Raw genomic sequence first — 288,358 nt, 5'->3', positions numbered from 1 at the left:
AACAACCCTCCTGTTCCCATCCCTTGGTTTAAGAAAGAAACGCTTATTGATGTTTTTGAAGCCCCTCAGTGTGCTCCTTTCCAACATCTTTAGTGGCTAAGAGGAATTCTTTCATGTATTTGGATAATAATGGTTTGCTATTTATATGGACATATTCTCTATGGATTTATGGCTTGTTATTTTCAACTTTTACAAGCTCTTTTCACAAGAGAAGCTTTTGATTTTAACATAGTCACAAATTTCAATTTTATTAATTTACTTCTTTACTGTGGTTAGTGCCTTCTGTCTTGTTACAGAATCGCTCCCTTTACTAAGATTATAAAGACCTTCTCTACTCTCCTTTAAACTTTTGAAGTTCTACTTTTTAAGTGAAATTTTATTGGGGTATAGTTGCTTTACAATGTTGTATTAGTTTCTGCTGTACAGCAAAGTGAATCAGTTATACATATATCCCTTCTTTTTGAGATTTCTTTCCCATTTACGTCACCAGAGAGCATTGAGCAGAGTTCCCTGTGTTATACAGTAAGTTCTCGTTAGCTATCTGTTTTAGTGTATCTAATCCCAATCCCAATCTCCCAATCCATCCCCCACCCCCCAATTTCCCCTTGGTATTCATTAAGTTTGTTCTCTACATATGTTTAAAGTTCTACTTTTTATATTGAGGTCCTTAATCCACTGGAATCAATTATCATATATGATGTGAGGTAGTATGAAGTTTTATATTTTTCCCCATAGTTTGTACCCAGTTATTTGTACCCGATATTCCTAGCACCGTTTATTAAATGGCTGGTCTTTCCCATATACTAGCAAAGCTGCTTCTGCCATGAAGCAAGTTTCTACATATTCAGGAAGGTATCTTAGCTTTTAATATTTGAAGCTCAATTTATGAGTGACAATACCTGTAATTTTTATTTTTTATTCTTTGTCTAGATTTGGCATCAAGATTATACTAACCTCATAAAACTAGTTGGGGAATATTTCTGTTCTTTAAAAGACTTTGTAGGATATTGGAATTATCTGTTCCTTGAGAGCTTGGTAGAATTTACTTGTAAAACCATCCATCTGAGCCTGAAAATTTCTTTGTGGGAAGATTTAAAACCAGTCTTCAATTTTGTTAATAGTTATATTAGTATTTAGGCTTTTAATTTCATTTTACATCAGACAAAGTGGATGATTCCCTTAGAAATATGACATAATAAAATTAAGAGGTCATGATGTTGCATTGTATAACTCAATGAAGGAGAGGAAATAGATGAGTATTATCAAATGGCAAATGAAATCCTGCTATTCTAAAATACTTCTAAAAATGATACTGTCAGTCATAGAAGTACAAATGAGGTCAAGATGTGGAGAACATGATAGAATAAGTTGTGAGTCACTCTTGTGCCACGTATAACTTCTAACGTCCAAAGATGAAGCAGAAGTGTTTTTGGATGCTGAATATAGATAAGACACAGGGAAACTGTAAATAAAATACTCTATAAAGGTGGGGATACATATACGCTATTATGGGTAGATAGTTTTTATGCATCTTTATTTAGTAACACATCTTTCCTTTTTATCCCCTGTTAAGAAAGTATAATGAATGGCATGCCTGAAAACCAGTGAACTCTGAGAATCAAGGGACTATGGTCCCTACTATTTGTGAAAAAGCCTGCATTTTTCTCACATATATGCTTTTGAGTAGGCAGTTTCTTCTCTTTCTTCATTGCCTGGTGAGCTTTTTAAGACAGTTAAACCAGCGTCTTCTGTGACAATTTTCTGAATGTTCTCTGTGTCCCTATCAAAATTAGGAGAAAAGAACAAATTTCTGTTATGAGTTATTGAGTCATTCTTCCTCATTAGATCGTGAGCTCCTTGGGAAGGGGCCATGTCCTAATCACTTCCGTGTACCCTGCAGACAGTGCAACATCTTACACACAGCAGACAATTACTTTTCAGGAATGTTTATTAGAAAAGTAAGCTGGGCTTATGGTTATCTCTCACTTCCTTGATTCTTTCATACCTTATCTGTATGTAATCAGAGATCCACGTCAGAAATGAAACTGAGTGTAAAATCTTAGCAAATCATTTATCTTCCTCCTTTTAAATCCCTCATTAAAATCTGACTATTCAATTTAGTAGCTGGAGGGTGAGGAGGGGGTAGTGGCGGACTTTTCTATCTCTCCTGTTTTCATTCCAGCGAGGTCTCACTTATTCTTGTCTGATGCTGTTGGAATTGATCCCGATGGGCCTCCAGTAACCAGACCTGTGGTGTAATCGCACACCTAATGAGACAACCGTGCAGCAAGCCCTGGTCTCTGTCATTTGAGGGGGGATTTATTTTTCTTTGCTCTGCTCAGGAAAGGGGAGACTGCAGAGTCATTTGAGAGGTCAACTCTTCATGTCCTCCCACTCCCCTTCTCCATCGGCACTTCTCTCTGGGGACCCTGCAGTAGGTGCGGGTGGGTGTAAGGGTGGTCTCCCAGTGTGGCATTCAGCAAGGCCTGTACCCCATCCTCTGTCGAGCCCCCTCAACACAGACCTAATGGCATCACTCTCCTACTTAAAATGCACAATGAACTCCACAAAACTCTCAGCTAGTCACCCCTCAGCATCCAGATTCTGCTTTGCTCCCTGACCTCACCTCTCAGATGATAGATTCATGGGGAAATTGCCAGGCAACTAGAAAATTGTGTAGTTCTTCGAACACAGCTCTCCATTTCGCATCCTCAACCTTCAGCAGAGTGCTTTTCTGTCTGGAATGCCATCTCCCTGCATTCTTTCTCCATCCATTCTTCTTCAGGTAGTCAGTTCAGCGTGACTTCTCAAAATTCTATCTTTGTCTCCTCCTCCTGTAGCCTTCCAAGACCCCTCATCCCCAACCCCAGGAACCTGGGATAAATTCCAATCTTTCTTATTCTCAGTGAATCCTCTTGCCCCATTATTCAAGCATTAGTATCATATTTTATTGAAATTGTTGACTCATTGGTCTTATTGTCCCATGAAAGTATAAACTTTTGGAAACTAAAGCAAAAATGCTGTCAATGTACATAACAGAGTGTTTGGCAAAGAGTAGGCCCTATATTTTTATTAAATAAATTAATTAGTCAAGAGGAGTAAGTGGAAAGGAACCCAGATGTTGTATAAGATGCAGGAACAGGCCTGGGGAGAGGCCAAGCTAGTCATGAAGCATTGGATGAATGGGAAGTCACACCACCCAGGGTCCCAAGCAGTGATGCTTACAAGAGCTCCTAGTGTACCTTTTAGAAGAAACAGTGTCTGGAGCCACTGGATCTAATGGCTGATCCCAGGGCCAGGATTCCTTTTAGTGAGAAATAATGGAATAATAACAACCTCACATCCTGCACGTAGGTGTAAATACTGGATGGAAAAGGAACTCATTTCAAGAGGAACAAGTTGGTACAAGTTGGCCCTCAACACAGGTTGGTGGTCAGTGAGGAGTGATGGACTGAGCAAAATTCAGGGCAGGATCTTTCAAATTGTCTTCTAGTATGAACCCAGGGAGTTTATTTGCATTCCAAGGGGGATAGGGACTGTGGGAGGCTGAAAACTGAAATTGGGTTGACTGAAGCCATTGGATATGCTATTGGGTACTAGAAAAATTGGAAGTGTAACACATAGTGGGGGAGAAGGCAATGTCACCCCACTCCAGTACTCTTGCCTGGAAAATCCCATGGGCGGAGGAGCCTGGTAGGCTGCAGTCCATGGGGTCGCTAAGAGTTGGACACCACTGAGTGACTTCACTTTCACTTTTCACTTTCATGCATTGGAGAAGGAAATGGCCACCTACTTCAGTGTTCTTGCCTGGAGAATTCCAGGGACAGGGGAGCCTGGTGGGCTGCCATCTATGGGGTTGCACAGAGTTGGACATGACTGAAGTGACTTAGCAGCAGCAGCAGCAGCAGCAACACACAGGGGAGGGGTACTTCCTCATACTAGGATGAGCGTAGGAGCCTTGTAGGTAGGAACTGTTGGGGTGAATGGATAACCTGCTCCTAACAGCCAACTTCTCAGCAGGAAAGAATCCTCCTGCAATGCAGAAAATGTGGGTTTGATCCCTGGGTTGGGAAGATTCCCTGGAGAAGGAAATGGCAAACCAGTATTCTTGGCTGGAAAATCCCATGGACAGAGGAGCCTGGCAGGCTACAATCCATGTGGCTACAAGAGTAGAACGTAATTTAGTAACTACAGCACCACCACCAAGAGCCACCTTAAAATGGCCAACTCAACCTGGGAAGATGATCCAAACTCCAGCTAAGGGTCGGCATAGGTACCATTCCTTTTCTTGGTTCTGAACCAGTTCTTTGACCTACATTCCTATGTAGTTCTGGGTTGCTTCTGACCCTCCCTATCTCTGACCTTGATGGGGATCTTCTACTAGTTAGACCTGCCTCACTTCCCTAATTTGATCATTGCCCCTGAATACTTGGTATTGATCTCAGGGTCTCCAGGCAATAATTCTGGTTATCCAGCTGTTTACCCTGCCTCTTGTTGTCTTGGGCAAACATCTCTGCCTGTGCACCCCAGTTCCAGCCCACTCTTTCCTCGTGCTTTCTCCTTCCTCTCTTCCCAACAGACTAGTGCAGTCCTGTAGTTGAAAACCAGAGACAGAAGTGGCTTCACATCAACAGAGATGACATTTCAACATTCCATAACCTGTTCTCTGAGCATGGAACCTCTTCTGAGGCTTCTGCTGAAGGAAGGACAGGGCTAGCCATGTTGATGCCACACACCCCACCTCCCTGGCCACCACCAGTTGGGGTACAAGGAGGCATCTGATTCAGGGGCACTTGTGTATAGGAAAAGAGCTGGGACATTAAAATTGTCCCTTGAGAAAGCCCCAAAGTATATAGTCAAACAGTGGTGATTGGTTGAATTTGAGGTCAGTTGCATATGGTGGCCACACAGAGAAATTTGGAGGGCAGAGAAGGTTCAGAGATACTGAATGGTTCACATAGAAGCTGAGACCCCATGGCGGTATTGATGCCTTTTGATGTTCTGAGAGATCCAACTGTGTTTTGTTTCCATGCAATATCTATGTATTTCCTTTACTGCTGCTCTGGTTTTTGTTTTATTTTGTTTTAGCTTGTTCAATATGACCCATTCTTTTTGCAACCAAAGAGCTCTGCCTGGGAGTGAGGATGTGAGGTGGGGTAGAAGGCTATTTTTCAGGTGGGGCTGGAGCCTCAGAACTGAAGTTTGGTAGAAATTTGAGACGAACAGGGTGGATTAGGGGAGGAATGGTTTGGCAGAGGGCAGATGCCAGAGTAAGTGGAAAGGAAGACAGTTGCTCTCTTTCAGGACCACAAGAGCCACAATCACAAGCACCCCAATTAGAGGGGAAGGACTAGAACAGGACTTCCATGCTGGAGCTTGAATCATCTCTGGGACCCCTCTTCTTGACTATCCCCTGAGGCTGGCATGGGGAAGGTAAGCTCTGTGCAGATGTTGGTTTTAATGTGTCAGGGACTGGAACAAGGCATGTAGTAATTTGTTAATTCTCACAATATTGTGAAGTATGTCTTATTATAGTTTCCATTTTACAGATGATGAAACTGAAATTTAGGAAGGCTAAGCTACCTGCTCCAAATCACACAGTGAGAGTGGAACTAGGATCTGAAAGCAGGTCTAGATATGTCAAAGCCCATGCTTTCTAGCCTCTTTCTGTCTCCTTCACCCGTGGGTCACAGCATACTTTGGTGTAAGCCTTTCTGATGACTCTCTTGCTTTCAAATGGCTGCTCTAAAAGGCACATAGTTTCCCATGCCCTGCTCCCCTTTCTGTAGCCAGGTCATGCTGGATCCAGGAGGTGTTTTGCGGGCTGCTCTTGACAAATGCTGCCAAGAAGCATTACCCAAATGTGAAATGGTTCTTTTGGAGGAAAAATACATGAGTAATAAGAACTGGATTCCAAAAGCAACAAGCATTGAACTATTTTTTGTTCTTGAAGAAATGTTAAACTTGAAAGGGCATGGTCTTAAATGTCTTTTGAAGTTCAGGCGATTTTTTAGTCTTTCATACTTTAAAGGATGAGACTAGCCTTTAAATATGTGGGATGTGTAGAGTCCTGTCACCCTGGGAGGAGAGAATGATACACAGTGTAGCACCAGGGAAGCCGCGATGCATTTTCTTGGCTATTCCAATTGCCAGGGTAGCTTCAAGCTTCTCAAGGGAGGCAGTGAATTTTACTACAAACTTAGTTTATTTCACTGTTATTTCAAAAGCTGCAGTTATTCCCTGGGTCCACTGGAGCTACTTGCTTGCAGAGGGAATTTAGCTAAGCTCTTTATTTTTGTTGGGCCTCAGTTTCTCCTGCCAAATGAAGATGCCTGTACCCATTCCACAGGGCCACTGAGGAAGGGAAATAATATAAGGGATGTAAAGGCTCTTGAGTATGTAAAGGGCCCTTTAAATGTGGGGATGATTATCACATGTTCTTCTTGGCCACATTTTCTATTAAGGATGTGGTTTTGGCATGCAGAAATGATAACGAAGAAAGCTCATTCATTCGAGAAATATCCGTCGTTATCTCTACTACATATTGCTCATCATCATATCTGAAACGTTTAACATAGTGACTAAGACCAATACAGAGTCTTTCCTTCCTGGGCTGGAGTCTGGCTTGATATACAATTCATTTGGTGAAGAAGCAGGCAATAATGAAGGATCCTGACATAACTGGAGATGTAGAATGGTGCTTGGAAGTGTCTTCTCATCCAGATTTGGTGGGGAGAAAATGGTTCACATTCTGGTGCTGTTAGAAGCTGAATTTGTGTCCCCCTGAGATTCATACATTGAGTCCTTACCCCCAGTACCTCAGAATGTGACTGTACTTGGAGATAATTTTTTTAAGGTGTCAAAGGTAAAATTAGGTCAGATGGGTGGGCATTAGGCCAATATGACTGGTGTTCCGGTAAGAGGAGGAGATTAGGACGTAGACAGGCACAAGCACAGAGGAAAGACTGTGTGAGTCAGAGAGAGGGAGAGAGAGAGAGATGAATGCCTGCAAGCCAAGGAGAGAGGACTAAGGAAAAACAGCCCTGCCAGCACCTTGATCTTGAACCTCTAGCTTGTGGATCTGTGAGAAGATAAATTTCTATCTGTTAAGTCCCTCAGTCAGTGGTACTGTGCTGTGGCATCTTGAGCAGACTAATATAGGCATTAAGACACATTAAGCATACTGAGAAATATCAATAACCTCAGATAAGCAGATGACACCACCCTTATGGCAGAAAGCGAAGAGCTAAAGAGCTTCTTGATTAAAGTGGAAGAGGAGACTGAAAAAGTTGGCTTAAACTCAACATTCAGAAAACTAAGATCAAGGCATCTGATCTCATCACTTCATGGCAAATAGAAGGGGAAACAGTGAAAACAGTGACAGACTTTATTTTGGGGGGCTCCAAAATCACTGCAGATGGTGACTGCAGCCATGAAATTAAAATATGCTTGCTCATTAGAAGAAAAGCTATGACCAATCTAGACAGCATATTAAAAAGCAGAGACATTACTTTGCTGACAAAGGTCCATCTAGTCAAAGCTATAGTTTTTCCAGTAGTCATGTATGAATGTGAGAGTTGGACCAAGAAGAAAGCTGAGCACTGAAGAATTGATGCTTTTGAACTGTGGTGTTGGAGAAGACTCTTGAGAGTCCTTGGACTACAAGGAGATCAAACCAGTCAATCCTAAAGGAAATCAGTCCTGAATGTTCATTGGAAGGACTGACACTGAAGTTGGACCTCCAATACATTGGCCACCTGATGTGAAGAACTGACTCCATTGGAAAAGACCCTGATGCTGGGAAAGATTGAAGGCAGGAGGAGAAGGGGATGGCAGAGGATGAGATGGTTGGATGGCATCACCGACTCAATGGTCATGAGTTTGAACAAGCTCCGGGAATTGGTGATGGACAGGGAGGCCTGGCATGCAGCAGTCCATGGGGTCGCAAAGAGTCAGACACAACTGAGCAACTGAACTGAACTTAAATGAAGCATACAGGCAATAGATATTTATTGAATGAATGAAAATGAGACTTAGCTGAGCCTGATCCTTGGGTAGCAGTTATACAGGATAAGAGTGTGTGAGAAAGGAAAAGGCATAGTCAGACTATTCCAGGCAAAGGGGGAAGGGTCTAGAGAGAGTGGAGAACAAAATGTCTTCAGCACAGCTACAGCATGGAGAACATGCTGAGTGATGGAGATGAAGGTGGAGGGGTAGTCAGGGACCCGTCAAGTTGGGCCTGTAAGCCAGGCTAAGGAGTGATTAGAATCCCTCTGGGGTCCCTCCTGCCCCCAGATAAGACGTAGTTACACACTATATGCATGTGTTTTTATGTAACATTCAATTCAGGGAGGACTATGACCCTAACTGGGCTTCCCAGCTGGCTAGGTGGGTAAAGAATCTGCCTGCAATGCAGGAGACACAGAAGATGTGACTTCGATCCCTGAGTCAGGAAGATCTCCTGGAAGAGGGCATGACAACCCACTCCAGTACTCTTGCCTGGAGAATCCTACTGACAGAGGAGCCTGGTGGGCTACAGTGCACAGGGTCACAAAGAGTCAGACTCGACTGAAGTGACTGAGGGCACGTGCATGACCCTAACGACCACAGGATAGATATATGAATTATTTCATTCAAGCTTCACAACAAACTTGTGGGGTTCCATTATCCCATTTTATAGATGAGGGAACAGAGACTCATAGAGATTAATTTCCCTAAGGGCAGATGATTAGAAGGTGTAACAGGACAGGATTCATACTCGCTTAGTTTAGTGAATGGGTCTCAGCACTGCAGTTGCACTTCTCCAGGATCTATACGGCTTTGGCCAGGGTGCTGTGGGAGGTCTGGGTCCTCAAGAGTTTAGGTTAGAAGGTTGTCAAGAGTGAAGGCCTATTTGCTGCACGGTATATATCTATGTGTCTGTGTTTGTGCATGTGTACCCCTGTGGCTGGATTACATGAGAAGAGACGTCCACGGACAGCAAGATTGGAAGTGAATATTCCTGCCAGTGTGCCATGGGTGCTGTCAGGGAGCAAGGCCAGCAGCAGTTTCACTGGAATCTGTGGCAGGAGAATGTTGCCAGGATGTCAGCAGGAAACTTTTTCCTTGCCCCTTGCCTTTCCACGTGGAGGCCTGTGCCACATGGCCTCCCGCCTCACCCCTTACTTCTCCTCATGGGTAGAGGGGCACACTTCTGATGGTGGGTGTGGGAGCCTTGACTGTCTGCCTCCAGCGAATGTTTGTCCTGGTCTGTTCTCAGCCACACCTAGGTATCCTGTCCTGCAGGGAGCTAGCAGTTTCCAGCACCCCCTGTGCCAGGTGGGTAAGTTTAATCTCAGGCTGAAGTGTTGTTGACTAGCCCTTTGATCCTATCTCAAACCACATGCTCCATTTATCAGCATTAAAGTTAACCTTTTCCTGTATATCTGCCTGTCTCCCATGTTTATCTTAGTTGGTTTGAATTAAGAGAAAAAAGTACATTGTTTGCTGATATCCTAAAGTCCTAATGCATTGGATTAATAATAAAGAGGTGCTTAATGTGGGTGCAGGGCACTCAAATAATGGAGGGCAGAGATGCCCCAGCTTATTCCCCACCTGTACATTTCTGACCACCTGTGTACCTTTTCTGGTTTTTCCTCCACCCACTGAGAGTGGGGGTTTTAAAAGACATTCAGCTTGCAAGCCACCTGATGATAGAATTTTCAGGTAACTTTCCTGTTAAATATTTTTGATATTTTTATATTAAGACTGCTGATGAGAGAGTTGGATGACACCCTGACTGTTTTATAAAACAGATTTGTACACAAGTGCTGTGAAAAGCAGGGGGCAGAAGGGTGAATGTATCTACCTCCATAATAAGGGTGTCAAACAAACAACTTCCCTTGTGACTCAGCTGGTAAAGAATCTGCCTGCAATGCAGGAGACCTGGGCTCAGTCCCTGGGTTGGGAAGATACGCTGGAGAAGGGAAAGACTACCCACTCCAGCATTCTGGCCTGGAGAACTCCATGGACAAGAGTCGGACATGAATGAATGATTAAGCACACAACAAACAGCTACAGAACTTCGATGCCTATGACAACAAATAAGCCTTTCTCTGTTGGGAGCTTGCTGGGGATCAGCAAGACAGCTCTGCTGGTCCTGTCTGGGCTTGCTCACCTGGTCAGGGATCGGCTGGCTGATGGCCGACCCAGCGTGGCCTCCACTGGGGTTGCTAGGGTGACTCTGCCCTGCTCTGTGTGTCCCTCATTCTCCAGCAGATTAGCCCAGGTATGGCCTTCTGATAATGGCAGGGGTGAAAATGAGAAAAGGACACATGTGGGACCTCTGTGGCCTAGGCTCAGAGCTGGCACACTGTCACGTCCCCCTGGTGGTAGTGGTTGAAGTTAGTCACAAGGGCTTCAGGGGGTATACGCAGCCATTAACAGAGAAACTCCAAAGTCAGAAATGATAGGGAGGAGTAAAACAGGGGGGCCTCAGTGCAATCAATCTAGAATGGCAGGGGCTAGAAGAAATCCTGGATAAAGCAAGATACTTCATATTGGCCCCCTCACCAGGAGAGTGAACTAGATGGAAGAGCATTTATTGTTCTTCCAGGGCTGCCATCTGCCCAGATGAGTGATCTGCCTTTGTGTTTGGCTAGTATTTATTCTGATTGGGCAGTGCCTGTGCTGTTTTGGTTGTTGAAGCTTGTGACTATCACCTTCCCTTTATTCACCACTAACCACATTTTAGAAGTTTTTAATTGTCCAAAATTTCTATTATCTATGTCCTCTTGGGTTTGGGTCTATCTCTTTTCTAGCATGGTTTCCTCACAGTGTGAGCACAGTTATCTTACTAAAACACTCCTTCCCCTGCTTAAAATTCTCCATAGATTTCTGTATTCTGTATCTGATCTGTCTGTCCATAGTCTCATCCTAAGTGACTGAGACCATTACAGCTGTTTGTTTCAAACCACGTGTCTTTAGTTGACTGGACCTTCTTCTTAGAAGCCCTGCTCAGTCTCCTTTTTCCATCTCACTCCTCTCATCCATCCTTCAGGGTGTGCCTTGGGCATCCTGTCCTCCAGGAAGTACACCTGCCCTTATCCCCAGCCAGGAGGATGAGGCTTGCTCCCATGTGTTACTGCAGCCACTCATGCTTCTCTTTAGCACAGCACTGACCATGTCGTACTATAATCCTCTCTTCAGCTGCCTCCTGCTCCAATTAGAGCTTGGGGTGGTGGGGAGGCAGACACTCTGTCTTATTTGGGTTGGTACCCACAGCACCTCTGACAGAGCCTGGCACACTACAGGTGCTCACTAATGTTTTAGTGAAAATAGATATTTGCATAATTTATAATTTGTTTTTCTGTCACTCACTCATGTCCAACTTTTTGTGACCCCATGGACTGCAGCACACAAGGCTTCCCTGTCCTTCATCATTTCCTAGAGTTAGCTCAAACTCATATCCATTGAGTTGGTGATGCCATCCAACCATCTTGTCCTCTGTCATCTCCTTCTCTTGTCTTTAATCTTTCCCAGCATCAGGGTCTTTTCCAATGAGTTGGGTCTTCGCATCAGGAGGCCAAAGTATTGGAGCTTCAGCTTCAACATTTATCCTTCCAATGAATATTCAGGATTGATTTCCTTTAGGATTGACTGGTTTGATCATGCAGTCCAAGGACTGTCAAGAGTCTTCTCTAACATCACAGTTCAAAAGCATCTGTTCTTCAGCACTCAGCTTTCTTTATAGTCCAACTCTCACATCCATACATGACTACTGGAAAAACCATAGCTTTGACTAGATGGATCTTTGTTGGCAAAGTAATGTCTCTTATTTTAATATGCGTATTTTATTTTATTTTTTATTTATTTTTTAATATGCTTATTTTAATATGCTTTTCTTCCAAGGAGCAAGCGTCTTTTAATTTCATGACTGTAGTCACCATCTGCAGTAATTTTGGAGCCCAAGAAAATAAAGCCTGTCACCATTTCCATTGTTTCCCCATCTATTTGCCATGAAGTGATGGGATTGGATGCCATGATCTTCATTTTTTGAATGTTGAGTTTTAAGCCAGCTTTTTCACTCTCCTCTTTCATCTTCATTAAGAGGCTCTGTAGTTCCTCTTTGCTTTTTGCCATAAGAATGATATCATCTGCATATCTGAGGTTATTATTTCTCACAGCAATCTTGATTCCAGCTTGTGCTTCATTCAGCCCAGCATTTTACATGTTGTACTCTGCATATAAGTTAAATAAACAGGGTGACGATATGCAGCCTTGACATACTCCTTTCCCAATTTGGAACCAGTCCATTGTTCCATGTCTGTTTCTAACTGTTGTTTCTTGAACTGCATACAGGCTTCACAGGCAGCACATAAGGTGGTCTGGTATTTCCATCTCTTGAAGAATTTTCCACAGTTTGTTGTGATCCACACAGTTCAAGGCTTTAGTGTAATCAATGAAGCAGATGTAGATGTATTTCTGGAATTTTCTTGCTTTTTCTATGATCCAATGGATGTTGGCAATTTGATGTTTGGTTCCTCTGCCTTTTCTAAACCCAGCTTGTACATCTGAAAGTTCTCTGTTCACATACTGTTGAAGCCTAGCTTGGATGATTTTGAGCATGACCTTGCTAGAATGTGAAATCAATGCAATTGTGTGGTAGTTTGAACATTTGCCCTTCTTTAGGCAAAACTGAAATTTTCCAGTCCTGTGGCCACTGCTGAGTTTCCCAAATTTGCTGGCATGTTGAGTGCAGCACTTTAACATCTTTAGCATCGTCTTTTAGGACTTGAAATAGCTCAGCTGGAATTCCATCACCTCCACTGGCTTTGCACGAGTAATGGTTCCTAAAGTCCACTTGACTTTGCATTCTAGGATGTCTGGCTTTAGGTGAGGGTTCACACCGTCATAGGTATGTGGGTCATTAAGATAAGTTTTGTATAGTTCTTCTGTGTATTTTTACCACCTCTTCTTAATACTTTCTGCTTCTGTTAGGTCCTTATTGTTTCTGTCCTTTGTGTCCATCTTTGCATGAAATGTTCCCTTGGTATCTCTAATTTTCTTGAAGAGAAAATTCTGTTCCCCATTCTGTTGTTTTCCTCTGTTTGCATTGTTCACTTAGGAAGGCTTTATTATCTTTCCTTGCTATTCTTTGGAACTCAGATGGGTATATCTTTCCTTTTCTCCTTTGTCTCTCACTTCTCTTCTATTCTCAGTTATCTGTAAGGCCTCCTCAGACAACCATTTTGCTATCTACATTTCTTTTCTTGGGGTTGGTTTTGATCACCACCACTGTACAGTGTTATGAAATTCTGTCCATAGTTCTTCAGGCACTCTCTCAGATCTAACCCCTTGATTCTGCCACTTCCACTGTGTAATTGCAAGGGATTTGACTGAGGTCATACCTGAAAGTTCTAGTAATTTTCCCTACTTCAATTTAAGTCTGAATTTTGCAATAAGGAGTTCATGATCTGAGCCACAGTCAGCTCCCAGTCTTGTTTTTGCTGACTGTGTAGAGCTTCTCCATCTTTGGCTGCAAAGAATATAATCAATCTGATTTTGGTATTGACCATCTGGTGATGTCCATGTGTAGAGTCGTCTCTCATGTTGTTGGAAGAGGGTGTTCGCTATGACCAGTCAGTTTTCTTGGCAAAACTCTGTTAGCTTTCGCCCTGCTTCATTTTGTAATCTAAGGCCAAACTTGCCTGTTACTCCAGGTATCTCTTGACTTCCTACTTTTGCTTTCCACACACCTAGGAGGAAAATGACATCTTTTTTTGATGTTAGTTCCAGAAGTTCTTGTAGATCTTCATAAATCTGTTCAACTTCAGCTATTTTGGCATCAGTGGTTGGACCATAAGTTCAGTTCAGTTCAGTTGCTCAGTCATTGCCGACTCATTGTCATCCCATGAATCGCAGCACGCCAGGCCTCCCTGTCCATCACCAACGCCTGGAGTTCACTCAGACTCACGTCCATTGATTCAGTGATGCCATCCAGCCATCTCATCCTCTGTCGACCCCTTCTCCTCCTGCCCCCAATCCCTCCCAGCATCAGAGTCTTTTCCAGTGATTCAGCTCTTCACATGAGGTGGCCAAAGTACTGGAGTTTCAGCTTTAGCATCATTCCTTCCAAAGAAATCCCAGGGCTGATCTTCAGAATGGACTGGTTGGATCTCCTTGCAGTCCAAGGGACTCTCAAGAGTCTTCTCCAACACCACAGTTCAAAAGCATCAGTTCTTCAGTGCTCAGCCTTCTTCACAGTCCAACTCTCACATCCATACATGACCACAGGAAAAACCATAGCCTTGACTAGAGGGATCTTTGTTGGCAAAGTAATGTCTCTGCTTTTGAATATGCTATCTAGATTGGTCATAACTTTACTTCCAAGGAGTAAGCGTCTTTTAATTTCATGGCTGCAGTCACCATCTGCAGTGATTTTGGAGCCCCCCAAAATAGTCTGACACTGTTTCCACTCTTTCCCCATCTATTTCCCATGAAGTGATGGGACCAGATGCCATGATCTTCGTTTTCTGAATGGTGAGCTTTAAGCTAACTTTTTCACTCTCCTCTTTCACTTTCATCAAGAGGTTTTATAGTTCCTCTTCATTTTCTGCCATAAGGGTGGTGTCATCTGCATATCTGAGGTTATTGATATTTCTCCCGGCAATCTTGATTCCAGCTTGTGCTTCTTCCAGCCCAGCGTTTCTCATGATGTACTCTGCATAGAAGTTTAATAAGCAGGGTGACAATATACAGCCTTGACGTACTCCTTTTCCTATTTGGAACCAGTCTGTTGTTCCATGTCCAGTTTTAACTGTTGCTTCCTGACCTGCATATAGGTTTCTCAAGAGGCAGGTCAGGTGGTCTGGTATGCCCATCTTTTTCAGAATTTCCCACAGTTTATTGTGATCCATACAGTCAAAGGCTTTGGCATAGTCAATAAAGCAGAATTAGATGTTTTTCTGGAACTCTCTTGCTTTTTCCATGATCCAGCGGATGTTGGCAATTTGATTTCTGGTTCCTCTGCCTTTTCTAAAACCAGCTTGAACATTTGCAAGTTCACGGTTCACGTATTGCTGAAGACTGGCTTGGAGAATTTTGAGCATTACTTTACTAGCGTGTGAGATGAGTGCAATTGTGCAGTAGTTTGAGCATTCTTTGGCATTGCCTTTCTTTGGGATTGGAATGAAAACTGACCTTTTCCAGTCCTGTGGCCACTGCTGAGTTTTCCCTATTTGCTGGCATATTGAGTGCAGCACTTTCACAGCACCGTCTTTCAGGATTTGAAAGAGCTCAACTAGAATTCCATCACCTCCACTAGCTTTGTTTGTAGTGATGCTTTCTAAGGCCCACGTGATTTCACATTCCAGGATGTCTGGCTCTAGGTGAGTGATCACACCATCATGATTATCTTGGTCTTGAAGATCTTTTTTGTACGATTCTTCTGTGTATTCTTGCCACTTCTTCTTAATATCTTCTGTTTCTGTTAGGTCCATACATTTTCTGTCCTTTATTGAGCCCATCTTTGCATGAAATGTTCCCTTAGTATCTCTAATTTTCTTGAAGAGATCTCTGGTCTTTCCCATTCTGTTCTTTTCCTCTATTTCTTTGCATTGATCGCTGAGGAAGGCTTTCTTATCTCTTCTTGCTATTCTTTGGAACTCTGTATTCAGATGTTTATATCTTTCCTTTTCTCCTTTGCTTTTCGCCTCTCTTCTTTTCACAGCTATTTGTAAGGCCTCCCCAGACAGCCATTTTGCTTTTTGCATTTCCTTTCCATGGGGATGGTCTTGGTCCCTGTCTCCTGTACAATGTCACGAACCTCCGTCCATAGTTCATCAGGAACTCTATCCATCAGATCTAGTCCCTTAAATCTATTTCTCACTTCCACTGTATAATCATAAGGGATTTGATTTAGGTCATACCTGAATGGTCTAGTGGTTTTCCCTACTTTCTTCAATTTAAGTCTGAATTTGGCAATAAGGAGTTCATGATCTGAGCCACAGTCAGCTCCTGGTCTTGTTTTTGTTGACTGTATAGAGCTTCTCCATCTTTGGTGGCAAAGAATATAATCAATCTGATTTTGGTGTTGACCATCTCGTGATGTCCATGTGTAGAGTCTTCTCTTGTGTTGTTGGAAGAGGGTGTTTGCTATGACCAGTGCACTTGCTCGGCAAAACTTTATTAGTTTTGCCCTGCTTCATTCTGTAATCCAAGGCCAAATTCGCCTGTTACTCCAGGTATCTCTTGACTTCCTACTTTTGCATACTAGTCCCCTATAATGAAAAGGACATCTTTTTGGGGTGTTAGTTCTAAAAGGTCTTGTAGGTCTTCATAGAACCGTTCAACTTCAGCTTCTTCAGCATTACTGGTTGGGGCATAGACTTGAATTACTGTGATATTGAATTGTTTGCCTTGGAAATGAACAGAGATCATTCTGTCTTTTTGGAGATTGCATCCAAGTACTGCATTTTGGACTCTTTTGTTGACCATGATGGCTACTCCATTTCTTCTGAGGGATTCCTGCCCGCAGTAGTGGATATAATGGTCATCTGAGTTAAATTCACCCATTCCAGTCCATTTTAGTTCGCTGATGCCTAGAATGTTGATGTTCACTCTTGCCATCTCTTGTTTGACCACTTCCAGTTTGCCTTGATTCATGGACCTGACATTCCAGGTTCCTATGCAATATTGCTCTTTACAGCATTGGATCTCGCATCTATCACCAGTCACATCCACAACTGGGTATTGTTTTTGCTTTGGCTCCATCCCTTCATCCTTTCTGGAGTTATTTCTCCACTGATCTCCAGTAGCATATTGGGCACCTACTGATCTGGGAAGTTCCTCTTTCAGTATCCTATCATTTTGCCTTTTCATACTGTTCATGGGGTTCTCAAGGCAAAAATACTGAAGTGGTTTGCCATCCCCTTCTCTAATGGACCACATTCTGTCAGACCTCTCCACCATGACTCGCCCATCTTGGGTGGCCTGACGGGCATGGCTTAGTTTCATTGAGTTAGACAAGGCTATGGTCTTAGTGTGATTAGATTGACTAGTTTTCTGTGATTATGGTTTCAGTGTGTCTGCCCTCTGATGCCCTCTTGCAACACCTACTGTCTTACTTGGGTTTCTCTTACCTTGGACATGGGGTATCTCTTCATGGCTACTCCAGCAAAGTGCAGCCACTCCTCCTGACATTGGATGAGGGGTATCTCCTCACAGCTGCCCCTCCTGACCTTGAACGTGGAATAGCTCCTCTAGGCCCTCTTGCGCCTGCACAGCCACTGCTCCTTGGACATGGGGTTGCTCCTCCTGGCTGCCACCCCTTGGTTGGGGCATAGACATGGATTATTGTGATATTGAATGGTTTTCTTGGAAATTAACAGAAATCATTCTATTATTTTTGAGATTTCACCCAAGTACTGCATTTTGGACTCTCCCGTGGACTGTGAAGGCTACTCCATTTCTTCTAAGGGATTCTTGCCCACAATAATAGATATTATGGTCATCTGAATTAAATTCACCCATTTTGGTCCATTTTAGTGCAATGATTCTTAAAATGTTGATGTTCACTCTTGACATCTCCTGTTTGACCATGTCCAGTTTACCTTGATTCATGGACCTAATATTCCTGGTTCCTATGCAATATTTATCTTTACAGCATTGGACTTTACTTTCACCACCAGACACATGAACAACTGGGCATTGTTTCTGCTTTGGTTTAGCCTGTTCATTCTTCCTGGAGCTATTTCTCCACTCTTCTCCGGTAGCATATTGGGCACTTACAGACCTGGGGAGTTCATCTTTCAGTGTCATATCTTTTTGCCTTTTTATACTGTTCATTGATTGCTCAAGCCAAGAATGGTGATGTAGTTTGCCATTCCCTTCTCCAGTGGACCACATTTTGTCAGAACTCTCCACTGTGACCCATTCATCTTGGGTGGCCCTACATGGCATGGCTCATAGTTTCATTTAGTTAGACAAAGCTGCAATCCACGTGATCAGTTTAGTCAGTTTCTATGATTGTGGCTCTATTTCTGTCTTCCCTCTGATGGATGAGGATAAGAGGCTTGTGGAAGCTTCCTGATGGGATGGACTGGCTATGGGGAAAACTGGGTCTTGTTCTGATGGGCCATGCTCAGTAAATCTTTAATCCAATTTTCTGGCTAATGGGTAGGGCTCTGCTCCCTCCCTGTAGTTTGGCCTGAGACCAATGGTGATCTCCTTCAAAAGACTTAAGGTTGGCATGCAGTGCCTCCCAAGACTGTTGTAGTCAGTGCCCCTGACCCCGTGACAGGCCACTGTTGATCCGTACCTCCACTGGAGACTCCTGGACACTCACAGGCAAGTATGACTCAGTCTCTTTCGGGGTCACTCTTCCTTTCTCCTGGGTCCTGGTGCACACAAGGTTTTGTTTGTGCCCTTCAAGAGATTCTTTTCTCCCCAGTCCTGTAGAAGTTCTGTAATCAAGTCCCACAGGCCTTCAAAGTCAAATTCCCATAATACACATCCAGTTAAGCACAAACTGGGATTCCCAGGTGGCTCAGTGGTAAAGAATCTGCTTGCAATGTAGAAGATGCCAGAGATACGGGTTCGATCCCTGGGTTGGGAAGAGCCCCTGGAGGAGGGCATGGCAACCCACACCAATATTCTTGCCTGGAAAATTCCATGGACAGAGAAGCTTGGTGAGCTATAGTCCATAGCGATGCAGAGAGTCAGATATGACTTAAGCAACTGAGCATGCATGCAAAACACAAACTATTCCTTATTCTCCAGCACACCTAGGAAAATGTACACGTGTGCGTGCATACACACACACACACCATCCTTCGCCTTCTCCCCAACCCCCTGTTTTCCTCCTCCTCTCTCTGATGCATGGCAAAACACATACCCATAGGGTTCATGCAGGGTGCTAAGTAAAGTAATTGAAAGCTTCTGCTTTGATGTCTTTTATTTCAGGAAGCTACTTGAACGGAGGGTAATTATTGCTGTTAATAGCAATAATTTCCCCTTAATCTGGTTACATGTCCTATTTCATTTTAACGATCAGAGCAGCTGTCTTTAAACAAGTCTGGATGAGCCTCTGGGGACAGGGCTTCCCGAGACATAGTCTCCCTGGTCTAATTACTCCACTGCTAAAACCTGTCTGAGGAGGAAGCAGAGGTTGGGGGGCAGGGTGGAGTGAAATCCAGAGTCTTCTACAACACAAAACTTCCTGGCGGTTTTTCACAGCAACTCCACCTTACTACAAGGAGGAGAGGCAGGTAGCGCTCCGCTCTCATCATCTCCCTTGCTCTGAGGAGCAGTGAGATGCTTTCTGGAGGCAAGACCACAGCTCCAAGTGTGCATGCTTCCTTTTCCTGTGCAGCAGATAACATGGAAAGCCACCAACCATATCGATGCCTTGCAGCTTCTCAGATATTTCTTTCTCCTTAAAACTTGCTTCGCAGGAGAAAATGAGGCTGCTTCAGATGGTTTCACTTTAAAACAAAACATAGGATTCTATGCCCTGTGCGTTTGCTAAACATTTAAGGAGCCCATCGCTGTGCAACATCTGCGCATGCTCCCTTTGGTTTCCTGGTCTGGGAGGCATGCTGTTTCACTTAATAACACCAACCCTGGAGCCAGCCTCATTTAGATTCCGGCTCCTTCTCAGCCACCCACTAGGATCTGTGACCTGAAAGGCCCTGCATCATTTGGCATTGCAGAATGTTAATTCCTTATTTGTAAAATGTGGATAAAAAATACCTGTCTTGTGTGGTTGACCTGAGGATTAGACAAGGCAACCTCATATATATAGGTAGTAAATGTTGCTTCTGGTTCTTATTTGACTGGTGGTCTTGGTGAGAGAGACTTAATGAGCTGATTAAACACACCTGGGCAGAACATGCAAATTTCAGAAATCCAGTGAGACAGGAAGCATGGCCCTTTAGGAAACAATGGATTTCAGCTAAAGTGCATGTTTCTCAAATCACAAAGGGACAGAGATGACCCACCCCTCAATGGGTAGACTCATGTGGGAGAGAAAAGAATACCTGTGGCATTTTCCCTTTAGTTCATTGCACCTACCTAACAGCTGTTTTCAATATGTTAACAATTTAGAAAAACAGTCAAAATGATACCTTGGATATTTTAGTGCCATAGTTAGAAAAAGACTTGCAGGAAGAGAAGGGTTGTCTTTAATCAGGTCATTTCATTTGATCCATAGTGGGTTTTATTCTATTTTATTTTTAAATGAAATAAACCTTAAGAAAAATTATTGTTCTACACATACAGTTGTTGCTTTTTTTTTAATGCATGCTTCCTGGCTTTAAAAGGGCTGGTTCCATAATTGAAGCAAATATAAAATATATAAAATGACAAATGGAAACATATGCTGGCACTACCCAGGGTGAGTTCTTTTTTGACAGAAAGTATTTCCAGGAACTATTACAAAATTTTCAAGCCACATGAGGCAGTTTGGATAGGATCCGGAGACTATCTGCTTCCTCTTACACAATATTATTAATGTTCTGGTCTACAAATTGAAAAACATGCTTATTTATATATTCATTCTTTTCTCCCAAAGTCTTTTGCCCTGATGTTATGAGACTATGTGGAATAATAGAAGGAAATGAGATTTTGGATTTGGAGCTTAAAAGCAGTGCCTCATGGATTAGAGGTTTGAGTGATAGTAACTCCCTCTTTCTGAGTTCTGATCCAATTGAGAAATAAACACAAAAGGTAGAAAGATAAAGGTAAAAGTTCTGGCTTCCTTGTTGGTAGTGGTGCACTGAATGGCAGGGCTTGGATTTGAGGCCAAATAGACTTCTTATCCTTTTCCCCAAGAACAGGATTTTGGATGACACATATAAGAAAATGTGAATCTATAGAATGGACAGATGCTTCTGCAGCCTGGTGCGAGAAGAACTGCTGTCCCTCAGCCAGCTAGTTCCAGTAGAAATAAAGGATATCCAGAGATAAAGGAATAAAGGTTCTTAACCCTGCCTGCTTTAGAAACACGAGCCAACGAGAGTCAGGCTCTCACTGTTCAGCTATGAAAGTGATCATTTATTCTCTGATTATGTACCATGTGGGGAAGATAGGCTAAAAGTTGACTCTGAGGCAGGCAGTCTTCATAGGAAATATATGGAGAGAAAAAAAAAAAAAACAACAAACAAACGTGACTTGGGTTGCATTTTCTTTTTTTTCTCCCTTTGAGCCTTATTTTTCCTATTTAACAGATGAGCTACCTGGATCTTTCCAACACCAGTTCTCTAACACTAATCTTATGTCCTACGCCTCAGTCCTATTCTGACACTAACTATCCAGAGTTAGTGTCAGACTCCACAGATTTTTAGACTTCAGTCCCATAAGTCTTCCCTTATTTTAGAAGCCAGTAGCAAGTCCCAGATCCCCAGACTGTTACTGAAAGAGGGTGTGGGGTCCGGCAGCTCACTGTTCAAAAGCCAATAAACAGGTCAGGTTGGTGTAAAGGAAAGTTTGCTTTATTTCAGATGCCTGCAATTTAGGAAGGAGGGTAGTGGACATCTGTCCAAAGGCTGACTAACATCCCCCCTACTCCCTGGCAAGTACTGGCAACCAGCGGGTCAAGAACTTTTACAGACAGAAGCAGGGGGCTACAGGTGGAAACAGCACAGTCAGCTCTGACAGTCATCTTCAGATTGATCGTTGGTGGTCTGACCAGAGTCATCTTAGTTGTTTTAGGTAGTTAATCTTCAGTTCCAGTGTCCATTTGTTCCCATTTCTTTGAGGTTAATTCTCAGAATTATGGCAGCTTATGTTGTGGATACTGTCTGGTAATCTGGTCATCATATAGTTAACTTCTTCACCCTGGTGTTTTAGTATTTAAAAGACAACTCACAGGATGTGGCTTAGAATATTATCTAGAGCCTTTGAGAAAGAACTAAAGGAACTTGACTGTGCTTAATGATCACATTATTTGGTCTCCTTTGACTGTTTTCCTTTGTTTCTGCATTTCTCTGATTAAACTTATTCTTTGACTAAAGTTTTTCACAGACAAAAGGCAGGCAGGGGACGTGGTTGGAGGAGGGGACAAGAAACATAGGGTCCTGCTCTGTTTCAAGGCTACTGGTACTTTTGTCCAAATGTGAGTCACTCAGTTGTGTCTGACTCTTTGTGACCCCATTGACTGTAGGCCACCAGCCTCCTCTGTCCATGGAATTCGCCAGACAAGAATACTGGAGTGGGTTGCCATTTCCTTCTCCAGGGGACCTTCCCAAGCCAGGGATAAAACATTGCTTTCCCACAGTGCAGGCAGACTCTTTACCCACTGAGCTACCAGGGAAGCCTTTTGTCCAACTTGGCTATAAATTCATGGTTTCTCATATACCCTCCTCCCCACCGCATCCTATAATTCACTAGAACACAGAACTCAGGGAAGTGCCATGCTTATAATTACTGTTTTATTATAAATAATATAACTCTGCCGCTGCTACTGCTAAGTCGCTTCAGTCGTGTCCGACTCTGTGCGACCCCATAGATGACAGCCCACCAGGCTCCCTCATTCCTGGGATTCTCCAGGCAAGAACACTGGAGTGGGTTGCCATTTCCTTCTTCAACGCATGAAAGTGAAAAGTGAAAGTGAAGTCGCTCAGTCGTGTCCGACTCTTAGCTACCCCATGGACTGCAGCCTACTGGGCTCCTCCATCCATGGGATTTTCCAGGCAAAAGTACTGGAGTGGGGTGCCATTGCCTTCTCCAAAGAATATAACTCAGGAACAGCCAAATGGAAGAGATGCCTAGGACAAGGGAATTCCGGGGGGTGGTGGGGGTGGTGGGGATGGGGGTGGTGTAGAGCTTCCATGCCCTCTCAGGCTATTCCACCATCCCAGCACACTGAAGTACTCATCAACCCAGAAGCTCTCCAGACTTCATTGTTCAAGAGTTTTTATTCAGGTTTTACTATGTAGGTATGGTTGATCAAATCATTGGTGATTGAACTCACTCTCTAGCTCCTCTCTTCTCCCTGGATTTTGTGAGGTTGGACTGAACTTTCTGATCAAGTCTGTGGCTATTGAAACCATTTCCTATTCCTTGAAACCAGCTAAGGGCCCAACCTGAATCACCCGATTTGCATAAATTCAGGTGTGATATAAAGGGACTTCTAAGTTTTTTTAAGTTTGGTTGGAAATCTATGCAGCTTCACTCTGGGAAATGAATTGTTTGTTTGTTTTTAATTTTATTGAAGTATAGTTGATTTACAATGTTGTGTTAATTTCTGCTGTACAGCAAAGTGATTCTGTTTTATATATAGTATATAATATATATAATATATTTTATATATATGTATGTATGTATTCTTTTTCATTTTCTTTTCCATTGTGGTTTATCACAGGATATTGAAAATAATTCCCTGTGCAAGTTAGGAGCTTGTTGTTTATCCATCCTATATAAAACAGTTTGCATCTGCTAATCCCAAACTTCCAATCTATTCTCCCCTGATTCCACTTGGCAACCACAAGTTGGTTTTCTATGTCTGTGTGTCTATATCTGTTTTTGTAAACAGGTTCATTTGTGTCATATTTTAGACTCCACATATAAGTGAAATCATATGGTATTTGTCTTTCTGACTTATTTCACTTACTGTGATAATCTCTAGGTACATCCACATTGCTGGAAATGGCATTATTTCATTTTTATGGCCTAGTAATATTCTATTATTCCATATATATATATACATATATGTATGTTCATCATTTGTCAATAGATATTTAAGTTGTTCCATGTCTTGACTGTTAGAGTAAATAGTGCTTCTATGAACATAAAGGTATAGAAGTGCATTTATCTTTTCAAATTATAGTTTTGTCTGGGTATATGCCCAGGAGTGGGATTGCTGGATCATATGGCAACTCTAGTTTTAGTTTCTTGAGGGACCTCCTTACTATTCTCCATAGTGGCTGCACCAATTTACATTCCTACCAACAGTGCTCCCTTGGAAATGAATATTTTGGTATTATGTATCAAAATTTGCTCTGAGAGAGAAATAAGGTAATATTAGAAGACTCTAGGTGATGGAAGTAAGGGTAATCTGTAAACACAAAGAGTATAAATAAAATAGAAAAGAATGAATGCATGTCCATTTGGAAAACTTGTAAATCAGAAAAATAACTTTTAAATATGCAAAAATAAATGAACTAAGATGACTAATATCTTGGTAGAACTTTAGATATCTGATTAAGACCAGGTCATCCTTAAGTTTTTTTTTAAACATATTATTACTTATTATTATTATAACATATTATTTACTTATTTATTTAACATACTTTTATTAGAAATCTTCTCTGAGACAGAGATTGTTCCAGGCAGTGGAGTTAGGGAAGCAAAAAGACACTTGAGGTTCCTGCCCTCACAGGGCTTCATGTCAGATCATATTAATTATCATATTAATAATTACAACCATGCAGTGAATGTTAGCTGTATTAAGGCTGCGTAAATGTTTTACATGAATAATTTTAGTTATTCGAAGCACCTAATGAAATTGGTACTGTTATTAGCAAAATCTGAGACCCAGAGAGCTTCAGTTAATTGACTGATGTCACATAGCTATTAAGTGGTAGATATAGGGTTAGTCCTCAGAACTGGCTGATCCATGCTTTTAACCCCTACTTCTTCTAAAATAAGATTTTCTGCTTGAACTTCTTCTATTCTCTCTTTTTATGGAGAAGCGCTTTGAAGTTTAGGAGTGTATATGAGTAAAATCAATTTTAAAATTCATGAATAAAGTAATGATTGCTCAATTTGGACAGCTGGTTGGAAAATCCAAACAGAATGTTTCTGGCACTCTATTGGCAAGGCCTCAAAGTTTGATATTAATTGGAGTTTATCTCTCAGATTCTAGGTGAGCCATTTAAGGGGGAGTAGCAGGAAACTTCAGGTGCAAAATTGTTGGCAGGGATGGTAAGGGAGGAAGTTGGAATATCTAGGTTTAGGCAAAGGAAACCCTGAAATACTTGTTTGAAGGGAGAAAAACTCCTATGTTTGGAGTTGGATCAGGGTTTGTGCCTTCTGCCTTAGAATTCCATGGACAGAGGAGCCTGGCAGCTACAGTTCATAGGGTTGCAAAGAACTGGACACGACTGAGTGACTTTCACTTCACTTCACTTTAGAGCGGAAAAAAAAAGAAGGGGCCAAAGAGCTCTTGGCAGTTGTCAGGCAGGGGACAAAATATAACCCACCTGTCTGGTTTTACAAAACAGACCTGCAAGGCCAAATGACTTCCAGCACTTGGAGTGTTCCTGAAAGATGGCGTCTGAGTCTGAGGCAGCCATTGCCCTTGGCTGGGCTTAACTTAACACCCACGAAGATTTCTTCTTTCATGTAGACTCATATTTGGTTTGAGCCATAAGACAAGATGAGAAATGATTGGGTAGGGCGGGGGAGGGAATCCGGAAGGTGGGTGGCTGTACTTTCATTCCGCCCTTCTCTTTGAACTGCATGCCACACGCTTCATGAATTCCTTCCCTCAGGGCAATGGAAACAAAATTACCTGCCTGAGGAATTACAGAGTGAAAAATGAACTCACAGCCACAGTTTAGGGTTGCTTCTGACACAAACATTTAATGGGGGAAAGAGGCAACACAGGGCAGGGACCATTAATGGAGCAGGGGAAAGGGAACACGCATTTGAGAGACAAGAGACCTGGGTCCACCATCCTGAGTATGTCATTCCCTGATCCTGGGGCCTCCATTTCTCCATAGTTAAAACAAGAGTATTAAATCAGGATCTGAAAATTTCCCGGTTTCTCCAGGAGGAAATTGGATGATTCCAAATCCTGGCAGGAGTCAGAAGGGCTTTCTGGTTCTAGGTGGAGGAAACATGAGCTTGAGGGATAGCCTTTGGCAAGGGGACAAAGGGAGCACCTATTTCATGTTGCCTGGGTGGAGGGCCGGGCTAAGGCATACAGCAGAGCACAGGACATGAGGTCACAGGCAGCTGCAGACCCTTCTGGCACTAGGAGAAGTTGTATCATGCCCCTTGATTATGAGTGTTCTCCAAAAAGGGATCTGAGTCTTCCTTTTCTTTATTTAAAGTTAGAAATAATTGGCTTCATCTGTATTTTCCAGTCTCCTTCATCAAATCATGAACATAATAAAAAGAGAGTCAAGTGTATAATCTTGATCTTATTTCCTCTCCCCTCCTCTCCCTTCAGCACCACACCTCCCCCATACCACCAAATGGTGATTTGATTTTTAAATATGAGGACTCCTCTGATGATCTGACCATTTACAGCAAGTTGTAACTCATCCAAGGGAGGCTTGATGTCCTGCTAAGTTCCCTTGGCTGGGTGTCAGGGGAGGGGAGCTATCAATGGCTGAGCTGACAGAAACCAGCATCCAGGTCTTCAAATTTCAAATCCATGGCATTTCCTGGAGAGCAGCATTTCTGAGCATCTCAAAACTAGGTTTTAAAATTTCAGTCTGCTGTGGACCAATACTTAAAAAAAAAATGCAATAAAATAAACACATGGAGAAATATAGTGGGAAAAACCAGACACACCAATGACAAATCTGAGTTTTCATTATTAAATCCAACAGACATATGTAAAGTATTGTGTTAAATTGCTCTAAATCTTCTAAATGCTTGTTCTCAAATCAGGGGCTGGACCCCTGCCCCTGGACCATACTTTGAGTGACAGGGGTCTATGGTTGTTACTCTGCCCCTTTTCACTCCACAACCAAACACCCTTGAGAGGCAGCCTGACTCAGAGAAGAGAGCTTAGGCTTTAGGGGTACACAGGCCTGGGGTCAACCCTGATGCAGTTTGGTCTTAGATGCATCAGGTTCATCAGTCTGCAGTGGGGAGATAATGCCAACTGCTCAGTATTGCTTTGAGGATCAGTTCAGTTGCTCAGTTGTGTCTGACTCTCTTTGACTGCAGCATGCCAGGCTTCCCTGTCCGTCACCAACTCCCGGAGCTTGCTCAACTCATGTCCAAAGAGTCAGTGATGCCATCCAACCATCTCATCCTCTGTCGTCCCCTTCTCCTCCCACTTTCAATCTTTCCCAGCATCAGGGTCTTTTCAAATGAGTCAGCTCTTCGCATCAGGTGGCCAAAGTATTGGAATTTCTGCTTCAACATAAGTCCTTCCAATGAATATTCAGGACTGATTTCCTTTAGGGTGGACTGGTTGGATCTTCTTGCAGTCCAAGGGACTCTCAAGAGTCTTCTCCAACACCACAGTTCAAAAGCATCAATTCTTCAGTGCTCAGCTTTCTTTATAGTCCAACTCTCACATCTATATGTGACTATTGGAAAAACCATAGCTTTGACGGACCTTTGTTGGCAAAGTAATCTCTCTGCTATTTAATATGCTGCTAAGTTGCTCATAGCTTTTCTTTCAAGAAGCGAGCGTCTTTTAATTTCATGGCTGCAGTCTCCATCTGCAGTGATTTTGGATTGCTTTGAGGATTAAACAAGGTAAAATGTAGAAGTCTCTTAGCACACAGTAGTTGCTCCAAATGCTCTTTTTCTGCTCCACAGACAGATGAAGCCTAAATTTTTGCTCCTACTTTGAGGGCACCACACTTTCCCCTCAGCCTGGAGAGGTTTTTGCTCCTGATTTTTGTCCCTCATCCCTTTGACTAGTAACAATTCATTATCAACCTTACTTGCTCTGTGCCCACACTTTAGACACTGTGGCTTGCTTTCCCCCCAATAACTAGAAGCTCCAGGAGGGCAGAAACTAGATCTGTAAATCCACTTCTATTTCTCCCAACTCCCTTTTTTATTAAACAATTTTATTAAAATTTAAAAAAGTTATTATAGTTAATTGCAATGTTGTGTTAGTTTCTTCTGTACAGCAAAGTGAATTAATTATGCATATATAGCAAAGTGAATTAATTACACATATATTCCTTCTTTTTTTTTATATTTCCTTCCTATTTATGTCATCACAGAGCACTGAGTGGAGTTACCTGTACTATATAGTAGATTCTCATTATGTTATCTATTCTACACATAGTAGTGTATATATATCAATCCCAGACAAAACTTCCCAGCACACATTGGGCTTCCCAGGTGGCACAGTGGTAAAGAATACAGCTGCCAATGCAGGAGATGAAGGTTTGATCCCTGGGTCGAGAAGATCCCCTGGAGAAGGAAACGGCAACCCACTCCAGTATTCTTGCCTGGAAAATTGCATGGACAGAGGAGCCTGGCGGGCTACTGTTCATGGGGACACAAAGAGCTGGACATGACTGAACACAGCACAGAAATAGAACAGAAATTAATGATTTGCTCAATAAAAATATAATGTCTTTATTGAAAATCTGGGTTTGAACTGAGGGTGATGAAGCCTCTACCCGAGGCCCGACCAGGTACAGAGCTCAGAAAGCTATAACTATTACCTTCTGTTCCCGAGGCCCACTTGGCAGAGAGAAGCCCTGAGCCTGTGTCTGTTCCCAAGGGGTGTAAATTAGCTGCCTCCTGCCAGAGCCTTGGGCTTATGCAGAACTGGCTGCAACAGAATCAGCTGTCTTTTCTTCTCCAGCCACAGAGAAAATCTTCACAACCACGTACGAAGTGTTGGATGGGGTGGGGGTGTGCAAGTGATGTGGGGAGCAGAAGACAGAATGACACAGGGGATGGGAAAGCAGCAATTTGCAGATGACTCAGAATCATAGACCCAAAGAAGGCACAAACCAGGAGAGTCCTTAGAGATCATCCAGCTCAGTTTTTTAGGGATATTCTAATGTCAAGCTTAGATGTGTGGTCTCTGGAGCCAGTTGACTTGGATTCAAGTGTACTCATGTGACTTTGGGGCATATTTCTTAACCTCGCTGTACCCGTTACCTGTGAATAGGCTTGATGACAATATATAATATTTACCTTGTAGTTGTAAGAACTTAAATGCAGAAATACATGTAAAGGGCTTAGATTAGTGCTTCATACACAATAACTATAAGAGTTATCTATGATGATTTGTTTTTTTTTAACCTTCTGGGAAAATTGAGGCCTAGACCTTAAACCTTATTTAAGGTTGTGGAACTACATGGTGACAGTCTGGACTAGAATCCCATTTTCTCCGAATTCAGTTTCTGTCCCTCCACCCCTCTGAACATAGATATACAGTTTTAAAGAGAAAACTAGCTTGGGTGTGATCTATTGTCTTGCACTCCTTTAACACATAAGGAAACCATCATCCAGCGAGCTGGAGCAAGAGGCTCAAAGTGAGATAGCGTGAGGGCCCAGATAGAACAGTCTCCTCCCCTTCTGGGCCACGCAGACAGGCTGTTTATGATGAAAAATGGGGTGGGTTAAGAATAAACACTCCTGCGCACATTCAGTCTTTCCCTGGAAGTCTGTGTGATCAGAGAGCTATTCAGGTTTCAACTTTTTCCTAGCAAATAGAAACTAAATTCAAAGGGCATTTTGGTTTTGGAAAATTACAATCGTTAAGCTTTTGGAAATTATTAGAAATTGATGGCAGTCCTTTTCACCAAGGAGTCTGCCCTGAGGGGACAGGAGTCCAGGAGTGAACCAGGTGGTAAAGGCCTGGATTTAGTCAAAAACCTTTGTACCTGAGCTCTCTGAGGCCTGCAAATTTCTTTTTCCCCATCACCTTTCTATTCATATATGCATTATATAAGCTATGCAAGCACAATAAAAGCATTTTGAAAAATGGAGATGTATAACAACCCCTACTCTGTCAGTATAGCTGGGAGGGTTAAATGAGTTATTTAATGTAAAATGCTTAGAACAGTGCTTTGCAATTGGTAAATGCTCAATGCACCTCTATAGACTCCATAACCTTTGTTTTTTTCTTCTTTTTTCATTGGAGCATGGTTGATTTACAATGTTGTGTTAGTTTTAGGTATATAGCAAAGTGAATCAGTTATACATATGCATACTCCTTTTTAGATTCTTTCCCTATACAAGCCATTACAGAACATTGAGTAGAGTTCACTGTGTTATACAACAGATTCTTATTAGTTACCTGTTTTATATATGCTGTCTATGGGGTTGCACAGAGTCGGACACGACTGAAGCAATTCAGCAGCAGCAGCAGCAACAGCAGCAGTATGTATATGTCAATCCCAATCTTCCAATTTATATCCCCTCCCCCCCCCCCCCCCCCGCCCCTTACCCCTGGTAATCGTAAGTTTGTTTTCTACATCTGCAACTCTAAGTCTGTTTTGTAAACAAGTTCATCTGTATCCCTTTTCAGGTTTCACATATAAGTGATGCCATATATTTGTCTTTCTCTGAGTTAGTATTGTAGGCTCTGGGTCCACCCATGTTGCAGCAGATGGCATTAGTTCATTCTTTTTTAAGGCTGAGTACTATTCCATTGGATATATGTACCACAGCTTCTTTATCCATTCTTCTGTTGGACATTTAGGGTGCTTTCTTGTCCTGGCTATTGTAAATAGTGCTACAGTGAACACTGGGACCTGCGTCTCTTTTCAAATTGTGGTTCTCTCCAGATATATGCTGAGGGTTGGGATTGTTGGATCATATGGTAACTCTATTTTTAGTTTTTAAAGACACCTCCATACTGTTCTCTGTAGTGGCTGTGCCTTTGTTTTAATGACTCTCCAATATGCCATAAGATGAATGTCTCATAGCTATTAGAATATTTATCTACTGTGTTGATATGATTATTGAATGCTGATTATTTCCCTAGATTTGGTTCTGATATTTCACCATTTTAGACAACTTTTTCCAAAGCAGGGGACTGCAAACTATGCTGCTTGAGTCATATCCAGCCCTCTCTTTGTTTTTATAAAGACAGTTTTACTGAAACTTAGACACTCCATTGAAATATTGCCTATGGCTGCTTTTACCTATAATGGCAGAGTTGTAACAGAGCCTGGTATTTCTACTCTCTCTCCTTTCCCAAAATAGATTTACCAGTAACGATCTTAGATAAGTAACAATGTTTTGTTTCATTTTGCATAGATTATTAATATATATCTATGTACATACATGCATATATCTATTCTCCCTTATCTAACTCTCTTGATACATTCTTAGTGCTTCTTTTGAAGGGCAGAGTAGGAGAGGGAATAAGGAAAGATAGCCGAGCGCACATCCAGCTCTAGCAGGTTTGTTGGATGCTGTGGAAGCCATTTGACATAGTAGTTGTTTTCCATGCCTATTTATCAATCTGTTTCTTTAGAATTTTTGTCTTTATGGTTCAAGACTTCGTTCAATGAAAATTTTTGTGTATCACATGAGGAACTTTTTTTTTTTACATAGCAGGAATAAGAAATAAGAGGAAGAGCACTGGGTTGGGAGTCTAAGACATGAGTTCCAAGTCTGTTTTTTCTCTAATTTGCCACATGACCTTGGGCAAATGACCTATCTTAGAAATATTTCCAGATCACTCCCAGGTCATCTGTGTGGTCCAGACCCTAGTCATCTATCTTCCTCTGGAAAGCTGGGATAGTTTCTTTTTTCCTGGCCTCTCTGCTTCCACTTTACCCCTCCAGTCTCCTGCCTCATCTAAAGATTGTCTTCACTTGTGTCCCTTCCTTCCTCAAAAGTTATCCTTAGGTCTTCATTTTGCACATTTTAATGTCTCTGACACTTAGTTTCTCATAGAAAGAAGATTCAGAACAACACTGCAATTGGATTATTGTGACAGTCTTTTGAGATTTCTGATATATTGTTCTAAAGATGAGAGGTCTGGTCCCATCACTTCATGGCAAATAGATGGGGAAACAATGGAAACAGTGACAGATTTTATTTTCTTGGGCTCCAAAATCACTGCAGATGGTGACTGCAGCCATGAAATTAAAAGATACTTGCTTCTTGGAAGAAAAGCTATGACCAACATAGACAGCATATTCAAAAGCAGAGACATTACTTTGCCAACAAAGGTCCTTCTAGTCAAAGCCATGGTTTTTCCAGTAGTCATGTATGGATGTGGGAATTGGGCCATAAAGAAAGCTGAGCACTGAAGAATAGATGCTTTTGAACTGTGGTGTTGGAGAAGACTCTTGAGAGTCCCTTGGACTGCAAGGAGATCCAACCAGTTCATCCTAAAGGAAATCAGTCCTGAATATTCATTGGAAGGACTTATGCTGAAGCTGAAACTCCAATACTTTGGCCACTGGATGCGAAGAACTGACTCACTAGAAAAGACCCTGATGCTGGGAAAGACTGAAGGCAGGAGGAGAAGGGGACGACAGAGGATGAGATGGTTGGATGGTATCACTGACTCTACGGACATGAGTTAGAACAAGCTCTGGGAGTTGGTGATGGATAGGGAAGCCTGGTGTGCTGCAATCCATGGGGTGGCAAAGAGTCGGACACAAATGAACGTCTAAACTGAGCTGAAAGACAAGATATTATTGTCATATGCCTGGGTCAGGAAGATCCCCTGGTGAAGGGCATGGCAACCCACTCCAGTACTGTTGCCTGGAGAATCTTATGGACAGAGGAGCCTGGCAGGCTACAGTCCATAGCATCACACAGAGTCAGGTATGGCTGAAGCGAGTTAGTGTGCACTCACATTCTAAAGACAAGAGATCACTGTTGTTATGACCACCACTGCAGAGAAGACCCCTAGAATTCTGCCTGCCCCCTGCCCCCTGAAACTTGGGCCAGAAATCTCACTCTATAGGAAATGCAAATGCTGGAAGCACTTTAAAAAATCTTTCCTCCATCCAAACTTCTGCCTCCTGGCCTGGCATGGTGCAGAAGCTTTCACAGGCAGCTAGGATTTTAATCTGTGCCAAGAGTCTGCTTGTCCAAGGTTATTTGGCAATACTTGGAATCTCCCACCTCCCACACATCTCTTCTTTAAATGTTCCGTTTCTCAAAGGACATTTCCAAATAGACTCCTTTATCTTCTAATAAACCTTAGAAATAGGCATGGCATATATTACTCCTCTATGATGGATACAGAATGGAGGCCCAGAGAGGTGAAGTGAACTTTCCAAGGTCACACCGCCACTTGGCAGCCCCACTGAGAGTAAAACTTGGACTTTTATACTCTTGATCCTGTGTTCTTTCTTTCTCTACACAAATATTTTAAAATGGCTATTGGTCTTAAAAGTTCCCACACCTGGCCTTAAGTAATACTTTTGTGTGTAAAGTCAGTCATCTGAAGCTGGGAAAGAAATTGGTGGGAAAGAAATCTCATGCTAATGGGTCTTTGAAGCTAGATAGGAAGCTTTAAACTGAGGGAGAAAACAAGTTACAGATGGTATCCATGCAGAGGAAAATAATGTTTTACTTATTCAAAACAAAGGAAACTGGACCATGCTACCAAAGTATTCAATTCTAATATATTAATTTCAAGAAAAAAAAGACTGTTGACATGAGAACTTCTGCATGGATATGAGAGAAAAATACACTTTATTAAGATTCACAAGCCTTGAGATAATTTTTTTCCTATACATTTTCCAATTTCTTTTCCTAGGTCCATATTTATTCTTCCATAAAATGAGAGGGTGGGGATATCACTTAGTCTAGCCTAAGTTTGGCTGCAGTAGCAAAGAACCCTCCAATGTTAACAGCTCATGACAATAAAGATTTATTTCTTGCTTTCTTGGACCAGCTGTGAATCTGCTGCAGGTCTTTTTTCCTGGATCAAATTGGAGGGAGCAGCCCTTCTCTGGCATATGCCAGTCTCGTGAAAGGGGGAAAAAGAACAAGGCAGAACCATTGTTTGTCTCTTAAAATTTTTGCTTGGAAATAATGCTTATCATTTCTTTTACATTTGGTTGGCCAAAGCAAGTCACATGGACAAGTCCAATGTCAATGGGATGGAAACTATGATTCTCCTCAAGGACAGGCCCAGTAGAGAAGAGTCCAAAAGGAACATGCTTTGACAATTTTGCAGTCTACCAAGATGGGGTTAAGCTTAGTGTTTCCAACTATCTCTTGAACATCTCTGTTTAGATGTCTCATCTCAAATTCAACACGTCCAAAACTGAACTTATCACTTTTCCTTCCCAAATGGACCCCTCTTTCTATGTCTTCAATATAGACATGACAACACCATCCATCTACCCCATCATACAAACCAGAACTGAGAGGTTATCCTAGAGTATTTTTCCTTGATCTTACCTCCTACATCCAATTGTCAACGGGGTCCTACAGACTCTGCTTCTAAATTACCTCTCACATTCATCTCTTTTTCCATATTTCTTTAATCACTGTCACAGTTCAAGCCAGGATGGATGAAAGTCTGATCTACTACAATTCTTCATGACTATCCCCACCTTTAGTCTCTGGCACCCAGTGTGAGATATGGATTTGAGTGCAGAAGACCAGAAATTATCATAAGACTAGCAACTCTTTCCTGAATAAATGGTTGGTAAATTTGTCACTGAAAGTGTTTTTCTCTTTTGCTTTTTTTCAAGGAGGAAGGAATAGGAATCAAGTACACTTAAAAAGAGTAGAGATCAATCCATTAAATATCAGTAAATTCTTTAGTCCTGCATTTTAAAGACATAAACAAAAATGAGGGAAACTGCAAGTCTTTCGAAACAGCAGGATTTCCTATTGTGTGAGGCCATGCCTTTGATTGGTCTGTGCACATGGAAATCTTCCCACTTGATGTGAATATTTGGGGTCATTCTTATTCACTGTTTCTTCTTTCCACACTCATTTCTGGCCTCCCAGATTCAAGGAAATCCAAAGGGAAAGATAGACAAGGAAAGATGGCAGAAGATGGAGCCTCAGGAATGGTAGATCTGGGAACAATTAATTCCTGCCATTTCCCTGGATGCTAGTGACATGAAATAAGAGACACACAGAGCAGGAAGGAAACTCAATTACCAGGGAGTCCAGCTTCCACATTTAAAGGTGAAAACTTGAAGGTTCAGAGCAGGGAAGTGACATGCCTAATGTCACCCAGGAAGTGAGAAGCAAGGCTGGAGCCAGAACCCAGGATACCTGCATAATAGAGCAGTCTCTGAACTTAACAGTCTGTAGTAGGCACTCAAGTGTGCTTAAGGAGAGTCACAGGTCTTGTGTGTGACTCTGTTTTTGCATTTTCTTTTTCATCCATTTCATCTTCTGCTGTCATTGACCTTAACATTTGGACTATTTCTAGACACAATAGATGTTTCTAGAACTCTTCATTGGCATATTCACATTTGCCTTTAAAGGCAGGTGGGCCATGTTATTGGACATTGGCTGGCCTCTGTCCAAACCCTGGCTCCACTCCTCACTCCCTGTGTGACCTCAGGCTGCCACCTTGTCTCTTGGAGTCTTGGTTTCCTCACTTAGGAAATGGATACGACAATAATGAATGCTTGTCAAGCTACTTCTTGTAAAAAAAAAAAAAAAGAAATTAAATAATTATGTGGAATTTCCTAGCACTGAACTTGATAATTCAGTTGTCACACTTTTAGTGAAGTGCTTGCTCTATGCAAGACACCAGGGCAGCAAAGATTGCTCCATGTCAGCCAGCAAGTACCTCCCAGAGGGAGCTTCCCAATAACACACCTATCTTCTCTGCTCACTAATCAATAAATGCAAAGTGACAGTACAGAGGACAGAGAAGTAAGACAGGGAGGAATCAATTTTTTCTAGGTCCTTCAGAGGAGGTTATACAGGAGAATAAGTTTTGAAAGATGAAACATAACTCTCTAGGTGAGGAATTGGAGTAATTTTAAGGAAATGGAATACCATAAACAAATGCATGAAGGTGTGAATGTGTACACTTTGTGGGAAACTGGAGTTAAAATATAGCTAGAACACAGAAAAGGCAGAGGTGGGGAATGGTCAGGGTGAGAAATGAGGCAGTTTGGTTTGGGCCCCTTCATGAGGCAACTGCAGTGAGAGGCTGTAGGAATAATAATTCAGCGTGAGCCAGAATGCACAGGTGGCCTATGGTTTAGCCCAAAGATGTGTTTCACTGGACTGATGTGGGGCCTTAATTTAGGTGAGGCGCACACTCTTCATTTCTATTTTTGTCATCTTCCTAGACCTGACCTTAGTCTGCTCCTTCACTTATTTTTAATCATTGTCTGAAATCAGATCTGAGTTTGGGATTGGTACGGATGGCTGAATCCCATGGGGACATTATGGGGTAACTCTGGTGGCTAAGAGTCCCTTTAAAAGACAGTGGCAATAATTCAGTTGAGAGATGATGAGACCCTGATCTGAGGAAGAGGGTACAGAGAAAGGAGGATGAATCTGAAAATTATTTGGGAGGCAGGATCCATGGGACTTGGTAATAAATTGAGATGAGGATACACCAGAAGGGAACTCCACTGAAGGGTTTTTGAGGGCAGACTGTCTCATGACTAGTATCCCTGGGGCTCCCCCCAGAGCTGATGCACACTGGAGCCTGAATAAATATATCTTGAATATAAGAATACATGGGTAAGAGAGTTCAGGTGGTTCTCAGGTTTCTAATTGAAAAGGAGACCCACAGTAGGCATTCAATACCCCTCAGTTGAATGTGAGCAGCACATTTCTAATTATGGAAGTTTGGGCCCCTATTTTAAACTGAATTCCAGTTCCTCAAGGTCCAGAGCCTATGGTAGGCCAGTGAAGGAACCTGTGTGACTTCTGAAGAAACATAAATTAGAGGCACTTGTTGAGGGGGCTGTTGTCTGACATTTCCCCTATGAGACCTGGGCCAAGAGTTCAAACACTGAGTGCCTTTGCTTTCGGAGCTGAAAACCAGAGGACATCTAGGTCTGGGGCTGCCAGGAGGATAGGACTTTCTCCTTGTTAAGTCCTTTCACCACTGAAGCAATAAAAAAGATATAACCAACCAAATAAATAAGTGCTATGTGGATTGAAGAGATATACTTCCATGGGCCAAACATTAAAATATCAAAGGTCCAAGAAAAGATACAGTTATGGGCCTTTGATGTGCCATAAAGGCCCATTTCATGCACCAGTCAGGAGTATTTCAGGGCAAAATTGGAATGATATTTTATGTCACCTCTGAGGCATAAAGGGCACTTTATGAGTCACAGGAAACCGAGTTCTCAAATGGCCGAAGACTGGCAGGTTACCTGTTTGAAATTTAAACACCGACTCAGATTCCAAAACAAAATTACTCCCAGCACCCCTTTCCCAGGAAAAGTTTGCTGAGGTTGTCAGAGGCAGTGGAGTGGGAAGTGTGCCCTGGGGCCAGGCAGATGGAATCCCAATTGCTTCAGTCACTGAGGGGACCAGGGCCCAGAGTGCCAATGTTAGCCAACAGGCTTATGCCTAGCGAGTCACAGTGGGCCAGAGGCAGACCCCAGCCCTATAAGACTGGGGAAAAAAATGCAGTACTAGGCTTTCAGGAAATGCTTTCTGGGTGAGGACTGAGTGAAAGGTTTGCCTCATTCGCATCTATGCTCAAATATTTCTTCCTCAATAACCCATTACATTCTGTCGCCTTGCCCTCTTTTATTTTCCTTCTTTGACATAAAATATAATATCAAGAATTGGTGCATACCTTTTGTTTCTTTCTTGTCTCTTTCACTTTTACATGATAAGCTCCATATGGACATGGGTTGTTCATTTTTCTCTGCAATTGAATATTGCCTGGCACAAAGAATGGATTTAGAAATGACTGTCCAATGAATGAGTGAATGAATGCCCCTTATTTGTGCTAATTAAAGCCTGTGCCAGATGATTCAGAGCTGGCCCCTCTCTTTTTAGTGCTCACAGTCCAGCGGGAGAGACAGCTATCCTGCTGTATTGAAATGGTTAGCATCAATGTACAGCAGTGTGCAGGATGCTATGGGCTCCCAAGAAAACACCTAAGCGAGCTTGTTGGAGAAGGACAGGGAAAGCTACGAGGAAAGTGATGTAGCCACCGAGGTCTGAAGGATATGTAGGTGCTAGCCTGAAAGAGACTTTGAGAGAGGGTTCACAGCAGTAGAAATGACTTGTGCTAAGTCACGGCATACCCTGTGATGTGGTTGAGGGAAGATGTATCAAAGGAAGAAATACATGGATGAATAATTTAGCTTTTACGACAACTGATTTTTCTTATCATTCAAATAATCAGTCAAAACAGTGTTTTCCTACTAAAGTTTCATTTGACTGAATTGTGCATTGGCCTGTTTTCTTTTCCCCTGAGAAAATAAAAACATTGCCAGGAACATGAGCAGGATGACATAAGAACTTTGGAAATAAAAACAAGACAAAAAAAAAAAAAAAAAAGACAGTATATAATTGGTTCTCCTACAAACACACAGCCTTTTAGATAAGAAGAGGACTTCAAGTATCACCTAGTGAGGTATGCTGAAAAGGACTCATAATTCAAGTTTGGGAGGATGGGTTTCAAGGATCACATCAAAATTTACCAGGCAAGACGCTCCAGTTTTGTCAGTTGTGGTTCCTGAGATATGAGAATTGAATGAAAGTGCTCTGTGGATCAAAACATGATGGACATGTGAGAGAAACTTATTACGATTCTTCCTACTCAATTTATTATTTTATTTTTTAAGACAGGAAAATGACCTCTTTTTTGGTGTACAGTTTTAGGAATTTTAACACACTTTCAGGTTGAAAAAAAAGTGAAAGTGTTAGTTAGTCATGTCCAGTTCTTTGCAACCCCATAGACTGGGTCAGGGAAGATCCCCTGGAGTAGGAAATGGCAATCCACTCTAGTATTTCTGCCTGGAGAACTCCCTGGATAGAGGAGCCTGGCAGGCTATAGTCCCTGTGGTCACAAAAGAGATGGACCTGACTGAGCACACACACACAACCACAATACAACAATAGATTTATGTAACTACCCCCATGATCAGGATATCAAATAGTTCTATAAGCCCCCCTAGAATGCCCTCATAGTCTCATTATCCCCACCACTCCTCATCCCTGGCAACAATGGGTCTGTTCTCTGCCAGCGTAATTTTGTCTTTTTGTAAATGGTGAATGATAGATAAATGGACTCATACAGTATACAACCTCCTGAGATTGACTCTTTTCACTCAGGATTATGCCTTTGATATTTGTGATATTTGTTGGATGAGCCCTTACTGCTGAGCAAGATTTCAAAGCTATGAACATATCATAGCTTGTTTATGTAGTCAGTCACTGGAGGACATGTGAGTTGTTTCCACTTGTTGTTGATTATGAAGAGATCAACTCTATTTATTTGTGTACAGATGTTTGTGTGAACTTATTTTTTTTTTCTCCCTAGAGAAAATACTCAGTAGTGGGATTGGTGAGTTGCAGGTTAACTATGTGATTAATTGGATCAAAACTGCCAAATGGTTTTCCAGAGTGGCCATACCATTTTGCATTCCTGGGTGTGTCTTAGTTTTGAATGGAGGGTATGTGAGGTCCAGAGAGGGGAAGTAACTTTCTTTCAATCATAAAACCAATAAGGAAATGTGAGAAAGACTCTTATAACTCCCAGTCCTGCTACTCTTTTATTAAATGGAGATTTAACACTATTCATTTCATATAATCCTAGAGAGAAACTCTTCAAGGGAAGTTCTGTTTATTGATTTGTTTGCTTATTTATTTCCCTTATTTTATAGAGGAAAAGACGAGAGGATAGGGGCAAGAAGGTAAGTGACCTGCCCAAGGTTGCAGCTGGGGAACAGTTAGACTCCAAGTTTATGCTCTTCCCACTAAGCACATTTCCTTTCAATTGCTGGAGGTTAGGGCCAGAGTTTCATTTCAAATGAATCAACATTTCCAACCTCATGGTTTTGCTACATTACCGAGGAAAAATTTCCATGCTTTCATAGTGTGAACTGTGTTTATTAATAACTGTTCCTCAATTGCTTCAATTTTCACATTATTAAAAAGCTAAAGCTTGGCTGATTTGTCATCTTATTCTCTCTGCTTGGAATCGATATATATTTTTCAACTAGGGCAGGGACTGAGACATGAAAAGAAGGCTTTAGCTCTGGTGCCCAGTGTGCCCGCCAGGCGATTCCATGCCCCTCGGCCTCCTTCCCATTGGCATTTCAAATGTAGTGGTCCTCATTGTTAGCTGGGTTGCAAACACTTTGACAGGACAGGAGACCCATTCTGGTTCCAGCATCCCAGATCCAGTTTCGTGGCTAAAAAGTATTGAGATGGTTTTTAGGTCAAGGCTGTTTGTATCACAGGAAAAAACTGACAGATCACTCGCAGAATTCAGCTTTTATGAGACTGCTTAAATCTCTCCCAGACTTAAGTCCCCTGCTTGAGCACTGGAGACAAGAAAGAAGGAAGGAGGGAAAAGAGAAAGAAAATGAGAGAAGAAGGAGAAAGAGAGGGATTAAAAGAAGAAATGATGAACAGCAGAGGGGAACTATAGAGAGAGAGAAGGAAAGATGAGACATGCTAAAAAGAAAAGGGGAAAAGACTTGAAACTAGGTAGTTTATTTTTCTGCCCTGGTGTTTGTTATAGATTATCCTAAACTAACTGAAAGGGAAGAGAGTAATTGGACCAAGCTAATTAGATCTCCATTTGATTTTGTGTTTGTTTGTTTGACTACTTAGTTTATAACTTGGCAGAGAGTTTTATCATACATATTCTGCTAACTGGTTTATCTAAACTGAGATTGAGCATGAACAAAATTGACATTGGATTTGCTCCTTCAGACCACACAGAAGAGGGGCGAAGACCTTTTAAGTAAACACTGATGTCTAGAAGCAGTAGCAGATCTGACAGGGAGACTCATGGGCCTCTTGAAATCCCTGAAAAGCAGAGTTGATAAGGATGACTAGGTTGAGCAAATGTTGACTGAGCCTGCAGGAGTGGTATGGCACCCTCCTAAGATTTGGAAATTTGCAGTCAGACAGATTTATTTTATTCCTGGCATGGTTTACTACATTTTTTGTCCTCTCTGAGCCTCAGTATTCCTGTTTATGAAATGGGATAATAATGCTTTCCCGATGGGGCACAGGGAAAGGTGAAATGAGATAGCAGAGAAGATGCTTAACAGCAAGTATAGCTTTTAGGAAGCGCTTAGTTCTTCTGTTCCTCCTGGCCTGGGGAGTATCTAGAGAAGTCAGCCAGAACACTTAGGATGCGAGGTAGGCTGACACTGAGGCCACAGGCTATTATGCCCCTAGCATCTATTCACCTTAATTCCCAGGAGAATCAAGTTCTGGGACTTTAGCAAGGCATCTTTTCTTCCTGGATTTCAGGTTTTCCTATTGGTCAGTTATATTCTGAGCCATGACTTACAATGCTGACCTTTTCAGGTTTTGCAGTTTGCGCTCTCTCATTCTGCGGCTCCCTGTTGGCATGTCTCTGTTCTGTTTGCCTTTCTGACCACCCTCCCTGTGTCTCTAGTTTCAGGTGAGCTATCACTTCTCTGAAGCAGAGAAGAGGTGTTTCTTCTCTGGACTCAGGACTTTGTGCCCCTCCTTGGGGCTCATTTTGTGTCTCTACAATTACGCTTGGAGATTGTCATGCTGCACTGTCTCTGTTGATGTATTTACTTGTCAGAATGCGAGCTTCTTGAGTTTAGGAACTTGCTTCCATCTGTGAGCCTCCTTTTCTGATGCAATACCTACTTGTGTGACTCTGAGCAAGTTACTTAACCTCTTGTAGCTTCAATTTCCTCATCTGTTTCTGGTACATAGTAAGTGCTCAATGTATATAAATGAAATTTCTATTATTAAAATGTCATTTTTGAGTGATTGAGTGGATAAATAAATATGAATAAGACATATTCCCTGATATTATGGAATTTGGTCTAGTAAGGCTTGTTTGCATGCATGCTCAGTCATGTCCGATTCTTTGCAACCCCATGGGCCGTAGCCCGCCAGGCTCCTCTGTCTGTGGAATTCTCCAGACAAGAATACTGGAGTGGGTTGCATTTCCTTCTCCAGGGGATCATCCAGACCCAGAGACAGCCTGCATCTCTTGCATCTCCTGAGGAGGATTCTTTACCACTGCGCCACTTGGTCTAACAGAGAGATGTGTATAGATAGTTCACAATGAAACAATGTGATATTAAAGGAGAAATATATTTTAAAATGTCATAGCAACAGGATATAAAAATTAATTTAAAATTTGACCGTTAAAGTAAGGGTGAAAAGTCAAGACATATGAAACTGATGTGTGTGCAGAAAAGGATATGGGGAAAATAGGTAGAAAGTATCCTAATAGCAAAGACTTGGGCTACAAGGAACTGTGAACGAGAGTTCTCCAATTTGCTCTGAGTTTCGAAGCTACCAAAACAGAAAATTAGGCCGATTTTACGTTACAAATCTTTGATCCTGGCAGTAAGATTATCAAGGGATTGCTAACAAAAGCGCCATCAGCATTATGGGAAGGAGGGTTCTTTATCGGGTGAGACTGTCCCCATAGTGCAGGACATGGACCTTCTTTGGCCTCTGCCTGATGAACGTCAGTTGTGTCCTTTAGTCACTGTGATGATAAAAAAAAAATGTTTTCACACTTTTGCAAATGCCCCTTAAAGGGCAGAGCTAACTCCAGAAAGAACCACTGAACCAAACCCATTTTGCTTTAATGAGAGAGGATGTAGAGATTCAGAGAGAACCTGGCTGTTTCAGGGTCTCACAGATTGGAAGCATCAAAGTCAGACACTGAACCCACATTTCTTCACTCTGCTTTGGTTTCTATTAATGCTGTGTTTTCCAGCGGGGTTTTTAAAAAAATTCTGTTGATTTTTAAATTTTAACCATATATTGAAGCCAATGCACCCTTTGCATTTGAAGACTGAACTTTTAATTTCCAATCTGTAAACCATTATCTTATATAGGGAAGACATTGGGTAAAAGTGACCAACTATCTCATGTGCTCTTGGAAGCATAGAGAGTTCTGAGTGAGAAGTCAGAATGCCTGACTTCCTCCACTGAGACTATGCCAACATGGTTTCCTGAGATTTCCTAGGCCAGACAGTTTGACTCAATGATTCCAAGAATTCAGACAGAAAAACCCCAGACTCGTCCTTCTTTAGTTAGTTAGTTAGTTAGTTAAGTCGCTCAGTCGTGTCCGACTCTTTGCGACCCCATGGACTGTAGCCCACCAGGCTCCTCTGTCCATGGGATTCTCCAGGCAAGAATACTGGAGTGGGTTGCATATATCTGGAGATTCTGATGGAAGCAAACTGGGGAGTGGAGGAGGGTCTCAATGTATGTGATGATTATATTGTAGCACATACAGTGTTGAGGAACTCCTTGCAGATTGCTTCATTAGGTAAGGAGGGGCAAGATCTGACCTGGATCACTTTGTTAGCCTGGGATGGACCAGTACCCGCACACAGCTTGGAGGGGAGATTTCTGGATATAGGCAGATGTTTCTGCCTCTGTGGCTTTAGTCTGTGTGATCTTAATCAAATGAAATTCCCCTCTCCTCTCGTGGTCTCATCCTGAGTGCACTGAACTCACATGGTTATGGGAGCGAAACTCATCAGAGGGTAACGGAAGCATTTTTTGCCTTTTTGATGCAGCCGTGGTGACAGAGAACACTAGTGTTCAGCAAGAATGCAATTTCCATTCTTCTTCCTGGATACACAGCCGCGCCTCATCCCAGCCCTCTTGTACTTATGGTGGAGCTGATGGAAGGTGGATAGAAGTGCTGTATTCCTTGCAGAGTACTCTACCTCTCTTCCCTATTCTGTGCAGTCTTGGTGGTCACATGTTGGAGATGGCAGTACCCCAAAATGTGAGGAGTCTGGACCCTGAATTTGCAGAAAGAAGGCTGACGCTGAACACTTGATTACACTGTGAGTGGGCAAGAAGTAACTTTTACATCTCAGTGGTTTAACAGTAAAACTAGGCCTGTTCTAGAAACAGTCGATAGCCTACCCTAATACAATTGTTAAAATGACCCAGCAGTCTATGGGAAAAATATATGAATGAATACTGCTTTTATCCTCTCCCAGCCTCCAATCCCTACCCAAATGTTCTCAGAAGAGCTTCTGAAAAGAATACTCAGAGCTTATTGAGAATTATCATCTTTGTGCTTCTTTATCTAATATAATTTGATTTCAAAATCCATCCCCCGCCCCCTCCAAATTGTAGCATCATTGCTATTTGAGCAGCAAGCAAACCTGTGGATGGATCCTGTTTCTGGAACTTCTTCTGTGTGACCTTGGGAAGGTCATCTGACAGCTGAGGGAGCTGAATCTCAGAGAAGGAAAGGGGGACTAGTAGAACCTGTGTTATTAAATTGCCATGAAGATTAAATGAGGTCATGGATGTGAAGCACAGTGCTTGGCACATAGAAAGTGCCCCATAAATATCAGTCCCAACATTCCTCATCCTCCCTGAAGAGTGAGGAGCCTTTTTTCCTATCAAAGGAATCACTGGGCCCAGGGAATAGCAGTTAATGAATTGAGAGAGAGGTATGTAGGCATTTCCTGATCCCCTCACCCCAATTGCAGCTCTGTATAAAAACTCATTTTTTCAAGGCGCTCTGGTCAGAAAGAAGGTTTTTTTGGACAGATAATGCTCTACTTCTGGGGGCTTCAGTTTCTCTTTAGGATGGCAGTGTTGGGCCGAACGACCTCCAGGAGGCCTTCAGCACTGCCAGTATGGAATTCCAGGTTAATGTGGGAAGATCGAAAGACTGTAGAGAGAAAAGCATCCAGGTTAGGGAATGAGCTGGAATGGAGGCTCAGCTGTATCATATAACATGTCCCAGAGGACACAAGCCATGCTCTAAGGCCATACAGAAAAATTTACAGCCGTGGAGTCCATAAATAACCCCCGGATAGTGGAGTCTTTTAAATCTGCAATGACACTGGATGCCAAAATAGGGGAGAAAACTCATTCTTTTTAGAAACTCTAATGTTGACTATAAACTTTTGCAGGTTTGAATTCAAGCTTGTTTTCTTTTCTTTTCCTGTTTTTTTTTTTTTTTTTCTCTCTTTCTCTTCTTCTCCTCCTTGACCTCCTATTTCTCTCCAGGCTCCTCTCCCCACCCTTCTCCAACCCCAGTCCTGGTTTGCTACTGACAACTAGTTCCTTACTTTTCAAGAACTTTTCTTCTTTTGCTTCTCTTCCTGATGCATGTATTTTATTATCTAGCTTCCAAACCAACTTATTTAACTTATGTGTATATTTTTTAATCTATTATTTAGCTACCTCTTCAGATACTACAGGGAAAGGGTCAGGTCATTTTTTGAATAAATAGTCTTGGTGATGTAATCATAACACTGATAACAGACAGTGGTTTATAAATTCAGGAAAGTGTGTCAGGCACCATGATTTTAACAGACAGTTGAGATTTTGCAGAAAGAGGTTATGGGTAGGGGGCAATTCTGGGATAAAGAAGTTGAGAACAAATAGGCTTTTTCCAGCACTATCTATAGTTTTTAGGATAATTACGAATTCCAGGTTTTGGCTGAAAAAATTATTAACTTTGACACTCCAATAAACCTTGAAATTGACTCCAATATGAAATTTCAGCCATTGAGTAGATGGTTTTGTTTGTTTGTATGTTTGTATGTTTTTTCTTGTTTATTGATATGCAATCTTGTGACTTTTTTTCTTTAGAGTAGAAAATTAGGAACACAATTTGGAATCAAATGGAGAGTGCTGACCATACGATTCTATTCCCAAAGTGGCCTTAATTAGGATTACAGGGACATTTATAGAGAAATAGAGTGGTTACACCTATATCAGGCCTACTTCCTTTCCTTCTTTTTCTTAATATATATAGGTTGACGATTCTGACTAGAAACCACAACACCCCAAATTCTTAATATGGTATCCAGAACAGGTTTATTGCTAAAACATGTTAAATGATTTCATTTTCTAGCCTCAGTTCAGTTCAGTTCAATTCAGTCGCTCAGTCATGCCTGACTCTTTGCAACCCCATGAATCTCAGCACGCCAGGCCTCCCTGTCCATCACCAACTCCTGGAGTTCACTCAGACTCACTTCCATCGAGTCAGTGATGCCATCCAGCCATCCCATCCTCTGTTGTCCCCTTCTCCTCCTGCCCCCAATCCCTCCCAGCATCAAAGTCTTTTCCAATGAGTCAACTCTTCACATGAGGTGGCCAAAGTCCTGGAGTTTCAGCTTTAGCATCATTCCTTCCAAAGAAATCCCAGGGCTGATCTCCTTCAGAATGGACCGGTTGGATCTCCTTGCAGTCCAAGGGACTCTCAAGAGTCTTCTCCAACACCACAGTTCAAATACATCAATTCTTCAGTGCTCAGCTTTCTTCACAGTCCAACTCTCACATCCATACATGACCACAGAAAAAACCATAGCCTTGACTAGACGGACCTTTGTTGGCAAAGTAATATCTCTGCTTTTGAATATGCTATCTAGGTTGGTCATAACTTTCTTCCAAGGAGTAAGTGTCTTTTAATTTCATGGCTGCAGTCACCATCTGCAGTGATTTTGGAGCCCAAAAAGATAAAGTCTGACACTGTTTCCACTGTTTCCCCATCTATTTCCCACGAAGTGATGGGACCAGATGCCATGATCTTCATTTTCTGAAAGTTGAGCTTTAAGCCAACTTTTTCACTCTCCTCTTTCACTTTCATCAAGAGGCTTTTTAGTTCCTCTTCACTTTCTGCCATAAGGGTGGTGTCACCTGCATATCTGAGGTGACTGATATTTCTCCCAGCAATCTTGATTCCAGCTTATGCTTCTTCCAGCCCAGCGTTTCTCATGATGTACTCTGCATATAAGTTTAATAAGCAGGGTGACAATATACAGCCTTGATGTACTCCTTTTCCTATTTGGAACCAGTCTGTTGTTCCATGTCCAGTCCTAACTGTTGCTTCCTGACCTGCATACAGATTTCTCAAGAGGCAGGTCAGGTGGTCTGGTATTCCCATCTCTCTCAGAATTTTCCACAGTTTATTGTGATCCACACAGTCAAAGGCTTTGGCATAGTCAATAAAGCAGAAATAGATGTTTTCTGGAACTCTCTTGCTTTTTTGATGATCCAGCGGATGTTGGCAATTTGATGTCTGGTTCCTCTGCCTTTTCTAGAACCGGCTTGAACATCAGGAAGTTCACGGTTCACATATTGCTGAAGCCTGCACTGCAACCTAAATATAACTATCAAGATTTATAGATGAGATTGCAATAGTTTTGGATTTCAAAGTAGTAGACCAAGATTTGATTCTTGGTCTACTTGGTTCCAAAATTTCTTTCCACTCTTGTGCCCAGAAATTCCTTCTACTTAATTATTGGTTACCCAAAATAGACAATAATGTCTTTTTATTCTTGCAGAATACAATAATTTAAAGGGGATAAAACTCTGAATAAAGGAAACATAATGTAAATTTCCATTTTTCATTGAGAGAGTATTTCAAGGTTTCATTCACTTGTTCACAAGTCATCTTTATTGTTGTATAATCAGAAATTCAGTTATTTTTTTCAATTTATATTCTGAATCTCCTACTCTTAGACTGTAAGCTCCTCAAGGAAAGAGATCATCTCTGCCTAGTTTGCTATTTTCTATCCAGTGCTGAGTCAAATGTCTGTCAGCTGGTGGATGTTTACATCCTAAGTACTTTCTATCATGTGATTACTCTTTAACTGATATTCAACTAGTGTTTTCCATGTATAATCATAAAAGATCATAAGGCCTCAGACCATTGACTGCAATTGAGGAGAGAGGATTAAAACCAGGAACAAACTGTTAATGAGAAAAGACACTGAGAGCAAAGGGGCCTATGGATATGAGGCTCATCTGTCATAGGTCTCAGAACTTTCCTCACTGTGGTAGAAAATATGGCCTTGGGTATATATTTTATTAGTATCATCTGTCACATGTAGCTTATTTCAAAGCCTTTTTTTTTCCTTTTGACATCTTTTTTTTCTGAATCTTCTTGAGCCTAATTTCTGTAATCCACAAGAAAGTCAAAATAATGCTCATCTGCCTTGTGGGTTGATGTGAGGTTTAAATTAACAATACCTATTCAATATGTGGGCTTCCATCATGGCTCAGTGGTAAAGAATCCACCTGGCAATGCAGGAGACACAGGTTCCATCTCTGGGTTGGGAAGATCCCCTGGAGAAGGAAATGGCAACCCACTCCAGTATTCTTGCCTGGGAAATCCCATGGACAGAGGAGGCTAGTGGGGTCCATGGGGTCGCAAAGAGTCAGATACGACTTAGCAACTGAGTATGCACTCATTCAATATGTACTATGTGCTAGATTCTGTACCAGGCACTTCTCATGCATCATGTTTGTTTTGGGGATCTGAAATTCTGAGTATAATACGTGAGCTCATCACATGAGTTGAGCCCATGTCAAATTCAGCCCACAGTTATATGAAAACTTGATTTTGCTCATGGAAAGGAGCATGTAGCATTAGATTTTGGCTCAGATTAAATTTGTTGAGGTTAGCATGGTACTCTAAAATGGTAACCAACACCCCTTCTCGTAGCAAGAAAGGGAACCACAAGACTTCACTCTCTGGAGAGTTGTGACTTAGTGACCTAAATACTATTAAGAAGTATTTGTTCTGGGGCTTATTTTTTTTTATGAAAAATTAGGGCAATTCATCCCTACTCTCCAACCTTCTCTTCGTCATAGCTAATATCCCCTTGTAGGATACTAGACAAAGAGGGCTTCCCAGATGGTTCTAGTAGTAAAGAAACCCCCTGCCAATGCAGGAGAGGTAAGAGATGCGATTTTGATCCCTGGGTCAGGAAGATCCCCTGGAAGAGGTCATGACAACCCACTCCAGTATTCTTGCCTGGAGAATTCTATGGACTGAGGAGCCTGGCAGGCTATAGTCCACAGGGCCACACAGAGTTAGAGTTAGAGGTTGGACGTGACAGAAGCAAATTAGCATGGCACAGCAGAGAGAAAGAAGAAAAAGGATTACTGTCTGCTCCAGTTAGAATGTAAACTTTGATCACCCAGCTACTCTGTCAGTTGTATTCAAGATCTAACTTCAGAGCTAGAAAGATTGCCTGACTCATTGTGTCGATAACAAATTAAAAATACAATAGAAGGAATTAATAGTAGGCTAACTGATACAAAAGATCAGATCAGAGAGCTGGAAGAGAGAGAAGTGGAAATCACTGCCACCAAACTAAAGATAAATGAATGAAAAGAAATGAGGACAGTTTAAGAGACCTCTGGGACCATATCAAATACACTGTTTTTCACATTATAGGGGTTCCAGAAGGAAAAGAGAGAGAGCCTGAGAAAATACTTGAAGAGATAATAACTGAAATATTCCCTAACCTAGGAAAAGAAAGTCACCCAAGTTCAGGAAGCACAGAGTCGCAAGATTAACCCAAAGAGGAGCACACCAAGACACATTATAATTAAAATGATAAAAATTAAAGATAAAGAGAAAATATTAAAAGCAGCAAGAACATACAAGGGAACTACAATAAGGAGAATAGCTGATTTTTCTGTAGAAACTCTGAAGGCCAAAAAGAAATGGTATGATATATTTAAAGTGATGAAAGAAAAAAATGTACAACCAAGAATACTCTAACTAGCAAGGTTCTCATTCAGAATTGATGGAGACCTCAAAGCTTTATGGACAAGTGAAACCAAAAGAGTTCAGCACTACAAAACCAGCTTTATAACAAATGTTAAAGGGAATTCTCTAGCAAAAAAGAAAAGACAACTAGAAATAATATTATGAAATGAAAATGCTCATGGGCAGTAGAGGTCAGAAATTATCCATACCCAAAGCTAGTAGGGAAGTTAAATGACAAAAGTAGTAAAATTATCTATATACCCAATAAACAGTTAAAGGACACACAGAAAAATTAGACATAAAATTTGATATCAAAAACAGTAATTGATAGGGAAGGAGAGTGCAAATGCAGTCTTTTAAAAAGACATTTGAAATTAAGACATTAGCAACTGAAAACAATCACATATATAGACAGTGTGTGTGAATGTGTTGGGTGCTCAGCCATGTCTAACTCTTTGCTATCCTATGGACCATAGCCAGCCAGGCCCCTCTGTCCACGGAATTCTCCAGGTGAGAATACTGGAGTGGGTAGCCATTCCCTTCTCCAGGGGATCTTCCTGACTCAGGGGACAAACCCAGGTTTCTTGTATTGCAGGCAGACTCTTTACTGTCTGAGCCACCAGAGAAACCCATGTATATAGATAGATTGTTAATCAAAAATCTCATGATAACCACAAAGCAAGAATCTTCAGTATATATATACACACAAAAAAGTAAAAGGAATCCAAACATAATACTAAAGATACTGTAATAAGTTCACAAGACCAAAGACATTGAGTGGCTGAAAGTATATAAAAACAAGACTTGTATATATGCTGCCTATTAGAGACCCATTCAGATCTAGAGATATATGTGGCCTAAAAGTGAGGGGATGGAAAAAAGTATTCCATGCAAATTGAAACCAAAAGAAAATCAAGTAGTTATATCAGACAAAATAAACTCTAAAATAAACATTGTTACAAGAGACAAAGGAGGACACCATGTAACGATTGAGATTAATCCAAGAAGAAGATAAAACAATTGCAAATATCAGTTCAGTTCAGTTCAGTCGCTCAATCATGTCTGACTCTTTGCGACCCCATGATTCACAGCATGCCAGGCCTCCCTGTCCATCACCAACTCCCAGAGTTCACCCAGAGTCGCGTCCATTGAATCAGCGATGCCATCCAGCCATCCCATCCTCTGTTGTCCCCTTCTCCTCCTGCCCCCAATCCCTCCCAGCATCAAAGTCTTCTCCAATGAGCCAACTCTTCGCATGAGTCAGCCAAAGTACTGGAGCTTCAGCTTTAGCATCATTCCTTCCAAAGAAATCCCAGGGTTGATCTCCTTCAGAATGGACTGGTTGGATCTCCTTGCAGTCCAAGGGACTCTCTAGAGTCTTCTCCAACACTACAGTTCAAAAGCATCAATTCTTTGGTGCTCAGCCTTCTTCACAGTCCAACTCTCACATCCATACATGACTACTGGAAAAACCATAGCCTTGTATATACCCAAATATGAACACCTAAATATGTAAGTCAAATATTAACAGACATAAAAGAGAAATTGACAATAATACAATAAGAGTGGGGGCATTTAACACTCTATGTTGATTGACAGATCATTCAGAGAGAAAAATCAATAAGGAAACACTGGCTTTAAATGACACATTTGATCAGATGGACTTAACTGATGTAGAGGGAGCATTCCACCTGAAAGCAGAAGAATGCACATTCTTTTCAATTGCACATGGAACATTCTCCAGGATAGATCATGTGCTGGGCCTCAAAACAAGCCTAGATAAATTAAAACTGAAACCACATCAAACATTTTTCCTAACCACAACCCTATATCTGCAAACACACACACATAGCAACAATGGAACACTATCCAGTTATGAAAAAGAATGAAATTTTGCCACATGCAGCAATGTGGATGAACTTAGAGGGCATTATGCTAAGTGAAATAAGTCAGAGAAAGACAAATACTGTATGATACCACTTATGTGTGAAATCTAAAAAAAATACAACAATGCACTGAATCTAACAAAAAAGAAGCAGACTCACAGATACAGAGAACAAACTGTAGTGGGGAGTGGGGGAGAGACAATATACGAGTGGTGGGCTGGGAGGCATAAATTATCGAGTGTCAGATAAGCTACAAGGATGCATTGCACGTCACAGGGCATATAGCCAATATTTTACAATAACTATAAATGTAGTATAACTGTTCAAAAGTATATAAAATTTTTTAAAGAATAAAAATTAAATCAAATTTTAAATAGAAAAACAACATAGGATATGTAATATTCCCAGAGACTGAAAAAAGAAAGTGAAAGTGAAGTCGCTTAGTCATGTCCAACTCTTTGCGACCCCATGGACTGTAGCTTACCAGGCTCCTCAGTCCATGGAAATTTTCCAGGCAAGAGCACTGGAGTGGGTTGCCATTTCCTTCTGACTAACAGTCACCAAAAACTGTTGACATTCCAGGTGCTAAAATGGCAAGACATTACTAGAACCCAATGAAACTGAGAGATGAGAAAGAGGTTACTCTCCTCAACAAATGCGGCTGTTGTGGAGAGATGGAACCACTGCCCAAACCACGGGGATGAAGAGAGGGAGTAGAAAGACAAAGAACTCAGCCCTCTCTCATTTCTGCCCTCCATGATCCTGCCAGCATTTACTGGCCAAACTCAACCGGAAGACAAGAATATTTCCTGAAACCTCCATAAAACACTATTCAATTCCCTGTAAACTTCATGAAACACCATTTATTTTTTTGTTTCCATACAATTAACATCTTAGTATTTAAATGAGTAAAATAGTATAAAAATATATCTGAATCTGCTTTAATTCATAAAAACCTACAGACCACTTACAATTGCTGTTTTTTCATTAAATTTGTAATGGCTGACATATCAAGCACCATAAATGATCACAAACACTGGCGTGTATGAGATCACTGGGGAGAAACCCTACTAGTGATGATTTAGTTCAATGATTCTCAAACGTATCCTCACCAAAGGCTTATCTGATTTTTTTTTCTGCATAGTTGTCAAGTTTCAAAAAAAATCCACATTTTATCACTGTTAATTAGTAAATATACAAATTAAAAAAAGAATGGAATGAATTTTCTATTTTAATACTTTAACATTGGTTGCAAAAATTCTGTATTTAAAAGGGTGTGGCAAACACAGAAAGTTTGAGGAGCCCTCATATACTGTATGAACAATTTTATGAATTGTTACTGCATGATTCTGTGGTCACCCTTCAGGCTCACCACTCTTTCAGAACTATTTTCCCCTCTGTTCTGCAGTTCATCCCTGTGTGCTTGGAATTGAAGTTCTCTTTAACTGGCCTGGAGTCATGTAATACCCTTACCTTTTGCACAGCAAATATTTTTATATTGCACTACAAAACATATGGAATGGGGAATTATCATGACATACTGTTTATAGGTACATTGTTTCTAGACTATAGGACAGCATTTAAAATATACTGTCATTTTTTTTAACAAAAAATATTAACACTGAGATGTCCCATTGTGCACTCGAATACTTTCTAAAGTGTCCATGATAAACTTGGGGGACTTCAGTGTATTAAGAGCTCTCTTTTTTTAAATTACCAAACTATAATTTACATATAATAAAAGAATGCAATTAAACTTTGGTGAATATTCACAAACATATATACCCAAGTAACCACCATCTCAATCAAGATATAAACCCCGTCACACCTTAGGAGTTTCTCACGTCCCTTCTGAGTCAGTACACTCTATACATCATAACTAGTCTGGTTTCTATCTGCTTTGATTGATTTTGTCTTTCTTAATTCATAAAAGTGGAATGATACAGTGTGTATTCATTTGTATCAGTCCTCCTTCATTTGTGTGCCAGTGAGATTGATGTGTGTTAAGTGTAGCAGTAGTTGTTTATTTTACTTTGCTTTATAGCATTGCATTGTGTATATATTGACATTTGGGATATTTCTAGCTTTTGGCTATTTTTAATAAAGTTTCTCTGAGCATCCTTGGATGAGGCTTTTGTTGCACAACTTAACAAAAGTTTTGTTAGTCACATGTCTAGGTGTTGAATTACTCGGCTGCAGACTGCATTTTTTAGTCTTCGCAGAGCTGTCCAATTTTCACAGTTGTTGAGCCAGTTTACATCCCTACCAACAGTGCATGAAAGTTCTGGTTGCTCCACATTCCTGGAAATGTTTGGTATTGTCAGGACTTCTTGTTTTTATTTTTCATTTTAGAAATTCTTGTGGACATGCTGTGGCATTTCACTGTGGTTTTAATTTACATTTTGCTGATAGCTACTAATATTGAGCATGTGCTTATTGACTGTTTGGATAGTCTCTTTCATGAAATGCCTCTTCAAGGCTTTTGACTGCTAAAAAAATTATCTGTTCTAGTCTTACTGGTTTATGGAAGTTCTTCAAATGTTTTGATTATGAATCCTTTGTTGGATATATGTGATGCAAATATCTTTCCAACTCTGTTGCCTTTCCATTGTCCCAATGGTTTCTTTTAATGAACAGAAGCTTCAAGATTAACAAAATCAGGTATATGAATCGTTTCCTTTATGATTAGGGCAGTTTGTATTCTACACAAGAAATATTTTCCTACCCCCAGGTCATGAAGATGTTTCCAGAGGTTTCATTATTATTATTTTTTGCCTGTCACATTTAGGCCTATAATCCATTTGAAATCGAATTCAGTGTGTTAGAGTTCAAGGTTTATATTTCCCTGTTAATATCTAATTAACTCAGCACCAGTTATTAAAAACATCATTCTTTCTCCACTGTACTGCAGGCATCTTTGATATAAATCCAATACTGAATATGTGTGCATGTGTTTCTGGAATTTTGTTCCATTGGTTATTGTCTATTACTGCACCAATGCCATACTTGTTTTAATTAATGAAGATTTATAGTAAGTCTTTTAATCTAGTACTATAAGCACTCTGACTTTGTTCCCCCTTTGCAGACTATCTTTGTTTGGCATTGGTTCTTTGCATTTTCACATACGTTTTAAAATCAGCTTGTTCATTTTTCAAATAGTAGGTGCTTGTGCTCTACTTCAAGCTCCTCAGATTCCTTTTACTCTTTTTCCTTTTTTTTTTAATTTAAATTTTATTTTTTTACTTTACAATACTGTATTGGTTTAGCCATACATCGACATGAATCCACCACAGGTGTACATGAGTTCCCAACCCTGAACCCCCCTCCTACCACCCTCCCCATATCATCTCTCTGGGTCATCCCAGTGCACCAGCCCCAAGCATCCTGTATCCTGTATCGAACCTAGACTAGCGATTCATTTCTTACATGATAGTATACATGTTTCAATGCCATTCTCCCACATCATCCCACCCTCTCCCTCTCCCACAGAGTCCAAAAGTCTGTTCTTTACATCTGTGTCTCTTTTGCTGTCTCTCATACAGGGTTATCATTACCATCTTTCTAAATTCCATATATATGTGTTAGTATACTGTATTGGTGTTTTTCTTTCTGGCTTACTTCACTTTGTATAATCGGCTCCAGTTTCATCCGCCTCATTAGAACTGATTCAAATGTATTCTTTTTAATGGCTGAGTAACACTCCATAGTGTATCCCTTTTGTTCCTACTTCTCTTTGTTTTACTTCCTACAGCCTGAATCTGTGCTTCTCTTTGAAGGACTCTCTGAAAGTTACCCTGGAGCTACTTTGCCCAAATGTACAGAGAGCTGGAAATGCTTAGAAGCCCTAGTCCTCCTAAGGCTGACCTTAGCTATTGCTAACTGGCGCATGAGTATGAAAGCCTAGCTTATTTTCCTTAAAGGGGGGATCTTTGGGGTGTAAGTTGCACTCCTGTACTTCCTTGAAGGATCAGGCTGAAATCAGACCTTAGCTTGTTTTCCTCTTCTTCCCTGGTCTACTTATTTACTTTTGAATCAGTTTCTTCTGAGAATGTTTCTTTAATAAATCACTTGCCCACAAATCCTCATCTCAGGGTCTACTTCTGGGTGATCTAGACTGACATATTTCAGAAAAAATTGCTATGATTTTGACTGAGATTGCATTGAATGTATAAATCCAATTGGGTAGAACCAATAAAATTATAATATTGAGTCCTCCAATCCTTGAACACAGTATAGCCTTCAATTCAGGCAGGACTTTTTTGATTTTCCTCAGTAATGGTTATAGTTTTCCACATATAAAGTTTGCAAATCATTTGCTAGATTAATTCCTATATATTTGACATTTCTTAAAGCCATTATAAATTATATTCTTAAAATTTATTTTTAAAATTCTATATTGACCTTGTGAATTTATTGGTCATACTAAATTCACTTGTTAATTCTAATAGTGTGTCCATGATTCTTTTAGGTTTTCTACATATACCATTAATGTCATCTGTTTATAATGGTCTTATTTATTCTTTTCCCAGTTTTGTGCTTTTTCCCACCTCTTCACTTTGCACTTGCTAAGATTTCCAGTACAATACTGAATTGAAATTTTGATAGTGCAAACAGCAAATTTCACTCCACTGGAGACCAAGGGTACATGATTTCTACAGCTCAAACTTGCAGCTGAGAAGTATTGCAGGAATAATATATAATCTCAGGTAAAACAAACAACTTTTATGCATTAATAAAATTTTTATATCAAACCTATAAAACATCTATTGTCACTTGAGAACCACTGACTTGCTATATGTAACAATTAGTGCATTTACCATCATATTTACCAATCAGTGTAACTTTCAGAGACTAAGGATGAAGCTTTTCAGTTGTTCAAATTTTATAACATTAAATTCAGCACTCAACATTCTTGTCTGCTAATCTATCTTACTTTCTCCATAACATTCCCAAGTGAACTACACGAACAATAATAGGACAAGGAGCAAATAATTCTAGTTAATAATTGCCTAAGTGTTACATTTTCTAATGTAGGAGTTTTTTTTTACAGAGTCCTTACTTGTACCAAATCCTGCAAGTTCTCTCTCATACCACTTATCACACCTGTGTTGTGCTTCACATTTCAGTGACTTCCCCAGGGGCGGTTAGATCATGGATCATGTAAGTCTTATCTGTTGATTGTCTCTCCTATATAGACCCTAGTATCCGCCTTGTGTGGACCTACCATTTATTGGCTCCGAACTAGTGTAAGAGAGTTAGAGTCTAAAATATGACTCCATCTGTGTAACACAAGCCCCAGCTCACTCATTCATTGTTCAATCCATCAATGACTATTTCTGTGAAGACATACTGTCAGGACCTGTGATAGCTGTTTTCCATCCAACATATCATTTCTCTCAACATCCCTGCAGAGTAGAGATTGTTATTGATATTATCCCCATTTGATAGATAAGTAGTCTGGGATAAGGGTGTGGCAGAACTTATATACAAATTCAAATCTGCTTGAATCCAAAACTGATGTTTTGCAAAAAGCTAATTCAGGATAAAAGAAAGACTATGGTGGATAGGAGCCTTAGTGGGAAGTTCATATTGATTATAAGATCTCACTGGCTGGCATACAGCACCAGGAAGGGACATTTATGGATGACTTTAGAAGGGCTTCCCTGGTAGCTCAGACAGTGAAGTGTCTGCCTGCGATGTGGGAGACCTGTGTTCAATCCCTGGGTTGGGAAGATCCCCTGGAGAAGGAAATGGCAACCCACTTCAGTACCCTTGCCTGGAAAATCCCACGGATGGAAGAGCCTCATAGGCTACACTTCATGGGCTTGCAAAGAGCTGGACCTGACTAAGTGGCTTCACTTTCACTTTCACTTTCATTTTAGAAGACAAGACTGATAAGTGTCACATAAATGCTCCAGATTTTAGGGGAAAAAATTGGAAAGAAATTTCTGGTGAGAATAACTGTCCTATAGAGGTACTGCCAACTTTAGTGCCATGAGCTAGTCATGTTGTTATTCTGGGACAAACCCAGTGCTAAAGTATGAATACCACTGATTACTAAGATGCCCAACCTGCTTTTAGGAGTGCATAGTCTTGAGGTGGAAATACACTGTTCCCCAGTTACTCATTTATTTTTATTTTTAACTGAAGTGTAGTCTATTTACAATGTTGTATCAGCCTCGGTTTACTGCTTCAGAGGGCGGTCCAAGTTTCTACAGAGGCACAGAAGTAGGAGCATCTGTCAACTCCTTCTCTGCAGTGTTTTTCTTGAGAAATCTGGATGTAGTGAGAGGAGTCTTATAGAAAAAATAGGAGAATTCTAGGTGGAAAAGAGGAGAAGGGCATTCTAGGCACAGGCATGTGTGAAAAAAACCTAAGCACCTGAAGTGCTGCAGGAATATCTGAGTAAAATGCTAGTGGTTTAGTTGGGTGAAAGGTTAGCATGGAAGTGCTTATGCAGTGACCTGGACAAGCAGACATCAGATCTCGAAGTGTCTCGGCAGACCTCCCAAGGAGCTAAGACTTTTTCCTGTGATGCACAGAGTGGAGTTCTAAGCCGAGACTTGCCCATACCTGCCGGGCGTCTCCTCTGTGCCTCCAGTGTCTCTGGGCTAGTCCTGCTTCTGGCCCCAGGGTGGAAATTGTGTCAGTTAATGATGAAAACCATTCTTCTCTTCAGGCCCGTAAGGGCTTCCTGGGCATGCTTAGCAGAAAGAACTCCTAGCTGTTGCTGTCGGCAGTTCCTGTGCCTCTCTTAGTCACAGAAGCCTCATCTCAGGTGGTTTTCCCATCTCTGGGGTGTGCCTGCCTCAGCATCACTCAGAGAACAACATCACTGTGGCTTGGTGCTCTGCTGTGGTAGATCATGGAGGCCTGCAACCCTTCAGAGATAAGGGAATTAGATGTGTCAGGCAGAGGCGGGCAGGGCCTTAGGGCTGGGACAGTTTCCATGTCGTTTTTTGGATCCCAGCAGTGTTTGTGGAAAAATTAATTTTTCTTTGCAAAGAAGTGAGAAAGGAACTCCCTGCAGCCCCTCACCCACCTCTCCTCCAACTTCACCTCGCCTCGCCCCAGGTCATTCATGTATTTATCTTTGTTTATGACTTTGAACATATGTTATAGGCAGGTTTGTTTTTTAGCTATGGTACCAGTGAAGTTATACTAATCTGTTGCAAATCCTCTTCTGGCTAACTTTTCCAAGCCTTTAGCAAGAGTACATATCTGCAGAAGGAAAGGGAAGGGGAACAAGGTCCAGATGTTTGGGGCACACACTGAGGGGGACATGAAGACTCGAATGTGATTTGCATGGATGGGCATTTCAATCCTCCAGTTCATGGATATTTAATTGGGTAAATCCCTTTAGCAGGGAACCTCAGGGGTTAGGAAAAATTCCTGTCCTTCCCCACCCCAAACTAATCCCCTTTCCCCTCTAATGAGTGACTGTGATACTTGTTCTTCATGTATATACCCTGCCCCCAGACCCATTTTACCCTCCTCTGACCTCCTGTTGACCCCCAAGTTTGACATTTATAGATCACATGACCAAGCTCTCCTGACCTGTGGCTTTCAGTTAGTTTTGGCCAATGAGAGGCACTGACATGAGATCAGGGTGGAAGGGGAGGAGGCTGTGTACTTTAATCCTACCCCCACTTCCCGCCACCCGGCCATGTCTATGGAAGCTGTGATCCTCACCAGGACTGCAGCCCCTGCCGGGCCAGCTGTCTTCCCCGGCCCCTGATTCTCTGAGCTCTTGTAATATTATCCCCTCCCAGGGTCCCTCAGGTTTGGGGCTGGCAGTGCCTTCCCATCATGGTTGTGCCTGGTTCCCTGATCCCTAACCACATCTCTCAAAAAGGCCTTTTCCTAAGCTCTGTTGGGTTAAATCCATCTAACTGTGCCTCTTGTGTCCTGCCAGACCTAGAGTGTCAAAGTGGCCAAGCCTATTCATTTTATTTCCCCAGGATCTTTCTATTCTTTCCCCTACGAATAAGTCACTCTATTTCTCAGTTGGATTTGCGTGACAGCCTCCTTCCTTCCTGCCTCCAGTCTGGCCAGCTCCTTCCCATCCTTATGTTACAGCCAGACTGTTCCTTAAACTGCAAATGCCAGCACATTACTTTCCAACTTAGAATCTTTTTATGACTTTTCCCTTCTCTTCAGATCAAAGCCAAACTCTGCCTGCTTACGAAGTCCTCCATGGCGTGGCTGCAGCCAGCCTCACCTTCCATGTGCTGCCCTGTCTCACAGACTCCATGTCCCAGCTATGAGGGAGTACTGGCCTCCTTCCATGTCTGTCCAGCATGCTTCCGCTGTCCCAAGAAAATGGCTGTATAAGTAATATTTATTGGACATGAAGTATGTACCGGGCACCAGGATTGTTTTTTTTTTTTTTTTAAATAACGGATGTTGTTGTTTAGTCACTAAGTCATGTCTGACTCTTTTGCAACCCTATGGATTGTGGCCTGCCAGGCTCCTCTGTTCATGGGATTTCCCAGGCAAGAATATTGGACTGGGTTGTTATTTCTTTATCCAGGGGATTTTCCCCACCCAGAGATCAAACCCACGTTTCCTGCGTTGGCAGGCAGATTCTTTACCGCTGAGCCACCAGGGAAGCCCTTTTAATTGGTAATTCTATTTAATTCTCATGACAGCCCTATGTGGCATATAATACTATAGTCTTCATTTTATAGATGGGGGACCTGAGGGACCAATCTGTGAGGGAATTTGCCATTGTCACTCAGCTGGGAAGTGGTGAAGGCAACCTGGCTCCAGAGGGTATCGTATTGTCAATGGGGCCATGAGTCCCAGCTCACAGGTCATCTCCACTCCTGATGCCCTTCAGCTGAAGAAGGCATCCCGTCCTCTGGGTTTCTACAGAATTCTGTCCCTCAACTCAATCTAATATACTGCAGCTGGCAATGTTCTGTATGTGGATGGGACTATGGGCTGGGAGAAGGATCCTTAAAACATTTGCTTCCTGTTAGGGCAGGCACTGTGCCAGGGCCTGGGCACACTGTGTGTGGTCAGTAATTGGGGAATGGGTGGGTAAATGAATACATTTGGAAGTATGGCCATTTAGTTCAAGACTACATCTGTGTATATCAGAAGAGGGAGGGTTGGTTCCAAGGACCTGGGAGATTTTTTATCTCTTTACTTCATTACTAGTTTATTATAAAAAGATATAACTCAGAAATAGCCAAATGGAAGAAATGCATAGGGCAAGGTATGTGTAAAGGTGCTCTAAGTTCTGTACTCTCTGAGTGTGGTACTCTCTCCAAACCTCCACATTTATCAACCTGGAAGCTCTCTGAACCTCTCTGAAGTTTTATAGAGACTTTATTATACAGGCACGAATAATTAAATCATTGGCCATTGGAGACTAATTCAACCTCCAGCCCCTCTCCCCTCTCTCCAGAGGTCAAGGAGGTAGGACTGAAAGTTCTAACCTTCTAATTCTGCAGTTGGCTCTCCTGACAACAAGTTTCTACCTTTAGGTGGTGGTTGTCTGTTTAGTTGCTAAGTTGTGTCCGACTCTTTGCAACCCCGTGGACTGTAGCCCAGCAGGCTCCTCTGTCCATGGGATTCTCCAGGCACGAATACTGGAGTGGGTTGCCATTTCCTTCTCCAATTCTTAGTTCGGGTCCCCTTCTTAACATAACAAAAGTTATCTTTCTAGCTCCCATCACTTCAGTTCAGTTCAGGCACCTCTGACTCCTTGCGACCCCATGGACTGCAGCATGACAGGCTTCCCTCTCCCTCAGCAGCTTCTGAAGCTTGCTCAAATTCGTGTCCATCAAGTTGGTGGTTCCATCCAACCATCTCATCCTCTGTCTTCCCCTTCTCCTCCTGCCTTCAGTCTTTCCCAGCATCAGGGTCTTTTCCATGAGTCAGTTCTTCACATCAGGTGGCCAAAATATTGGAGTTTCAGCTTCAGCATCAGACCTTCCAATGAATATTCAGGACTGATTCCATCAGTTAGAAAATTCCAAGATTTTTAGGAGCTATGTGCCAGGAATAAAGGACAAAGACTCAATATATTTAGTATATTTCTTATACTAAATCACAGTATCACAATAATAAAAATGCATCAATAATCAAAATGGTTGAGAACATGTATAACTAGATATTGAGCAGGAGTACCCTTTTTCTTGAACAGGGAAAATAGGCAGGAAGCCCAATCATGGAGAGCTCACCTATTTTTATTCTTGGTTTTCCATTGCCTTCCTTCTACAAATATATTAGAAATCTATTGGAGAGGGAAAACTATGAAGTGTTGCTTTTCAGAAATGACTATGAAAGCTTTTATCACTGCTATACCCTTAAGAGCCTAAGTTCTATGTTTTTTGAAATTTTAGGGAGAGTGAGAGTGAGCCTATAATTTCAAGATACCTTAAAGAGCAAAATTTGAACCACATCTTCCAAGTGTCCTTCTTAGTAAATCTATTTACTAAGAACCAAGCTTAAAAATCACCACCAGCAAATCATTTTCATAGCCTATATGGCAATTGAAATTTCTTCTATTTAATTTTTCAGTGCTGCTTTATTATAAGACATAGGTTGCAAAAAAAAAATAATAAGCTATTTGTATTGTAAGCTGAATAGAACGAGAACTGTAGAGTAGATGTGCAGCAGTCTCTTTTGAGAATACCAAGAAAAATAGACATTTCAACTGTGACTTTAGACTCCCAATCAGGTTGATAGGAACAAATAGCCCCAGGTCATTCACCTTAAAACCTAAATAAAGAAACAAACAATCGGCCAACCAGAGGTGTAGAATTGGTATTGAATTTAAAGGCTCAAGAGGCAGTTTTCTTTGCCAGGTAACTTGGGGTATCCTCTAATGCACAGTAATGAAGTCTACTTATGTACAGTTGGGAAGGTCCCCTGGAGGAAGAAATGGCAATCCACTCCAGTATTTTTGCCTAGAGAATCCCTGCTGGGCTACAGTCCATGGGGTCGCAAAAAATCGGACATGACTGAGTGACTAATACACAGAAAAAATAATTTTGTTTTTCTCTAAATTCTGTCTTTTAACATGGCTATCAGTATCAGTTCAGTCACTCAGTTGTGTCCGACTCTCTGCGACCCCATGAACTGCAGCAGGCCAGGCCTCCCTGTCCATCACCAACTCCTGGAGTTTACCCAAACTCATGTCCATCGAGTCGGTGATGCCATCCAGCCGTCTCATCCTCTGTCGTCCCCTTCTCTTCCTGCCCTCAATCTTTCCCAGCATCAGGGTCACACATGGTTGCTGATGCTAAGTCGTGTCAGTCGTGTCTGACTCTATGGGACCCCATAGATGGCAGCCCACCAGGTTCTCCCATCTGTGGGATTCTCCAGGCAAGAATACTAGAATGGTTTCTATTTCCTTCTCCAGTGCATGAAAGTGAAAAGTGAAAGCGAAGTCACTTAGTCGTATCCAACTCTCCGTGACCCACTTACTGCAGCCTACCAGGCTCCTCCGTCCATGAGATTTCCCTGGCAAGAGTACTGGAGTGGGTTGCCATTGCCTTCTCCATTACACAAAGCTAGTCATATCTAATTCCTTCCTATGATTATTCTGAGGTGATTCTTAGTTTCCTAGTCACTTTATTTATTTTTATTAAACTTTTTATTTGGTATTGGAATACAGCTGATTAACAAAGCTAGTGGAGGTGATGGACTTCCAGTTGAGCTATTTCAAATCCTGAAAGATGATGCTGTGAAAGTGCTACACTCAATATGCAACAAATTTGGAAAACTCAGCAGTGGCCACAGGACTGGAAAAGGTCAGTTTTCATTCCAATCCCAAAGAAAGGCAATGCCAAAGAATGCTCAAACTATGGCACAATTGCACTCATCTCACACGCTAGTAAAGTAATGCTCAAAATTCTCCAAGCCAGGCTTCAGCAATACATGAACTGTGAACTTCCAGGTGTTCAAGCTGGTTTTAGAAAAGGCAGAGGAACCAGAGATCAAATTGCCAGCATCCACTGGATCATGGAAAAAGCAAGAGAGTTCCAGAAAAACATCTATTTCTGCTTTATTGACTCTGCCAAAGCCTTTGACTGTGTGGATCACAATAAACTGTGGAAAATTCTGAAAGAGATGGGCATACCAGACCACCTGACCTGCCTCTTGAGAAATCTGTATGCAGGTCAGGAAGCAACAGCTAGAACTGGACATGGAACAACAGACTGGTTCCAAATAGGAAAAGGAGTACGTCAAGGCTGTATATTGTCACCCTGCTTATTTAACTTATATGCAGAGTACATCATGAGAAACACTGGGCTGGAAGAAGCACAAGCTGCAATCAAGATTGCCGGGAGAAATATCAATAACCTCAGATATGCAGATGACACCACCCTTATGGCAGAAAGTGAAGAGAAACTAAAAAGCCTCTTGATGAAAGTGAAAGAGGAGAGTGAAAAAGTTGGCTTATAGCTCAACATTCAGAAAACGAAGACCATGGCATCTGGTCCCATCACTTCATGGGAAATAGATGGGGAAACAGTGGAAACAGTGTCAGACTTTATCTCTTGGGGCTCCAAAATCACTGCAGATGGTGATTGCAGCCATGAAATTAAAAGACACTTACTCCTTGAAAGAAAAGTTATGACCAACCTAGATAGCATATTCAAAAGCAGAGACATTACTTTGCTGACTAAGGTCCGTCTAGTCAAGGCTATGGTTTTTCCAGTGGCGATGTATGGATATGAGAGTTGGACTGTGAGGAAAGCTGAGCGCCAAAGAATTTATGCATTTGAACTGTGGTGTTGGAGAAGACTCTTGAGAGTCCCTTGGACTGCAAGGAGATCCAACCAGTCCATTCTAAAGGAGATCAGTCCTGGGTGTTCTTTGGAAGGAATGATGCTAAAGCTGAAACTCCAGTGCTTTGGCCACCTCATGCGAAGAGTTGACTCATTGGAAAAGACTGATGCTGGGAGGGATTAGGGGCAGGAGGAGAAGGGGATAACAGAGGATGAGATGCCTGGATGGCATCACCGACTCGATGGACATGGGTTTGGGTGAAGTCCAGGAATATGTGAATGACAGGGAGGCCTGGCGTGCTGCAATTCATGGGGTCACAAAGAGCTGGACACGACTGAGCAACTGAACTGAACTGAACTGAACTGAATAATGTTGTGATAGCTTCTGCTGGACAGCGAAGGTACTCAGCCATACATATATATGTATCTATTCTCCCCCAAACTCCCTCCCATCCAGACTGCCACATAACTTTGAGCAGAGTTCCCTGAGCTGTATAGTAGGTAATGTCATTTGTAGCAACATTGGATGGACCTAGAGATTGTCATACTGAGTGAAGTAAGTCAGAGAAGCAGAAACATTGTAAGATATCCCTTAGGTGTGGAATCTAAAAATCATAATACAAATTAACTTGTTTACAAAACAGAAACAGACTCACAGACTTAGAGAAAATGAGCTTATGGTTGCAGGAGGGGAAGGACGGGGTGGGGGGAAGGGATAGTTAGGGAGTTTGGGATGGACATGTACATACTGCTATATTTAAAATGGATAGCCAACCAGGATCTGAGAGATTTTGTTTGAATGTTGAAATTCATTGAAATTTACTGAGAACCTGTCCCAGGCTAAGTCTTGTTTCAGGCACAGAATAAAAGCAATAAAGATAACGATGTCTCTCCTGCACAGAGATTATGTTCAAGTTACTAATTACTACATTAACAAACATTGAATTCAAAGGTGAATAAAGGGGTGGAAGTAAATCACTGCCTGAGATGATAGTCTATAAATAGCAATAAAGCAGTGTGATAAGTAGAGTTAGGAAGATGCCCTGGAGGAGGAAATGGCAACCCACTCCAATATTCTTGCCTGGGAAGTCCCAACGACAAAGAAGCCTGGCAGGCTACAGTCCATAGCCTTGCAAAGAATAGGAGAGGACTGAGCATGTGCGTGCACACACACACACACACACACACACACACACACACAGGAGGAAGAACAGCTCTTGCGGAGGTGACATTTGAGCAGAGGTTCATGGGAGACAAGAGAGGGCATCCTGTGGGGGATTAAAGATGCAGGCAGAGTCTTGAACAAGAGGAACAAGCTTTGCATGTTTGGGCGAGAGCAGGACCTCCAGTGAGGTCAGGGCACTGGTGCCTAGAGGGAGAGGATGGAGTGGTCAGATGCTGGAGGGCATTGGAGATGGGGAGGAAATTTCACTGTATTGTGAGGATGAGGTGAAGACACTGTCGTTTTTCATCAGGACAATGGCATGATCTGATTTTCATAACAGAATATACATTTCTGTCTACTTTGTGGAAAGTACATTATTTCAACTCTCAGGATCTCTAAACCTCCTGCTATGCTTAGGGTACCTACCCTCAATCAACTAGTTAGTAGTAGTAATGCATGCTAAGTTTCTTTAGTCGTGCCAGACTCTTTGTGATCCCATAGACTATAGCCCGCCAGGCTCCTCTGTCCATGGGATTCTCCAGGCAAGAATACTCGAGTGGGTTGCCATTCCCTTCTCCAAGGGATCTTCCCAACCCAGGGATTGAAACTGCAGGTCTTATGTCTCCTGTATTGGCCCGTGGGTTCTTTACTACTTGCACCACCTGGGAAGTAGTAGTAAACATAATAACAAAAACAATGACTACATATACCTAAAGCAGATACTAGTAATTTCAACTATTTATTTTTATATTACTATAATGTAGTAATTTTCTAGTTATTGAACATGTCCTATGGGACTGAGGAATATTTCTTATATATTGAATATTTAACTTCTAGGGATGTTATGAGAAACAAACAAGATGATGATTTTTTTCCCCCCACCTGGAAAAGAAAGGTAATGAGTGCCGGAGATGCTGAATGATCTTTGTAAGATCATGTACCCGGCAAGTGGAACCAGGATTCAAACTTCAGTCTGTCTGCCCATATCTCTATATTCGTTCCATTCTGCCCCATCACTTCCTATGGTGCAAACGCCACCCTCAGGTTCCACCGTTTTGTTTACCATCACATGGCAGCATCAGAGCAGAGGCACTGCTAACATTGGTGTGAAGCGAGTAGTTTGCTTAATTCTCTCAACAATGCTGAGTGAGGGACCTTGCTATAATGATGTCGATGAGCATCTTCAATTGACAAGTATGGACAGTGAGGCTTAGAGAGGTGAGGTGGCTTGCATGAATCACAGATGCAGCATTGGAAGCCAGTTCTGTCTGACCCCAGAGCCCAGGTTCCTTTCTCTATACTAGTGTTTTCCAACCACGTGTTCGACAGTGATGGAAATGTTGAACCACTGAGCAGTTTAAATGTGGCCATTCAACAGAGGAACTGAATTTTTAACTCTGGTGGCTCAGAGGTTGAAGAATCTGCCTGCAATGCAGGAGACCTGGGTTCGATCCCTGGATCAGGAAGATCCCCTGGAGAATGAAATGGCAACCCACTCCAGTATTCTTGCCTGGAGAATCCCATGGATGGAGGAGCCTGGTGGGCTACAGTCCACAGGGTCGCAAAGAGTCGGACACGACTGAGTGACTTAATTTTAATTAGCTTAAATTGAAGTAATCACATGTGGCTAATAGCTACCATGGTAGACACCTTAACTTACACCATTGAAATAAAGAGTTTATACTACTTCCCTGTCTCTCTTTGTCTTCCTCCCACCCTCCTTCTTTCCCTTACTTTCCTTACTGGCTGAGGACCTACCATGCAGAAGTCAATGAGTAGATGGGGAGCTGGGGAGTAGAAGAGCAAGAATCATCAGTCCTCATGCCTGCTCTGGCTTCTGTTCAAGGTGGGGAGATTAGACGTGTGCATAAATAACTAACAACATAGAGTTGAAGGTTTAATGTCCTAAGTGCCCCAAGAGAGGAGCAGATAAGAGGCAAGTGGATAAGAAGGTTCATCGTGTCTCCTTTTAGGGCTGTTGGTGGGGGCGTGTGTGTGAGATAACCCATGTGAATGTGCGTTAGCAGTGACGAGCTTCATAAATTGTCAAGTGCTCTGTAGACGCAGGCCATCAGAAACAACATTATCTTAACCTTGTATGCTGGTAATATTCCAAGGGCCTGCATCTGTGATCTCATTTGATCTTCACAGGCTCCCTTGAGGTGTGCAGGGTCCCATTCCCTATCTGAGATGTGGAAAGTGGGTCCTCAGAAAGGGTGAACACCTCCTATAGACATTCAGTTGGTTGGGACGGAGACTGGAATGCTTCTTTGGTTTCCTGACCCTGAAATCAGGGCTCCTTGCCACCCCCTTGCTACCCTTGGCAGGTTCTGTGAGTCACTTTAGCCATCCACCCTAATTACTGGCACCAGCCTAGGGATACAACTCCTGAGGTTTAGGCAACTCTGCTGAACCTGGCTGGATTGTGCTCCAGCTGCACCCTGACCCAGAGCAGGCCTATCGGATGCACCAAGGCTTTTGTCATAACAGAGGATGTGCCAGGGAATGAGGTCAGTTGTGGGGCCATCCTGATGTGGCTGCAAACGGACCCAGATTCCACAACCCTGAAGGCTGTCCAGATGCACAGGCTTCTGAGGGACCCATCAGCATTCCTGGCGTTTATTCCTCAAGGATCTCAGCCCAAGAGAATCATAAAAGAGATGCCTTCCAATCTTTCACCCAGATCTTTCTTTATATAGATGGGAAGATCGAGGCCCAAAAAGGGGGAGAAAATATGTACAGCCAAGAGCCAGTTAACTCCCACTTTTGCTGTGTTGACTCTGTTTCTTGACTCCCAAACCATGACTCCTGGCAAACCATGTTAGATTTTTCTTCAGGGTTTGCTTTGACAGTTTAATACAAAAGAAAACCACGTGCAAACTGTGTAACTTGCTTTGTTGACGTCCTCGCGAGATGACTGCCTGATGTCTGTCCAAGCCTCTAGCTTGCAAAAACCTTAGCAGAGACATCTGTGTCAATTTCTGCGGCCAGGAACACACAAACTTTGAAAAGCTTTGAGGGACAGCACATCCCCTTGGTACAGGGTCTCTACTCTGATGATTCTGTTCTGATGGGGACCTGGGGTAACACATACAGGGAGCTATTGTCTCTGCCTCATTTTGAACTTGAGTCCATCCTGAAGGCTCTGAAGAAAACATAGCTCAGCTTGCCTCTTCCAAGCCTACTTTTAGTTCTGTTTCTTCCAGGAAGATATCCCTAACTTTTCCAGCACCAGTTCTTCATTCCCTTCTTCACTTTTTTATTGTCTGTCCCACTCCACTTTGACCTTCTACTGGCTGCAAGGAAAGGGAATTAGCATGTCTTGCACACCTGCTCTGGTGCAGGATTTGCATGCTTATCTCATTTAAGCCTCTCAACAACCCATGAAGAGGATGTCATTATCCCTTTCTCAGAAGGCAGGGTGCTAAGTCTCAGAGAGGAGAAGTAGTTTGCCTAAGACCGCACAGTGCATACCTCATTAATTTAGTCAGTAAAATTTTATTGGGCACCTGCCTTGCCATGTACCTAGGTGGAGCGAGGCCCTTTATCTCATGGAAAGCTTATGCACCAATGGGAGACACACAAAAATACACAGCTTGTATCTGTTTCACCATGTCTGGCACTTAGAAGATTCAAAACTGGGGGGCTGGAATTATCTCAAGTCTCATGCAATCACACGTCTGGTGGTTGATGCTGGTTTTCAGGTTCCCTTCCATACCATCACATCACATGGGCTAGTTTGGGCTCTCCCACAGCCTGGTGACTAGGTTCCAAGATTGAGTGTCCCCAGAGAGAGAGAGAGAGAGAGAGAGAGAGAGAGAGAGAGAGAAAGCCCCAAGTAGAATCCATATTATTTTTGATGACTCAGCTCCAGAAGGAATGAAATAACATTCATTCTATTCATCAAAGTACTCACAAAGTCCAGTCCAGCTTCAACAGGAGGAGAAACAGATTCTCCCTCTGAGTGAGGAGTGGCCAGTTTTTGGAAGAACTTGCAGGATTGAAAAATCTTGCATTTGTCAGTTTGGAAAACATGGTCTGTCACAGGTCCGGAGGCAGTTGTGATGGGTATGTTCAAGAAGACGTCACAAGTGGACTATAGGGAAAGTGCTATTAAATGAAGCAAACCAAGGAGTGCAGAAAGGAAATCCCACTTGGCCAGAGAGAGTCAGGGTGTTAGAGACTGGATTCCCAAAGGAAAGATTTAGAATTTGGGTACACAAAGTTTCTTAGGGACAAACACCTGTGAAATAAAGGAAGAGGAGGTGATACCAGGAGGAGGGAGAAGCTGAACTGTGATAGAGTTCCAACTGCAGGTGTGTGTTCTGGAGCAAATTTTGCTTATCAGACTTGTAACTTGTCAGGTCGAAATGACTGGAACTTTATACGCTGCCTTGCATAATCATGGGATGTGGGCTACTCCAGCAAGAGCATGACCTTGAGTGAGACTAGCCTGGCCTCAGAGCTAAGGCAGACCCTGAAGGAAGGGTCTGCTGGAAGCTGTCTGCTGACAGCACTCTCCTGAGCTGGGCAGTAAGTTTTTGCTAGAAGGGGGTCCTGTGTGATGCATCTCTGGGTATACCACAAGGGGGAGCACTTTCCAGTGCTTGTATATTCTGGTTGTCTTTCCGACAAGGGGCCTTCATAAAATACCTTTTTGTATTTAAATATACCACTCTGTGTGTTGCAGTCCATGAGGTTGCGAAGAGCAGGACACAACTGGGTGACTGAACAACAGCAACAATACCACTCTCCATAAATTGAATGGGTTTCCATGTCTTGCAAGCCAATGTACCAGCCTAAGGCTCTGGGTCTCAGTTTGTCTACTTGCAAAGCAATGGGGTTGGATGGGCCTTCTCCTTTTGCAGTTCCGTGATTCTTATCCACTGGGCCGCCACCTTTCACACAGCCAGCCCTGCAGTAAGGGGAACACAGTTCACTTGTTGAGAGTCTCTTATCAGATGCAGACCCAGACAGACAGTCTGGTTTAGCTGTGCATGTGATTTATTCACCCTGCTCAGAAGAAAGCGCCAGGTGATATCTGAGCTGTAGCAGCAGCCAGTTGGCTCACAACTCATTCCAGGTATAAAAATAGAACTATCAGAGGTCGGTGCTCCTTACAAACTGATTTCAGACTCTAGGAACACCAAGACGTCCTGGAAAATGTTGGTAAACTCAGTTCCTTAGTGAGCCTCCAGTTTCTCACTTGGCAAGCACAATGGGGCTAATGGAAGAGGATTGTGGAGGGCACTCAGGACATGGATGCTGGGCAGTTCCAGAAATTAGATTATTGGCCCCAAAGTCTTTCAAAACAGTAGAGATGTATAGACTTGGACAACACACAATACTGGAGTTGTACAAACCAAGATATCAATTATAGAATCTTAGTCTCTCTATGTTTCCTTACCTTAAAAGTGTATGTAAAAGCTATCTCAGAGGCTTATTCTGAATACTGGAAAAATAATGTGTTATAAAACATTTAGGACAATGCCAGGCACATTCTTGAGTGGATAACATTAGTGTCAAAGAGGAATATAAACCTTCATTTTCTTCTTTCTTTTTTTAGTTACAAGTGTGCAATATAGTGATTCACAATTTTTAAAGGTTGTACTCCATTTATAGTTATTATCTTCCTTGTTGTGTTCCATATCCTTATAGCTTATTTTATACCTAATAGTTTATACCTCTTATTCCCCTACCCCTATCTGCTCCTTCCCTCTTCTTCCCACCCCATCCCATAACCAATAGTTTGTTTTCTATATCTGTGATTCTGCTTCTTTTTCATTATAGTCATTTGTTCTATTTTTATGATTACATATATGTGATATCAGAATATTTGTCTTTCATCTGTCTAACTTATTTCACACAGCATAATGTCCTCCAAGTCCATTCATGTTGCTGCAAATGTAACAAATTTCATTCTTTTTTATAGCTGAGTAGTTCAGTTCAGTTCAGTTGTTTAATTGTGTCTGAATCTTTGCGACCCCATGGACTGCAGCATTCAAGGCTTCCCTGTCCTTCACTATCTCCCAGAGTTTGCTCAAACTCATTTCCATCGAGTCAGTGATGCCATCCAACCATCTCCTCCTCTGTCTTCCCCTTCTCCTGCCTTCAATCTTTCCCAGCATCAGGGTTTTTTCCATTGAGTCAGTTCTTTGCATCAGGTGGCCAAAGTATTGGAACTTCAGCTTCAGCATCAGTCCTTCCAGTGAATATTCAGGACTGATTTCCTTTAGGATTGACTGGTTGGATCTCCCTCTAATCCAAGGAACTCTCAAGAGTCTTCTCCAATACTACAGTTCAAAAGTATCAGTTCTTCAGTGCTCAACTTTCTTTATAGTTTAACTCTCACATCCATACATGACTACTGGAAAAACCATAGCTTTGACTAGATGGGCCTTTGTTGGAAAAGTAATGTCTCTGCTTTTTAATATGCTGTCTAGTCCCTGGTGGCTCAGAGGTTAAAGCGTCTGCCTGCAATGTGGGAGACCCGGGTTCTATCCCTGAGTCAGGAAGATCCCCTGGAGAAGGAAATGGCAATCCACTCCAGTATTCTTGCCTGGAGAATCCCATGGACGGAGAAGCCTAGTAGGTTACAGTCCACGGGGTCTCAAAGAGTCGGACATGACTGAGCGACTTCACCTTCACCTAGGTTGGTCATAGCTTTTCTTCCAAGAAGCAAGCATCTTTTAATTCCATGACTGCAGTCACCATCTACAGTGATTTTGGAGCCCAATAAAATAAATTCTGTCACTCTTTCCATTGTTTCCCCAACTTTTTGCCATGAAGTGATGTCCAGATGCCATGATCTTTTTTTGTATGTTGGGTATTAAGCCAGCTTTTCACTCTTCTCATTCACTTTCATCAAGAGGCTCTTTAGTTCCTCTTATCTTTCTGCCATAAGGGTCATGTCATCTGCATGTCTGAGGTTATTGATATTTCTCCCTGCAATCTTGATTCCAACTTGGGCTTCATCTAGCCCAGCATTTCACATAATGTACTCTGCATACAAGTTAAATAAGCAGGGTGACAATATACAGCCTTGATGTACTCCTTTCCCGATTTGGAACCAGTCTGTTTCACGTCCGATTCTAACTGTTGCTTCTTGACCTGCATACAAATTTCTCAGGAGGCAGGTTAAATAGTCTGGTATTCCCATCTCTTTAAGAATTTTCCACAGTCTGTTGTGATCCACACAGTCAGAGGCTTTAGCATAGTCACTGAAGCAGAAGTAGTTGTTTTTCTGGAATTCTCCTGCTTTTTCTATGATCCAATGGATGTTGGTAATTTGATTTATGATTTCTCTGCCTTTTCTAAATCCAGCTTGTACATCTGGAAGTTCTTGGATCATGTACTGTTGAAGCCTTGCTTGAAGAATTTTGAGCATTACTTTGCTAGCATGTGAGATGAGTGCAAATGTATGGTAGTTTGAACATTCTTTGGCATTGCCCTTTTTTGGGACTAGAATGAAAACTGACCTTTTCCAGTCCTGTGGTCACTGCTGAGGTTTCCAAATGTGCTGACATATTGAGTGCAGCACTTTCACAGCATCATCTTTCAGGATCTGAAATAGCTCAGCTGGAATTCCATCACCTCCACGAGCTTTGTTTGTAGTGATGCTTGCAAAGGCCCCCTTGACTTCACACTCCAGGATGTCTGGCTCTCGGTGAGTGACCACACCATCGTGGTGATCTGGGTCGGGAAGATCTTTTGGTCTACATCTCTTCCGTGTATTCTTGCCACCTCTTCTTAATATCTTCTGCTTCTGTTAGTCCCATACCATTTTTGTCTTTTATTGTGCCCATTTTGCATGAAATATTCCCTTGGTATCTCTAATTTTCTTGAGGAGAACTCTAGTCATTCTTTTGTTTTCCTCTATTTTTTTGCACTGATCATTAGGAAGGCTTTCTTATCTCTCCTCGCTATTCTTTGGAACTCTGAATTCAGATGGATATATCTTTCCTTTTCTCGTTTGTCTTTCATTTCTCTTCTTTTCTGAGCCATTTGTAAGGCCTCCTCAGACAACCATTTTGTCGTTTTGGATTTCTTTTTCTTGGGTACGGTTTTGATCACAGCCTCCTATACAATGCTACAAACATTTGTCCATATTTCTTCATGTACTCTATCAGATCTAATCCCTTGAATCTATTTGTCACTTTCACTGTATAATTGTAAGGCATTTGGTTTAGGTCATGCCTGAATGGTCTAGTGGTTTTCCCTACTTTCTTCAATTTAAGTCTAAATCTGCAATCAGGAGTTCATGATCTGAACCAAAGTCAGCTCCCAGTCTCGTTTTTGCTGACTGTATAGAGCTTCTCCCTTCTCAGCTACAAAGAATATAATCAATATGATTTTGGTATTGACCATCTGGTGATGTCCATGTGTAGAGTCATCTCTTGTGTTGTTGGAAGAGGGTATTTGCTATGACCAGTGCATTCTCTTGGCAAAACTTGGTTAGCTTTTGCACTGCTTCATTTTGTACTTCAAGGCCAAACTTGCTTGTTAGCCCCAACCACTAATGTCGAAGAAGCTGAAGTTGAATGGTTCTGTGAAGATCTATAAGACCTTCTAGAACTAATACCAAAAAAGATGTCCTTTTCATTCTAGAGGGCTGGAATGAAAAAGTAGGAAGTCAAGAGATACATGGAGTAACAGGCAAGCCTTGGCGTACAAAATAAAGCCGGGCAAAGGCTAACTGAGTGGTACTCCATTGTGTGTGTGTGTGTGTGTGTGTGTGTGTGTGTGTGTGCGTGCATGCACGCACATGTATGGGCTTTCCTGGTAGCTAAAGTGGTAAAGAATTTGCCTGAAATGCAGGGGACTGTGGTTCAATTCCTGGATTGGGAAGAGCCCCTAGAGAAGGGATAGGCTACTTACTCTAGTATTCTTGTCTGGAGAATTCCCATGGACAGAGGAGCCTGGTGGGCTATAGTCCATGCGATTGTGAAGGACTGAGTGACTAAGCACAGCATATGTACACACACACACACACACACACACACACATATATACACACATACCACATCATCTTTCCATTCATCTGTTGTTGGACAATTAGGACATCTTGTCTTGGGCTTTTGTTTGTTGGGATTTTTTTCATATTAATGATTCAATTTTATTACTGGTACTTGGTCTGCTCATATTTTTATTTCTTCCCGGTTCAGTCATGGGGTACTATACCTGTCTAAGAACTTGCCCATTTCTTTGATTGTCCATTTTACTGGCACATATTTGTTCATCAGTTCAGTTCAGTCGCTCAGTCGTGTCCGACTCTTTGCGACCCCATGAATCGCAGCACGCCAGGCCTCCCTGTCCATCACCATCTCCCGGAGTTCACTCAGACTCACGTCCATCGAGTCAGTGATGCCATTCAGCCATCTCATCCTCTATTGTCCCCTTCTCCTCCTGCCCCTAATCCCTCCCAGCATCAGTGTCTTTTCCAATGAGTCAGCTCTTCGCATGAGGTGGCCAAAGTCCTGGAGTTTCAGCTTTAGCGTCATTCCTTCCAAAGAAATCCCAGGGTTGATCTCCTTCAGAATGGACTGGTTGGATCTCCTTGCAGTCCAAGGGACTCTCAAGAGTCTTCTCCAACACCACAGTTCAAAAGCATCAATTCTTCGGTGCTCAGCCTTCTTCACAGTCCAACTCTCACACCCATACATGACCACAGGAAAAACCATAGCCTTGACTAGACGGACATTAGTCGGCAAAGTAATGTCTCTGCTTTTGAATATGCTATCTAGGCTGGTCATAACTTTTCTTCCAAGGAGTAAGCGTCTTTTAATTTCATGGCTGCAGTCACCATCTGCAGTGATTTTGCAGCCCCCCAAAATAAAGTCTGACACTGTTTCCACTGTTTCCCCATCTATGTGCCATGAAGTGATAGGACCAGATGCCATGATCTTCGTTTTCTGAATGTTGAGCTTTAAGCCAACTTTTTCACAGCAACTTTCAATTATCAAGTCTTGATTCTTTTCCAGGCATTGTGATGCTATGAATAGGAAACTATCAAAACATGCTCTAACCTCAAGGAATTTTGATATCATAAGGGAAAAAAATATTGTTCTAGCACATACTGTATCAAATCCCAGCTAAGTGACTGTGAACTAGTCATTTCAATTCTGTGGGCCCCAGTTTCTTCTAAAACAGAGATAAGACTACTTTGCTCATAGGCTTGGTTGATGGCTCTATGAGATGATGTGCATAAAATGCCTGGCTCAGCTGCCATTTGTTTAGTATCTCCTATTATACCATGGGCTGTGATCCACCCTATTGGCCTTCATTTTTCCATAGGCTTCTCAGCAGGGGAGACTCCTAAACACCCTGAAACCACAGGAAATTTGCCCACTCTCTTTGGCCATTTGACCTGCTTTATATTTTATGAGACATTTTAAGGCAGAAGTTTGAAATAACAGTGGATGAGGAGCCAGGAATGAATAGGCTTAAGACAATGCTTTGCTACCTTACAGTTTAGAAAATTAAAGTGCCTGACAGGTAGCTTCACTGACTCAGTGAACATGAGTTAGAGCAAATTCAGGGAGATAATGGAGGACAGAGGAACCTGGTGTGTTACAGTCCATAGCGTTGCAAAGAGTTGGACATGACTTAGCAAGTAAGTAACAACAACAGTTATAAGGTCCCCATTTATTGAAGGGAGTAAAATTAGGAATCAGGCCCCCAGGGCTTACAGTACTGACTGTGCTCTTAATGCGAAATCTGACACTGAGCCTGAGGTAGAGGCCTCAGTTTTCTCATTTGGGCAATGGCTCTAAGCTATGCCTGTCATGGGGGTGCTACGGAATCCATGAGATGGTGTTGGTAACCTATTTAGTGCACGGCCTGGCTTAGAGACTAATGTTCATTAGTCACCGGCATTTGCTACAGTAATTGCAGAACATGGGCTCAGTGGTGCGGCTCCTGGGACTCAGAGCACAGGTTCAATAGCTGTGGCCATGGGCTTAGTTTGCCTGTGGCATATGGGGTTGTCCCAGATCAAGGGCTGGAGCTGCGTCTCTCACACTGGCAGGTGGATTCGCCACCGCTGAGCCAGCAGGGAAGTGCTGCAGTGCTGCTTTACATTTACCATGTCAGTGCCCGACACGCAGGGAGTGCTCAGGTAGATGTGTCCTGTTCCTCTGCAGACAAAGGTCACTTTCGATCCTGGCATCCTTTTTGCAGAGTATTTCTTTTTTGTCAACTTTAGTCTGACTTTTTCTCTCCCAAGGAGCTTAAATCCTCTCCCTGAGTCTAAAGGTTATTTTTCCTGACTGGGGCACCTCAGGCCAGCTGTTCCCTTGGGAAAGTCACAGGGGAAGTGAGGCATGTGCTTGTGTGCTGAGGTTGTCAATGGGCTTGGGTCAGGTCTAGGGACCCAGGGCACATGACCACTTGGCCCCATCATTCCAGGTCACTCACGGCTTTGTGGTTGTCTTTGGTAATGTATGTAGAAGAAATGAGTAAGTCTCTTGCACTCTCTCTCTCTCTCACACACACACAGGCACACACATGTGCAAGTTCCCAGTGATTCACATCCTCTCCTAATGACAGCTGATGACCGTGGAAAGCTGGATGACTCTGGGAGTGGGGGCCCGTCAAGTGCATCTCTCAGTTCCCAAAGTGATCCTGTGGTCGTGGTGACTCATAGCTCAAGATGCAGAGAGAGGGAACAAGAGAGAATCATGATCGGTTTGGCTCTGGCAATGATCTTGGAAGCTCTGAAACCTGAAGACAAATCACATTTCTGGGCTTTTGAGAGAGCTATGAAATCCTCTAAATTTTAGATGGGGCTGTCTTCTGGGATCAGTCATCTCAAGGAAAGAAGTCATTTTGTTACTAAAATCTACACTGGGATCATAATAGCTCACCATGCTATGCATTTGTAGGCTCCTGGTCCACCGAGATCATCTGGCAGAAGCCTCGAGTTCAGTTGCAGAATTATTTCCCAGCCCGGGCTCTTTCCAGTCCACAAACAAGGGTTTAACCATCCCCAACCTGTTTGAAAAGGTGCTAATAATTTCCAAGTGTCTTTTGGTCCTCTGTGGGCATTCCGTATGTTTTCTTAGTTAACCCTGTCCACTCCTGCATGAGACACGTTATTGTCCTCACTTCTCCGAGGGTAAAAGACTCTTGTTTAAATCATTGATCCAAGACCTCACGGTGGCAGAGCCAGGAACTGGAGCCTGGTTTTTGTTTCCAGAAACTACACTCTTCCTGCTACAGCACACAGGCCACAGCTGTGGCCCTTCCTCCCACGACCTCTGCAGTCCTGTGCGTCAGACCCTCTGCTAACCTTGATGTCTCATCACATGGTCACCCGCAGCTTGGCCACCCAGACACAACTTACAGAAATGAAAGGAAAATGTGGTGAAGGATGCGACATTGGGCAGGGTTCAGATTTTCTCACTCAAAGTGAGGGGTTTGGTCAGATAATCTCTTGGCTTCACTCCTACTTGAATGGTTTCGAGAAGTGGTTCTCAACACAGGCTGTGCATTCAAACCTCCTGGGAGAACTTTTCAAAAACATCAATGCCCAGGCTTCTTTCTAGAGACTTTGGTTTAATTGGTCTGGAGGGCAACCCAGACACAAATATTTTTTAAAGTTTGCCAGGCTTTAAAATTGGGCAGGAAGGCTTGGGTCTTCCTAGTTTAGAGTTCCCTGACCTTTCCACTCTTTTGTCTTATTGCTAAAAAACCAGTGACTCACTGCACAAGCCAGAAACTTGCAGGTCGACTTTGAGCCCTCTAAGGTCACATCCAGTCTAACAAGTCCTCCTGTCTCCACTCTTCTCTGTTCTTTCCTGCTCTCTTCTAAGAAGTTGCCATTATCTTTCTCCTATGCTATTGAGATAGCCAGGTAGATCCTGGTGGTTACCAGTCACCATCATCCATCTGTCTCCTTGTCCTTACGAGAAACTTGATTTTGGGCACGAATTCATCTCTCTCCCATGTAGCTAGGGGGATGCTGCCACCACCCCTAGTTGAGGGATGGAACCTAGCAAAGCCATGGCAAATGTTGCTTATCTAGGTTTGAGCTTGTGACCTTAGTGGCCTAATTAAACTGAAAGAAGGGGAGGATTTATCACTTCTTCTGGGGTAGCAGAATCTTCCTCTCCTCTGCTGGATATAAACAAGGAAGCATACAGACCAGGTTGCCACTGTCAGCTATTCTGTGACTATCAAGGGAAACAGCTTTAGGGTGACGTGGGTTGGAAATATATATATGTCCAATTGAAATGTTTATCTAATATATTGAATGTAAATTTATCTATAAACATGTCAAGCTAAGGTTGTTTCCCTTCATAGTATAGATTACTATGATATATAGTAAATATTATTATATTACATCAGTTCAGTTCAGTCACTCAGTCATGTCCGACTCTTTGTGACCCCAGGAATCACAGCACGCCAGGCCCCCCTGTCCATCACCAACTCCCAGAGTTCACTGAAACTCACGTCCATCGAGTCGGTGATACCATCCAGCCATCTCATTCCCTGTCGTTCCCTTCTCCTCCTGGCCCCAATCCCTCCCAGCATCAGGGTATTTTCCAATGAGTCAACTCTTCACATGAGGTGGCCAAAGTACTGGAGTTTCAGCTTTAGCATCATTCCTTCCAACGAACACCCAGGACTGATCTTTAGGATGGACTGGTTGGATCTCCTTGCAGTCCAAGGGACTCTCAAGAGTCTTCTCCAACACCACAGTTCAAAAGCATCAATTCTTCAGTGCTCAGCTTTATTTATATTCCAACTCTCACATCCACACACGATCACTGGAAAAACCATAGCCTTGACTAGACGGACCTTTGTTGGCAAAGTAATATCTCTGCTTTTCAATATGCTATCTAGGTTGGTCGTAACTTTCCTTCCAAGGAGTAAGTGTCTTTTAATTTCATGGCTGTAATCACATTCTGCAGTGATTTTGGAGCCCAAAAAGATAAAGTCTGACACTGTTTCCACTGTTTCTCCATCTATTTCCCATGAAGTGATGGGACCAGATGCCATGATCTTTGTTTTCTGAATGTTGAGCTTTAAGCCAACTTTTTCACTCTCCTCTTTCACTTTCATCAAGAGGCTTTTTAGCTCCTTTTCACTTTCTGCCATAAGGGTGGTGTCATCTGCATATCTGAGGTGATTGATATTTCTCCCGGCAATCTTGATTCCAGCTTGTACTTCTTCCAGCCCAGCGTTTCTCATGATGTATTCTGCATATAAGTTAAATAAGCAGGGTGACAATATACAGCCTTGACGTACTCCTTTTCCTATTTGGAACCAGTCTGTTGTTCCATGTCCAGTTCTAACTGTTGCTTCCTGACTTGTATATAGGTTTCTCAAGAGGCAGGTCAGATGGTCTGATATTTGCATCTCTTGAAGAATTTTACACAGTTTACTGTGATCCACACAGTTAAAGGCTTTGGCATAGTCAATAGAGCAGATTTAGATGTTTCTCTGCAACTCTCTTGCTTTTTTGATGATCCAACAGATGTTGGCAATTTGATCTCTGGTTCCTCTGCCTTTTCTAAAACCAGCTTGAACATCTGGAAGTTCACAGTTCGCATGTTGCCGAAGCCTGGCTTGGAAAATTTTGAGCATTACTTTGCTAGTGTGTGAGATGAGTGCAATTGTGCGATACTTTGAGCATTCTTTGGCATTGCCTTTCTTTGGGATTGGAATGAAAACTGACCTTTTCCAGTCCTGTGGCCACTGCTGAGTTTTCCAAATTTGCTGGCATATTGAGTGCAGCACTTTCACAGCATCATCTTTCAGGGTTTGAAAGAGCTCAACTGGAATTCCATCACTTCCACTAGCTTTGTTCATAGTGATGCTTTCTAAGGCCCTTTTGACTTCACATTCCAGGATGTCTGGCTCTAGGTGAGTGATCACACCATCGTGATGATCTTGGTCGTGACACTCTTTTCTGTACAGTTCTTCTGTGTATTCTTGCCACCTCTTCTTAATATCTTCTGCTTCTGTTAGGTCCATACCATTTCTATCCTTTATTGAGCCCATCTTTGCATGAAATGTTCCCTTGGTATCTCTAGTTTTCTTTTTTTTTTTTTTTTCTTTTTTTTTTTTTTTAGAATTATAAAAGATTTCTTTATGTGATAATAGTCTATCCCATTCTGTTGTTTTCCTCTATTTCTTTGCATTGATTGCTGAGGATGACTTTCTTATCTCTCCTTGCTATTCTTTGGAACTCTGCATTCAGATGCTTATATTTTTCCTTTTCTCCTTTGCTTTCGCTTCTCTTCTTTTCACAGCTATTTGTAAGGCCTCCCCAGACAGCCATTTTGCTTTTTTTGCATTTCTTTTCCATGGGGATGGTCTTGATCCCTGTCTCCTGTACAATATCATGAACCTCCGTCCATAGTTCATCAGGCACTCTATCAGATCTAGTCCCTTAAATCTATTTCTCACTTCCATTGTATAATCGTAAGGGATTTGATTTAGGTCATACCTGAATGGTCTAGTTGTTTTCCCCACTTTCTTCAATTTAAGTCTTTATATGGCAATAAGGAGTTCATGATCAGAGCCACAGTCAGCTCCCAGTCTTATTTTTGCAATATCACAGTATTCCAAGTCTATGCCCCAACCAGTAATGCTGAAGAAGCTGAAGTTGAACAGTTCTATGAAGACCTACAAGACCTTTTAGAACTAACACCCAAAAAAGATGTCCTTTTCATTATAAGGGACTGGAATGCAAAAGTAGGAAGTCAAGAAACACCTGGAGTAACAGGCAAATTTGGCCTTGGAGTACGGAATGAAGCTGGGCAAAGGCTAATAGAGTTTTGCCAAGAGAACGCACTTGTTATAGCAAACACTCTCTTCCAACAACACAAGAGAAGACTCTACACGTGGACATCACCAGATGGTCAACACCGAAATCACATTGATTATATTCTTTGCAGCCAAAGATGGAGAAGCTCTATACAGTTTAATAATCTATGTGGAGCATATCATATCAGACATGTGAGAAATATGTAATGAGTCAATGAATGGCCTTCTTCTGGAATCAGTCAGAACAGGTTTCCCAGCTTTTTCTATAAAGGGACAACGTATATATATTTTAGGCTTTGTGGACTGTATGATCTCTGTTGCAATTTGTTCAGTTCTGTAGTTGTGGAGCCAAAGTAGTCATAGAAAATATGCAAATGAATGAACCAAGCTGTGTTCCAATAAAACTTTATTTATAAAAACAGGCAGTGGGCCTACTTTGGCCTGTGGGCTATATTTTGCTGAGCTGTAATACAGGGGGGAGAAAAAGGTTGGCTCAGATAAAAATGGTACATATTTGTCCTGCCTGTAGAACCTCTGGCTCCCATGACAGACATCACTAATCAATTAAGCCCCACTTTCAGACAGCTAAACCTGCATTTGCTCTCACACACCTCAGTCAGCACAATCAATCAATTAAAACTGAGTGCAACCTGTTTGCCATCCCCCTGCCTAGATAATGTTCTTCATTCCTGACAAAGCCCTGGGGTTGGGAGCTCACAGGTCTGGGTTTTAGACTGGGGTTTTCTGCTAGTGTTCCATGTGACATCATCCCAGATATTTTCTTTCTCTGCATCTCATTCATTTCTAATGTTGGGAGTTTTGTTGACAGCAGCTTGAGAGATGACCTAGGCAAAGATTCCTAAAAAAAAGGCCTGCCTGGTTTTACTCTCTGTGTGTTTGCTGTGTGGTCAATGAAGCAAGGAAAAATAATTTAAGCCAGTTGTGATAATAGAGCATTAGAACCTGGGCTCATATTTTTTCCTTTCCACCTTGCTGAGTTACTAAGGGCAGATCGTGGCTTTAGTGGCAGAGAATGGCTGACATCCCATTCCAGAGTGCCACCTTTCCTCCCATTGTGCCACTTGTCAAGTTCTCCAAATATGCCCCTTTCACCTTCCATTTCAACATTATTTTCCTTCTGAGGCTCCTGACATGTTTAATTCCTTGGCTAAGCCCTCTCCCCGTCCAAATGTCGCCACCCTTGTCATACAATTTATTTTCTGGACACATATAAAATCAAGACTGAACATTTTTCTCTGCTGTGAACTCTTGAGAAATAGCCTTTAGAGCAGCCATCCATCACGGTGGCAATAGTACTCAAAGAGTAAATTCCTTTTGATTTGTTTAGTATTTCTCATTCTAGATCAGATTTCATCAAGTGCAGCCTGTGTCAGCAAAAAGTGCCCCTTTTGGGTATGTATCTATTCCTATCAATCAGTCATGGAAAGGGGAAAGGAAATGACCTGAAGCACCTATCATGTGCCAGCCTTGGTGCTAAAGGTGGGTGATTAGTCTCCATTATGCTGATGAGACAATGGGCTCAGGGAAGTTTAATGACAGAGAGAAGATTGGAATGAGTTTTCAGATGCCTAGCTGTATTATTCAGGGTTAGCCAAAGATACAGAAAATGTGTGTGTGTGTATACATTTCCTCCTATATCTATTTTTCTTCCCATCTATTTATCATTTATTGAGAGATTAATTTTAAGGAAACAATTATAGGGGCTAGAAGGCCTGCAATCCGCAGGGCAGCCTGGCTGGCTAGAAATTCAGTTAGGGGCTGATATTACTGTCTTGAGTCTCAAATCCTCAGGGCAGGTCAGCAGATTGAAAATTCAGGCATGGTTTTCATGTTATAGTCTTAAGGCAGAACTCCCTCTTTGCTGAGAAACTTTGAGTTTTGCATTTAAGGTTTTTAACTGATTGAATGAGGCCCTCTGACACTGAGGAGGATAATCTGTTTAAAGTCCACTGATTATAAATGTTTATCGTATGAAAATCGAAAGACTTCCATAGCAACATCTAAATTACAATTTGAACAAACAACTAGGTACCATTGCCTACCCAACTGACCCATAGAATTAACCGTGGAATTAATCTACTCTTCTATTTCTCATTCTCCCTCAGAGTTTGACAAGCTCTGCAAGAGAGCTTAAGTTCTCTTAGATTTGGTTGATTATTTAGAGTGCACTCAAGGGCCAACACAGGATCTGAAACTTGGGAGACTCTCACTGAATGAAGGTAGCAGATAGTGTCCTTCCACCAAGCATTTTGATCTTGCTTGAAGGGCTTTTCTGGCTCTTCTGTGCTCCAAGGAAAAGATCTGAATGTTCCAACATGGCTTCTAAGGCCCTCTGTTGTGTGGTCTCTGCCACCTCCTGCAGCCCCCTTGTGACCACTCATCTGCACTCTTAGTGTTCTAGCTGCCATAACTTGATTTGTCATTTCTAATGCTCAACCCTCTGTTTTGCTCCTATGCTTTCTCACATACCATTTTCTCTCATAGCAGCACACTTTCCCCATCCTTCTACTGCCTGTTCTCACAAGAGGAACTCTGAGATGATCCCTTAGGCCTCAGCTAAATTACGATTTTCTTGGGAATCTTTCCAAGTCCAGAGTGGGCCTCTGATCTGCCTGTATACTTAGCTAACCAGAGGACTCATCACACTGACTGCCTGGTTAGCTGTGAGTTTTATATAGGCAGGGATGAGTCTCATATCCCTGGGCCTTTAGTACACAGAGTGATGTCTGACACATGGTGGATATTTAATAAATATTTGTTCACTATCGAGTGAGAAAGAAAAATACAACTGTTGATATTCTTTGTCTTCTTTTCAGTGTTTATAGGCTTTCCCCCCCTCAAGTAAATTACTGTCTGAATGTGAGTTCCTCCAAAAACCCATCATTATATCATAAATGTCCCTTATGAGAAACAATTAAAGAAGCTAAGAGGTGACCAGCTCTTCTCACTGGAATCCATGTCAGCCACATGATATGCTCTCTTCTTAGAAGTGGGATCTGGTGTGCTGGCCTGGGCCCAGGTCATGCAGGATGCATTTAGAGGTTGGATGGAAACATGGAATCATTGCCCCCGTGGACTTGCCCCAACACTACTCCAGGAAGACTGACAGGCGGATGACAGGTACGCACGTTCCAAATTACTTCGAGGTGGTCTCAGCCCCATTTACTGTCCCCAGGAGTCCTATCCAGAGTTTGATGCGAACACATTAGAAGCACACATGAAGACAATGATGTATATGTGTTTAGTCTGAACTTGTCCAGCATGGCTGCGTCACTGTGGAGAGCAGCTGCCTCGGAAAGAAAAGAAAGATGGGAGTGTTAATCATCATGGCAGGCCTGTTCTTACCCCTAAACCTATCTGCCTAGGCTGCAGGGCAGGTCACCATCTTAGGAGCCTTCATTTCACCCGTCTCTAAAAATGACATAGATGTCCTCTGCTTTGGAGACAATTTAAGGAATTCAACTCAAGTCCATTTCCTTCAAGATTTCCAAAATGGCTATGTTTCACTTGCTTTAAAAAAAAAATCTTTTGGGGCACTGAGGCTCAAAAGATGAGGAAAGCAATCATGAGCAAGGAGAGAGAGACCTTGTCTCCCGGGAACTTAACTGTGCCATGCCGAATTGTGCTCAAAGAAGAGAAGGCAGAGTGGACTCGGCTCCCTGTGTGCCTAACAGGGAGTGCAGCTGGGCAAACACTGATTTCATGCCCAACACTCAGTCGCATATTATACATCCATCTCCCAAACAATCCTTTCAAGAAGGTATTATTCTGGTAAGAGATATGGAAACAGCCTCGAAGTCCTTAGGAGACTTCCCAGCTTAAAGTCAGGATGTAGTAGAATAGATTCAAACCAAGGCCATTCAGCTGTGAAGCCAAGCCTGTTCCTTACAGCGGTACCCTGCTTTTAGTATCAGAAGCATCACCTTGAAGATGATTGGTTGTTTATTTATCTAAGTCTTATAACTGCAGTGCATCCAGGACACACAAAAAGGAGCATTTGGGCTGAGCTTGAAAGGATGTGTAGGAATCCATCATGAGGAAAATGTGGGGAGGGATTCTAGGCATGAACACAGCCCTGCATTTGGAGTGTTGGATGACTGCTGGGGTCATGAGGTGGAGGGGTTGAAGGAGGGGCAGGGAATGAGCCTACTAAGGGGAAGATGGGCTAGTTGTGAAGAGGAGTCTTCACTGCTTTCCTAGGGGATTGAAGTCATCAGTTATGTTTAAACAATAGAGTGACATAGAGGCAAGAGGAAGAAAGCCACAGAGGTAGTACACAGGATTGGCCAGTAGGGGGTGACAGAGAGTGTAGAGCTGGGAGAGCATTAAGAGGCCATTGCAATTACTTTGAGAAAACAATGAGTCTCTGTTGTGGACCCATTGGCTAGGTCAGTCTGATGTGTTCCATTGAGGAGCTGCTGATCAGGGGTTACTTACTAGTCTGTTAAGTAGGAATATTTTCCCCACATTTCTCTTATATTGCAAACTCTTTGGATAATAGCCGAATTTCTTTTAGCTACACAAGGAAACAAAATAAATTACTCTATTTATGTAATTATAATGACGTTGTAGGGGATACTGGGATGTATAGTCCAGATCTCATCTCTGTGCTCAGGAAATTATTCCTCTAGCTGCTGGGAGGGCTGCCAGCAGACAGCCCTCAATTCTTAGTCCTCTTTGAGGATTGCATCAGCTGAAGAGAATGAACTATCCCTTCTGAGATAATACTGCCTTCCTGGGGCAGCCACATTCAGTGATGTGGGTAGGGTAGGGTATAAATGCTTGGCCTCCTTCCCCTATTTTGGTGTATCTCAGAAAGTCCTTCCCCACTTAACAATGGCCGAGACCTCTGTTGAAGCTGGGTTGCCATACACATCTTCCTCTACCTGACCTTACCCCTTTCCTTTCATTCCTTTTTAGGATATGGGGTTCCTGAAAGCATTCCCAGATGTAGTTTATGCTTGCACACCCCATCCCAGCCTGCTGCTTTGGGGACTATCCAGCCTGAAGTGGCAATTGCAGTCAATGTTATTTTTTGGTGCCTGACACTCTGAGAGGGATTTTATATACATACTCCTATTTCATTCTTAACCATAATCAGGGGTAGTATGTGGCCCTTAATAAAATATACTATACTGGTGTGGGGGCACCAAAGAATTTTCCTGTGATTCTAGGTAAACTTTAATCTTTCCTGGGAGAGGGCAGGACAGGGATTCCTAACCTTTTTAGATGTATTAGACGCTGAGGCCTACAGAGAAATAATTTCCCTCAGATCTAGAAATGTTGAAGAATTGTCTAATTTTCTAATCAATTCACATAAATATTCTCATTTCTGCTCATGCTTTTTAACACATTATTGACTGAGGGATTTTTACAGAAATCAATGCCTGTGACCAGTGATTATCTATGTAAGTGACTATTGAAACACTCCCGTCAATAACTTTCATGTAACAAAAGACACATTAATATGTCTCTGGTCAATAAGTTATTAATATACTATAGTCCAGGCAGGCTAGGCTGGACCTGGGGTTTCTATCCCTTGGCTTGAGAGCTGGGTATTGGCAGTTGTTGTTGTTGTTCAGTTGCTAAGTTGTGTCCTGGTCTTTGTGGCCGCATGGACTGCAGCACACCAGGCTTCTCTGTCCTCCACTGTCTCCCGGAACTTGCTCAAGTTCATTTCCATTTATCAGTTAGTGCCTACCTTTTACACTCTCACTCCAAATGCATTGCCTAAGATGCAGTGGCAAGGAATGGCTCTGACATGACATCAGTGCCAGGGAGCACTTTAGCATCTAACTCAGGGGTTTCAAACTGTTTTCTACACAGCTGCCTCAGGGGCTTGAGAAAAGAATAGGAAAAGAAAAAGAGCAGAATAGAGGAAGTGGAATAGGTTCTGAGAGGGAAAGAAAAGATAAAAAGAGGTTACGGAGAACAGGGGGTGGGGGTGGGGGGGAAGAGAGAGAGAGAAAGGGAGGGGCGGGGAGGGCAAGGGGAGGGCTGGTTACTCTAGGAAATAAACAATGGCAACTTTCCTGCCCATGAGGCAGCCTGTTACTTGGAGCTTTGAACTCCTCAGGACAGTATGCTTTATCATCTGGAATAATAAACGCAGACCTGGTGGCCCAGAGAGCAGGCCAGCCACGGGCTGGGGGTGCAGCCCTGTGCCCCACCACAATGGGCAGCCCGCTGTCTGCGTCTGCACAGAGGAGCCCAGGAAGGCATCCTCTGGGAGGCACCAGGGCCAAGAGGGCTCTCAGCTGGTGCTGAGTGAGCTTTTCAAAGTAAACAAGGGCTCCAGGGCTAGGGGGACCCTCCTGTTGGTGGTGACTCTGATGTGATGTGGGTCCTGGAAGGAGCTTGGTATTTTTAGCCCTCCAGTTGCTTTGAAAGCAAGAAAAGGGGTAAGAAACAGAGCCACAGCATGCGATCTATTATTTTTTAGGACATAATAGCTAACAGCTCCAAAAACATTCTGGATGTGCTCCACAGCTCATCAACAAACACATCACCACAGAATGAGAGAAAGATAAACACCACATGTATCAGAGTGCTGACTGGTGCTGTGGGGGATAGGGAGCCAGCTCTGCACTTGCCTCACCTGGAACCAATGACAGTCACTCACCTGTTGGTTCCTTGGTGCATCACCACCCCTCCTCATTCCTTTAAAGGAAAGCATTCTGGTTCGACCAGACGCAAGTTCAGGTCCTACTTCTCTAGGCCACTAAGAGGTCATGGAAATCCTATGGGGTTGAGAGTCAGAGACCTGCCCTGCCCCCTTGCCTGCTGTGGCCTTGAATGAGTCACATGGTTCCCTTGAACCTGAAAAAAAGGGAAAGTGTTAGTTGTTCAGTCGTGTCTGACTCTTTGCCACCCCACGGACTGTAGCCACCAGGTTTCTCTGTCCATGGAATTCTCCTGGCAAGAATATTGGAGTGGGTAGGTGAATTCAAAAGTTTCCTTGAGTTTTAACACTAAACAAGCTTTCAGAAATAGAAGTAAAGAAGGTTCCCAAGGGGCCAGGTGAGCCCCAGTGCTCCACACAAAATAAATACTTGCTGAGTAAACCAGTGAATAGGAGGTACAGCAGGGAGTGATGGCCCACTTTTACCTGCAAGGGTAGAAGGAATTGGACATTCTCCTATTACGTGCTTGGTTGCTTAGATGGTAAAGAATCCGCCTGCAATGCAGGAAACCCAGGTTCGATCCATGGGTTGGAAGATCCCCTGGAGAAGGAAATGGCATCCCACTCTAGAACTCTCGGCTCGAGAATTCCATGGACAGAGGAGCCTGGTGGGCTACTGTCCATGGATTTGCAAAGACTCAGACACGACTGAGAGATTAACTATCACTTGCAGCTTTGGAATTTCTAAACCTCCTGAAGGGGGAAAGAAATTTTAATCTTGTGGTGGCAAATGAAGGCAGCCAGTCCTAGGAGCTGATGGGTGAGCGGAGAGTAGACTGCAGTGGGGGTGAGAAAGCAGGGAGCCAGCCGGCAGGTATGAGAGTGTGAAGCAGTGCTCGCCCTGTGGGGAAAGAATGCTAGACTAGGATGCGGAAGATTTAGGCTTGCCAACTGCTTGCATTGGAGCCTTCAGGCAGATCTGCCCTTCCAGAAGCTCAGTCCCTCTGGGTGTTGATCCTTCCCTCCCCCTCTGCTTCAGCTGCAGTGCTAAAGGCCAGCCTCAGTGCAGCTAGCCTTCCTGTCCATCCAGGGTGATCCTTCCAGCCTCCTAACTGTTCTCGCTGCCCTTCAACCTTGCCCTGCTCCACTCCACTCTCCCTCAGGGTGAAGATCAGATCAGGCCACTGTCTAGCACACAACCGTCAACTGTCCCTTTGTCTCAAGCTGAGGTTAAGCTTTCAAGGCCTCCCTGAGGTCTGGCCCCCATTCACGATTCCAGTGTCAGCACCTGCATTTGCTCTTTTGCACGCGTCTTGAGGTTTCAGCCACGTTGGACTCAGAAGGCTCCACCCTTTCCCAGACGAGTGCACTTTCATATGTGCTGTTCTTCCACACATGCTCCTCCAAACCTCCTCTCAAGCATCTGCTATGCCTGGAAGACAGCGCTCTGGAAGGCCTCTTGGGACAAATTGCTTCCCTCTGTACACCGCCCCATTCCAGGCCCCTATTGCCTGAAATACGCACTTGGGGAGATGGGCAAAAACAGAACCCTAAGAGAGCCAGGTTGTGGTCAGAGCCACACCCCATGCTATCATGGTTATCAGTGGTTGTCAGGAGATGATTGATTTATGGATGTACCTATATAATAGGGATAAAGATCCTTCTCTTTTTAATCACAGGGCTATTGGAAGGATGCAAGCAATGCAAAAACATTCTATAGAAGGTAAAGGCTCCACGCATTTGAGGGTTTGTCATTATAATGATCTGATTCTAGAAAGAAGAGCAGAAACACAATTTCTTCCTCTGTCTTCTCATTCCCTCTTTTCCTCCCTCCCTCTCCTCCTCCTTGCCTTCCTTCTCTTCCTTCTTCCCTATTCCTTCCCTTCCCGCCTCCTTTCTTGAGTGTTTGGCATTGCCCAAAGCCCAGAGAAATACTAAAAAACATGGCAGATAAGATTCCCTCCCCCACCCAGAAACTAGACAGCTGTCCACTCCTTCCCCCCACCCCCATCAGAGAGGGCAGCGATGAGCTGTGTTATTTGGACTTAGAGTATCAGAGATGCTTGGTACCTTTAAGTTTCCTTCTCCACAGTGTGAGATGATTCCCATCTTGATGGAGAATTGTGAGGCCTAAATTGCTAGGCCTGGCTTATGGCTTCCCAGGAATGATCTCCTGGACGAAGAGTTTATTAAACTTCCCCACCTCCCAATAATAGAGGGAGATTTTGTGAGATCTTAAAGGAAGGGATGTGCAACCCAGGCCTTGTGTGCAAAGAAAGAGCGTCTTCTTCCCCAGTGAGGGATTACACATACCAGGCAACCCATTTTTCTTTGAAGCTCTCTGCATGGATTTCTAGAACTTTCCCAAGCTCTGCATCATGGCTTCTCATGAACAACTGTGTTTAGGCTAACTTGGGGCCAGTCATTTTACCTTTCTGAACCTGTTTTTACACCTGTAAAAAGAGACCGTTAAAGTAGAAAATCATCCTTCAGTATCTTCCAGTGCAGTCACTCTCTGATTTTGGTTTGAGAGCACTTTTACTATGGGAATGCTTTGCCTCCCCAACTAATGAGTTCTAATTAGCTTTGTCTATATCTATTGTAAGGAGAAGGCAATGGCAACCCACTCCAGTACTCTTGCCTGGAGGATCCCATGGACGGAGGAGCCTGGTAGGCTGCAGTCCATCCATGGGGCTGCTAAGAGTCGGACACAACTGAGCGACTTCAATTTCACTTTTCACTTTCATGCATTGGAGAAGGAAATGGCAACCCACTCTAGTATTCTTGCCTGGAGAATCCCAGGGACAGAGGAGCCTGTTGGACTGCCGTCTATGGGGTCGCACACAGTTGGACACGACTGAAGCGACTTAGCAGCAGCAGCGGCATGTCTATTGTAAAGGCTGGGAGCAGACACTCCCTCCTTTGTGGGCCGGACTGAAGTGTGAGGTCAGGGGTGGGGTGGAGCCATGTTCCTCTTGTCAATTACAGTCCTAATTGAGCACTAGTCCTGTGACAGACCCTAGACTAAAAGAAGAACCCCACTCCTCCCCCATCTCCTGCAGGAGGCGTCACTCACTCTGTCAATATTTGAGACCTGACTTCCTTGAGGCACAGAGCTGGTGAACAAAACGGGACCTGGCCCCTGCCCTCACGAGGCTGCCATTCCATCTGGAGAGACAGCCAGAAATGCTCCCAAGTAAGCCAAGAAATAAAGAAAATACTGGTAAATTGTGATCAGTGCTATGACGGTAGCCAGCAAGGGGCAGAGACTGAGAATAATGATGAGAGAAGCCATGCCGCATAGGAGGATCAGGGAGTCTGTCTGACCTGGAGACAAGCTTGTAGAAAGCAGTACACATTAAACCGTGGAAATGATACCATGGTGCTGAAACCACTCTGGAAAGAAAGTGGAGGAAATGATGAACTCTTTGCCTGGGAAACTTAAGAGGTTCGAAACAAATTGTCCAAGGTCTTGAGGTGGGTTATAAGCAAGCCCAGGCTAGAATCTGGAGCCAGAAATGTTTCTTTTGCTTTCAAGTCTTTATCTTACTCCTTTTATTCTTCTGTTTTGGATCACTTCCTCTCCATTAGATTGCCTGGCGGGGGTGGAGTTGTCTTCAAAGAGACAGTCTTTGTGCCTTGGAAGAAGAGTCAAAGGTCATCAAAAAGAAAACATGTATCATACTAAAAGTGTCAATGCAAAATTTAAATTATACCATGAGATTAAGCTTCAAGCACTTCTCCCTCTTCAGTGGGTTCATCTACTGCATAGGCTTGTTATGTGCCTGGGGGACTAGTTTGAAAGCACTTTATAGATTGTAAAGTGCTGTACACATGCTAGGAATTATTGGATACCTGACCCCCACTCAGAGCCAGTGAAGACGTTTACTCTTTTACCTTTAGAAGATCACTTCTCCCATTCCCTCTTTTCTCTGAGAAGGGAGTGGTTTAGTTCTGGAGTGGTGAGAGTTTCGACAAAGTGCTCTTTGCTCTTCTTTTCTTTTATCTTTTCTGGGGACAATTAACTGCCAGAAACATGTCGCTTCAAGCAGTCTTCCACATCTTATTTGGATAAAATGAACTATTACCATACCGTTCTGTGCACTTTTCCCCCTTGTCTCTTCCAAGAATATCTGTAACCAAACTACTGATTTCTACCAAAGTGCTTTCAACACTTTTTAGACTTCAGAGACCAAAGAGGTGAGAAGGACTGAAAGCAATGAGGAAAATCAGAAGTTTCTCATGGTTCCAGATCCAAAGCTTCCTCCAGGCAGCCTTCCCAGGTTTGCTAGCAGCAAATGAGGATTTACTCAATGCCTGCGACCTGCATATGGAAATCATGTAGCTTCTAATTTTTTTTTTTTTTTTTTTGTTGTTGTTGTTGCTTTTGTCCCTTCAGTCAATGACAAAGGTCTGTTCTGGGTATTGGGGTTGCAATGATGAACCGTATGACTCAACAAGCTTACAAGGCATAGAAGATGTAAATAAGTAAATATAAGTAATGGCATATGGCAAAAGTGGTATGAAATGAAAAGCTGTAGGAGTGTAGCGGAAGTAGAGGGAGATGACTTCCTGCTGGAGGGACGAGGAAAGAACAGACCTTAATTCTGGATCCTGAAGAAGGTTGTATCTGAGCTTGTCCTTTAAAGATGCTAGGGGTCCTATAGATTGAGATAGGGCAGCAGATGCAGGTAGGGAAGATTTCATCATCCAAAATGAGGTTGTTAGCACATTCCAAGGCAAGAGATAGTGGGAACTAAAGAATAAAGAAGAATCGTTTAGAAAGGAAAATAACCCAGTTTGCCTGCTGCATATAATACATCACAAAGACATGAGTAGACGTTTTAACAGAGAAAAAATTTGGACTTTGGTGAGAACCTTAATTCAAATTTAGGTCCATGCTACCCCATTAACTAACTGTAATCTTGAATACACCTCATCACCTCTCAGAATTTAGTGTTTTTCATTCAGTATGAGAAGAATAATGCTGTCATTTGGAGTGGTGAAGATTTTAGGTCCCGTTTTCTGTGAAGGAGCGTAGAAGGGTGCTTGGACCGAAACATCAGCTCATACAACTGAGAGCCTTGTTTGGCTCTCTCAGCAAAGGGCTTGAAGCTATTAAGGATAGGCATCAAGCACAGCTGGCCCTAGCTGGCCTTGATATTAAAATCTGGCAACATGTGTAGTCAAGTGTTTTTGGCCCTGTAACTTCAAATCTAGACAAGGAAATGGAGGCTCAGAGAACTGGAGATTGTTGATGAAGAAAGGATCTTCTCTTCTTTCCACTTTCCATCTTGACCTGAAGAAGAGACTGTCCCTTCTATGCTCCTCTCAGGGAGACTGACCCACTCTTTTTCCACTCTCTCACATACTTCTCTCTGAAAAGCAGAATCTAATATGCTCAGTGCCAATGGAAGGAAAACTCTGACCACTTGCTAACAATTCCCATTTTCTATTGCCTGTTCTAGATTCTCCGTGTATAACTGGGTGTATCACAGGAAGAGTGTAGGTCATATTGCTTTCAGATGGAAACCTAAGCCCTTTCAACTGTTAACCCTTGACAGTAATTTTGAGTTATAGGCCACAGGCTTTTGTTTCTTCTCCCTTTGAGATGTGGAGTCAGTTTTTTATCCCTGTCATCTGGATTGGCTTTTCGACTTGCTTTGGCCAAAGCAAAGAAACAGAAGTGATTGGAGAGGTCTGAGCCTCGGCCTTAAGAGATGTTACCTGCTCCTCTTTGTTCTCTTGAAACCTTGTCACGTCCATGCACAGCCAGGCTGACTTTTTGAATGAAAAGAAACCAACAGAGAGAGGTCTCAGTCATCAGAATCAGCACCGTCAAGGAAGTCACAGACTGGCCATCCTCTGGTTGCCCTATCAAATGATGCATATAGATCAGTGAGCTCAACCAAGATCAGTCCAGCCCAGCCCAGATCAGCAGGACTGCTGAGCGGACCTGTAGCTTTCTGAGCAGTAACAAATGGTTATCATTTCAAGCTCAGAAGTTTTGGGGTGATCTGTTGTATAACAAAAGCTACCAGATACAGAGGATGATTACATAAATTTTAAAAAGCGATGTTTGTTTCCCGTTTGACTGGTGATCTTTGTGCTCCAGAAGGAAGAGGGCTCTTTGGTAACCTGAACCACTACAGAAATGATAGCTTCATTTTAAGGTTGACATTAGTCTTATGAGGCTACCAGGTATGGCCACACAAATTATGTATAGCAGTATTCTAGGGAATCAATGCACATCCTGGCATGTATCATATATGCTCTATGAAATTAAAGATGACCCCTGGAATTGTGCAATGCAGTGGCCCTTAAAATTATTTAAGATAATGTGTGTGAAGTAGTCTCTGGCATGTAGCTGATGCAAAGTAAACATCCATTTTATAGTCATTTCTTGGTATTGAAATATTTTACTATATTGAATTTTATGATTATTAATACTTCATTATCAAATAAACCTCCATTTTCCCATCAGAAAAGTGTCCAGGGAGTGATGACAGTTGAGGCGGGGACAAAATGAACTTTAAGGTTGTTTTTCAGCATGGATACTCTGTGATTCATGGCTAACACAGATCTTCCCATAAAAAGGAGCCAAAACACATGCCTGAGTGAGCTCCTTTGGTGAAACTGGGGACATGGCCCCAGTAGTGCAGGGTGGCAGGCCATCAGTCAGGCGGCTGCATGAGCAACCTGAGAAGCAGGCCATAAAGCTGCCAAAGCTGCCCTTTGCTTTGCCCCAAAGAGAAGGCAGAGGCAAGGCCTTTGTGCCCGGAAGTTCTTGCTTGGCAGGAAAGCGGCTGTGCCTGTTCTGAGCAGGACAGACCTGAGGAACCTAAACAGTTGATGTCCCATAGAAGTCACAGATCAATCCTGTGATTTGAGATAAAAAGCAAGAACATAGAAAACTGAAAGACTGATGTCTATTTTTGCCACTTATCATCCTCCCTGTCTGTTACTCAGCTCCTCATCAGACTTAGAGCTCCTACAGAATTTTACTTACTTCCAATGGAGCTCTGGAAACGGCACTGAGATTAGCGGAGGGTGAGTTCCAGTCCTAAATTTTCTACTCACCAGCAAAGTTACGTTGAACTCTGATAGCTGAGTCTTATTCCAGAAGCTCTATTGGAGCAGCCTGGCCTGGGGCTTGGCCATGGAATCACTGAACAGCTGCCTAGTTGATTGTCCACTGCAACCAGTGTTGAGAACCACTGAGTTAATCATTTTAGACTTTGGGTCCCTCATCTGTCAAATGGGGACAGTAAAACCAACCTACTTTGTGATGTTGTTGTGCCATCCAGTACAGATGGATAATAGATGGGAAACGACAGTTACTTATTTGGAAGGATCCTGTCCCTGTGGTCTTGAGCCAGGTACATGAGGCCTTAAGGACCCAACTGTGTCCGTTCTTTAATCACCTCTTTCACTACCAGGACTCAACTCTGTGGGGTATAGGTAGAACCAGGGTAGACCTGAGGAATAGTGTGAGTTACATTCTGGATGTCCTGGTCAGAGGAAATAGGACATCCTACCAGTCACCAGTGAACTGGTTATATTTGCCCCCACAATCCTTGTTTGAGTGGTTAAGCAAGTGGTCCTTAAAGGTAATTAATAACAAAGAAACAATTGTGCCCTATTTACTCAGCCAGTGTTAGGATCTGTCTGGTTCCAAATAGGAAAAGGAGTATGTCAAGGCTGTATATTGTCACCCTGCTTATTTAACTTATATGCAGAGTACATCATGAGAAACGCTGGACTGGAAGAAACACAAGCTGGAATCAAGATTGCCGGGAGAAATATTAATAACCTCAGATATGCAGATGACACCATCCTTATGGCAGAAAGTGAAGAGGAGTTAAAAAGCCTCTTGATGAAAGTGAAAGAGGAGAATTAAAAAGTTGGCTTAAAGCTCAGCATTCAGAAAACGAAGATCATGGCACCTGGTCCCATCACTTCATGGGAAATAGATGGGGAAACAGTAGAAACAGTGTCAGACTTTATTTTTTGGGCTCCAAAATCACTGCAGATGATGACTGCAGCCATGAAATTAAAAGACACTCCTTGGAAGAAAAGTTATGACCAACCTAGATAGTATATTCAAAAGCAGAGACATTACTTTGTTGACTAAGGTCCGCCTAGTCAAGGCTATGGTTTTTCCAGTAGTCATGTATGGATGTGAGAGTTGGACTGTGAAGAAGGCTGAGCTCCGAAGAATTGATGTGTTTGAACTATGGTGTTGGAGAAGACTCTTGAGGGTCCCTTGGACTGCAAGGAGGTCCAACCAGTCCATTCTGAAGGAGATCAGCCCTGGGATTTCTTTGGAAGGAATGACGCTAAAGCCGAAGCTCCAGTACTTTGGCCACCTCATGCGAAGAGTTGACTCATTGGAAAAGACTCTGATGCTGGGAGAGATTGGGGGCATGAGGAGAAGGGGACAACCCAGGTTGAGATGGCTGGATGGCATCATGGACTCGATGGACGTGAGTCTGAGTGAACTGTGGGAGTTGGTGATGGACAGGGAGGCCTGGTGTGCTGCGATTCATGGGGTCGCGAAGAGTTGGACATGACTGAGCGACTGAACTGAACTGAACTGAACTGAAGGATGGGAGGGGACGGGAAAGGGAACAAGGTAGGTGGTATATATAGCTGCATCCTATTTCCATTCATTGAGTTGGACATGCCAGCCTGCATTCACTCAACAGACCTCTCCATGGGGCTGACTCTTTGCTAGGTGCCAGGATACTGAGGTTATTCAGACCCTATCCTTGCCTTCGAGCTGTTCACAGCAGAGAGCAAAATCTACAGTTAGTAGTGCTGTTAAATGTCCAGTAGCCAGGACTCATGTTAATAGTGATGTGGGAGAGCAAGGCCTGGGGAAACGTTCTTGGTAGAACTGGCTTTAGATCACTAATCAGGCCCTCGTTGGCATCCTTTGAATTTCTTACCCAGCACATGTGTTAAGCACTCTGTTTCCAGTCTCATTTTCTAATCCATTTCCCCCAAAATATGCTCTAATGGTGTCAACCTTCTGCTCAGGTGCTTTTCTCCCCCCACCCCCCACCCCATTGTCATTGTTCAGTTGCCCAGTCATGTCCAACTCTTTGCGACCCCATGGACTCCAGCACGCCAGGCCTCCCTGTCCCTCACTATCTCCTGAAGTTGGCCTAAGTTCATATCCATTGCATCGATGATGCCATCCAGCCTTCTCATCCTCTGACACCCTCTTCTCCTTCTGCTCTCAATCTTTCCCAGCCCTGGGGACTTTTCCAATGAGTCAGCTGTTCACATCAGGTGACCAAAATACTGGAGCTTCAGCTTCAGTTCTTCCAATGAGTATTCAGGGTTGATTTCCCCTAAGACTGACTGGTTTTATCTCCTTGCTGTCCAAGGTACCCTCAGGAGTCTTCTCCAGGACTACAGTTTGAAGGCATCAATTCTTTGGCTCTCTGCCTCCTGTATGGTCCAGCTCTCACAATGTTACATGGCCACTTGAAAGACCATAGCCTTGACTATATGGGCCTTTGTCAGCAGAGCAGTATCTCTGCTTTTTAACACACTGACTAGGTTTGTCCTAGCTTCCCCCACCCATTACTACCTGCAAAATAAAAGCCAGCTTCTTTATAAAGGTACTCACAGCTTCCCTGGCTGGGGCCATTCTTCTTTCCAGCCTTGTCTGCCTCTACATGCCTGCTTGTGTGGCCTTGGGCTCAGCCCACCTGGAACTATTTGACACTGTCCTGAGACTCAGGTTCTTTCACACCTGAATGTCCTCTCATAAGCCTGAAATGTTTCTCTTTTCTCCACACCCTCAATCTCTTCGTTTTCTCACCAGCCTGAACTGTTTGCTATCCACTCAGTAGTCCCTTTCATGTTTGTGCATAAACTGTGTCCTCTGTTGAAATAACCTTCCTCTTGTCTTTCCTCTGTCTGAAAAAGTACCTTCTAATCTTTCAAAGATGAATTCAAATCTGTCTCCTGGTGAGGCTTCTGGTTCCCCCAGTGGTGATGGTTTCCTCCTCTGGGCTCCATGTACACAATGAGTGTCTCTGTCTCACTTACAGCAGCCTTGTGTAATGAGACAGACAGAAGCAAGCAGTGGATCTTTGCCACCTCGGGAGACTTAGGTATTAGAAGTTCATTTTACTTACTTCTCTATTTAGGCCTCTGTTAAGGGAAAGGGAACATGCCAGCTGGTAGCTGGTAACTTAACTGGATTTATCTTTATATTGATCTTTCATTTCCCTGGATTTAGTGTCTAGCTCTCTCTTGGGATCAGATTTCATTTCCAGGCTAAGTCAGTCAAACAGGAAATCTCTTGCAATTATTTGCCTGACTTTTCAATGTTTTATGCAGTTTACAGGTTAAAAGGCTTGCAGACCAAGGGATTAAATACACAAAAGGCTGACCTGCAGCAGTTGGGGAGAAGAGCCAAGGACAACCCATGGTCAAGTCCTTGGACTTTGTGTTTTTTAAGACAGAAAATTGAGTTTGAGTTATTATTTAGCCTCACTCACAGGGCACAATTTTCTGATTTTCTTTTTTTCCCCATACTTTATAAGCAACAATTCCAAAATATGGAGCATTTTTAAATAGAACTTTTAACCTTGCAATTGCAAAGTATAATGGACTAGAAAGAGAATTGGTTATCAGTTTTTTATGAATCACTGTGAGGTCCTGCTCATAGACTTCTCTTCCCAACTGTGAAATAAGGAATTACACCAGGAGTCCCCAAGATCTCTAACTTAAATATTTTCAATCATTTCTTTATTATTTCGTGTGTCACCCCTCAGCTGTAGTCAATGGACAATCCTTTTTTTTTTTTTTTTTTTAGAAGCATCCACCACAGACCTTGTGTCTTCTTCTCTATCATCTACCAGCTGGCATCACCCAGACTTGTTGATCCCCTACAGTAAACTCCAGGATCTTTAACATTCAAGTTCCTCTACCATTTGCCCCTAATGAACATTTTCTAAGTATGACTTCTGCTAATCCCAGACCTAATAGAACATTTACTATTCCCCTGAAATACCACACTGATCCATCCTTTATGTTTTGGTTCATGCTGTTCTTTGCCTCTTATACCCTTTATGATCTCAGCATTTGGCAAAATCCTACAGAGCTATCCCCAGATACAGAATCATAAGAGTCCTTGTTTGGCATTTCCTAGGATTCTGCGTCGTTACATTTTCTGATAACCCTGTTCCTGTATTGATCTCTGGTTTGGATATTTGGCCTCTGCTCCTGTTTCTGTTATTAGACTTAGGTCTTGTTCCTGATACCATTTTTGGTAACCTTTAGGGGAAAACACGGAGAAGGCAATGGCACCCACTCCAGTACTCTTGCCTGAAAAATCCCATGGATGGAAGAACCTGGTGGGCTGCTGTCTATGGGGTCGCACAGAGTCGGACACAACTGAAGCGACTTAGCAGCAGCAGTAGCAGGGGAAAACAGTGAAATCCAAACCTTGAAGTCCTTGCTTGTTCCTTCTCCCAATAGCAACCATAACCACTCCCCATCCTCATCCATTTAACTGCTCTTGCTCCAAACAACTGACTGAGCTAAACCTTCAGAGGTGTTTCTCTCCTGCTCGAATTTTCCCCTATTGCCAGTTACCGTGTGTACCCTCTGTCCCCTGCCCTTTCCTTTCAGCTTTACAAATGGCTGGATCCTAGAAAGTACACATTGGGCCATTGTCACCATACCTGGTGGAAAAGTATCCATTTCATCTAATAATGTATGATATTTAAGGGAATTCTGACTTCAGATTTTAGGAAACCATGTCCTATAAAAGCAATCACACTAAGCGAGAGACTTCAAATTTAAAGTTCCTAGTGTTTCTAATGGAGAAGGCAATGGCAACCCACTCCAGTACTCTTGCCTGGAGAATCCCATGGATGGAGGAGCCTGGTAGGCCACGGTCCATGAGGTCACTAAGGGTCAGACACGACTGAGCGACTTCACTTTCACTTTTCACTTTCATGCACCGGAGAAGGCAATGGCACCCCACTCCAGTACTCTTGCCTGGAGAATCCCAGGGACAGAGGAGCCTGTTGGGCTGCCATCTATGGGGTCGCACAGAGTTGGACATGACTGACGGACTTAGCAGCAGCAGCAGCAGCAGTGTTTCTGAGGCCATTTTCTTTTAGAGTTTTATAACAATGGTCTATCCTTGGTCAGAAACATAGGTCCTTTGTAGCATGTATGTTATAAATAAGCTTTGTGGTGAGATGTATATGACTCCAAATACCAGCACTGCACATTTATTTCTGTATTACCCTCGGTAAGGTATGGAATCTTTCTGACCACCAGTGTCCTCATATGTAAAATGATGGTCTTACTTCCATCACTGGGACTCTGTGAGGATTACATGGGCTTAGATATATCTGAGGATTACATGGGGTTAGTTGTATTGGAGAAGGCAATGGCACCCCACTCTAGTACTCTTGCCTGGAAAATCCCATGGACAGAGGAGCCTGGTAGGCTGTAGGCCATGGGATCGCGAAGAGTCAGACATGACTGAGTGAGTTTACTTTCACTTTTCACTTTCATGCATTGGAGAAGGAAATGGCAACCCACTCCAGTGTTCTTGCCTGGAGAATCCAGGGATGGGGGAGCCTGGTGGGCTGTCGTCTATGGGGTCGCACAGAGTCGGATACGACTGAAGCGACTTAGCAGTAGCAGCAGTTATATCTGAAATCATGTCCTGCGGCTTCCCACCATTAGCTCCTTTACATTCTTTCAATAATAGAGCCTGTTCCTGGATCTAAAACATGAATTTCATTCTGAGGAAGGGCATCTTAAGTTTGCGGATACCAATTGGTTAGGAGGAGCCAGACCAAAGTGGGTCCTTGAATACCCATGAGAGGAGTTCACCTTTTGGAAACTGCACCTTTTTATTGCCTATGACTCTTACAGTCACAGATCTGTCTTAATTTGTTTGCATAGCCATCCAATCTCAACATGTTCTCCCTGAACTTTTAACCACAGAGATCTTAGGAGACCTTTGCTTGAACTTCTGTGGGTAGTAAAGGGAGGGGGAGCTTAGAGAGGGGTTGTTTAGGAAGGCCTTATAATGGACTAGTCTCTGCTGGGAGGATTTCATGGTGATTTATATGCTATCTCATTTAATGTCTAAGGGACTGTGTGTGTGTGTAGTTACTGTGGTTACAGCTGCAACTATTATTATAACTTCTGCTGTTATTACAATTATTTAATATTAAAGATAATTGGGATGTGTCATAACAGAGTGGTTTAAGTCATGGTCATCGAAGCTGGGCTGCCTGCTTCAAAGCCAAATTCAGTTTTTTCCTCATATAATTGGAATGAAAATATTAATAAGACTCATTGTATGAGGCGGATCTGAGAATTAAATGTGTTAATACAAATGAAAAGCTTAGAGAATTATTTAGTCAGAGCAAGTACTGTATAGGTTGTAGCTACTGGTATTATGTAAATAGTACTGTTATTATTAAGATTCTTGTGTGAAGTCAGGACTTAACTTCAGTTTCAGGCTAAGGAATTTAGCCTTCAGTTGATACTGAGAGTACACAAGCCCTCCAGATGCCCAGTACTGTGTACTATGTACTATTTATGAAGTATACCCACTCTTAACCAGGTATGGGGTTTTCTTCTCTAGACTGTTTCTCAGGCACAGAAAATGCCCACATCACAGAAGTCCAGAAAAAGTGCTAGAGGGTCCATTTTTCTCAAATTTGAGAATACTAGCATGAAGAAAGGCTGATGGCGTGTCAGTGCTGTATATAAAGATCTACAGGATAAAGACAGAGCATTGCATGGAATATCAAATTTACTAGAGATGTGTAAGTAAATCAGCCCTTTTCAAGTGTACAAAAGAGAGATCTGTGTATATATATCCATACATATATATTTTTTGATTCCATTATAATTTATTATAAGACATTGAGTATAATTTCCTGTGCTAGGTAGTAGGTCTTTGTTACCTATTTTGTATATGATGGTATGCATGTGTTAATCCCATACTCCCAATTTTTCCCTCCCCCACCTCCCCTTTTTTAGTCTTGTTTGTTTCCTATGTCTGTTAGTTTATTTCCGTTTTTATAAATAAGTTCATTTGTACTATTTTTTTAGTTTGCACATATAAGTGATATATAAAATATATCTGTCTGACTTGCTTGCTTCACTTAGTATGATAATCTCTAGGTCCATCCATGTTGCTGCCAATGGCATTATTTCGTTCTTTTCTATAGTGGAGTAATATTCCATTGTGTGTGTGTGTGTGTGTGTGCGTGTGTGTGTGTGTGTCCATTTCACATCTTATTTACCCATTCATCTGTTGAAGGACTCTTAATGTTACTTCCATGTATTGGCTCTTGTAAATATTGAACATTGGAGCTCATGTATCTTTATGAGTTAGAGCTTTCATCTTTTCCAGATATATTCCCAGGAATGGGATTGCTGAAGAATATGGTCATTCTAATTTTATTTTCTTAAAGAGCCTCCATACTGTTTCCATAGTGGCTGCATCAATATATATTCCCACCAACACTGTAGGAGGGTTCCATTTTCTTCACAACCTCTCCAGCATTTATTATTAGTGGACTTTTTGATTTTGATCAATCTGACCAGAATAAGAAGATACGTCATTGTAGTTTTTATTTGCATTTCTCTAATGATTATTGATGTTGGGCATCTTTTCATGTGCCTGTTGTCCACCTATATGTCTTCTTTGGAGAAATGTCTGTTAAGGTCTTCTGCCCATTCATTTTTCTGGCTATTGAATTGTATGAGCTATTTGTATAATTTGGAAATGAATCCTTTGTTTTTTGCATTATTTGCAAATATTTTCTCCCATTCAGTAGGTTGTCTTTTTTATTTTGTTGATAGTTTCCTTTGCTGTACAAAAAAGCTTATAAATTTGATTTGGTCTCATTTGTTTATTTTTGCTTTTATTTCTATTGTTTTGGAAGAATAACCTAAGATAACATTGCTATAATTTATGTCATAGAACATATTGTATATGTCCTTTTCTAGGAGTTTTATGGTATCATGTCTTATATTTGACTCCTTAAGCCGTTTTGAATTTATTTTGTTGTATGGTGTGAGGGAGTGTTCTAACTTCACTGATTTACATGTAGCTGTCAAACTTTCCCAGCACCACTTGCTGAAGAGACTGTCTTTTCTCTATTGTGTATTCTTGCCTCATTTGTCAGATCAATTGCCTGTAGGTGTGAGGTTTTTTTTTCTGGGCTCTCTATTCTGTGCCTTTGATCCATAGGCCTGCTTTTGTGCCAGTGCCACTCTGATTAATTTTTGTAGCTTTAAGGTCTGTCTAGTCAAGGCTATGGTTTTTCCTGTGGTCATGTATGGATGTGAGAGTTGGACTGTGCCGAAGAATTGTTGCTTTTGAACTGTGGTGTTGGAGAAGACTCATGAGAGTCCCTTGGACTGCAAGGAGATCCAACCAATCCATTCTGAAGGAGATCAGCCCTGGGATTTCTTTGGAAGGAATGATGCTAAAGCTGAAACTCCAGTACTTTGGCCACCTCCTGTGAAGAGTTGACTCATTGGAAAAGACTCTGATGCTGGGAGGGGTTGGGGGCAGGAGGGAAAGGGGATGACAGAGGATGAGACGGCTGGCTGGCATCACTGACTCGATGGATGTGAGTCTGAGTGAACTCTGGGTGTTGGTGATGGACAAGGAGGCCTGGCGTGCTGCGATTCGTGGGGTCACAAAGAGTCGGACACGACTGAACGACTGAACTGAACTGAACATTATCTGAAATCTGAAAGGACTGTGCCTTCAGTTTTGTTCTTTTTCCCCAGGATTGCTTGGGCAATTCTGGGTCTTTTGTGATTCCATATCAATTTTAGGACCATTTATTTTAGTTCTGTGAAAAATTTCAAGGGTAAGTTGATAGAGAGCACATTAAACTGGTAGATTGCTTTGGGTAGTATGGCCATTTTAACTATGTTGATTCCACCAATCCAAGAACATGGGCTATCTTTCCATTTCCTTGAACCATCTTTGATTTTGTTTATTAGATTTTTATAGTTCTCAGCTCATAAATCTTATAGGTAACTTTTACATAACATGAACACTTCTAGAAATATGGGCTAGAAGTTCAAATTGGCATAATTCTTAGGTAAGTCATTAGTCCTTAAAGACTCTTAAGGAGTTGGCCTTGGGCTGTACCTCTAGGACCCACTGGGGCACATGATCATTTTCATTTGTCCTTAAGAGTCCTTGCAGATAACATTTAGGAAGTGCTATGTAGCTGACAGCTGGGAAGTGATTAGAGAAATCAGTGGGGTGTGTTCAAGACCTTGAAGAGTGAGCAAGAATTTTGCTGGTAACAGTTATGGGCACAGGTTTCTGAAGAGAAGAACAATGTGATCAGAGTGGAATTATTTTTTTTGAAGATCATGGTGGCAACATGTAGCAGTGAGTAGAAAATAGAAGAGATTGGAGGTTGGGGACCAGTTCAGAGGTTTCTAGAGTCATCCAGGAGAAGGCTTCTACAGTCATCCAAGAGAAAGTGTCAACTGATGGTAGGGTGCTTCTCATGAGGCCAGCAGAAGGTTGGGAAGAGAAGTTAATACAGCAGGAGTGGGGACCACAGGCATTTGGACCACTTCTTTATGTGACTCACTTGTGCCTTCAGGGCCTCTGTGAGCTCAGTCTCATCTATACCATGTCCATTTGATGATGGAGTACAGCTCTGTATGCCAAACTTTATGGCTTGGTGGGTCAGATAGCATCCAGTTTGCAATGGGCAGCTTAGGTAGTATGGTAATTTGCTGGCCCATGGCTAAGCATTCAGCCCTTACTAAGGCTATTACTGTGAGAACAATATGAAGGATGACAGAAATGACATACCAAGGTAGAAGGAAGCCAATATGCCATTGTTTTGAAACAGATGACACCTAAAGGGATAAGAGAAAGACTTCAGGTATATAATGTTGGGAAGGTTACAAGACATGATTGGTATTTTCTTTCCTCATCTTTAAATAAAAATATGCTGAGTGTAGAATGGCTATTAAGAACAGTATGTTAGGAATTCAGAGTGGTTAGCAAGCACTATGGGCTAGGTAAGATGGAAAGATGGAAATAAGAGAAACTTCTAAAGGAGATGGTACCTGGCCTGCACCTCAAAGATCTGGTGGGACTTCAGAGGAAAATGGATAAACATTCCAGACAGGGAAAAGACATTGAGCCTGAAGTCCTTAAAATAATGCAACTTGTCTCCTTACTTTGATTCACAGGGGAGGAATTCACCCAAGGCCACTGGCCAAGTGGAAGAGCTCAAAGGTCAAGGACTGTACATTTTTTTGTAGCATTTCTAATCTTTTTGAGTTTAAATGAAGCCGAACCCAGCAGGGAAATGAGCACATGTTATACATCTTCAAAGCCAGAAGCCTTTGTGGCCAGAAAAGTGTGCTGGTTGGATAATACAAATGACTAACGTACCCTCTTAGGTCTCCTGTGGTCTGAGACCCAGGAATCTGGGCCAGGCAGGAGACAAACAGGCGGTGGCTCCAAGTGAGAGTGATTAAGCAAGAAATAGCCAATGACGAAGGTAATGCTGTTCTGGGAATTACTAGAGGGGTTCTCATTCCAGTGGCCCTGAACAAACCAGGTTACTTCTCTGGGCTTCAGGTTTCCTCATTAATGTCTTGATATAATATCCTGGAGGGCCATGATATAATATCCTGAAGGGTCATGAATTACCAGCACATGTCTACCCCATTAGCCAGGGCTGCATCTTGTGATGCATCCAACCACATACAGGCCCAGGCTTAGGAACAAATCATTTTGTACTTATTCCTAGTCATCCTTTAAGATTCAGTTAGCTGTCTTCAGTGTTATTGTTTAGTCGCTAAGTCACGTCTGACTCAATGGGAGGATCTAATTTCCCCAGATGGAGCTGATTGCTGCTCCCATAGCACTTGGAATACACAACTGTCACAATCGAGACCTTGCAAGGAAATATCAAAAGGGCCATCTCTTTTGTTTTCTCAATGGACATTTCAAGAGCAGGCAAGTCTTTGAATTAGGCTTTTCAGATCAGGTATTCTTAGCTCTAACACTGGGTCTTGCCTGGCCAGAGAGGGAATATATGAGACACTGAATTCTCAGAGATATGAAATTGCTCCTAATAAAGGTGCAGAGACATATCTGTTTCTTGGTCTTTTTGAATGGATAACTTCTTCATCTGTTTGAGCCTCAACAAATATTTCTCACAGGATTTGGACAGCTAGGTATCCCAGAAAACCACCTCCTGATTTACTTTTCTCCTTAAACTCTGTTCAGGTATGACATAAGAAAGATAAGAGGGCACAGAATGAGACAGACAAGGGTTCAAATCCAAGGTTCACTGCTTGCTTGCTATGTTTTCTTAGGAAATAGACTTTACTTCCCTGAGATTTCATGTCTTCATCTACAAAATCCAATAATAATATTGACTCCTTTGATGGTTAAGTGAAGCAGTATATATAAAATCAGCACAGTCTAAGGTTTTAGAAAATGTGAGTTGAACCCCTGCCTTGTGTCAGTCTGATACAAATACACACTTGGGCTTCCCCGCAAGTTATTTAGAAAGACAGGCAAAGGGCAGTTTTCTCCCAGGCAGAGGGGCTGGAGGTGAATTTACTTTCTCCTTAACCAGCAGGAGAGGTTTGCAGGTGTGTGGGCAAGACTCAGGCTGCTCTGTGCCTGGCAGACACTCAGCTGGGCTTAGCTGAGTTCATCCTGGTGCCAAAAGACTCATCTACAGAGTAGAGGTTCACCCCTAGGGAACCCCAGGAAAGGCCACCCCCAGCTGTGCTCACCCACCTTGACTCTGCTCTGCTGAGACAAGTTCTGCCTGTGACTTACCACCCAGCCATGCCCCTCCTCCAGATGCTTACAGGGATTCAGCTCATAGTACCCCTCTCCATACAGTGTGATTCAGGGGACAGTCAGTGAATGCTCACTCAGTACCAGGCTGTGTGATCTGTGTTTGCTTATTGAATCTTCACCAGCCCCAGAAGTGGTGGCGTTGTTCCTGTTAACACACAGGGAAACTGGAGCCAGGAAATCTATGACACCAGAATTCTTTTATTTCTCCGAGCTTTAAAAACAGAGTTCTTTCCTCTCTATAGTACCATAGAACAGAAAGAAACCCATACTTCATCTTTAGAAGAAGATATTGATAATCCAAACACAATAATAAATATCTCAATAATAGTTATAACGTTCATCAAGTTATTGCTTGTGTAAAGCAGTGGTCCTCAACTCAAGGGATCAATTTTGATCCTGGGGGACATTTGATAATGTCTGAAGACATATTCTGGATGCTATGGCATCCAGCAGGTAGAGGCCAGGGATGCTGCTAAACATCCCACAATATACAGCAGCAGTCCCCAACCTTTTTGGCACTAGGGACTGATTTTGTGGAAGACAATTTTTCCGTGGACTGAGGGGGTGGGAGGTTGAGGATGGTTCAGGCGGTAATACAAGTGATAGGGAGAGGCAGATGAAGCTTCACTTGCTCACCTGCTGCTTGCCTCCTGCTATGTAGGCTGGTTCCAAACAGGCTGCAGACTGGTCCGTGGCCCTGGGGTTGGGGATCCCTGTTATATAGGAAACCCCCATAGCAAAGAGTTATCTGGTTCAAGATGCTATAATAATAGTGGGGAGGTTGGGAGACCCTGATGTAAATCATTTAAATGAATTATGTCTTTTAATCATCATTGAAGTCCAACAAGGGGAAATTCCCTGGCAGTCCAGTGGCTAGGACTCTGAAATTCCACTTCAGGGGGCATGGGTTCGATCCTTGGTTGGAGAACTAAGATCTCTCATGCTGTGGCCAAAAAAAAAAAAAAAAAAAAAAAAAAAGTAGTCCAATATGGTAAATATAACTATTGTCCCTTTAAGATACAAGGAATCTGAAAGCACAGATTGGTTAGGTAATTTCTCTCAAGATGATTCTGGGAAGTGGTAAGGCTAAAAATTTGAATCCAGGAAACAGTCCAGACTTTGTGATCAGAGCAGTGTCTTTAGCTTATTTGGGATTCTGTACTGTCATTGAGTCCAGGTTGCTATAACAGAATGCCATATATGGGGCAGCTTATAAAATAGAGACATTTCTCATGGTCTGAAGGCTGAGAAGCCCAAGTTCAGGACGCAGCAGGCTGGTGTTTGGTGAACACCTGTATTCTGGCTCATAAATGGCAGTCTCTTCACTGGGTCCTCACATGACAGAAGGAGGTGGGTAGCTCGTAAAATGGTGGTCTCTTTTATAATAACAGAAATTCCATTCATGAGGGCTTCACTATTAGAATCTAAGCACCTCTCAAAGACCCTCATCTCCAAATACTATCATATTGGGTTTAAGATTTAACAGATAAATTTTGAGTAAACAGTACTTGCAGCACCTAATAGAGTGCTCGGTGCTTATGGAAACTGAGGGGTTGTCCTGTGAAGAGATGGTCTGAGTTGCTTTGTGCACAGATGAGCTTGTATGGACTAAGGAATGGTTTCAGATTTATCCCCTCTTCACTGAAGGCTGGGAAGTTCCTAGAAGCAGCAGATAGTTCTTAAGGAAGAACAAGTCCCCAAAGTAATAGAAAAGTCCCACAGAAATGAATCCTGGACCAAAATCAGATTTATTCAAGGTCTAACATGGTAAGCAGGTGTCAAGGTCTAGGCCTCAATCCACTCTCTATGCTCCCCAAGCCAGGACGCTTTCAGTTCAGTTCAGTTCAGTTGCTCAGTCGGGTCCGACCCTTCGCGACCCCATGAACTGCAGCATGCCAGGCCTCCCTGTCCATCACCAACTCCTAGAGTCCACCCAAACCCATGTCCATCAAGTTGATGATGCCATCCAATCATCTCATGCTCTGTCGTCCCCTCCTCCTCCAGCCCTCAATCTTTCCCAGCATCAGGAGATGCTTTACAGGGTCAGATTACATTCAAATATGAAAATCAATGTTAAAGTACTGAGGAAGAGGACCAGGTATGTAGGAACTAGAGGAAAAATATTAATATATCAAGGTAGGTTTTTCATGAAAGGAGAACATGTTAAATCTTTTAAAATGCACGCATCTCCAGAATGTTCCTAATATAAAGTGTTCATGGATGAAGGTCATGGGACAAGCCCTCAGGCAATAAAGTCTCCTACCCTACCACCTCCTTGAACCCCATGCAAGTCAGTAGCTATGGCTTTATGCTCATGGTTGACCATGCATGACCTTCCTAAGTGGGCCTTAGGAAGCATCACTATGAACAAAGCTAGTGGAGATGATGGAATTCCTGTTGAGCTATTTCAAATCCTGAGGATACTGTTAAAGTGATGCACTCAATATGCCAGCAAAATTTGAGAACTCAGCAGTAGCCACAGGACTGGAAAAGGTCAGTTTTCATTCCAATCCCTAAGAAAGGAAATGCCAAGGAATGCTCAAACTACTGCACAATTTCACTCATCTCACACGCTAGTAAAGTAATGCTCAAAATTCTCCAAGCCAGGCTTCAACAACCGTTGAAGCCATGGACTTCCACTGAAGCCATTGGAACCGTGAACTTCTAGATGTTCAGGCTAGATTCAGAAAAGGCAGAGAACCAGAGATCAAATTGCCAACATCTGCTGGATCATTGAAAAAGCAAGACAGTTCCAGCGAAACATCTATTTCTGTTTTATTGACTATGCCAAAGCCTTTGACTGTGTGGAGCACAATAAACTGTGGAAATTTCTGAGAGAAATGGGAATACCAGACCACCTGACCTGCCTCCTGAGAAACCTGTATGCAGGTCAGGAAGCAACAGTTAGAACTGGACATGGAACAACAGACTGGTTCCAAATAGGAAAAGGAGTACGTCAAGGCTGTATATTGTCACCCTGCTTATTTAACTTATATGCAGGGTACATCATGAGAAACGCTGGGCTGGAGGAAGCACAAGCTGGAATCAAGATTGCTAGGAGAAATATCAATAATCTCAGATATGCAGATGACACCACCCTTATGGCAGAAAGTGAAGTGGAACTAGAAAGTCTCTTGATGAAAGCAAAAGAGGAGAGTGAAAAAGTTGGCTTAAAACTCAACACTCAGAAAACTATGATCATGGCATCTGGTCCCATCACTTCATGACAAATAGATGGCAAATAGTGTCAGACTTTATTTTGGGGGGCTCCAAAATCACTGCAGATGGTGATTGCAGCCATGAAATTAAAGATGCTTGCTCCTTGGGAGTAAAGTTATGACCAACCTAGACAACATATTAAAAAGCAGAGACGTTACTTTGCCAGCAAAGGTCCATCTAGTCAAGGCTATGTTTTTTCCAGTAGTAATGTATGGATGTGAGAGTTGGACTATAAAGAAAGCTGAGCGCCAAAGAATTGATGCTTTTGAACTATGTTGTTGGAGAAGACTCCTGAGAGTCCCTTGGACTGCAAGGAGATCCAACCAGTCAATCCTAGAGGAAATCAGTCCTGAATATTTATTGGAAGGACTGATGTTGAAACAAACTCCAATACTTTGGCCACCTGATGTGAAGAGCTGACTAATTTGAAAAGACCCTGATATGGGAAAGATCGAAGGTGGGAGGAGAAGGGGATGGCGGAGAAGGAGATGGTTGGATGGCATCACTGATTCAATGGACATGAGTTTGAGTAAACTCCGGGAATTGGTGATTGACAGGGAGCCCTGGTGTGCTGCAGTTCATGGGGTCGCAAAGAGTCAGACATGACTGAGCGACTGAAATGAACTGACCTTACATACATGTGATCCTATTTAGGTGGTCCCAAACCATTTCCTTGGGCTTCCCTTGTGGCTCAGCTGCTAGAGAATCAGCCTGCAATTCTGGGTTTGATCCCTGGGTTGGGAGGATCCCCTGGAGAAGGGAAAGGCTACCCACTCCAGTATTCTTGCCTGGAGAATTTCATGGACTGTATAGTCCATGGGGTCACAAAGAGTCGGACACAACTGAGCAACTTTCACTTCACTTCAAAGCATTTCCTAATTGATTTTCAAGAATGCACATATTTTATTGTTCTTTGAGGCTTAATCAAGGTTCTTAAGTTGACAATTAGCCTTCAAGGTGAAAGTTTTCAGTTTACATTGCAGTTTTCTCAGGCAAAGGGGATCTTTTTTGTATTTCTTACACACAAGTCCTTTGCTTTCTGTATCTAAAGTTCTCATGATTCTTTGCTAATAGGGCTTCAAGGGATCTAGAAACTATTTGGTGAAAGTCAAACATTTTATGGACATGCTAATTCAAGGCTCAGAGGAAAAGGAGATGACTTTGCTATTATAATGATCATAATCATCATAAGCACAAATTATGATCTTGATTAATATCTCTGCATAATAAATATGGCATTGGCTTCCTAAGCCAGGGATTGTGGGTTCGTGTCCCATCTGGGGTAGTTAGACTTTGGGCTTCCCTGGTGACTCAGACGATAAAGAATCCAGCTGCAGTGTTTGAGACCTGGATTCGATCCCTGGGTTGGGAAGATCCCCTGGAGGAGGACATGGCAACCCACTTCAGTACTTTTGCCTGGAGAATCCCCATGGACAGAGGAGCCTGGTAGGCTATAGGCTGTGGAATCACAAAGATTCAGGCATAACTGAGCAATTAAGCAAATAATATGTGTACAAAGCTTTAAAGTTTGTAGCTCATTTTTTCTAAACTGATCTTGCTTGAACACCATAGCAACATTATCAGGCAAAGAGGACAAAGAAAATTCTTTTCATGTTTCAGGTGAGAAATAGATGAAGTGAATGGCTGCAAGTCACACAGAAGAGTAAGCAATCCTAGTCCCTACACCCAAACCTAGGTCTCATGGCAAATTATTGTGCACTCCTAACTCTGTGTGTCTCTGCACATTGCTACTTATTTAGCGAAGCCAATCTCCTAGATTTTTTGTCTGATTTTTTAACTGCTTTGAAGGGTATAATGAGGACAGACTGAAGGAGTCACACAGATCTGACTAGTAGAAGTGTGACCTTAAACAAATTATTTAACTTGGCTGGACCTCAGTATCTCCATCTGAAAAGCAGATTTTTGAATAATTGCTGATGATCTACTGGAACCTATTATAATAAAATGGTGGTTATCATTAAAATGGATTACTCTGACTTTTTGGCTTCACCTGGCCACTGACGAGGCTACTATATGTATCTTGGAGATGTAAGGTTATCATTTTAGCCTATATTTCATTCCTATGCCAAATAAAGACCCACCTCCCTCCCTTAGTGGATGAGCTCTGAGTCATGGGCAAGGAAAAACAAAGCATAAGTTATGAAGAGTTACCGCAGCTGGAGGCATTCTGCATGATTAAAGGATAAACAAACAAATCTTTTGAGTGAAGTAGACTGTTTCTTTACAGCAATAAAAACAACCTTCCTCAGTTACATACAATGGCTGTTTTGAAGCTGGTTTCCCACTCCAAGGTCAGACAGGGGCCGAGACTTCATTATCCTTTCATCTCTAGAATTTATTCCACTTGTAGCTCAATAAGAACCAGCCATGCCCTGTGGCCACTGAAAAAGCTGATTCTAGAACAGGCTGCACTACTGATGTGCAGTTTCCCGTGTCACGTCTCTCACACCTCTGTATGTGCAGACAGTTTCTTCCATCTAATTGGAAAGTGCACTTGTCATTTTGTGCTTCCTAAGCTCCCCCATCATGTTCCTTCTGTGTCTTAGTCTCTGTGAAGGATACCAGCATCTGTTTTGTCAATCAAAACAGAAATCTGGAAATTATCTGTAGATGGCAGAGATAAGTAAAAATTATATTATTTGAGGTACCTCCCAAGTCCACCAACCCCTGTTTTGAGATTCTAAGCTCACCACCCTCATTATGAATACTCTCATTTCTCACTTCAACTTTAATACAGCCTTTCTTAGCCTGCTTTTGAAAGTTGAATATCATTGGATAGTAATGGTGAGATATACCAGAGGTTCTTTCATGAAGGTCTGCATATACTATGGTAAGGAGTTAAGAATTTATTTGATAAGCAACAGGAAACCCAGATTTTATAGCAATAAACAATCTGTCTATCACCAACTCCTGGAGTTCACCCAAGCTAATTTCCATTGAGTCGGCGATGCCATCCAGCCATCTCATCCTCTGTCGTCCCCTTCTCCTCCTGCCCCCAATCCCTCCCAGCAGCAGAGTCTTTCCCAATGAGTCAACTGTTTGCATGAGGTGGCCAAAGTACTGGAGTTTCAGGTTTAGCATCAGCCCTTCCAATGAACACCCAGGACTGATCTTTAGAATGGACTGGTTGGATCTCCGTGCAGTTCAAGGGACTCTCAAGAGTCTTCTCCAACACCACAATTCAAAAGCATCAATTCTTTGGCACTCAGCCTTCTTCACAGTCCAACTCTCACAGCCATACATGACCACTGGAAAAACCATAGCCTTGACTAGATAGATCTTTGTTGGCATAGTAATGTCTCTATTTTTGAATATGCTGTCTAGGTTGGTCATAATTTTCCTTCCAAGGAGTAAGCGTCTTTTAATTTCATGGCTGCAATCACCACCTGCGGTGATTTTGGAGCCCAAAAAGATAAAGTCTGACACTGTTTCCCCATCTATTTCCCATGAAGTGATGGGACCAGATGCTATGATCTTTGTTTTCTGAATGTTGAGTTTTAAGCCAACTTTTCACTCTCCTCTTTCACTTTCATCAACAGGCTCTTTAGTTCTTCATTTTCTGCCATAAGGGTGGTGTCATCTGCATATATGAGGTTATTGATATTTCTCCCAGCAATCTTGATTCCAGCTTGTGCTTCTTCCAGTCCAGGGTTTCTCATGATGGACTCTGCATAGAAGTTAAATAAGCAGGGTGATACACAGCCTTGACGTACTCCTTTTCCTATTTGTAACCAGTCTGTTGTTCCATGTCCAGTTCTAACTATTGCTTCCTGATCTGCATACAGGTTTCTCAAGAGGCAGGTCAGGTGGTCTGGTATTCCCATCTCTTTCAGAATTTTCCACAATTTATTGTGATCCACACAGTCAAAGGCTTTGGCCTAGTCAATAAAGCAGAAATTGATGTTTTTCTGGAACTCTCTTGCTTTTTCCATGATCCAGTGGATGTTGGCAATTTGATCTCTGGTTCCTCTGCCTTTTCTAAAACCAGCTTGAACATCTGGAAGTTCACAGTTCACATATTGCTGAGGCCTGGCTTGGAGAATTTTGAGCATTACTTTACTAGCGTGTGAGATGAGTGCAATTGTGTGGTAATTTGAGCATTCTTTGGCATTGCCTTTCTTTGGGGTTGGAATGAAAACTGACTTTTTTCAGTCCTGTGGCCACTGCTGAGTTTTCCAAATTTGCTGGCATATTGAATGCAGCACTTTCACAGCATTATCTTTCATGATTTAAAACAGCTCAACTGGAATTCCATTACCTCCATTAGCTTTGTTTGTATTGATGCTTTCTAAGGCCCACTTGATTCACATTCCAGGATGTCTGGCTTTAGGTGAGTGATCACACCATTGTGATTATCTTGGTCATGAAGATCTTTTTTGTATAGTTCTGTGTATTCTTGCCACCTCTTCTTAATATCTTCTGCTTCTGTTAGGTCTATACCATTTCTGTCCTTTATTGAGCCCATCTTTGCATGAAATGTTCCATTGGTATCTCTAATTTTGTTGAAGAGATCTCTAGTCTTTCCCATTCTGTTCTTTCCCTCTATTTCTTTGCATTGACCGCTGAGGAAGGCTTTCTTATTTTTTCTTGCTATTCTTTGGAACTCTGCATTCAGGTGCTTACATCTTTCCTTTTCTCCTTTGCCTTTTGCTTCTCTTCTTTTCACAGTTATTTGTAAGGCCCCCCCAGACAGCCATTTTGCTTTTTTGCATTTCTTTTCCATGGGGATGGTCTTGATCCCTCTTCTCCGGTACAATGCCACGAACTCTCTCCATCTCCTCTTTAACCCTTATCAAAAAGTTCTTTAGTTCCTCTTCACTCTTGTCATTAGAGTGATATCATCTGCCTATCTGAGGTTGTTGATATTTCCCCTGACAGTCTTGATTTCAAAATGTGATTCATCTAGCCTGACATTTTGCATGATGTACTCTGCATGTAACTTAAACATGCAGGGTGACAATGTACAGCTTTATCGTACTCCTTTCCCAGTTTGGAACCAGTCAGTTGTTCCATGTCTGGTTCTAACTTATAGGGTGGTATTAAATTGCTATCCCCCTGGCCCCTAATTTTCATCTACTTAAAAGATGCTGTTCTGCTCTTTAGTTGCTAAGTCCGACTCTTTGTGACCCCATGGACTCTAGTCTCCCAGGCCCCTCTTTCCATGGAATTTTTCAGGCAAGAATAATGGAGTGCTTTGTTATTTCCTTCTCCAAGGGGGTCTTCCTGACCCATGGATTAAATTCATGGGTTCTGCTTGGCAGGAAGATTCTTTACCATTGAGCTACCTGGGAAGACCACTTAAAAGATGAGTCACAGTAAATAATAATGATAATATCACTAAAATAGTCAGCACCCAGTGAGTGACATCTGCTCTTATTGTGGCCAGATATCACGCCCTGTGTTTTGTGTGTATCTGTTCTTTAATCCTCACAACAGCACTGCATTATTAATTTCTCAGTTTTACAGATGAGGAGCCTGGAGCTCACAGAGCTGATCTCCTTTGTGATTCTATTCTTTTAATGCCCATGAGACAGGAGCTGAATCTTGTTATCATGGCATTCTAGAGAAAAGTCACACACACTGCTGCTGAGGTCTCTCTACCTTCCTGTGATTCAATTACTGTGAGTCTCTGACTTCTATGAGAGATCCCCAAATCCTGCCTCTTGATCAAACTAGCCCACAGTTCAACTCAAAGAACTGTAACAGTATACTTGAGGTCAAGGAACTTAAAGGCAGCTGTAAGATTATATATACAATTTATGCTCAAAAGGGCATAAACGATGTGTCTGTCTCTCCCTTGAGGTCAGGTACCGTGTCTGATTCACTTTTCTTTATTCGGTGCTTCATTCAGGAGCAGAGTTGAGCACCTCTCAGGCTGTCTGCTTGTGTTTATTGAATGAAATGCTTATAAAATCTTCACAATGATTATGGAAAATGTATTCATAATATTCACTACAGTATATATAAATTCCATATCTACTCTGAGCACAGAACCAAGCTTTGAAAATGGAGAAAGGACAGATTTCTGGAAGGAAAAAAAAAAATCTAAATTTAGGATACATTGTATTTGAGATACCCACTGGTATCCCACCGGATCCCTCCAACAGGCATTTGGATACATGAAATACATAAGATATAATAGGAATGAATCTGGATTTATATATTTCAGGGTGCTAATGTCTAGATAGGGCTTCGCTGGTGGCTCAGATGGTAAAGAATTTGCCTGCAGTGCAGGAAACAGGGGTTCAATCACTGGGTCGGAACTATTCCCTGGAGATGGGAGTGGAGACCAACTCCAATATTCTTGCCTGGAGAATTCCATGGACAGAGTAGCATTGTGGGCTATATTCCATGGGATGGCAAAGAGTAGGACACAACTGAAAGAAACAACGCCACCAACAATGTCTAGATAAGTGGTAGTTAAGTCCATGGGACCAGATAAGATCACCTACAACATCAAAGTAGACATAAAATAGGAAATAATCAAAGAAAGACTCTTAAGGCTCTCCAACACAGATGATGGAAAAATGAGGAGGAACTAGAAAAGGGGACAAAAAGTTGTAGCAAATGATAGAGGAGAAAAACCAGAAGCCAAGGGATGTGTCAGAGACACCAACTGAAAAATGACTTAAGAAGAAATTGGCCAGCTGGTTTAAATACTGTTGAGAGTTTAAGGTAAGAAATAAGAATTTACCATAGTAGCTGGCAATACAAAGTCATTGATTATACTGAAGAGATCAGTACAGAGCTGTGATGGGTGAACATCCATAGAGAATAGGGTGTAGTAATTTGCCTGTTTTATCTTATATCCATTCCATACCTTTTTTTCATTCTGTTCTATGTTGTAGAGAAATATGGTTTCTAATACCCATTGCCATCTGGCTTCAGACTAGCTTGAGTTTATAGGAGACACTGGAGGGAGACTGGAGGGGAGAAGGAGAAGACGCACCAAGGTATCTCTTCCCTAACTCTCTCTGCTTTCAGTAGCATCTCCAGCAAAGCCTTCATTGCTTCAGTCAATCTGGCTATCACTGGATAATTCTATTTACAGTCCAAGCTCCCACTAAGCAGGCTTACTGGCATTCTAGCTTTCATGGCACTCTGGAAGCAGCATCTCCTCCCTCTCTCTCTAGTCCTACAGGTGGTAGTGGCTTTGGCCATGGCTATCATCTTCTCTTGATCAATCTTTCATCTTTTCTCTATACAGGGCCCATTCTCAGAGACATCTGACTGTATGCATCCATTTTTTGGTCCACAGAATCCTGTGCCCTACATTCCACACATTCTGGGCCATCATCCAGGCACCCCTGTGGTTTCCAAGCACATTTTTGAGAAGGACATGGGGACCCAAGCCCCAAGAACAACAGTTCCTTGGGTGTTCCTGGAATGACTTGAAATCAGGGTTGGGGCTCATGGTGGGGTCTGATAGCCTATTTCTCTTTAGCTGGGGTAGAAGCACTCCCCTAAGGCAAAAGCCCTGATGCTCTGGGTGGGCTCATTCACAGGAAATGTTTAAGCAAATAAACCTGCCACCATGGTTTTCAAGTGTCCCATCTGAGGAAAGCTGAAAAGACAGCAACACACATCAACTAACTCAGCAAACTCTGTGTAAATGAGTCAGAGGAAAATGCAGTGGGCCACAGAGGTGGAGAGGAGAGCCTCAGTTTTACCCCAATATATTTTTTTTCCAAGTTAACCATGACTATATATATTTTAAAATTCTAAGATTCTGAGTTTCTCAGATTCTGAGTTTGTTGCTGTAATTCTTGTGTCTACGTCTCCCCAGCCTATGAATATATTTGGTTGGGCAAAAAGTTTGTTTCATCTTACACAAAAACCTGAATGAACTTTTTGGCCAACCCAATAGATTGTGACCTCTTAAAACATTATCGACCAAGGGATTTTTGCAGAAACTAACACCCACTGCCAGCGACCGGTTATGTAAGTGAGTATGAATACATCTCCAGTCAATAATATTTGGGTGACAAAAAACTTACTACTACACCTGTGGTCAGTAAGTTAATAATAATTATCCACATTCCACTAACTTTTTCACCATCCACTTCTGCAGGCTGGCTAGCCCATCCCAAATGTCTTATTGTTGGGCTGGCTCTTCTGTCCTCTCACATTTCCTGGCAGACGGAGCCTCTTCTGTGGATGCAGGTCCCACCAAGCTTCAGTGATACTGCTTTCTCCCCTTCTCCCTTAGACCCAGGGGTGGACAAAGCTTCCTGCAGTTGCCAATGCTAGATACCTCTCCACCCTCTGTTGATTTCTTTAACGCTTTTCATGTATCTGTATAAAAACATGTGTTAGTCACTCAGTCATGTCTAACTCTTTGAAACCCCATGAGACTATAGCCCACAAGACTCCGCTGTCCATGGAATTCTCAAGGCAAGAACACTGGAGTGGGTAACTCTTCCCTTCTCCAGGGGATCTTTCCAACACAGGGACTGAACCTGGGTCTCCTGCATTGCAGGCAGATTATTTATCATCTGAGCCACAAGGGAAGCCCATCTATAAAAAAAATCCCTTCATTGAATTGTTGTTTGGTTTAGCTCTTCTGAATCCACTATCTCTTTCCTGTGATCCAGTGGGAACTCGAGCAAATTCAAGCAAACTTCTCACCTTTTCATTTAGCATTGATTGTGTGCCTGTACTGGGCCAGGCATTGCCTTCCTCTCTTGTTCTAACGGCCCTTACTGAGGCATGTGGCTTGGAAAACACCAGAGGACCTCTCATCACTGCTGGGCACCTCTATGCCGTGGCGTGATGCTGCCTGGCTTCTGATGTTCCCAAGGCTGCGGGCTTTTGATGTGCCAAAGTGGATTCACATTTTCTAGAGCCTTCACTGTGCTAAGGCCTTTTTGGTTCTGCTCAGGATTGAGGGGAACATTGCTTTTTCCTAGGGTGACCATCTCAGTGAGCACAGCTTTCCTAGTGTCTTAGAGAATACCCTCCTTCCCCAGGAGAGTAGCTTCCTTTAGCCTAACCCTGGAGACCACCTCCATGATCTCTGACAGGTTTATGCAACTGGGCCAGGAGCTGTAGGAGTATTGGCATGAAAAGTCTTCTGTGACTATGAAATTCTGGGCGTCACTGGACTAAAAAAGTTAAAAATGAAGTTTTTTTTTTTTTTTTTTTTTTTCCCTAGCTATACTCAGAGCCTTTCAGTGGACTCTGAATCTCCAAAAGGGGCCAGTAGTATAGAGTCTCTGCCCATGTTATTTGGCCATGGAACCCTTCTATCACAGACCATTCTTGGACTCTGCTTTTGAGAAATGCTGGTCTATGGTACTATTGCTTCCCAGTAAGAACAATGCATTATTTAATATTTCTACTAATTTGAGTTGATAATGAAGTTTTTCTGTGTTTTTAAAATTGCCTCAGGCAGACAGAATGGGCTTGCCAATGAGAGGTCACTTTGAGAAGAAGCCACATCGTGTCATGGAAAATTACTGGGACTCTGGGCTCAGGCAGGCTTAAGTCTGGATTCTGATTCAATCAGTGAATGGCATTTGGCAAATCACTTAGTCTTTTTGGGCCTCAGTTTCCACATAAGTAAAATGAAACCAATGAAGTCTATTAAATATGATGATGGTAAGATTTCTGCCCCTAGGTCTGGAACACAGAAGGTGCTCAGCCAGTGTTTCCCCTTCTTTAGAAATAAAAGCTTTGTCATATGGGCCAGGTGGCTCACCACTTATCAAAGGTCTCAATGACTATTTCTTTCTAATCCTCTCTTATCCTGAACTTCTCCAGTATTTAAAGGATGGACAGGATCTGGAGAAGCAGAGAAGAGGTCTCAGTGGATTGTTGCTATTGTTGTTCAGTAGCTAAGTTGTGTCTAACTCTTTGCAACCCCAGGGACTACAGCACGCCAAGCTTCCCTGTCCTTCACTATCTCCCAGAGTTTGCTCAAACTCATGTTCATTGAGTTGGTGATGTTCTCATTAGTGGATCAGAGGAAGTTAAATCAAGAGATTGTCTTTGTAATCTCATAGGTATACATATATACCTATGGCTGATTCATGTTGAGATTTGTCAGAAAATAGCAAAATGCTGTAAAGCAATTATCCTTTAATAAAAAATAAATAAAGTAAAAAAAAAAAGAGATTGTCTTTGTAATCACAACTCATTAACAATGGCAGCTGGTGGAACAGCTTTGAATTCTAGGAACTGGGTCTTAATAATCCCCTTTGAGGCAAAATCCACAAGGATTTTTTCATTTTTCATTCCAAATCTGAAAAGAAGTATTTTTTCTCTGTTTTGATTTCTTTTTAATGTCATTACATCATCCTAGTTAAAAAAGCAATTCACACAAAATCCTACCACCTAAATGCATAAGATATTTTTATTTTTGCTGATGACTTTTGGTTTTGTGATAATATAAAATATATTTGTATATAACCAGAGATTACTAGTGATAATGTTATCCAGGTTGATGCCTTGTCTTCAGAATTATTTTTAATGATTACATGATAGTCAATCAAAGATTATTATGAGGATTAAAATCAGGAAAAGTTTTAAAGTCTGTTCTGGAGACTGATTACATGATCATGTCCCATTGTTGGATAACTTTTTGTTTCCTTCACCATTTCTTTCTATCATAGCAATCTTCATGCACATATATCAAGGTAATATTTTGAGATCTTAACTTTTTTCTGTGTCCCCACCTCTCATCCAAACAGCATGGAGGGGGCTTGGGTCTGAGCTAAAAACACAACCTTTTACAAAATTCTTCTCCTCTTTATCAGTGATCCCTGTGCCTTACATGTGATGCAGAAGCAATAGAGAGGCTGAGCTCTAAGGCACCTTAAAGGTGGGATGATGGTTCACTTTCAAAGGTCAACTTCATCCCAGTCTCGAGAAGCTTCAGAACTTGTAAATGATCCTGGAATCCTGATGCAATCCTATATTCAGAAAACCCCGATAGTTGAGATTAGACTTTCCAGGATAATCAAAGAAATGGATTTCAGAGTCAGAAATTGAGTTGAGTTATAAAAAACCAACTTGCTTCCCGGGTGGCTCAGATGGTAAAGCATCTGCCTACAATGCGGGAGACCTGGGTTCAATCCCTGGGTTGGGAAGATCCCCTGGAGAAGGAAATGCAAGCTACTCCAGTACTCTTGCCTGGAAAATCCCATGGATGGAGGAGCCTGGTAGGCTATAAGTCCATGGGGTTGTAAAGAGCTGGACATGACTGAGCAACTTCATATCATCGTCACATCATAAAAAGTCAGAATTATTTCACCCTGAGTATGTGAGATAAAATTCATACCTTATTTTTTTTTTTAAGATAAATTTCCTGAAGGAGAATTTCTGGATCAAGATATATAAACATTTTCATATATCTTGTTTTATGGGTCTATCATTTTCCCAAAAAATTACCTTAATTTACTCCAATGCTAGGAATGATTGAAGGTATTGCTTCTATCATACATTCACTAGCTTTAGTTACGAGTATTTTAAAAGAAATTATTGCTAATGGAATAGTGGAAATATTACTTCAATTTAATGAGCCTTTCTTAAGTGATTAGAGAGTTTGAATATCATTCCATGTACTTATTTGTGAATTAAATTTCTTCCCATGTATTTTGGTTAGTACACACAATTAGCTTTGAAAAAATAAAACATTTTATCTTTAATAGCTTATTTTTTTCCTTGTGGATAGTGCCTCTCACAGAATATTCTGCCTCTTTAAAACCTCCTTTCCAATCCAGACCCACCCCCAAACTCTCACCACTGAAAAAATATGTCTTTCATCAAGTGAGTTCAGTCCTGACCACCTAAAAGGCCAAGTTCTTCCTTTCAGCTGAGATGGACAGATTCTAATTAGGCAGCATCATGATTATAAGGAAATTATTCACTTATGAAAAACATAGGAAATGTGATAGGGAGTCAGGCAACCCATTGCATTATATAAATAGTTGCAGACGCTTGGGAGTTAAGACTCACTATCATTGGCTGCACATTTTCTAAAGGAAATAACCCAGATGAGAAATATACCTTGGGTGGAGACACACAATATAAGCCTTGTATAAGCAAACCCACATTTTATTTATAAAAATGAGTTTAGAAAAATTACAGCTCCATGAAATGTTACTCAAGAGCACTTTCTTCCACTCAATCCAAGCAATTTGAGAGGCCCCAGTGGTAAAACTGAAACGAGCACTGGGTGAGCTCTACTTTTCTTCATCTATTCTCCTGTCTGGATACATTCACCCACCCTCTAAATGGGTTGGGTCAGGTATCATCCTCACCAGGTAGCTTCCTTCCACCATCAGATGGAATAGTGACCCTGATCTGTGCTTTGGTAAAATGTGCTTCTGTCTTTTTAGAAATTGTGTGTCTCTTTCCCCTGTGTCTTTAACTCCTACCTCTCAACTGGGCTGTTTCTGTCAACAATCAAGCATGCCCCGATCTCTGCCAATTTCATCAAAAGACTCAGGAGTTCACGTCCCCTCCACGTGTTGCCACCTTCCTCTCCTTCCTCTAATTGCAGAAATTTGAAAAACTTGACTACTGTGTCTCCACTTCATTTTTCATTCTCTCTTCATCCTGTTCCAGACTGGTTCTGCCCTGTAATTCTACCAAAGTGGCTCTTTCTTGAGTCACCTGTATGTTGCTAAATCCAGTGAACCAGTTTCAATAGTTCTCATTGTATGAGACTTCTCAGCAGCCTCTCTCACTTCTGACTACTGACCCTCTGTCTTGCTTTACATTTACCCTGACTCTAGTACCACATTGACTTGAATTTCTTACCACATTTCTGGGTGCCCCTCTGGAGCCTTCTTTGCTGGATGATCATCTTTGTGCTGATCCCTCAGTGCTGCACTCATTCCCTTCACTCACCATGTCTCCTCCCAGTTTCAACAGCTATTTGCCAATACTTGCAAATCTCAGCTCAACTCACCACTTTTGAGTTTTAGCTTCGCATCTCCAAAATCCACCACCCCTACTCTCGTGGCTCAGCAGTAAAGCATCTGCCTGCAATGCAGGAGACACAGGAGACTCGGGTTTGATTCCTGGGTCAGGAAGATCCCCTGGAGAAGGAAATGGATGGCAACCCACTCCAGTATTCTTGCTTGGGAAATCCTGTAGACAGGAGAGCCTGGTGGGCTACAGTCCATGGGGTCGCAGAGAGTCAGACACAACTGAGCATGTACACGTGCATACTCTCAAAGGCAGTTGGAAACTAATTAATATGTTCCAAAATGAATTCATCCTATTCTTCCCCAACCTACTTCTTTTTTCAGTATTTTTAAAGTAGGAACACTCTCCTTCAAGTTTTGGATTATTATGTTTTTTTCCTTTCTAGTTTGTGTTTGTTCATAGATCCAGTGAAGTAATCAATCAATAAATCCAAGTTGTATCTTTCTGACAGCCAAGGAGAAAGTTTTACACTTTATTATCAGCCTAGAAGAACTTCCTATTTAACCAGAATTGCTTCCTCAATTCTCCTTTCAAATGTGACTCATCAGTATTGTCAGTGATATATGAATTCTTTGCAAATCCTGAATCTTAAAAAAAAAATTTACAGGACATTTATCTTTTATTTTAAGCTATTAACTTTGGAATCATAAGTTTATGGTACTTGTTTGGCACTGATGGACCTAGATTTAATGCAAATAAAGCAGAGCTCACTTTGCTTTGAAATATTTCCAACTATGTGAAAATAATAACAAAAGACCTATTTTATCCCCTTTGTGGCTATTGGATGAAGCTGCAGTGGAAGAAGCTACTCAGCTGGGACATATCTTAATCATGATTCTAGCCAAACTCTTGCAAAAACACATCAGCTAGGAAGATCCTGAATACTAATGACAATCCCTTACGTTTGCATAAGCAAACGCATGCATAAGGATTGCTTCACAATTTGCAAAGTATTTTACAAAAATTATCTTGAGCCTTGTAGCTGTCCTGCCAGGTAAGCAAGCTTCTTTTTATATTTCACAGATGAGGAAACTGAGGTCCAGAGAGAGGTAAAGTCTTTCAGTTTGTAAAGTCATGTAGCCTGGTAGCCTTATGGTAGGAGACTGAATTCAGGCCTCTGTATTTTGAATTAAGGATTACATCCCCTCCCTCCTTCTCCATCCCATTCCACCCCCTCACTCCCCCCACCACCCTGCCCCCTGGCTGCAACCCTTGCTTTCTTCTCTGAATACAGGAATCCTAGCAAGTAGGCTCCATCATCTCTTCCAGGGAAAAGGATGGTTTTAGCAGAAGAGGAAAGCATGGAGAGAGATACATTAAGGATACTGTCATGGAGTTACATAAAGGTGGATTGGCCTGAAAATTAGAGTTCAAGAAAGAGCAGACGATAAGACTGGAAAAGGTGACTGGAATCAGAGCAAAAGAACTTCAAATATTAGTTAGATGAAGGAGTTTCTCAGGGTGTCCTCTCCTAACGAAGTGGCATGGTAGGATTAACTCTCTCTGCACTGCAGGATGCATATTCAAAAATAACTTTCCAGCAGAGCCTGTGCTGACCGCTACACCCAGGATGACCTTTTCTGTAATGAGGAGAAACTTTCGAAATGGTTCCAAGTCCAGTCTGGAGACTGTGGCGCTAACTCATAGCAGTCTGTGCTCACATTGAGCATGTCACCTCCCCACTATCTCCTTTCAGCCCCAACTCTATCCTTCCTTCATAACCTTAAAAACACTTTGTATTTAGGAGTACGTACCCTGTGTATTCAAGCTCCTTTGTGGGCAGGAACTTCACAATATTCACGTGTAATTACATGCCCCCACTCTCAGTATAGAGCCTTGCACATGGTGAGTGCTCAGTATTAGATGAATAGGCATGTCAATAAAAGAAAATTGGGTCCCAGAGAGGTTCATTGATCAAGTGATGGAGAAGAGGGAGCAAAATGGGGAAAATGAGTTTTGTAGAGAGATTGTGTTTTAACTCCAAATGGGGTGCACAAAAACTGTATTACTTGGGCAAGTCCCTTTCTTATTCTGTCCTCATTTCCCTCCAGGTGAATCAGAGATAAACCAACACTAAGTTTATGGTGAAGGTCTCATTCAATTTCATGAGATTAATGCATAGACTTAAATATATTTGTCACTATATGCGTTCACATTTCTCATAAGTAGTTTTCTGCTTTCTGCCCTGAGTATGAAGCACTTTATACACTCAGGTATGCAAAACAATATATCATTCTCTCTCTCTCTTTTTTTTTCCCATAGAGCAACTGATTTTGTTTGAGTTCCTATTCAACCGAGCTGGTAAAAATATTTCTTAATTTTTACTGGGGCTTTCCTGCCCGCAACTGCTTCTATACCCTTGAGGTATGCAGTGGGCCGAGAAGAAAGGTTTTATGATGCGGTGGCATTTTCCCTGCTCAGCCTCCTCCGTGGATGCTTCCTCATCCCACATTTAATGAGGAGGCTGCAGAGGGTCCATCTGAGAGATGTGGGTGCTCTGGGACCTTGTGTCTGACCCACATCTGAAGAGTCTTATGGATAAGAGGTTTTGCTATTTTCCTAGTGGTAGAGAGGAGAAGTGGCCACTTTGGGGGCAAGATGCACTTCCTGGTGTCCTCACCCAGCTTGGGACTTCATGCTGGGGTAGAGGAAGGTGTTATAAGAGACCACCGTGCCATGTTACAAGGATATTGGAACTTCCTCATAGCAAGGAACGGAAGCCTCAAGTCAACAACCATATTAATTAAGCTGTTTTGGAAGCAGTCTTCAGTCTTAGCCAAGCCTTTGGATGACTTATTTCCAGGCCAACTGCTTGACTACAGCCTCCTGAAATACCATGAGCCAGAACTGCCTAGCTAAGCTGGTCCTGAATTCCTGAGCCCAGGAACCATGTGCCAAATAATATTAACCAAATAATAAATGTTTATTGTTTGAAGGTGCTAAGTTTTAGGGTATTTTATGTATATCTATGTGGTAATAGGTAACTCATACTTCCTATTAAAAGAAGTTTAGTCAAATGTTCCCAAAGGTAATCACGGAAGGGTTCACAAAAGCAGACCATTAGAGAAAAAACCAGTTTTGAACATTTACCAATCCCAAAGGCACCAATGGACGATCACGATAGTATCAATCTAGGCACATCTTTTCTTCTCTCTCCTCCCTCCTGAGTCTCTGCCCACACCTCCTTACACCCTGGGCTAGCCAGCTGGGGAGAAACAGAGAAATAGGAGACCAAACAGAAAAAAGATACTCACCTCCCAAATCTGCAAGAGGAAAGTTGCTTAAACAAAAATGAGATTTGGAGTTTTTGGCCATTACCTGGGGTTGTGTATTTTCATCACCGGGATGAAAAAGAGTGAGCAGCAGGGACCAAAGATATCACCGAATTGGCAGAGAAGGAGCGAAAGAGGTATTTAAATACAGCGTGGCGGAAAAGACCAGAGGTCTTTGTCCTGTTTCCTGTGGAATTGTCTTCTTTCAACCCCATCCTTACTTTGGCAAAGTCAATGACTTTGCCAGAGCTTATGTTCTACCTTTCTTTTCAGCATTAGCTCCTCTTTTGTTAGTAGAATATTGACCAGTCTTCCTAGTACTTTATAAATATCATCAGTTCTAAGCACGATCTCTTGGATCACCGTGTGAGAATTAACCTCTTTCTATCCCCCAATATCATGGCTATTTGTATCTTGGCTGTCCCTTCCTTCTGTCCTTTGTATACACTCCCTTTCTGTATTTTTAAATGCAGTTTCTTAAAGATAAGTAAACCTGCTCTCATACTAGACAATTAACTCACTGACATTGGATCCCATATGATAAATGTTACAGTAGAGGTTAGAGGACTGATAATGCAGAGATTAATGAGGCAAACTACTTTGTACTGAGTTACTGCAGGTAAAGTATGACTTTACCTTCCAGAGGCTATTAATTGGGTTGGGATAAAAGACTCAAAAACAAGTTCTCCAGAGCCCTGTTCAAAGATGTACTTGAGGTCAGACATGGGTTCATAGGCAGGTCACCAACAAGCATGCACAGAAAGTGCTGAGTGGACAGACAGAGGTCAGGAGCAGTTGACAGAGGAGACAGGAAGTCCAAGAAGGGACAGAATGTAGAGCCACTATCTGAGAGGCAAACCCAGAACTAGAGTTACAAGGACTCAAGTTTATTCAGTGGGTCTCATGAAGTAGCAGGCAAACATCCTGTGATGGTTACAGAGGTCCAAAGCCACACATCCCACTTCTCCTTTATTTGACTTAAAGTGTGGTACCCTGATTCGGTAAAATGGAAGAATCTAGAAATAGGTAGAATTTGGAACTATATTCTGGAACAGAAAGGGACATTTGTTGTGTACTTGGAGAGCTCTTATAAAAGATAGACTATGTTAGTCACTGAGGTTCAACAGTGAGTGTTGCACGCTCAGTTGTGTCTGATTCTTTGTGACTCCATGTACCATAGCCCACCATTCTCCTCTGTCCATGGGTTTATTCAGGCAAGAATGCTGCAGTGGGTTGCCATTTCCTTCTCCAGGGGATCTTCCTAACCCAGGGACTGAGCCTGCATCTCCTGTGACTCCCGCATTGGCAAGCAGATCCTTTACCACTGAGCCACCTTGGAGGCTTGAGTGTTATGTGGGTTATTGCAGTTGGTGAAGAGCCAAAGACTTATTTCCCCAGGCATTGCTTATGGGAATATCCCCCAAATCTTTACAGTAAAGGGAAGGGGTTTTCTAATATAAGGTGAATGAGCTCAGTCAACACACAATTAAGAGGCAATCTCACAGCCTATCTAGACCCTCAGATGAAGTGGGTCAGTTACCTGTCTCCCATTTAATACTCCTCTTGAAAGAGACCAGACCCTGAGAGGGTACTCCTTCAGGTTATCTAAATAGGACATCTGTCAGTGCTTATGGAGAAGGAAATGGCAACACACACACACACACACACACACACACACACCCCATGCAAAGAGCAACAGTATGGAGAAAGACCATGCACATGCTGACTTCCTTTTGGTGGATAAACACTTCCACTATTTTTATGATGATGCGGAGTCCAATAGTAGACACAGTTTGGATCCTTCGGTTGGGTAGATCCCTTGTAGAAGGAAAGAGCAACCCACTCCAGTATTCTTGCCTGGAAAATTCCATAGATAGTGGAGCCTGGTGGGCTACAGTTCATGGGGTTGAAAAGAATTGGACACAATTGAGCATGCACGCACGCAGTGCCTTGGCCTGGCCTGGGCTTCTCAGTTGCCCATTTCCCAAGCCTTCCACCCTCTCCTTTCCCAAAGTGAACTGGTGCTATTTGCCTTGAAAGCTTCAAACCCTGGCTGGTTTGCAACCAGCTGCAATCCATCAAACTTGCTGATTAGGCGTTTGAAAGGGCGGAGCACTTTTAACACAATGATTGACAATGGCTTCTATCTCACACACCTGCTGCTTTAAAATCCCTATAAAATGTCAGCAGGGAGTGTAAGTGATATATAGCAGTAGTGCTGCCTGGGTAGGAATGTTAAGTACCAGGAGATGGGAGTGTCTGAACCTCAGCTACTGGAAAGACAACCAAACAAAGACCCAATGTAATCCATTAGTAAAAAGAGAGAGCCTCGCACAGGGGGGTTAGCACTGGCAGTCACTGTTAAGCCCTGACTTCTGGTTACTGTGTGACTGCCATGAGATTGTCTCTGTCCAAGTGGGGTCAGTCCCTGGGAATCAGATCAAGCAGCCCCAGAGTCATTGCTGGCCACTAGACTATTTCCCTGTGGGCTAGAAACTGGCCATTCAGGATTGATCCAGGGATTCTTAGTGCTTTCTCAGTGTCCTGTGTGTAGGACCTGCTCAGTCAAGGGGCTCTGTGATAGTTTCCTTGTAGGCAGGTTGCCAAACCCAGGTGGCCCAATACTAAAACCAACCCGAGCACAAACTTACCCTCAAGCCCAGTGATTCTATCTGGGTGGCCAAAAGCAGGAGGATGGAAAAGATTCCAGGTGACTCTGAGAGCAACAGCTGAAGAGTTAGGTACAAAGCGAGGTCACCAAAGTCAGAGGGTAACCCAGGACAAGTTTGCAAAGGTGTCCTCAGTTGGGCAGAGTTCAGAGAGTGGCAGAAGGGGAAGCGGCCCTGGTATAATTCTCTAGAAGGAAAGAGGCGAGGGATCCTGATTCACATTTTGTCTCTGGAGTATTGAGAATGGGCTGATCTGGGTAGCTACCAACTGTGAAGAATGGATGGGACTTTCATTGTTATTTTAGTTAATAAGTATCAGGCACTGTGCTATCTGCTGGGGATGCTCTTCTTGCCCCCACAGAGCTAACTAGATATTAACTGAATATTTCTAGTCCAATCTGATGAGTGTTGGGTGGAATGGGTAAGTACAGGGAATGTTGGAAGCCCTCAATCTGAGGGACAAGGCAGGGAATCCTGGGAACTGCAGAAACTATTTCAATTCAATAAGCATTTATGAGCACCTGCTGTATGCCAGGTACTAGAATGTATGGGCAATTCTGCCCACTACTCTGAACCAGGACTTAAGGATTGAGTTTCAGTTTCTTTTCATGCTTATGTTCACAGAAGCAGAAGTTAACACGAGAGTATGTCCACATGCAAGGGTAGACGTAGATTTTTCTTTTATTATGAAATATTCAAAATACACAAAAAAGAGAAAATAGATGCCCCGGCATATCCATGATCCAGATTTAATAGCTGAAAAATTTACTGCATCTCCCTTTAAAAACTTGAAACCTCTTTGCTCTATCCTGCCCTTCCTAGGAATCAGAACTCCCCTGAAGCTGGCATCATCCCAAACATTTGAAAACCTGTTACTTCACCTGCTTGACAAATCCCATCTCCCTACTTGAAAGCTTGTCTTGCCACTTCAAGTATGCTGGCTTTTGTTGAATGTGTGCGTTAATTTTTTTAAGTGCTGTCTTATTAATCTCTTCTTTTGCATGTAGTTCTTGTGTTTTGATTCAGTAAATCTTCCCCTACCCTGAAGTCATGAGATACTTTTATGTTACCTTCTAAAAGTTTGAGTTTTGCTTTCACTTTTATAGTTTTACATCTTCTAATTTCATAAATTTTAAATATTTATTTTTATCTTTTCTCCTCCCAACATAGAGAGCCAATTACCCCAGTATCATTTGGGGATTAAGCCTTCCTGTTTCATCAACTTCTAATGATTATCTCATATTTATGGTTCTCATATATGTGTAAATCTATTTCTAAACACTATTTTTATTTCTTTAATAAAATGTATTTTTATTAGTGAATTGCTGAATATATTAAATATCTAAGAAATAAATCAAAGATAAATGTTTAAACATGCATCTTTTTTGTTTACATGATGAAAGCTTAGGCTTACTATTCAAGTTATTTATTTTTAATTTAGTTTTTATTGAAGGATAATTGCTTTAGAGGATTTTGTTGTTTTCTATCAAACCTCAACACGAATCAGCCATAGGTATACACATATCTCCTCCTTTTTGAAACTCCCTCCCATCTCCCTCCCCACCCCACCCCGCTAGGTTGATACAGAACCCCATTTGAGTTTCCTGAGCCAAACAACAAATTCCCATTGGCTATCTATTTTACATTTGGTTATGTAAGTTTCCATGTCACTCCTTCCATACATCTCACCCTCTTCTCCCCTCTCCCCATGTCCATAAGTCATTCCCTATGTCTGTTTCTCCATTCCTGCCCTGTAAATGAATTCGTCAGTAACATTTTTCTAGATTCTGTATATGTACATTAGAATATGATATTCATCTCTTTCTGACCCACTTCACTCTGTATAAGAGGTTCTGGGTTCTTCTGCCTCATCAGCACTGACTAGTTCCTTTTTATGACTGAGTAATATTCCACTGTGTACATGCACCACAACTTCTTTATCCGTTCTTCTCTCAGTGGACATCTAGGTTGCTTCCATGTTCTAGCTGTTGTAAATAGTGCTGCAATGAACAATGGCATACAGGTGTCTTTTTCAATTTTAATTTCCTCAGGGTAAATGCCTAGGAGTGGGATTGCTGGGTCATATGGTGGTCGTTTTATTCCTGGTTTTTTAAGGAACGTCCATACTGTCTTCCAAAGTGGCTGTGTCGATTGACATTCCCATCAACAGAGTAAGAGCATTCCCTTTTCTTCACACCCTCTCTAACATTTACTGTTTGTAGACGTTTTGATGATGGCCGTTCTGACAGGTGTGAGGTGATATCTCATTGTGGTTTTGATTTGCATTTCTCTAATAATGAGCGATGTTGAGCATCTTTTCATGTGTTTGTTAGCCAACTGTATGTCTTCTTTGGAGAAATGTCTGTTTAGGTCTTTCTACCACTTTTTGAGTAGGTTGTTTGTTTTCCTGGCATTGAATGAGCCGCTTGTATATTTTGGAAATTAATCCTTTGTCAGTTGTTTCATTTGCTATTATTTTCTCCTATTCTGAGGGTTGTCTTTTCGCCTTATGGTTTCCTTTGCTGTTCAAAAGCTTTAAGTTTAATCAGGTCCCATTTGTTTACTTTTGTTTTTATTTCTGTTACTCTAGGAGGTAGGTTATAGAGGATCTTGCTTTGATTTATGTCATTGAGTATTCTGCCTATGTTCTCCTCTAAGAGTTTTATAATTTCTGGTCTTACATGTAGGTCTTTAATCCATTTTGAGTTTATCTTTGTGTATGGTGTTAGGAAGTGTTCTAATTTCATTCTTTTACATGTAGTTGTCCAGTTTTCTCAGCACCATTTATTGAAGAGGCTATCTTTGCTCCATTCTTGCCTCCTTTGTCAAAAATAAGGTACCCATAGGTGCATGGGTTTATTTCTGGGCTTTCTATATTGTTCCATTGGTCTATATTTCTGTTTTTGTGTACTGTTTTGATGATTGTAGCTTTGAAGTCAGATTCAGATTAAGTCAGATGAAGCCTGATTCCTCCAGCTCCATTCTTCTTTCTCAAGATTGCTTTGGCTATTTGGGGTCTTTTGTGTTTCCAGATGAGTTGTGAAATTTTTTGTTCTAGTTCTGTGAAAAGTGCCATTGGTAATTTGATAGGAATCTCATTGAATCTGTAGATTGCATTTGGTAGTATGGTCATTTTCAGAATATTGATTCTTCCTATCCAGGAACATGGACTATCTCTCCATCTATTTATGCCATCTTTGATTTCCTTCATTAATGTCTTATAATTTTCTGTGTATAGTTCTTTTGTCTCCTTAAGTAAGTTTATTCCTAGATATTTAATTCTTTTTGTTGCAATGGTGAATGGGATTGATTCCTTAATTTCTCTTTCTGCTTTTTCATTGATTGTATGTAGAAATGCAAGTGATTTCTGTGTATTTATTTTGTATCCTGCAACTTTTCTAAATTCACTGATTAGTTCTAGTAATTTTCTGATATTATCTTTAAGGTTTTCTATGCACAGCATCATGTCATCTGCAAACAGTGAAAGCTTTACTTCTTTTCTGATCTGGATTCCTTTTATTTTTCTTCTCTGATTGCTGTAGCTAGGACTTCCAGAACTATGTTGAATAATAGTGGTAAAAGTGGACACCCTGTCTTATTCCTGATCTTAGAGGGGATGCTTTCAGTTTTTCACCATTGAGAATAATGTTTGCTGTAGTTTTATCATGTATGGCCTTTACTATGTTCAAATAGGTTCCTTCTGTGCCCATTTTTTGAAGAGCTTTATTCATAAATGGGTGCTGAATTTTTTCAAAGGCTTTTTCTGCATCTATTGAGATGATCATATGGTTTTTATCTTTCAGTTTGTTAATATGGTGTATCATATTGATTGATTTGCATGTATTGAAGCATCCTTGCATTCCTGGAATAAACCCAACTTGATCATGGTGTATGAGCTTTTTGATATGTTGCTGAATTCTGTTTGTTAAAATTTTGTTAAGGATTTTTGCATCTATGTTCATCAGTGATATTGGCCTGTAGTTTTCTTTTTCTGTGTTGTCTTTGTCTAGTTTTGGTGTCAGGGTGATGGTGGCCTCATAGAATGAGTTTGAAAGTGTTCCTTCCCCTGCAATTTTTTGAAAGAATTTTGAAAGGTTAGGCATTAGCTCTTCTCTAAAAGTTTGATAGAATTCTCCATGAAGCCATTTGGTCCTGGGCTTTTGTTTCTTAGGAGATTTTTGATCACAGCTTCAATTTCAGTGCTTGTAATTGGGTTGTTCCTACTTTCATCCTGGTTCAGTCATGGAAGACTGAACTTTTCTAAGAATCTGTCCATTTCTTCCAGGTTATCCATTTTATTGCCATATAATTTTTCATAATAATCCTTTGTATTTCTGCATTGTCTGTTGTAACTCTCCTTTTTCATTTCTAATTTTCTTGATTTGATTCTTATCTTTTTTTCTTGATGGGTCTGGCTAAAGGTTTGTCAATTTTGTTTATATTCTCAAAGAATAAGCTTTTAGTTTTATTAATATTTACTATTGTTTCTTTCTTTTTCATTTATTTCTGCTTGGATCTTTATGATTTCTTTCCTTCTACTAATTTTTGGGGTTTTCTGTTCTTCTTTTTCTAGTTTTAGGAGTAAAGTTAGATAGTCTATTCGATGTTTTTCTTGGTTCTTGAGGTGGGATTGTGTTGCTATAAACTCCTCTGTTAGGACTGCTTTTGCTGCATCCCATAGAGTTTGAGTTGTTGTGGTTTCATTGTCATTTTTTTCTAGAAATTTTTTAATTTCCCTTTTGATTTCTTCAGTAAGCTGTTGGTTATTTAGAAACGTGTTGTTTAATCTCCATGTGTTTGTGTTTCTTAGTTTTTTCCTTGTAATTGATATCTAGTCTCATAGCTTTGTGGTTGGAGGAAATGCTTGATATGAATTCAATTTTCTTAAATTTACTGAGGTTTGATTTGTGACCCAGGATGTGGTCTATCCTGGAGAATGTTCCATGTGCACTTGAGAAGAAGTTGTATTCTTCTGCATTTTGATGGAATGTCCTGAAGATATCAATGAGATCCACCTCATCTAATGTATCATTTAAGACTTGTGATTCCTTATTATTATTCTGTTTTGATGATCTGTCCATTGGTGTGAGCGGGGTGTTAAAGTCTCTTACTATTATTGTGTTACTGTCAATTTCTCCTTTTATGTATGTTAGTGTTTGTCTTAGGTATTGAGGTGCTTCTATGTTGGGTGCACAGATATTTACAATTGTTAGGTCTTCCTCTTGGATTGATCCCTTGATCATTATGTAGGGTCCTTCCTTATCTCTTGTAATCTTTATTTTAAAGTCTATTTTGTCTGATGAAGATTGCTATTCCAGCTTTCTTTTGCTTCCTATTTTCATGGAATATATTTTTCCATCCTCTCACTTTCAGTCTATATGTGTCTTTAGGTCTGACGTGGGTTTCTTGTAGACAGCATATATATGGGTTTTCTTTTTGTATCTATTCAGTCTGTGTCCGAGCATTTAATCCATTTACATTTAAAGCAATTATTGATATATATGTTTGTATTGCCATTTTCTTAATTGTTTGGGGTTGATTTTGTAGATCTTTTTTCTTCTCTTGTATTTCTTGACTATGTAAGTCCCTTTAACATTTGTGGTAAGGCTCGTATGGTGGTACTGAATTATCTTAATTTTGGCTTGTCTGAAAAGCTTTTTATCTCTCCATCAATTTTGAATGAGATCCTTGCTTGGTACAGTAATCTTGGTTGTAGGTTTTTCCCTTTCAGTTCTTTAGATCCTGCCATTCCCTTTTGGCCTGCAGAGTTTCAGCTGAAAGATCAGTTGTTAAGCCTATGGGGTTTCCCTTGTGTGTTACTTGTTGCTTCTCCCTTGCTGCTTTTAATATTATATTCTTTTTTGTGTTTAGTCTTTGTTAGTTTGATTAGTATGTGTCTTGGTGTGTTTTTCCTTGGGTTTATCCTGTATGGAACTCTTGGAATTGATTGACTATTTCCTTTTCCATGTTGGGGAAATTTTCAACTATAATCTCTTCAAAAATTTTCTCATACCCTTTCTTTTTTTCTTCTCCTTCTGGGACCCCTATAATTTGAATGTTGGTGTGTTGGATATTGTCCCAGAGGTCTCTGAGACTGTCCTCAGTTCTCTTCATTCTTTTCTTTCTATTCTGCTCTTCAGAAGGTATTTGCACCAGTTTATCTTCCAGCTCACTGATTCATCCTTCTGTTTCAGATATTCTGCTATTTATTCCTTCCAGGGTATTTTTAATTTCAGTAATTGTATTGTTTGTCTCTGCATATTTATTCTTTAATTCTTCTAGGTCTTTGCTAATTGGTTCTTGTAGTTTCTCCATTTTGTTTTCAAGGTTTTTGATAATCTTTACTATCATAATTCTGCATTCTTTTTTAGGTAGTTGGCCAATTTCCTCTTCATTTATTTGGGCTTCTGTGTTTCTAGTTTATTCCTTCAATTGTGTAGTATTTCTCTGCCTTTTCATTATTTTTTTTTTTTAACTTACTGTGTTTGAGGTCTCCTTTTCCCAGGCTTCAAGATTGAATTTCTTCCTTTTGGTTTCTGCCCTCCTAAGGTTGGTCCAGTGGTTTGTATAAGCTCCCTATAGGGTGAGATTTGTGCTGAGTTTTTGTTTGTTTGCTTTTCCCCTGATGGGCAAGTCTGAGTGAGGTGATAATCCCGTCTGCTGATGATTGGGCTTGTATTTTTGTTTGTTGTTTAGATCAGGCGTCCTGCACAGGGTGCTACTGGTGGTTAGGTGATGCCATGTCTTGTATTCCAGTGGTTTCCTTTGTGTGAGTTCTTACTATATGATACCCTCTAGGGTTAGTTCTCTGGTAGTCTAGGGTCTTGGAGTCAGTGCTCCCACTCCAAAGGCTCAGGGCTTGATCTAGACATTTCCTGTATTGTAAAAGCTGATAAGTACATCTTCAACATTCAGAGATCCACTATTATGCCTTGAGAATAATACTGTATTCAGGATAGAAGATGCTTGTATATTGGACCCAGGCACCAGCTTCCTCTTCAGTTTCCTCTTTTTTGACTTCTGTTACAAAAAAACAGATTAAATGATTTAAATCTTCTTACAGATATATGTTATAGACAGTCATCCAGCTGCTTTTGTTTCAGAATCTGCTGAAGGAGCTTTCACCAGGCGGCACCCAAGGGTCCTGAGACTGCGGGTCCCAGAGCAGCGCTACCGTTAGCCAGGCCCTCACCTGCTGTCTGCTTTGCGTGGCTGGCAGCAGTGTCTGAGACTCTATTTCTGCATCAATACCATACCACATTTCAGTTATTGTTAAATAATTATATCTGGTAAAGTAAATCTGCCTCTATCCCACCATAGGATTGGCTATTTCTGACCTTTCATCTTTCTTACAAAATTTTGGTATCAACATCTTTATTTGTATAAAAACAATTATAGAACTTAAAAAGTTGAATTATATGGATTTTTGTATTACTTTAGGAAAAATATCATAATATTGTCTTTTCAAGTATAAATGTGATTTACACCTTCATTTATTTACCTTATTTTCAGAAAAAAATAAGCTAATTTTTAGCCTATTCTTAGCGAGGTATAGTTGATATACAGTATTATATAGTTTACAAGTGTACAATATAGTGATCTGCGTTGTCCCTCCACTTCCCTCTTCTCACTGGTAACCAATAGTTTGTTCTTTGTATCTGCGAGTCTGCTTCCATTTTATTGCATTCACTAATTTTTTAGATTCCACAATTAAGTAATATCATACAGTATTTGTCTTTCTCTGACTTATTTCATTTAGCATAATATCGTCCAAGAACAACTGCTGCAAATGGCAAAATTTCATTCTTTTTTATGGTTGAGTAATATTCCACTGTGGTGTGTGTCTGTGTGTTTGTGTATAAATTTTCTTTATCCATTCATCTATTGATAGACAGGTTGCTTTCATGTGATTATAAATAATGCTGCTATGAACATAGGGGTGCCTGCATCTTTTCAAATTTATTTATTTTTTTTAAACTACCTACCCAGGACTAGAATTGCTGGTTTAGTTGGTAGTTTTATTTTTAGTTTTTTAAGAAGCTTCTATAGTGTTTCCCACTGTACCACCAAAGTGGCTGTACCAATTTACATTTCCACCAACAGTGTGCAAGGGTTCCCTTTTCTCCACATCCTCTCCATGTCTTCCACATATCTTATTTATATTTTTATGTTCAATAAAGGTTAATAATTTCCTCTATAAAGATATTAGGAGATATTCACATATGTTTTGAATGATTTATGCCCAAGTGCCTTGTATTTTTGTTGTTATCGTAAATCGTGTTTATGGTTTTTCAATTGTTGTAGATCTACAAGTTTATAGCAACAACTAAATTTTATTTACTGATACAGTTACCTGAAACTATGAACTTCTCTAGTTTCTCTGTAGTGTCTCTTGAATTTTTCAAGTAAATAATTTCATCTCTGCACATGATACAATTTTATTTTTTTCCCCTCAATCTGGGTATTTTGTATTTATTGTTTATTGCTGTGGCTAGGACCTCCCATACAATCTCTGTGATACATGTAGAGTAATTTGTCAGATTTACTTCCAGTTTACTAATTCTTCATTTGTATCTTTTCTATTTTGTGCATTGTGTTTATAACTTCATATTTCTTCTTTGAGTCCCTGACTTTTTTTTTTTTTTTTTTTTACATAAGCCTTTCCTTCCATTGTGTCTTGGATTAGATTATGCTATTCTGCTGCAATAACAACCCCACATTCTTGATGGCTCAAAACAATGTCCTGAAAAATTAGCGGGATGCTTTGTTCTATGCAACTCCTCGTAAATCCAGGCTGACTGAAGCTACAATGTTTTGTTTCTGCACCATCTGAAACACGAGGGCTCTTAGTCACTGTGGAGGGGAAGAGAACATGTGTTATGGACTGAATGAATCCCTCAAGTTCATATTCCAAAGCTCTAACTCCCAATGTGATAATATTTGGAGCTGGTGTCTTTGGGAGTAATTAGAATTAGATGAAGTCATAAATATAGGGCCTGCATGATGGCATTAGCACCCTTACAAGAAGAGACACCAGAAAGCTTGCGTGCACTCTCTCTCTGTCACATGAGGACAGAGCAAGAAGATGGCTGTCTGCAAGCCAAAAAAGGAGGGGTTCTCCTCAGTGAGTTGGATGGGTCCGCACCTTGATCTTGGATGTTCAGCCTCTAGAACTGTGAGAAAACAAACTTCTGTTGTTTGTGTCACCCTGTCTATGGTATTTTGTTATGGCAGTCTAAGGCCTGCACATCATGGAAAGTCATGCGTCAGCTTGCAAGTGCTTTGGCCCAGAGTGACATGCATTGCTTCTCACAGCTGACTATTGACCAAGACAAGCCATATTTTCCCACCCATCTATAATATGACTAGGAAATATACTCTTCCTGGGAATTAAGAAGAGAAGGAAAATCAGGTATTGGTCCATGATGCCAAAGTCTACCATGTATTTGATTCTGAGTTCTGTGTGTTTTTGAATATTTTAAAATTATGTTTAATCTTTTGAATTAAAAATATTTAACCTAATTATCTCTGGTTTCTGTGGGGAGTATTCAGCTCTCTCTGTCTCTCTTTTTGGCTAACTCTCATTTCATTACCTTTTTTTAAATATTATTAAAACTTTATAATAAGCGGATCTTTAGCTGTTTTTTCCCTACTTGAGGGAATCCTACTCAGTTTTGTTTTACAGAATATATTCTCATAAATCCATGGAGAAGGGAATGGCAACCCACTTCAGTATTCTTGCCTGGAGAATCCCATGGACAGAGGAGCCTGGCAGACTACAGTCCATAGGATCACAAAGAGTGGGACACGAATGAGCTATTAACATTCTCATAATACTTCTTTTGTTTGTTTCCTATTACCATATAATCCAAGCATATTCCTGATGAAAGATTTTATTTGTTAGTCCTTGTTATTTTTTTAAAAAAAATTGAAGTATAGTTGATGTACAATATTATATAGGTTACAAGTGTACAATACAGTGAGTCACAGTTTTTAAAGGTTATACTCCATTTAGTTATTATAAAATATTGGGTATATTTCCTGTGTTGTACAGTATATCATTGTAGCCTATTTTATACCTAATAGTTTGTACCTCTTAATTCTCTACCCCTGTCTTGCCCCAACCCCCTTTCCCTCTTCACACTGGTAACTATTAATTTATTCTCTATATCTGTGAATGTGCTTTTTTGTTATGTTAAAAATTGTTTGTTATATTTTTTAGATTTCACATATAAGTGGTATTACACAGTATGTCTTTCTATCTGACATAAGTATTTGTCTTTCTGACATAATACCCTCCAAGTCCATCCATATTGCTTCAAATGGCAACATTTTATTCTTTTTTATGGCTCTGTAATATCCAATTGTATGCATGTGTGTGTCTCCATATATATATATATATATGTATATATGTGTATGACACCTCTTCCTTATTCAGTTCTGGGGAAGTTCTTTAGAAATCCATGTTTCTAAAATGGAATGGTCTCTACTTGTAAATTGTTCCAAGTCTAGTGGGGGAAAAAGAACAAAAAAATTATACAGGATAAATACCAAAATAGAGAATTCAAAAGAGAGAAAGGAACTTTTCTCATAAAGGTAGATAGAAGGCCAGATCTGAAGTCTAAGAATGTAATTTTTTAAGACTAGTGATATTTCCCTTGGTTCACTTTATACAAATCATTTTGTGTTAATTTTTGTTTCTGAGAGAACAAAGTTCTGAAGAAATAGAACTAGTTTATGTCTTAGATCCCCAAATGAATGTGAAGCACATAGAAGCAGCTTGTGTGTTCAATGTTTCTGTATTTGAACTCCCTAGAGTTCAAAGAAGCTACTACTAGCCTCATAGCTTTGGTCCCATCATTGAAACTGATCAAACAGTTTAGCCAAGACAGTGAATTTTTATTTAATTATATTTCACCTTTAAAAAACTGTATACAATAACTTTATTAGAGTTGATAGCTTTCCATAAAAAGAAAACTTTTGATGCTGAACAAATCCATTGCTTTTATATTTTTTCAATGAATAATTTTATTCATTAACTCCCAATTTTACTGAGTTATTCAAAATGTAATATTTTATTTAAAAATGTTACCTACTCATACATCATGGACATTTTCAGTAAAGATACCATAATTTGGGAATTCATTTGATTATTGCATTTTGTTCTATTTTGTTCCATTTCCATTGCTGTGATGTTCAGCTTGTAAGCCTGCTGGAATTTTTAATAAGATAATTTTTGCAGAATAGAGAAATAGATGTAGATGTAGCTATGTTTCTCATTACTTTCATTGTTAAATTGTCATTCTCTTCATTAAATTATCTATGGTCAAGCTTCCCTAAAACTTTAAAGACTACCTTTATATTTACTTTAATAACTTTTTCATAGCCATACATCCACCGATCCAGGTACTGAACAAAGATTCTTGTATTCGATGTTCGCATTGTTTTATATTGGAAATTCTCATAGCAAACTTTGTTAAGTGTCACTTTAAAAGAGGAATCCACCTTTGAATGTATTGTTAACTTGCCAAGAAGAGGTGTAATTCTTTCCTTTAGAATATGAATATTATGCATCATTCTCAGTATAATAAGTCAGAGTAATCATGGAATACTATTTGACTGGCATAGGTAACCTAATTTCATATTCAGAAATCTGAGGCAGATATTACTATCTTGCATTCAAAGTCAAGGGAAACAGAGAGGACTTTCAATAAAGGTGGCTGTAGAAGTTGGTGATTCCCTTTCACAAACAAGTATAAAACTTGTCAAAGTTGTTGAAAGCAACCATTTCAAAACACAAGGAATTGACTAAAGGCAGACAAAAAATATGAAGCACTTAGTTTTGAAAAAGCTGACTGTGGTTCTCTTGCCTGAGTCTGCTCCCTTCCGTCCTCCCTCCCTCTACCAGATGGGTAGGAAGAACAGTAGCTTTGTCAGTCAGGGACTGACTGCAAAACCAGCAGCTTTACTGCCAGAAGTGATTAATTCAAGCAGGAATGAGAAGCAAAACCATTTGACTTTGTCAGCTAAAATGGCAGACTTAATTGGAAATGGTTGGGGAAAACCCACATCTGTGCAGGACCAAGGTTGCCATTCCAATCTGGGGTGAATGACAGACCATTCAGAAACTTAATGGAGAGACTGTAGGAAGAACATAGTGATGATGTAAAGCCTGAGATAAGATTTTCCACACTTTTTCTGCTGTCTAAAAAACTAAATGTGCACAGAGGAGACCCAAGAGAACATGGCAAAAAAAGAAAGCCAAGGTATACTTGAGAATTGCCTGAAACTTCACATACATTCCCCAACCCACACAGGTCTGTCTAGTCAAAGCTATGGTTTTTCCAGTAGTCGTGTATGGATGTGAGAATTGGGCCATAAAGGAGGCTGAGTGCTAAAGAATTGATGATTTTAAATTGTAATGTTGGAGAAGACTCTTGAGAGTCCCTTGGACTGAAAGGACATCAAACTAGCCCATCCTAAAGGAAATCAGTCCTGAGTATTCATTGGAAGGACTGATGTTGAAGGTACAATACTTTGGCCACCTCATGCGAAGAACTAACTCATCAGAGAAGACCCTGATGCTGTAGGAAAGATTGAAGGCAGGAGGAGAAGGGGACAACAGAAGATAAGCTGGTAGGATGGCTTCACTGACTTGATGGACATGAATTTGAGCAGGCTTTAGGAGTTTGTGATGGACAGGGAAGCCTAGAATGCTGCAGTGCATGGGGTCGCAAAGAGTCAGATACGACTGAGTGACTGAACTGAACTGAACCCACACAGAACAAATGATAGTGGGTGAAATAATCCAGATGTTCAACTTCTCAGATAAAAACTCCAAAGCAGCCATTATAAATGTGTTTAAAGACTTAAAGTAAGCTCTGTTAAATGAATTAAAGGAAAATATCTTACAATTAATCAAGAAACAGGAAACCTATTAAAAGAAAAGATATTTTAAAAATAATCAAATTGAAATTCTAACTAGCAAAGTATAATGATTGATATGAAAAAATGTAGCAGATATACTCAACAGCACAAATTGAAAGTACAGAGAAAAAAATCAATTAAATATGAACAGAAATTATTCAAGTTGAACAGAGAAGAAAAATATTGAAGAAAAATGAGCATAGTGTCAGACAATTGTAGGACAATGTCAGGTGTTCCAATACATGTATAATGGAGACTCAGGAAGAAGCTAGAAATAGAGACAGAAGCAAATATTTGAGTACATAATAATGGTCCAAACTTCCTAAATTTGATGAAAACCATTAACTTAAATATCCCCAAGAACTACAATGAACCCAGAATAGGAAAAATACAAACATAGTCATACTTAGATACCACATGGTCAAACTGCTGAAAACCAAAGCAAAGAGAAAAGTCTTGAAAGCATAAAGAGAAAAACAATTCAGAAAAACAACAATGCAATTGATGGCAACAAGGAAGTCCAATAGGCATAAGATGACATATCCAAAGTGATGAAAGAAAAAGAAAGTCAATCAATAATTTATACCCAATATTTTTCAAAGATGAGGATGAAATAAAAACATTTCCCAAATAAACACTGAGGGAATTCATTGCCAGCATAATTTCCCTACAGGAAATACTAAAGAAACTCCTTTAGGTTGAAAGTAGATGGCATCATGTGGTAGTTTTGATCCACAGAGGGAATGAAGAGCTCCATAATAGACAGTTTTGCTTTTCTCATTTCTTACTTTTTTTAAAAACATAAGAATTAAATATAATTTAGTGTTATTGGATTCATAGCTCTTGTAGTTGTAATATATATGAAAATATTAGCTACTTCATGCCAGTATAGATTTATTTCCTTCCCATTGTTTGTGCTATCTTCTGAGGGATACAGTTAGCATTAATTTGAAGTAGGTTGTGATAAATAATAGATAAATATTGAAAACTCTGGAGCAGCCCCTAAAAATACCTCAAAAACATTGTTAAGCTATCAGAGAAATTAAAACAGCACACTAAAAATATTTGTATAACACAACTCAATAAAGGAGAAAAAAATGAACAAAAGCCACAAAGACATTTGTAAAACAAATGGCAGATATAAATCTATCAATAAATGTATTAGATGTGGATAGCTTAGATATTCAATCAAAAGGCATATTCAGACTGGATAAAAAAAAACCAAGATCCATCTTTAAAGCTTTGATTTAAAGACACAAATCAGTTGAAAAAAATTTAAAAAGGAAAAAAACACAAACAGAAATCATAAGAGTTGGGATAATTTTAATCAAGTCAGACAAAATAGACTATAAGATAAATATTACTAGAGACAAGGAGAGTAATTACATAGTGATAAAAGCATCAATCTGTCATGGTAGATGTAATAGATATAAACATATATGCTCCTTAAAATAGCCCAAAATACATTTAAAAACTGAATTGAAAGGATAAATAGACAATTTAACAATTAAAGTTGGAGATTGTATTAGTTAGGGCCCTCTGGAGAAACAGAATAGAATATGTGGGTACACACACACACACACACACACACACACACACACACACACATATATATGTATAAAATTATATGCACTCACAGATGCTAAGTTGGTTCAGTCATGTCCAACTCTTTGCGACCCCGTGGATCATAGCTCACCAGGCTACTCTGTCCATGTGATTCCATAAGCAAGAATACAGGAGTGGGTTGCCATTTCCTCCTCCAGGGGATCTTCCTGACTCAGGGATTGAACTCATGTCTCCTGCATTGGCAAGCAGGTTCTTTACCACTGGTGCTACCTGGGAAGCCCAGAAAATTATGTATGCATATATTCTTATGTATTATATGTAGTATATATGTATTTATAATATTCCCCAGAAACTTTAAGAGCCATTCTGCCATTCAACCTTTTAAGAATATCATGACTCAGGTAGAGCCTACTTCTTCAGCCTGGATCCCCTACATAGAGCAAAGCAGCAGCTGATCCATATCTTGGAATAGAGCAGCTGATTATTTGAATCCAGCAAGCAGTGTAATTGAAAAGTAAGTTTTGTACCACTGCAATGTGTTTATTGTCAGAGGAGAACCTAGTGAAAGGTGACAGATAAACCTTGACACTGAGTGCTCCAACTAATGCCACTTCCCTAGAGTTGTGGCTATTTATTGGACTGTCTGCCGAGCTGCCTTGCTGTGCAATAGATTAGGGTCCTGAGCCATAGGGTAGGGCCCTGGAAACCATACTGGTATTATATTTTCTTATCACCATTTGGCTGTAGCTGGTCAAAATGAGCCAAAATTTCTCCTTTGAGAATTTTACCCAAGGCCTGGAGCCTAGAAATTTGGAGGCAGTTCATACCTTTTGACAAGCTTCCAGAAAAGGTCTACAAACTCCTGCTGGTCCCTGGAGAAATCTTGGTTTTTACCCCATTCTGCTTCTTTATTAATTTCTCTTGGATTCCATATGGTATCCCAGTATTCTTAAAAAAAAAAAAAAAAAAAAAAAAAAGCCTTTAAACCTAAGCCAGTGCTAGTTGATTTGCAATCAAAAGAACCTTAACTAATACATCAAGTACCTAAAACCACCTTTACATTTCTTGAGTTAATTATTTAAATGTTATTCAGCCAAGGCCAGCTCCTACCAGGGGCTAGGCTACTCCTACAGTGGCAGAGGATGTGGGAGAAATCTTGGTCTAAGGGAGATGGCCACTTTTTAAAATCTGGCCAGGAACAAAGCAGAGCCTGGAGTTTACAAATTCTATCCCTGCATTCCGATCTCACAGGACATATTCTTTTCTGCTTTCTTACCTCCCTAAACAGGGTCTAGGTTTCTAGTAGCCCTGATGTATCCTCTGCCTAGGTCACTGCGACAATGGATGGGTCAGAACATGCATGGTATAGAGTTCTCTTGTGTGAATGGGTGGTCTCTGGTAGGGTTGTTTTTGGCCAAGTGGGTACTGGGTATTTTCAGTTACAGTTGCACATCGTTGCCTGCAATTTCTTGGCAGTATTCCAACCGAATGCATTAAACTATAATTACCTTTATTAAGAGAAAGAACAGACATGCACTAACACATGGGTTTTGCAAAGTCAGGGACAGCTAACTAATGAAATAAAATTTTGTAAGAACAAGGCATGGAACTTCTTTTATTGGCCCGCTTACACTTGCTTTTCTTCTGAAGAAAATGTCTATTCAGCTACCAAATTTTCTCTAGGATACTAGCCAGATTTCTGAGAAAAATGCTCTGAAGTTTAGCAGTTGATAGAAAAATTTTAGGAGATGTTTCTCCTTCCCACACAAATATAGCCAAAGTGTTCTGATTGCTCCTTTAAGCTTTAGATCCATTTATCTAAATAACTGCTAGATGGTTCCAATCTGGAAGTCAGTCCACCAGGTTTAAACTTTGTTTAGTCCAAACAAAATTCACCATCTCTCTCTTCTCAGAGCTAATATCTTTTTCCCTTTCATACAATCAGGTTATGTTGTTACTACTATCCACTCATACCAGCCAATTAGAAGATAGTGACAATTGGATTCAAAATGTCATGGAGAGCATACAGTCAAGGATGATAGATTTCTATTTGGCTTTATAGATGGTTTTTGAGCCTGTTACTTCACCACCCTAAGAGACAAATTATGTTGAATAATTACAATGTCTCTTTAATAGGTTTCTTGATTAAACACTTATTATAATACCTCTTCCCCAATCAGTTATTTATATTGCTACTTAAAGTGATCCTCCTAAAGGGGATAAATTGGATAGTGCTATTCATGGTAAATTTTTGATTTTAATACTGTGGGTAATATGGAAACACTGGACTCTTTAGAAGGGCATTAGAGGCCTTTCAATTTAGAGCCTTATCTATTTTTCAAACATTACAGTATAAAAGGTTATAAAAACTTTCATTAATGTAGTGAATAAGTAAAAATTTTGTGAATTATGCTCTTTTCATATCACACACTTTTTCTCATGTTCAAGTAAATAAAGTAGATGAAGAAAAAGTTATATCCTTTTGAATGTGAAACTTTAACAGTCGTTATTTTTCATCCCAGGAGGAGCCTCTTGTTGGGCTGTCTGATCATTGTATACTAGTAGGTGTCCAGCCGGGGTCAGAAGATAGATCAGATCACATTATGTGGAGGTGGGGAGTGAAAGAAAAAGTAAGGAGTGTTTTCCCTAAAGGGAGTAAAAATTCGTACTTCCAAATATTACTGTTTTTTGTGCTGTCTTAAGCCAGCCTGTGGGGTATCTGCAGTCTCAGTTTAACTTCATCCATTGTTATCCAGATCTTTTTATGAGCTTTTCAGCAGTGTGAAGTGAGGGTCAGATGTATATATGCTTGCTCTGGATCTCCCTTTAAATATCCTGAGAGTAACTGCTCATATAACACCATACCTGCCAGTTATTGCAGGTTCTCATGTGTGTTGTTCAAACCTGTTCTTAGAAAAGAAACATTTCTCCATCTATCACTTAATTTTGTGGACACTAGCTGTATAATCTACTTTCACTATTCTTTGCCTTTTCTTTTTTAAATTTAACTTATTTTTGATTCTGCTGGATCTTCGTTGCAGCAAGCAGGAGCTACTCTTCGTTGAGATGCACAGGCTTCTCTTGGGGTGGCTTTTCTTGTTTCAGAGCAAGGGCTCTAGGCGACCAGGCTTCAGCACTTGTGCCTCACAGGTTCTAGAGTGCTGACTCAGTAGTTGTGCCACCAGGGCTTAGCTGCTCCATGGCACATGGGATCTTCCCAGACCAGGGATCAACTCATGTTGTGCATTGGCAAGTGGATTCCTAATTACTGGACCACCAGGGAAGCCCCATGTTTGCCTTTCCTAAATGTCCCATCTTCACTACGAAAACCCTACAAGCCCCAGTTTAATGTCACCACAGCTGATCTCCCAGCCAGGGTTAATTGCTGCCTCCTTTTGCTTGTGCTGCCTTTGACATAAGCCTCTAGTTAGCTTTATCTCATTCTATTTTTTATAATTAGTTGAATACACTTTTACTCTTTCTTACAGACTGAACCCAGGTACTGTGAATTACTTATCTCTCTTTCCCAAACTGAGGGCTGAGCGTAGAGATTTTTTGTTGACTGGATAAAGAAAACCCCTACCCCAGGTCTAGTTGGTACAGGAGACCTATTTGTGTAATCTTTCTTGGGTTTGTGAGCTCTCCTGGGAAGGAAATTTAAACAAGGATGTCCTGGCTCACTTAATCCAGAGAAATTAAGTGACAAGGTGTCATTTCTGGCCTCTCAGAATTTGCAGATTTGTCCCCGTCATTATAAATGCTTTTTTGAGAGAGACTCATAGTTGTAGGTATAATAATTTTTTAATTTTCACAGGACACAGGACAAATCTGGGGAGGCTACATTTCACAGAATGGGTCAGATTCCTTCATCTGTCTTTATAGATAGTGACATTAATTTATTATCTAAGCTGGGATGCTCCAAGTACATTAAAATAATTTAACTTACATACTTTTTGAAGTACTTGATTGGCTAACAGATTCGTCAACCTATAAATAATTCTTGCTGTTGTTCAGTCGTTAAGTTGTGTCCAACTCTTTTCAACCCCATGGACTGCAGTACGCCAGGCTCCACTGTCCTTCACTATCCCCCAGAATTTGCTCAAATTCACATCCATTGAGTCAGTGATGTTATCTAATCACCTCATCCTCTGCCACCACTTTCTCCTTTTGCCTTCAATCTTTCCCAGCATCAGGGTCTTTTCCAATGAGTCAGCTGTTTGCATAGGGTGGCCGAAGTGTTGGCGTATCAGCTTCAGCATCAGTCTTCCAGTGAATATTCAGTGTTGATTTCCATTTGGATTGGCTGTTTTGATCTCCTTGCAGTCCAAGGGACTCTCAAGAGTCTTCTCCAGCACAATTTGAGATCATCAGTTCTTTAGTGTTCAGCCTTCACTATGGTTCAATTCTCACATCCATATGTGACTACATGAAAAACTGTAGCTTTAACTATACGGACCTTTGTCAGCAAAGTCATCTCTCTACATTTTAATATGCTGTCTAGGTTTGTCATAGTTTTGCTTCCAAGGAGCAAGCAGCTTTTAATTTCATGGCTGCAGTCACCATCTGCAGAGATTTTGGAGCCCAAGAAAAGAAAATCTGACGCTATCTCCACTTTGCCCCTTGTATTTGCCATGAAGTGGTGGGACTGGATGCCATTATCTTAGTTTTCTGAGTGTTGAGTTTTAAGTCAGCTTTTTCACTGTCCTCTTTCACTCTCCTCAAGAGCCTCTTTAGGTCATCTTCACTTTCTGCCATTAGAGTGGTATTATCTGCATTATCTGAGGTTGTTGATATTTCTTCTAGCAATCTTGATTCCAGTTTGTGATTTATCCAGCCTAGCATTTCATATGATGTACTCTGCATATAAGCTAAAAAAACAGGGTGACAACATGCAGGCTTGTCATACTCTTTCTCAGTTTTGAACCAATCAGTTGTTCCATGTCTAGTTCTAATTGTTGCTTCTAGACCAGCATACAGGTTTCTCAGGAGACAGGTAAGGTGGTCTGGTACTCCCATCTCTAAGAATTTTCCAAAGTTTGCTGTGATTCACACAAAGGCTTTAGCATAGTCAATGAAACAGAAGGGGATGTTTTCTGGAATTCTCCTTCTTATATTATTTTAAAAAATATAACAAGTAAGATTAATATCTCTAGTAATTAAAATTTTCTTTATATGGTTTATGTGAGCATTAGAAAGAAACATAGGGACTCTACTCAATGCTCTGTGGTGACATAAACAGGAAAGAAATCCAAAAATGAAGATATATATGTGTGTGTGTGTATATATATATATATATATATATCTCTAATTCACTTTGCTGTGCACAGCTAACACAATATTGTAAAGCAACAATACTTCAGTAAAAGTTAAAAGAATAATTAAAAACTATATAAGGAAAAGGAAATAATCTACACTTGTGGCCAAAATAGTTAACTTAAAACAGACTATACTGGTGTAGGGGGTATGGAGGATACAAGATCGGCCTTGTTTGATAGTTGTGAAGCTATGTATTGCTGGGTGGATGGGAGTCCATTATATTCTTTTAGTTATGTTTGTGTTAGAAATTTTTTATAATAAAAATGTGATTTTAAAAAGAAAAAATAAACTTAAAATAATTACACATACACTCAATTGATTTCTTTATTGTACCACCCTCTTTATTTCTTTATAGTACCACCCTCTGTGATACTATATTATTGGTGTTTTTCTGCAGAATTAATTTTTTCAGTAGTCTTATTATTTAGCTTTTTGATACAATTGGATGACATAGTCTCTACGTTTTATTTTTGAGTTAATAAATTCTATATAAAAATTTTTAAGATAATATTTTTGAGGAAACTGTTCATAAGTATTGAAACATCTAGTGAGTTTAGAGGAAATTTTGTTAAATGAATACATAATTTTTATTTTTGTGTGTATTAAAATGTGCATAGCCTAAATATCTTCACGGGTTCCATCATTTATTCCAATTTGGAAAAACTTTATATGAAAAATATTTTTAGAAGATAAAACTGACCAATTAGGTTGTCTCTATTTATGATTATTTTTACCAAATTTATGTTTCAGAAGTGTAGATATTCTCAATGTCATTTGGTTCTAGAATAGAATACACATTTATCCAATTAGAAATGGGAGCTTCATCAAAAGATTCTTTCCTCAAGTTGAGACATTGCAAAAGGCAATTAAAACTTTTCAAAGTTCCATGTTGCAGACAGTTTGAGTTCTCAACGACTAATCTATTCAGTTTCTCCCTTGCTTGTGTAGTGAGGAATTCCAGTCTCCTATTTAGAATATATATATTCTACATATAGAATTATTAATTCTCCATATTTATTATTATATATATAGAATATATGTAGTATTGAATATACATTTTATTGAACATTTACCTTGCCACAAAATTTTTAAAATTTTAAATTTGTTAAAACAATAACTTTTGATAACTATAGATTCCATTTCAATTGTAGAATATTATTGAATTGAGATAAAGTGGAAATTATGTGTTATCACATCCAGTTCCAAGTATATTTGCACATTACCATAGAGACTTAATTTGGTAAGAATATTGTTTTCACAATGCTGTGTTCTACAAAATTGTTATTTGCATAACCACCACAAAAATACTTTTATCTTCCATGTTTAACTTTTTGAGTGTAAAATGGTGATATCAGTATTTCATCTTTGTCTGAATGAACTTCACAAGTTTTTTACTGGATTTTATTAATTTGGTGAAAAAGGTGCCCATTGTTGAAATTAATTCATTTCTATTTATGACATTTCATTGCACTGACAGAAAAAACTGCAAATAGTTATACAATGCCCGGTTTATGTCAATGGAGTGAGTCTATTAACATTTATCATTTTACTCTTTATGTAAGCACAAGAAAATTTTGAATTAATAATGAGAAAAATTAATTTTTAAAAAGCTATTCTAAATGAAAAGGCATGTTTCACAGAATTATATGTAGAAGTTCTTTGTATAGCTGCCCATGTCAACTTCAGGCAGAAGCTCTTAAAATATTTTCTTAAAATGCCAACTAAATTTTGAAACAAATTATGATCCCTCTGCAGATCTGCGTGTTCTGGTCTTCATAAGGTCAGGGATATTATTGTGGCTTCTATGGCAGATGGGAAATGTTGCAAAATTTTTCATAAGTAGACTTGTAAGGGAAAAGTCCAGTTTGAAATTATTAAGTCAAAACCCTAAACCTGGAAAACAAAATAGCTCAGAATATTCTGACCTGTTGGTGAGATCCTATTTGCATTTAAACAATAAAAATAATGACCCCTCTTGGGAACTTGAATTCAGAAATTCAAGTTGAACTCAAAAATCTAAGAATTGACTTTTATCTGAGAGACAAGTCATTTTAACTAAGCAAGTATAATACTGGGGGAAAGAGAGCTGGGAATGAGTCCAAAAATTCTGGGTTTAAATTCTGAATCTGCTATACTATGTAGTATGAATTTATGTAGGCCCCTTCTAGTCTTTGTACATTCTCTGTCCATCCAGTTTCTCACTCATCAGAGGTGAGCCAGGTGAGTATGCGTGCATGTGCGTGCTAAGTTGCTTCAATCGCGTTAGACTGTGCTAGCCTATGGACCGTGGCCCACCAGGCTCCTATGTCCATGGGATTCTCCAGGCAAGAAGACTGTAATGGGTTGCCATGCCCTTCTTCAGGGGATCTTCCTGACCCAGGGATCGACCTAGCATCTCTTACGTTTTCTGCATTGCCAGGCAGATTCTTTACCACTAGTGCCACCTGGGAAGCCCAGATGAGCATAGGCCCTTTCTATTTATTAGCATCTAAAATTTTAATACGAGTTTCCTTTTAGGTAATCTGTTTTCCTTAAGGGGCTAACACAAATCAACTCATTCTAAAACAGTGACTTTTTCTTCACAAGATAAGAGAGAATCTTGGTTATATAATTTAACCTCTCTTTCAACCAAGTTAGCATGTCATGGTAGAAAAAACAGGAGCACTGAAGCCTATTGAACTGGAGTTCAAATTCTTACTTTGTACAGGTTACTCTTCCCCTCTGGGTTTCAGTTTCATGTGATTTTTCTTATAAAATAATGAAGTTAATATCTCCCTTTTATGTTGCCCAGAAAGTTAAAACCAACATAAATAAAATTTCTGGATTATAGTAGATTCTTACAAGGAGACTGTTGCTGACTGAATATTCTCTTCTCCCAAATTCACATACTGAAGCCCTAACACCTAATGTGTGTGTGCATGCTCAGTCACTCAGTCACGTCCCACTCTTTGCAACCCCCTAGGACTGTAGCCCACCAGGCTCCTCTGTCCATGGGATTCTCCAAGTGGGAATACTGGAGTGGGTTGCCATTTCCTCCTCCAGAGGATCTTCTTGACCCAGGGATCTAACCCATGTCCCCTGAGTCTCCTCACATTGGCAGGTGGATTCTTCACCACTGAGCCACCTGGGAAGCCCCAACACCTAATATAGTGATGGTATTTGGAGGTGGGACCTTTGGAGGTAATTATGATTACAAAGTCATGAGGGTAAGGCCCCCGTTATGGGATTAGTGTAGCCTTAAGACAAAGAAGAGACAAAAGTTCCCTCTCTCCTCCTTCTCTCACCTCCTCTCCCCCTCTCTTCTTCTCTACCATGTGAGGACACAGTGAGAAGGCAACTGTCTATAAGTTAGGAAGCTGGTTCTCACTAGAAACCTAACCTGCCAGTACCTTGCGCTTTGACTTGTCAGCCTTCAGAATAGTGAGAGTTAGAATCCACTCTTCTGTGGTATTGTTATAGTAGTCCACGCAGACTAAGATGGTGGGTATTATAAACCAGATGAGAAAGCTGAGGGAAAGTGATCACCCAGCAAAGGGAGTGAGAGCTAAGGTTAGAACTTAGGCTGTTTAACCTCCAAGCCTCAAGTCCCAACATGCCAAGCTTCACCATCTTTTGGCCCAGTGGTGTAGTCTGAGAGACAATTCTGCTCTGTCACTGGGTTGTCTGAGGAAAAGACAAACCATCTTTATGTATAATCATTTTCCCCTTTCACAATGTGGAAACTTAAAACCCTTTCGGCAGACAGCCTGCCTGAACACTCTCGGGAGACGTGAAGATCCTGGCAAGCCTTGTGCTCCAAAATCACCCTTCTCCAATTACACTCCCCCAGGTTCCTCAGTTAGCAGCCCTAGCTGCTCCTCTCCACCAAGCTGGTTCTGGAGTTGAGGCCTAATGCATCACAGGTGGGTCCTGGCTCCAAACTCATTCCAGATGGCCTCTCAGTCTAAGCTTCCCAGCAGCCCATTATATTTTGGCTATTCTGGGATCATTAATGATGCTGAAGGACCATGAGTCCCGAGGATGGCAGAGGCATGCTCTGAAATCAGGACCCTTGAGAGGCCTTGTATACTGGAGCACACCCCATAATATATGCTTTCACAGGGAACAAGCATATTCTGACCTTGGCACTCAAAGGTCATTGTGAGGGGCAATGGATTTGACATTGTGAATAGTCTGTCTGCTTGGGTCACAGAACAAGCATAAAGGAACCATCTGTGTTCTTACAGAAAACAGCTCCATTGCCTCTGGACTCTAGAGAGAGTAAGGATATATCCTTGAACCCCAGTAATTGCTGTACCAGTTATTCCTGGGGGTGGTGGGGGGAGAGGACATCCTAGGGCAATTGTTTAGGGGCATAGGGTGAACCTCATAGTTTTTAACCCAATAACAGCCAGATTTCTTCAGGAAGGGTGTAACATTCTGTTAATTGCATCTTTATATTACCAAATAGACTCATTCTACAAAAGAATTTTAACTCCCTTTCTAGCTGAAAAATTCCCAAGGCAGATACTAGAAGTTGGGTAAATATCAGGCTATTTAAGGAGCTTTTAAATTTATCTGTTTTTGCAAAAAAAAAAAGGAAAGCACATTTGGCATTATCCATGCTTTGGAGTCTTAAGAGCTAAGCCAAAGAAATCTTGAGACAAGAGCATGGCATTTACAGCCAGTCATTCTTGAACTTAAATCTCAATCTCATCACTTAATAGCTTGGCGAGGTTGTTGGAGAAATCTTTCACTTTTCTGGCAGCTATTATCTGTGAAATTAGGATAATCCCTACAGAAAATGGTGTCTGTTGGTTTTGTTTACCTCCTTGCTCATGTGTTTTTTCACCCTTATTCATTCACAAATTTATTTTTTTATTCTGAGTGCCTGCTCTGTGCCAGGAACATGCTAAATGATACAAGAAACCTAGTTTAGAAACTGACATTTAACTCAGCAAATATTTGTTCAGCACTCATTAAGAGCCAGTTGCCATGTGAAGCCATGGGCAGAGTGTAGTGTACACACAATGTCTGTTCCTAGAGGGGTTAGGGCTTAGTGCACAAACAGTAAACCAAGTTCACTACAGCGTAACTACCTTTGCAACTGTATGTTCTGATACATGGAATGTGATTGTGCAGTGCAGACTTTGCTTGACTGGTTCACTGAGCCCCTCTAAGGAGAGGTCATCAACCTGGTTCTAAGGAAGCACTGGAAGGCAAGAACTGTGCAGGAGGAAGGAAGTTTATGCGGTGGTCATTCTAGAAGAAATCCAAAGCATACGTGCATGAAATTCATGCATTCATTCCTAAGGCAAATTACACTGTCTTTAGTAATTATTCTTACTTTGATACCATTCACATGGCTTCCCTGGTGGCTCAAGAATCTGCCTGCAATGCAGGAGACCCAGGTTCAATCCCTGGGTTGGGAAGAACCCCTGGAGAAGGGCATGCCAACCCACTCCAGTGTTCTTGCCTGGAGAATTCCATGGACAGAAGGGTTACAGTCCACAGTCCTTGGGGGTCACAAAGAGTCAGACACGACTGAGTGACTAACACTCTTGTCCACTCCACACCATTCACATGCTCACTACTGGGAAATAATTTTTAATACTCCATGCTTTATTCCTGAAACAGCTTATCAATAACCAAATCATAAGCTTTGTTGGTGAGGTCAAATTTCCTTTCAGTCACTGTGGTGGAAACTGCAAGTTGCTTATCCCAGTCCATTTTCCCTTGTGCCTTATGAGCACTGACTTTGTTCTAGCTAAAAGACTGCATTTGTTGCCTCCCTTTGGCTGAGAGAGATGGTTGGCAGTGAAATGGTTATTTTGTTTTCAAGTTGAAAGTTAACATGGGCTGAGAAACAGGTTTGGGGGGATTTATGTACCAGGGGAGTTAAAAGGTTATAACTATATAGCATTGGACATAGACCTAAATAAATATAATGTGATTCTATCATGAGCCTGGGGCTGCAATAAGAGTGCATGAGTGTATCAACTCTTTACATGTATTAAATTTTCACCTCCAAGCAAGCTGCTTTCTGTTTCCACCACTACTCTCCGGGGCCACACAGTTCATTAGTAACAGGACTAGGATTCAAACTTCAGTTCTTAGCACTACAAATAGAGACTTGCAAGAGTAAGAATAATAGCACTTGAGATAATATATTGAGAGCACCCAACATTAGCGTTAGAAGATCATTGGTGTTGAACTGATTACAAGTTTCCTTTCCTCCCCTCTTTACTGTGGTATCTTAGACTCAAGCAAGATCAAAACAAACCTGCTGCCACTGAGTTCTTTTTAGAATGTGCGTTGGGTGTGTACTCATGCACACGTGGATAAGGGAGAGCACTTATTTAGAGAACGCTGAGCAGACAAGACGAGGCAGTTTAGCCTCCTGGGTTTATTTGGACTGCAACAGAGCACGTGTCAGCATCTCATCACCTGGCATGGAGACTGGACCCTTTGATTGGGACCTGGTTTCCATACCCATTAAGAAATCCAGTTTGGCTTGTGAGCCAAGCATATCTTTTTTCCATATTTGTCTTTGCAGTTTCTACAATATTATTTCCGGATGTGTGGGCTGCTGTACAATGTATAAATCATGATCAGAGGCCTGAGGGTCAGCTACTTAGGCGAGACTCAAGCCACATGCATATGATTCCCATACATACATGCACATACACAATATAAAACTGTTCCCAATAGCAGCTAAAGGAAAAGCCACTAGTAGCAAAAAAAAGAAAAAAGAAAATGAAAATGGTGGTCAGTGAGCATGAGTCATTTGACAGCTGCCTGACCACACTTCTGTAAGCATAAATATCCGGAGATTCTGCCATTGCCTGCTTCCTTGTCTCACACTAGCACTCATATTTTTGTTTTTTGCCTTTTTGTTTTCACTCCTGCTGCCCCCTCCTCCTGGGGTGTCATCCATTTAACTTTTATACCTTCAAAGACTTGCTTAAGGTTAGAGGACCTTTCATAGAGATTTTCTATCTTTGCTAAATCACGGACTCCTGGATAGAAGAGATTGTGTTTTAGTAATTGAATTCCCCGAAAATACTCCAAACTATGTATATTTAAGGATTTTAGTTTAATAAAATAGTAGTATTAGCAATATTTTGGAAGAATGTTCATACTATAAAATTTTAAAACAAATGAAACTGAATATTTGACACCTAGCACATATAAGCATAGTAAAAAATCAAGTTAAATTATAAAAATATGATGTTAAATGTATACCATTCTAATAAATTAAGTACAAGCACTATGAACAAGAAAGTATATTCATAAAAAATTGAAAATGAAATCTGAATTATAAAAGGTACACTCTTAAAAATAGCATCAATTTTATATTAGTTGAAAAGGCAGTGTTTAATGAGGAGCAGGTTATCTTCAGTTTTGTCTACTCTTATAGATTCTGATGCAGCAAAAATTATATCAGAGCAAAGCACTGTGTGATTTGAAGATGATGGAATAAGCTTTTAACTGTGAAAAACCAAAAATGTTTCCTTTAATAAATAAGCTTCAATACTCAAAAAAAAAAAAATTGTTCAACTAAGTTCTCAATTTTTCAGTTTCACTGCTGTTACCTTTGTATTCTACATGTTTGGAAATCTTTCATCTAGAATAAGAGTCATGCCTGCACTAAGCATTCCCTTACAAATTGTCACTTTCTTCTTCCTCACATTCACTTGCAGATTCAGATTCACGTCCTAAATTTAGGGCATAATTTTGTTTGATTCGAAATTTAGGTATACATATTCCTCTGAGTATGTCCAAGATGTAAATGATTGAGATTTCAGACTTCGTAAAATTCTATAAAAATAGTATCCCATGTGTACACATCAATATTTATGTAAAAATAGGCTAGGCACACACACAGAGAGCTGGGTGTTAGTGACTTTCAAAGACCAGTGTCATAGGCTCTAGTCTAGTTTATGTCCCCACACAGGACTTGCTGAATTTATTTCCTCAAATATTCATTGTGGACCTTTCAGGGTCCAGGCTTGTGCTGCATGTGAAGTGGAGCCAGAGCTAGGCCACCTTGTCCTTGGGTATTGGCCCATTTGATTGGGGAGGAGGCGCTGACCAGACACAGATGTGCATCACTGATCATGACACTGCTTAAAGGAGGGGAGCAGTGGCCACAGAGCAGTGTGGCAGGAAGCAGTGTAAAAAGTGGGTGCGAACTGTATGATCATAAACCTTAAAGATGAGTGGGAATCAGCTGATGGAAGTTTGGAACATGGGGAGGAAATTAAAATGTTCTATGAGGAAGAAATACCATGTGCTACTCCTTGGAAGAAAAGTTATGACCAACCTAGATAATATATTTAAAGCAGAGACATTACTTTGCTGACTAAGGTCTGTCTAGTCAAGGCTATGGTTTTTCCAGTGGTCATGTATGGATGTGAGAGTTGGAGTGTGAAGAAGGCTGAGTGCCAAAGAATTGATGCTTTTGAACTGTGGTGTTGGAGAAGGCTCTTGAGAGTCCCTTGGACTGCAAGGAGACCCAACCAGTCCATTCTGAAGGAGATCAGTCCTGGGATTTCTTTGGAAGGAATGATGCTGAAGCTGAAACTCCAGTACTTTGGCCACCTCATGCAAAGAGTTGACTCATTGGAAAAGACTCTGATGCTGGGAGGGATTGGGGGCAGGAGGAGGAGGGGACGACAGAGGATGAGATGGCTGGATGGCATCACGGACTCGATGGATGTGAGTCTGAGTGAACTCCAGGAGATGGTGATGGACAGGGAGGCCTGGTGTGCTGTGATTAATGGGGTCGCTAAGAGTCAGACACAACTGAGTGACTGAACTGAACTGAACTGAACTGAAGGTCTTGAGGCAGAAAGAGCTTACAGTTATTTAGCTCATTTGGAGAACTGAAATAGGTAGTTTTTCCCTCCTGTGCAAAGATGTGCTAGGAGACTAGTGTGAAAGGAGGTGAAAGTAGGCTTGAAGGGCAGTGCCCTTCAATAAGGGCCTCCAATTAGTCTGTGTAGACTCTGTGCAGATTAGAAAAGGCTCCCTCTCTGATGGGAAACCCCACCCACAGGAACTAGTAAACAGAGCATACAGTGCAGTTTAACCCCACTACCCCATTGGTGAGTGTGCAATACACAATGACAAGTGATGGAATTAAGTGGTATTCACTTTGTTCCAGAAATAAGACTTATTAGTTTGTTTATTCATAGCAAATTACCCCAATACTTATATGTGTAAAATAAGAATAACTATCACCTCTTACAGTTTTTGAGAGTCAGAAGTGTTAACGTGGCTTGGCTAGGCAGTTCTGGCTCAGGAAGTTTAGCCAGATATCAGCAGAAGCTCCAGGATCCTCTTCCAAGGTGACTCACTCAGAGAGTAGGCATCCATTCAGTTTTGCATGAGATGGAGAGGTTTCCAAAGATGTAGAAATTCTTGTGCCAAAGCCAAGAGAGTATCAGGCAACTAGGATGGCTGGTTACTCAACTCATTCAACTCATGCTTGGCAAGTTTTTGCTGTCTGTCAGTGGGAGACCTTAGTGCCTTTACATGAGAGTGTCCATCGCTCTGCTTGGGTAAACTCACAACATGGCAAATGCTTTGTGCCAGAGTGTAAGAGATTCAAGACACCAAGGTAGATGCTGAAATGCCTTTATCACCCAACATGGAAGTCAGACAATGTCCCTTCCATCATAGGATATCGGTGACACAAACCAGCCCTGATTTAATGTGGATGGAGAATGTACAAAAGCATCAATATCAGAATGCAAGGATCATCAGGGGTCATTTTGGAGACTGCTTGCTATAACTTGTGTGAAAGAGGGAAAGAGTGCAATAAAAAGGCTAGTAGGAGGCACTTAGTGATTTGGACTACCTACAGTGCTGTCAAAGTCTGTCTAGTCAAGACTATGGTTTTTCCTCTGGCCATGTATGGATGTGAGAGTTGGACTGTGAAGAAGGCTGAGCGCCAAAGAACTGATGCTTTTGAACTGTGGTGTTGGAGAAGACTCCTGAGAGTCCCTTGGACTGCAAGGAGATCCAACCAGTCCATTCTGAAGGAGATCAGCCCTGGGATTTCTTTGGAAGGAATGATGCTAATGCTGAAACTCCAGTACTTTGGCCACCTCATGCGAAGAGTTGACTCACTGGGGAAAAGACTCTGATGCTGGGAGGGATTGGGGGCAGGAGGAGGGGGGACGACTGAGGATGAGATGGCTGGATGGCATCACCGACTCGATGGACATGAATCTGAGTGAACTCCGGGAGTTGGTGATGGACAGGGAGGCCTGGCGTGCTGCGATTCATGGAGTCGCAAAGAGTCGGACACGACTGAGTGACTGAACTGAACTGAACGGCGCTGTCAGAAGTGATGCAGAAAAGTAAACAGATGTGATATAATAGTTGGTCATGTAACTAATGCCTAACAATACAGAGACATCCTTTTGTATTCTTAGATTCAGGTGTTGGAACAAGTCACCCAATTCAACTCCCTCCCCATCTTTCAGTATGTTTAGAAGTTACTTGCCAAAATCAACAGCTAGTGAGGGTTGGAACTGGACTCAAACTCTAGGATTCAGGACAGGGAAGTCCGTGATATCTGTGTATTTTCCTAAACAGGTAAACATCCCATGCATTTTAAACATATGAACTTTTAGTATTTACCTAACAAGCAAAAAATTAGGTTATTTTCATTTCCAAATAAAATAGTATAATTATTTTCAGATGTTAAAAACATTTTATCTAAACCTGTTCAATAATTTAACACTCCAAACTTGTTATATCCTTAGGCTTAGCGTATATGGTTTAATATGTTCAACCTATATCCATCTTACAAGTGAGGGAGCTGAGGACCCAGGAGGGCTACATGACAGGCCTATAATCTTAAAGATACTTGTAGTCATTGACAAAGCTCAGACCCAGGCCTCTTTCCATTGTGCTATAATGCCTTCCTCAGAATAATGAGGCTTCCTAGGTCAGAGGCACAAAGGGCAGCAATGAAAAGAGGACCATTCATTCTCCCCATTATGTAGGAGATAGACGTTAAGACCATGTTCTTTGTAACCGGATAGACCTGGGTTCAAATTCCTGTTCTACTATTTACTAGCCTTATGTCCTTGGGAAAATTATTCTAGCTCTTGGAGCCTTAGTTTCTTCCTCAGTAAACTAGGAATCATTACAATTACCTCCAAGCTCTGCAAGGTTTTAGATGAGTTTGGATATATTTCGAAAAATATAGATGCCATGTCTACTAGAAAGGAACAGTGGGTTCCCTTTGAGGCAGATTGCCTAATTTCAGTGTTTCACTCATTCAGTGAAACCAGAGAAAAGACAACTTCTCTTCTGGTCTGTGAGCCAAATCTCTGATTAAAATACCTGAGGGGTTTTGGAAATACACGCTTCTTCCCTAGATTACACTATCCAGAGGTACTAGGGTAGATCTCTCAGGCTTGAATAAATCAACACATGGCCCTAAGTCAGGAGCCTGGCAGTATCCAGAGGGTCTTCATATGTTTATAGACAATATTTTCTTAATACATTTCTTTCAAGTTTTGGATATTATTTACTTTTATTTCTTATATGTATAAGAAAACTTGGAATGGATAACTTTATATATTATAAACCTATGAAATTTAATATATACTGTTACTTTTGTAGCATTTTCCAATTTACAAGGCCTTTTCTCATGTGTTCTCTTGATTCATCTTGAAATACTGTGGGAAATAGGAAGACTATGACTTAGTTCCATTTTACAGATTGATGGACCTGGGCCCAGAGAAAAATAAATAGGTCTGGAAGGTGATTCAGAGGTAGACGAGAAGTCAGGGGTGGGGGCAGGGAACAACAGAGGAAAGATGTCATAGGCAGGGTTTTAGAAGATGATTTGAGAAAACTTTGAGACATTGATGGAAAATTGTGGCATAGCTGCTGCTGCTGTGTGTGTGTTAGTTTGTGGAAAAGTGTGTAGGTGAACCAACTGTAGAATAAATTTATTTATGATGATTTCCTGTGTGCTGTGAATGGAATTCTCATTGTTCAAGAGACTACAGTGAAGTTTTAAATTACCATTTAAATTATTTTTGGATGTCCATCTGATTTCTTCTGCTAATGATATTGTACTGGAGGGGGTCACAGATTATCTCCACTTTGTATAAGCTATACAGATATATGAACACTTTGATCCTCAGGGAGGAGTTGGAGGTTCCCTCCTGATTGTATTGCACTATGCCAGAGATTTATTGTGAGTGTGTTTCAGCCTTTCCTATATGTTTAAATATGTGTATTTTCTCAGCTGCCTTGTTTGTAGGAGTCATTCAGCTAGTTTTTCGGATTTCTCTGAGGGACTTGCTCCCTGTGTACCTGTTGGTGCACCTGTGGGAGGAAGTTCAGAAACATTCTGTCACCATCTTGATTTCTCCCTTTTGAATGCCCAATTTTCACCAAAATATTAAAAAGTATACAGAGAAATAAGAAACATGGACAAATCAAATGAATATAATAAATCTCTAGAAAGTGACCCTAAAGAAATAGAGACTTTGGAATATCTTGACTTGAAAGACTTTAAAATGATTGTCTTTGATTATGCTAAAAGAGCTAAAGCAGAACATGGACAGACAAGTAAAATAATTGAGGGAAAAATGTATAAACAAAATGAGCATATCTAAAAAGAGAGACATAAGGTAATTCTGGAGCAGGAAACAGTAACTGAATTTAAAACTCACTAGAGGGGTCTGACAGCAGAAATCAACCAGGCAGAAGAGTCAGCAAACTTGTAGAGTGATCATTTGAAACTGTCAAGCCTCATGAGCAAAAAGAAAGGCAAATTGAGAAAAGTAAACAGAGCCTAAGAGACTTATAGGAAACCATTAAGTAGGCCAAAACATGCATAATGGGAGTCCCAGAAGAAGAAGGGGAGAGAGAAAGGGGAAGAGAGTGTATTTGAAGAAATGATGGCCCAAAAGTTGAAAATCTTTGGAATGACATAGATATATAAATACAGGAAACTTAATGAATGGAAAGTATGATAAATCCAAAGAGACTCAAACACACATGGAATACTATAATCAAATGCAGAAAGATAAAAAGTGATTAATGAAGGCAGTAAAAGAAAAGTGATTTGTCACATACAAAGTATCTTCAGTAAAATTATTAGATGATATTTCAGCAGAAACCCTGTAGGCTGAAGGAAGTGGGACGATGTATTTAAAGAGTTGAAAAAAAAAAAAAAAGTTAACTGAGAGGTCTTTATCTAGCAATGTGCTTGCTCAGTCACTCAGTCATGTCTGACCCTTTGCGACCCTATGAACTGTAGCCCACCAGGCTCCTCTGTCCATGGGATTTTCCAGGCAAGAATACTGGACTGGGTAGCTATTCCATTCTCCAAGGGATCTTCCTGTCTCAGGGATCAAATCTGTGTCTCCTGCATTACAGACAATTTTTTTTTTAAACCATCTGAGCCAGCAGGGAAGCCCACACTGTCCTTCAAAAATGAAGAAGTTAAGTCATCCTAGATTAAGAAAAAGTTGGGTTTATTATCACTAGACATGTTCTAAAAGAACTGCGAAAAATTCTTCGAATTGGAATGAGAAGATAACAGACAATATCTCAAAGCAATATGAAAATATAAAGTTTTTTGATAAAGGCAAATACATGAACAAATATAAAAATCATTATTATTGTAATCTTGGTTCATGATTTCATTTAAAATTATCATAAAATTTAAAAGGCAAAAGTATAAAAGTAATTATTAATCATATGTTAATGAATACATAATATATAATGATGTAATGTGTGGCATAAATAATAGAAGGGTGAGTGGAACTGTAAAGGAGCAGAATTTTTGTAAATGATTGAAAGTCGTTTGAGTTTATAGTATTTCATTAACTTTAGGATATTATATATAATCCCATGGTAATCACTATTAAAATGTCTATAGAATAGACACAAAAGGCAATACAAGAACTAAAATGCGTCAGTATAAAAAACCAGCCGAACAGAACAAAGGAAGGCACTAAAGGAGGAAGTGAGGAGCAGGAAAGCTACAGGACAAATGGAAAACATAACAAAATAGCGACAGTAAGTCCTTCTCTATCAGTAATTACCTAAAATGTAAATGCAGCAAGCTCTTTGAAAGACTTAGGTCTTGTCTTTAATCTATTTGCAAACCTAAGTATATGCTGTCTCACGTTAGGACATGTATAGCTCGAAAGAGAAAAAGTGGAAAAAGATATTCTGTGCAAAAACTAAAGAAAAGAAAAGTTGGATATAGTAATATCAAGCAACATAAACTAAGTAAAAAATGTTATAAAAGATTAAAAAGGACATATGTAATGATAAAAGGATAAATTCACCAAGAAGATATAGCAATTATTTACATCTATGCATTAAACATTGGAGAAGGAAATGGCAACCTACTCCAGTATACTTGCCTGGAGAATCTCATGGACGGAGGAGCCTGTGGGCCACAGTCCACGGGGTCGCAAAGAGTCGGACATGACTGAGTGACTTCACTGTCACTTTCATGCATTAAACATTAAAATTCTCAAATGTTAATCAAACATTGAGGGGATTGAAGGGATAAGTAAACAGCTCTACAATAATAGGAAGCTTCCATATCCTACTTTCAATAATGGATGGAACAACTACATAGAAGATCAGTAAGGAAGTAGAGAACTTGAGCAATACTATTGACTAAATGGACCTTACCAACATATACAGAACATTCCACCTAGGAACTGCAAAATATGTACTTTTCCCAAGTGTATGTAGAATATTCTCCAGGATGTACCATATGTTAGGCCACAAAACAAGTTTCAATAAATTTAAAAGACTGAAATACACATCTGTGTCTTTTTTGCTGTCTTGCATACAAGGTCGTCATTGCCATCTTTCTATTTAAAAAAAAATAAAATAAAAAAAAAGACTGAAATAATTTCTGATCACAATGAAATAAAACTAGAAATCAACAGAAGAAAAACTAAAAAAAATCCACAAATATGTGGAAATAAAAACATTCTTATTTTACCAATAGGCCATAGAATAAATCACAGGAGAAATTAGAAAATAGCTTGAGACAAATGAAAATAAAAACACAAGATATTAAAATACAAGCTGCAGCAAAACCTGGGCTCAGGAAAATTTATAGTTGTAATAGCTTATATTAAAGGAAAACATAGTCTTAATTAACAACTTAAATTTACATCTTAAGGAAGTAGAAAAAAGAAAAGAAAACAAAACTAAACTAAACCCAGAGTTAAGATAAGGGAGGAAATAAAGATTTCATTAGAGATAAATAAAATAGAGAATAGGAAAAACAGTAAATAAAAATCAATGAAACTAAAAGCTGGTTCTTTGAAAAAATTAACAAAATTGACAAATCTTTGGCTAACTTGACAAAAAAGAGGAATGATTACTACTGATTTTACAGAAATAAAAAGGATTATAAGAGTACTATGAACAATTGCATACCAACAAGTTGGATAATCTGTACAAAATGGACAGTTTCCTAGGAACATACAATCTAAACCATGAAGAAATAGAAAGTCTGAACAGACCTGTAAGTAATAAGGACACCTGGCTCTTTCCTGAGCTGCAACCCAACTTATGCTCTTCTCTTTTCCTGAGACCCTTTCTTCCTTCATTTGGCCCAGCTCACTTCCACTCTTCCTTTGGGCAATAGTCACCACCTTCTGATGAAGCTGCTCTGATAGCCCTGTCTGGCTGGGTGCAATTTATCATCATAAACTAGTGTCTTATTTTATAGCCATCATATTTATCAATTGACTTGTCTATCATCCCCAGAGGCTAGAGTTTCTAGAAGTTAAGGATGATATTTTAATGCTTGTCTACAGCTCAGCACCTTTTCTATACTGCTCACTTATACAGAGGAAAGAAGACAAATATTCAACATGGGTTTACTGGGCACTGACCATACACCAGCCACTATGATGCAAAGAGCAAGTGGAGAAGCTGAGATCAACCATGCTGTAAGGTCATCATAAATTAAAAAAAGTCATGATAATTTCTGCCTTGCATTCTCTTTCCTTTTCCAGTTAACAAGTTCAAGGGCCACCTCTGGAGCCAGGTTTCTACCTCAGTTTTGTCCTTCTCACCCTCCTTATGCCACCAAGAACAGGATAGTTACCAGAGGCCTTAAACTTCTGTCTGCTTACAAAGAAAAACGTATCCATAAATTGCTTCCCTCCATCTCCAGCCATGAACAAGGGCACTGCACACAGCTCACCTAGGGATGGCCAAGCCCTTAGGACACTGTTCCTCCTCGAGCCTGAGGGCCTCAGGGATTCTAGCCTGTCAGGGGTAATCAGAGATGCCAGACAAATGAAGTCTGCAGTCCATCAAACATGCAGACAGATGTGGTTGGCAGTGAGTGGGGCTATGACTTAGAAACTACTGGAGTCTCATTATGGAGACACATGATCCTTGTGTGCTTTGCTTAGGAGAAAGCCAGACTCCCCCCCACCCCCCTTCTGTACTTCAAATTGGTCTGTAGCCCTGAGATTGCTCATTAGGAGAGAAATGTGAAAAGACACAAAATCTGATCTTGTTAGATACAGAACTCTGTTTACACTTGATATTTAAAAGTCTAGGGTTTTGGTCTCATTGCCTTTGGTTGGGAGGAGGAGACATTCAGGTCCTCTCTACATAAGCCTACTTCAGCTCATTGCCCTATTCTACATGAAGAAAAAAAGGCTGATTCATAATCTATTTTTTTGGTCACAGATCCCTTTGGAAATTTGACAAAGTCTATTCCTCAGAAAGGGAATGCGTTTGCACTCCTGCCTTAGCCTCATTGAAAATTTTGTCTCTTTCTTTCTTTACAATAAAACTAGTGGTAGTTTTTTCCCTTCTAAATGCAAATGCCAATAGATCCATGGATTTTCTGTTTACTCTTTTTTAATTAAAAAATTTAATTGAAGGATAATTGCTTTACAGAATTTTGAGGTTTTCTGTCATACATCAACAAGAATCAGCCATAGGAACACCCATGTCCCCTCCCTCCTGAACCTCCCTCCTCTCTCCCTCCCCATCCCACCCTTCAGCCTGTCACAGAGCCCCTATTTGAGTTCCCTGAGTCACACAGCAAACTACCATTGGCTATCTGTTTTAAATATGGTATTGTAAATTTCCATGTTACTCTCTGCATACATCTTGTCTTCTCCATCCTCCCCTCTCCCCATGTCCATAAGTCTATTCTCTATGTCCGTTTCTCCTTTGCTGACCTGAAAATAAATCCATCAATGCCATCTTTTTATTTCCATATACTTATATATGTCAGTATATAATATTTATATTTCTCCTTCTGCCTTACCTCACTCTGTATAACAGGCTCTAGGTTCATCTACCTCATTCAGTTCAGTTCAGTCGCTCAGTTGTGTCCGACTCTTTGCGACCCCATGAATCGCAGCACGCCAGGCCTGCCTGTCCATCACCAACTCCCGGAGTTTACTCAGACTCACATCCATTGAGTCGGTGATGCCATCTAGCCATCTCATCCTCTGTCGTCCCTTTTCCTCCTGCCCCCAATCCCTCCCAGCATCAAAGTCTTCTCCAATGAATCAATTCTTCACATGAGGTGGCCAAAGTACTGGAGTTTCAGCTTCAGCATCATTCCCTCCGAAGAAATCCCAGGGCTGATCTCCTTTAGAATGGACTGGTTGGATCTCCTTGCAGTCCATGGGACTCTCAAGAGTCTTCTACAACACCACACTTCAAAAGCATCAATTCTTCGGCGCTCAGCCTTCTTCACAGTCCAACTCTCACATCCATACATGACCACAGGAAAAACCATAGCCTTGACTAGACGGACCTTAGTCGGCAAAATGTTTCTGCTTTTGAATATGCTATCTAGGTTGGTCCTAACTTTTCTTCCAAGGAGTAAGTGTCTTCTAATTTCATGGCTGCAGTCACCATCTGCAGTGATTTTGAAGCCCCCCAAAATAAAGTCTGACACTGTTTCCACTGTTTCTCCATCTATTTCCCATGAAGTGATAGGACTAGATGCCATGATCTTCGTTTTCTGAATGTTGTTAGAATGGATTTAAATGTGTTCGCTTTTATGGCTGAGTAGTATTCCATTGTATATATGTACCACAAGTTCTGTCAATGGACATCTAGGTTGCTTCCATGTTCTAGCTATTGTGAATAGTGCTGCAATGAACATTGGGGTACATGTGTCTTTTTCAATTTTGGATTCTTTAGGGTATATGCCTAGGAGTGGGATTGCTGGATCATATGGTGGTTTTATTCCAGCTTTTTAAGGAATCTCCATACTGTCTTCCATAGTGGCTATGTCACTTTACATTCCCACCAGCAATGCAAGAATGTTCCCTTTTCTCCACACCATCTATAGTATTTATTGTTTGTAGACTTTTTGATGATGCCCATTCTGACTGGTGGGAGGTGGTATCTCATTGTAGTTTTGATTTTCATTTCTTGTATAATGAGTGATGTTGAGCATCTTTTCATGTGCTTGTTAGCCATCTGTATGTCTTCTTTGGAAAAATGTCTTTTTAGGTCTCCCCCCCACATTTTGACTGTTTACTTTTAAGAAGTATTCTTCCTATGATCAATTTATGTCAAAGGAGGAGAAGGTGTAGTTGCTCAGTCATGTCTGACTCTTTGTGATCCCATGGACTGTAGCCTGCCAGGCTCCTCTGTCCATGGAATTTTCCAGGCAAGAAGACAAGAGTGGATAGCCATTTCCTCCACCAGGGGATCCCCCCAACCCAGGGATAGAACCCGAATCAGCAGGCAGATTCTTTACCACTGAGATACCTGGGAAGCCAATTTAGCTCAGAAACAGTTTTAACTCAGAAGTCAGAAATCCAAGACATTAACCAAACTCCAAACTTGAGAGCAAATTTTTCCCCTTCTTCAGATTTGGGCCCACATGGGTGAGTGCTCCGAAAGAAGACAGTGAAGGGTTGAAGTTCTTCACGGGAAATGGCCCTGCTCTCCAGTTGTGGCAGACGTTGATGTGAACTGTCCTCTTAGGCTCTTCATGGGGCCTTGGAACTCCCTGCTGGGCACCACCTGATACTATCGTTTCTGGGAAGAGACTGGGCACGTTTTCTTTCGTTGGCTACTGCTGAACTTCTCACTTGACTCTGTTTCAGGCTCTCACTCTTGAGTTCTCCAGACCTGTAGTGGAAGCTCTCTTGGGAAGTTTTCAGAACACCTCCAGGTGGCTGTTTCTCTCCGATACCTGGTCCCATATCTTAGTCCCAACAAAGTCTGAAATTCAGACTGATCTTGGTGAAGCTTCTTTATCCTTTGCCACAGGCAGCTTTAGTTTTCTCAGGCATGAGAAGGCATCCTTCTCTTGCCTGTCAAGTCTCTAATAATAATAGCCTTTATGTTTTAGAATCTAAGATTTTCAAATGATTTCTATCTGCCACCTCTGTGTGTGTGTGCATGTGTGTGTGTGCGTGTGTGTGCGTGCTCAGTTGTGTCTGACTCTGTGACCCCATATGGACTGTAGCCCTTGAGGCTCCTCCGTCCATGGAATTTTCCAGGCAAGATTATTGGAGTGGGTTGCCATTTCCTACTCCAATCTGCCACCTCTACTCCTGCCCAAATAGAATGCTTGTGTAGTACTCTTGCCTGACAAATCCCATAGATGGAGGAGCCTGGTGAGCTAGGAGTCCATGGGGTCACTAGGAGTCGGACACGACTGAGCGGCTTCCCTTTCACTTTTCCCTTTCATGCAATGGAGAAGGAAATGGCAACGCACTCCAGTTCTTGCCTGGAGAATCCCAGGGACGGGGGAGCCTGGTGGGCTGCCGTCTCTGGGGTCACACAGAGTCAGACACTACTGAAGCGACTTAGCAGCAGCAGCAGCATAATATCCAAAATACCCTTGCCTTGATTTTCTATCTTGTTTGTACAACTACTTCCAAAGGTAAGGCTCCGTGCCTCTTGCATGAGCCCTTTGCTCTGCAGATAGCTCTAAGTGCTGTGTTTTGTTACAATATTTGGAATATCTAATATTTATATATTTTTGCAGAGTATTTTACTGAAGCAGGCCTCTCTATGCTTGTTTTAGGTACATAGAAATGAGGAAAAAATTATCATCTGTAGCTGAGTCTTGAAACAAAGTTTCAAGAGATACTCTCTGATTACCTTTCACTTATTCAAGCTGTGGGAAATGATCAAATGCTTGGCTTTTTTCATTCTTTGAAAGATGCTATGACCCAGTTACTCCATGATGAAAACCAAGCTATGTAGTAACTTCAGGGTATAGAGGACAAGTCAGGGGTTGGGGCCAGGAAAGAGGTGAATGAACTTTATATTATCTGGGAGGTTAAAGAAGTAACCAAGGATGTAAACACAAGGCCAGTTGCCAAGGATTGGTGGTTGCAAGTCATAATCTAGTTGGGAGGCATTAGGTCATGTTTGGAGGATGGAGCCCAGGACAGTTAGTGAGGTCTTGATTGATACTTGCTACATCGACATTCAGTGACCCTAAGAGTTTTAACAGGGACAGAAGTCAACTTGGGAATATTTACAGTGGTAAATATATTGGTCAACAACAAGAAGTGAGTATCTGATAAACTTCTCCATGAAGCTCCAGGATCATAAATACATACATCCAGTGGCTGAATCTCTCCCCTCTGTTTCCAACCTGACTTGGCCAACATCACACTCACAGACCTGGGCTGAGGAAAGGATGCTGGGCATAGCTGGTGGATTTGAGCTGTGTGCTCATTAGCTTGTTTGGACCTCCTGGTTCTGCCCTTGTTTGATCTTTAGTGCACTATTTCCATCTTTTGAAGGAGTGTTGCTGGGCCACTTGATCTTACCACCCAGTAGGTCTGATAGAATTCAGCTCATTCTGCTGTGGGCACATGGCCACTTGGCATTATCATTTCATTCCTATTAGGACCCAGATTGAGGGGGAAAATAACAAAAGTTGTTTTTCAAAATAATACCAAAGAGGCCAAATTTCAGAAGGGATTACTTTTTCAGAAATTACTAATTACAAACAATTCTGATCATCAAAAGATGAAAAGGAATATGATGCCATATTCACCTTGTTTTCTGGAGGGGAAGTTGAAATACTTAACTGACAATAGAGCTAAAAAAAAAAAAGGAAAAATAACCAACATCTGTTCCTCTAATTGATCAAAGAGAACAATTTTCAAAATATTTACGATGGCATAAACATAAAATTGGGTGAATGAACAATAAACTTATAAACTATAAGCTAAATTATTTTAATTTTTGCAGGCTCAGAACACATCTTAATATAATTTAAAAAATGAAACTTGTGGATTTATTATGGAAATCCTTTCACTAATTATAGAGGTATAGAAAATAATAGGATGCATGAGTTGAATATATGCCTCAATTTTCAAGAGAAAAGCTTTAGTTTCAGAGTTTTAGAAATGATTGTCCAGTTAACCTCATATCAACCTCCAAGAAATTCTAGAAGGGATTACTAAACAAATTATTGAAAAATAATGAAGAAAGCAGTAACTATGAGGAACTATTAGGTTGAATACCTTACTATATAAATTCCTTTTAAAATAAAAGTTCTGAGTAAATTTTTAAAAATGGTATATAATCATCCATTGAAGATCATATGACTTCCTTGCCAGGAAATGCTAGTGACCTGTTCTATGATTATCCCCAGTGACATGACACAAATTCTGTATGCACCTTTCTCAGTCCTGACACTTCCAACATCACAGGGTCTGTCAGATCATATGGCCCAAGCACTGGGGCTGCTTGTTATACACACAAATCTGGTCTTAAAAAAAAACCCCACATAAGCCCCATTGGGTGAGACTGGAAATGGGCAGGTTAGCAGAGGTGACCTGAATACATGTGGGAAACAAAGGCAAGGGAAAAGGAAATCCTATTCTTGTCTCAGTCCTATGAAGAAAAAACACTGGGAAAAGTTCTGATCCAGCTTATCTCCAGAATAAGACTGACTTCTGCCTAAGGACGTACAGATTCAGGAGGCCAAGTATATTTTACAGTGGGTGCTGCGTTTGCTTTTCTAGGTTATATGAAGCTGAGCCACATGAAGTCACCAGCTCTCTACTCTCTTCTCCGCTGACAACTTTCACTTTGATTCCACTTAGTAAATTTCCTCTTAGGCTCCAGGCTACCAGCCACAGAAGCAGAATCAACACAGTGAAAGCTATCAGATGCCAAGGGTGAAGTGAAACAGATTGACTGTTGTCGGCTCCTGTTTATGTCAGGAAATAGACTGGATGCTTTTTATGCTAAACCAACACTCAATCCTGATGTACAACCATCTCATTGAATCTGTAAGTTCTGTTAAGTTCATTTTACATGAAAGGTAGCACAAAGGTTTAAATGATTTGCTTAGAGTTTCGACCCAGTTCTTGCAGAAAAGAAGCTTGAGTTAAAGTTTTTGTGTTAATACCTCCCTGGAGAATGACATTTCAGGGATGAAAGAGCAAAGGAAAAGGAGGAGTAAGGCATGGGAGGAGTAGAATAAATATAGCTGTGTATTATGAATTGCCATAGCTTGACAACAAGCCTGCTCCCTGTCTTCTGGGCATCTGTAGAAAGGCTGTCTGAAGCTTCTGTCTCCAGACTCTGTTTGGAAGAAAGTATTTGGTGGGAGTTGGGAGCTGGTGGACTGTTGGAGATGGCCACATGGGATGTGAATTCTCCAGCACTTTTAGGTTGGTCAGCTGAAGATGTTAGCAAGTTTGTCCCATGGTGGCTCAGCTGTGACGCAAAAGCCCCAGGGCAGAAGGCAGTAGGATGGTGGTCTGGGATTCAGGAAAGCACGGGCAGGGCAAGCCCTCAAAGGACCCAAGGGGTTAGGAGAAACTGCCTCTGCTCCTCTCGGTCTTTCCAAGCCCCTTTCTTTGTAGCAACAGTAGGGGATTTAGAGACCTGAGTCCAAGGTCATGGGAAGAAAGTAAGTGTCCTCTAGATTTGCACTGCTCAGAAAGCAAGATGAGAGGACAGATTGTGGCTAGTGAATTATCTGAATCTCCCACAGTTAAGATACATGGACTTGTTTTCCCTCTTTGTTGTTGTTGAGTTTCTAAATTGTATCTGACTCTTTTGTAACCCCATGGCCTGTAGCCACCAGGCTCCTCTGTCCTGCGATTCCCAGGCAAGAATACTGGAGTGGGTTGCTGTTTCCTTCTCTGGGGGATCTTCTCGACCCAGGGATTGAAAGTTGCATTTCCTGCATTGGCAGATTGATTCTTTACCACTGAGCCATCAGGGAAGCCCATTTTATCTTTTTACCTTTGAGCTACTTCTAAAATGTTCAGCTGAAAACAGCATTGAAAGGAAGAGTAAATTGGCACACTATAAACATCTTTTAAATTCTGACAGTCAGGTGCCATTTAAAGCCCAATGTTTTCCTTTAGATGGTTTCAAAATTATAAAAGTGGATTTTAATTCTCATTGTAGAGACACTAGAGAAAGTTTGGAAACTATTTAGAAGTGGAAGGAAGAAATAAAGTCACTCATATCAACAATGTGTAGAAGTAACCATTGATAGTAGCAGTATGTATATATAAGCACATAAGAAATAAAGGCATTAAAACTGCATATAAGCAGTGGGTTAGGTATGTTTTCTTTAAAATGTATTTTATTGTGGTAAAGTATATATAAAAGATGGCATTTTAACCACTTTTTTATAGAGTATAATTTGGCTGCATTAGTTCACCTTCTGCTTTTTCATCTCCCCATTGTTGTGAGACCTAACTGGGCATATCTCTTGGAGATCCCATGCCCGTGACAACTTCAGGTCAGCTTCAGCAACTGTAGCCTGATAAGTGAGGTGATCAAGGTTCAGATGCATCTTCTGAAGTGCAGTGAATGTTTCAAGGGATGTGGAAGGGACACCCAGGGCATCTGCTGCAGTTGTGTGGGATCCCCAAACAGTAAGGAAAGGATCTCTCTTGCTTAAACCACAGCTCTGAGGTCTGCAAGTCTCCAGCTTCATGCCCACCATTGGAGGGTGGGTCTTCTCTGTCAAAAATCATCTTCCCCAGTGCTGAAGCCCACAGCATCCAGAAGAGACACTGCTTTCCTTCTGTGCCAGGCCTGGGTCATTGGACAATGAGGGTCTGGATCAATCAACTAGGCAAGCACACTCAGACTGCTGAAATGCACGTGAGCTTGGGAGAAACCCAGAATGGGAAATGGAAGAAGGGGCTGTTGATGATCTGTTACAGCCTAGGGACTGCTGCCACAGTGGAGACTGGAGCTTGTTGCGCTAACACCTGCACTAACTCTCAAGGAGGCTGCAGGGGGCAAGGCTGATGGGAAAAGACTGTACCAAACCATCTCAAGATGGAGCAGAAATAGTGATGGCAGGTGTGAAGGACAGCCTGACGCCATCATATGCCTCACCTCCTGTCCTTGGGCCCTCCCTTCTCTTCATCCATTGCCGCAATGCTAGCTTTGCATAGGTACAAGTTTTCAACACCTGATTCTAACTTTCTGCCCCAGGTCTTTCATGATACTCCAGAGCAAGACAATTTTGGGATCTCACTCAATACTCACACTTGTGCTTCCCTGGACATAGAGGGAGGCAATACCTATGGATAATCCTTGACTCATGAGAAATGGAGTTAGATGTAACCTCCTCTCCCTGTGAATTCAGGGACTGCTTGAGCCACATTCTCCATAACTCCTTACAGGGTCACAGTGGGACTGAGCCCCCCCTTGCTCAGTGGTGACCAGTTTCCTACTTTCCCTGTCTCACTTTTACCATCCCCCCACACCTCTTTCCTAAAGTAACTTTCCAAAATAAATTACATGCTAGCAAGCCCTTATCTTAGGCTGTGCTTTCTAGGAGAACCCAGTCTAAGATTAGTAATGTGTATCTAACTCTATGTAACTATCATAAGCCTGTCTCCCTATCACTATAAGATATATAAACATTTTCAATGGTTGTAACATGAGACAGGCTCTAGAGCTATGCTGCTTGTCAAATAACTGCCTGTTCAGTGAACTTGGACAAGTTATTTAACTTTCTGGTGTCAATTTTATTATACATAAAATGGTGATAATAGTAATCATACCCTAATGGGGTTATTCAGAGAATTAATATGTTAATTCAGATTAAATGCTTTGAACTTTCACTGACACAGAATTGCTAACACATTGCACTTTCTATTTTATTATAATAGCATATTGGCTAATTATAATTTTCCCACTATCTCAATAATTTTTCCACTGTTAAATAATGCACTGTGTGAACCATGTCAGCAGGAATAGGGTCTGCTGATAGCAGTGTTCACTGTGCCAGCAGTCTCTGTGTATGTCATTTCTACATTTCAGATTATTTCCTTAGGATAGATTTCTAGAAATAGTATTTCCGGGTCCAAACAGCCCATGCCTACTGCTATGGCGGCACTTAGCATACTCCATCGGAGAAGGCGATGGCACCCCACTCCAGCACTCTTGCCTGGAAAATCCCGTGGATGGAGGAGCCTGGTAGGCTGTAGTCCATGGGGTGGCTAAGAGTCGGACACGACTGAGTGACTTCACTTTCACTTTTCACTATCATGAGTTGAAGAAGGAAATGGCAACCCACTCCAGTGTTCTTGCCTGGAGAATCCCAGGGATGGGGGAGCCTGGTGGGCTGCCATCTATGGGGTCGCACAGAGTCGGACATGACTGAAGCGACTTAGCAGCAGCAGCAGCAGCAGCATACTCCATTGTAATAATCTGTTGTTGCTGAGAACTCCAAGATGCGAGTCCTTGGAGCAGGAGCTGGGCTTTTTGATTCTCATTGTATCCCTGGCAGTTGACAAAGTGCGTGCTTGCTAAGTCACTTCAGTTGTGGCCAACTCTTTGCCTGCAATGTGGGAGACCTGGGTTCGATCCCTGGGTCAGGATACTCTTGCCTGGAAAATCCCACAGATGGAGGAGCCTGGTAGGCTACAGCCTGTGGGGTCACAAAGAGAAGGACATGACTGAGCAACTTCACTTTCACTTTCTTTGAGACCCGAGGCACTATAGCACCCCAGGATCCTCTGTCCATGGGATTCTCCAGGCAAGAATACTGGAGTGAGTTGCCTTGCCCTTCTCAGGGGATCTTCCCAACCCAGGGGTTGAGCCTGTGTCTCCTGTGGCTCCTGCATTGCAGGCAGATTCTTTACCACTGAGCCACCAGGGAATGCCCTCCTATATGCCAGCCTGAGTGCTAAACAAACACACACTATGGTGTTGATACTCATTTCTGAAGTGTTTCCCAGAACAGGTGGTGCATCCTTAATACATTTTTAGTGAGCTTATAGAGTGTAAAGATCTAAAATTGATCAGGACACATAGGACGCTTAGTTAGAAACTCCCACAAGACAGATATATAATCAGAGTTTACAAGAACTGACACTCAGAATATATTACTGTAATATAAACTTACCCATCCACCCCCATTAGAAAAAAAGTAAACATGTTTCACATTCCAACTGTGTCAATAACCAAGGGGGAGAAATGGATCCCATAAGAAAACAAACATTTGGCCTTCATAATTAAAAGTCAATATTAGGCGAAGACCCCAAAGAGGCCAGGCAATTACCTGCCTCCTCTTAGCTCATGCCTTGATGACTCCTCCCTACATACTGTTGGAGGAACAGCTGCTTTGCCAAGGCTCACCTGGTTAGAATTTTTCATGGAGCGTGACTTCAAGAAAAAAAGCCCAGTCAAGCAAAACTGTGCAAATTAATTTGAGTTTACATTACCAAGTGCATATCCCAACCGGGTGTCTGAATGAAAACTGAAACATAAAATGCCATATAAACAGAAAAATAACTGACTGCTTTGGAAGCAATAAGATTAGTACCTTCTGGGAAACTAAACTCAGTTACAAAAGGATACTAAGTGTAAACAGAATTGATTGGAACAGATAACATATACAACTATAAATTTGGAGATGGTGGGATTTTAAAATAGCTTAAGCTCTTACTGTGTATATTCTTCCTGTTTTCCTGATAGGTACTAGAGACCTGGGGATAAAGACTGGTTCTCTTCCAGATAATAGCCACAATAGTGCATGTTGTAACAAAATGTAGTGGGAGCATAGATGCCGGAGCAGTAAATCATGCTTGTCATCAGGGGGTGATTATGGAGAACTTCTATTGTGTATATGTTTCCAGGTATAATGAAGACACAAAATGGGTCACTCTGCTCTTGAGAATATAGAAGCATTTTGCTGAACTCCCATCTCACAGGATGAGAAACTCATTGCCATTCTAATCTCCTTGAGATTGTTGGGTAGGAGTTTTCTGGGGCAATTTATGTTTCTCCCCGTTATTATGGCTCTGGCTATACGTTCCTGATTCTAATGAATTTGACTGTTTCATCAATCACTTGGCTACCCATTTTCCATATTACATCATCCCATCCTGAAAACCACCCCATCTTTTACTCCCACACATAGCAATCTTCTCAGCTGTGAAGCCCCAGACTTTTACTGAGTGTTTGGACTGTGCAGAGCGGGGAGGGTGGGGTGGTCTCAAGTTATAGCATGAATCACAACCTCAACTTGAGTATTTAAATATTTTGGCTCAGATGGTAAAGCGTCTGTCTACAATGTGGGAGACCGGGGTTCAATCCCTGGGTGGGGAAGATCCCCTGGAGAAGGAAATGGCAATCCTCTCCAGTACTATTGCCTGGAAAATCCCATAGACAGAGGAGCCTGGTAGGCTACAGTCCACAGGGTCACAAAGAGTGGGACTCACTTTCACTTTCACTTTAAGTTGTTTAGTTGTTTAAGACCTTGACCACTAGGAGTTTCTGATAGTCTATTTCTAACCACATTCTCCCCCTTTGACTCTGCTTCTCAATGCTGTCCACTCCCAAATTCCAGTACCTGCAGTTTAGTTAATTGGCCTTCCCAGGTGGCTCCAGTGGTAAAGAACTCAACTGCCACTGCAGGAGACATAAGAGACGCAGGTTAGGTCAGGAAGATCCCCTGATATAGGAAATGGCAACACACTTCAGTTTTCTCGCCTGGAGAATCCCATGGACAGAGGAGCCTGGCAAGCTACAGTCCATGGTGTTGCAAAGAGTCGGACACAACTGAAGCAACTTAGCACACATGCATGAAGCTTAATTATTCTGGATAAAAATTTTTATTTCATTTTAAAAAATGAGGTTTAGTTTATTCATAGTTATAGAAGTTTCAGGTGTACAACATAGTGATTAACAACTTTTAAAGACTATATAGTTACTATAAAATATTGGCTATACTCCCTGAGCTGTACAATATATCTTTGTAGCTAATTTTATACCTTGTACTTTATCTCTTAATTCCCTACCTCTGTCTAGTGTTTGCCCCTTTCTTCTTCTCACTGTTAACCACTAATTTGTTTTACATATCTGTGAAGTCTGTTTTGTTGTATTCTCTAGTTTATTTTTTACATTCCACATATAAGTGATAACGTGCATTTTTATTTCTCTGACTTATTTGTCCAAGCATAAAACCCTCCAAGTCCATCCATGTTGCTATAAATGGCAAATTTTCAGTCCTTTTTATGGCTGAATGTGAATATACACCACATCTTCTTTACTCTTTCATCTGTTGATGGACCCTTAGGTTGCTTCCATATCTTGGCTATTGTAAATAGTGCTGCTATGAAAACTGGGGTGCATGTAACTTTTCAAATGGGTATTTTTGTTTCCTTCAGCTATATATCCAGGAGTGGAATTACCGGATCACATGGTAGTTCTATTTTTAGTCTTTTGAGAATTCTCCATAGGAGCTGCACCAGTTTACATCCCCTACCAACAATGCAGGAGGGTTCCTTTTTCTCCATATTTTTGCCAACATTAATTATTTGAGGTCTTTTGGATGATAGCCATTCTGACAAGTACAAGATGATATCTCACTAATTTTAATTTGCATTTCTCTCATGATTAGCAGTATTGAGCATCTTTTCATGTGCCTGTTGGCCACATGCATGTTTTCTCTGGAAAAATGTCTATTCAGTTATTCTGTCCATTTTTCAATTGGATTATTTTTTTTTTTTTTAAAGTATGTTAGAATTCACCTGTGATGCCCTCTGGTCTTGAAGTTTTGTTTGTAGGGAGTTTCTTATTACAAATTCTATTTTACTTCTAGTGATCAATTTGCTCAAATTATTTCTTCTTGTTTCAGTTTTGGTGGACTGTTTCTAGAAAGTCGTCCATTTCTAAGTTGACAAATTCATTGACATACGATTGTTCATAGTGTTCTCTCTCTTTTTTGTATTTCTGCATTATTGGTTGATATTTCTCCTTTTTTATATTTTATTTTGTTTATCTTGGTTCTCTCTTTTTTCTTCTTAGTGAACAAACCTGGCAAGAGGTTTGTCAATTCTTTTTTATCCTTTCAAAGAACCAGGTCTTCATTTTATTTATTTTTTGATCTCTCTTATTTAATTGTTCTTTAAACTTTGTTATTTCCTTCCTTCTACTAACTGTAGGTTTTGTCTGTTCTTCTTTTTCCAGTTCTTTCAGGTGGTAGGTTGGGTTGTCTGAGGTCTCTTGCAGTTTTGAGGACGGCCTCTATTGCTATGAATTTCCCTCCAATAACTGCTCTTGCTGTATCCTGTAGATTTTGTATGGATTTTTAAATCATACTTTGTCTCAAGGTATTTTTAAATTTCCTTTCTTATTTCCTCATTGACCTATTGATTTTTCAGTAGCATGTTGTTTAGTCTCCACGTAATTGTCTTAGTGGCTGCATCAGCCCATGCAGTCTCCCAGGATGGTAGGGGTAGCAATTGATGCATGCTTACAGGTCTCCCAGTGGCAGCACTGGCCTATGCCTGCTTTTGGAGCTTGTGATGGCTGTGACAGCTCATGCCCACTCCCAGAGCTTGTGTGTATATCTATTATAGATGTTTGATTTATTTTTATATAGCAGTTGCTGATTTCTTAAGTTCAAGTGCATTATAACAACCATGCATTTGTACTTTCCTCCCCCGTGATTACTATTTGACATATTTTACATATGACTGTTTATTGTCACCCTGCTTATTTAACTTATATGGAGAGTACATCATGAGAAATGCTGGACTGGAAGAAACACAAGCTGGAATCAAGATTGCCGGGAGAAATGTCAATAACCTCAGATATGCAGATGACACCACCCTTATGGCAGAAAGTGAAGAGGAACTAAAAAGCCTCTTGATGAAAGTGAAAGAGGAGAGTGAAAAAGTTGGCTTAAAGCTCAACATTCAGAAAACAAAGATCATGGCATCCGGTCCCATCACTTCATGGGAAATAGATGGGGAAACAGTGGAAACAGTGTCAGACTTTCCTTTTTTGGGCTCCAAACTCACTGCAGATGGTGACTGCAGCCATGAAATTAAAAGACGCTTACTTCTTGGAAGAAAAGTTATGACCAACCGAGATAGTATATTCAAAAGCAGAGACATTGCTTTGCCAATTAAGGTCCATCTAGTCAAGGCTATGGTTTTTCCTGTGGTCATGTATGGATGTGAGAGTTGGACTGTGAAGAAGGCTGAGCACCAAAGAATTGATGCTTTTGAACTGTGGTGTTGGAGAAGACTCTTGAGAGTCCCTTGGACTGCAAGGAGATCGAATCAGTCCATTCTGAAGGAGATCAGCCCTGGGATTTCTTTGGAAGGACTAATGCTGAAGCTGAAACTCTAGTACTTTGGCCACCTCATGTGAAGAGTTGACTCATTGGAAAAGACTCTGATGCTGGGAGGGATTGGGGGCAGGAGGAGAAGGGGACAACCGAGGATGAGATGGCTGGATGGCATCACGGACTCGATGGACATGAGTCTGAGTGAGTCCTGGGAGTTGGTGATGGACAGGGAGGCCTGGCGTGCTCCAATTCATGGGGTCACAAGGAGTCGGACACGACTGAGTGACTGAACTGAACTGAACTAAGTGCTTATTGTATATGGATGATTTTATTATTTATTCTGTTAAGCTCCTACTAACTGCATGTGTTTTGATTTTCTACCTTTATTGTTTATTTGCCTTTGCTGATGAGCTTTCACCTTTAGTAAGTTTCACATTTTAGTTGTGGACTCTTTTTTTTACTTAGAAGTCCCTTTAAATATTTCTTATAAAGTTGACTTGGTAGTGCTGAACTCTTAGCTTTTGCTTGTCTGTAAAGCTTTTGATGTCTGTCAAATTTACCCTACTGGGTATAATATTCTTAGTTTTAGATTTTTCTTTGTTACCACCTTAAATATATCACACCAGTTCCTTTTAGCCTGCAGAGTTTCTGTGGAAAAAGCTGATAGCCTAGTTGATGGCCTGAATTCCCTTATATATAACTTGTTGCTAATATCCTCCCTTTATCTTTAATTTTCGCATTCAAATTACAATGTGTTTTGGTGTGTTCCTCTTTGGGTTGATCCTGTTTGAAACTTTCAGACATCTAAATCCAGGGAGCAGTTTCACTTCCCAGGTTAGGGAAGGTTTTAGCTATTATGTCTTTAAATATGTTCCTTGCCCCCCTTCTCTTTCTCTTCTCCTTCTGAAATCCTTGTAATGTGAGCATTAGTACACTTGATGTTGTCCCAGAGATCTCTTAAACTGTTCTCACTTATTTTCATTCTTTCTCTTCACCAGTGATTTCTATTAATCTGTTTTCCAGCTTGCTGATTTATTCCTCTGTATCATTTAGTCTACTGCGGATTCCTTCTAGCATATTTTTCATCAGAGTTATTGTATCCTTCAAAGAGCTGACTCATTGAAAAAGACCCTGATGCTGGGAAGGATTGAAGGCAGGAGGAGAAGCGGGTGACAGAGGATGAGATGGCTGGATGGCATCACTGACTCAATGGACATGAGTTTGAGCAACTCTGGGAGATAGTGAAGGACAGAGAAGCCTGGTGTTCCGCAGGCCATGAGGTCACAATAAGTCAGACAGAACTTAGTGATTGATCAACAACATTGTCTTCTTCATCTCTATTTAATTGTTCTTCGTGTTTTCTAACTCTTTACTAAAATCTAACTTTTCACTTCAAGCACCTATTCTGAGTTCTTTGATCATCTTACTGTCAATACCGTGAACTCTTTCTCAGGTAGATTGTCTATCTACCCTTCACTTAGTTCTTCTAGGGTTTTATCTTATTCCTTCATTTGGAACATGTTGCTCTGTCACCTCATTTTGCCTAACTTTTCTTTTTATTTATAAATATATGGTAGGTTGGTCATATTTCCTGACACTGAGGAAGTGACCTTTTTGTAGGAGACATCCTATGTGACCCAGCCATGCACTCCCCTCTAATCACTGGAGCTATATGCTCTAGAGGTGTCCCCTGTGTGGGCTGCAAGAGTCCTTTTGTTGTGGAGAGCTAACTGCTATGGGTGGGGTCTGATAGGCTCCAAGTTCATTGGTTACCAGGTCCTGTCTTGTGCAGAGGCTTTTGGCTAGTGGGGCTGAGTCATGAGATGGCTGGTTGTGGAAATGGAGTAGGGTGAACGGGGAGGGTGGGGACTAGTACTGTCCCACTGACAGGCAGAGCCAGCTCCTGAGGTCTAGTTGCAGGGTCCAGGGTTTTCAGAACTGGAGTCAGACCACTAGTTAGTGGGGTTAATTCCTTACAGCACTAGCTGTGGCACCTGGGATGTTCCAAAGCTTGTGTAAACGTGCTGATGGGAGAGGCCAGGGCCAAGCCAATCCCAAGGCTGATGAACTGTGTCCACAGACTGAGGAGCTACAGTTTTTCTGAGCCTGATGTCCACCTGCTGGTGGGTGAAGTTGATCCTACGGCTAAGACAGGCTGGCTTGTGGGTGGGGCTTTGGATTCTGGGGCTGGTGCCTGCCTACTGGTAAGTGGAACCTCGTTCCTGGCTGTAGAACCCTGGGGGTCCTGGCTCCAGTGCCTGTGCAGTGGTGTGTGTGGCCAAGTCCTGGACCCTCTGGTGGGAAGAGCTATGTCTAGTGTTGGTTGTAAGCAGAGGGGTTCTTGAGGCAGCCTCTCTGCTGGTAGATGGGGCTTTGCCACACCCAGTTAGTTCCTTGACCTGCAGTGTCCCAGAACTGGTGCCTAACAGGCTGTTGGGTAGGGACAGGGTGAGGTTCAGTTGCCTCTCATCTCTGTTCAGGTGATTTTCTAAGATATGCAGGTAGGCCTGACCCAGGCTTCTTTCAAATGACTGGTTCTGCTCTGGGTCCTGGAACATGTGAAGTTTTGTGTGAGCCTTTTAGGACTGGAGTCTCTATTTCCCTCAGCTTTCTGGGACCCCCAGTGGGGAGCCTGAAGTGGGGCTCAGACCTCTCTCTCCTTGGAGAGAACCTCTACAGTGTAATCATTCTCCCATCTGCGGGTTGCCTGTGGGCATGGGGTTCGCCTGTACTGTAACTCTGCCTCTGCTACCCATCTTGCTGTGGGTCCTTCTTTCTATCTTTGATTGTAGATCTTTTTCTGGTAGGTTCCAGTTCTTAAAAATGCTTGCTGTATAAATAATTGTGATATTGGTATTCCTGTGAGAGGAGGTGAGGTCAGAGTCCTTCTACTCCACTGTCTTTACTGATTCCAACTTACTGTCCACCAAGTGCAGAATACATTTGTGCTTATTTGGCTTTGGGTAGTCTTGGGGTGGCAGTCATCAAGCTGTGCTGGCACTTGGGGGTGGAAATCCAGGTATTTCACCTTTATTTTTATGGATTTCTTTTTAGGGCCTATCATGATAGTTTTTTTTTTTTTTTAATGGGGTGTATTATTAGGTATTTCAGGGGATAACGGTATAACAAGGAAAATTAACAGGGATATTGGGATCAGAGAGAACCCTTTTCAAACACTAAATCTTTTCTGAGTTGTATAACCATCACCCAATTAGCAATATCTGAGCTTCTATGCCCTCAAATTAAAAATGGAAACACTACCAGCTATGTGGGGGCATCCATGAACAGACAGGGATAAAATATAGAGTTTAGGGAAAGACAGAAGTAATCTGACAAGTGTAACCTGATGAGCCTATAGACAAATTGACTTTTGTATATTTTTGTCTTTGTTTTTTGGCTGAGTCACAGTTTTTCAAGTCAAGTTAGTTGTAAACGTTTTTAAATAGGATATTTCAATGAAAATCTGGTGTTCAGAATTTTAAAAGGTCAGAAGAGCTTTGAAAAAATCAGGCTTGCCTTCTGTTGCCTTCTTCTGGTAACAATTAACTGGGGCTTTAGTAACAACTGCCTCAGTGTATTGGGTTGGCTTTAATTCTTTCTGCTAGTTGCTGGCTTCCATCAACCTGTGGGTCTGCAACTCCCATATGATGTGTGATTCTAGGGGCCATGCTACTGGAGGGAAAAATAGAGCACCTGGTGTGATGAGAATGTAGGCAATCATGATGATACCAGGGCAAAACAATGGAATCTGGGATTCTCCTGAAGTGGCTGAATTGCATGGTTTCCAGTGTAATGTAATGATGGAGGGTAAAGGGTAGGCAGAGGTAGGGATGGGATGGAGATTAAAAATTTAGATTGGTGCCCAGATCAGCAATCCTACAACAGTCACTCAGGCTGGGCTCACCTATTCAGTGCAGTTTTTTACAGCTACAAGAATTTTAGCTTTCAGGGTCCAGGAGCCTATCAGTTCCTTCTTGCCCTGTTTCCTCTTATCTTATCAAAACACAATTTCAGCAGCTAGAGAATGCAGGTAGGTAGGGGCCCTTCTGCCTGTTTATTTCTTCCATATGTGGGTTATTTAATTTTCCAAGGGGCCCTAGGGTTTGGGAAAACTGCTTGTCCAGTATAATCACCTATGAGCTAGTATAAACTCAAGCTTTACTACCATTTATTAGCCATTGACATGCCAAAAGAAAAAAAGGAAGATTTAAAGAAACTCTGAAGACAACCATTTGAGATTTTAATCTGAGGTACATTTGAGTATTTGAGGTTTAAACAATAAAATAGTGGCTCCATTTCTATCAATGCCCACGCAGTATCCTGTACAATTTGTGTGATACTACATTACAAAACAGCCCAAGAATGGGTTTCAGAAGCTCTCCCCTGATCCTCCAAAATCTGGTGTTTGAAACCTCATGAGAAATCAAAGCTTTGGGTCTGTATTACTCTTGCTCTGTAAACTCCAGATTGCCCAAAACATCTTTTAGGGGAGAATTTGGTATGCCTTTGGACAGATAAATATCTTTTCTATACTCTGAAGAGCTGTTACATTAGTGTTTAGTAGTTTCTTAAAGATCTTCAACTTCCTTGTTTTAAAGGGTAGGGATATTTAGGCCTGAAGAAGAAATTAATTCAGCAAGCCAACGAACCCTTACTTGGGGCACTGTGATACAACGGGAAGAGAACCCTTGTCCTCATGGAGCTTAAAAGTGAGTGGATGAAACAGATAAATAAGTAAATGTAAACTCTGTAAAGTATTATAGTGAAGTGAATCCACAGGTGTGTTTAATCAGAGCTGGTGGAAGGTCTTTGAGGAAGTGATGACTAGGTACAGATCTTAATGAATAGGCATTTTCTTAATCATTTTGAATTTGCTTTTACAGGAAAAATGGTACTGATGAACCTATTTGCATGGCAAGAATAGAGACACAGATGCAGAGAATGGGCCTGTGGACACAGTGGGGGAAGGAGCAAGTAGGACGAATTGAGAGGGTAGCACTGATGCGTATGCACTGCCGTGTATAATAAACTAGCTACTGGGAAGCAGGTGTATCACACAGGGAGCTCGGCTCAGTGCTCTGTGATGGCCTATAGGGTGGGGTGGCAGGGGTCGGGGAAGGAGGCTCATGAGGGAGGGGATATATGTCTAATTAGAGCTGATTCACATCGTTGTACAGCAGAGACCAAGCACAACATTGTAAAGTGATTATCCTCCAATTTAAAAAAAAAAATAAAAAAAAAAGATGAATAGGCATTCACTAGGCAGACCAAGTCAACTCAAAGGGTGGGAAATATTTCCCAGAGCACAAGAGTTAAAGTCAGATCATGGGCTGTGGCAGAGGGAATGCTCAGTGCAGTGTTCACTACTCACCATCCCCCCAACATATCTCTCCAAACAAGTTTTAGAATGTTACTTCTCCTGCTTCTAATTATCTTCAGACATTTCTGTGCTGCACACTATCCTAGTCATTGCAAATGTTTGATTACTTTTAGTTAAAGTCCAGGGCCTGTTACAGAATCTATGATTGTTGAGAATTCTGCCTTGTCTCTCTTATTTGCTTACTTTTGTGTGGAAGTGCTAATGGATAGAGAATCATTCCAAAGATTTTCTGAATCTTCTAAACCTGCAAAGAGGGGAAAAAAAGAGGCACTCCCTAATTGGACTTTAAGTCAAAAACTTTTCCCTCTAAATTGGTTGTCAGAGGAAGTCAGTGACCAATGAAATGATGTGCAGATTGCTCCCATATTTAAGCTTATCCTGCTCATGTTGCTATGTGGGATTAGAGGAACTGGAAGAGAGCAACGACCAGAACTGTGATGAGAGGCACCTGGACATTTTGGCTGCACTTTGTAGTAATGATCATTGGATGGTTCATTAGTGAGAATGTTAACAAGATTAAGCAAATGTTTCTGCTGAATGAGCTCCAGTCAAAATTATATTGCTTTTGGCCAAAGACATCACAAGACACATAGAGCAAAGGGTAGTTATAAAGTATTTTAATAATTGTATTGAAACAGTCACATTCAAAAAGTCTTACTTTGTTTAAAGAATTAGGTCCACAAAAAGAATCAGAACCATATGTTGTATTGTCACTTAAAATGTAATGCTAAAAATGGTCTTCACCCTTATTTTAGAAGAAATTGATATAAAGTATATAAACAAGCACATAGCAATATCTGGTAATAGATTACTTTTCCTGAGATAGTTGATACTAAATCTACTATCAAAATCACCAAGAAAACTATAGTCATGTTTCCAAATTCTTTGGATAGGATTCAAGTGATTAAAGTGAATGTAGTATAACCCACATAAAATTGAGATGCCTAAGATGCTCAATATCGCTCATTATCAGGGAAATTAAAATTAAAACAATGAGATATCACCTCACACCAGTCAGAATGACCATCATAAAAAATCTACAAACAGTAAATGCTGGAGAGGGTGTGGAGTAAAGGGAAGCCTCTTACACTGTTGGTGAGAATGTAAATTGATACAGCCACTATGGAAGATAATATGGAGATTCCTTAAAATGCTAGGATTTAACATGTGTATACCCGTGGTGGATTCATGTTGATGTATGGCAAAATCAATACAATATTGTAAAGTAATTAACCTCCAATTAAAATAAATTTATATTTAAAAAAATGCTAGGAAATAAAACCACCATATGACCCAGCAATCCCACTCCTAGGCACATACCTTGAGGAAGCCAAAATTGAAAAAGACACGTGTACCCCTGTGTTCATTGCAGCACTATTTACAATGGCTAGAACATGGAAGCAACCTAGATGTCCATCAACAGATGAATGGATAAAGAAGTTGTGGATAATACAAGTTGTATATATGTTCCACATATTCACAATGAAATATTACTCAGCCATAAAAAGGAACATATTTGAGTCAGTTCTAATGAGGTGGATGAAGCTAGAGCCTATTATACAGAATGAAGTAAATCAGAAAGAGAAAGATAAATATCATATACTAATGTATGTACATGGAATCTAGAAATATGGTACCAAATAATTTATTTGCAGGGAGTAATGGAGAATGGGAAAGACTAGAGATCTCTTCAAGAAAATTATAGATACCAAGGGAACATTTCATGCAAAGATGGGCTCAATAAAGGACAGAAATGGTATGGACCTAACAGAAGCAGAAGATATTAAGAAGAGGTGGCAAGAATACACAGAAGAACTAAGATCTTCGTGGCCCAGATAATCACGACAGTGTGATCACTCACCTAGAGCCAAACATCCTGGAATGTGAAGTCAAGTGGGCCTTAGAAAGGATCACTACGAACAAAGCTAGTGGAGATGATGGAATTCCAGTTGAGCTGTTTCAAATCCTGAAAGATGATGCTGTGAAAGTGCTACACTCAATATGCCAGCACATTTGGAAAACTCAGCAGTGGCCACAGGACAGGAAAAGTTCAGCTTTCATTTCAATCCCAAAGAAAGGCAATGCCAAAGAATGCTCAAACTACCGCATGATAGCACTCACCTCACATGCTAGTAAAGTAATGCTCAAAATTCTCCAAGCTAGTCTTCAGCATGAACTTCCAGATGTTCAAGCTGGTTTTAGAAAAGGCAGAGGAACCAGAGATCAAATTGCCGACATCTGCTGGATCATGGAAAAAGCAAGAGAGTTCCAGAAAAAAATCTATATCTGCTTTATTGACTATGCCAAAGCCTTTGACTGTATGGATCACAATAAACTGTGGAAAATTCTGAAAGAGATGGGAATTCAGACCACCTGACCTGCCTCTTGAGAAACCTATACGTAGGTCAGGAAGAAACAGTTAGAACTGGACATGGAACAACAGACTGGTTCCAAATAGGAAAAGGAGTACGTCAAGGCTGTATATTGTCACCCTGCTTATTTAACTTACATGCAGAGTACATCATGAGAAACGCTGCACTGGAAGAAGTACAAGCTGGAATCAAGATTTCCAGAAGTAATATCAATAACCTCAGATATGCAGGTGACACCACTCTTATGGCAGAAAGTGAAGAGGAACTAAAAAGCCTCTTGGTGAAAGTGAAAGAGGAGAGTGAAAAAGTTAGCTTAAAGCTCAACATTCAGAAAACGAAGATCATGGCATCTGGTCCTATCACTTCATGGGAAATAGATGGGGAAACAGTGTAAGACTTTATTTTTTTGGGGTCCAAAATCACTGCAGATGGTGATTGCAGCCATGAAATTAAAAGATGCTTACTCCTTGGAAGGAAAGTTATGACCAACCTAGATAGCATGTTGAAAAGCAGAGACATTACTTTGCCAACAAAGGTCTGTGTGGTCATGTGTGGATGTGAGAGTTGGACTGTGAAGAAAGCTGAGCGCTGAAGAATTGATGCTTTTGAACTGTGGTGTTGGAGAAGACTCTTGAGAGTCCCTTGGACTGCAAGGAAATCCAACCAGTCCATCCTAAAGGAGATCAGTCCTGCGTGTTCATTGGAAGGACTGATGCTGAAGCTGAAACTCCAGTACTTTGGCCACCTCATGTGAAGAGTTGACTCCGAAAAGACCCTGATGCTGGGAGGGATTGAGGGCAGGAGGAGAAGGGGACAACAGAGGATGAGATGGCTGGATGGCATCACCGACTTAATGGACATGAGTTTGGGTGAATTCCAAGAGTTGGTGATTGACAGGCAGGCCTGGCGTGCTGGGATTCCTGGGGTCACAAAGAGTCAGACACGACTGAGCGACTGAAATGAACTGAACTAATGGAGAAACAGACATAGAGAATAGACTTATGGACACAGAGAGAGGGAAGGAGAGGGTGAGATGTATGGAGAGAGTAACATGGAATCTTATATTACCCTATGTCAAATAGATAGCCAATGGGATTTTCTGTATGTCTCAGGGAATTGAAACAGGGGCTCTGTATCAACCTAGGGGGGTAGGATGGGGAGGGACACGGGAGGGAGGTTCAAGAGGGAGGGGACATATATATACCTATGGCTGATTGATGTTGAGTTTTGACAGAAAACAACAAAATATGTAAAGCAATTATCCTTCAATTAAATAAATAAATAAATTAAATTAAAAAAAATTGAAGTGCCTAGTAGTCGAGCCTTAGAATGTTGTCACATTAAAAAAAAAATCCACTTAATTTTTTCACATTATTTTAAGAAGTCTTTCAAAAGTGAAAAAGGGAGAAATTCCATATATGGCATATCATCATATTTCCTCAGTGGCACTAGTGGTAAAGAACCCACCTGCCAATGCAAGAGATACTTGATACAAGGGTTTGATCCCTGGTTTGGGAAGATCCCCTGGAGGAGGCCATGACAACCCACTCCAGTATTCTTGCCTGGAGAATCCCATGGACAGAGGAGTCTGGCACGCTACAGTCCACGGGGTCACAAAGAGAAGGACAAGATAGAAGCAACTTAGCATGCAGGTATATTTCTTAAGTTTTTCCTTCCCCTTCTCTCTCACATGCAAAGCAGTTGTTTGGAAAGTTTGGAAAGGAAAAGGAGACTGTCATAGTCTCTCTAAACCTTGACTTCATTGACTCAGGAAAAACTTGCATCCCAGGTAGCACAGTGGTAAAGAATTCACCTGCCCATGCAGAAGATGTGAGTTCTATCCCTGGTCAGGAAGATTCCCTGGAGAAGGACATAGTAACTCACTCCAGTATTCCTGCCTGGAAAATTCCATGGACAGGAGCCTGGCAGGCTACAGTCCACGAGGTTACAAAGAGTTGGACCCAAGTGAGCACACACACAAGAGGATAAATAGTTCATGGCAGAGAATATTTTTATCTTCCCAGTTACCTCCAACACTGTTTTCTAGCAGGAGTTTCATCACATGGTTTCTTTTTCAGCTACTTAGGCAGCCAGATCCCATGCCCTGAGGCATAATGTTTTATAGTCTCACCTCTAAGGAGCAGATTCAAAATGAGCAATGCTAACACTCTGATTGTAAAGCAGAAGAAACAAAACTTGAGTTACTACAGTTATTTTGTTCTGTGTGTCCATCATATTTAAAACCTAAGATAATGAAGCAGTGTGTAAGCTGCAAAGCATAATGATTTTACTCCGTAAGTGCAAATTTTATTTCCTGCATCTACTATTTTATAGAATTTGAATAATATTTTTTAAAACCCAAACTAATTTACTTAAAATTATTATTTGGTTTAAAACTAAAGATGAGTTAAGAAAATCATGGTTATTATGGGCGGCTGCAACCCGGCGCACTAAGTGCGGGCAGCTGAGACGTGGTGCACTAAGCGCAGATGAGAGGAGCTACCCCACGTCCGAGGTCAGGGGTAGCGGCTGAGAGTGCCAGGCTGTGACAGTGCAGGAACGGACGGGAGGAGCTACCCCGCATCTGAGGCCAGGGGCGGCAGCAGGGAGGAGCCACCACTTGCTGGAGGCCAGGGACAGTGGCCGGGAGGAGCAACCCAAGGAGAGGTGGCTGCACGGGCTCAGGAAGGCCTAGAGGAGCTATCCCACTTTGAAGGTCAGGAAGGGCGGTGGTAAGGAGATACCTCTCGTCCAAGGTAAGGAGCAGCGGCTGTGCTTTGCTGGAGCAGCCGTGAAGAGATACCCCATGCCCAAGGTAAGAGAAACCCAAATAAGATGGTAGGTGTTTCAAGAGGGCATAAGAGGGCAGACACACTGAAACCATACTCACAGAAAACTAGTCAATCTAATCACACTAGGACCACAGCCTTGTCTAACTCAATGAAACCAAGCCATGCCTGCGGGGCAACCCAAGACGGACGGGTCATGATGGAGAGGCCTGACAGAATGTGGTCCACTGGAGAAGGGAATGGCAAACCACTTCAGTATTCTTGCCTTGAGAACCCCATGAACAGTATGAAAAGGCAAAATGATAGGATACTGAAAGGGGAACTTCCCAGGTCAGTAGGTGCTCAATATGCTACTGGAGATCAGTGGAGAAATAACTCCAGAAAGAAAGAAGGGATGGAGCCAAAGCAAAAATACCTGCTTGTGGATGTGACTGGTGATAGAACCAAGGTCCGATGCTGTAAAGAGCAATATTGCATAGGAACCTGAAATGTCAGGTCCATGAATCAAGGCAAATTGGAAGTGGTCAAAGAAGAGATGGCAAGAGTGAACGTCGACATTCTAGGAATCAGTGAACTAAAATGGACTGGAATGGGTGAATTTAACTCAGATGACCATTATATCTACTACTGCAGGCAGGAATCCCTCAGAAAAAAATGGAGTAGCCATCATGGTCAACAAGAGTCCAAAATGCAGTACTTGGATGCAATCTCCAAAAAGACAGAATGATCTCTGTTCGTCTCCAAGGCAAACTATTCAATATCATGATAATCCAAGTCTATGCCCCAACCAGTAATGCTGAAGAAGCTGAAGTTGAAAGGTTTTATGAAGACCTACAAGACCTTTTAGAACTAACACCTAAAAACAGATGTCCTTTTCATTATAGGGGACTGGAATGCAAAAGTAGGAAGTCAAGAAACACCTGGAGTAACAGGCAGATTTGGCCTTGAAATGTGGAATGAAGCAGGGCAAAGATGAATAGAGTTTTGCCAAGAAAATGCACTGATGATAGCAAACACCCTCTTCCAACAACACAAGAGAAGACTCTACACATGGACATCACCAGATGGTCAACACCAAAATCAGATTGATTATATTCTTTGCAGTCAAAGATGGAGAAGCTCTATACAGTCAACAAAAACAAGACCAGGAGCTGACTGTGGCTCAGATCATGAACTCCTTATTACCAAATTTAGACTTAAATTGAAGAAAGTAGGGAAAACCGCTAGACCATTCAGGTATGACCTAAATCAAATCCCTTATGATTGTACAGTGGAAGGGAGAAATAGATTTAAGGGCCTAGATCTGATAGATAGAGTGCCTGATGAACTATGGAATAAGGTTCGTGACATTGTACAGGGGACACGGATCAAGACCATCCCCATGGGAAAAAAATGCAAAAAAGCAAAATGGCTGTCTGGGGAGGCCTTACAAATAGCTGTGAAAAGAAGAGAGGTGAAAAGCAAAGAAGAAAAGGAAAGATATAAGCATCTGAAGGCAGAGTTCCAGAGAATAGCTAGAAGAGATAAGAAAGCCTTCTTCAGCGATCAATGCAAAGAAATAGAGGAAAACAACATAATGGGAAAGACTAGAGATCTCTTCAAGAATATTAGAGATACCAAGGGAACATTTCATGCAAAGATGGGCTCAATAAAGGATAGAAATGGTCTGGACCTAACAGAAGTAGAAGATATTAAGAAGAGGTGGCAAGAATACACAGAAGAACTGTACAAAAAAGATCTTAATGACCCAGATAATCACAATGGTGTGATCACTCATCTAGAGCCAGACATCTTGGAATGTGAAGTCAAGTGGGCCTTAGAAAGCATCACTACAAACAAAGCTAGTGGAGGTGATGGAATTCAAGTTGAGCTATTTCAAATCCTGAAAGATGATGCTGTGAAACTGCTACACTCAATATGCCAGCACATTTGGAAAACTCAGCAGTGGCCACAGGACTGGAAAAGGTCAGTTTTCATTCCAACCCCAAAGAAAGGCAATGCCAAAGAATGCTCAAACTACCGCACAATTGCACTCACCTCACATGCTAGTAAAGTAATGCTCAAAATTCTCCAAGCCAGGCTTCAGCAATACGTGAACCATGACCTTCCTGATGTTCAAGTTGGCAGAGGAACCAGAGATCACATTGCCAACATCTGCTGGATCATGGAAAAAGCAAGAGAGTTCCAGAAAAAAAATCTATTTCTGCTTTATTGATTATGCCGAGCCTTTGACTGTGTGGATCACAATAAACTGTGGAAAATTCTGAAAGAGATGGGAATTCCAGACCACCTGACCTGCCTCTTGAGAAATCTGTATGCAGGTCAGGAAGCAACAGTTAGAACTGGACATGGAACAACAGGCTGGTTCCAAATAGGAAAAGGAGTACGTCAAGCCTGTATATTGTCACCCTGCTTATTTAACTTATATGCAGAGTACATCATGAGAAATGCTGGACTGGAAAAAACACAAGCTGGAATCAAGATTGCCAGGAGAAATATCAATAACCTCAGATATGCAGGTGACACCATTCTTATGGCAGAAAGTGAAGAGGAACTAAAAAGCCTCTTGGTGAAAGTGAAAGAGGAGAGTGAAAAAGTTAGCTTAAAGCTCAACATTCAGAAAAGGAAGATCAATGCATCTGGTCCCATCACTTCATGGGAAATAGATGGGGAAACAGTGGAAACAGTGTCAGACTTTATTTTTTGGGTTCCGAAATCACTGCAGATGGTGATTGCAGCCATGAAATTAAAAGACGCTTACTCCTTGGAAGAAAAGTTATGACCAACCTAGATAGCATGTTGAAAAGCAGAGATATTACTTTGCCGACTAAGGTCTGTCTAGTCAAGGCTATGGTTTTTCCTGTGGTCATGTATGGATGTGAGAGTTGGACTGTGAAGAAGGCTGAGCGCCAAAGAATTGATGCTTTTGAACTGTGGTGTTGGAAAAGACTCTTGAGAGTCCCTTGGACTGCAAGGAGATCCAACCAGTCCATTCTGAAGGAGATCAGCCCTGGGATTTCTTTGGAAGGGATGATGCTAAAGCTGAAACTCCAGTACTTTGGCCACCTCATATGAAGAGTTGGCTCATTGGAAAAGACTCTGATGCTGGGAGGGATTGGGGGCAGGAGGAGAAGGGGACGACAGAGGATGAGATGGCTGAATGGCATCACTGACTCGATGGACGTGAGTCTGAGTGAACTCCGGGAGTTGGTGATGGACAGGGAGGCCTGGCGTGCTGCGATTCATGGGGTCGCGAAGAGTCGGACACTGAGCGAGTGAACTGAACTGAACTGAACTGTAAGTTGGGAAGATTCCCTGAGAAGGGAATGGCTACCCACTGCAACCTTCTTTCTTGCAGAATTCCATGGACAGAGGAGCCTGGTGGGCCACAGTCCAAGGGCTCACAAAGAGTCAGACACAACTAAAGAGATTTAACAGCAGCAGCAGAGTACATGTAGTTGAAAGAGACAAAAAATTCCAAGTATGCAGCTAATTAGCCAGGTAATGGGGGTGGCATCCTTGACATTCCTAAGGCAAGTGACTTGTTGACTTCAGGTGGGTGCTGAGGTTGTTTGTCAACCTTAGAACAAGCTGCAATGAGTCCAGAAAGCGAGTAGTGTCAAGGGACTTTGAGAAGGATCATGCAGTTTGCAATACAACAGATGTGCCATAACTGAAGACGCAGAGCATGTTCCTAAGTCCTTCCAATTATTCCTTCATGTTCACTGCCAAGCTGATCTTTAGATAACTTCTTCTGCCTCAAACTCTTTACTTTTCTGGGTATAATAGATATAAAATATTGTGTATGTGATAAGTGTATGAGATAGTGATTCACAATTTTTAAAGATTATATTTCATTATAGTTGTTATAAAACATTGGCTACATTTTCTGTGCTATATGATACATTCTTGTGGCTTATATATTTTACATATAGTAGTTTGTACCTCTTGGTCCCCTAGCCCTTTCTTGCCCCTTTCCTTTTCTTTTTCCCCACTTGTAACAATTAGTGTGTTCTCTATATCTGTGAGACTACTTTTCTGTTATATTCACTGATTTGTTGCATCATTTAGAGTCCACGTAGAAGTGCTATCAGAGTATTTGCCTTTCATGTGTCTGAATTATATTACTCAGCATAATGCCCTCTAAGCCCATCCACATTGTTGCAAATGGTGAAAGTTCAGTCTTTTTTATGGCTTAATAGTATTTCATTATATATATACACACACACATAGACATACACAATGCATCTTTATCCATTCATCTGTTGATGGACACTTAGGTTGCTCCCATATCTTGGAAATTTTTAATAGAGCTGCTTGAGCATTTTGGTGTATGAGTCTTTTCAAATTCATATTTTTTTCAGATATATACTCAGGAGTAGAATTATATTACCCGAGGAGGGTATTTGACACCTGGATGGTCATATAATTCTACTTTTAGTGTTTTGAGAAACTTCCATACTATTTCACAGTAAAAAAGTGTTAGTCACTCAGTCATGTCCGACCCTTTGCCTACCCCACTGACTGCAGTGTACCAGGCTCCTCTGTCCATGGAATTCTCCAGGCAAGAATACTGGAGTGAGTAGCCATTCCCTTCTCCAGGGGTCTTCCCCACCCAGGGACTGAACCCAGATCTCCTGACTTGCAGGCAGGTTCTTTACAGTGACTGCATCTATTTGGTGATACATTCCCACCAACAGTGTAGGAAGGTTTCCTTTTCTTCACTTTCTCGCTAGCATTTGTTATTTGTATTCTTTTCGATGATAGCCATTTTCCAGGTGTGCAATAATATCTCATGGTTTTGATTTAAATTTCCCAATGATTAGCATCTTTTCAAGTGACTCTTGGCCATCTGCATTTACTCTGGTAAAATGTCTGTTCAGTTCTTCTGCCCATTTTTTAATCAGGCCTTTTAAATTTTGATGTTAAGTTGTATGAGCTGCTTTTATAATTTAGATATTAACCTCTTAAGGGTCATATCATATGCAAATATTTTCTTCCATTCAGTAGGTTGTCATTTTGTTGATTTTCCTTTGCTGTGGAAAAGCTTTTAAGTTTAATTAGGTCCCACTTGTTTATTTTTGCTTTTATTTTCTTTGCTTTAGCAGACAGATCCCCTTCCAGGGCTGAAAGGAGACTTCCAAAGTGGGGTTTCTAACTTACTGTGACCCATCCAAGATACCACCCATGATTGCCTTTTGTTGTCTTCCACCTCCGACACTGTCTGGTCTGGGAGAATAAGAGGATGGTGAGATCCTGCATAAAAGCACTGTGATTCCTGGGCATTAGCTAGCCTGAGAAACCAGCAGGGATGCTGCAGTGGAAACAGGCCTCTAGAGTCTGATCCAGGATCATTATCAGCTTTGCTTCTTACTAAGTGATCTTAGATAATTTATTTACCCTGTCAGGATCTCGGTTTCATTAGCCAGCAAACAAAGCGTCAGATTCTCCCTCCAACATCTGTCAAAGGGAGAACAAAGGACAAGGTGATTTTTGTATTATTTGGACCAAGATGCCTTGTGCTTACCCTCGCTGGGTTCCCTAGAAGCAGAGTTAGAGAGGACTCTCATGAATGTGACAGTAAGAGAATGTCCAGAGGAACCTGTGTGGGAGGCAAGAGAAGCAGGATAGAGCAGAAGTTCACAGATTTGATTTCAACTGAAGCCACATCTCAGCCTTTGTTCTGTGAAGAGTACTGGAGCATGAGTGGATCGTAGAATTGTCCCACATTGAGGGGTGTTCCTAGTTCCACCTCTTGGTTCCCAGATCCATGCATTCTACTAGTGGGAACCCAGCAGCGTGTAGTAGATATTCATTGGTAGCATGTCCAGAAGGATAGTGGACTCACTTGCTGGTATCTCGAGCTGGCACTTCAGCTACCTCTTCAAGTGGTTTTTTTTTTTTTTTTTTTTTTTTTTCATTACTCTACCAGGCCAGCAACTTCTCAGTAGTATATTATGTGGTGTGATCATTGAGTCTACATGCATGGATACGTACACATGTAGATCTGAGCCTCACTCCTGCTGCCAAATGCCTTAGGTCAGGTTTCCTAAGCTCAGGGATTCTTGTGTAGATGGTTGTTGAGGAAGAGCTTTCCAGAGAGATTTGTAAGGAGGTGAGGGAGAAGATTAGGGCAGGCGGAGGAGATAAGCAGAGAGATGGCTTCAGTTGAAGCCTATTTCAGCATGATCTCTAGGGAAGCTTTGGAACTCAATGGCGCCATAAGATTTCCTACCCTGAGGTGAGGGATCTGTGTTTTGAATCCCAGTATTGCTCAGTCATTGGTCTTGAGCCACCCCTGTGGACAGCATTTCCAGAGGAGGTGTTCCCACTAGCTAAATGTCCATCTATGAGCTGTTAGCATCCCACACTCACATAAGCTTGGTGGGGCCCCAACAGTTGACTCCACCATATCTTGTAACTCTCTGTGAAAGGCTTGGATTAACTTGAAAATTGTCACAGTCACTAAGCTTGATGTTACCCCATCCAAACATCCAAATCTGGAAAATCTAGCTAACTGTCAGATTCTAGTATTTCTACTCTTTCACTGCAACTTCTGTCCACTGAGTCAATGTATTTGTTGGATCTTGACTATGGCAGACATCATGCTATGCTTTGCGTGTGTGGAAATGTCAGAAAATCTTGCTCTTATAAGGACTCTATTCCCAGCATTTTCTAGACAGCATTAGCTAAGATTTTACACAGCAACTCAAGTCTCATAGTCTACTGTAGTCACAAAACCATTCACTGGAACAGGGCATTAAATCTTATAGCCACCAGATGTTTTCTTATCCCTCCCTATGATGTCTGTCTCTATCAGCTTCCTATTCTGATCATTCTAGATGATCTGACTTTTCTTCTGAGGCTGACACTGCTGATGAAATCAGCCCAAGTAGTCATCAGAGCAGCTTACATTTGGGGGCACTTTAAGCATGCTAACTATAATATTTAAAATGAAAAACAGTTTTCATCTGTTCTAGAAACAACCATACAATAAAACTTCTCCAAGAGTTGTCCACTTCAAATATGTGAGGGTACTTTTACACTGCAGGGTTTTGAGGCCCTTGCTTCAGTATTACTTAATCAGAATCTATAGGGTTGAGAGGGCTTCCCTGGTGGCTCAGACGGTAAGGCACCTACCTGCAATGAGAGAGAACTGGGTTCAGTCCCTGGGTTGGAAATATCCCCTGGAGGAGGGTGTGACAACCCATTCCAGTATTCTTGCCTGGTGAATCCCCATGGACAGAGGAGCCAGGTGGGCTACAGTCCATGGGGCCACAGAGTCTGAAACAATTGAGTGACTAAGCACAGCACAGCACGTGGGGTTGAGAACTCTGCATGTTTAATCACTCCCTGAAATTCTGTACACTAGAGTAACTTACTAGAAAGTAATTTATACTTTCCTTTTAGTGACATGACAAAGAATAAATGCAAGTGATTTATTTGGAAGGTATGGGGAGGGGCAGAGGGATGAAGAAGTGATCCAGGGGATATAGTCAACAATGGATGTTTTAAGCTAGTTATCACTGTGGGTGGCTGAAATCTCAGAAATGGTAGCACACATCCCTCAGGATTAATCAAGACTGGCAGAGAGTGGGGATATAAATACCCCAGCTCCCTTGCCTCTCAGCTGGGGTAAGGCCTGCTTCTGGCTTAGTGATCAGTCCCCAGTATGTCCAGCCTGCCATATATGTGCCTGCAGAGCATTCATCTGAGAATAGTTGAGAAGTAGATACTAGAAGCTGCAAGCTGACTGGAGCAAAATAATTCAGTAAATTCTGAGGGATAACAATGTCTGCCTCCCTTTCTTCCCACTTTATTCCAGAGAAAATGCCAGTGCTTCTTGTACTGACTCTATACATATGAGCATCATATGGGCAGTAAAATCTAGTTTAAAGGGGGGTGAGATCAAGAGGACTTGTCTTGAAGCAGTCTTGGCATAGCAAGCAACCTATCTTGTTTTAGGTGGTATGCTTCTTCAGTAAGGCCTGAGGGCAGGAGGACTCTGAGAAGATGGTAGGGGGTAAAACCTACCTCCACCCCCGAGGCTATGGCTGCATTCCTGCTGCCTATAGACAGGATTCTTGAAGTTCCTTCTTTATGATCATACATGTAAGTGGTAAAGTCAGGATGCAAACACAAATCCATCTGATATGAAAACCCATAGCACAATTACTGTGCATGGAATATTATACCCTAGAGCCATGGTTCTCAACCATGGTAGGGGTGGTAATTATGCTCCCCAGGGGACATCCGGTAATGGTTGGAGGTATTTTTGGTTATCACAACTTGGAGGGATGTTGCTGGCATTTGTTGGGGCGGTTCTGTGCATTATAGGATGTTTATCTCTACCCCAGATAATTCTTTGGTGAGTAAAGTGTCCATGGTATGAGGTCAAGAAAGTCTTCTCTAAAGGTTAAGGTCATGAGTCTTGGCCCTATTACTTATTAGCAAGGCTATTTAAGGAGCCCGAAGTCCATAGCCCAAACTAGTCCCCGAAAAGTTAACACTTGAAAGCATCGGTTGTCTTTCAGCTCACTTGAGTAGTCAAGTCAACCTCTCGTGAGGGAAGGGGTACTCAACTAAGATACTTTGTCACCGTTAACACTCTGACAAATTTAGATGTAAGGCAAGGGTGGCAGCAGAAAGAAGAGAATATATATTTTGAACACTCTGCATTTCAAGTGCACTTGACAATGCCTTGATGTCAGTGCTTAGCAAGAAGGTGATATATTACGGAAGGCACTTGCATCTCGACAGTGTTGCCACCTCCCCATCTCACAGGCTTTGTTGGAGTCCAGCAAGCCTCTGGAAACTTTTCACCATTAATTGCCATTGCACAGCCTAGAAAGGACATGACAATCTCCCCAAAATAAAAATCCATGGATTTTGTTAAGTCATCACCAACTGTTTTGTATTTTATCAGCCTAAACACCCAAAAGTCTTTTCAACAGATGGATTGCATCAGATTCTGTAAACATTGTAATTGTTTGGCAGGATTACTGCTTACGCTGAAAAATGTAATTTGCAATGATACACAGACAACATATATTCCCCCAATGCACAGAGCAACACAGTTTATGCTGTAAATGAGGTCCCATCATATGCCTTCTGCACAGTGCTCATTAGCTCATCAAACCCAGAATTAAACAGCAATTATCTCCAATGTCTCAGACTGCTGTTTCTGCCATTTTGCTGTTTCATGGGAGCTTAAGAAATGAAATAAAGCACATCCCCTGTCCCTTTCTTCCCTGCATATTCAGAGACCCTGGAAAGCAGCCAAGTGACACAGTGTTATAATGAAATCAGCCTTTTTGGTAAAATGTCTGTTCTGCCCACACCTAATTAAAAGATAAGCATCCTGTAGTTTAGGCAGTTTCACAGTCATTGCCCAAGGAAATTTACAAAGATGCTAGTCTAGCTTACAAGGAACTTTTTTCAGATGATTGTTCTGGGAACGAATCAGAGGGCTTAGGAAAAGAATCATCTTAACTTATACAATTGCAGCCACCTCCCATTTTTATAGAGTATGTTATTGATAAAATCAAGGAGGGAAGAAATTGCAAGGAAATCAGTCTCAGGCACATTGCCAGTAAGAGGAAGACAGGCAAACCCAGACCTGTGGAAAGTTCAAGGCTCACGGAAGAGTTCTCCTGGTGAGACTTCATAACAGTGGGTTTATCATGTTGATAATTGAAGGCTTCCTCTCTGCCAGGTACTAGGCTAAACTTGTCATTCCTAGATTGAGTGTTAAATGATTTTAAAATGAGTGCATTAAAGCTTTGAATCCAGCTCTGATTGGGCAATTTATCAAACTTAAGTTCAGAAATGTGAACAACCTGTCTCAGTACAGGTTCAGTGGCTCAAACTTTGTCAAGACTATTTTTGACAAATCTTCAAAGAGATCACTGATGTTTCTAAAGCTTACATAGTCCACTAGGGAGAAATCGTTTTCTTTTCCCTGAATGCTCAGAACAGAGGAATGGAGAAGAGGTGCAGTCTGGGAGAAAAACAAAGCATGTTAGTTAAAAATAAAGTCATCTTGAAATATTTTCTTAAAAACATTCTCTCTCCAATTCTGAAAGAGTACACTGCCAAACTTTGTTTTAACATGACAGTGATTACTTTGGATTGAATTTATGCTTTGTGTTTTTCTTTGTTTGTTTGTTTTTTACTTTAAACCTTAGAATTGGGTATTTTTATAAACAGATAACACTGAAGCAATAGTGTGTGTAGTGGCTGCAACTTTCTTTGGATGAGCAAAAAGTATTCTGCAACATTTTAGTAACATAATGTGTTCAAAAATTGTACATGCACAGAAGTTGTAAGTCACAGGTCAGTGAATTAAAGCCATGTAAAAATCTTTGTATAACTATATACCTCACATAGATGAAGATATTAGCAGGTCAGGAGATCCTTTTATGCCTTCTATTAGATCACTACCTGTTTGTTTCAGCTTCTAACCACTCTCCTGATTTCTAGACTATTGAGTGCTGCCCAAGTTTCAGTTTTGTGTAGACAGCATTTTTTGCTCAGCATTGCTTAATTGATTCATGTTTCACGTAACTACAGTGCACTCATTTTCACTATTGTATAGCATTCCAGAGAAAAATTCAAGATACTCAGTTAAATTTGAATTTCAAAAAAAGTCCAAATGTTTTAATATGCACATATACTATTGTGCATGTTAAAATATGTTTAAATTTCAAGCAACTAAAAATGTAAATGTTCACCCTTATTTTATCTGGCAATCCTAATTTTACAATACACATTTTTTTCTAATGCTCTACTTTTGAAATGTTTTAGCTTTTAGCAACTATGTATGTTGCTAAGAGCATTCTTATATATGCCTTTTAAGATTTTTAAAGCAAGTTCTTCCTTTTTAAATACATGAGTACATGCTTTTAATAAAAATGTGATCAAATTATAATATCAAACTTTTGCATACTCTGAATGTTAAATATTTTTGTTGGAGGGGTAGTATTCCTTCAGGCTGCTGGAAATGAAGTTTTAGTAAAAATACGGTTTGTTTTGTTGGTTACTTATATACTCAATTGCAGTTCTAAAGAAATACTCTGCAGAGTTTAAAGAACAGAGAAAAATGAAACGGTAGCTGTGAAACAAGCAAAATAGAATCAGTCTGAGATTTGCCTTAAGATCATCTTTCAGTTCAGGAAAAGAATCAAAAGTGGGGCAGTACTGAGCTGGCCAAGGCTTCTCAAGGAAACTTTGCAGCAAGTGGCTTAAATCACAGGAGACGTCCTTAGAGACACCAGATACACTGAATCTGGTTGAGGAGTTGTATGTGAGGAGTACAAGTCAGTCTTTCACCTTTTCTATGATGTAGGATCTCACAATAAAATATTAGGTAAAATTATGTGAAAGCAAAGAAAATCAATAGAGGGTAGTTTTCTTATTTGTATGATTATTCATATGGCCACAGTTGGTAATGTTGAAAAGATTGTTACTGTGTGGTGCTTCTGTAAAACTCTAATTGCAATTAAGTGTGGGCCTAAATCTAGGACCTCTGGTTTCATTGACCTATTTTTGTTGATCTTTATGAGAGTGTTTCCCTTCTCCAGGGAATCTTGCCAGCCCAGGGATCGAGCCCACCCCACATTGCGGGTGGATTTTTTTTACCAACTAAGCCACAAGGGAAGCCCAAGATTACTGGAGTGGGCAGCCTATCCCTTCTCTAAGCAGATCTTCCAGACTCGGGAATCCAGCCTGGCTCTCCTGCATTGCAGGTGGATTCTTTATCAACTGAGCTATCAGGGAAGCCCAAAAATCTTCCCTGGTGGTACAGATGGTAGAGAGTCTGCCTGAAGTGTGGAAGACCCAGGTTCAGTCCCTGGGTCGGAAAGATCCCCTGGAGAAGAAAATGGCAACCCACTCTATTGTTCTTATCTCGAAAATCTCATGGATGGAGGAGCCTGGCAGGCTACAGTTCATGGGGTCGCAGAGAGTCGGGCACAACTGAACGACTTCACTTCATGCTAGTGTTTGAGTCCTCAGCTTCACAATCATGGTAGCCATGAAAAATAGCAACCTAGGATTGGTGGGGCAAAAGGGGCTTGATGCTCCCTGAAAAGCTCAGTTTCTAGAGAATAGTCTATTTGGCAAGACCTGGACTTTGACCTGAGCTAGAGCTTATTCTTTTGCAAATAAGCTGCCTTTTCCCTAGGGCACTTGTCAAGAACAATTGGCAGCTATCACTTAATATCACATGGCCTGAGGTGGTAAAAGCGGGGAGGGGGGCAGATAAGCTGACCAACAAACTTAAAAGGGAAATTTATTCACTCAAATCTTCCCTGGTGACGCAGACAGTAAAGAGTATGTCTGCAGTGCAGAAGACCTAGGTTCGATCCCTGGGTTGAGAAGATCCTACGGAGAAGGAAATGGCTGCCACACCAGTATTCTTGCCTGGAAAACTGCATGGACGGAGAAGACTGGCAGGCTATATATAGTCCATGGGGTCGCAAAAGAGTTGGACATGATTGAGTGACTTTCACTTCACTTCAGCCTAACCAAGAGAATTGTTCAGTGGCCACACATGTAAAGTGATGGTTCTTCCATTTAACATGTATGGTAAAAAAAAAAAAAAAAAAAAAAAGGAATTTAAACTGCAGAATCATGGGCTTTATCCCAGATGCACTGACTGAGAACCTCCGAGGATTGAGTCCAGGAATCTGTGTCATCTTGACTGTTCAGAAGTCTGACTCTCTCCAATAGGACAAATATGGCACAGTGGTACAGATGGGGGCATGTAAAGTGTTTTTTCAAATGGAACCATAAGTCTCCATTATGATTTCTTAGTCTATGAAATATGGGCAAAAGAATTTTTTTGTAACAGAACTGATGAGAAGGATGAGGAAGACTCAGATGATTTCTGCTCAGAATATAGTGAGGCACTTAACACGGCTTATGCAGATTGCTGGCAAATAGGTAGAGGATAAAGCTATATCAAGCCCCAGACACACAAGACAATCAGGTGGGGAGCAGTGTTTGAAATTATGGTGAAGATTACCATAGGGGAATGAATAGATTCCTGGCTGGCCATGTTAATCTGTTGCTCTGTAAAAAAGCGATAAAATGCTCCCCTGAGATAGTAGTTACTGAAAATAACTACCTTTGAAGGCCTTGGTTCTTAGCATCAGAGTCACCTGCATGTCCCATGTCTGACTTACCATTTAAGTTTATCATTTGAAACTAAGGACTAAATCTGTTATGAAGAGTTGATTTGTTGGAAAAGACCTTGTTGCTGGGAAAGATTGAAGGCAGAGGAGAAGGGGGCAGAACAGAATGAGATGCTTGGATGCCATCACTGACTCAATGGGAAGGAGTTTGAGCAAACTCCAGGAGGTGGTGAACGTCAGGGAAGCCTGGCATGCTGCAGTCCATGGGGTCACAAAGAGTTGGACATGATTTAGTGACTGAACAACAACAACAATCTGATTAAGAGCTAGGGAGGCAGGTTAGGCTTGGCAGGCCTAGTCGCTTGTTTTTAGTTGGTTTTATTTTTTTAAATATAAATTTATTTAATTGGAGGCTAATTACAATATTGTATTGGTTTTGACATACATCAAAATGAATCTGCCACGGGTGTACATGTGTTCCCCATCCTGAAGCCCCCTCCCACCTTCCTCCCCATACCATCCCTCTGGGTCATCCCAGTGCACCAGCCCCAAGCATCCTGTATCATGCATCGAACCTGGACTGGTGATTCGTTTCACATATGATATTATACATGTTTCAATGCCTTTCTCCCAAATCATCCCACCCTTGCCCTCTCCCACAGAGTCCAAAAGACTGTTCTATACATCTGTGTCTCTTTTGTTGTCTAGCATACAGGGTTATCATGACCATCTTTCTAAATTCCATATATATGCATTAGTATACTGTATTGGTATTTTTCGTTCTGGCTTACTTCACTCTGTATGATAGGCTCCAGTTTCATCCACCTCATTAGAACTGATTCAAATGTATTCTTTTTAATGGCTGAGTAATACTCCATTGTGTATATGTACCACAGCTTTCTTATTCATTCGTCTGCTGATGGGCATCTAGGTTGTTTCCATGTCCTGGCTATTATAAACAGTGCTGTGATGAACATTGGGGTACATGTGTCTCTTTCAATTCTGGTTTCCTCGGTGAGTATGCCCAGCAGTGGGATTGCTGGGTCATATGGCAGTTCTATTTCCAGTTTTTTAAGGAGTCTCGACACTGTTCTCCATAGTGGCTATAATAGTTTGCATTCCCATGAACAGTGCAAGAGAGTTCCTTTTTCTCCACACTCTCTCCAGCATTTATTGCTTGTAGACTTTTGGATCACAGCCATTCTGACTGGCATGAAATGGTACCTCATTGTGGTTTTGATTTGCATTTCTCTGATAATGAGTGATGTTGAACATCTTTTCATGTGTTTGTTAGCCATCTGTATGTCTTCTTTGGAGAAATGTCTGTTTAGTTCGTTGGCCCATTTTTTGATTGGGTCGTTTATTTTTCTGGAATTGAGCTGTTTAGTTGGTTTCAAACCTCTCGCTAGCTCCCTTATAGATAGGCACTGTTACTCTACTGACCTAAAGTTGTTTTCAGGAACTTGGAGCTAGATCTTGCTCAGTTCAGACCTGTTGAGAACACCAACCATTCAGCTGGGCCCATGTGTCTGATGAATGACCTTTTGATGTCAGAGGCTGAAAACTCCATTTTCATAACTCCAATTCAGAAAGTGGTGGCCTTAGCATTTCTATGAAGAGCCACAAAGTTCTACTATGCTTCCACAGCCCACTGATTGCCTGACTTTTCCTTCCTGCAATCACCTTTCCCATGCCTCAGACCCCCATGCCTCTATCTCATCAATATTCTGTGTTTGGCTTGTGGTGTGTCCTGCAAATAACCTTGTTCAATAACAGGTTTGGCGGGCTAGTCAACAGAAAACATCTAGACAGGACTTTTGTCTGTGGTTCCATCAGTCCCTTGATGATACTGAGAGCCTGGGGACAAGTCCCAGAAGCCACAAGTGGGTATCAGTTGTCCCAGAGACCATCCCTGAGATTTCCCCAATGCAGAGCCACTGACTTTTGGTGGACAGTTTTGCTTTATAGCCCAGAAATGTTCTCTGTGTTTAGAAGACTTCTTGTGGGTAAGTTCAGTTCAGTTCAGTTACTCAGTCGTGTCCGACTCTTTGTGACCCCATGAATCGCAGCACGCCAGGCTTCCCTGTTCATCACCATCTCCCGGAGTTCACTCAGACTCATGTCCATCGAGTCAGTGATGCCATCCAGCCATCTCATCCTCGGTCGTCCCCTTCTCCTCCTGCCCCCAATCCCTCCCAGCATCAGAGTCTTTCCCAATGAGTCAACTCTTCTCATGAGGTGGCCAAAGTACTGGAGTTTCAGCTTTAGCATCATTCCTTCCAAAGAAATCCCAGGGCTGATCTCCTTCAGAATGGACTGGTTGGATCTCCTCACAGTCCAAGGGAGTCTCAAGAGTCTTCTAAGTAACTCATTAAAATCTGCCTGTGCCAAAACTGTCTCATAATCTGGGTAAGATTGTACAATAGAGCACCACCTTCATGAGGTTTTAGTCAAACTAGAGTCCAGACCTTGTAGAGTCCCAAGGTTGGGATGATGGTAGAGGCTCACCCACTGTAAGAGACACTATGAAAGCTGGGAGCTGCTGAGGCTTTTAAACCTGGGTCAGAGTAATGGAGTTTTAGACTTGTTTGCCTATATTTTTCTATGTCTGATAGCCAGTTCTTAAAAAATAAGACTACTTAAGGGTTCAGTTTCTTGGTGACTATAGAAAAACTCTCTTAGGAATTAAACTTATGAGGGTCTCTTGACTCCAAAGAAGCAGTATTCCCTCCAATCTCTTGGGATGTTCCCAAGTGACTGTGGAATTTATGGACATGTTGGGGCACCTGCCTGTGATGTGAAACAACCTCATAGGGACTCACTTTTAAGAGAACAATCCTTCTGGGCCTTCATTATTCACAGAGAAGCAGTTGGCATCAACAGCTCCTCTGGGGCTTACTCTCCTGAACTCTGTTGGCCCTGGATAATTTCTGCAAATACTACCAAGACAGACCCTTACAAAGACTTTATTTGCTGACACCATATGGAAAAAAGCCCTGCAAAATGGGAAACGTTAATTCCGTTCCCTCTTATAGCCTTCTAGGTTGCATTTTCCAAAACTGGGCAACATTTAGCTATGAACCCATAAAAAGAAAAAAGATGTTTTGGTAACACCCCTCTGGCCAGAATATTTTTTAAACTCTGGGAAAAACATGGCCTAAAAATGGGTCCTTAAATTACAGTTTTACAGTTAGATTTTGTAAATGGGAAAAAATGGGATGAAACGTCATGTGTTCAACTTTATTGTTCTTCTACTGGAATAGACCAGAGAACATGTAAGCTTATGATTCAAGAAAGAAAGACAAAAAAAAAGTCCCATTTTGCCTGATTCTAATGAAAAGCAGGATAACTTGCTGTTAATTCAGTTGAACCCTCTGACTGCTCCTCCTCTTCCTTCATATGGTGGCCCCACTGTTTTTTGTCATCCACATGTGAGCCACAACCCCAGACTTGGGATTCCCAGTCCCTGAAGGGTCAAGAAATAGGAACAGTCTCCCTCTCACACTCATCCAACTGCTCAGTTTGGCTCAGGAGTTACCTAAAATCATAAGCGATATCCATTAAGGCAAGTCCCAGTGGAAATATGAACTCTGAGTCTGGACAGCTGATTGTTTTGGGTCCATTCCTCTTTTTCAAATTTGGATTTATTGAATGGGAAAAATATGCAAACTTGTTGAGATGACCCAAAAAGAACAAATATGTTTTCTACCCACAATTCAACATGGGCAGATGTTAGAAATCTTTAAAATTCTCTCCTTATTTCAGAAGAATGTCGAATGGTACTGGAAAAAACTAGGAGGGAGGCAGATTGGCTTCATGCAAATACCTCTGGCTACCTGGTTCAGACTGTGGCAGGCACAGCTATAACAAGGGGTTGTAACTGAGATGTGAATGACGGAGGGAGACAAAAACTTGAGCATTTATGGGTCTGCATTCTTTCAGGGCTACGAAACAGGTACCCCAAATAGAGAAACCCTATAAAATACAAAAGGAAAATAAAAACCAAAGGAGGAGACTTCGGAGTTTAAGGCCTGTAGGCAACACACAGATATACATCCTGAGACAGAGAACTTCAAGATGATGTTCAATGATCTAAGTGCCCCTGACATAGAGAGGAAGTTACAAAAGGGAGAAAGGGCTTTGGGGAAGCTGGTGCTGAAGCTCCAATACTTTGGCCACCTGATGCGAAGAGCCAACTCACTAGAAAAGACCCTGATGCTGGGAAAGATTGAGGGCCAGAGGAGAAGGAGTGACAGAGAATGAGATGGATGGATGGCATCACTGACTCAATGGACATGCATCTGAGCAAACTAGGGGAGGTAGTGAAGGACAGGGAAGACTGGTGTGCTGCAGTCCTTAGGGTTGCAAAGAGTCAGATACAACTTAGCAACTGAAAAACATCTCAACTGGTTGGAACTGCCTTTCAAGTTTTTGTTTTGGTAAAAAAGAAAGTCACAAAAGATAAAACAGCCTGTTCTGTTGGTGGCTGCCTTGACACAGGGCAATGTTGAACCAAACTGAGGTCCCCTACAAGGGACCCAGCAGTAGAAAGAATTTCCCAGGTCCCCAGATGGGACCCCAGCAATGTGCAGACTGCAAACAGCATGACTGCTGGAAGAGTGTCATATCTTGAGTGAAGCTCCTAAAGAAGGCAAACTGGGGGAAATATCACATGCCTGAGCTGACTGTGAATGACAGTAACCAGGAATAATGGACCCAAGGGTTCCTTTAAGTTGTGCTGAATCTCTTAATATTTCCCTTATAGAGCCCTGGTTGACTATGAATGTGGAAAGTCAACTTTTTGGCTTTCTGATTCATATGAGGGCCACCTACTTGGTTCTAAATACCTGACTTCCTAAACTTTATTCTGAGGCTATGTTAGTAACTGAAGTGTCTGAAAAAACCTTGAAAAACTATGAGAGCAGCCTTATGCATTGCAAGCTCTGTTGCCCCAACCCCAAAATGAATACCTTCAGCACTTTGGGAAGAGATAATGTGGGGCATGAGTTTGGAAATAGAGAGTGAAGGGAGGCTGGGCAGAGCAAAAAACAGCTACATCTATATGGGTCAGACTCAGTCCTTGGGCCAAGATTCCAAACTCAAACACTGTACCCATTAAGGGAAGGGGCAGAGCACAAGATTCAACCTTTGCTAACAGCCTTCCCTTAGAATGAGTTAGTGTGCTCCTGCTGGTCTCCTGATAATACTTCAGTTTTTCTGATCCAGAAGTCAGACATAGATGAATACTGGTTCACATAGTTGTTGAGAACAATTAAATTATGGAAGTTAATCATCCAGTGGTCCTTAAATTAGGAAGTCTCCGAAAATTTTGAATCCCAAGAGTTGTTTGCTTTTAAATGGAAAGATCTAGATACAAGAGTTAAACAACAGTACTACTGGCCAGGACTTGCTCAAGGATTTGAAGATGTCTCCAGATATTTGAGAAAGTCTTGGCAAAGAACTTAAGGCACCTTTAACAAAATGAGGGATCTCTGCTCTGATATGTGGATAATCCTCTGATTGCCAGTAAAACAAAGGACACCTCTGACCAGAATACAGTTTTGATTTTGAAACTTTTGGCTGAACATGATGTAAGAAAAAGGGATACATCTCCCAGACCTCTGTTCTTGGGGGAGTTTGAAGCCTAAGTATTAAACAGAGAAAGTGGCTCCTTGACAGAAGGAAACTCTAGCTAGAATTGCAGTTGTCTCCTGGAAGTGAGAACTGCAGGGATTCTGAGAATGACCAGGCTCTGCTGTATTCCGGTCTCCAACTTTGGACTCGGCAAAAGCCCTTTATGAAGCTCTTAAAGGAGAGGACAATGAAACTCGAGACTCGGGAATGCCATGAGGAACTCCTAGTCAATGAAAAGGCTTTTTCAGTTATCAAAGCTATCTGCCTTAGGCCTTCCAGATATCAGGAAGCCTTTGAGCTGTTTGTTCCTGAAAATCAAGGGATTAGTCTTGGAGTATTGACTCAATACCTGGGAAGCATAAGGAGACCTGTTGCCTGTATCTTAAAACAATTGGACATAGTTACCAAGGGACAACCAGTTTGCCTTCAAGCCATAATGGCTACTTGAGACCTCTTATAAGAAGTAAAAAAATTATATTGGGACAATATATCAGTGTGTATACTCCTTACTATACTTTACCTCTTAGAATAGAGGTGAGGATATTGATCAATCTCAAGAGACTGGAAAATTACCAGGCTATATATATTACTGGGGAGAAGGCGATGGCACCCCACTCCAGAACTCTTGCCTGGAAAATCCCATGGACAGAGGAGCCTGGTAGGCTGCGGTCCTTGGGGTTGCAAAGAATCAGACACTACTGAGCGACTTCCCTTTCACTTTTCACTTTCATGCATTGGAGAAGGAAATGGCAACCCACTCCAGTGTTCTTGCCTGGAGAATCCCAGGGACGGGGGAGCCTGGTGGGCTGCCATCTATGGGGCCACAGAGAGTTGGACACGACTGAAGTGACTTAGCAGTAGCAGCAGCATATATTACTGGATAACCCTAATGTTGGTCTTTGAAGGCAGTCTTAACTTTAAACACATCCATGCTGCTCCCCACTGGTACTGAGGGAACCTGTACATGTTTACATTCACAGAACTGAGTCTCTTCCAGCTGCCCCTCCATGAGTGACTTGCCATTGGAGTTTCTGGACCTTGAGATATTCACAGTTCCAAGTATCTTCATGGACCAGGGACAACACCAAACTGGGTATGAGGTGGTAATCTATCAACAGACACTGGAAACAGAAGCCCCCCACCAATTACCTCTGTATAAAAGGCCCAACTTGCAGCACTGACCAGAGCCCTCCATCTAGGTAAGGCTAAAAGTAACTATTTTCACTGATTCCAAGTACAGAATCAGTGGTCCATGGCCATGGGGGATTTGAAATGAGAGGGCTGTTAACTGCAGGGAAGATGGACCTTTAAACATGCAGAAGACACTAAACTTATTAGAAACTGTCGTGGGGTCAAAATAGCTGGCCATTGTACATTGCCCACAGCACTCGAGATCAGAGTGATCACGTAAGGGAAAAACTGAATAGGTCAGGCCAGGAAGCAAGTGACCAGGACCAAAACACATAGATCCCCATGCTGGCCCTGATTCCTGATGTGGATATGACAAGATGCTATCTGAAGTATTCTTAGGACTTAGGAAGGGCCAATGAATGGGGACTTGACTGGAGTTCTGACCATCCTTAGGACCACTACTATAGGTACAGCACAGAAGGATGGGCTTGAAATGGATGAGTCCCTGTATCTGGACATTTTCTGGAGGATGTCATAAATCCTATACACCAGAGTAGCCACTACAGAAAGGATGCCACCCTCCACTGGATTCAGAAATTCAAAAGACTATTTAGAAGTAATACTGAAATGCATGACACATGCTATAAACAATCCAGAAACTGGGCCACCTCAAGTAATCAGAGGAATTCAGACCTGAGGCACTGGACCTGGAGAAAACTGGCTGATTGACTTACTGTGATATTAAGAACTTTTAGAAACTTTAGGCACATACTAATACTTGTGGGCAGTTTCATTGTTTGGGTAGAAGTTTTTCCTTATACCCAAAAGGAGAGCCTGTCCAAAAGGGCCCCCCAGGTTTTAAAATCTTTACTCAAAGAAATAATTCCTAGGTTCACTGTTTTCGATGAGCGTGGCCCCCAAAAGCAATCTCCAGTTGAGCCCCAGTGCAATGTTACATGGGAGCACCTGTCTATGTACTAGAGTTGATTTAGGAGATCCAGAGAGAACTGGAGTCTTAAGGAACCAGACAATGTCCAGAATGTACCATCATTGGGAGCTACTGTAACTGCTCTACATAATTTTACTTCTAATAGGTTGATGTTTCCCACAGCTGCTCCTCTGTCCCACTTCTGTCCTGGAGACTGGGTTCTACTGAGATCATGGAAAAATGAACATCCCAGAAAACCAGGTCTATACTTGCTGGGCCAGAATTTGAGGCCCTACTAGAAACTCATTCTTCTATGAGTGAAACCACGGATTCATCACACTCAAGTTGGCTTCACAAGGACCTTCAGTGACATCTTGTATCTACAGAAATGTCCCAGAGGACGGGACCCATACTGTAATAGAACATCATGACCATCATCATCCCAACCTTGGCTGGATACTCCCTTAGTGAACCCTTCACAGGTCTCTAGTTACTATTGAGAAAACAGTCTCCTAAAGCAATGAATAACTCCCTTGTTTGACGACATGCTTTTCTTGACTACAAGCATGTTTATCTACATGTTGAGCTAGAAACTGAACTCATCTCACATAATAGTAAAGTAATGCTCAAAATTCTCCAAGCAGGCTTCAGCAATATGTGAATCGAGAACTTCCTGATGTTCAAGCTGGTTTTAGAAAAGGCAGAGGAACCAGAGATCAAATTGCCAACATTCGCTGGATCATGGAAAAAGCAAGAGAGTTCCAGAAAAACATCTATTTCTGCTTTATTGACTATGCCAAAGCCTTTGACTGTGTAGATCACAATAAACTGTGGAAAATTCTGAGAGATATGGGAACACCAGCTCCACCTGACCTGCCTCTTGAGAAATCTGTATGCAGGTCAGGAAGCAACAGTTAGAACTGGACATGGAACAACAGACTGGTTCCAAATAGGAAACGAGGTACGTCAAGGCTGTATATTGTCACCCTGCTTATTTAACTTGTATGCAGAGTACATCATGAGAAATCCTGGACTGGAAAAAACACAAGCTGGAATCAAGATTGCCGGGAGAAATATCAGTAACCTCAGATATGCAGGTGACACCACCCTTACGGCAGAAAGTGAAGAGGAACCAAAAAGCCTCTTGATGAAAGTGAAAGAGGAGAGTGAAAAAGTTGACTTAAAGCTCAACATTCAGAAAATGAAGATCATGGCATCCGGTCCCATCACTTCATGGGAAATAGATGGGGAAACAGTGGAAACAGTGTCAGACTTTCTTTTTTGGGGCTCCAAACTCACTGCAGATGGTGATGGCAGCCATGAAATTAAAAGATGCTTGCTCCTTGGAAGAAAAGTTATGACCAACCTAGATAGCATATTCAAAAGCAGAGACATTTCTTTTCCGACTAAGGTCCATCTAATCAAGGCTATGGTTTTTCCTGTGGTCATGTATGGATGTAAGAGTTGGACTGTGAAGAAGGCTGAGTGGCGAAGAATTGATGCTTTTGAACTGTGGTGTTGGAAAAGACTCTTGAGAGTCCCTTGGACTGCAAGGAGATCCAACCAGTCCATTCTGAAGGAGATCAGCCCTGAGATTTCTTTGGAAGGTATGATGCTAAAGGTGAAACTGCAGTACTTTGGCCACCTTACGCGAAGAGTTGACTCATTGGAAAAGACTCTGATGCTGGGAGGGATTGGGGGCAGGAGGAGAAGGGGCCGACAGAGGATGAGATGGCTGGATGGCATCACGGACTCAATGGACGTGAGCTTGAGTGAACTCTGGGAGTTGGTGATGGAGAGGGAGGCCTGGCGTGTTGCGATTCATGGGGTCGCAAAGAGTCAGACACGACTGAGCGACTAAACTGAACTGAACTTATCTAGAAATATGATTGCTCTTCTCCTTTTTTTCATGCATCCTTGTTGTCTTCGACTCTTCCTGCTGCAAGCTTGGAAGGACGATTCAATGACTAGAATTTCCCAAATGTTGGTGAAGGCAAGTAATCTTTCTCACTGTTGGATTGTTGGATAGGTCATCGAAAACCACCTTCCTCATGTAATCTCCTATCCCCCTTTTTTGTGCTTTTGTAGCAAAATTTTTGTGCATTTCTAAATTTACTTTGACACAATAGCAAAAGCCTACAAATGTAACCACTTGTTTGAACTGCTACTTCAAGGCTCTTTATCTTCTGTTTCTTGTTTATTCCTAACTGCCCCTGCAACACACCCTGCCCCTCAACACAGACTAGGATAATGAACTCTGGAAAGAAAATGTAAACAAAAAACTTACTCCTATCAAAACCAGACTTTTTCTGATGGGAAAGCTAGGTTTTTTGTTTACTAAGTGGCATTACTCACTTCTCTCTCCATTGTCCTTGTTCTTATTTTCTAGTCCAGGAACTGTACACTCCAACACCAGGTTATAGGTTTTTTCAATTATGTCAAGGTTCCCAAATGGAGACTTGTTATATTTTTAAGGAGTGGGGCAACCTACTCCCCTCTCAAGCTGTAAACTATACTACTTTTCATGAGTAATAACTTGGAGTGATCACTAGCTTGAGCAAGTTCTAGACTATCTCCCCAAGATTGAGACACTCAATTCCAAAACACGTTTGACATTTTCTGTGCCCCCTAAGGACACATCTTTATGGTGAGTGAAGTGAAGTCACTCAGTCATGTCCAACTCCTTGTGACCCCATGGATGTAGCCCACCAGGCTCCTCTGTCCATGGGATTTTCCAGGCAATAGTACTGGAGTGGATTGCCATTTCCTTCTCCAGTGGATCTTCCCAACCCAGGGATGGAACTCAGGTCTCCTGCATTGTAGACAGGCACTTTACCATCTGAGACACTGGCTCCATTACTTCATGGCAAATGGAAGGGGAAAATGTGGAAGCAGTGACAGATTTCCTTTTCTTGGCCTCTAAAATCACTGTGGATGGTGACTGGGGCCATGAAATCAGAAGATAATTGCTTCTTGGCAGGAAAGCTATGGCAAATTTAGACAGTGTGTGGAAAAGTAGAGACATCTCTCTGCCAACAAAGGTCCATATAGTCAAAGCTATGGTCTTCCCAGTGGTTATGTATGGTTGTGAGAGCTGGACTATAAAGAAGGCAGCTGCTGCTAAGTCACTTCAGTCATGTCCGACTTTGTGTGACCCCATAGACGGTAGCCCACCAGGCTCCCCCGTCCCTGGGATTCTCCAGGCAAGAACACTGGAGTGGGGCAGAGAACCAAAGAATTGATGTCTTCAAACCGTGGTGCTGGAGAAAACTCCTGAGAGTCCCTTGGTCAGCAAGGAGATCAAACTGGTCAATCTTAAAGGAAATCAACCCTGAATACTCATTGGAAGGACTGATGCGGAAGCTGAAGCTCCAGTATTTTGGTCACCTCTTGCGAACAGCCAAATGACTGGAAAAGTCCTTGATTATGGGAAAGATCGAGGACAGAAGGGGAAGAGGGCATGAGAAGATGAGGTGGCTGGATGGTATCACTGATGCAATGGACATGAACTTGGGCAAACTCTGGGAGACAGTGAGGGACAGGGCTACCTGGTATGCTGCAGTCCGTGGAGTCACAAAGGGTCGGACATGACGGAGCAACTTAACAACAACCCTTGCTCAAGTTGCTTTTTCAGGAACTTGGAGCTGTATTTTGCCCAGATCAGACCAGTTGAGACCATGTGCCATTCAACTGAGTCAAAATATCACTCACTCAGAACATGCTACCACCACACCTTTGCCTGAACTTGTGTCCTATGGAGAGCCATAAAGCTCAACCAGTCTTGCACAGACCACTGATTACCTCCCTTTTCTTACCTCCAATTACCTTTCACCATATCTCAGTCCATCCTGCCACTTCACCCCATAAAGCTCCCTGAACCCCATCTTTGGGGCCAGCGCTGGGGTTGAGATTCATTTTCTTGTCTTCTCCCTTAGCGTTTGTCAGCATTTAACTTGCTACTCCTCTGCAAATGAGCTCAGCACAGTAACAAACTTTACAACCAGCAGCAGAAAAGTCCAGGCAGATCTTTGCTGCAGTTTGTCACCCGTTATTGGTAACCGAGTGTCTGTGGATGAGTCCCAGCAGCTACAGGGGAAAGGGTGGAATTGCTGGCCCCTACAACCATCCCCAGGATTTCCCTAGGGCAAAGCTGCCCACCTTTGAAGTTGAGAAACAGTTTGCGTGTGTGAAAGATGTCTTTTTGGGTAAGTAAACTTGCTAAAATGCCCCAGTTCCTAAATTGTCTAATAACCCTGTCAAGACTGTGGGTTAGAGTTCCATCTTGGTCAAACTGTAGTCTGGCTAGAGTCCAGACCATTGGGTTGGAACCCTAAGGCTAGGGTGATGGGTTAGAGGCCCATCCTACAAAAGAAACCATGGAAAGTCAGAGCTGCTAAGCCTCAAGCTTGGGTTAGAGTCCCAGAATTTTGGCCTTGCTTATCTGTGTCTATTTCAGATTATATTTGCTCAGAACTGGCTATTTAGCAACTGAGATTTTTGGTAACTGTAATAAGACTCCCTTAGGAGATAACTTTAGGGGGGGTTCTTTGACTCTAAAGAGGTACAATTCCCTGCGGTCTCTTGGGAAGTTCCAGGTGACCAGGGAATTTATGGAGGTGTTGGGTCATCTGCCCATGGTGCATAACAACCTACTATGGACTTGCTTTTAAGAGAACAGTTTTTCTGGGCCTTCATCATTCCTGGTGAAGCAGTTGGCATTAACAGCTCATCTGGGGCTGACTCATTTGAACATTGTTGGTTGGATAATTCTGCTAATTCTACCTAGTCAGACCCTTACAAATGTTTTGTTTGTTGCAGCTGAACACAGGAAAAGAAACCCTACAAAATGGGCAATGTTAATTCCATTCCCCCTTGCAGCCCTCAAGGTTGCCCTCCCCCAAATTGTGCAAAACTTACTTATCAACTCATGAAAATGAAAAAAAGATGGTATTTTTCATAATACCTCTTGATCACAATATTCTTTAGGCTCTGGAGAAAAATGGTCTTAAAATGTTTTGTAAATTATAATACGATTTTGGATTTAACTAATACAATTAGATTTAACTACTCAATGAAAAGAAAAATGAGGTAAAAAACCCTTATATACTACCTTTTATGTTCTTGTACCAGAATAAACTTTTGCAAAGAAAACATTATGGTTCAATAGAGAGGAAAGGCAAACATCTTTTGCCTGATTCCAATAGTAAGGGAAAGACCTGCTGTTAATTCAGTTGAACTCTGACTGCTCCTCCTCTACCCCCATGTAGTGACCTGGTTGATTCTCCATAATAACCCTAGTCTTCCCCTGATCCAATCCCAGAGGGTCTGGAAATAGGAATTGTCTCCCCTTTACCCTGTCAGGGTACTTACTTTGACCAAGGAACTACTCAAACCAGGCAGGGCATTATCCATCAAGGCAAGCCCCAGTGGAGGTATGAAGCCAGACTGGGCAGCTGATGGGATTATTTGGGTCCTTTTCTCCTTTTCAACTCTGTATTTATTGGATTGAAATATGTCAGCTTATCCAGAGGACCCAAAGAGAACAACAACAATGACAAAAAGAAAACACTTTCAATCTACAACCCAACCTGGGAAGACCTTAGAAATTAAGTTCCTTTCTTGTTTCAGAAGACTGTAGACTGGTGCTAGGAAAAGCTATCAAGAAATCAGATGGGATTCATGCCAACAATCCCTGGCAACCTGCTGTACAGGTTGTGTGTGCAGCAGGCATAGCTATACCAAGAGTGGATCCTAATTGGGATGTGAACTTGGGAGGTAGACCAAACTTGGACATTCACAAGATTTTATTCTTGCAGGACTATTAAAAAGGGTGCCCCCAATATAAAACCTGTATGAAGTACAGTAAGGAAACAAAAACCAAAGGAGCCTTTAGAGTTTCTTGAAAGATTTTTTGAGGTCTTTAGGCAACACACTGCTATAGATATATCCTGTAATACCAAAGAACTTCAAGATAGTATTCAATAGTCTGCATACCCTTGACATATAGAGGAAGTTACAAAAAGTACAGAAGCAATAGGGAAGCCTATGTCTCAACTGGGTTAATTTGCATATCAAGTTTTCAATAACAGAGGCCAGGTTCCGGAGAAGAGGAAGCCACAAAAGATGAAACAGTCTCCTCTGTTGGTAGCTAACTTGCCACAGGGAAATGCTGGAGCAAACTGAAGTCCCACACAAGAGACCCAGCAGCAGGAAGAATTTCCAGGGTCCTCAAGAGGAACCTGAACAACATGCAGATTACAAGTAGCAGTCATACTGGAATAGAGGGTCCAATCTTAAGTGAAGCTCCTGAAGAAGGTGAACTATGGGGGAAACATTCACATACCTGAGCTGAGAATGGGTAACCAAGAATAATGTGCCCCAAGTGTTCTTTGAAATTGTGCAAAGTCACTTAGTTTTTCCCTTATGGAGCCTGGTTGACTTCAAATATGGGAAATTAATTTTTGACTTTCTGATCAATGTGGGGCCACCTACTCAGTTCTAAATACCTGGCTTTATAACCTTTATTTTTAGATTATTAATAACTGAAGTGTCTGGAAAAAAACCTGAAAAAGACCTTTCACCAGCACTTAAACTGTCAAATGGGGAAGGCTTTTGTGAAGGATCATTATCTGTACGTACCTGAGTGTCCCAGCTCTCTTCTAGGAAGAGATTTACTAACCAAGTTAAGTGCAAATTTACCTATGCACCTGAACAAATAGAGTATCACCAACTCCAAAAGGAATAGCCTAAAACACTTATGAAAGAGATACTCCAGCAAATGAGTCCAGAAGTATGGATGAAACAGAGGCAGGGGTGAGTGAAAACACCAGCTCTAAGTCAGACTCAGTCCTTGGGTCCAAATTCCTAAGTGAATGCAGAAGCCTTTAAAAAAAATGATCAGAATGTGAGGGTGGAATGATTTGAGAGAACAGCAGTGAAACATGTATATTACCATAAGTGAAATAGATGACTAGTCCAAGTTCAATGCATGAAACAGGGCCCTCAAAGCCAGTGCACTGGGACAACCCAGAGGGATGGGGTGGGGAAGGAGGAAGTGGTGGCAGGGCGGGGGAGGGGTGGTGGTGGTGTCGGTGTTGGGATGCGGACATACGTACACCTGTGGCTGATTCATGTCAATGTATAGCAAAACCCAACACAATATTGTAAAGCAATTAGCCTCCAATTAAAATAAATTCATTAATTAAAAAAAAAAAGAAATGGGCAGAGCCAGGGATTCAGCCCCTGCTAAGAGCTATCCTTGTGTTTGACTTAATATGTCTCTGACAGCCTCCTTATAATAGTCCCCCTTTACAGCAGCCAGGCACAGAAGAATGCAAATTTGTACAGGATTCGAGGGCAATTTATCAAACTGTGGGATATTCAGCCAGTTGTCCCTTACCTATACACTCTGTTCTGAAGTCCATGATGAACAGAAATCCCAAAGATGCCTTTTTGGTAAACTCCCAAGTTTTGAATCCCAAGAGTTTTTACTTTTGATTGGGGAAACTCTATATATAGGCGTTCAACAACAGTACTACAGGATAATACTTCTCAGAGATTTGAAAGTGTCCTTATTATATTTGGGAATGTCTTGGAAAAGAACTTGAGAGACTTTAAATGAGGGAACTCTGCTCCAGTATGTGGATTATATCCTGACTTCCAAGAAAACAAAGGACACCTGTAATTAGAATGTGGATTTTATTTGAACTTTTTGGCTGAGCAAGATAAAAGGTGCCCACAGATAAAGAGACAGATCTCCCAGACCTCTGTTTAATATTTGGGCTTTGAACTCTCACAAGGAAGAAGGCTGAGTGTCAAAGAATTGATGCTTTTGAATTGTGGTGTTGGAGAAGACTCTTGAGAGTCCCTTGGACTGCAACGAGATCCAACCAGTCCATTCTGAAGGAGATCAGCCCTGGGATTTCTTTGGAAGGAATGATGCTGAAGCTGAAACTCCAGTACTCTGGCCACCTCATGCGAAGAGTTGACTCATTGGAAAAGACTCTGATGCTGGGAGGGATTGGAGGCAGGAGGAGAAGGGGCCAACAGAGGATGAGATGGCTGGATGGCATCACTGACTTGATGGACGTGAGTCTGAATGAACTCCAGGAGTTGGTGATGGACAGGGAGGCCTGGCATGCTGTGATTCATGGGGTCGCAAAGAGTTGGACACGACTGAGCGACTGAACTGAACTGAAGGACAGAGAAAGAGGCACCCGAGAGAAGGGATGCTTTAGCCAGAATTGAGACTATCTCCTGGTAGTAGGAACTTTAGGGATTCTGGGAAGACCAGGTTCTGCTGCATTCTAATTTCCAACTTTGGACTCATAGCAAAAGCCCTCTGTAAAGCTCTTAAAGGAGAAGACAATGAACCTCTAGGCTGGACTATGGGATGCCATGATAATACCTGTGTCTATTCAAAGTAACAATGGCTGAGCCTTTGTAGCAAAAATAAATTAAGTATCTGGCCCTTAGGTATTGGTTGGAGATTATGTGCTTCTTGGCAATTGCAGTCTGCTGGCAAAATGGAGAAGATGAAGCACACACTTAAAGAATTTAGTTATGATTTGTCAAGAGACAAATTCACCTTGGAATACGGCCTTACCAGGGGCCCTGCTTCAGGTGATTGTGGTTCCTGAAAGCAATCTTCCATTGAGCCCCAATAAAATGTTACATAGGAGCCCCTTTCTATGTTCTAGAGTTGATTTTGGAGACCCAAAGGGTATTCAAATCAAGGAATCAGACACTATCAGGTATGTACTACCATCGTTGTGAGCTAGTATAACTGCTCTACATAAGTTTGCTTCTAACAGGTTGAAGTTTGCTTGCCTCAGATGTTCCTCTGCACCATTTCTTTCCTACAGGCTGGGTCCTGTTGAAACTGTAGAAAAATAAGCATCCAGAAAACTAGCTCCATCCTCACTGGACAATTTGATATGTCACTAATGACATTCCTCAGTGATATTAAAAATGAGTTAAGCCATGGACTCAAACTGGAATCATGTGGCTCCACAGTGATCCTCAGGGTCACTCTGTCCTATTTACAGAAACTTCACAGGGAATGACAGCCACCCCATGAGAACACCATGACCATTATCATCCAAACTTTGGCTGGCTCTACACCCCAGACACTAAGCTCCCTAAATAGTGAAACACTAATAGGTATTAAGTTGCTATTCAGAAAGCAGTTTCCTAAATTAAGGAGTAACACTCTTGTTAGATTGTTTGCTTGATTCTTCTAAATCCACACATTGGACCAGAAATATGATTGCTTTCTCCTTTTTGTCAAGCTTCCTTGTTGCACTTGACCCCTACACCCCCACCACCCCAGGCTTGGAAGGACAATTCAGTGATGAGAATTTCCCAAGTGCTGGCAAAGGCAGGTATTGTCTTGAGACATTGGATCAGTTCAGTTCAGTCACTCAGTCATGTCTGACTCTTTGCAGCCCAACAGACTGCAGCATGCCAGGCTTCCTTGTCCAACACCAACTCCTGGAGCTTACTCAAACTCATGTCCATGAAGTCAGTGATGCCATCCAACCATCTCATCCTCTGTTGGGCCCTTCTCCTTCAATCTTTCCCAGCATCAGGATCTTCTCTAGTGAATCAGTTCTTCACATCAGGTGGCCAAATTATCGGAGTTTCAGCTTCAGCATCAGTCCTTCCAATAAATATTCAGGACTCATTTCCTTTAGGGTGGACTGTTTGGATCTCCTTGCAGTCCAAGGGACTCTCAAGAGTCTACTCCGACACCACAGTTCAAAAGCATCAATTCTTCGGTGTTCAGCTTTCTTTATAGACCAACTCTCATATCCATACATGACTACTGGAAAAACCATAGCTTTGACTAGATAGAACTTTTTTGGCAAAGTAATGTCTCTGCTTTTTAATATGCTGTCTAGGTTGATCATAGCTTTCATTTTAAGGAGCAAGCATCTTTTAATTTCATGAATGCAGTCACCAGCTGCAGTGATTTTGGAGCCCAAGAAAATAAAGTCTGTCACTGTTTCTATTGTTTCCCCATCTATTTGCCGTGAAGTGACTGGACCAGTTGTCATGATCTTAGTTTTCTGAATACTGAGTTTTAAGCCAGTTTTTTCACTCTCTTCTTTTTACTTTCATCAAGAGACTCTTTAGTTCTTCTCTGCTTTCTGCCATCAGGGTGGTGTTGTCTGTATATCTTAGGTTATTGAAACATTGGAAAATGTCATTCAAAACATTCACAAAATCATACTGATCACCCTTGGTTGTGCCATTAACACTTTTCAGTCATCCCTATCTTTTATGTGGCACATACTCAAAACCTATGAAGTTAGAATGGTTATCAAGGCCCTTCATCTTCTGTTTCTTCCTAATCCTCCCTACCCAAACAAGGATAGTGATCTCTGGAGAAACTGTAGAAACCAAAAGTTGACACTGCCACCAAAGCCACATCTTTTCTGATGGGGAAATTCATGTCATCTAGTAAAGGGGTGAGCCTACTCAGTTCTCTTCCCTAGCTTGTTTCCTTGTACTGGAAATGTGCATCCCAACGCCAGGTTATTGCTCTCTCAGTTATATCTCATTTCCAATAGCAAGACTTGGTATATTTTCAAGGAGTGGCTCAGCTTACTGCTCTCTCAAGCTATACAGTATAGTAATCTCCATGGGTACTAACTCATGGTGAGCCCTAACTTGTATAAGTTCTAGACTTTCTAAAGAATGAGACACTCAATGTGTAAAATATATCTGGCATTTTCTGTGCCCACTCAGGACACATCTTTGCAGTTTCAGTGATGAAGTTTGGGCCTATACATATTGAGTTCATTGGATAATTGGGGGTACCACCCTATATCCCATGGACAGAGGAGCCTGGTTAGCTACAGTCCATGGGGTCACAGAGAGTCAGACATGACTGAGTGACTAAACAGCTGCAGCTCTAGTAGGGTGTTTAGTCATTCCCTTTGCTGTCTGTGACTCCAGTGAGACTCAGTATTGGACTAGTTCTTTCAAATTGTTCTCCAGAGTAAAAAGGGTCTCCTACCTACCTGGAGGTCAAGGAGATGGCTTTTGGTACATGATCTGTAGAGTACTTTTACCATGGTAGGGAGTCAGACCACATGAGCACATAAATTAGAAAATTTTCATGACCCTAGACACAATAGCACATGAAGCTGGCTTAGCTACTGCTGCCCAAAAGAAGGAAATTGTCCTAGATAACTGCAGAGCTCTAGATGACATCCTGGCTGAACAAGGTTGCATTTGTACTGTTGCTAATACTTTTGGCTTCCCAGGTAGTGCTAGTGGTAAAGAATCTGTCTGCCAATGCCAGAGATATAAGAGACACGAATTTGATCCCTGAGTCAGGAAGATCCCCAGAGAAGGACAAGGCAACCAACTCCAGTATTTTGCCTGGAGAACCCCATGGACAGAGAAGCCTGGCAGGCTACAGTCCATAGGGTTGCAAAGAGTTGGACACAATGGAAGTGACTTAGCATACCTACGTTCGTTCATGCATACATTAATATCTCTACTACTGTCGAAACCCACATATGCAAAATATGGAAATAAGTTACCTGGCTAAAACAAGTATCCCCAGAAATGCCAGGTTCAAGTTGGTTTTCAGGGTCAAAAGTCCTGGATTGCACATGGGAAGAATATCTGTTCTTCAGGGACTATTAATGCTTGGGTTACATGTACTTAACTCATCTAGACTTTTAAACAGGTATTTGCTGATTAAAAACATGCTTTTAAATGTAGCACTAAAGCTGTTAAATGAGGAATGAGATATGGCAATTCTAACACTCTAAAATATGAGCTGGGAAATGGACTATTCTAGATGAATGCTGAACAGTTTCGTTCCTCAGGCTCTCACTGGGTCTGTGCCCCCTTGACATCAGAAAGTAGCCAGAGGGATCCTTTTCCTGAATCCCTCAAGAAAGACAAATGAGCAAAGACAGGGGGCACTAAAATCCAGGGGTAACCTGCTCAGGCCAGTCAGACCTAACCAGCTATTCTCACTTTTAGTTGAATTTCAACTGAATTCCCTTTAGCTACCTTACTCTACCAACTCAGATATATGGGTCATTACTCTTTATTAATGCATTAAGGATTAAAACTAGCTAAATTTATTGTCACTATGTATATAATGTTTTGAAGTGACATATTTTTATAAGGTACTGTTTAGTTGGGAACAAGTTGCCTTAATATTTGAAATGTGTGAATTTTTTGAAACTTGCTGGACAGGATGATTTAATTTTTAGATACATAATACTCAGAATTAGTATTTTTAATGGTGTACATATTTTGATTCTTAAATTTTTGCTTCTTAAACTAACAAAATCCTGACCAAACAATTTGCTCATTTTCTGTGGGTTACAGCCCATGCATTCAAAAAGCAAAACTTTGATTTTAATTTTTACATCATAGACTCTTCAGATAAAACATTCAATTGCTTAAACACTGCATAAGAACATTATAAAATTATTTTCTAGTGTTCTCCTTATATAGTTGTTGATATGGAGATGATCTGTAATATATACATAATATTTAAATCATGAGTAATGTTGATAATGCCATTTATCATGTTTTAAATATAGTTCACACAAATGTTGTCACCTTACATATTTACACCTCTCATATAGAGTGACCATATGCAGCTTTTTTGGTTAGAATCCACATCCAAAGACTCATAGCAGTATGTTATGTGACATGTCAAAGCAAAACAAAAAATCCCCAAACCTGTGAATTTACTTTAATTTGAAATTGTATATGGTATTATATATTTGCTGGGAATTTGACATTTGGAGAGGAAAAAACACAGTTGGCCCTTTGTATTTGCATTTCCACGGATCCAACCGAAAGATGGAAAATACTTGAAAAAAAATTCCATGAAGTAAAAATTGAATTTTCCACTCATCTTCAACTATTTACATAGCACTTAAATTATATTTGGGCTTCCCTAGTGGCTCAGACAGTGAAGAATCTGTCTGTAAAGCAGAAGACACAGGTTTGATCCCTGGTTCCAAAAGATCCCCTGGAGAAGGAAATGGCCACACATTCCAGTATGCTTGCCTAGAGAATCCCATGGACAGAGAAGTCAGGCAGGGTACAGTTCACGGGATCACAAACAGTTGGATACAACTAAGAGTCTAACACTGCTACTATAGTAAGGATTGCTAAAGTTGTTATCAGGCACTTAGAGCTTGAGAAACCATCATGTATGAACTGCACAAGAACACTTATGGAGCCCTGTGTGAAAGTTTAATGGGTGACTTTTTGACCTCAGAGGGCCAAAGGCTCCACCCTCATAACACACTTTTTTTTTTTTTTTGATCTTGCATCCTATGAAGAGCCATGGAGTTTGATCATGCTTGCCCAGCCCATCTAGCACCTCACCTTTCATACTTTCTATCACAATTTCCCTGTCTCAGATCATCTTATCTTATAAACAGCCTGAACCTGATTTTCAGGAAAGTGCATTTGGGATTTGTTTTTGTGTCTTCTCCCTTGGCTGCCTCCTTAATGAAACTTCTTCATTGCAAATTTCAGTGTTAGGCATTTGACTTACTGTGCATTAGGCAAACAAAACTGGTTTGGTAACAATTTCAGGCTAATCTCATTTCTAGGAAAAGGAGTACATCAAGGCTGTATATTGTCACCCTGCTTATTTAACTTATATGCAGAGTACATCATGAGAAACTCTGGGCTAGAAGAAGCACAAGCTGGAATCAAGATTGCTGGGAGAAATATCAATAACCTCAGATATGCTAATGACACCACCCTTATGGCAGAAAGTGAAGAACAACTAAAGAGCTTCTTGATAAAAGTGAAAGAGGAGAGTGAAAAAGTTAGCTGAAAGCTCACCATTCAGAAAACTAAGGTCATGACATCCAGTCTCATCACTTCATGGGAAATAGATGGGGAAACAGTGGAAAAAGTGGTTTACTTTATTTTTCTGGGCTCCAAAATCACTGCAGATGGTGATTGCAGCCATGAAATTAACTTTCCTTCCAAGAAGTAAGCGTCTTTTATGACCAACCTAGATAGCATATTAAAAAGCAGAGTCATTACTTTGCCAATAAAGATCTGTCTAGTCAAGGCTATGGTTTTTCCAGTGGTCAGGTATGGATGTGAGAGCTGGACTATAAAGAAAGCTGAGCACCGAAGAATGGATGCTTTTGAACTGTGGTGTTAGAGAAGACTCTTAAAAGTCCCTTGGACTGCAAGGAGATCCAACCAGTCCATCCTAAAGGAGATCAGTCCTGGGTGTTCATTGGAAGGACTGATGCTGAAGCTGAAACTCTAATACTTTGGCCACCTGATGCAAAGGGCTGACTCACTGGAAAAGACCCTGATGCTGGGAAAGATTGAGGGCAGGAGGAGAAGGGGATGACAGAGGATGAGATGGTTGGATGGCATCACCGACTCGATGGACATGGGTTTAGGTGGACTCCGGGAGTTGGTGATGGACAGGGAGGCCTGGCGTGCTGCGGTACATGAGGTCTCAAAGAGTTGGACACAACTGAGCAAATGAAGTGAAAACAGTTGAGAATTGATTAGTTCAGTTTTTTCTAACCTTTTTTGTAAATGGCTAGTTCATGTTTTTCCCTAACATGTAGCAAAGCAAAGATACAACTTAGTATGTGTGCACATATGGCCCAAGCAGCAGGGCCCTTTTCAATTCCAGGCATCATTCAAATTGGCACCATTTCTGTCATTTGGCATAAATGTTACAAAGAGCAAAATGCTATTACCATGGGAGCATATGCAGCCTCCAGAACCTGAAGCACAGTATCAACCATTGATGTACTTCTGTCTTCATAGTGAAGATTGTCCTTCTGTCTTCATAGTGAAGATTGTCCTTTGAGGTTATGCCCTACAAGCTACTAAACTCCTAAAAATATCACTAAAATGACAGTCTCTTGAATCTTCAAGTGATTTAAACTCTCAATCCTGCTGTACTTCTAATATATTTCCAACTTCTAGTTCGTCTGAGTCAAATATATCATCGATATAGTATAGAAAACTAATGAAATGTTCTGCAGAATATCCAGATATACCAGTCCTTTCAGGCTATTTTGACAGAAGGTAGAATGAGCTAGCCCCATGAAGGCAATCATATACATGGATAGCCTTGTCCCAGGCCTTTGTACCTGAAGTGGTAATAACCAGTTTAGCAAAGTACTTCATCTAATACTGAAGTAAATTTAAGTAATCTGCTTTTTCCAGGAACTGTCTTCAGAAACCTGCATTTCTACAGACCAGATCAATGGTTTAAGGGAAAAATGTTGGAAAGATGTATTTTTTTAAATGGTATACTTGCTTGCCATTTCTTTCAAGGATGTAATATTTGATTTCTACACTGGCCACTAGAGATGAGCTTTAGAAACTTCCCTTTGGTCACTTCTGTGATGATAGTTCCTACCCAAGTTAAGAAAATGGTATGGGGGTTCTGCCAATGACCATTTTCTTTGCATTTATGTAGTCAGGGGCTTCCCTGGTAGCTCAGATGGTAAAGAACCTGCCTGCAATGTAGGAGACCTAGGTTCAATCCCTGGGTTGGGAAGATCTCTTGTAGTAGGAAATGGCAACCCATTCCAGTATTCTTGACTGAAAAATTCTATGGACAGAGAATCCTGGCAGGCTACAGTCCTTGGAATCACAGAGTCAGACACAACTGAATAACACTTATACAGTCAGGACCAGTGAATTAACCACTGGGTTGGCCCAAGGACATGGAATCTGTCAGGACTCAATTACCTGGCCCAACATGGAACCTAACATGACAACGGTGATTATTCTTTGTATCCATATCTCTAGATACCAATGTTGAGAGGCCCAGAAGGCATCTCTAGTAGTCTTAAAGAAGGCCCTTATCTCCTACAGAAAAAGCAGAGGTCAAGAAGCTAGCTTAGAGACAAAAGTTCAAAACACACTGCATGCTTAACTAAAGCATGTCTATGCTAATATCAGGGCTCTGTCTGGAAAAACATGGAGCCCTGAAACATCAGACTGAGACACGTGTATGGGTCCTTAATGATTTTAGCTATTCAAACTTCCTTGAACCTTGTGAACCAAGGAGGAACTGGCTCTCAAACATGCACCTCACTATTTCTTTATGACAGAAATAATCTCTATGGATATGATGCTTAGATTTGTTTCAAGAGAATTTTGTACAAGGAAATTAAATGGTGGGGACCCCCTCCAGCTGGTGCCCTGCCTGACTGCAGGATCCATACAGGCAACAATCTTCTTGGGATACTCCCAGCTAAGGACTGAGCAGGGCAGGCTTATAGGAACATTACTATTCACCTCTGGTGCAGAATTCTTACAGGAGAATTTGAGAAAGTTTTGGCCAGTGAGTGAGGAGCCCCAGTCAGCATCGCAGTGCAGTGCGCCTCCTCCTACCCAATTCTCCTGTTTCGGATGTCAGGTCTGCATTGCCTTTCAAAGCCTTTGCTCACCTGCTCCTGCTCTCATCTTCCTCTTACCATTATAGCTTTTTCCGAAAGTGACTCCTTCAGATGCCTGCTTCATGGAGGATCTGAACCCATAAACTCCCTCTAATCTTATGGATGCTGACTTTGACATATCTTCTCAGGTGATTTTTAACTTTGAGGATGAGAGGTCTTGCTATCTGCTTTAGGGAAAGCTCAGGCTGGCTGACTTGGGAACACTGGTCAGTTCAGACATTAGCTACACTCAGTTCTTCTGCTTCATCCCATCTAAGCCTCACAGGGCAAGTAGAAGCAGATCAAGGGCCATTCCTGCATATCACCAAAATGCTATTACCCTGATGGTTCCAAAGATATTCTCAGAGACTATTAACTTCTTACAATGGCTCTCTGTGATTAGAGTCAGAACAGTATAAGAAATAGGCAAACTAATTTGAGTGATAACAGTGTCATACTTAAAAGCAGCTGATATATAGCCATAGACAAGGTGTTCAAGGATGAATGGCTCATAACTTGTATGATCTATGGGAATAAACTAGCTTCTTTCTCCAAGTCCAAGACTTTGATGACTAGTATCTTTTTGAAACAATATAATTAGTGGATACTTCAACAGAGCAGTATGAGAACCATAACCTCGGTACATAATTCTCTTGAATCCAACAGACTACTTCAGAGAGGAAATTGATGAGGGTCTAGCTGTTGCTGAGTTCCATCTCTACACTAGAAGCCATGCCTGCTAAGGGCTGCTGCCCTGTAACAACAGGGCTAGGCTACTAAGGCTCTCCCTTAGGGAGATTCAGGGACCCTACTAGGAAGAGTAAGCCAAGAAAGCAGTCTCTAAGACTAGAGTTAGATCACTTACCAACTTGTTGGTAATGTCCTAATTGCGTTCCTTTAGGTGGACAAAAGATAGTAGGAACATTGTCCACCAGTGGCTGACTCTTACTCTGGCAAATTGGGAGAATGTGTGAGAAGAGAGTACATTAAATGTTCCTATGTATCATACATCTTGCATGGAATCCTATCTAGACTCCTAGTCATTAACCAAAGTCCTGATGGCTCCTTTATTGTCTTGCCTCCCTATCATGATACTAGCCTTCTCCCTTTAAGGTTTAGTGATTAAACCCGGGAACAACAATTCTAACCCATCTAGGATGGACTGCAGCCCCCCCAAAATCTCAGCCTGCCCACAGACTAGATTTGAATCAAGCTTGTTATCTCTCCAATTCAGATTTCAACTTTGCCACTAGAAGGACCAGAAAAAGGACTATTAAACACGAGTCCAGGACAAACCCCAAATTCAATCCAGGTCTTTTCCCTTAAGGCCACTCTTGATACTTCAAATTCTCAGGTTGTTGGGTAGCTTCCAGCTTCAAAGTGAATGGACAAGGCCACCCCACTATAGGGTGCTTTTTGTTCCTTCTTTAAGACCAGCATTTATTGGTATTTAATATTTTCTTAATATCTAGGATTGAGATATATAGCAGGATATATAATACAATATACAATGTTAGTTTTAGATAACTTAGAATATGCTCAACATTTAAGCTTAAAGTGCAAGACATTGCGCAGAGCTCAAAAATCATTGAGAACTGCTAGTAGTTTCAGTTCCAATGACATTCCAGAAGGCTACAAACTGTTCCGTTCTCCAACTTTCTGCAGATGCCTTTTCAAATTCACTGAGAATCATCTATGGGTAATTTTTGCCCTGCTAATCAACACTGGGCTGGATGGCATCACAGACTCAATGGACATGAGTCTGAGTGAAATCCGGGAGATGGTGATGGACAGGGAGGCCTGGCGTGCTGCGATTCATGGGGTTGCAAAGAGTCGGACATGACTGAGCGACTGAACTGAACTGAATCAACACTGGCCTGGGTGAGAATTTCTCAAAGGTGCCCTGAACTGAGATTCCCACTCAGTACTTCTCTCACATTCTCCTAGCCATTGAGAACGCAACAGCCTGGCCACTCCTGTGATTCAGGATTTGATTTGGGGTAGTCATAGACTGCAGTATGCAGAACAGGAGAAGTAAATATCTATTTTATGCAACACTGAAGCCACATGCCTCCCTGATGCAGGTACTGATGATTCAGCCCAGCATGTTTTCTGATGCCTAGAAAAATATCAGATGCATCCCAACATACTAATAAGTCAACTACCAATGGCCCATGAGATGAAGTATGCTTCCCCTTCTCTTGCCTTAAAAATCAAGTAAGTGGTTATACCTTTATTCCAAACTTTTGTTCAGCCGATGGGGAGCCCCAGTCAAAGTCTCCTGTGCAATTTCAGGTATCAGACTTATAACATATTCTAGTTTCCTCCACCTGCTCTTTTCTCTACTTCATGCATAACAGAAATGGCCAATACACAGCCAGAGGTTTACCAGTTTAAAGGATGACCCTATTTTCTAGACCATATAATCTGGATTGTTTTTATAGTTGTAAGATATGAAGTGCCTCAGAAAATGCTCCAAGGAGACTCAAGGAAAACTTAGAAAAATAGAAACTTAGGTAAAGGGAAAGAAAAGTAAAGGTGTATTTTGTCAGGAGTTCAGTGGGTCCTTAAGATTGCATTCCTTCCCTCCATGCTACCCATTCCTTCCTCACTTTGCACTGTCAGCATTAAATTCTTATCTCAGGCTCTGTTCCTGGAAGGGTCCAAATTAAGGCATTAAAAATTAGGTTAGTAAATATGATCATTTTTCTTTTAGGATGGGAGCTACAAACAAACATGGTAATGGTCTATTTTGTTTAGTAAAAGACTTACCTTCTTCCACATGGATATTCTGGCTATAAGAACAAAATCAGCCTAGATCTGTCCCCAGATCATGAAAAGCCTTGCTATCAATGGTCCAGACCTGGCCTTGAAAACAAGCTTTCAGGTATGGGGCCCACTCAAGATAAGCCAGAGAGTGAAGATCTATAGCCTTTAAAGGCTTACCAATTGGTGCACATGATGCCAAAACTTCAGCCTCTGAAAGCATGGATTTGAACGGAGCTAATGTGTCTCATCACCGACTGGATGCACATGAATTTGAGTAAGCTCTGGGAGTTGGCGATGGACAGGGAAGCCTGGCATGCTGCAGTCCATGAGGTTGCAAAGAGTTGGACACAACTGAGTGACTGAACTGAACATGTCTCCCACCATACAGATCACAACTTTGCTACAAACAGGACAAGACAAGGGATTATTGAACTTGAATCCAGGTCCAACCCCTGTCTCAATCCAGGTCTTTCTTTTCCCTAAGACCATCCGTGATCTCTCTGTGTCTCAGAACTAGACAGCATCTTCAGACTTCATATCATGAGGCTAGGTCACCATCAAGTAGGATGACCTTGATGTCTCTTCTTTAGACCAGCTGTTAAATGGTATTTTCTCAGTTTCTAGGGTATGTGTATGCACACACACACACCCTCTGTAGATATCGTGTAGAATTCTGTGATATATATCATGTAGAATTTAAGTTTTTAATAACCATACCTCAAGCTAACTTTTTAAAGCATATAGTACATGATATTTCAGACAACAATGTTCCTTTTTAGAAGTACTAATAATTCTAGTCCCTATGACAGATTGCAAAATGGAACAAACTCATTTTCTCTTGAGGTTCCATTTGTGATAATCCTTTTACAGATGCCTAACACATTTTCTATTCTTTTACTTGCACCTGAACATCTATATATTGCTACAAAAAACTTCAAGTTCTAAAGCAGGGATGATGCCATTTGCTGTATTTTCTCATTCCCTGGATAGTGATGAGCATGGAAAACATGTTGATACAAATGTGAATTGATTATATGACTTGGTGAACACAGTTCTGGCCCATTCATTCTGTTGCTCTTTGGCCTTTTGGAATTCTCAAAAGTTAAACAATGTGACAATTTACCATAAAGATTCATAATTTAGAGCTCATAATACAAATAGGCCTTGATTTTAGAGAAAGTTCAAGCCTTCTCTAGTACTATGAAATTTAAAATCATACTATTCTGCCAAATCTAAGTATTCTTTGTAAATATAAAAGGTGGAAAATTTGTGCCATTGGTGATCTCTTCAAAATTGCTATCAAACTGAACTGGCTGCTCATAAGCAACCTTATTAATGTGAAAGTTATCTTGAAAAATACTATAATTTCCCGACTTTTAAAAATGAAGAACCACCTGACTTCATATGTATTATGAGGGCTATGCAGTCACGTGTATGATTAGATTCATTAAGGGCCAACAACAGGGCTCCCCTGGTGGCTCAGAGGTAAAGCCTCTGCCTGCAATGTGGGAGACCCGGGTTTGATCCCTGGGTCAGAAAGATCCCCTGGAGAAGGAAATGGCAACCCACTCCAGTACTCTTGCCTGGAAAATTCTGTGGGTTACAATCATTGGGGTCGCAGAGAGTCAGGACTGAGTGACTTCACTTTCACTTTCTAAGGGCAAACAACATATCGAGTAGACCACTTACCCTTAAAAAGATACCATAAACTAAGCTTTGGTTTTTTTGAATATCACAATAATGTATATGAATATACTACAGTGTATTAAGAATCACATTTGGTTCTCAGTGGCCCCCCAGTGAAGGAGGATATGAACGTTTTCTGCTTGTTTTACTGCTGTGGTATGTTACTTACATCTTTAGCATTTCTACAACATGGGATTTGTAAAGGTAGCTCTTAGATACAGCAAGAAAAGTGTCAATGTAAACCTAGGAGAACATCTTATAGCATTGTTTGGACAAGAGTTGAAATTGCTTAAAGTTCTAATCTTTTTTGACTTGTGGGGTGTAAGTTTTAAAAAGTTTTATAAGTCTTCAGAACAAGAGAAGCAAATACTGTTTTATACAAAACTGAAGCCCCATGCCTCCCTGAAGCAGGTACTGATGATTCAGGCCAGCATGCTTTTCTGATGCCTAGAAAAATATTGGACTCTTCCCAACATACTAATACATCAGCTACCAATGCCCCCTGAGATGAGGTATGCTTGCTCTTCTCTTACCTTAAAAATCTAATAAATAGTTGATTAAAGGTTGTACCTTTATTCCAAATTGCGGCATGCTTGGACATGTGTAGATGACTGACAGCTACCAGCAGCCACACCTCCAGAATCTACTGCAACATTCAGGCCGAGGTCTTGTCCTCCCTCGGTTGTTTGCAGTCTAAACCTTACTCCTGCCCAACACAGAACTCTGTTCTATATAACTCTAAGACCTCCTATTGCCTAGTGAAAACTTTCTGAAAGGTGACACATAGTCAGAGTCTCTTCTTAGTTCTTTCTTCTTTGTCCCTTCACAGGGTCAGGTCTTTATCCCTTTCTGATGGCTCTCTCATCTTTAGAAAAGGTCTCAGAAGACCCTGACTGTATCATCAGTAGAGCAGAGGTGGTAGGTTAATAGGCAGGTGCTTATCCTTTTGGTGTCAGAATTGGTAATCCCAGGGTAGGACTCTCTAGGTTGGCAGTGGTTATCAAGAGAGAAAAGATGGCTTCCAAGGGCCAGATTCTTCAAGGTCCCTTTCAGATACTCCTATACAATACCCAAACAGATTTTAGGGGTCCATATTTCCCTTTACTGCAAAGATGGCTCTGCAAAGATGGCTCTGCAAAGATGGTTCTGAGGTCACATAATCTCTTGCCCTACCTAGATGTGACTGAACACATGACAAGTTTACTCAGCAGTAAATTGTCTCAGTAGTCGCCTAGATGACTATTAATTAATGACTATTAATATTATATATATAGAATGTTATAGATGACTATTAATAGATTCAGTTAACAGTTTCTTCAGCGGTTGCTTCACACATCTGTATACTGAAAACTTTATACAGTTCTCAGATTTTATGTGAAAAACCTGGAATTGCTATGTTAAAACAAAACAAAACAAAACACCATTTCTAGAGAGAACTCAGTCAGTATAGTAGTTCTAAGTTTTATGACCAAAATCCATCAGATGAATTTTGTAGGACTTCCTGGATACATGAATATAGTTATCAGAACCTGGATGAGGAATTCTTTGGTAATGTCTGGGGACAGTTCAATACCTCCTCAGATTCTTCCTTCTTTGTCACCTGTGACATGCAGCCTCATGCTCAAAAGGAGAGCCTGGATGCTGCCCATCATCTCCAACATCCTTGAACATGGCTTGTCCAAGATGAGACCAAGCTTTAGCATCGTCCACATCACACTATTCCAGAAAATGAGGCAGCTCCAGGATTAGTCCCAGGCCTTGCACACCCAGAGTAAATGTGGCACTTCTCACCAAATTGACTCAAAAGAAGCGCTATGAGGGGAGGTGTGAAGTTTAGCTGCCCTGTTATTCTGTTTCTGTTAGAAAGATGTTTCAAAATGGGTTTAGCATAACTGGCAGATTTTCTCCAGATCATGTGGAGAAAAACAGAACCCAGTCTTCTATCACACCAATAAATTAAATAATTTAAGTATGAGTAGTGATAGAAGCTCAAAATTTGAAAGTATTTCAACCCCTAAGAATTCCTTAATTTACAAATGAAATCACATTCATCATGTGCTAATCTCCAGGATGGGTTGATTGGTTTTATATTTAGAACTACCAACAAACCATTAATCCTTGATACAGGCTCAGATTTCACCAAGGGAGATCAAGGAGGCTAATGCCATCAAAATAGAATAAGGAGGCTAATCTGGTACTTTTTGCCAGAGCATGGGGATCTCTATAATGGAGATTTAAATGAAGCCAATAATTTTGGGGTCTGAGCATTTGTCCATCAGGAGAGGTAAAGGAACACTCAGAGCCTGGAACTGTTGAAGGGGCAAGTACATGAATAAAGAGGGAGTCAGTCAGGATCTTCCTCAACAGATCAGAAGCCCTCTAGAGGATCACCACAGAGGAACATAGTATAAGTAATTGTATGTTTGCATGTTTTTCTCTGTTCTTATATGTATTGAAAAAAGTAAAAGTGTTTGGTAACATCAGAAGTCACAACCTAGAAGACTTTGAGGAACAATGGACAATGGAAGCTACAAATAGCTTGTTCCATCTTGGCACAAGCCTCAGGGTGGTCAAGGGAGCTGGATTTCTCAAATGTAAAGATCACAAAATATATTCGATTTAATAGACAAAATAAACATTAGAAAGTTTTGGTCAGGAAGTGACCAATTCCAAATTCCTGAAAATTTATCTTTATGCTATATTGAAATTTTACCACCCATGGGAGAAGAATCAATGATAGGAAACAGGACTGATGGATCACTCCCTCTTCTTCCTATCCTCTGGGAATCCCTGGTTCTGCTTCCATTTTAGGAAGATGCTAGCAGATCTGGCGCATGTCTACACTTCCTCCACAAAGCCAATGTTTGCTCTTCCCCTCCTCCAAGTTTTGGGTCCAACCACTTCAGTGAATTCAAACTTGACCATGCCTGATGCCTTTATCCTGTGCCATTTGTACTCTCTACTGTTCAGTATATATTGAACTTAATGGCAGGGACTTCTGAGTCCCAGTGTCGCCAGGACTTATTGATATGACACGTGGGCACCCATTGATTGACTGAATATTCATCTTCTACAACAGAACCTGAAAAATTAGGTTTAACCAAGTCTTTGCCATTTCCTGCCAGGATGTGACATTTGGTTTTCTGTTTTGGCCAAAAGCTGACCATTTTGGTCTTCTGCATTATGACAGTTCTTACTCCACAAGCTAAAACAACCACTATTAGAAGTGTATTGGATACCAAGTATTTTCATACTGATTATACAGTCAGGTACCAGGGAAATGACAGTTGGGGTGCTCTGTGGACAGTGCGGCTGGGTTAGGACTCTATTGATCATCTAGTCCAACATTTCCTTTCATTAATGATGTGATCTACCATCTTTCAGTTTATATATTCTTTTACAGGAATGCCTGTCAGGAGCCACATTAGGCATTCCTGACAAAATGGAGGCATGGCCCCAACCCTCCCCTCTTTGTCCCACAGGCATGGACCCGGGATGAAGAAGTTAGGCTTTGTGATTCTGACTTATTTTTTCCTTTCCTTGGCTGAGTTGACTGAAAAGAATATTAAGGTTCTTATTGTTCTTAAGGTTCTCTGCAGCTGTGCTCAGAGAATAATTCATAAAGTTAATCACTGACATTTGTTCAAGGACTTTTACAAAAGAGTGTTCCAGGGTGAAAACACAGGCCGTAACTAGAGGCCACAGGAGGGATTGCTATCTAAAGCCTATTTGTGAGGAAATTGTTTATGGCAAAGGAGTTTGCTGAATTTATGGCTTAGGAATAATTAAAATAGTTAGAAGCTAAGTATTTAAGGAATGTTGTAATGTTAGCATATTCTACTATAGCTTATAGAGATTAGGGACTTTAGAGATATTAATAGCTAGAAGCCCTTTCTTAGAAATAGTGAGCTTAGGATACTAGGGGCAAACAGGACTTAGAAAGATAGAAAATAAACTGAGGAATGTGGTATGCAGCCCAGACATTAGCATGAGTTACAGAGTATTTACAAGGACACATGAGAAAAAGTAGATAAGAGAATTGCTGAGGCAGGAACTCCTTTTGAGGGGCAACAGTGATTTATGGAGACAACAAATCTGGTTCAGTGGGAACTGAAAATATCAAACCTCTGACCTAGTGCTTTTGTAAAAGTATAAAAGAGAATCATAAGCTTCAAACAAACAGGCAGTCCAAGAAAACTGAGAGACTGTCTCATTTCTCGCCATCACCGTTCACCCTTTCAGGTTGAATCCCTGGCTGCTGGAGCTGGACTCTGGCAAAGGCCATGATTATGTCGTGGGTCTCTAGATATCAATGTTGTGTTGGGACCTATGTCTCAGCTGCAAAATGTTTGGGAAAAAAATGTCAGTATTGGTGTCCCAGCTATGTAAGATTAGGTCCTTTGGGGAAGAAGTGGGAAATCAACCAGGTACATTTGGTGTTATAGGGCCTTTCACCCAGATGTCACGTTTTCTTTAGCCCTGATTTCTAGGTCTGAAATGAGTCTCACTTGGAAACTTGGCAAGAGTTCATGACTATTATGACTGCTCCAAGCCTCATTCATGTTTTATTTCTTCTGGTTGTATATGTTGAGCCATGTCTTTGGTAGCCCGTGCGTCCATCTGACTTGCTCTTAGAGATGCTGTGTTCTAGCAACCATTTTCTTAACTCTCCCTGGTCAGTACTTTTGATCTCGTCTCATTAAAGTTGTCTATCCTTCCTTCTGTGGTTAAGCATAGCCACCTAGTTTCTATTATTCTTGACAGTATTATCCTCACTGGCTTTGATGAGCCTCAATTTGTAATTTTTAACTCTCAGCCCGAACCTACAGAGAACAGCAACTACTATGTTTCTATGACTCTAGCTCATTAACAGTAATTTCTATTGCTTTAGTACATAGTGTGGTCATTGGGCCTTTCTTAGGACAGTCATCTAGTGAGTTTTATATCCCTACATTCCAGCATCCCCACTTCTGTTTTCTAATCTACTATTTTCCTTCATAGTCTAGAGCCTTATTTGGAGGCACAAGTCTTGTAATCAGGCCTTTATCTCAAGCTCTGTAAACTCCCCTCTCCTACAATAGTAATGACAGCAAGACCAAGAGCGGGGTCTGAATTCAAGACATACAGCCTGATGTCAGAGTCAGGGTCTTTGAAGCCAATATGTTCCTTTTAGTGCACAGATGGAAGTGCACCTAATCTAAAAATCAACATATTTTATGAGATGAAACTGAAATGTGGCTCTCAGACACTTTCTATTATGGAAATAAAGAATGGACTTAATTATCTGGTTTTTACAATCCCTACCATACTTCTGCAACTATAGAAATATGTTCTTTCAAATGTTTAATAGGAAAAAAAAGTAAAGAAGAAAGAGGCCAGGTTCCACCTTAAAAAATCAGAATGTTCCAAAGTATCACCACAGAGAAGAGAAAAACTACTTAATTCAAAAATGAATTTCATGTTTTCCTGCCTGCTTAATAAAAAGTTAAAGTAGAATAGCATTTTCTAAGCAGCCTTACAAGTCAGAATATGAATCATTATCTAGCCAAGGAATAAATGGCAGTGGACTCATTTATTACCTAGTTCTCTCTGGGTACCAGCTTCAAGGTAGCTGAAGTTTTCAAATGGATGGATAACACACACAATCCTTTTGCCTAGTAAAGCAGATAGATAGCTAGAAAACTTGAGAGTCAGAAAGCAACTAATTACAAATTCATAAAGTATCAGCTGTTTATATTTTGCATAGAAAATTGAACACCCATGGCAACATTTCTCAATAAGGAATGAAAGCTGATGGTAACAACTCTAACCTCTCATCTTCAGGAAGCAGAATAACTCCTGGACATTTCCAGATCACAAAGATGCCAGCATACTTGGCTCATGCCTGCCTCCACCTAATAACCTGCTTACGACTCCCTCTTACTTTTGGGTCAGAGTCCCTTCAGTGAATTCAATCCTCACAGTCCTTTTAAAAACTTAAGTTATTGCTCAGTGGCAGCCTGACTCCCTTTATCTGTCTCCATTTATAGTGTGAACACTCTCTAACTGATGAGAAACTTTAGTTGTGTTCAATCTACATCACATTAAGCTTGATGGCTTAAATATTTCTCTTGCTTTCACTGAGTATCTTACAAAAACTCATAGGACTTACAATGATGTGTGAAACATAGTGGGAACCCAATGGCTGAAACCTCATCTGGTACAACAGGACCTGAATAGTAGATATAACTTATTTCTTCCAGGATGCATTTTTTCCCCCATCTTTGCTATTAAAGGATAAGTTTGAGAATTTTTTATTTGGTCTTCTCCATGATGATAGCCCTTTGTACAGCAAAGAGATCAGAAGAAATCCTAAAAGAAATCAACCTTGAATATTCATTGGAAGGACTGATGCTGAACCTCCAATACTTTGGCCACCTGATGTGAAGAGATGACTCATTGGAAAAGACTCTGATGCTGGGAAAGATTGAAGGCAATAGGAGAAGGGAGCAGCAGAGGATGAGATGGTTAGGTAGCATCATTGACTGAATGGACATGAGTTTCAGCAAACTTTGGAAGATAACAGAAGACAGAGCAGCCTGATGTGCTGCAGTCCATGGGATCACAAATAGTCAGACATGACTTAGTGACTGAACAACAGCAACAATAAAACCACCACCTCTTGGATGACTTGTGGAAGTACTTTCCAACATTCTGCCTGAGTGAGTTTCCTCAGACTTAAACCAAGAATTAGAAATGACTGTGATGTTACAGTTGATTTCAGAAGTGTAAATAGTTGATCAAGTTCTTGAAGTACTGTGCCAAAGTTGTAGGAGGCTGAGGAATCTGGATGCCCATCAATTTTTAATAAGATCAAACACTGGAAAGCAGGGAATTGGATAGACCAGATAATTACAAAGTTACCACTCCAAGATAAAAACTGTTGGCAAGAAAGATTGAGGGCAAGAGGAGAAAGGGGTGACAGAGGATGAGATTGTTGGATGGCATCAGAGACTCAAGTCTAGCTTTGATAGCTTGATCAAACTCTAGGAAATAGTGAAGGACAAGGTAGCCTGATGTGCTACAGTCCATAGTCGGAGTCAGACACGGCTTAGCAACTGAACAATGATGATTGTTCTTTTCCACAGGCTAATGAAACAGTGCAATCATTCTACCAATAATTGAGTTTTTTTTTTGTTGTTGTTGTTGAATTATACATTCTGGTACCATTCTTACATTCTAGCTTCTTTTTCTTTATTCCTTTTTTTCACCTCATTGACCAGAACCTTAAATGATGCTAAAGGAAACTCTTCTGTTGAAAACTTTAATCAGGAATATCTCAGATCAATGGAACAAAATAGAAAGCCCAGAGATAAATCCACACACATATGGACACCTTATCTTTGACAAAGGAGGCAAGAATATACAATGGAGTAAAGACAATCTCTTTAACAAGTGGTGCTGGGAAAACTGGTCAACCACTTGTAAAAGAATGAAACTAGATCACTTTCTAACACCACACACAAAAATAAACTCAAAATGGATTAAAGATCTAAATGTAAGACCAGAAACTATAAAACTCCTAGAGGAGAACATAGGCAAAACACTCTCAGACATAAATCACAGCAGGATCCTCTATGATCCACCCCCCAGAATTCTGGAAATAAAAGCAAAAATAAACAAATGGGATCTAATTAAAATTAAAAGCTTCTGCACAACAAAGGAAAATATCAGCAAGGTGAAAAGACAGCCTTCTGAATGGGAGAAAATAATAGCAAATGAAGCAACTGACAAACAACTAATCTCAAAAATATACAAGCAACTTATGCAGCTCAATTCCAGAAAAATAAATGACCCAATCAAAAAATGGGCCAAAGAACTAAATAGACACATCTCCAAAGAAGACATACGGATGGCTAACAAACACATGAAAAGATGCTCAACATCACTCATTATCAGAGAAATGCAAATCAAAACCACAATGAGGTACCACTTCACACCAGTCAGAATGGCTGCGATCCAAAAATCTGCAAGCAATAAATGCTGGAGAGGGTGTGGAGAAAAGGGAACCCTCCTACACTGTTGGTGGGAATGCAAACTAGTACAGCCACTATGGAGAACAGTGTGGAGATTCCTTAAAAAATTGCAAATAGAACTCCCTTATGACCCAGCAATCCCACTGCTGGGCATACACACCGAGGAAACCAGAATTGAAAGGGACACATGTACCCCAATGTTCATCGCAGCACTGTTTATAATAGCCAGGACATGGAAACAACCTAGATGTCCATCAGCAGATGAATGGATAAGAAAGCTGTGGTACATATACACAATGGAGTATTACTCAGCCGTTAAAAAGAATTCATTTGAATCAGTTCTGATGAGATGGACGAAACTGGAGCCGATTATACAGAGTGAAGTAAGCCAGAAAGAAAAACACCAATACAGCATACTAACACATATATACGGAATTTAGAAAGATGGCAATGACGACCCTGTATGCAAGACAGGAAAAAGACGCAGCTGTCTATAACGGACTTTTGGACTCAGAGGGAGAGGGAGAGGGTGGGATGATATGGGAGAGTGGCATTCTATCATGTATACTATCATGTAAGAATTGAATCGCTAGTCTATGTCTGATGCAGGATACAGCATGCTTGGGGCTGGTGCATGGGGATGACCCACAGAGATGTTATGGGGAGGGAGGTGGGAGGGGGGTTCATGTTTGGGAACACATGTAAGAATTAAAGATTTTAAAATTAAAAAAAAATAAAAATAAAAAAAAAAAAAAAAAAAAAAAAAAGGAATATCTCAAGATTTCTGAGATTTCCTTACTGTGGGATTATGATGGTACCCAACAAAGAGGGGGCCTAGGTTGATGCCATGTGACTTGATCTCAGTTGTTCTGTCAGCCACCATGTCCAAATGATCACAATCAGTCAACTGAACTACACATTGAAAAGTTTTATCTCTTCAGTAATGTTTCTGAGAGGTAAGGATGCAATATTAACCCTATTCCCTTTGAAAGGGGATTATAAATTCCTAGAGTAAGAAGCCAGATATTCATGGCCAGTTTTAGGAGTTGATTAGTAGTAGTTAAATAAAATTATGGCAGGTTATGATTCTGGAATAAGGATTCTTCAAGCCTTTTCATGGAACCTACAGGAAATGGTAACCCACTCTGGTATTCTTGGATGAAAAATCTCATGGACAGAGGAGCCTGGTGGCCTATAGTGCAGGGGATGCAAAAGAGTTTTGCAGAGAGAGGGTTTCACCAGCAAGATGGCTCTCTGAAGATAGTGGACAGAAATAGCCTAATCCTGGGACATCTTAAATTGGCAGGATTTAAAAAATTCCAGAGGCTGCCTGGGTTCTGACAGCCTGTGCTGATTGGGAGGGTGAGAAAGGAAGATGCTCAGAGGGGCAGGGTGAGTTGCCTTGGTGTTAAGTTTAAATATGGCTTCACTGAATTACTTCAAATTCTTTATGCATCATCATGAAGATTCACAGTAGAATAGTTTCCATGGTCATGAAGCCGATGCAGTTTAAAGAGTTAAAACACAGGAGACAAGTTAACAGTTCAACGACTTCCACCTTGCCTGTTTACCAGAGCAAGAACAGAAGGTAGGGGACACCCCAGGTGTAATGGTCAGGTCTCAGAATGGCTACCATCATACCACCTAAGCAGGTGTGGTAATGGTGGTAGAGAGAAAGAGCCAATTGACAGGATGAGCTGGTCTATTCCCCAATTCCCATTCCAGGGATCCTGGAATGCAAGCCTCTTGCCAAGAACGCCTACAGAACATGAAGATATAATTGTATTCACAGGAATTCTTTTTCTTCAGAGGTATAAAGCTTAGTTTTGCAATGCTGGTTACATAGCTCAGATTCCAGTTGTTGCAAAACAAACAAACAAAAATATTAAAGGACGTCACTTCTGACATTCACCTGGAACCAAAGCTAGTCTGATGATATTTTACTCTGGGAAGTTTTCCAGTCAAAGGCAAAAAGAATCATATGGCAAACCTCTTAAGTATCCAGGAGTTACAGGAAGGCATCGTAGGAGATATTCCTTCTACTAGGGAGGGATTAGCTTATGTTTTTTTTTTCCCCTCATCAATTAAGTAGCAATTTCCCTACACTTGATTTATTTGTTCAAAGTCCCCGTTTATCCATACTTTCATTCAATAGCCAACAAACTCTTCAGAAACTAGTTGGATGGAGGACACATGAGATTTCCAAAGTGAAAAGAGAGGCCAGTTCACCTCAGAACAGAAGGTTCAAAGCCTCCATGGAGATACTGAGGTCTACATTTGTTATTTGTATGCTTTTTCTGTTTTATATTTTAATAAGTAATCGAGAAATAGTGTGATTAGTAGTGTGGCTTGGGAAGTTTATCTGCAGGTTTGTCTGAACTCACCTGGCCAATCAAAGGTCAGTGACCCTTGGAAGCCTCTAATGGCTTTTTCTTCCAGGTCCCAATCTCAAGGTAGCTATGTTTCTGGATGGAGGAGATGAGCCACACATTTGGTCTTGACTGGTAAAGCAAATGAGTAGAGGATTCACAGTAAGAAAGAGGCTTATTCTACATTAAGATGTTAGAGTAGCTGGCCTTTTTGGATTTAGATTCAAATAGTGTTGTGAACATAGAATGCTGTTATCCTAATCCAGACATTAGAAGCTGGAAATATCTAAAACGAGTCAATAAAAGGTCTCAGAAACAAAGGCAAGTTTGAGGTATAAACCGTATTTAGGTGTACAGGGAAGATAAAATAGTGTTTAATATTTTTGGAGAAGAGAAGGCCAGAGTCTCCTAGTAGGTGCCACCACAAGTTGGGAGAACCCTAGAACTCATGGACTGGAGGGGATAGAAGCTAGGAAGCAAAGATTTTAGGAACAACCAACAAGGAGATGTGCATAAGCTCCACATGAGTGAGCATCAATAAGGAGAAAATTGAGGATTGGGAAATGGACAGTTCATATAGCAGAGGCCCTCTGAGACGGCAGATTATGGGACTGCCCAAGGCTCTCCTGGCAGAGAGATGGTGCATGGAATTACATGCTGATATTCACAACTATTATGACAACTCAGAATAGTTGAGAGGAATTCCATTAGAATAGCTGAAGCTTGGGCATGTTATTCTGTCTAAGCACTCCCAGGGTAAACATTCTAGTACAACCTCACTTAGCTCCTATACAAGACCCAGTGATTAGGGACTTCTAGAGGTAGCTTTGCCACATTGTCACTGGACTCCAAAGAGGGGGAAATATATTTGGGACTATCCCCAGAGTTCTGAATGAGAGTATAGATGTCTGCATGGATCACAATAAACTGGAAAATTCTGAAAGAGATGGGAATGCCAGACCACGTGACCTGCCTCTTGAGAAATCTGTATGCAGGTCAGGAAGCAACAGTTAGAACTGGACATGGAACAACATACTGGTTCCAAATAGGAAAAGGAGTACGTCAAGGCTGTATATTGTCACCCTGCTTATTTAACTTGAATGCAGAGTCCATCATGAGAAACGCTGGGCTGGAAGAAGCATAAGCTGGAATCAAGATTGCCGGGAGAAATATCAGTCACCTCAGATATGCAGATAACACCAACCCTTATGGCAGAAAGTGAAGAGAAACTAAAAAGCCTCTTGATGAAAGTGAAAGAGGAGAGCGAAAAAGTTGGCTTAAAGCTCAACATTCAGAAAACGAAGATCATGGCATCTGGTCCCATCAGTTCATGGGAAATAGATGTGGATACAGTGGAAGCAGTGAGATACTATTTTGGGGGGTTCCAAAAATCACTGAAAATGGTGACTGCAGCCATAAAATTAAAAGATGCTTGCTCCTTGGAAGAAAAGTTATGACTAACCTAGACAGCATATTAAAAAGCAAAGACATTACTTTGCCAATAAGGGTCTGTCTAGTCAATCTATGGTTTTTCTAGTAGTCATGTATGGATGTAAGAGTTGGACTATAAAGTTGAGAATGGATGCTTTTGAACTGCAGTGTTGGAGAAGACTCTTGCGAGTCCCTTGGACTGCAAGGAGGTCCAACCAGTCCATCCTGAAGGAAATCAGTCCTGAATATTTATTGCAAAGACTGATGCTGAAGCTGAAGTTCCAATACTTTGGCTACCTGATGCGAATAACTGACTCATTTGAAAATAGCCTGATGCTGAGAAACATTGAAAGCAGGAGAAGGAGACGACAGAGGATGAGATGGTTGGATGGCATCACTGACTCGATAGATGTGAGTTTGAGTAGCTCTGGGAGTTGGTGATGGACAGGGAAACCTTACCGCCATCTGTAGGGTCACAAAGAGTCAGACACGACCGAGCAACTGAACTGAACAGAAAATGTTCTAAGCTTTAGCTGTATCATTAATATTTCCTTATAAGACATTAGAATAGAAAAACAGAATCAATGGCATCTATAGAACAATGGAAGCTGAAATTCCACTTAGAGAAAAACTTATAAAAAGGTAATCTTTAATACCAAAGATACAGGTATAAACAGGGAACAGGAAGCAGAATGGAATATGGATCCACAGGTCTTTAGCCAAAGCCTTAAGTTCAAACTTGGCCCATAGGAAACTTTGGACTGCAGTCTCTAGGCTGACATTCTATTACTACAGTCATCTATAGGGGTTAGATAAAACGTTACCACCCTCACCCTCTAAAGACTTCCCTAGTGGCTCAGACGGTAAAGCGTCTGCCTATAATGCAGAAGACCCAGGTTCAATCCCTGGGTTGGGAAGATCTCCTGGAGAAGGAAATGGCAACCCACTCTACTATTCTTGCCTGGTAGGCTACTGTCCATGGGGTCGCAAAGAGTCAGACGTGACTAAGTGATTTCACCTTCACTTTTCAACCTCTAAAGGTACTGAGGTGCCCAGAGCCAATATATGTTGCTTGCATTATTGGTACATATATAAGGTACACCTTTTCATGACCCAAGTTCAGGCTTTCTAGTATGAAAGAACACAAATGCCAGACTTTAGGGTGTTCAGGCAATTAAATTATCTGCTCTTAAGTCCTTCACAAGGTCCAGTAAGACATAGCTCTCCTGGATAGAGAATTTTGCTTCACTTCCTGACACTGACTGACTTGAGGAGGGCATGGCAACCCACTCTGGTATTCTTGCCTAGAGAATTCCATGGACAGAGGAGCCTGGCGGGTCAGAGTCTATAGGGTTGCAAAGAGATGACTGAAGTGACTTAGCACATACTGACACTGCCTGTACCCTAAACACAGTTGCCTCACAGTAGCAGGGAACTCGGCAGCAGATTCTGACTGGAATCTGCCTCACTCTTCATTCTAGCTGATTTCCTGTGATTCAGAAGTAGCAATAGGATCTGTTTTTGATTCTTCAAGCTGAAACACCACTGGCAGCCGAAGTTGCTAATTTACATGCACCTGGATTGTTATCCAGCAGAAGGTCAACTTTTGAAGCCAATCATGTGGAGTATTTCCCATATCCAGGGCCTCGTCTTGCCAGAAGCTACTCAAGTACCACAGACTACTGCCCAGAGCCGCCTGGATGCCTAGGAGACAAAGCGCGCTTAGGAGAAGATCCTAAAGGCGGGCCTGCAACCTAGTCAGACTGGACCTGTGCATCACGGTGTTATGAGAGCTGATTACCTTCTCTGCAAAATCCTGGGACTCTTATTGACTCTGGATAGAGTCCTACAATTTGTTACATAAATTTATGATCCCAAATCCAAGCTGAGACTGTTAATATTCTTATAGCAATGGCATCAGCCCCAGGTTACCAAGTTTTAAGAGGACTGGAGAAGGAAATTGGTCAGAAAGGATCATATAAGTGATATAAGGTCTCAATTTGGCAGTGTGATAGTCAGAAACCTGTATTTAGACACTTAAGCTACTGTCTAGTCTAAGATTAACTGTGAAAAAGGTCACAACTATTGGCAGAACATTTCCTAGTAATAACTGGGGAGCAAGTGTTCACAAGAACACTGTTTAGCACAATGGGATGAGGGGAGGAAAACAATTCTACACAGGATAATTCAGCAGCTTGCCAAAACCAAGGACAGGAAGAAGGACTGAGGAACAGAAGTGACATTCTGTAGGCACACCTCACACATTATCCAAACACCTCACTGTATACTAGTGACCCCAAGAGTGGGAAGAGTATAGGTAAGCTTTAATGGCCTTTGAAAGGAGGGATACAATTTCTGGTACAAGAATATCTGAGGATAGATGATTTTGACCTCTTAAAAAGCAGATCCTAGAGACTGAGTGGAGCCACTGTAGGGAGACTGAAGCTGGAAACTTATGTCTTAAACAGGGAAATAGTAAACCGAAAGATGCAGGGGCTAGAGGAGAGTTATAAGAAAATATGAACATTGACCTCTCTCCTTCAGGACTGCCTGAGAATGAAAGTAATAGAAGAAAGTTTCCTGAAGCTAAGGAATTATTTGAGAGGACAATCCAGGAAGGAATGATAAAGTATCTCCAGCAAAAAGTATATTTACAATGAAATATTGACTTTTCAGCACCTGGTATTCAAAAATACGAGCTGGAAGACAACCAAACCAATTCCAAGTAGTGGAAACTGATAGCTGTGAGTTACCTGATCTGCTAAGAGCTGGGCTCATCACTAAAGAAGTCCTGCAGCTCATCTAGGTTGTAGGCCACCCTCCTCTGACCCTTATGCCCTCAGATCAACTGGAGTCTGAGGTGTGTGTTGGAGAGAGGATGCTAATGGAGCCTCTGCCAAGCCCCAAGACACATGTCATCTTCCTGACTAATAGATGTGCTCTGTTTGAAAAGCCACTTCAGAGTTGCTGCTGGGCCTCTACAGACTCTGATACACCATCTAATTATGCAACATTAGCAGCCCATCAAGAACTGCAAACCTGATGATCCAAGCAGCCATAAAGGTTGGATATGAATAGAAATCCTTAGGTAGCAACAGAACACACTGATCAGCTCTGCTCAGGTAAGAAGTTAGTACAAACTGGGCTCTTCCGGCAGCAGAAAGTTACAGTTGCATGAAGTTTATTAGGGGCCAACACCTGTGATGTAAGAGAGAAGGAAGATGGATTGGGAATAGAATGCTGTCAGGCTAGCAGAGAATATTAGGTTAGCATAGTGGTCTAGTAGAAAGCTCCACAGCCTGCTATCTGAGTTCTGCCTAGGGCGACAATGGTACCATGGTGCACCATCACCATACTGAGTCACTGTCTGGGCTTTGTCCTGAGAGGGATGTATCCTTGGCCATCACCACTGTGCCCACTCATCTGCTAGAAGCCTGTCAACATGAGCCCCCTAAGTAACTGAGAGGTTGGTGTATAATACCCCAGCTCCTTTTACACCTCAGCTATGAGAATTCCTAAGGCAATGGCATCCTACTCCAGTACTCTTGCCTGGAAAACCCCATGGCCCAAGGAGCCTGGTAGGCTCCAGTCCATGGGGTTGCGAAGAGTCGGACACGACTGAGTGACCTCACTTTCACTTTTCACTTTCATGCATTGGAGAAGGAAATGGCAACCCACTCCAGTGCTCTTGCCTGGAGAATCCCAGGGACGGCGGAGCCTGGTGGGCTGCCGTCTATGGGGTCACACAGAGTCGGACATGACTGAAGTGACTTAGCAGCAGCAGGTGTCTTTTAAACCATTTCTCCATTTGCTCAGGTTAGTTTCCAGTAGTGATGGGCAGAGTACACCGATACTAGATGCCTGCCTCTCTACCTTTTCCTTCCCTATTATACCAGCTTTCTCACATCTCTCAAATAAAGTACTTAAAATCAAAATTACATCTTTCAGGTCCACTTATAGAGTAAGTATCATATGGTTTCTTCTATATGACGGGAATAGGGCAAACCTTCCCTCTTCAGAAAAATGTGAGAACAAAGACTTTCCTCCAACTTCAAAGTGGTCCTAGTTTTCCAGCCAATGTTCCTGTGTGCACTCATGAAAACTCAATCTAACATTTGCCAGTCTATTATTGCCTGATGCATTGCTATCGCCTGCCCTAATGGGTACTACCATTTACAAGACTGCATTCTTCCAAGTCTACAAAAAGTGGTGACCCAAACAAAGCCCTAGACAGCACAAAAGGAAAGTGAAAACAAAAGGAGGACCACTGAGTTTCTTGTAAAGGTCTTTGAGGTCTATAGGCAACACATCAAAATATATCCTGCGACACCAAACACTTTAGATGACATTGAATATTCAAGGTGCCCCTGACAAACAGAGGGGTTACACAAGAGAGAAGGGGCCCCCAGGAAAGCCTAAGTCTCAACCGACTGAAATTGTCTTTAAAACTTTTTAATAACAGAACATATTCAGGAGGAAATGAGAGGAAGAAAAGAAAGCAGGGTGCTCTGCAGCCAAGCTTCATTAGGTAGATACAGGAAACTTCTCTTAGCATTCTTACTCTTAGGTAGGAGTAAGAAAAGCTCACACATTTGGGGCTAAAATTAACTGTCAGAAGGAAGCACAAACAGAAAATTGGTTGGAGTCAGGGGAGGATGACACAAGTGGCCTGGTTGTCATTGCTATCATCTCTAAGCCAGCTACCACTTTTTGAAAAAGGACCTACCAATTGTAGTAACTGCATGCCTTCAGAAGTTGGCCTGGGGTACTGCTTCACTGCAGGAAAAGATACAAGAATGATAACAACCTATGGCTCATTGTGGGGCAGGTGCCAGGCTGCGATGAAAGCAATCAATTCCAAGGCACCAGTGGCCTCATCCCAAGAGGCTGACTCTTTGAGAGGCATGTTAGAGGCATTTGAGGAAGATCAGAGTATTAAGAACTGCTAGAAGAACCCAGATGCAGAGCTGTGAAACTGATAGGTAACCACAGTTCTCTAACTCCTGGTCAGGTACCCAGATGTCTGATTTCGGAGTGATTCCCTCTATTCTGCCAGCTCTCATGCATCTTCTCCACCTTAGTCTGAGTCACATCTTCCAAAGAGGAAAGCCATGATCAAACTTCCAGCTAGTGATCAAAATTCCATCTAGTCTGTAGTTGATCTCCTTGAGTAACTAAACTTCCCTCTCAAAGAAAAATAATATAGGCATGCCTCACTCCAGTCTCTTGGGAAACTGCAGGTGAATGGGGAATTTACAGAACTTCTGAGTTGTCTGCTCATGACACGAAATGTCCAACAAGGAATTCACTTTTAAGAGAGCACATCCTTCTGAGCTCCCATTTTTCATGGCTAAGTTATTGGCATCAGCAGCTCATCTGGGGCTGACTCAAACTTTGTACAGTACCTGCAGAAATTATTCACTGCCAGATACAGACCCTTAGGAAATTCTTATTTGCTGCACTCATGTGGGGAAAAAAAAGCTTTCCAAAATGGGCAATGTTAATTCCATTCCCCCCTTGCAGCCCTCTAGGTTGCAGTCTCCAAAGTTGTGCAACATTTACCAACCCATGAAAATGAAAAAAATGTGTTTTTTCATAATACCACTTGAACACAATATTCTTTAGGCTCTGGATAAAAACGACCTTAAAATGGATCCTTGAGTTGTAATGTAATTTTATAATTAGATTTAAATGAAATATTTTTTGCCCCAATTTTCTTATATATAATATGTTATGTTCTTGTAACTGGAATAAATCTTTGCAATGAAAAGCCTATGGTCCAACAAGAAGGAAAGACAAATCTGTTTTGCCAGATTCTAATGAAAAAGGGGGAGACTTGCTGTTAATTCATTTGAACTCTCCAACTGCTCCTCCTCCAGCCCCATATGGTGGCCTTGCTGAATACCCAACATAACCTCAGGCTTGGACTCCCTAGCCTGAGGGTCCAGAAATAGGAATGGTCTCTTCTTATCCCTGTAAGGTTCTCAATTTGGCCAAGGAGCTACTGAAATACAGAGAAGGCAATGGCAATCCACTCCAGTACTCTTGCCTGGAAAATCCCATGAATGGAGGAGCCTGGTAGGCTGCAGTCCATGGGGTCGCTAAGACTCCAACATGACTGAGCGACTTCACTTTCACTTTTCACTTTCATGCCTTGGAGAAGGAAATGTCAACCCACTCCAGTATTCTTGCCTGGAGAATCCCAGGGACAGGGGAGCCTGGTAGGCTGCCATCTATGGGGTCGCACAGAGTCGGACACGACTGAAGTGACTTAGCAGCAGCAGCGGCTACCTGAAATGAGGCAGAGCATTATCTACTGAAGAAAGTCCCATCAGAGACATGAACTCAGACTGGGCAGCTGACAGAATTGTTTTGTTTCCATACCCTTTTCAACTTCAGATTTATTGAATCAGAAGAATACGCCAACTTGTCAACATGACCCGAAGGATAAAAATGTCTTTTTAACCACACCCCAATGTGGACAGATGTTAAGATTTGTTATGTTCCCTCCTTGTTTCAGAAAAAAAAAAAAAAAGCAGCTAGCAGGGAGGCAGATTGATTTCAGGAAGATAGAGCTGTGCCTGCTGCAGCCTGCACCAAGGAGATATCAACGGTGGACCCTATCTTAAAAATGCAGAAGGTAGACCAAAGTTTAAACATTTACAAGGCTGTATTCTTTCAAGGCTACAAAAAGGGGTGGCCTAAATTAAGAAGCCCTAGAAAGTAAAGAAAAAGGAAACAAAAACCAAAGGAGGATCATTGAGTTTCTTGAAAGGGTCTTTGAGGCCCATAGGAAACACACCGAAATATATATTGCGACCCCACAGAACTTCAAGATGATGTTCAATATTCACAGTGCCCCTCACATTTCAGAGGACGAGAGAGAAGGGGTCCTGGAGAAGCCTATGTGTCAAACCAGTTAAAAGTGCTTTTAAAGTTTTTAATCATGGGCCACATTCGGTAGAAAAAGGGAAGAAGGAAAGATGAAATAACAGGCTGCTCTGCTGGTTGCTACCTGGACACATGGAAGAGCTGGACCAAACTGAGGTCCAGGAAAAGACCAAACTGAGGGTTACAGGAAGAGACCCTGTGCCCAAGCTTCACTCACAAGCTGTACCCAGCAGTTGGAGGGGGTAGGGGGAGAAACTGTCGTTGTGCTAATTGCAGACAGTCTCACTGGAATAGTGTGTCTTATCCTGAGTGAGGCTCTTGAAAGTGAAGGCGGCCTACAGTAGAAACTTCGCATGCTTGAGCTCCCTGAAAATGCCAGTGACAAGGAATAATGGGGGCCAGGGTGCCTTTAAATCTGAGTTCATTCAGTATTCCCCCTAAGAGCACAGGGTGACTAGTGAGGTTTGGAAATCTACTCTTGGCTTTCTGATCAATATGGGGGTCACCTAAGCTGTCCTAGATAATTCAAGAAGATCAGCCCTGGGTGTTCTTTGGAAGGAATGATGCTAAAGCTGAAACTCCAGTACTTTGGCCACCTCATGCGAAGAGTTGACTCATTGGAAAAGACTCTGATGCTGGGAGGGATTGGGGGTGGGAGGAGAAGGGGACAACAGAGGATGAGATGGCTGGATGGCATCACTGACTTGATGGATGTGATTTTGAGTGAACTCCGGGAGTTGGTGATGGACAGGGAGGCCTGGTGTGCTGCAATTCATGGGGTCACAACGATTCAGACACGACTGAACTGAACGGATTACAACAGTTCTTACCCCATAAGCTAACAATAAGAAGTGTGCCAAAGACCAAACATTTTCATACTGATTATACAGTTAAGTACCAACCAGGAGCTTCCCTGATAGCTCAGCTGGTAAAGAATCTGCCCCCAGTGAAGGAGACCCCAGTTCAATTTCTAGTTTGGGAAGATCCACTGGAGAAGGGAAAGGCTACCTACTCTAGTATTCTCAGGCTTCCCTGGTGGCTCAGATGGTAAAGAATCTGTCTGCAATGTGGGAGACAGGGGATTGATCCCTGGGTTGGGAAGATCCCGAGAGAAGGGAATGGCTACCCACTCCAGTATTCTGGCCTGGAGAATTCCATGGACTGTATAGTTCATGGGATCACAAAGAGTCAGACATGACTGAGTGACTTTCACTTTCACCAATCCGGGAAACGACCAGTGGGGTGGTCTGGACAGTGAGGTGGGGCCAGGACTCCATTGATTATCTGGCCCAACATGTAACTTCTTTAACAGGGGTGCTCCAATTATACTCTGGATCTCCAGATATCAATGTTGAGTTGGGACCTGTGTCTCAGTCATAAAATATTTGGAAAAAGACAACAGCACTGATGCCCCAGCTACATAGAATTTGGCCCTTTGGAGAAGTGAGAAATCATAACCATGTACACTTGCTATATACCTGGCATGAATCATGTACCTGGCATCACCAACTCAATGGAAATGAGTTTGAGCAAGCTCCAGGAGATGGTGAAGGACAGGGAAGCTTGGCATGCTGCTTTCCATGGGGTCACAGAGTTAGAGATGACTTAACTGAACAACAGCAACACTTGCCATAGTGTTGTAGTCTTTCGTCCAGGGCATGCTCATGTTCTCTAGTCCTGATTTCTAAGTCTGAAATGAGGCTCACATCTGGAAACCTGGCAAGAAATCATGCCTATTATGACAGCCCTGAGCCTCATCCATATCTGACTTCTGGTTGTATATGTTGAGCCATGTCTTTAGTATGTTCAGCCACGTCTTTAGTAGCCTGTCTTGCCCTTAAGAAAACAGCTAATAGAACAAGGCATCCCCTTTTCCCTGGTCAGCCCTGTTCAGGTGGTTGAGCACTGCCACCTAGTTTATATTATTCTTGATGATGCCATACTCCTCATTGCCTTTGAAGAATCTAGATTTGTAATATATTTATTTTTCAGCCCAAGCCTACAGAGAATTTCTGATTCTGGTCCCCTCCCATCAGTATATTTCTTACTGCTTTAGTAATGAGCCTGTCCACTGGGTCTTTCTCGGGAGAGTCATCTGGTGGGTTTTCTATCCCTGCATGCCAGCATCCCTGCTTTTTTTTTCTTTTTTAACTTCATAGTCTAGAGCTTTAACTGATGCTGGGAGGCTTCTCTGCTAATTCCTGTTATCAGCCATTTATCACAAGATCTGTTAACCACCTCCTCTTAGGATTTTGTAATGCTCACAAGACCAAGAGGGAGTCTGAATTCATGATATGCAACCTGATGTCAGGGCCTTTCAAGACAATTTGGTCCTTTCAATGGATAGACTGAAGTACAGATAAACATCTGAAGTCAAGATATTTCATGATAAAACTGAAGTGTGGCTCTCAAACAATGGCCCATGCATTCTATTATGGAAGTCAAGAGCAGATTTAATTTTTTAACACAACTCCTACCAAGATTATAGAAGTGTGTTCTCAGATGTTGGATTAAAAAAAAAAAAAAGGTAAGATGGAGAAAGGCTAGGTTTCATCTCAATTGGTCACAATGCTCCAAATTTCATGTTTTCCTGTCTGCTTAATGAAAATTTGAACTAGGATAGCTTTTGCTAGCCAGCCTCACAAATCAGAGTCTGAAACATTACCTAATCAAGGAATAAAAGGCCTGTGGGACCATTCAGTAGCTTGTTTCCTCCAGGCACAGCCTAGTAGCTGGACTTGTCAAATGTGTTAAACAGTTCAGTTGGTAGAGAATCCTCCTGCAGTGCAGGAGATTCAGGTTCAATCCCTGGGTGGGGAAGATCCCCCATAGAAGGAAATGGCAACCCACTCCAATATTCTTGCCTGGAAAATCCCATGGACAGAGGAGGCTGTTGGGCTATAGTCCATGGGACTGCAAAGAGTATGACACGAGTTAGCAAATAGTAAGGCAGGTAAACTAAGATCATGGCATCTGGTACCATCACTTTATGGCAAATAGATGGGGAAACAGTGGAAACAGTGACAGACTTTATTTTTATGGGGCTCCAAAAATCACTGCAGATGGTGACTGTAGCCATGAAATGAAAAAACGCTTGCTCCTTGGAAGAGAAGTTATGACCAACCCAGAGAGCATATTGCAAAGCAGAGACATTACTTGCCAACAAAGGTCCACCTAGTTAAGGCTATGGTTTTTCCAGTAGTCATGTACAGATGTGAGAGTTGGACTATACAGAAAGCTGAGCGCCAAAGAATTGATGCTTTTGAACTATGGTGTTGGAGAAGACTCTTGAGAGTCCCTTGGACTACAAGGAGATCAAACCAGTCCATCCTAAAGGAAATCAGCCCTGAATATTCATTGGAAGGACTGATGCTGAAGCTGAAACTCCAATTCTTTGGCCACCTGATGTGAACAATGACTCATTTGAAAAGTCCCTGATGCTGGGAAAGATTGAAGGTGGGAGGAGAAGGGGACAGAGGATGAGATAGTTGGATGGCATCACCAACTCAATGGACATGAATTTGGGTAAACTCCGAGAGCTGGTGATGGACAGTAAGGCCTGGTGTGCTGTAGTCCATGGGGTCACAAAGAGTAAGACACGACTGAGCAACTGAACTGAATTGAACATTGACTGAAACTATAATGCTACAAGAAACTTCTGCTGATACCTTTAATTAGGAATATCATGATCTATAAACTTCCTTACCATGGGCTTGTGATAATACCAGATCAAGTATGGCCTGGGTTCACGTTATGTGGACTGATCTCAGGAGCTCTGTCAGCTACCGTGTCCAACTCATCACAGTCAGCCTGTACGAAAAAGTTTTGCTTCTCCAGGAATATTCTGGAAAGGCAAGGACACAGTGTTAACCCTATTTTCTTTGAATAGGGATCATAAATTCCTGGAGTAGGAAGCCAGATATCATCTGTGGCCAGTTTTGGAAGATGACCAGCAGTAGTTAATTAAATTATGGCATGTTATTCTGGAATAAGGATTCTTCTAGTGTGTTTCATGGGACTACTTGGTTACCACATGGTTTCATTTCTTCTGCATAAGTATTTTCATTTCTGAAGATACTTTCCCCATTTTGTTAAATTAAGCTCTCAAATGGTCTTGGTTTGAAAGTGAACTTGGTTTGAAGTTGCTCAGTCGTGTCCAACTCTTTGAGACCCCATGGACTATAGCCTGCCAGGCTCCTCTGTCCATGGGATTTCCCAGGCAAGAACACTGGAGTGGGTTGTCATTTCCTTCTCCAGGGGATCTTCCCGACCCAGGGATCAAACCTGGGTCTCCCACATTGCAGGAAGACTCTTTTACCATTTGAGCTACCAGGGAATCCCTGATCTTGGTTTATCCAGCTGCTAATTAAGAAAATCCTCAGGCCCCCCTGTGTTATGGTTTTCCACAGCTTAAGACAAAGGAACACTTGAATGTTCAGGACCTTCTCTTGAGGAGTCTGCCAGTAAGGAGGGTAGTTATAATCTCCAGTTATCACACCTCTAGGTTGCTTGAAGCATTCACACCAAGATCACTCTCTCCCCAGGCTATTCACAGCTAATGATTATTCATGATGCATCTGGGCCTTTCCTGCTCTTTGAAATCTTATCTACATTTGTATCATGGCCCCATCTTGCAAGGGCTGCACCCAAGGACATCGTGGCTAGCATACATACATGAAATGGTCTAAGACCGTTTTCTAGTTGATTGGGGAATTTTGACAATTCAGGTACTCCTGAAGAGTCACACCGTTTAAGCAAGGCTTGGCAAGGCTGCCTTGGATGCTTTTCTGGAAATATTTATCTTCTAGGTCCAACCTAGAACAGACTGATGGCTCTCTCAGGCTCCCAAGTCTTCTTTCCTATCTCCTTTCATGAAAGCATTTGCCCAAGATCTTTGCACCTTTAATCTCATCTTGGCATCTGGTACTTATAGGATCTGGTGTTATAAAAACTGATGTGCCTACTAAGGTTGAGAAAAATACTACCATTTCTTGCAGAATTCTCAGTTTGTTGTGGAGACATGTTTTACCATTTCTAATTCTTCGATGGTTTAAAACCAGTACTAGTGTTTTCTCCTTAGTTTTATACACCTTCCTACCACTATTGTTTCACACCAATTTGGTTCACTAAAAGGGTAAAATGACATACAGAGAAACATGAGTTTGCTTTGTTTAAAAAAAAACAAACAAACAATGAAATGAACTCTGAATTTCACACCCCTAGTCATAGTGGCCAGCATAGCCTAACAACCTCTTTTGGAAATCAAGAATGGATTTAGGTGTCCAGATAACACAATCCTTTAAATACAGGAGGGTGTTCTCTACTGTTGGTGACACTGCATGGAGGTTGCAACACTGATACTACCTGTGATCTATCTTCCAAGGAGCTTGAAGATAGATGTAATATGCTTGTCACAATGTCAGTGATGGATGTATAATCTTCCAGGCATTTTAGGTTTTGTACAAAGCACCCTCAATATTGCCAGTTCTCATTTTCATGAGGAATGTAAGGTGACTTCAAGGCAGAGGCACAGTTACCAATCTTACCTCTTAGGATGTAACAATGTTTCCCAACTCAGTCTTCAGTAATACCTGTGGTTTTAAAGTTTGGTTGATTCTGTCAATTTTATGTAAACAGAAGCAATGATGGGGGCCAAGTGATTTGCATTCTGGGACTAGTGTGCATCTTTAGACAAGTTTGAAAACAAAGCATAAGTCAGTATCTTTAACACAAAGATATGTTAAAGATACTGATTTTAAAATGGTTGAGGAGAAAAGGCAGGTAGAGTGGCAAGTGAAGTTAGAGGATGTTGTTTGTGATCTGGTCTTCTAGGTAAACTTCCCTACATAATTTTTTAGTTTTAAGAAGTATAAAGCACCTCAGCCAAGACTATGAAATCTTAGGGTATGGATCCTGAAGTTCAGGCAAAGGGAGTGCAACAGTAAAGTTGCCCTGTGTCAGGTCCTCAGTGTGTGCCTTTATATTGGGGTTCCTTCCCCCCTTCTTTAAACTACATGCACTTGTATCCTTGTTTCAAGCTCTGCTCCTGTAGGAGGACTCAGACTAAGGTAATCAGTTTGAAATACTAAGTGTGATCATTGGTCTTTGAGGAAAGTGATTATAGACAGGCTAGTGTGATTATAGACAGGCTAGTGTCTTCTATTCTGCCCAGTTATAGGAAGATGTTATAATTCTTTTACGTGAACTTTCTGGCCATAGAGGCAAGTCATCCAGGCTGATTACAGAAACATTCCTTCCACTGCCATCAGTAACCCAGGTCCAGCTTTAAAAATCAGCTCTCAGTCTTTGGACCCATCCTGAATGAGTCACGGGATGGGATGTTATAGATTACAGATCCAGTTGGTACACACAGCCCACCAGAAATGATGCAAAGCCAAGAGTCTTTCTATATATTGTGTATGTATATATTGACCCAAGTTAAAATCGTTTACCAATTTTTCTAAATTACTAGTATATAAAAGTACCCAGAAGTGTGATATTACCATGTTTGCCTACTTCACTTGCAGACTTCACCTCCAGAGAGAATTTTTACCATGCCCTAGTAGTGATGCAATGGCACCCTACTCCAGTACTCTTGCCTGGAAAATCCCATGGATGGAGGAGCCTGGTAGGCTGCAGTCCATGGGGTCGCGAAGAATCAGACACGACTGAGCGACTTCCCTTCTCACTTTTATGCATTGGAGAAGGAAATGGCAACCCACTCCAATGTTCTTGCCTGGAGAATCCCAGGGACGGGGGAGCCTGATGGACTGCTGTGTATGGGGTCGCACAGAGTCGGACATGACTGAAGCAACTTAGCAGCAGCAGCAGCAGCAGTGATGCCATGAGGCCTTCAGTAGGGGGAGAAAAAAGAGCAAAGACAAAAAACTGCACCCACTGCATGGTGGAAGCTGATGCAGTACAGGATCCTTCCACGAAGGGCTTGTTGCTTCTGGGTGTGGTTTATGTAGCCCGTATCAGCTCCTTCATGGATTGTTTCAGCTGTAGAGGGCCACCTCACGCCTAAGGTCATGTATCTTCCCAGATTGGCCTGTATCTAACTAAACTATGTGGCAAGATAAAGGTATAGCCATATAAACTCAACAAATGAAAAGAGGATTCCAGCTCTAGAGCTTCCCTTGTGAATGTTTGAGGCTTTTTGGGATCTATACCATAGAGTAGAGTAGAAGGAAGCAGGAGTGTGCAGAGGAGGACAGAATGTGGAACAACATTACCCCAAATGTATATGCTTCCTTAATTTAGCTCCCTCAAGAAGGCTAAAATCTTAGTCTATCCCTCAAACTGCCATACCTTAAGGAGTAACTTCATTATCTGTAGTTAAACATATCCTCATATTGTTATCCATAAATCTTTAATATGTGAATTTTTATGTATATTAAGATTCTGATGCCCTATACTACAATCAGGTAGTTGCCACTGTGTTTTTAACTATCCCCACTATCTAGGATTTGGATTAGATTACCTTTCTTGCCTCTTGCCGCTGAAGTTACTTGGATTCATATAGCAAGCAGTTCTCAGGGAAGCTCTACCAAGTCCCATTAGCACACCTTCTCATGGTGTGTGTCTGGCCTTTCTTTTATCACTGCACACTCTAGACCATTTGTGATAGTTAAACTGCAAGGCTCATGTTTGCTAGATGAGTGGCAGCTTTGTGATATAACCGAAGCCTAACTACTGTAACTAAGATTGTGGCATCTGGTCCCATCACTTCATGGGGTAATAGATGGGGAAACAGTGGAAACAGTGTCAGACTTTCATCTTGGGGGGCTCCAAAATCACTGCAGATGGTGATTGCAGCCATGAAATTAAAAGATGCTTGCTCCTTGGAAGAAAAGTTATGACCAATCTAGATAACATAGTCAAAAGCAGAGACATTACTTTCCAACAAAAGTCCGTCTAGTCAAGGTTATGGTTTTTCCAGTGGTCATGTGTGGATGTGAGAGTTGGACTGTGAAGAAAGCTGAGCACCGAAGAATTGATGCTTTTGAACTGTGGTGTTGGAGAAGGCTCTTGAGAGTCCCTTGGACTGCAAGGAAATCCAATCAGTCCATTCTAAAGGAGATCAGCTCTGGGTGTTCATTGGAAGGACTGATGCTAAAGCTGAAACTCCAGTACTTTGGCCAACTCATGCGAAGAGTTGACTCATTGGAAAAGACCCTGATGCTGGGAGGGATTGGGGGCAGGAGGAGAAGGGGACGACAGAGGATGAGATAGCTGGTTGGCATCACCAACTCGATGGACATGAGTTTGAGTGAACTCCGGGAGTTGGGGATGGACAGGGAGGCCTGGCGTGCTACGATTCATGGGGTCGCAAAGAGTTGGACACGACTGAGTGACTGAACTGAAACTGAACTGAACTACTATAATGCCTTAGCACCAGTTTTCCATGGTTACTGTCACACTGGTGATGGATGTAGGTATTTTCCATCTGTGCCATTGGCTGAATGTCAAGGGGAACCTTTCCCTCACATGGAACAACATGACCAATCTTCTACAGATGGGACATTGGCTGTGATACTCAAAGATGCACCAGCTAGATCTTCTCCCTTGAAGGACTTACTGTCCAGCTACAGAGAAGGCACTCAGTAGACAGTCTTTAACCATCAACTCCTCCAGTGTGTGACTATGCTACAGGTTTAACCTGAGGTTAAACGCTTTTAGGAGAGCAATCCATGGCCAGTGACTAAGCAGGAGAGTTTATATGAAAGCTTAACCCTCTTAGTCCAATGAGGAATGACTCCTACAGGTTATTCTAAGTTTAGAGGACCTTCTCTCTGCCAGGTTGGCAGGGACTTTGGGGCTAAACTCTACATTTAGTTTTGGTGGCCTCATGTCCTATTCTAGACCTGTGCCAAGAAATCCTATCTGATTTCTTTGCTCAACTTAACATGCACAGTAGTTTTTGCCAAGTCAGTAGCATTGTCATGGAATGTCCTCTACTGTAGTTTATGTGGCAGCCACAGAGGTACCCTCCTCTGATCTCCCCCCGCCCCAGAACGACTGACTTCCATCTGTCCCTCCTTCAGGATGCAATCATGTTCAAGTTAAGTCCATGCTTTTCCTAGGAGCTCCTACCCAATAATTGGGCACTGTGCAAGAAGTGAAGCCTGACCATTTTCATTCAAAGAAGATTCTTCTAGAGGTACTCCTTGTGCTGAGACTCCCTGCTGGGCTGCCTAAAGCTTTCTCAGTTCATTATAGTTCTGAAGTCCTCCCTATTCAATTCTTCCTCCCCACTTCTTTTCCACAAATCTTAGACCTATAAACAGTGTAAGGTTTCTCTTTACCTAATCCTGCCACTTCCCCCCTTTCTTAGTGGTTAACCCCAATAAGTCTTCTGAACTTCTAATTCTATTTTGGGTTTGACACAGCATTGTAAGTTAAGATTTGGTAAAAGAAGTTTCAGATTGTTTTCAGTGCTCCCATGAAGGTCCTGGGGTGAGGATACTCCTACCGAACTACGGGATCCTCATCTGCTGCTGCTGCTGCTGCTGCTGCTAAGTCGCTTCAGTCATGTCCGACTCTGTGCGACCCCAGAGACGGCAGCTCACCAGGCTCCCCCGTCCCTGGGATTCTCCAGGCAAGAACACTGGGGTGGGTTGCCATTGCCTTCTCCAATGCATGAAAGTGAAAAGTGAATGTGAAGTTGCTCAGTCATGTCCGACTCTTAGCGACCGCATGGACTGCAGCCTACCAGGCTCCTCCATCCATGGGATTTTCCAGGCAAGAAGTATTGGAGTGGGGTGTCATCGCCTTCTCCATCATCAGAACCTGGAAAATTTTAACCCAGCCAGTGTCTTCTTGGTTCTGAGAGAAAATAAAATCCACTAACTCATGTGATGATGCCAGGTCTTAGCCTGATCTAAGGAGCAGGCATGTCAAGGTTCAGTCCCTAGAATCCTTTAACTTGTGACAGGATAAAGTAACATCTTCAAGAACTACCAAGGTCAAGGGAATTCCCTCTGACAGAAGAGTGCTAAATTTGTGCAGAGGTGGTCTCAGCCTGTGACAATTTTAGTCAAACAAGCTGAACGTATTTCTTATGTTTCAGGCTATTACGTATACTTCAGTTATTGACCTTAACAGTTCAAGATTTCGCAGAACTACAGGGCCAAGTATGAGCTCTACATTGCTTCTTGGCAATATTTAAGTCCAACAAGCTCAGTCCTTAGGTCCATATGTTCCTAAAATAGACACAACCATCTCCACTGTGAAAAGAGGACTTTGGTCACAAGTAGCCTCAGAAGCCAATATTTTTAGTTTTAGTAGGTACCTCAGAACTCAAAGTGGTGGTTGACATATAACTGATATCACCTTTTAAAGGAACTAGTTCCAGAGATCTTTATGGCTTTTTTGTTGTTCTGCTGCTGCCCTGCACCCAAAGACAGCCTCCTACTTGGATTTCAGAGAGTCAAGATTCCCGTTCCCAGTTAGTCCATGTGCTCCACTGCATGGCTAGTATGATTCATATGAAGGAGTACATACCATTTAGACTGATGTTATAGTAGTGATGTAATCCATAGCCCACCATATGCCAACATGGTACCATGAAGCCCATGGTGAGGACATGCATATTTTTAGTGTGAACACTGTTAAGTGTAGGCTTTGGCAAACATGTAAGGATATCAAGGAAAGCAGATTCATAGAGGAGAAGATGCCAAGATTGACTTATTTGCACCTGAAGGTAATAGTGGACAGAAGCTAAAGGATTCTCACAGTATCAAAGAAAGGAAGCCAAATCTTCCCATTTACTGGATATCTGGATGTGAAACTTTAGGATGAGAAATAAAGGTTAGAGGAGCACATGAAAAACACTCAAGCAGGTGTCTTGCAGGATTCTTTCACACTGGTCCCAGAGGATCATGAGGAATTTCATATGTAGTATGTCAATTAAAGCTGGAGAGACAGGCTGCAGGAATGAGTAAACTTTTCAGAATTATTTGCAGTCTATCCCAGTCACTACACCTTTAGAACTGGCTTAACTACTGCTTGACAATTGCACTTGAGTTGGCAAGACATAAGACGGTTTTGTCTGTGTGGAATGTAAGGTGTTTGTCCCTTTGTATCCTGCTTTCAGTCCCTATAAGGAGGGGAAAGAACAGTTCTCATATAAGACTGCTGGGCTATTTGGTTTGGGTTGGGGGAATCTTAGCAGGAAGTCAACAGGAAGAGGGACATCAGGGCAATTATTCCCTTGGCAACCACTGGTGAATAGAAGAACTTTCATGCATAAATAAAAGCTTATTTCTCACAAAGCAGTGAGCTTCTCCCTGCCAGAATCTAGTATACATACTTCCTTTTTCTTTTGAACCTGGGATGATACATCTTTTATTGTTTAGTCTTCCATTACTACTAACTCTGGGCTATTGCATTCTCCCTTTATAAATAAGACCTTCATTGAGTTACTCTAGTTTTGACTATGCTATTTTTTCTTGGGCTCCCTGACTAATACAGAGCCAGCTCTGTATTATACTTTTCTTAGCCATCCTGTTGTGTGGATATTGCTCATTCAAGGGTTAAGCCTTGAGATTTTCTATAAAATTCCTAACACTGAAGAATTCTTCAAATGTTCACCTTCACAGTTCTTTTGACTCTTTTGTTCTGTGTTAATGCAGTAGTCAGTGATAATAGAGTAGTATCATTGGGGAACAGGGTTGGAGTAAATTACTGAAGAGAAGAGCTATCCTAAAATGCTCAGAATTGACCGATTAGATTTAGAGAAGTTGGATTCTACATATAGATGAAATATTTAGAAATTCATAAATTACCACTCATTTTGAAAGGCTCTAAACCATTATATTTGCATAATGAATACCATGCAGATAGGTCTTCCCTGGTGGCTCAGTTGTAAAGAATCCACTTGGTAATGCAAGAGGTGTGGGTTTGATCCCTGAGTAGGGAAGTGCCCCTAGAGAAGGAAATGGTAACCCACACTCCAGTATTCTTGCCTGAGAAATCCCATGGACAAAGGACCTGGTGGGCTACAGTCCCTGGGGTCTCAAAAGAGTCCGACACAACTTAGAAATTAAACTGCTACCACCACCATGCAGATAAAGCATAATATTAGTTTCAAGTATGTTCCTTCTCAGATGATGTCTACATATAAGTCAAGACCCACCATTTAATAGCCATATGAAGGTGGCTGGATGTTGAGCCTCAAGCCAACATTTTCACTCTCCTCTCTGTGGTCCATGAGGTTGCAAAGAGTTGGACACAACTGGGCCATTGAACAACAGCAGCAATGAAGATGTGCAGTCCTGTTTCAGCTTGTTCAAAGATGCTTCCTACATAGATCTTTATAGGCTGGGGTTCTTATTTTCCCACCCATAAAAATGTTAAAGGTGTAGTTTAGTGCAGAAAAGACTAAAGCGTAGACTTGAGTTCTCAAATCTGAACTACCACAGATGCCTGAACTCCTTGGCTGGTTTATTTTATTGTATTTCACTAGACCTGACTGTGAAGAAGGCTGAGTGCTGAAGAATTAATGCTTTTGAACTGTGGTGTTGGAGAAGACTCTTGAGAGTTCCTTGGACTGCAAGGAGATCCAACCAGTCAATTCTGAAGGAGATCAGCCCTGGGATTTCTTTGGAAGGAATGATGCTAAAGCTGAAACTCTAGTACTTTGGCCACCTCATGTGAAGAGTTGACTCCTTGGAAAAGACTTTGATGTTTGGAGGGATTGGGGGCAGGAGGAGAAGGGGATGACAGAGGATGAGATGGCTGGATGGCATCACTGACTCGATGGACGTGAGTCTGAGTGGACTCCGGGAGTTGGTGATGGACAGGGAGGCCTGGCGTGCTACGATTCATGGGGTCTCAAAGAGTCGGACACGACTGAGCGACTGAACTGAACTGAGACCTGAGTATCAAAAAAAAAAAAAAAACAAAAAACCACACAACTACTAAAAAGTAAAATTTAAGAACCAGGGCTTAATTCAACTCAAATTTATACAGGAGGATCATCTAGAATATATATGATATTCTAACAGTTGTAAAGGCAGCACCTCCAAATCTCTCATTGGCAAACAGTCATGGAGACTTGTTATTAAAACATATGCAGACTTGCCCCATTTGAAATTCCAAGAGGCATCATCTTTATGATCTTCGAAAGCTAGAGAATAAAGAAAAGCAACTTAAGAGACCAAGCCCAGAGTCTTCAAGAGGACGGCTGAAGAATGAGTCTTCAATATCACAGTACCAGCTCTTCCTGAAGGGTAGATGGGGTGTTGTTATAATTCAGCTTAGTCCACTACTAGGCCTGATCTGATGCTCTCTCTTTACAAAAGATATGATACTGGAGCCAGTCATCAGGCAATTCCAAGCTTTAAAACTGGCACAGGCACAAGCAGGAGGGAAGTCCTGCAGAGAAGGGGCATCATCAACATGATGGTTCTCTGGAGACAGTGAATAGGAAGAGCCTAGTTATGGACAGTATGTTCCATCTTAAAACTGGAAGGATTTTTGAAAAAAACAAACAAACAAACAAACAAAAAATGCCAGAGGCCGACTGTGTTCTGACAACCTGTGCTGATTGGGAGGATGAGAAAGGAAGATGCTCAGAGGGGAAGGGTGAATGACCTTGATGTTAAGTTTACCTAAAATGTGGCTTTATTGTGAGTGACTTAGTGCTTCTAATTATTTCTGCATCATCGCACATCTTCACAGTGGAATAGGCTCCATGGTCATGAAGCAGAAGCAGTTTAAAGAGTTCAAAGACAGACAGGAGAAAAGCTACCAGTCCAGAACCCTAGCAAAAGTGAAAAGCAAGCTGGAAGTCCTCAAGAGCAGAAGATAGGGGGATCCTCAGGTGTAATGGCCAAGCCTCAGCATAGCTGCCATTTTACCATCTCAGCAGGGGTGAAGTGGTGGAGAGAAAAAGCCAGTGGCCAAGATAAGCTGGTCTATTCCTTAATTCCTATTCCAGAGATCCTGGAATGCAAGCTTCTTGCCAAGGATGCCTACAGAACATGAAGATATAACTGTACTCATAGGAAGTCTATTTTCAGAGGCATAAAGCTTAGTCTTGCAATGCTGGCCACATAGCTCAGATTCCAGTTGTTGCAAACCCAAAAATGTTAGAGGATGTCACTTCTGACCTTCACCCGGAACCAATGCTACTTTGATGATATTTTACTCTGGGAAGTTTTCCAGTCAAAGACAGGAGAATCATATGGCAAACCTACTAGGCTTACAGGAGCTACAAGAAGGCATCATAGGAGATATAAACTAATCTGTCCCTAGTAGGTACAATATTTTTTCCCCCTTGCTTTAAGTATCAATTTTCCTACACTTGACTTATTTGGGAAGTTTAAGTCTGCAGGTTTGTCCAAACTCAACTGGCCAATAGAATTCTCAACACCCAAGGGAACTTCTAACAACTTTTTCTGCCAGGCCCTAACCTCAAGGTAGCTGGAATACTGGATGGAGGGGGCCAAACATTTGTTTTTGACTGGTAAAGCAAATGAGCAGAGGACTTTAAGTCAGAGAAAGGCTTATTCTACATTAAGATTGTTAAGTAGCTAGCATTTGGGGGTGTACATTCTATCCAATGTTGTGAATATGGGCTGCTGTTATCTTAAATCCAGACATCATAAGCTTGAGATGTCTAGAATTTGACTTAGTTCAGTTCAGTCACTTAATTGACTCTTTGCAACCCCATGGACTGAAGCACACCAGGCTTCCCTGTCCGTCACCAACTCCCAAAGCTTGCTCAAACTCATGTCCATTGAGTTGGTGATGCCATCCAACCGTCTCATCCTTTGTCATCCCCTTTCTCCTCCTGCCTTCAATCTGTCCCAGCATCAGGGTCTTTTCTACTGAGTCAGTTCTTCACATCAGGTGGCCAAACTATTGGAGTTTCAGCTTCAGCATCAGTCCTTCCAATGAATATTTAGGACTGATCTCCTTTAGGATGGACTGGTTGGATCTCCCTGCAGGCCAAGGGACTCTCAAGAGTCTTCTCCAACACCACAGTCCAAAAGCATCCACTCTTCAAACTCAGCTTTATAGTCTAACTCTCACATCCATCATATTCATACATGACTACTGGAAAAACCATAACTTTGACTAGACAGACCTTTGTTGGCAAAGTAATGTCTCTGCTTCTTATAAGTTGTCTAGGTTGGTCATAGCTTTTCTTCCAAGGAACAAGTGTCTTAATTTCATGGCTGTAGTCACCATCTGCAGTGATTTTGGAGCCCAAGAAAATAAAGTTTCTCACTGTTTCCATGGTTGCCCCATCTATTTGCCATGAAGTGATGGGACTGAATGCCATGATCTTAAGTTTTCTGAGTATTTAGTTTTAAGCCAACTTTTTCATGCTCCTCTTTCAACTTTCATCAAGAGGCTCTTAACTAAGCACGGCCCTGCCAATCAGAACAAGACCCATTTCCCCCCAGTCAGTCTCTCCCATCACGAAGATTCCATAAGCCTCTTCTTATTTATCAGAGGGCAGACAGAATGAAAACCACAGTCACAAAGCTAATCAAATGGATCACATGGACCATATCCTTCTCTAACTCAATGAAATTATGAGCCATGCCATGTAAGGTCACCCAAGATGGAAGGGTTATGGTGGAGAATTCTGACAAAACTTGGTCCACTGGAGAAGGCATTGGCAAACCACTTCAGTATTCTTGCTTTGAGAACCTTGTGAACAAAATTTGACTTAGAAGCCTCACTTTGAAAAAGTAAGGCCTATTTGAAGTTTAAATACTGCTTGGAACTGCAGAGAGGGTAATTTGTTTTTTTAAGTGGAGAAAGCCAGATACTCCTGGAAGCCACCATCACAAGTTGGAAGTAACACTAGGTTTCCAGGACTGAAAATGGTAGAAACTAGGAAGCAACGATTTTAGGAAAAATCAAGGTGATGTGTACAAGTTCTACACTAGTGAGCATCAACAAGGGGAAAATTGGGGATTGAGAAATGGATATACCCTAGATAGCAGAAGTCCTCTAGAACTGAAGAGTATGTGACTGCCTAAGGCAGGGAGTTGCATGCTGCTGTTCATAGCTAGTGAGAGATCTCAGAAAGTAGAGAAGCATTCCATGAGAATAATTGAAGTTCGGGCTTTTTATTCCCACCAGGAACACCCAGACTGAACATTCTAATACAACTTCACTTAGGACCTGTCTAAGACCCAATGACTAGGTCTTTCTGGAGGTAGTTTTGTCATATTTCTTTGGAGCCCAAGGACAGTATTTGGGGATATTCCCAGAGTTTTGAAGAATACAGATGTCCCTAAAATGGTTTGCTAATAAATTGTGCTAGACTACACACAGTGAGCCCAAGAAGAAGCACAGTAAGCTGACATATAGCCCCGAGCAACTCCTCTGCTCATGGCCCACAGGGCTCTATCTTCTGCTTGTTAGTTGAGCTTCTAAATTGTCACTTCACAGCCAGAGTTAGTGATAGACCAATCACCTATGGGACAACTAAGTTCATCCTCTTAACAGGCTGCACAGCCCCTTGATTACCTCCATCAATTCATCACCACTGCCCAGAACACAGGATACCATAGACTTTATTCCAGGTTGAGGATTTATTTTTAACTGCCCGTGAGGAGTATAAATCAATAATTATAAATTACTTATCTCCCAACATGTGGGCTCCCTATTCTAGGCTTATCAGCCACGTGCCCCAGCAATATTCCCCAAGGCTGCCATCCTAACACCCACCAGGAAAGCTCATTATAGTTGCAAATTCCTCCTGGTCTTTACTCCCAAGGAACAGCCCTCTCTGACACTTATTCTCTGCATGTAACATCCTGGAAACCTCTCTCCAATAGAAAGACATTTACAATTGTTCCATTCTCTGCGATAGTGGTAGATGTTGGCGTCTTTTTACCACTGATATACCTTCTAACTTTGGAAGTCTCAGGTAGCCACTGAACAAATAATTGATTTGTATCTGTCCCCAGTAATTACTCAGTTGAACCATAATCATTGAGATTCTCAAAATATGAGAACAACTCAAGGCACTTTCTGCTGTAGATGCAGGGTTTGTCTGTGTTACTAGTTTCAGTCAAATCTAGGGCTTCCATTATCATACACTTTGGATGAGCTTTGACAGAGGGTTACAAATCCCTTTTTTCCATTTACTCTTTCTCCTAGTTTTTCCAAGAAAAATTCCAGCATGTGGTTTTCTGGTCGAGATACATAATAATCTCAGAAGCTCGGTGAACCAAATGGGTAGGACTAAACTTAAGAAACACTACTTCTGGACACTCAACACAGAAGTTGCTATCCAATGAGCAGAGAAGCTAAGATGTTCTCAGGGCTCAATGGACACTCAATCTCACTTAGCATATGCATCAATCTTAAGATTGAACACAATCCTATGAAGGTATGATGTAAATGCAACAGCAGCATTTAGTTCAATATGCGAGATAATCATGGAGTTTCCAGTGGGATGGAGATATTTACATACATGGGTCCTAAACACCAGCTCGAGTTTAGGATACATGAACTCAGTACATTAGTCTCACACCATGGACGTGAATGATACTAGGACCTGGTCCCACAAGATGCCCCCATTTAAGGCACCAGTCATGGGTTAAGATACAATTCATACTTCTGCCCAACTTGACTATAAATTTGGTGTTCCTGCTGCACCGTCTGTCAGGTTCAGGAATTTACTAGACCAGTTCATGGAATTGAGTTCTTAATGCTCACCGGTTTGTTATAAACACTAACTCAGAAACAGTCTAGTTGAAGAGATGCAAGGGTAAGATTTGGGGCAGGAAAGTGGCCCAGAGCTCCCATACCTTCTCTGGGCATGCAACCCTCCCAGAATTTCCACATGTTCACCAATGCAGAAGCTCAGGTCTCATTGTTCAAGAGTTATCAAAATTAAATTCCAGCCCCTACTTGCCTTTTCTGGAAGTTAGTGAGTAGAGCTGGAAGATTCTATCCACTAATTACTACTTTCTAGTAACCAGTCCCCTTCCTGAGGTTGTTTAGGGGGACTACTTTTAAGTTACTTCATTAGCATAAACACAGGTGTGATCAAGATAAGTTCCTTATGAAAAACAGAAAACACTCATATATCACCCAGAAATTTCCAAGGGTTTAGATGTACCTAGTTTAGATGGCAGAAGACAAATATCTGACCATACATAGTGTTTTTTTTTTTTTAAAGGTTTTATTTATATACCATAGGCAGTTAGATAAAGCCAGACTTTTTTTTTTTGGTATGTGTTTCTTAGTAAAACCAGGTATATATTCCTCACTATTCAAAACCTAATACTGGTTGTTAGATAGACTTTATACATTTTAACCTTAAAACACAGAGAAAATCCTTAAACTCACAATGATGTTCATACATATCATAATGGAAAAAAGTTTTGAAGATCTAATGCTGAAATGAGGGAAGGTATCTTTAAGGCAAGACAGAGTTGCAGTAACATTAATTTGTTCCACACTCTACCATCCAGTACGTGTTAAGGCCTGTAGTATAAAAATGCTACCTCAGTGTCTAGATGGCACTTATCCCAAGGAACATGATCCTGGGGGAAAAAAAAACACTCCAACAAGGGCTACATGGATCCCTAGTGGAGAAAGACAGGCTTCAAGAGGCCTCCTTGGGTCAGAGACAGGTTGGGGTGACTTCAGGGACAGTGAAGTAGAGATCTTTATTGACTTCCAGAGCACAAACATAGGCATCTTTCTAGCCATAAACATAGTTCCTTCCAAAAATCAGTTCAGAAAAACTACAATAAATACTAAAACCTGAGCTTTAGGCTGAAACTTGGCAGTGGATAAAGGTTTATATGTTCAATGAGGACCAGCAATGGGACAACTAGGTGCCAGGCATGGGTTGTCTAGTTACCTGGAGTGGCTGAAGGACATGTCTCTGCTTGTCAGAGTGACATTAAGAAATGGAGAGAAGTTGGCAAACACCTTTAGATCCTTTTGAAATCTGTCCCAGAGGAGCATAAACTTCATAGATTTTTAAAAAGCCCTGAAGGTTCAATCTTTGAAGATAAGATTTTCGCATTTTAAAAACTCACTAAGGATTTCCATTCCAGGTGGCATACCATGAATTTCCCTTAAAGTTCACATCGGTTGTTCCAAACCAGAGAATACTACTATCAAAGAAGTTCTCATACTGTTGTGAAGGTTCTGAGCCCCACACCAGAATTCCAAACCTGGGGATCCAGCAAAGGGATGGGGAATCCCGAGGGAATCTTTTCTCAGTGATTAGTGCAAAGAAATAGAAGAAAACAATAGAATGGGAAAGACTAGAGATCTCGTCAAGAAAATTAGAGATACCAAGGGAACATTTCATGCAAAGATGGGCTCGATAAAGGACAGAAATGGTCTGGACCTAACAGAAGCAGAAGACATTAAGAAGAGGTGGCAAAAATACACAGAAGAGCTGTACAGAAAAGCTTCACGACCCAGATAATCATGATGGTGTGATCACTCAACCTAGAGCCAGACATCCTGGAATGTGAAGTTGAAGTGGGTCTTAGGAAGTATCACTACAAACAAAGCTAGTGGCGGTGATGGAATTCCAGGTGAGCTATTTCAAATCCTAAGAGATGATGCTGTGAAAGTGCTGCACTCAATATGCCAGCAAATTTGGGAAACTGAACAGTGGCCACAGGACTGGAAAAGGTCAGTTTTCATCCCAATCCCAAAGAAAGGCAATGCCAAAGAATGCTCAAACTACCACACAATTGCACTCATCTCACACACTAGCAAAGTAATGCTCAAAATTCTCAAAGCCAGGCTTCAACAGTATGTGAACTATGAACTGCCAGATGTTCTAGCTGAATTTAGACAAGGCAGAGGAACCAGAGATCAGATTGCCAACTTTGGTTGTACCATGAAAGAAGCAAAAGTGTTCCAGAGAAACATCTGCTTCTGCTTTATTGACTATGCCAAAGCCTTTGACTGTGTAGGTCACAACAAACTGGAAAATTCTGAAAGAGATGGGAATACCAAACCACCTGACCTGGCCCCTGAGAAATCTGTATGCAGGTCAAGAAGCAACAGGTAGACTTGGACATGGAACAACAGACTGGTTCCAGATCGGGAAAGGAATATGTCAAGGCTGTATATTGTTACCTTGCTTATTTAACTTATATGCAGAGTACATCATGAGAAATGCTGGGCTGATGAAGCACAAGCTGGAATCAAGACTGCCAGGAGAAATATGAATAACCTTAGATATGCAGATGACAATCACCCTTATGATAGACAGTGAAGAACTAAAGAGCCTCTTGATGAAAGTAAAAGAGAATGAAAAATTTGACTTAAAAAACAAAAAAGAAAACCTCAGAAAACTAGGATCATGGCCTCTGATCCCATCACTTCATGGCAAATAGATGGGGAAACAATGGAAACAGGGAGACTTTTTTGGGCTCCAAAATCACTGCAGATGGTGACTGCAGCCATGAAATTAAAAGACACTTGCTCCCTGGAAGAAAAGCTATGACCAACCTAGACAGCATGTTGAAAAGCAGAGACATTGATTTGCCAACAAAGGTCTGTCTAGTCAAAGCTATGGTTTTTCCAGTAGTCATGTATGGATGTGAGAGTTGGAATATAAAGAAAGCTGAGCACCAAAGAATGGATGCTTTTGACCTATGGTGTTGGAAAAGACTCTTGAGAGTCCCTTGGACTGCAAAGAGACTCAACCAGTCCCTCCTAAAGGAAATCAGTCCTAAATATTCATTGGAAGGACTGATGTTGAAGCTGAAACTCTAATAGTTTGGCCACCTGATGCAAATAACTGACTCATTTGAAAAGAGTCTGGTGCTGGGAATTATTGAAGGCTGGAGGAAAAGGGGATGACAGAGGATGAGATGGTTGGATGGCATCACTGACTCAATGGACAGAGTTTGAGTAAGCTCCGGGAGTTGGTGATGGACAGGGAAGTCTGGTGTGGTGCAGTCAATGGGCTTGCAAAGAGTTGGACATGACTGAGCGACTGAAATGAACTAAACTGAGGGAATCTGTTATGATTGGTGATAGAAGCAAGATCCGATGCTGTAAAGAGCAATATTGCATAGGAACCTGGAATGTCAGGTCCATGAATCAAAGCAAATTGGATGTGGTCAAACAAGAGATGGCAAGGGTGAACGTCAACATTCTAGGAATCAGCGAACTAAAATGGACTGGAATGGGTGAATTTAACTCAGATGACCATCATATCTACTACTGCGGGCAGGAATCCCTCAGAAGAAATGGAGTAGTCATCATGGTCAACAAAAGAGTCCAAACTGCAGTACTTGGATGCAATCTTCAAAACAACAGAATGATCTCTGTTCATCTCCAAGGCAAACCATTCAATATCACAGTAATCCAAGGCTATGCCCCAACCAGCAGTGCTGAAGAGACTGAAGTTGAACGGTTTTATGAAGACCTACAAAATCTTTTAGAACTAACACCCAAAAAAGATGTCCTTTTCATTATAGGGGAGTGGAATGCAAAAGTAGGAAGTCAAGAAACACCTGGAGAAACAGGCAAATTTGGCCTTAGAATGCGGAATGAAGCAGGGCAAAGACTAATAGAGTTTTGCCAAGAAAATGCACTGGTCATAGCAAACACCCTCTTCCAACAACAGAAGAGAAGACTCTACACATGGACGTCACCAGATGGTCAACAATGAAATCAGATTGATTATATTCTTTGCAGCCAAAGATGGAGACGCTCTATACAGTCAACAAAAACAAGACCGGAAGCTGACTGTGGCTCAGATCATGAAATCCTTATTGCTAAATTCAGACTTAAATTGAAGAAAGGCGGGAAAACCGCTAGACCATTCAGGTATGACCTAAATCAAATCCCTTCTGATTATATAGTGGAAGTGAGAAATAGATTTAAGGGTCTAGATCTGAAAGAGTGCCTGAGGAACTATGGAATGAGGTTTGTGACATTGTACAGGAGACAGGGATCAAGACCATCCCAATGGAAAAGAAATGCAAAAAAGCAAAATGGCTATCTGGGGAGGCCTTACAAATAGCTGTGAAAAGAAGAGAGGCGAAAAGCAAAGGAGAAAAGGAAAGATAAACATCTGAATGCAGAGTTCCAAAGAATAGTAAGAAGAGATAAGAAAGCCTTCAGCGATCAATGCAAAGAAATCGAGGAAAACAACAGAATGGCAAAGACTAGAGATCTCGTCAAGAAAATTACAGATACCAAGGGAACATTTCATGCAAAGATGGGCTCGATAAAGGACAGAAATGGTCTGGACCTAACAGAAGCAGACGATATTAAGAGGTGGTAAGAATACATGGAAGCACTGTACAAAAAAGATCTTCATGACCCAGATAATCATGATGATGTGATCACTAATCTAGAGCCAGACATCTTGGAATGTGAAATCAAGTGGGCCTTAGAAAGCATCACTAGGAACAAAGCTAATGGAGGTGATGGAATTCCAGTTGAGCTGTTTCAAATCCTGCAAGATGATGCTGTGAAAGTGCTGCACTCAATATGCAACAAATTTGGAAAACTCAGCAGTGGCCACAGGACTGGAAAAGGTCAGTTTTCATTCCAATCCCAAAGAAAGGCAATGCCAAAGAATGCTCAAACTACTGCACAATTGTACTCATCTCACATGCTAGTAAAGCAATGCTCAAAATTCTCCAAGCCAGGCTTCAGCAATACGTGAACTGTGAACTCCCTGATGTTCAAGCTGCTTTTAGAAAAGGCAGAGGAACCAGAGATCAAATGGCCAACATCTGCTGGATCATGGAAAAAGCAAGAGAGTTCTAGAAACACATCTATATCTGCTTTATTGACTATGCCAAAGCCTTTGACTGTGTAGATCACAATAAACTGTGTCAAACTGAGAGAGATAGGAATACCAGACCACCTGACCTGCCTCTTGAGAAATCTGTATGCAGGTCAGGAAACAGTTAGAACTGGACATGGAACAACAGGCTGGTTCCAAATAGGAAAAGGAGTACGTCAAGGCTGTATATTGTCACCTTGCTTATTTAACTTCTATGCAGAGTACATCATGAGAAATGCTGGACTGGAAGAAACAGAAGCTGGAATCAAGATTGCCGGGAGAAATATCAGTAATCTCAGAAATGCAGATGACACCACCCTGCTGGCAGAAACTGAAGAGGAGCTAAAAAGCCTCGATGAAAGTGAAAGAGGAGAGCGAAACATTGGCTTAAAGCTCAACATTCAGAAAATGAAGATCATTGCCTCTGGTACCATCACTTCATGGGAAATAGATGGGGAAACAGTGTCAGACTATTTTTGGGGACTCCAAAGTCACTGCAGATGGTGACTGCAGCCATGAAATTAAAAGACGCTTACTCCTTGGAAGAAAAGTTATGACCAATCTAGATAGTATATTCAAAAGCAGAGACATTACTTTGTCGACTAAGGTCCATCTAGTCAAGGCTGTGATTTTTCCAGTGGTCATGTATGGATGGGAGAGTTGGACTGTGAAGAAGGCTGAGCGCCAAAGAATTGATGCTTTTGAATTGTGGTGTTGGCGAAGACTCTTGAGAGTCCCTTGGACTGCAAGGAGATCCAACCAGTCCAGTCTGAAGGAGATCAGCCCTGGGATTTCTTTGGAAGGAATGATGCTAAAGCTGAAGCTCCAGTACTTTGGCCACCTCATACAAAGAGTTGACTCATTGGAAAAGACTCTGATGCTGGGAGGGATTGGGGGCAGGAGGAGAAGGGGCCGACAGAGGATGAGATGGCTGAATGGCATCACTGACTCGATGGATGTGAGTCTGAGTGAACACCGGGAGATGGTGATGTCCAGGGAGGCCTGGCATGCTGCCATTCATGGGGTCTTAAAGAGTCAGACATGACTGAGCGACTGAACTGAACTGAACTGAGGGAATCTGACTTTAAAGGATAGTGGGATTTTATTACAGAACTTCCACAGGATCAAGGAAACAGACTCTTGGAGGGCACACACACACACACACACACACACACACACACACACACACAATCTTGTGCATACCATGACCGAGGGGGAAAGGAGCAGTGACCCTACAAGAGACTGAACCAGACCTGCCTTGTGAGTGTTTGAAGATCTGCTATGGAGGAATGTGTGGTCAGTTGCCTGCCATGGGGATAGGGACATTGGAAGCAGCAATCCTGGAAGGATGTGTTGGCATAAGTCCTTTTTGGAGGCCACCAGTAGCCCTACTGCACAGCCTATAGACTCCAGGACTGGGTTGCCTCAGGCCAAACAATAGGGAGGGAGCACAGCCCCACCCATCAGACATTTGGATTCAAGATGCCCTGAGCATAGCCCTGCCCACCAGAGCAAGACCTAATTTTCCCCACAGCCAGTCCCTCCCATCAGGAAGCAAGAACTATAATCCTGCAGCCTCCAGAAAGAAACAAAATCCTGTAAATCAATTATCCTTCCATTAAAATATAAGTTTTAAAATAGACTTTACATACCAAATAAATGAGATTTATACTATAGACACAGAGTCTAGACCCATACTGAATTATGAACTTTTCTCCAATAGAAGAGGTCACAAACAGAGGAATAGATTTCCTACTTATTTCTGCATCAACAACTATCTAGACAAATTGCTCTTGGTTTCACCTAAGGGGAGAATTCCTAGCCTCCCAAGTCCATGGTTGTCATGGTCTCTCCCTCATTTTTGTGATCAAGAATTGGCTCATTTTCTTGAAAAGCCACGAAGAACTGAGTGACAAGGCGATGACATGGAAACTCAAGAAATTTAAACATTAAGATTTCTAAGAAATGTTATCTTTCTGAGGATATGATTATAAGGAATAAATTCTAAGCTTTAGGGCAAAGTAAAAGATTTTACACTTTCCTTGGCATTTCTCATGAGAGCTTTGAATAGAAGAAAGGAACAGGATAAATGCCATCTGTATGGAGAGATGTAAGCTTACGTTTAGCTTAGAAGAGAAAGTGATGGCAGAGTAAAAATCCTCTAATAAGATCTTTAGTTCCATTGAACACATAGGTGTCAGAAAAGGACAGAGTATGGGTCCACAGCAAACAGTGTTTGGACTACAGTCTGTAGGCCAGCAAGGCTAAGTCCATTTATATAGTCATATAGTATTACACACGTGGATAAAAAGTTGCCAGCCTTACCCTCCAAAGGAACTAAGAGGTACCCAAGACTAACATATGTTGTTTAGAGGTACACCTGCCTCTCTCCGATTACTAAGTTCAGACTGACCGAGAGTAACTAGAACACAAATGCCAGAACTCAAGGTTTTCAGGCAATGGAGTTGTCTGCCTTGAGTGCTTCACTAGGTTAACTAAGATGTAGCTTTCCTGGATAAGAACTTTGGTTTTGCTTACTGACACTGCCTGAACCCCACATACTGTTGTCTCACACCAGAGATCTCGGTAGCAGATTCTGACTGGTATTTTTCTCTCTCCCTGCTTTAGCCAATTTCTTCAATTCAAAACCATCTGTAAGATCCTTCTTTGATTCCAGCAAAACCATCACTGGCAGCAAGAGGCTCCTAAGCCACATGCATTTAGGTATCTAGTTAGATGTTTTTTAAGAAGACATCATGGGAAGTATTTCCCATATGCAGGGCTTCCTCATGCCAGAATCTACCCACACATCCTATACTGCCCAAGTCTGCCTGAATGCCTAGGAGTGTGCAGTGATAAAGTCTGGATATGTGTAACAAAGCCCTGAGGTAGAAAAACACTCTGATCAGCTCTGGGAAGGTAAGGAAGTTGTTGCAAACTGGGCTCTTCTGACAGCAGATACTGAGAAGTAGAGTGGCATAAATGACCAAACTAGACAGCATGTTAAAAAGCAGAGACATTGTCAACAAAGGTCCGTCTAGTCAAGGCTATGGTTTTTCCAGTGGTCATGCATGGATGTGAGAGTTGGACTATAAAGAAAGCTGAGCACTGAAGAATTGATGCTTTTGAACTGTGGTGTTAGAGAATACTCTTGAGAGCCCCTTGGACTGCAGGGAGATCCAACCAGTCCATCCTAAAGGAGATAAGTCCTGGGTGTTCATTGGAAGACTGATGTTGAAGCTGAAACTCCAATACTTTGGCCACCTGATGTGAAGAGGGGACTCATTTGAAAAGACCCTGATGCTGGGAAAGATTGAGGGCAGGAGGAGAAGGGGACGACAGAGGATGAGATGGTTGGATGGCACCACCGACTCAATGGGCATGAGTTTGGGTGGACTCTGGGAGTCGGTGATGGACAGGGAGGCCTGGTGTGCTGTGATAAGGTAGCAAAGAGTCGGACATGACTGAGTGACTGAACTGAATGTCTATTGTGGAGTAACAACTGGTGTAAGACAGAAGGAAGCTGGATTATGCATAGAATGCTGTCAGACCATCATGCTAACCTAATAGTCTCTGCCAGCCCCATGCAAAGCTTCACAGCCCTTTAGCTAAGTTCCATCTAGGGCGACAATGGTACCGTGGCACACTGTAGGTCATTGTCTGGGCTTTGTTCTGAGAGGAACATATCCTTGGCTATCACCACTTTTCACTCATCGGCCATATTTGGCCCCCCTCAGTAACCAAGAGGTTGATGTATAAATACCCCAGGTCCTTTTGCACCTCAGGTATGAGAATTCCTCAGTGTATCTTCCATCCTTTCCCAGAGTTTTCTTAGCTTTCCCATGATGGCTTGTGTAATCATGCACCAATAGTGGGTGTCTTTCTCCATCTTTCACTTTCTTCTACCAGCTTTTCCACATTTCCCAAGTAAACTACCTACCAAAATTCACATCTCTGAGGTCCACTTATAGAATAAGCATCTTATGGTTTCTTCTATCTGATGGGAAATAGGACAATCCTTCCCTCTCCCTTCAGAGGAATGTGAGAGAAAAGACTTCCTCTCCACCCTTCAAAGCAGTCCTCTGTTTGCCACTCCAGTTTTCTTTCATATACTCATAAAAATTCAAGTCTAACATCTGCCAGTCCATTATTGCCTATATACTACGAATGCCTGCCCTAATGAGTACTAACGGGTTTCTAATGACACACACACGCAGATTTAGTGTTCAGTTCTCTAGGAGGGAAACTAAGGAAGACAAGAATAGATTCTCCCAAGACAGGGCACTCTACTATACTTTTCATTGAAGAGTGCTAAATGATTACATATTAATAAATCCACACTGAGTTTTATCCTCCAGTGTGACTGGACCTTAAAATTTCAGTCGAGTTGAAGGGAAATGGTGTCTAGCTAGTGCTGAGAATTATGGAGGAGCTCACAAAAGTGTCAAAGCAACTTAGAGACAGATGTTTCAAAGTCAAAAAGCCCATTAGGAAAAGACTTTACATTTTCCATTTCTGGTATTATAGGAGAACTAACATTATAGAAAAATTGCTACAAACACCTAAAAGGTTGGGCATTTTTACTTAATACTCAGCTAAATTGGCAAGTAAGTATTGTGCTTAGTATTCAAGGGCAACTTAGGTTCAAATAAGCAAATGCTAAAACACGGTTCTGCTCTGGGAGTTTGCGGTGCAGTTGTCCAAAGTCTTGGTTCATACAAGCAGCACGGGGCAGAAAACCAAGACAGCTAGGGTCGGCACAAAGTCTGGAAGTTGAACTAAAAAAAAAAAAAAAAAAGAACAGCTCAAGCCTGAAACCATGACAAAACGTTTCTTTAAAGAGAAGGAAGTCTGCTTTCAGTAGGAAAGGTAATCGGCCTCTCAGTACTGGTTAGGAATGAGAAAAAGTCAATTGTGGGCTAAAATTAACTGTTAAAAGCAGCCACAAATAGAGAATTGCACTTTCCCAGGGTGATGTCAGGGAAGGATGACACAGGTCTTTTGGTTTAGGTCATTGCTACCATCTCTAAGCCAGCTACAATTTCTTAGAAGAGAGACCTCTGCTGGTGGTAACTATGTGCCTTCAGAAGTTGGCCAGCCACTGTTCCAGACACCTTGAAGAACTCCTTCATTGCATTGAGAAGATGCAGGAAATATGACTCATGGCCCTTGGTGGGGCAGGTGCCAGCCCCTAATGAAAGCAATGGTCTCCAAGGAGGCAGGCACTTCTTGATAAGAGCTGACTCCCGGAGAGCTATATTGGAGGCATTTGGGGATGGCGGGGTGGTGAGAACTGCTGAGACTTTACCAGATAGAGAGCTGTGTGACTGATGGAAGTGACATGTCTAGCTCCTGGTCAGGTTCACAGATGCCAGGCTGACTTCTGGGTGATTCCCTCTATCTTACCAGCTCTGGTGCATCTTCAACTTAGTCTGATTCACATCTTCCAAAGAGAAAGGCAATGCTCAGAATTCCAGCCAGTGAGTCTATCCAGGGTCTAATCTGCAGTCTGGGGCTTCCTCTTGACACCATCCAATAGTCTTCCCACTCCCACTTTACAGTGGCCTTTATACCACAGAGAGGTGACCACCTGCCCCAACACCCAGGCTAAGGTAGAGTGGTCTCTACAGGGACACATATAGCTTCTTCATGTACCTACAGATATTCTAGACCTTCTGCCCCTGGTAGTTTCCAGATTCTAGTACACTCTTGTTGCTCCAAAAGCCAACTCCATCCTGGACAGTAAACATTCTCAACACTGAACTGAAAACCCACCTGGTTGTTTATGACAAATGGCCTGCCTCTATTGATGTTTGTCTGCCTCTCTGAACCTCTAACAGCTGAGATTTCACACTATAGGCTCCAGTTCATGCCTGCTGTCTGTCCAGATCAGGTTAAGTCAGCTTTGCAAGTCAAAGTCCAAAGGTCATTACTATATCTGCATGATCTTCAGTAACTATAATAGTGTGGGATGTAGTCACATTTTTTGAAAGTGTGAATTCATTCTGAACTTTGACTCAGCCGATACCTACTGGATCTACAAAAATCTACATGTGATACGTGTAGTTACTGACTTAGTTTAAAAAAAATTTTTTTCAAGTGTGCCATCTTGTTATGCTTACTCTCTTTCCCAGGGAAGATGCTATCCTGAAGGTAATCCTTCCCGTCTACATGCTAATACTTTTTACATGTTTGTATCTGTGACAGTTGTGTAGTATTACTTTTTTGGTGTAAATGGTACACTGTAGAAATTTTACAGTTTGCTTTTTCTCCAAGTTCTGTTTTATATTTAATACTCTTGGGCTGGAGTGATCTTATTCTTCATGACTTATGCTGTATCTGTAGCCCTTTAAGCTCCAATAAAGTTTCTTTCCCCCCTAATAAAAAGTAGTTTGCCTTTATTCTTGTCCCTTAGGTCCCCAAATAAAAGCAAATGCAGATGTGGTCTGGAGCATACCTTAAACAGACTGCAAACTATTTCCACAGATTAAGCTCTAAAAATGCTGAGAAAATGACACTGTAACTAACAGGCAGCATGACAAACAAGCAAAAAAAGCATACAAGACAGAATCATGCATAGAATAGCATTACTGAAATAAGGAACAAACTCCCAGAACAAACTTCAAGTGTACTAAAAGGAGAGATACTATCAAGAGTCAGTCACATTTAATAACCAAGGAACTTCCCTAAAGTTGTACTAAGATGTCAATTTCCAATTATACTGGTGTACAATGCCTTAAAGGGTTGATTTTCAGTGGAGTAGGTATATCACTAAGTCTTAAGAAATACACAGAGGGGTGTGTTATCAAAATAACTGGAGGACGTTATAGACATAGTCTAGAGCCAGCCATGTCTTGAGGGCACATGACAGAGTCCTGTAGAATAAGAACTGCCTTGCATTCCGCATACCTAAGTTGTCTCAGACCTTGAAGGGAAGAAAACCAGTTAACCAAGTCTAAAATCTCACTCCATCTGGCATATAGAGTTTTGGGCATGGTCTTAATGCTTGCAGAATTTTCCGGGAACACAATCACTGTCAGTTGAAGGTTGCACATTGTTATGTGGAAAATTTTACTCAGAATTAAGTTACTATTTCTGAAAGTCACTTCATTTATAGCTACCACACTGACTTCACCTATAGTGTATTTTTAGGAAGTGAACTTTGAGGCACTTATGAGTGATACAATTTCACACCCACAAGGTTAGCATAAAAGTCAAACAGAACCAAGTGGTGGTGAGGATGTGAGATGTGGGGAGTGTTTTTTTTTTTTTTTTTTTTTTTTTTACACACACAAGTCCTAGTACTTGTGGAAGTATAAATTGATCAAAAGAGCTATAAGAATAATCAAAGAGTTTCTGCTAAAGGCAAGGCATGTGAGACCACAAATAGTCTGACTGGGGCAAATGAACCCAGGAGGGTTCTGGGAACATAGAGGGTTCCTTTACAGGTTTAGTGCTTTTTAATCTAAAGACGGTTCTTTGAGATAAGCCACTCCCACCTCACCCCCAACCCGGGCTCTCAAGTTGTGCATGGCAAAATGTTCTCAGATCCAAGTGTCCTGAGCAGACTCAGACTAAAATAATCTTCAAAGTTTATCACGAGCTAGTGAAGACAACTCAAGTTCTACCTTTATTGACTACTAGTTGACAATTTTTGTCAGTCTCTCCCAAAGCTTTTTTTTTTTTTTAAAGGAGAAAATCAGGGGTTTCCATCTCAGTTTGCTTTAGCAATTGTTAATTCAGAGACAGTTAATCTACACAGAGAAAGGAATTCACTGTAGAGATAATATTCATATAGATTAGCTCTAGTGGCTGGATGGCATCACTGACTCGATGGACGTGAGTCTGAGTGAACTCTGGGAGTTGGTGATGGACAGGGAGGTCTGGCGTGTGCAATTCATGGGGTCGCAAAGAGTCAGACACGACTGAGAGACTGAGCTGAACTGAGTTAAGCTAAACACAAACACTTGAATGAGTTTATCACTGTCGTAAGTTGGAATTCATGGACCCAATGGGATCAACGATACACTACTCTATAGAGGAGCTAGCTTTGCTTTTCATTGGAAATGGTCTAGGACAGTATAGCTTCATGAAGCAGGAACCTTTCTTCCAAAGTTATAGCATTAGCTTGTTCTAGTTCCCACCTGCCTCTGGACAACCCCAGTTGCAATATACTACCCAAGGAAGTCTGGAAGGACCCTAGAGGATTAGTATATGCTAGCAAAGACTAAAGCAAAGATCTAGGATAAAAGAGCTTAGAATATAAACATATCTGCTTAATGTGTGAAGACTGAGCTTTCACTGGGTGATAGTTTATATTCTAACACTGTACTCAGTTCAGTCACCCTTAGAGGGTAGCATTCCCTCCTATCGATGGGGGAACTGAAGAATTCATGTGACTTTGCCAAAGCCACATTACTACTAATTGTCAGAGCCATATTTCAGGTCTTTTGATTTGAAAATAATGGAAATCATTCTAATGGGAAGTTTTTTTTTTTTTTTTTTAAAGTATGTTCCTTTTAATTTGGAATGGATTTTAAACATGCCTTTAAAAGAAAAGCAATACTCTTACTGTCATCCTCGGACATTCCTCACTGAGACCCACTACTCAAGTTTCCTTTGTTGCCTGCTATTTTTACTCAAGGAAACATGGTTTGCACATAAGCCATCTTAGTTTTCTCCTAGGAGTCATACCTTGTGCTCACACTTGAATGGGTTGTATACCCCGACTGTCTTCCCTACTTTTCCTGACCATTTAAGCTCTTTGTAGGTCTAAGTTCTCCCCTGGCAATATTCAAAGATCTGAGCTCTGTACCTAGTACTGTACAGTATTGCTGATATACAAATAGATACTGAAATCATTAGTGGATAACTCGGCTTTATAGGTGTTTCGAACAGCATTGTCATAAAAATGCTTGGTGAATTTGTGTTTATGGTGTTATAGTCATGTTTGAAGAAATTGGTTAGGGTTTTCAGCAGGCTGGGAATATTTAATAGTTTTCCCATTTAAACTATTATGATTCCTGTTATCCTAGTGTTTCTATTATTGTTTGATAAGAGATGAAGACATGCACTGTTTCTCAGGCACAATACCAGAACACAGATGTCATATGCTTGTACCCGTTTGTTGGAGCTCCAGGAGATGACACTACAAACACAGACCAATACACATGCACTGAAGTGGCCACAAAACCCCTGGTGGCATTATCATTAAGATGGCTCATTTGAAGTGTACTTTCATTCAAAGCTACCAAAAGCCAAACTTATTCCAAGATACTGCCTTCTTGGACAACATAACCAACACAACAGTTAAGTTCCAAGCTCGACAGTAAGCATTTTTTTCACCTGCATTTAAGTTTTGAACTCAGCTGGGCTGTTAATTATTGAGATCTAGAGATATACTGGGCACCGGAATGCTGCTAGTGCCATATTAGTACAATGATTGTGACAACTAAAATAGTCCCCATAGTTTTCAAAATGCCCTGAATAGAATATGTTGTTGTCCCTCTTGGAAGTCTCTGCATTATGCCACCCATCACTGTTGAGATCTTAATTCCACAGTCCCTGCTTTAAGACAGGAAAAATATGCCAAAGTCGCAGGTGACACAGCACATCAAACGCATTGTTGATATCATGTCGTCTCAATATTTAATATATGCAAATATTAAATTTCAACAATGCAAAACCCCCATCACAGTGCACACCCCTATACCCTCCATCACCTCAGCAGTTCCTAGGCCAAACGCATTGATGTTGCAAGTTTTCCCTATATTAAAGAGCATATTCCAATATCAAATGGTAAATTTCAACAATGCAAAACAATGTTTGCACACCCCTCCATCACTTTTGCACAAACACGATAGGTTTGAAGTTATGTTTTTTAAGTCCAAGCAACATGAAGAGGCCATTTTCTTACTATATTCAACCCACTCTATTCTGTGCAGCCCAAGCTATCTGCTTCTTTCTAGGCTAGTGGAACCGTATTAGGTAATATTAGCAAGATACAGATTATCCAATAACTCATATGAACTCAAGTTCCCCTGAGTGATTTGTTTCTTAACTAGGCTTATAGACTCCTTTCCTAGAGCTCCAAGTTTTTTATGTAAACTGAGAGATGTATACGCTTTTTGCTCTAAGCATATTTTCTAGTTTGTTTCCTTCCTTTGTATTCCTAAGGCTCCATATTTCCAAAAAGTACTTCCTTTGTTATGATTGGACAATTTTTCCAAGACTTTTCATAGTCATTTGGAAACCTGAATATTTGCATGTCTCTCACTAAGTTTAAGATCAGATCATTGATCAAAACCAAATTAAACTTTTAAAAAGGTGAAAGGCATCTGTTTTACATTATCTTTTATGACTTGCAATATTTGACTGGTATTTCGATTGTGGTATAAATATTTGAAGAGAAACGTCCACAGTCTTCTGCTTCCCAGAACTGTAAGAACACCAGCTGGGATCATTGCCAGTCCTGGGGTACAGTTTGTACATGAACTGATTAGTCTTTGTTCAGTTTTACGTGAACTGCACGTTAGATGATGTCTCATCTTATAAGGGCCTTATTAGGGGCCTTTCATTTCTGTAGAGTTTCAAGAATTCAGTATCCTGGAATTATCTTCTGAGCAAGTAGAGAACAGGTAATACAATATTTTCCATCCTCTTCCATCATGGGCCAAAACGTAAGGTGCAAATGGAGTAAAACCTCTAAGGTTCTGTTGCATTTCATGTAACTTTCTCCTGGCCCCCTGAATTTGAACCATAACCAAAATGAAAACCACACACAGCTCTTGTCATTCAAGTATATCCAGTTTTTAAACCCTCAATGGACTGCTGGTTTTTCCTAGCATCACCTATCATGCATCTTTACAAATGACCTCTTCCTAGTTTTGACTTGTTAATATTTGTCCAAAACTCACTTGCAGCCTCTAAGGGGCCTTCTCAAACAAAACTAAGACTCTTTAGTTAAAACTAATATTCACTTTTTGGTAAACCTTAAGTCATCATACCCTCTGTGAATGTAAGTGATAGGCTTGACTTTTTCCTGACTAACCACCTTAAATTACCTCTTCTCATGGAGACTTTTGCTTCAGAGTAAATGCAAATTCCTAAGACATTTCAGCCCATCTTTCCAAGTAAGAATGGAATAAGCAGTACTAGTCAACATACTTTGCTGGATATAACCTTATGAATGTAACAAGTCAGAAAATTTTTTACTTTCATTTGAAGGGCTTTCAGTGATCTAAAGTTTCCTGGGAAATTCCACCATAGTGGAGAGGAGCAGCAGGAATCAAGCATTTCTATACTCAATTATCTAGTACTCCCCAGATCAGTTCTTATGACCCTGAAGGCGTGTCACGATGTTTCCACTAGAGCAGTCTACAGATGCGCAGGCAGCTAGTTGCGTCTTCTGCAACCCACCGTGGCATCACCTGCTGCCCTCAGCCAGAGGCACAAGTGCAGGCTCAGATAGCAGACTGCTGTGGGACACAGCTCCTCAAAAGCAGGAACCCTTGAGATTCTCTGGGGCTCCATTGTCTTAGCTAGGGTTTCTCAGAACTGAGCTATGGTCAGACTCTACTTAATTCTGCATTTCCTTCTATCACACAAATCAGAAATACAGAGTATGAAAGGCTTTCTCTGCTTATTCCTATTACCTCTGTTTCACTTCATTTCCCTTAATAAGTCTGCAATTCTATCCTGGTTTCTGAGGATCTGAACTAATAAGGGAGGTGCTGGGGATGATATGAGAAAACAAGCAATAGCATGGTTTAGGGGTCTTACTGCTCTGCCGAAAAGGAGACTCCACCCGGGGTTAACTGTAAGCACTGTTTTTGTTGTATCCCACAAGTTATTTTAATTCAAAAATAAAAAATTCAATAACCCTTTTGACCTCCGTTTAGCAGTTTTGAAACTCCAGGTATTGACATCTAGATTTCTGTTGATTTAATTCCATTGTGTTGAGAACACTTATTGACATTTCTTTTAAATTGAGGTTGATTTAACAACCTCGAATGTTTTAAGTTGTTTGAATGTTGAATTTTTTAAAAAAAATATAAACTTTATTTTAATTGGAGGTTAATTTACAATATTGTATTGGTGTTGCCATACATCATGAATCCGCCACAGGTATACACGTGTTCCTCATCCTGAGCCCCCCTCCCTCTTCCCTCCCCGTACCATCCCTCTGGGTCATCCCAGTGCACCAGCCCCAAGCATCCAGTATCATGCATCGAACCTGGACTGGTGATTCGTTTCATTGAATGTGGTCTTGATGAACACTGTGCATGACCTCTAAGAATGTGTATTCTGTTGTTGGATTAAATTTTCTATAAAAGTCAATTGGGAAAACAAAACAAAACAAAAAGTCAATTGGATTCAGTTAACTGATAATTTGCTTCAGTTCAACTATGTCCTTACTAATTTTCTGCCTGGTGGATCTATTATCCATAGAGGGATGTTAAAAGCTCCAAGGACAGAGAAATCCATTTTTCTTTGTAGTTCTAGTGGCTTTTGCTGCTTCTACTTTGAATCTGTTAGGCATATACACATTAAGGATTGTTATCTCTTTTCAGAAAATTGACCCCTTTGTTATATGATGCCTCTCCCCACTTTTTTCTTATTCTACAGTTAGGTTTCATTGAAACAATAGTTTTTTTATTAGTATTAACATGGATATTTCTCAACCCCTTTATTTTTGTTCAAAGTATTCAAATTGAGTTTCTTATAGACAACATATGGTTGTCTCTTGACCCACATTGATAGTCTCTTAATGGGTGTATTTAGACACCTAACATTTGATAAGCTGGATTCATTTTTGTTACCATCTTTTATTAGTTGCCTATATTGTTTCTCATTTTCTGTGTTCCACTCTGCCTTCTCTGTTTTAAGTTGCGTATTCTGCATTGCTGTTTTCCCTTAGTGTATTGTAATTCTGATTTTAGCGATCACTCTTGAGATTGCAGTCTACACTTACAATAGATACTTCTGTTTTAACGAGCATCATACAACTTCATGGGTAGTACAATCACCTCATGTATGTGCTCACTCAAGTTCTGTCCGACTCTTTGTGACCGCATGGACTATAGCCCAGAGAAGGCTGTCCATGGGATTTTCCAGGCAAGAACACAGAAACAGGCTGCCATTTGCTTCTTCAGGGGATCTTCTTGATCCAGTGATCAAAACAGTGTCTGCCTTGGCAGGCAGGTTCTTTTTATGACTGTCATCTAGGAAGCCCTTATAGTGGTGTATTTCCAATTCTTCCCTCATCTTATACTCGTCATTCATTTCACTTGTTTGGTCACTAAGTTGTGTCAGACTCCTTGTGACCGTCAGACTTCTCTGTCCTCCACTGTCTCCTGGAGTTTGCTCAGACTCATGTTCATTGAGTTGGTGATGCTATCTATCCATCTCACCCACTGCGCCCTGTTTCTTGCCTTCAGTCTTTCCCAGCATCAGGGGCTTTGTCTAATGAGTCAACTCTTTGCAACAGGTCGCCAAAGTATTGGAGCTTCAGCTCAGCATCAGTCCTTCCAATGAATATTCAGGGCTGATTTCCTTTAGGACTGATTGATTTGATCACCTTGCTACCCAGCGGATTCTCAAGAGTCATCTCCAGCATCACAGTTTGAAGGCATCAAAATTCTTTGGCATTCAGCATTTATGGTTGAAATCTCACATCCATGACTACTAGGAAAAAACATAGCTTTGATTACATGGGTCTTCAATGGCAAAATGTTTTTTAATACACTGTCTAGCTTTCCTTCCAAGGAGCAAACATCCTTTGATGTTATGGCTGCAAGTCACAGTCTGCAGGAATTTTGGAGCCCAAGAAAATAAAATTGGTCACTGTTTCCACCGCCCTCCCCGCCATTTGTCATAAAGTGATGGGACCAGATGCCATGATCTTAGTTATTTGAATGTTGACTGTCAAGCCAGCTTTTTTTTTATTTCACTTACTCAAATTATAGTTGCCAAATACAGTGTTATTTGGTACACTGTTGAATTAATATTTTGCCTTACACTCTCTAATGCACTTTTCTTATAGCTGAATTTGACTGATTTTGACTCCTTTCTGAAGAATTTAACTTCTTTCAAGTTGGTCTAGTGGCACATCATTCGTTCTTCTCCACTTTTGAAAAATAGTTTCACTGGATATAGAATTCTACATTGTTTCCTTTCAGTATGCTAAGTGTTTCACTCCACTCTTTGTCTGCATGGTTTCTGAGGAGTCTAGAGTAATATTTATCCTTGTTCCTCTATAGACAAAGTGGTTTTCCTTCTTGAAGATTTTCAGTTTGATTATATGCCTAGGTGTTGATATTTTTCTGTTTATCCTACTCAATGTTCTGAGTTCCCTGGATCTGTGATTTGGTGTCTAGCATTAATTTTGGAAAATTCCCATTGTTCCTTCAAGTATCTTCTGTTCCCTTTCTTTGCTATTCCTATTGTGTATGTTACAACATCTGTAATTGTCCTAAAGTTAAGTGATACTGCTGTCATTTTTGTCCCCACCCCCTTCATGTTTCAGTTTTGAAGCTTCTATTGACATTAAGTTCACCAATTCTTCATTCATGTCTACTCTATTGATGAACCCAAAGGCTTTATTTCTGTTAATTGATTTATTTCTAGCATTTCCTTTTTATTCTTACTTTTCATTTCTGCTTACATTACTCACTTTTTCTTTGTATGCTGACCACTTAGAGCCTTTAGTGCGTCCGTTTTAAATTGCCCGTCTGTTAATTTCTTTAATCATATTTGAATCTAGTTCTGATATTTGTTCTTTTCAGGCTGCTTTATCTTCTTCGGCCTTGCCTAACTTTTTGCTGAAAGCAAAGTGTTGTGAACTGGATAAAATAAAACTGAGTAAATAGGCCTTTAGTGCGAGGTTGCATATCTGGCCAGGGGTTGCACTATATTTATTATTTGCTGTAATTGCGTGTCAGGCTAAACTTTTCCTATGGTGTCTGTTTCTTGTTGTCTTTGGGATTCCCAGGGACTTATTAAAGAAGGTCTGGGACACGTAGTTTGTAGTTCTGTGTGTATGCAAAGTCACTTCAGTTGTGTCCAACTGTGGATGACCCTATAAACTGTAGCCTGCCAGGTTCCTCTCCCAGTGACTTCTCTAGGCACGAATACTGGAGTGGATTGCCATGCCCTCCTCCCCTCCAGGAGATCTTCCAGACCTAGGGATCGAATCCATCTCTCTTGTCTCCTGCACCGGCAGGCAGATTTTTGTTTTTTTTTTTTTGTTTTTTTAAACCACTAGAACCACCTGGGAAGCCCCAGTTTTCAGTTATATTCCCCTGCTATTGCATTGAAGATATAATGTTGTGGGGTTAAGTTGTGAGTGACCAGGAAGCATTCTAGAGTTCTGTGTTCCTATGATTAGGTTTCAAGTCTATTAGGGATCCTGTGACTTCAGGCTGTGCTCTTCACATATGTTCCCTTCTTCCTTATGTGAAGCAGGAACGCTAGAGAGGGTTTGGTTATTTCCTTTCCCTCTAACACAGTTAGGGTTTGGTAGTTTCTCTTCATGGAGAAGACAATGGCACCCCACTCCAGTACGCTTGCCTGGAATAGCCTATGGATGGAGGAGTCTGATTGGCTGCAGTCTATGGGGTCGCTAAGAGTTGGGTATGACTGAGCGAGTTCACTTTCACTTTTCACTTTCATGCCTTGGAGAATGAAATGGCAACCCACTACAGTACTCTTGCCTGGAGAATCCCAGGGACAGGGGAGCCTGGTGGGCTGCTGTCTATGGGGTCGCACAGAGTCGGACACGACTGCAGTGACTTAGCA

The 288,358-nt window shown here is 41.4% G+C and overlaps 1 non-coding gene across 1 annotated transcript; it reads left to right on the top strand.

Annotated features, from left to right (window-relative positions):
- Window positions 1-243,746: 243,746 nt before the first annotated feature.
- Window positions 243,747-243,818, top strand: TRNAY-AUA (transfer RNA tyrosine (anticodon AUA)). The gene has a single exon. It is a non-coding gene; the product is annotated as a tRNA-Tyr (tRNA).
- Window positions 243,819-288,358: the final 44,540 nt, after the last annotated feature.

This window comes from Budorcas taxicolor, chromosome 3, assembly GCF_023091745.1.
Source record: "Budorcas taxicolor isolate Tak-1 chromosome 3, Takin1.1, whole genome shotgun sequence".
Lineage (NCBI taxonomy): Eukaryota > Metazoa > Chordata > Mammalia > Artiodactyla > Bovidae > Budorcas > Budorcas taxicolor.
Note: the sequence above shows the minus strand (reverse complement) of the source record. Positions and strands in the feature narration are given on the sequence as shown.